Below are 288358 nucleotides of genomic sequence, written 5' to 3'. Positions count from 1 at the left end.
AGTGTGAAAGAAGGCATGATACATCATAATAAGCATACTGTACAGTCAGAGAGCTCAATCCAGCAGGTTTCCTATATTTCTGCTTTCAAGAAGCTACGGGGTTTTTTTTAAACTTTCAGGTTATTCATGAAAAGATGCAGAAGTAATATAGAATGCAGTCTGGCTGGGGACGAATGTCTCGTCACACAGACACCAGCACTCTGAAAATCATCAGGCACTTAAAGACCAAGGATTAGAAGAAGGAGCCCTGTCCATCCATTTACATTTCCCAGAAGATCTGTAATTGGGCCTTAGGGCAATTGAGGTAAAAGCTGTGCAGCAAAAGTGAACCACAGAATCACAGAATTCTTGAGGCTGGAAAATAGCTTAACGAACATTGAGTCCAACTGTTAACTTCGCACTACCAAGACCACCACTAAACCAAGTGCCACATTTATATGTCTTTTAAATACCTCCAAGGATGATGACTTCTGGGTAGCTGTTTTCAGTGCTTTTTCAGTGAAAAAAATTTTACTAATATCCAGTCTAAACTTCCCTGGTGCAACTTGAGGCTGTTTCCACTTGTCCTTACATTTGTTATCTGTGAGCAGAGGATGACCCTTACCTGGCCATAATCTCCTTTCAGGTAGTTTCCTTTTCTCCAGGCTAAACATGCCAGTTCCCTCAGTTGCTCCTCATGAAACCTGTGTTCCAGAACCTTCCCCAGTTCCACTGTTCTCCTCTGGACACGCTCCAGAAGCTTAATGTCTTTCTTGTAGTAAGGTGCACAAATCGGGCAGAGCACTCAAGGCAGTGCCTCACCAGCTCACAGAAAAAAGGAGGACGGTCACTGCCCCATGGTCCTCGTCCAAAACTATTGCTGGCACAGGCTAGGATTCCACTGTCATTCCCAAGAAGGACATCAGAGCTCACATCACTGAGCTGTCATGTGTTCAGCCAGATGTTGACCAGCATCCCATGGTCCTTTTCTTCTCAGCAGCTTTCCAGCCACTCCTCTGTCATGATGTGAGGTTGTTGTGACCCAACTGCAACATCTGGCACTTGGCCTTGTTGAACCTCATACAGTTGGCCTCAGCCCATCATTCCGGACTGTCCAGATCCCTCTGCAGAGCCTTCCAGCAAATCAACACTCCCACCCAGCTTGATGTTGTTTGCAAACTGACTGCAGGTGCAGTCAGTCCCTACATCCAGATCATTGACAAAGATTTTGAACAGGACTGACCCCAGCACTGAACCCTGGGGTACACCACTAGGGACCATCTCCCCTTGACTTTTAGGGGTGTCATTCTATTCTACATCGCTACCTTTCAGCACAAGTATCCCGAGGATGACTGATCTTAGTATCAAAGACTGAGGAAAAGGATACATGGAGTAAACTTGCACAAGGACTTGCCTTCACTGATGCCAAGTCAAGTTCCCTGTCAGACCCAAAAAGGTTCAGGACCCTGTCACATTTGACATGTAGTTGGGTGCACAGTCTCTCTCAGTCCTGTCCTCAGCACCAGTGGATGCCTTTGGACCAAAAAACAGCTGCAGATATCCCCAACAATCAGTATTCATAGCTGGGCAAAGGCCCTTCTGTGTAGTTTAATGAAATTCAAATCAAACCAAGGATCAGGATCTATATGAGGCATCAGTGGGCTAGAGCAGGGAAAAACAGCCAGGGTGACTACCTGCCAAAGGACAACAAGACCACGACTGGATTTTCAACACAGTGCAACACCCAAATAAATTCCATTGGGAAATAAAGTTACTTGGGCGTCACTTAATCCAGAAAATCTCTGCTATCAGAAAACCTTCATGGCTGATATTCACCCTCAGATGAGTTATTTTTATACCTCCCTCATGCACATACACATGCACAGAGGAGTCACTGTCTGCCACCTGTGGGGAAATAGTGTCAGCTCTTGTGGCAGCTCCACATCTTCCTAAGCATGGATGGAGAGTGGGCTGCAAGGGAAAAACCAGACCAGCTGCCCATGGTTAAAGCAACTTCTCCAATCTAAAAACATCAAAAGCCTGTTGGTGGGAGGTTTGGTTGTGCACTGCCTATGCAGGCACGGTGGGGCAGGCAGGCATCTTCAGGACTACAGGGCAGTGAGTTAGAGGCAGAGCAGCCAGTGCCATGCAGCCTTTCACAATAGGACCCATTGCAGGGGCAGCTCTGCTCCACACAGCAGCCACATGGAAAAGCAATGCCCAGCACACCGCCTCAGCTGCTTTGGCAGAACTGTACACAGGGTGTACATCTCCATAGTGCTTGAGTGCAACCATCCTTCCAGAGGGGTGTTTTAAGGCCAAGAGTGCCACACCACCTGCAGACAGGAGGGATGTTTTCACCCAGCAGGGAGCAGGGCAAATGGGACCCTGAGCACACAGCGTCTGAGGGGTCTTGTGAGGGTTAGTCAGTCTCCAGGGCAACAAAGCTGTTGTCCCTGTACAGACTGACAGGAAGCCGCACTGGCCCCTATCTCTTGAACTATCATGCAGCTGTCATGTCAAAACCCAGGCTTGGCCTCCAAGAGCAATGCTATATCCTGTATGGCATCCTGCTGTACAGTAACAGGGCTACAGAATTCCTTCGTTGCCTGCACTCAAAGGCAGAGCTGGTTCCCAGGCAGCAGCCCAGAGTTTCACACAAGGGGGCCAGAAGCTCAGTGCCACCCCTGCCCAGATATGGTGGGTTGATGGGATGGATGTTGCTGCTGCTCTTTGTTCCTGCTTGCACCCATGTGTAACTGCAGCTGGGTTGGTTTTGTCACTCTTCTGACAAGATGAAGTGTGGATATTGCTTGGTGTGATGCCAGGCAGCTGTCCTGAGTGTCACAGGTCAGATCCTCTGTAGATGGGCGTTAATGAGCTTGGCCAGTTTGCAGACCACAGCCAAATGTAATTAATTTCTGTAGCAAGACTTGCAGGTATTGATGTCATCAACAAAGATGGAGAAACTAAAGAACAGGCATAAGGTAATCTGCTCAGCCATGCACTGGAGATGGAGAGATACAGTCTGGACTGGAGCTGGAACTTTCCTGTTCCTCTCCCAGCCTGTCCTGCTGCCAGCCCATGTCACCAAAGCACAGCTTATACTCAATGACTGCTGGGGCTCTCAGAGGTGTTGTGGGGTGTCTGACGATGCAGGAGGAAAAGTGCTACATGTCACTACTACTAGGGTACCCTCTGCCTCAAAGACAAACAGAGGAGTATTCAAGAAATGTTGGGGGAGCCACATGCCCAATCACATAGTAGATCATCAGGACCATAAAAGCAGCAAAAAAACTGGAAGCAGTGAGAAATAAAAAAGATCTGAGTGGGCAAAAACCTGAGTCTTAGGATGTAATGGATTTGGACTTTCAGGCTTACCACTCCCATTTTGCAACAGTGTGCAGCGCCTTGCCTGCTGTAGCTCTGGAGAGCTCTGGGCTGCTTAGTCCTCACAAAGTTTCTCTAGAAAATGGCAGGATTTCCATTTCCCTTTGGCTCTAGCCACTGCATCAGCAGCACTGCCCACCAGATCAGTTTGCAAGACTGAAGCAATCAGATGTGAAGTACTGCAACTGCATATCCTCTGCTGAAGATGCCTGTTAGATTAGAGTAAAAAAAACGCCGAAACTCAAAGAATGTCAGATGTGTCATAAGTTTATTTCATGGTGTTCAGTGTTGCCTGAAAAGACCCATGTCAAACCTGGTGTATTCCTCCTTGCTGTGAGGAGGCACTGGGAGCAGTCTCATCCCCAACTGCCCACCCAGGACAGGAACAGGAAGGCCTGAGAAAGGGCTTTTAAACCTGCTGATACTTCCCACAGACACAACCCCAAATATGTGTACCTGTAGCCTGTATTTTGCCTGCAGACACAGCTTCTGACTCAGACCAGCCTGGCAAGCCCACAAGAGAGGGCCCCCTGTTGGGGAAGATGAAATAAGAAAGCCTTATAGATATGATTACCTTGCAAAAAATGCTGAGGATATGGAAAATATGAGTGAGATGGAAATGCAGACAAGGTTCGAGTTGTAGAGTAACTAAAAAACAATGGTATGGCCACGGAAGGTAATCCCCCTTCTTGATAGAACAATGCCCTCTGCCCAGGCAAGTCCAAAAGTCAGAGCAGACCCTACCTGCCTGGTAGAGATCCCAAAAAGCAGGTTTTTTTAAGATTTGAAACATGACCCTGTATTGTAATGTGATGATTCTTATGGAGTCCCACCTTACAGCCCCCCACTCTGCTCATGGCATATTTGTTGGGGGACTGGATCCTTCTTCCCCACTGAACAATGCACAGCTCCCACACCAGTGCAGAAAAGAGGTCTACATTGTGCTACAGTGAGAATCTCCTCTGCCTTCTCCCTGAAAATGGTGCTTGCATCCAGGTACCTGAAGAGCTTTGCTATCATGGGTAAAACAGTCCTTTTCTGAGGGAATTTTGCTCTCCTCTTGGTGAAAACTAACATTTAGCTGCTGTCTTTTTCCAAGAACAGGCTATTTTCATTGGTCTTCCTCCAAAGCATCTTTAGGAGGAAGGATTGCTTTTACCATACGAGCAAAGCAAGTACATACTGCTCTGGTTTGGCCAAAAAAAAGGTCAGATGAAGATGGCTGTTTCCCCGCCAACCTTGTGATGTTTCAGCCAGGATTTGATGCAGTCTGATTGATATGTCCAAATTAAATTCTCCTATGAGCTGGTCACATTCCTGAACTCTAGCTTAAACCTCACAATAGGACAGTGACTCTCCTGGAAGTCCAGAGTTGCTGCCTATGCCCTGCCACTCTCTGCAGAAACTCCTTTGTCCCCATACCTTCCCACAATGGTCTGTCCATGCCAGAGCTGAACTGGCAGCCATAGAGGGATTGCCCAAGACAGAGTTTGGCTTTCTCTGTGCTGTATCTTTCTCCTCATCTCTACAACATCTTGTACAGCTTTTTTGTCTTTTTTCCCCTACCTTTATCCTGCTTGTGTTTTTCTTTCCCTGGGAGATGCAGCAACCATGTCCAGCCAGAGCTTTTTGCCTTTATATATGTGGTATCAGCAGTTGTGCATCCCCACTAGGTGCCTCAGCAGCCTCTGTTCAGGGCAGTGATACATCCCAGTGAGCTGGACCAGGGCTCCTGCCAGCCCTGCTATGGGCTCATGGTGTGCTCCCCTCATCCCCCACCAGTTTCCCTGTACACCTTGGACACAAGCTGCCTTTGCTGGGCAGGCACAGACAAACCCACATCCAAGTGTGGGCTGCACAGGGAAAAGCCTTTTCCAGACCAGGTATAGACTAAAGCCTAACTCACAGTCCCAGTCTGCAGCTCCATCCCTCCTGTCATCCCAGGGAACTGCCTGAAGCGCTGGTGTATCTCCATGCCATGCCCAGAATACACAAGCCCTGGTTTGGACATAGATCTTGTTCTTAAAGGTGTCTGTAAACACATTTTCCATTTGCTACTGCTTTTGTTTTGTTTTGTTTTGTTTTTCTGCAGCACCTAGGAGGCTGCCACTTAAAAGCCTCAAGGCCCTGCAGAGTATAGTGGGAAGATACCCCTGATCCCATGGTCTCCTCCAGTGCACTGGTCTCTGTGGAAAGGAGGATGGCAGAAAACCTGTGCCTTCCAAAACCATCTATATTTGCTACATCCTTTATCATATCTGTTCATGGTCCCCAGGGTGTTTTGTTTCCTGTTTGTCCTAATTTTATTTGCCCAGAAACAAGGTGAAAGGAAGGAGGAGGGAGAGGTAAGAAGACAGGGAGAAGAGAATAATCTCTGCTTTAAAAGTGTTTACCTCCAGGCCCAGGCATCTCCAAGGCCACCTCTCCAAGGAAAGATGGCCTCAGGGCCACCCAGCACCCAAGGATTCAACAGCCAAAGGTGTTCTTGTGTTTACTCTTTTCATGGATGAGGACCCTCAACAGGCACCTTCATGAGGCACCCTCTGCCTCAGCCACCTCCCAGACATCTCCGGTCAGCACACATGAACAGCATGAGATAACATCTTTCATGTCCTGTGCTGATAATGTAGGGGTTTATATTTTCCTTTTCTACTTTGTGTGTCCAGGAGCAGCTTGCCAGATAGAAGGAGGGGAAGAAGTTTCCCAGACATACTGCAGGGATGCAAGCGAGTTGTTTGCGCCTGTCCTTTTTCAGAGTAATTCCTTTTATTAACCAAACCACTTTTCCAGTTTGCCAAGATGATTATCATTATTCCTGTGCTTCAGGGCAGCGCGTCCCAGTTCATCATCATCTGTAGATGTCAGAACCACACACCACAGTCCAGCATTCAGGTCAACAATGAAAACACTAATTGGGACCAGACTGAGAAAAAACATAATAATAATAAATCAAGCACTCCTAAAGTTTGCTTGAAGTATCTTTTCAGTGTGGCCAGAAGTCACTGGCACAGATGCAATCATCCAGCAAAGCCTGCACCCATCTTCTAGTAATCTCATTTACACCATACTCTAGACAGCCTCACAAGAGAAGGTATAAAAAGCCTCAGCAGTACCAAGAGATGTGCCAGGTGTCTTGCTTCTACATGTCAGCGTCACCTCTTACCTCATTACAGGGGCAATCAGGTTATTATAGTACAATCTGCTGTGCAGGTGTCATGATGCACCTTTTGAGTCTTTTGTTACATTTCCTGCCTTCATCAATTTTCATTGGTAATTACAAATAGATCTGGGATTGACTGAGCCAACTCTTGCATTGTTTGAAGATTAATTTTGTCAGGTCATGACAACTTGTCAGTGCCTCACAGCTGCGGGTTCTTCTTCTCCTCCCCTTGGCTGAGATCTCATTGGTTGCTATTACTGTTTAACATCTAGCTCAAAAATGCTGCATGCACCTCAAAATTAAGACCAGTGCAAATACAGAATTAACCATTTTAGCCTTTCCAGTGACAAAAGTTGCTTCCTGTTTTTCCACTTTGAGTCTCGCATGCAGCTACCATTATATGTATTTACTGGGATTGGCAGTACATCTGCTTGTGCTGCCATACTGAAACCTTGCATGGAGTAAAAATTGAAAGAAGGCAAAAAATAGACAGAAAGAGCTTCCACTCTTTTCTTAAAAACTTACCTTCTCTATTGAAAATATACTTTTAACAAGCAGCAACAAATTGGTCCTTTCTTGGCATGTCCTTGAACCCCTAAGTAGCACTGAAAACTCAACTTTAAGTTTTCGGTCTGGCTGAGGCATTCCACAATGAAACAGCCTCAGTGGAGGACTGCCACACACCTGTTCATATTCTTTGAACATACACCTCACTTGCAAACTCTGCTTGCATGAAGGCGCAGGTTGTAAATTCCAGATATGTTTCAGCTGCCCCTAACTCCCCATTCCCATTCATCAACTGAACTTCCTGCTAAGTTATCTCATTTGCAGTGGGCTGTTTGAATCAAGCAGCCCACTGCAAATGAGAAAACTTAGCAGGAAGTTCAGCTGCGTGGCTTTGCTTACGGGAATGAGGGTGCTGGACCCTACACCCTACACTGGCAATACAGAAAGGAGACGGTGCTGTGAAACACAGATCTTGGTCTTTGCCAAAAAGGTGTGCTTGGGAAGAGGCATTAGCTTACTAATGCTCACCCAATGCATGAATGTCCTGCTGATACTTTTTCCCCTCTGGCAAGATGCAAGCATGAGCTTCATTAATTAGTCATCCCACACTGGTGTCACAAAGGTGCCAACACAAACAGGGCAAGGGCATAACCATCACACTGCTGCATTTCAGGCAGGGAAGGCACTGTGTGCAACTTTCTTTTAATGGAGCAGGTCAGGATGTGAACTCAAGGCTCAATAGGTAGCTTTGGGATTTGCCAGACAGGCAAAAGCACTTCAAATGTATGGTTCCACCAAAGTAATCAAGTGTGATGGGCACTTTTTTGGCAGGTCATCATTATCACCACACTCAGAAAGCTTCTCCTTAGCCAGTGGGCAGAAAAGTTCATATGCCCCTCTCTCTTCTGGCCAGTTATATTGGGTTTACATGGCAAGATTTTGGTAGCAAGATGGCTACAGGGGTGACTTCTGTGAGATGCCAGAAGTTTCCCCTACGTCTGAGGGACCCAATGCCAGCTGGTTCCAAGACAGACCTGCCACAGGCTAAGCCCAAGCCTGTTAGTAACAGTGGTAGTGCATCTGCAGTAACAGATTATAGGGCAGGGAAAAACTGCAGCACAACAGCAGCTGAAGAGAGGAATAAGAATATGTGAGAGGTTTGGAGGATACAGTTCTGCAGACACCAAGGTCAGTGAAGAAGGAGAAGAAGGAGGTGTTCCAGAAGCCAGAACAGAGATACCCCTGAGACCCATTCTGAAGACTGTGGTGAGGCAGAATATTCCCCTACAGCTCATGGAGGTCCACAGTGGAGCACATATCCACCTGCAGCCTGTGGAAGACCCCGTGCCAGAGCAGGCAGCTGCCCAAAGGAGGCTGTGACCCTGTGGGAAGCTCTATTTTTCACTTTTCCTAACAAAGAACAACACTAGTGTGGAATAGTTGTGGGACTCTAAATGCCCCATCGTCTGCAAAAGCCCTTCATTCAGAGGATGCTTTTCCCCCAGACTCTCCCACAGGCAACAAGGTCCATCCTCTAAGCCCAGTCTGCAGGTGAGGGCTGGGATGTATCTTGGTGAAACTGGCACCTGTCCATTTCAAGATGCTTTGGTCCTGCTCCTTCTATTTTTGAAGTCTGTCAATACTTCTTAGAAAGAGGAGTGATATCTCAAAAAAACAGAAAAGCTGTGTGCTCTAAAATAGCTCCACATTTTGCCTGGTAAAACTCTTCCTGAAGCTGTCATATGAGCTTCTGGACCAGTTGTTATTAACAAAGCAGTGGAGGTGATGCGTTTAAAAAATTAACTCTCTGCCTCATTTTAAAAGTCTTTATTCTATGAAGATGCATTGTTTGAGCCATTCTTCCTTCAAAGGAAATGGTTTTAAAGCACAGAGCAAATTTGCCTCCTGCACTGCCTAGGGCCCTGCTCTAAGCCAGATGTTTGGGCTGATTGTGACCTTTGGGCACAGCTGAAGTCTACCTAAAAACATTCCCTGCATTTGGAGATATGCTGCACAATCAAGGCCATCCAGCTAGGAAAGCAGCAGCTTTGTTTCTTTTAAAACATTCAGAGCATTGTCTCCAGACAGTCCAGCCACTTGTCTCCTGTTGGAGCAGTGAGTGGCTTCTGGAAAGGCAGGATTCTCTCCCGAACCCCCCCCCAGGGTTCACCCCGTGTTTTTCTGAGATACCAACCAGCAATTGCTCCCTACCATCCAGATCAATTACACAGTCTTGTTTAAATCCAGCAACAAGGATTTAACCCAAGGATTACACAATGTAGGTGGGAAGTGGTCTTAGCTGGCCACTTTCCTGAAAAGTTCTCCCTGGGACTTACTATTTTGTAAATCCCTCTGCTAGAAACAGGGTTTACTCAGAAGCATGCACAGCAGATACACATGTCCAAAATGCTTTCAGCTGTAATATCATAGAGATTCTCAGAACTTGGTTTTACTTATAAAAAGCACTGCTTTGTTACCTCGTGACTGTACAAGTAGGATAAGGAGGTTTACAAGGAATTTGTCATTGAAGGATTAACACGTGTTGCTACATTGGGCAGACATATTCACATAACTACATGAAAACATACGGATGATGTGACTATGGGAGAAGGCAACCATCTTTTGCACCCTTAGCAGGGCTTGTAAAAGAGAAGGGGAAGGGACTTGCTTTTTTTTTAGTAACAAAAAAAATACAAATGCAGGTGAATGTGGATCACAGATGGGAGATGAGAAATGTTAAAGCCACCTTGGCTTTAACTTGGGGAGTTTCTACTGATTAAAAGGGGATGATGATGAACAGCTTTCCAAACATTAAGTTTCACCTGTTCTTTTAGTTGCATGCCCTTTTTACCCAATGCCTAGTTTTATTAACTGTGCTGGTTTTGTGGCTATATCATGAAAAAGTTTATTTTGATTGCCAATGTTCATTATGGTGCTTTTCCCTCTCACTTAAGTGGGCTGGCCCTGCTTCCTTAAACATAACATGCCAAGAAGGATATTAATTTCTACCAAAACAAAGGTGCTGGGTATCTCCAGTCAGATCCCACCAACAGGCCCAGATCTACAGTGAACTCCAGCATCCCTCCAGCACTCATCACTGGTGTACTATTACTTCCCTGATAAAAGTGGATGGGATCACCTGCAAGAATGATAATTATAATCCTGGCACTGTTCTCTTTCCCTGATGCATAAGGCCATTGGAATTCAGCAGCTGGCCTGAAGGCAATGAAAAGCATAGTCCTTTATTGGCATCATCTGCCTTTAGCAGGTGTAAAAATGACAAGCATAGTTTTAAAAAAGTCTCAGGTGTCATCAGCTGCCGAGATGCCAATCCCAAGTAAGGGGGTACTCACCCATCAAAACTTCTTGCACAAAAGCTCCTGCAGAAGACACAGCTCCTCTCCACGGGGCAGGGCAGCTATTTCTTTGCTAAAGAGAAGCTGTGCCCTGAACTGCACCCTTAGGTTGACTTATTTTGCCCCAACCCAGGCAGTGGAAGAACAAATGGGAGGAGAGTGGTGTGCAGCAGCACAAGGTTTAGGGCCTTCACTTTTGCAACCAAAGTCAGAGGGAGTCAACTTCTCCACTGGTCAGATGGATTCCTTGTTAGTTGTTGTTAATTTCGCTTGTTTACTTGATAGGGTTTTTTTTCTTTTGTTTTATGTCTCTCTGTTACAGGCTTTTCAGGTCTCCACAGGGAAGCGGATTTCAGCTGAGCGGTTTACAGCAGGCTTTCCTCCTGCAGACACAGGCAGACCATCCTGTATCTCACCCCACATCTGTCTGATCTTGAGGGCTTGGGCTTATAAGTTACCTTTCACTTAAAACCTTTGGTGTTTGCAGCCATGTGGGGAGGGGAAAGCTGACCAGGCACATGGCTGTTGCTGTGCTGCAGCAAACTCATCTCATGCTGCACTTGGAGGACTTAACTTGGGCTGATTTTTCATCTGCCTCTGCACCTCAGTGGCAGGAAGAGTGATCCACACTGGGCGCTGCCTAGGCAGCACCAGGAATCCAGCCTTTTCCTGGATGGCGGCTGAAGCACCAATAGCTAATCCAGCTGAGTAATGAAAAATTATTTCCACAGCTGCCATTTGGTTGCAACAGCAGCCCCAAGGCTCTACAGAAACCCACAGAAATAGATGCAATTGCAAAGGTACTCCTGCCCATTACTCCTGACTCCAGTACCAGCACAGTCCAGCTCTGACCTGCTGAGGCATCACTGCATGTCCCTATCTGCAACCACCCCTGGGCACCACAGGCAATAAGACTTCTGGTCTGGCTCAGCATGGCCCTTTCTGTGCTTCTGTCTCAGATAAAGGATTGCTTCAAACTCCTATGGCTCCCTTTAAAACCCCCCCATTTTTCAGAACGCCTAGGGATGAAGAAGCCACACACAGTTTTCTAGTGAAAATAATATGCCTGTGCCTTGTTTGCCTTTAGTATTTCCCTATTTAATACACTTAGTGTATGACAGCATGGAAAATACCTGTTTCCTGCTGAAGAACACAATAAAGACCTAAATAAAAACAAAAATATTAGCTGATCACCTCTGTCTTCTGAAGTCAGAGTTAGCAATTTTCCATCCTTGAGCTCTTTTCCACTCACAGCCCTCCCATCACCGTATGGCTCTGCATTTGAGAAGTCTTTTTCATTATTATATCCTGCTTGCCAGAGATTTTTATCACACATTCAGGAGCCTTAATCAAAGAGCAAGCCTGCCTAACTCAAGCTCTGCACCGGTTGCTAATGAAAGAAGCTTTTCATTTGACTTGTATGGGATTCAGTTTGTTAATGCCATTTTCCTTCTGTTTCACAATCGAATTGTGGGGGATCGAATTGTGGCTTCCTCACTTCCTTCACAAGTGAGGAAGTCCCCTTACTTGGATACAGCCCTAGAGGAGATACTTGAATCCAGAAAGCCCTTTCTGGCCTCTCTCTGGCCAGCACCATGTTGAGTTTTACATTTCCTCTCATGTAAAGTTGATTACACATATGCACCCACACACACATACGCATATGCACACACGCACTTGCATAGGCATGGTGAGATGAGGATGTGGACAGATCCCCAACTGAGAAGCCCCAGTCCTTCTAAGCCTGAAACTTGGCAGAAAGACACCCCATACCTGGAGAAGTCACAGCTCCATGTCCCATGCCTGGTGGAGGTTACTGGAAGTACCTGGCGTGGTTTATTGAGAGTGCATCTTGCTGTGGTGCAAATGAGAACACGTGACCCAGAAAGGCTGGTACCAAAACCCCAGCAGCTTTGGAATGTCCCTATTATAGTTCCAAGGACTCTAGGGAAAATGTCTGCCCAACAGACACAGCGCTTTTTCTGCCAAAACCCAGGTGCACGCAGCTCCCAGCAGATGGAGCAGGCTGCTCCCCAGTCTGAGAGACCTGTCCCCAGAAACAGAGTGACTGAAGGATGCACTGGTGGATAAATGTGTAAGCACTACAAACACTTTACCCTAAAGCCCTCAGAAAAGGACTTGCTCAACACCTGAGCTGATTTCTCAGGCTGTCAGTCACAGAAGATTTCAGTGGTGTTAAAGCAACCAAAATGAGAATAAGGGTAAGAAAGACCAAACTTTCTTCCCTTCAGGTCTGCACTTTCCTGTAAGTTAATGTAAACCCCTCTGGTACTTCATCACATTTTATTTCACCGATGCTGACTCGACGTCTGGTGGGGCACAATGTAAAAAAGGTCTGAATAATTTGTTATTGACCTGACAGGGGAAGAAGCAAATAATGGACAAATTGTTATTGAGGACCCTTCAAAGTTAAGGAAAAATAAATGTTTCACTGAAGATTAGAAACTCTTTCTGCTGATAAATGACAGCCAGGTGTGATCACTGACAAAAACCTTGTTCAATCCAATGTTCCAGCTCTGGCATTTTCCTACCATGCTAGTACAGTGCTATTTATGACACACACAACCATACACTGGAAAACCCGTATGTGTGGACACACATGCATGGAGGTACACCTATGCACAGGGCATGTGCCACTGGGACAAGGAGGCTCCACACCCAAAAACTCTGTGCCAAGTCTTGTTCTCAAACTGGGACTATTTTTTTTGGTGTCCATGCCTGGACAAAGTGTCTTGCCTGCAGCAGGAGCTTTCGTTTGCATGGAAATCATCAGGGTCTGCAGAATGGAGTCCACATTAAAGCAAACTTACCCAGGAAACTTGCAAAATAAGAAAAAAGAAGTTGAACTGGACCTGTTTTGCTGAGTCAGGATGATGTAAAGGTGCTTGAGAGGAATAAATGCTCTCAATTCTGAGTCATCTGATAAAATCACGTCCTTTGACTATGTCTTAACTCTGCTGATATGAATGACTTATATGGAAAATACTCAGTAGTTTGCAGATTGCCAACTTCAAGAAAGCTCTTGGGAATACACAGACTGCCTGGTAGACGGGTGTGTGCTGCACACTGTTCTATGGATTTATACAAGCTTCTGATCTCGTTCGTTGACAAAGAAGGAGTGCCGCTGCACTGAGAATAAAGCTGAGCTAATATAAAAATGGTGCATGAACAAAGCCAGATGCCTGGGATTTTTTAAAGTCCAGAGAGCACAATGGAGTTTGTACCAGGGCACCTTTTTCAGAAGCCAGGCATTGCCCTAGAAATCTGCTACTTTTTGCTAAGAGCAAATGGCCTACAAATACAGCAAGTTCCCCAAGAGACAAGGTATAGGCTAGCAAAACCCTTGGGTTAGAGGAGAGGAGGTAGAGGTTGGGGTGCCACCATGCATGCCCTTGCCCAGGGCTCGAGAGGCTCCTTTGCCCCTCAAAGGTAGGTGGTCCACTGTCACCTGGATAGCAGTCACATGTAAAGCACTGGCTGTGGCAACTGCATCTGCTCTGGCAGGGCTGCTACATTTGTGTGAGTGTAGAAAGGGGGAGGAATAAGAGAGGATGTCTGTGTCGCTAACTATGTTCTATTGAGTTTGTCCCAGACTAGTCTTTTGTTCATCTAGTGCAAATTTGATAGCCATTTTTAGCTGAGAAACTACTCTGGCTTTTAGCATCCTTTTTTGTCGCACAGGGAGTGCTCATTACCCAGCGAACATGAAGGTTGCTGGGTCAGAATGACCTGCTGGCTTGTGCTTCAGAATCAGACAACTGAATAGAAGTGGGGAGGCACCCAGCAGAGCCCCTCCATGGGCTCTGAGAGAGCAGAGACCCTCGACCCCTCATTCTCAGGGCATTAACCAGACACTGCTCTTGCTGCTTAGGATGAAAGTGAAGCAGAATCCCAGTTCTTGGGACTTAATAACCTCCTATAATAAAGACAACTAATGCTACAAAACAGTAAAACAACCATCAGTTAGGCTGAGAATGTCACTAATGGATATTTTTCCATTGTGCTTCAAAGCACAATGGTGGGCTTTCAGCAGAGCAATTAAAACACTGCCTAAAGTGGAAATATCTCATATGAACCAAGTTTCTCTGGGTGGTTCAGCTGCAAATCTTGCTCATGCTTAAGATTCAAAGGATGTAAAAAATTTCAAAAGTTCAAAAATTTGGGGAAGGGGGATGATGCACATTTTCAAAAAATAACCTCTGGCTCCTCTTCAGAGGGACAACTCAGGAAATATGGTGCTATGGTATGCTGGAGAGGTGACCTTACCTAAAATTGGTTGTCTGGAGGAAACAGACAAAACTGCTTTATCTGTGTCTCTCTGTTTCTGAATACTGCTTGTGCTGTGCTACATCACCATAAAGAAGGAGTGTTTCCTTCAAGCACCCCCACAGCTGAGGGGAGGTTTGGGGTCTGCTCACCTTACGGGATGTGGAGGGCTCCAATTGGACAACCCAGACCCCTGGGAGCACCTTGTGGTGCTGGGCTGCTGGGCTTCACCATGTCCTCTTGCTGCCTCACAATCAGGCAGAGACCTGCTAATGCACAGTAAGCAACAGACAAAAGGTGGGATCAAGTGGAAGGTGCAACATTTTCTGTTCTAGAGGACAAAGTGGGAGAGCCCTGTGCTGCAGTGCTAATCCCAGCAGCAGTGGAAACCCTAATGTAGTGTCCCTAATTCTGGCAGAGGCAACCACGATTATTGCTCGTGGTGAGAGCTGTGCATCACCAGTGCAGGTCAGCTCTCAGCACCGTGTGAGTCTCACTCACAGACAGCTATTCTGATCCTGAAACAAACCCCAGACCCTGAGCACTCAGCTCAGGCCATGACATCTCTGGAGGTACAAGATCAGATAAACAGAAGTACAGGGTGAAATGCAGCATCTGGATTTAGGAGCAAATTCTGAAATTCCCTAAAGCTTGGGAGGATTTCATCAAAGTAATTTTGCTTGGCTTTCTTCTCTTTTTCACCAGTAATCCCTCCCCCAGCCAAAAGCAGGCCCAGCTTTGTATGGACTCAGGTGTACTGCTTACAAAGAAAATCCTAACTGGCAGTACCATAGACCTGCAAAGATCCTCTGTCTTTAGCAAGCACAGTGGAAGACTAAAGACGCTTTCTCACTGCCTCAGTAGCTTGCTTTAGTAATAAACTGCTGCAGTCATATCTCTTCTGGGGAGGAAATAAAGTTCATCTCTCAGCTCCAAGAGAATCAAGAAAATGCACTCTGGAGGAGTGGATGGTTTGTAAGTGCTGTGGTTTGATTGCAGAAGAGCAGCCTGTCCAAATGCATCCATATTCAAGGACATTCTACAGCTCTTCTCTGCCTGTGAGTCTATGGACTGAAGACAGCATGCTCAGGTCAAAGAGCACAAGCTTCTGTGCTGCAGACAGATTGCAAAAAGGTGCTGAGCTTGTCACGTGCCATTGTGGCAAGTTCATTTATTCTACCTACTCCAAAAGGAACAAGAGACATAATAATGTTCCCTAATTTTGAAGTCAGTTTGATATTGCTTAAGGTTTGTAAAACAAAGACTGAGTCGCCTCTGTTTATGAAGTCCAACAACATTAGGTCTTGAGCATAAGGTTCAAACTACTCAGACCCCCTCCCCAGACTGCAAGAATTTGAAACACCAGCTCATCCAAGTTGCAGTTCCATTGACTATAAGAGGCTGCCTTTTCAAGGGTCAGACCAGTAAGTAAACTAATTTTTGCATGTAACATGTGGCAACTTGGGTATAAGGGAGATACGAGGTATCAAGAAAGAGGCATTTCCACTTCCTAAAGTCTCTTGTCTGTACTCTAGCAACTGAGCCTTGCTAAAAAATGAAAAAGGAATCAAACTGCTCCTGGATTTGATTCTTGCACCACCAAATTCTCAGATACATTAGAGTATGAATCCAGAACTAAACACCCAAAATTACCCATTGATTCAGTTTTGTTGGAAGTACATACTGGGCATCTAATGCAGCTCTTGTTTCACATGCTGGAAACATCATGATTAGGTCCTACTCAGTAGAGATCTTTCCCGGTACAGATATACATAAGAAAGGAGGTTCCAATGTATATTTCTAATATTTTTGCCAATCTTTGCCCATTTTGTTTAGTGGTAACAGAATATACAGCAACTAAACAGGTGATATTAACATACCATATATAAAACACACCTTTTCCTTTGGTTTTCTGGTAAGGATTTTCAGTTTCTGGGAAACAACCCTGTTCTACTCAAGCTACCAGATCCATGCCAGCTGATAAAAAGAGATGAGAAAATTCAAATCAAATACAGATAAATAAAACATCATGTTTCATTACCAAAAATAGAGAGGGTTTCTGACCATGTGCCAGGAAAATAATGAAGGATTAGCTGGGCATTTCCTATTTCAAAACCCTGATCTTTTATCACTTTTCAAATTTCCACCTTGGTATATACACTTTGGAGAGGTGACTACTTCTCATCATGAGCAAATCTCTTAATTGTGACAAACACTTAGAAAAGAAATCAGGAAGAAAAAAACAGGAAAAAGCAAATCTCCTAGTGAGAGCGGGAAGCAGTCTGTGTAGAACTGAATACGGACACATCTTCCACTGCAGGAAGGTGGTGAGTTTTCTCAAAAATATGCTTCAGAGCACCCTTTCACAGTCTCTGTGTTTAATGGCCACTTATTTCTATCTGTGTCAATAAGTCACTGGAGCCTCAGCTTCTCCAGGCCTGGACCTGGCTCTCTTGGAAGAAAACTGCATGCAACTCAAACACACCTCTTTTGCTTGTATTTCAGTCCTGAGGGCCCAACATAGACAAGCCATGGGGACAAAGGGCAGGTATATCTTGAGCAAAATGGGAACTAGAAACTCAAAGTTTACACTGTCATGAATGAATGGTTTAGGTCGCTTAACAAATCACCATCATAAAAAGCATGTTTAATATAAATTTATAGAAGCACAACAAAGTTCGATGGCAGGCTCCACTCTAGTACTTACTGCTTAGAAGAAACACACAAAAGAAGATTGTATTAGGATCATTTTAGAATTATTTATACAGAGGCTGGAAACAGGGGGAGTCCCTCCCATTGAGTCACAAGGTTCTGTGAAGATCCCTTTGATTTCTAAAATCTTGATGAAGCCTAGGTGTGGCTGTGCCCAGACTTAGCCCCAAAACAGTTTATGGCAAAAGGATTTACCATCCCTTAATCATTAACTAATTTAATACTTACAAATTATTCAACACATGTACTATAACCACAGCAGTAAAATTGAGATGGCAATATTCAGGCTATACTTGCTACAGGCTGTAGGGTGTGCAAATCAATTCTTATATGTCCACACACACAGACATATAGAAATATGAAGTTATATATGCCTGTTTAAAAATCCCCCTCAATTTCATAAATACCTCAATTTCAGAAATACCCAAATGCCTTTGCATTTCTCAATGGGCAAAGGACCGACCCTCAAGGAGTGGGGGGTATCAGCTCATGTCCCATGGGCAACTTTTGGCAACATTTCCTAGAGTACAAGTGAGACTTGGTAAACTCCAAGAGGCATTCCACTCAGAGAGTGTGGTAGGTTGACCCTGGCTGAACACCAGGTGCCCACCAAAGCCACTCCATCATTCTCCTCCTCAACTGAACAGGGGAGAAAGGTTCATTAGTCGAGAAAAGAGCAGCAAGCAATTACCCATCAGTTACCGCCATGGGCAAAACAGATTTGACTTAGGGAAATTAGTTGAATATATTACTAATAAAAATCAGAGTAGGAGAATCAGAAGTAAAAAAAAAATCCTAAAAACAGCTTGCCCCCACCCCTCTCTCCATCCCAAACTTAACTGTATTCCTGAATTTCTACCTCCTACCCCACACTGGTGCAGGGAGACAGGGAATGGTCAGTTCATCACTTACTGTTTCTTCCAGTGTTTATTCCTCAGGGAGAGGAGCCCTTTCCCTGCTACACAGTGGCAGCTTTTTCATGGGAGACAGTCCTCCATTATTTCCTCCAGTGTGAGACTTTCCAACAGGTTGCAGTTCTTCATTAACTGCTCCAGCAGCTAATTCACAAATCCCGCCACCAAACCTGCTCCAGCACTGGCTCCTCTCTCCAGGGTTCTGCAGGTCCCTGCCATGAACCTGCTTCAGTGTGGGCTTCCCACCAGGTCACAGCCTGTGATGGTATTTTTTTGGCATCCACTTTTTCCAACATGGGGTCCTCCACAGGCTGCAGGTCGATCTCTGCTACAGTGTGGTCCTCCATGCTGCGGGGGAACATCCTGCTTCACCATGGTCTGCACCACAGTCTGCACCACAAGCTGCACAGGAACTTCAGCACTGGTGCCTGTGGCACCTCCTGGCCCTCCTTCTCCACTGACCTTGGTGTCTGCAGAGCTGTTCCTCTTACATATTCTCACTCTTCTCTGGCTGCAGCTGTTCCTGTGCAACAGCTTTTTTTCCTTCTGAAAGATGTTACCACCAAGGTGCTACCACTGCTGCTGACAGGCTCAGCCTTGGCCAGCGGCAGGTCCATCTTGGAGCCATCTGACATTGGCTGTGCTGGACATGGGGGCAGCTTCCATTAGTTTCTCTGAGATGTCACCCTCATAGCCCTCCTACAACCAGAATCTTGCCACACAAACCCAGTGCAGAGAGATATGCTGGTCACAGCCCGCTGTGGTCCAGGAGAGCTCAAAGAGCTTCACTCAAGACCACTGTTCACAGGGTTGTGAGATGATTTGCTCTAGTCATCCTGGTCACAATCTGTGAATTTGAACTGGAATTTTCCTCAAAAAAAGTCCAATAACAACAATATTGTTCCGCTTGGGCTGGTATTTAGATAAAAATAAGGTTTCAAGGCTATTCATTAGAAAACTGGAGCTCATTAGACAACAGAGGCTCCTGGGGACAGACAGTTCTTCTGATAAGCTCTTAACTGCCCATTAATCAAGGTCAAGGCCTAACAAGAATTTCATGATCACAGAGTGGTCAAGGCAGGGAGGAAGTGGGGGATGCACACTGCCACATACACCCGGGGTCATGTACAGTCTTGGGGTGTCCTGCTCCAAGGCTGGTTAATGTCTAATTTCAGGACCAAATAAACAAAAGCATCAGATTAGGCATTTTCTTAGCCACCTTTCAATGAGACTGCATCCCAACAAATACCATTCAGCTACTGAAGGCTTGAGCTACAGTCTTGAGGCATTACTAGCATTTTGGGTTTAATTTGTGCTAAAACGGGGTTTAATCTATGCTAAAAAAAAAACCAAAAAAAAAAAAAGAAGACTGTGTTGTTTTTACAGGCCCCTGAATGTCTGTACATTGTATGAAGGCTGCAGAAATTAGAGCCTTGAGAAGGTGTTAGAGAGATGCCCAATGCTTCTCTGTCCAAGTTAATGTACATCAGCTGATTTCCAACCTATATGGCAGACAAAAGCAACACGAGCCAGCTGCAATAAAAGAGGTACACACACACACACACACAAAAAAAAAAAAAAGGCAGGGTGCATGCAGTTCAGGAGCCTTTCCTTCTGCTCTGACCAAAAAACCTAAAAGACCAGTGGCCAGTCAATATAAATTAAGACAAAGATCCTCTTTGAAGCACCAACTTTGCCTGGAGTCAGGAAACAATGGGTGATTGGTGTCAACTGCCATTGAGAGCATTGGTGTGGTCCAGAGACAGCCAAAGGCTGGAAATAACTCCCAGGTATTGCAGCTGTCAGTATCAGCCCAGCCCTGAGTGCCCTCACGGTCTTGTTTTCTCCATTCCACCTGCCTTAGAAAACTTCCTTTGACCTCCTTCAGCCAGCCAACCACTGGCCTCACTCCTAAGAGAAGCAAGCCTAGGCTGGGTCCAGACCAAACCCAATAGCCCAACTCTAGCCTTCTGTTCACACCCCCTCCTGGCTGCCAGTGCCAAATGAAGTGTGTTTGCAACGACTAACAAGTTTCAGAGCTTTGCTGAATTGCAGCCTAAAACCTGTGTCCCAAACCTCATGGTGCAAGCTAGCACCCAGAAAGGTACAAAGCTGTAGAAACCTGGTTCCTATCTCCCTGCGACTTGATTTCCAGCAGATCAGGAACAAAGCTTTTAAGTAACAGCACTTGGGAATGGGTCCAGGCTTCCCACTGGACCATTTCTTTTTGCACAGAACCCTCCCCCAAAAATAAACCAGTTTGTTGCAATGACAGTTTTCTATAAGAGCCTGTTGACAAAATCTGGGCCTTTATTCCAATACTGAAAGGAGAAATGAGTCAAGGCAGTCCTTAATCTTGTTGAGAGCTCAGAGAACTCTGTAACATTAATTGGCCTGTCTAGACCAGCTGTGTGTCTGGACACTGTTATTGCAGCCTCTATTCCAACTGTTGAAATTAGAGCTTGGGACCACACACACACAAAAAAAATTTAATTTCCTTTCTTTACATTGCATACCCTACTTCCTGCTTGCAGCCTCTTTTCTTTTAGTTCTTAACAAAAAAGAACATACTTCTCCATTTTTATTGATTTTTGTATTGCTAAGTTTCTGCGCTTTGTATCTGCTGGGGAAAAAATGCTAGGGCTGTGATTGCTTTAGAAGGAAAATAAATGAGTATGATTCTAAAGAGTAAATTTAGGACTGAGGGGGTGCTTATCTGGCACAGACATCATTGGGTATCACAATCTCAAGGGAAGGGCCCCTGCTGATCTCCACAGCAAGGTTCAAGTTTACATATCCAATTCGGACAAAACCTGAACAAAACCTCCAAATTTTACAAATCTTGGGATTGACACAGGATTTCCCCCAGACCACAGTCAGGGCAGACTTTTTGTGGAGAAAAGGATGCCTCATCTTTCCCTGTAAACTGGTGTTTGCCTGGTGCAGTGCTGCAACACTGGTGTGAAAAGCCAGGGTTTATCAGAAAGCAGATGGCCAAGAAGAAGCCCACCAGCCCATGGGGACTGTCCAGGTGCCCCCTTGTAGAAACCCCCACAGCTCCAACACCACACACAGACCTCAAACATGGGGCAGTCAGGGAAGAAATTGATGTCTATTATTCAGCAGGGCACCTGTACCCAAGTACAGGTGTCCAGGCCATTTGTCTCCGGTAGCAGGCAGCAGCAGTGCAGTCATGCAGAAGCATCTCTCATGAGGCCAGAGGCACCCAAAGGCTGTTAATGAGTGTCACACTTCTCAGAAACATCTCATAAGTCATTCTGGTGTTGCCATGAGAGGAAATTGCATGGCAATAAAGCAGAATTATTTGGTTCCTGGTAATTAACCAGAAATGTGGTAAACATTAACTATCTTTGAGAATCATGTGATGTCTACAGATGTTCAGGTTTCCCTCGCGGCTCAACACTGTTTTGGTTCTTTTCATATGGAGGTTTCTGGAGGCGGGCTCTCTCAAGGATCCTGTAGGATATGACAGCAAGCTGAAGGGGAATTAAATGTCCAGCACAGGAAGGAAAAGCAGCAGCTACATCTCCCTGCATCATTAATCATTGTCATAGCCTTTGCCCTACAGCAATTCAGGGAGTTGGTAGGACAGCATTGGCTGCAGCAGCATTCACCTTTCCAGCAGAGCAGAAAATGGAAGGAAGATCCACACATTCCCCTGCTTCTCCACTATGCATATGACCACAGCTTCACAGGAGGTCCATGGTCCAGTAACTTGAAAACGTCTTCTGATTAGAGGCTGAGGTTCAGCCTGGCTATAGAGAGGGTGTAAAGAGACCCATTGCTCCTCTGTAGCATACAGGAAAGCCAAGGCCAGGCCTTCTCCTCATGCCCTGTTGGTGACTGGGAGATGGCTCTCTTGTACTCCTCCACTCCAGTAGACAAGACTGGTGCTGACAGATGCCTGAAACACATCACTGGCACTTTTTTGACCTGTAGCCAGTCATACACTTGGGTACCATCAGTGGTCACCCTGGCCATATGGACAAACCTACAAGCCCCACATACACGTTGGCCAAACAGCTGTGAAATCCTTATGAAATAGGTGACACCTGCCACCAGCATGGATGTGACAACATTTACAGCATCTCTCCTGCCTGGATGTAGCAGTGGCTTGAGATGTCTGATGGATAAGTCTAAGACTAGGAGGGAGACTAGGAGGGAGACTCCTCTGTCCTGGGGCTCTGGCTGTGTGGTTCCTCAAGACTTCCTGTCATTGCATGAATCACAGCCACCTCCAAGCTTGTCAAAAAGGCAAGAGCGCATGTCTCATGAGGTGGCCAGCTAGTTTTGTTTCTTCCTGTCTGCTTCAGGGCATTTCAGCCCTGTTTTTCAAATGCGTTATTACAGAAGCCTTTAAAGATCCTAAGTTTTTCCGGGATGTGGTGACCATCTTCCTACTCATCCCTGCATATTTGCACATCTAAAAATATAATTGCTTTGAAAAATGTCATCTGGACAGCTTCTGCAGTGTAAACATGGGCTCTTCAGCATTATTTGTTCAGGCACAGAAATGCAATTGCATGTGCACTTTTGGAAGTGAAGCCTGTGCACATCTCTCTTCAGTGAATATGATGGTTCTGTTAAAAGAGCATCATTTAGGAAATCACAGACTACATGTTTTTTTAAACTTGACTCCATACCCACACACAACCATCCCCTGATCTGAGCCAGCAACAAGAGATGAAGCACTGTTGGTTTTGGGTAAGAAAATGAAACAGTGATGGTTTATGGATGCACTGCATTTGCAAGGCAATTCTTTTGTAGTGGAGGGGAGGCAGTGTACAGGGGTGGCTTCTGTGAGAAGCTCCCAGAAGCTTCCCCCATGTCCAATGGAGCCAATGCCAGGCAGCTCCAAAATGGAGCCACCACTGGTCAAGGCCAAGCCCATCAGCAGTGGAGGTAGCTCCTCTGGAGTAACAAAAGGGGAAGAAGTTACTGTGTAGGAGAGAAGAGCCAGGGAGAGGAGTGAGAATATGTGAGAGAAGCAACACTGCAGACACCAAGGTTGGTGAAGAAGAATGGGGAGATATTCCAGGGACCTGCAGTGAAGACCATGGTCACCCAGGCTATTCCCCTCTAGCTGACGGATGTCCACAGCAAAGCAGAGATCCACATCCAGCCCCTGGCGAAATCCAGGCCAGAGAAGGGGAAGAGTGTTAGGAGTCCTCTCGCCCCCCCCCGAGAGACAATGTGTGATGAACTGGCTGCAGTCTTCTCCAACTCCCTGTATTGCTGGGAGATGAGGTAGAAATATTGTCCAGGAAAAAGGGAGAGGGAGGTAGAAGGTGGTTTTTTAGCATTTGGTTTTCTTTCTCATTACCCTACTCTAATTTAACTGGTAATAAATCCAACTGATTTCTCTCCTCCAAGTCAAATCTGTTTTGCCCATGATGGTAATCAGTGAGTGATTGCTTCCCATACTTATCTTAACCCACAAGAATTCTCTCTTCTGTCCAGCTGAAAAGTGAAATGACAGAGCAGCTTTGAGAGCTCAAAGCACCTGCTGTCCAGCCAGGGCCAACTCACCACAATGGGCCTCAGAGGCAACCTTACAGCTGCATTTTAAGAGACTCATCAACCCCCCAACCTAGAGACAGTTGTGGGTGGAAAGGCAAAAAGAAGCACTGGGGCAGTGCTCTAGTGCTCTGAGGTGCACCTTGCGGGAGGGATGTGCTGCTGTCCCAGGGATAACAGGAAGGCCTTGAAACACCTTGGGATGGAGGTTCAAAGCTAGTTTGCCTTTCTCTTTCGATCATTTTTCCTTTATGATGCTGACAGTTTCTTGACTGCATTGCTACAATGTCTCCAGACATCAGATCGCCCACATCAGGGTCACAAGTGGAGCATGAAAGTAAGAGTGGCAGGGAGATCCTAAGTGAGATAACACCCTTGCTCTACTGAAGTCAGTGAAGATGACACAATGCCCCACATCCATTCTCGTTTTTGGAGCAGAGAGCACCATAGAGGAACTCACTTTAGGGATCCTGGGGCCAAATTTGTCTCTGCAGTGGCCCAGGGAGAGTGCAAAACTGGAAAGATGGGGGTATGTGAGCCCCACACCTTCCCAATAATGCTGCGAACAACTCTCAGTGTACAAACCAAATAATGTATTTTTAAATCAGACCTGACAAATGCATGACTGCTGAAGGTCAAAGTCTCTGTGGCTTATGCATCTGGGTCCCTCAGCCGGCAGGTCGTGCAGGAATGCGGAGGTTAGTGAAGCAGATTCAGAGCTACACAGAAATGTAATCTTTGACTTCCATAAAAAAAGATGCAGAGCATGGTGAGAAGAAAAAAAAGTAGGAGAGCTCAGGAATTAACAAAAAAAAACCAAAAACAAAACCAAAAAGACAGGGAAGAGGGTGAAGGGGTGAAGCTTAAAGAAAAAGAGCAACAAAGCAGAACAGCTTTGGGCACCAGATAGTCAAAAGCAATGTTTGTCATTGACACTGGTTTGTAATTTGAATGTAATGCAAATCAAAATGAAGAAATAAACCTTATCCTCACACTCCTTCTCACACACTCGTTCCTGCAGGCACCACAGGGTGGTCTGCCACAGCCAGCTGCCAAAAGACACTGGACTCCTACATGTTCGATCAGGAGATCAGAGCCAGGCTGGATGAGAGGACACTTGAATGGTGGCAGTCAGATCAAGCACTTCGGGAAACCACAGGAGCCTGCCTCTGGTACATAGGGACTTTTTTCTGACTGTGAACAAGCTTTTAGAAGGCAGAGAAGGATAATTACAGTTTGCAACTTCTCTACAGTACTTTACAAAGCATCCATGTGCAATGTCGACACTGTTAACACAAATGTGTTAGTTCAGTGACAACACATAAACTCAGTGTATTTCATTCACAAACTTGAATTTAAGATTAAGAAAATCAAAAGCACCTGGCAAACTATGCTAGTGGATACTGGCTGGGCCCTGCTGATTTCCTGGAAACTCTCTGATGAAAAGGGTCGTGCCCACACAACAATCATCATGTCATTAGTCATTTCCAGGAACTAACGGTATTTCAGATAAATTCTAAATGAAAAGCACTAGACCAAATCCCTGATGAATTGGGTTTATGTGTGAAAGCTTTTGTAGCAGGGGACCTGCAGGGGTGGCTCCTGTGAGAAACTGCTAGAAACTGCCCCCATGTCCAATGTAGCCAATGCCAGCCAGCTCCAAGATAGGCCTACCACTGGCCAAGGGTGAGCCCGTCAACAACACTGATAGCACCTCTGGAGTAACAGATTTAACAAGACACCAAGGTCAATGAAGAAGAAGCGGGAGGAGGTGCTCAAGGCACCAGAGCAGAGATTCCTCTGCAGACTTTGGTGAAGAGCACAACGTGGAAGGCTCTACCTCTGCAGCCCATGGGAGTTCACAGTAGAGCAGGATCTACAGGACCCGCAGTCTGTGGAGGACTTCTTGCCCAGAGCAGGGGGATGCCCAGGAGAGGCTGAGACCCCCTGGGAAGCTCACTCTAGAACAGGTTTCTAGCAGAACCTGTGGACCTATGGACAGAGGAACCTATACTGGAGCAGGACTTGTGATCCCCCAGGAGACCCAGACTGGAGTAGTCCATGCCTGAAGAATGGCACAGCAAGAAAGGGACCATCACTGGCATAGTTAATGAATAATTGCTGCCCGTGGGAAAGATCCACATTGAAGAAATTAATGGAGGACTGTCTCCCATGGGAGGCACCCCATGGGAGGCACCACAGGGGACCAGGGGAGATGTGTGAGTGCTGTTGCTGCAGACGAAGGAGCAGCAGAGACAACATGTGAGGAACTGGCTGAAGCCCCCACTCCCCATCCTACTCTGCCACTGGGGGTTAGGAGATACAGAAAATCAGGAGTGAAGTTGTGCCAGGAAGAAGTGACGGTCGAGGAAATGTGTTTTAAGGTTTTTTCCTATTTCACATTATCCTATTCATGACTTTAACTGGCAATACATTAAATTAATTTCCCCAAGCTAAGGCTGTTTTTCCTATGACAGTAATAGCATAGTGATTTTTCTGTCCTTAACTCACAAGACTTTTGTTATAATTTCTCTCCCCTGTGCAGTTCAGAAGGGGGAGTGATGGAGTGGCTTTGGTGGCCAGCCAAGTCCAACCCGCCACACCTGTAAGCAAAACACACACCAGTCGATCTGTCCTCCATGTAGACACCACATACACACTTATTCCCCATGACTTGCTTCCTCAAAGACATCTCCACACATGTATCAACAGATGGTCCTGAAACACCAATGTTTGCCTATAGTCAGGCCAAACCAGCAGATACTGGCCCCCTGACAAAAAAAGGGAAAATGCAGGTAAGCCCAAAAAAGCAAAAACCTTTCATCTTCTCTCCAGGAGTCTCTTTGTCTCCCACTCTGCAGACACCCAGCACAAGCATAGCAACCACAAAGTGCTAAATTTCAGCTTCATGCTTTGGCAGCCTTGAAACTCTCTTTTCCTCTTTGTCCACTGCTGTCCTCAAGCTCAAGAGATTCGTAATACCCTTCTGCTCCCCAAAGAGTCTTGTTCCTTAGTAGCAGCAGAGGATATTGGGTAGAGACAAATTCAGCAGCATTCCCTAGGAAAATGAAGGATCCCCTAAGAAAAGATACCATTCTCTAGAAAAAAAAAACGAAAACACAACAGTGTCTCATAGGAAAAATGCAAGTCTGCTTGCTCCAGCCTGCTCTCCTACCCAAGGAAGAACAGAGGCTGTGAGCATGGAGGAGGTGACTGAGTATGAGACAGTTAAGGCAATTACACAAGTGTTGTCTTGACATGAGACCAGACGTGCCTTGATACTAGAGAGCGCAGATGAACATTGCCAAGTTTTCAGACATCATGCCAGGGTATCTTCCCTTCTGGAGACCCAGAACACGCCATAAACCCAGGTGAGTTCACAGGACCTTTCTGTAAAAAAGAAAAACAGGTTCCTTCTAATAAAAGTCCCAAAAGTAGAAGCTTCATCACCTCTGGAGTGTTTTGAAATTCTTTTCTCCAAAGAACTTACTAAAACTGGAACAAAAACGAGTGTGAGCGAAGTAACATGGATATCTTCTTGATTCCAGAAGGGCTTTGTCAACATGCACCCATGGTAAGGGGAGATGAACTGTGGCCAAGATCTTTGTTCTCCTTTTTTATTCCTCACATTTTAATCAACTTCTCATTTTTAACCTGACATGCTACACCAAGTGTTCAAAGTTGTATAATTGCTCTGGTTAATTATATCTGTAGTACATCAGCCAGGGGGAGAGAAAGAAGCATGTTTCCTCTGTGACTTATGCTGGTACAACACCAAGCACATCTATCCAATTATTAAACATTTATTGCACCTTCAGTAGGTCAGTTACAAAAGCAAAATCTTCCAGAAGGGCAGGCTGGAGGGAAAGTGAAAGTATAATTAAAGGCTGCTGCACTGTTGCAGTGTCAGGGCCAGGTGTAACACTCTCAATTGCCACTGTAAGACACTGGCAAATAACCTGGTTTTCCTATGGTAAAATCTGATGTTGCTGTGGCTGGAATTGTTGCCTATAGCAAGGTTTCTGCAACTGTCTGCACCATTTCTTAACGCTGGACATGACTGACCATCTGGGTCATGGCTGTAGCAGACATCCTTGTAGCTGTCCCTCTTACTGAATAACATATTTGAGTGGTCAGGAGACTTAACAATGGTTTTGGGAGAAAGAAATTTGTCTTGGATATGCTCAGAGGAACTTGGAGAGATTAACCTGCAAGAAGTGAGCACAAGCTGCTGGATCTGGTTTCCTGTTCTTTTTTCCCATTTCCTTTGTTCTTCCTCTTCTTTTTTCCCTCATATTTTCATGTTTCCTCACTTTCCATTGCATGCCTATGGGGAAATGGAACATGAGTGACTATTGTGTGCCAGAGTCCAAAGCATGCAAGTGCAGGTTTTGCGTTGGTTAATGCTTTGCAATGCCACAGTCAGGATGTCCAGCTGCAGACTTCCAACCTACCTCATGTCTCACCACTCAACGGTGCTTCCTCCAGCCACCAACACGCACTGGCATACAAAGAAAAGACAAATTGAGCTCTGGAAAGCAGATTCATGGTTCTAAAGCCTAGTAGGTTTGCTTGCCCTTGACTGCAGACAGGTAAACAGATCCATAAAGCCACATGGAGCCATGGGCATCACACTGGGACCAAGTGTCACAGCTCCAGCTCATTCATCCAGATGGACACCATGATTTATGACCTGCCTAACTGATGATCCTGTCAGGAATTACAGCAGCCCACCTCTCTTACCCTGCTTCCAACCTCTCCCAGCACCTCAGAAAGAACCGAAAATGTAATTTGCTCAGCCTCCCAAACCTACTGCAGGTCTGACCCTGAACACACCCTGAGTTCACTTCCAGCTCTGGGTGAAGCTCTTCCCTACTGCTGGCATAATGTGGTTCTCACCTAACAGGTGACAGAAATCAGCACAGGGGAAGATCAAAAAAAAAGGATGCCTTCCATCACAGGAGCTCTAAAGGTGACTAAAACAAGGCAAATTTTCATTGAATTCCCACCTAGATGTTTGTGAGGATTGTGGCATAGCATGGGCTCTCCAAAAATACAGTCCTTTTTACTGGCCTACACCTAAGTGGTTCTGATTAATTCTCTCAAAGGCACCTAAATTTAAACCTGCCATCTTCCTCTCCCACATTCCTTCCAAACATCTAAGGAGTGTGCAAATACATACTTACTTATTGTGCATGGGTAACAAAACAGGCATTTTTCTATGTCTCCTGACCTTTTGCAAGAGAAACTATCTAATAACTGATTTTTTAAGCTTACATTGCACTTTTACTCTGTCCCTCCTCGGGCGACATTTTCTGACTTTCAGAAGCAAGCAGACACACCTTCCTGAGTGTATTTAAATACTTCCTGGTTCCCCCCTGCATTTGCCTATTGGCCACCATCCTATCAAGCGACTCCTAGCTATGACACATCATATAGCAGTCTGCTGAAGCGTGAAATTCACGTGATTTTCAACTTCTCCACAGTCAACCTGCATATTTTTAACATCCACTCTCCAGCAGCCTGAAGGAGAGGAGTATGTTGCATTTGTGACTGTGAAGAAGGTGAGTGGGAGTGAGGGCACATGAGAAGCTGAGGCCCCTATGGTTGTGTGACTGTGTGCATGGGACAGCTACAGCATTGTTGAGCTAAACAATGAGATGCTCCATAGTTTAAAAACCAACCAATCAAACCAATAAATAAATAAAAGCACAAAAATAATAAGAAAACAAGGTGGTGTTTTCTGGGCGGGTAGATTTTTTGTCCCCATTTAGAAGACAGGCATTCCTCTGTACCATTTTTATTATGTGCTGTCATTATAGTAATTACTACAGTCCAAGAATCAAACACAGATCACATAAATTATATTACTGTCCAGATATTTTAGGCATCCATACAACAATTCTACAGCAACATTTTGGACTTCAAACTGCTGTATGCCTAAGTCTGTACTTGTCTGTATGCACAGCAGGAGGCACCTGAGGAGGGGGGCACCTCTCCTTGCAGTTCAGAAAAGGTTTACCCACCCACACTTGCCTATAGAAAGCTGCTGGCTTCTAAGAATTTATTTTCTGGGTGGGCAATTTCCTGCCTTAGCTTGCACTGGCTTCTGTGAGGGCCACACGATGCTAAGGCTGAGCTGGGGCATTCAGGAGATGGATTTTGAAGGTAGTCTGGGCTTCTTGCCATTTTATCCTACCGGCAACAGGCTGTAAAGCAAGGTGCCTTGGCTGATGAGGAATTTCTGCTTTCTCTTGAGCTAGCAGCAGCATCTGCACCTCCCCAAAGCAGCACAGGGCACATGTACCAGCTGCCTCGGTCAGCCACAGGGCACACAGACACAGGGGCAGCAGGGACCAGCTGGAAGAAGATGGAAGAAAATCTGAAAACCAACAGAAGCCACCCAGGCTTCATGGTGCTGCTTCTCGCCTACAGGTATCCTGGCTCCTCTGGTGATGCTACCAAAGAAAAAAAGGGGATGCTTATGGCATCAAACAGGCAGGGGAAGAAACAGGGAGTGTAGCATCCAAAGTGCTTCAGGGAGGCAAAACCTACCAGGTCTGGAAAGAGCTAGACAGGCGGTGACCTGCTGTGGTGTAACTAAAGTTGAGCAAAGGGGATGCAACCACAGGGCCAGAAAAGAGCTTAGTAGCTCTGCTGCTGTAGTAAGCCACACACTTACTAAACTTCCAAAATAAAAAATTACTTACTCAGTTTCCACCACAAACAAAGCAACATATCAGGGCACATCCTGTTGGGATGAGTTGGTACCTGTATCCAAGCCAAACTGCCTTTTTGTTTTTTCTTTTTAATGAAGAAGCATGTTTTTTATTCAGGACGTGCACTAAGTCTTCCCATCCTGTGCTCAGGAGTATCCCAGAGCAAACCTTTCACAGGCTGGTAGCCCAGCCGCTAAACACGCAGAACAGCCTATTTGTTACACACCCGATACCAACATCCCAAAACCTAACCTTTCCTGTGTCCCACGCAGTCAGCAACCTCCAGAGGCCAACATGAAATCCTACCAGCCCAACAGAGGGAAAAGGAGGGCTGCGGCAGCCCCGTTTTGTGCTGTGGGGTGGGCAGTGGTGCAGCATGTGGCAAAACAACGGATGTCTCCGAAACACGGAGAAATCAACGAGACAGACAGGAACTTAAGGTTCCCCCACAGAGTCCCCTCGGCTGGGAAGGCCGAGTTGTTACTGTAAGGAGCCTTTCTGGTCCTGGCCGAGTCCGTCCATGAGGGACGCTACGGGATACGGTCAGTGTTCACCCCGGGCAGGCAGCGCTCGTGTCGCTGAGCCTTCCACACGGCGGAAAGGCCTGCATCCCACAGAGAAACGGCGCCACTCCGCGCTTTTGGTGGAGGGAAGGAAAGCAAGGGGGGAAAAGGAAAAATTAAAAATATTCCCGTGATGTATTGTGCCGCCTTCCAGCTTTGCAGCAGCCGCGCTCTGACCGCACTACGGGCAACACGACCTCCCTTTCTCGTAAGGCGAGCAAAGCGCCGCGTCAGACAGAGCTGCTCCGAGGGGGAACGCGGGGGGGCACGGCACTTCCTGCTCATCGTTACACAGCACTTTTCCAGCCTTCCTGGGCTTTCCTTTCTTCCGCTGCTGCTGCCGCTTCCCCCCGGCCGCCAGCAGGGACGCACTGTCGCCTCCCGGCCGGGTCTGAGCGGCGCTCGGCCCGCGCCCCTCGCTCGGCGGGTCCCTCAGCAGCCCCCCCGCGACCCCGAGCCCAGGGCCGCCGTGGGCGGGGGTGCGCGGGGAGCGGCACCGGGCGGGGCGGGCCCTGCGCATGCGCGGCGCGGCGCGGCGCTGGGCATAAAAGGGCGGCCGGGGCGGCGCGGGAGAAGCGCTGGGACGGCAGGCGGTGAGGGAGCAGACCAAGCCGAGCGAGGGGACGAAGCCCTTGGTTTCTTGCCTTTGAGCCACCGACCCTCCTTTCCCAGCCGTCGCCACCATGGTGAAGATCGTGGGCAGCCTGGTGAGTCCGATGGGCGAGGCGGCCACGGCCTTTGGCCGTGAGAGGGGCGGGCGGCGGGACGAGCATCACCTCCCCGGCGGGCGGGCGGGCGGCCGAGCTGGGAGGGAGTGCTGCCGGGGGCAGCTTGGCGGGCGGGGCACTCTGCGGGGCTGTCCTGGGCTCCCGAGAGGCCTCGGCCTGCGGGAGATGGCGGGTGTGAGCCCGTGTGCTGCCCGGGCAGGCGGAGCCTGCTTCAGCCATGCGGCGGGAGCGGGGAAGCCGCGCGGAGGGCTCGGTCAGACCGCGGGGAGGGAGCAGATAACTGCGCGACCTCAGGCTTCGGCTAGGCGGAACGAGCAGGGAGGTGATGTAATTTCACGTTATGACAGGTTGTTGCTCATCGCACTTTAAAGTCTTAAGGAAAAGGTGTTGTTGCTCAGACGGGTGAGAAACGGGGCGTTGCAGCCACCGGAGGAGAGGACAGTCTTAATCTGCCTCAGAGGAGGTTTAGGTTGGGCATTAGGAGGAATTTCTTAAAAGACGGGGTATTGGATGTTGGAATGGGCTCCCCAGGGAGGCGGTGGGGTCATCGTCCCCGGAGGTGTTTGAAGAAGGACGTGGCACAGAGTGCCATGGTCTGGTTTACAGTGCGGTGTTCGGTCACAGGCTGGACTCGATGATCTCGGAAGTCTTTCCAACCTGGTTGATTCTGGGGTGCAGTACTGTAATTGAGCTGTCCCGACTTGCCTTATGTACTGCTAGTGTGTAGGGGACCAGGTGGCTTTCTTAGAGTTTGGCATAAGTTCTATTGTGTTACTGGGTAGGAGATCATGGAAGAATGAATCCAGTTTTCTTGACTTGAAAGGAATTGCTAGAGCCCATTCCTCATGCTTAAACAGCAGGAGTTGCTGGCATAAGAAGTATTTCCCTTCTTATGGTGCTGTTTGATATATTCAGTACGCTAATGCAGCACATCGCTGTTTGTATGATTTGTGAATACAAACACATCTGTGGCTTTGAGGTACAGAATAGTAGTAAAGCCTAGACCAACACATGGAGAATACCCTGCTGGTGGTGAAATAGCATGTGCTCTTGTGCACAGCAGCTGATGTGGTTGATAGACAACAACAGACTATTTGTTAGCTTGTAACTTAGGTACCCAAGTCTCAAAAAATATTCTCTCTGCAAACTTAGCAAGCCCTTCATTTCAAGAAAAATCCTGTTGAACTAGTCTCGCCTTTTGAATTTGAAATTTGGTGGAAGTGTCAGTTTGATCTCATTTTGATGCATCTACAAGTGATGCTGTGTGGCATCCTGTAAGGCCCCAAAAAACTTGTTTGGTGAGGTTTTTAGCAGGGCTTACAGTTGTTCAGGTACTCGGAGTTAGACACGAGGGGAGATACAGACATGGTATTCTCAAGAGCTCAAAACAACTAAAAATACTTTACCGGCAACTTAGAAAATCAGAGAACTTTGGCAAAAGGCTTAGTGCAACACTCAGTTAACATTAAATGCTTCTCAAAGCATCAACTTAGCAAACTCTAAACCTGTTTGGTTTTAAGTTACTCCAAAATTCTGAGATGAGGGAATTAGAAGAAGACAGAAAAGGTATATAAAAGGACACATAAAGCTACTAATTTGTGGGTCCCAGCAGTGTTCAGCTGATAGAAATTCCAAGAGGCAGTAGGACTAAGACATATGCTAGCAGCATGTTCAGCCTTAAATACCTATTGCCTCCACAGTGTGCCTGTGGCTCCACAGGCAGCCACTGTGGGGCTGAGATACAGGCTCTAGGACTAGGGGATGTGGGGCAGTGTGCTGCCCCTTCCTCTACACATATGCACCCCGAGGACCTCAGTCTTTCTTGTCTCTCACACACCCAAGTTTGTCTTCTAGGCTGTGCTCTTCTACAGTCAGTTCACTTTATAGATGAAAAGCATGCCAGACTTCTCCCACTGGACCGCAAAAGTTTTAACGTCTGATACATAAATATACAAACTAACATTTGTGACCACGGCTCAAAAACCTGCGAATGCAGGAAGCTCCTTAAGATGAATGAAATGCCTTACCATTGGGTGCCTGGAGAGAGAAGGTGTGTGAATGCAACCTGAAATTGTTGTTCCACTTTGCATCTCTTCCCTTTCTCTGTTTATGGAGGCACAGGAGGGGAAAGCTTATTGAGTGAGGTTTGAAATTTTTGTTATATGCAGGAACAGACTAAACATGGTAAATCAAACCTGGCTCTGGGGGAAGAGCCTGTTCTAAGTTAGCTAGGTTTCCCTTATCCTCCTAGCTATAAGCATTTATTAATAGTTGGCTGTAGTTAAAGCACAGTTTTGTTGCTCATCCATGGAGAGTGTGGACTCAACAGTCATGCTGACAACAAGATTTTAATGTCAGCAACACCCAGAGTATTCAAGTACAGTGCAGCTGGGATTTCTGGATTAATTCTGGTTTTCAGTAAAGCAGGTTTTTATTCTTCTCTCATACAAAGGGGAAAACCTGTTCTTGCACTGTTTGCAAGGGCTTTTATGAGAAAGAGCTACATTCAGAAACAGACTAACTTCTGAAGAGTGGCTACTTTCAGGGTGCTTGACTGATCCTTCTGTAGTACCTGTTAGTGCAGAGAAGGAGCAGTATTTTGGTCACTTTGTAGTGGTCTTGAGATGAGTGATTAGTGTGACTTGTAAGAGGGTCTGACAGTGGGATGTACTGCCTTTTGTAGCCAAAGCTAATGGGGAATGTAAACTTAAAAAGCTGATGCTGCCAAAGCTTTCCTCCTCATTCTAGCTACCTCTCTTGTTATCTGGGTTAAAGAAAATGCTGGAAAATTGCAGCTTTAGCTACAGGTGATAGTTATAGAAGTGGTATCTGCTAGGGAGTTCAGGCAGCTGAACCTTTGGTGTGTTTATGCTAGCTTCTGTATTTAAAAAACCTCACTAAATTACATAGTAACCATTGGCAGTCAGCTGATGACTGAGCAAGTTCAAGGGTGGCTTGATATGTGTTGAAAATAATGTTTACGACCAAGCTTTAATCAAACCTGCCAGATAGTATGGGCCTATCTTATCTATTGCTGAGAGCAGCAAACTCCTTTCAGCACTGTCTGTGGCCAGCAGCCTCCATTTTGAAGCATTACCTGGTGCTGGGAGCCTCTGAGGCACTAGAGGCTTTCATTATTAGAGCTTCTTACTTGGGAGCGCATGCCTGCTACCAATGTATTTATTGAAGGTAGCATACCCTTTTCTGCTGGACAACAGTACAAGCAAAATGAGGTCTTGTATGTGCTCAGGGAGGTTGTAGTTAAATATTTAAGGAAAAAAACGAAAAACAAAGAACAAACCAATATTGACCAGCATGCTAGCTGAGGTTTCCCTCAGTGAGCTACTACCTGGAGAAAATGCTGTTTAACAGAGCTGTAAGATCCTCGCAAAGTGTGGTGGGAAGTTCCCCTTCTGGTAACAGATTATTTGGTTTTTTTATATGAAAGCTTGTTACTTTACAGTTAACATGAAAGACAACTATGGAAGTCAGTCGGACAGGTCAAGCAGCTTGCTTTGCTCCTGCTAGTGTGTTCCTTCCTCCAGGAAGGAATTAAAATTAAGCTCTCTAGATAAACTTTCAGAACTTCTCACTAGTTCAATATTTTTTAACTTGCAGGCATAATACCTTTGGACCCAGCATCTCTTTTCATTGTCCTGCAGCAATTCTGGCTGATAGTAGAGATGATTTGCAGGTAACACTTGATTTGTAGTCAGGACCAGGTCACCAGTGGTGAATGGTGTGTGACCAGCTGGTATCATGCCCTCCCACTTTCCCTTTGTTCTGTGTAATAGCAAACCTGAAGTGTGTGGCCATATGATGAATGCATTCCAGGGCTGGGCTTCCTTTTGCAGAATACACTAACTATGTAGCTGGACAGGAGACTTACCAGTTAAAAGGGGATTGTCTAATTGGCAGCTGCAGGAAGTGGAATCAATAGAGTGGTGATGTTACAGTGCAGAGGTCTGAGAAGCTATACCAAAAATCAATATTAGGATTTTAAGGCCAAAAAGAGTGAGGCTTGATTGAGGAACTTACAGTATAAGTACTGAGAGGGAGCAGCAAGCATGCATTGCTGTGTATGGGGACATTAAACGTTGGTGGGAATGGGTGCAGGAATGCATACTGTGTCAGTATGGGAGTAGGGGAATGTTGGGAGACCGGGAAACTTAGCTGTTCACATTGCCTTTAGAATGCAGGTTGGTGGGGTGGAGTGTTACTCCTGATCTTATAGCAGAGACTGCAAGACTTGCATCTTGGAAAAGATGCAATGATTTTAAAACCAGCATGGAGGCTGCGCCTCTGAAGACAGCTACATGGAGAGGGAAAAAGTCTGTTAACAGGGAGATACAATGCTGGATGTATTTGAAGTTATAGGAAGCTGTGGAGACTTTCACATAGGATTATACTTACATTAGAATGCTCATGCAGGATCTCTGCTTGCTTGTCATACTTGTGTCCAGTTTGACAGTGTGCACTTCTGGCTCCTCACCTTCATTACATTCTTTAGCTTACTAGAGTTAAGTCTCAACTTATTGTGGCCAATTCCAGAAGCTGGTATGAACTAGCTAGCTCCTCCTGCACTGCAAAACCAACCATCTGGCAGTAACCATACTTCTTTCAGTCAGCTGTTGCTAACAGAAATCCAGTGCTTTGCTCTGTTAAGCTGGGCAGAGTAAAGCAGCTATCCTTTGAAGTTTATATTAACAGATTTCCTGAACCTTGATTGCCAAGACAATCAAAAGTTGAAAATTACTGAAGTGGCTTGTACTTTCTTTGAAAAAGACAGTGCCAGGAAGCAGGTGATCAGCACTGTCTGCTTCTGCCTGAGATACTTCTTTGCCTTTTGCTAGCATGCAAGTATTTATTGCTTTTAATGTCTTTCATGTCTTTAATGTCTTTCAGTTCTATTAAAGCATTCACTTTTTGACCCGCAGAAATTACTAGTGGCATGTAAGGATGTTTAGTTCTGAGGAATATTGTCCAGAGATGATTAGTATGACTAAGTGCAACACACAGACTTGAGGACTCTGAAATAAGTATTGGGTGTTTACTTGTGTAGTCTGTATGTGTAGCATTGCTTTGGCTAGTGATGTCAAATGTGGGTTCACTTGGCAAAATAAGTAAAATAACTATCTTATGAGGTTGCTTTGGAAAATATGCTTTAGAGTAAACCACAGAATATCATTTTAAGGTTAGCTATTGATTGGCAAAGACACCAGACTGGAGGACTGTACAAAGGTTTGTGTCTGTCCTTTTCAAATTCTTCAGAGGAAAGTCTGTCCGAGGAGAAAATGAGAGTCTTACTGCAAGGACAGAAATGAGAATATGGATTATAAAAAACTGTAAGGATCACATTTTGGGATAACACAAAGCTGTCAGGGTCAAGCATCATAACTAGAGAATTTCTGTCTTAGGTTTCCACAATTCAGTGAGTTAGACTGACTGAGCACTGTGGTTGTTTTCTAATTGAAGAGTCATAAGGCACTGACTGCTGCTAACACCAATGAAAGCAATTCATACTGAAGCACTTACATGATGGTACAAATAACCCAGTTAAGTGTTTAAAGGGCTGCCATAATGACTACTGTCTTAGGTTTGAGAGCAAGCCAGCATTGGGACTAGTCTTACAACATTTAGGAAAGGAAGGGGGAAATCATTAATGTGTTCAATTTTTATTCTTTTTAATGTAGGTTGAATTTGAGGCAGAACTGAAATCTGCTGGTGGGAAGCTTATTGTCGTTGATTTCTCTGCTACATGGTGTGGACCATGCAAAATGATCAAGCCCTTTTACCACGTAAGTAGTTTTTCTGGGTTTATTTCTGCATTAAATTGTATCTAAATCTTTTTGTGTTGACAATGACAGAGGAAAGTTCCTTTTGCCTTGTGTGATTACCAGCATTTTCTGGAAAAGGGAGAAGTTTCAGAGGTATCTCTTTTTAAGACTACCAAGTGAAACAGACTGACCTTTGATACAGCTGGAAAATAAAGTGGGGTTTAGCTTTTGTCCTGGTGCTTACACGCATTTCAGGTCCATAGAGACCTGCCAGTTGCACTGCCTCAAGCGGTGGGATACAGAGGAAGCAATGCTTATCCTTCTGTACACAGTTAATGTAACTTCTCCAGCTGCCTTTTGGTGGCTGTGTTATCTCCTGATAAAGTATGAGAAGCTGTAGCATCTTTTGGTGATCAGTTGAAGGCTGCAAGAGAAGGCCTTCCACCTATGTCTTGGGATATTTGAGAACATGGGAAGAACATGTTTCAACAGACTCCTCCAGAAACTGTCTGCAGCAGAGCAGAAAATTTTTGCTCTGGTAGTAGAATAGCTGCTTTAAGGTAATAAAGCATGTTTCACTAGGGGGTTAAGCAGCACCATTCAATTTATATGAATGCATCTTTTAAAAGAAAGGTTTCCTGGAACACTGTAACTGCATCGCTTTTTTTCTTTCTTTCCCCATTCTAGAGTTTGAGTGAGAAGTATGGTGATGTGGTGTTCATAGAAATTGATGTGGATGATGCCCAGGTAAGATCTGGGGTGGTGTTGAGGGAGAACAGCTAAGGACTTTCACACAAATTACAGGGAAGAGTTCTTTTCAAAATGTCTTCACACATGCTGAAACAAAACAAGAGTTTACTTCAGCTTAAAACATAGGGATTTAGCTGGAAAGAATGATTTTTGTCAGAGAACACCTGAACAGAATGAACTGCCTTGGTCATCAGCTCACTTGAAGTCCTATGGCATGTATTGGATAACTTCAGAGCATTGACGCTTCACTTTGGGAGGGAATGTTAGTCTAAGGTCTTAAGCTGCTTTGATGCAATCTTCCTTAGACCTAATGGTTCACAACCTACTGATCTGTCTGGTCCCTCCACTGCTCTTGGCACTGTTTTGTCTTTCATTAGAAATGAAATTAGGTCTTGAATTAAGCACAATAAAATGTCTGCTGTATTGCAGTTCCAGCATTGGCAAATAGTTACTTGAAAATGTCACATGGAAGCCCAAGAGTTGCCATAGGGCTTTTGAGTCTTACTAACAGACATCTGTTTTGATGCAGAGGTCTGTTTTTTCACAAACACACAATACAGGTATAGTTAAGGTTTTCGTTATTGCATGAATTAAATGTTGAAGAGGGAATCTTTAAGGCTTATTTCAGGGAGAGGTTAACACTGCACTGGTTTTGCCAGTGATGGACTAGCAGAAATGCTTTTGCTTCATCTTGAGCATTAATGGCTTTGCCCTGTCACCTAAACAGAAGTCACATAGAGTGGGTTCTAAATTTAATATCCTTGAGACTACACACAGTTGAAAATTTGGTTTTTGTCTCTTCCAGGATGTTGCTTCACACTGCGATGTGAAGTGCATGCCAACGTTCCAGTTCTACAAGGACGGGAAGAAGGTAGGCTCTGCTTTTTTGGAACTGGAACAGGCAAGCTAAATGCTTGAAAGAAGATTGGGAGTGTTGGACTACTTAGTCTGCTTTCCCTTGATTGTGTCTCGGGCACCACTAGCATTAAGAAACTCCTGAGAGCAAGCAAGTTCATCTTAGCAGCACAGCAAATGTAACATGGACCAGCAGTTAACTGGTGATACAAACTGTGTTGTTCACAGGTAGTGAACTGAGCGTTACAGGTCAGTTTTAAGGCAGGGCTTCATGGGGGATAGTGGGGTGAGATGTCTGGGTTAAGACTGCTGGTCTGTCTGCCTAGCACCCTGGTTTTTACTTGGTCAGTGTTTGTTGTCTGGATGCAGCTTATGTTCAAGCAGAGACATGCCTATAAGTGCCTGTTGAATCCCACCTAAGTAGAGGTCTCTAACCCGATTGAGGTTCTGTATAACAAAAAATTGTTTGTTTTATTTCACATAGAGGCTGTATAACCTTTGAAGTGAAGGTTCTGTCTCTGTTAGAGGACTGAACAGATGTCTTGTATCTGCTCTGCCAGGCCATGGATGACATGGCATGCAGACTGTGCTCTGACAGCATAGTGGGCTGCATGTACAGGATAGTTTGAGTAGCTCTCTGCCTGAACTTGCTGAGCTAAATGTGTTGTCTTAGGATTTTAGTTTGCCAAGCAAGCTGAAGAAGCCTTGCCAAAGCAAGGCTTTTCTAAGTGAAAACAATTATTGGGTGTTAAGTTTCATGACTAAAGGCAATGGAATTGTGCTGTGGATAGTTGAGAGTCACATGTAGGATGACTCTAGTTCAATATGTGGTCAGTATGAACCTTTGACAGTTCTGTTAAAAGGTGAGCTTTTGCAACTTCATGATGTTATTGGAAGAATTGTGATTACAGCATGCCAGTCAGTGTGTGGCTTTTTATATCAAGCAAGCAGTCTCTGCACCCCTGTAGATGTAGGAAGACAGAGCTGCCATTTTTTGAGATGGCAGATGAATGTTGCCTCTATCTTTTTGCCCTGTAAGTTGCAAGAACAGGAGAACAAGTTCTCACAGGAGAAGCCAAATGCAGGGATACGCCATTTGGAACAGTCCTTCCAGAATTTGATTAGTAGGGTCCTTAGCAATTCAAGGTGACTTTGAGCTGCCTCTGATATGTGGGGATTTTCATAGTCTATTCAAGTCTCTGAGTCTGACACAATATTAATTCAGGATCAACGGTAGTCTGGAAGTGAATGTTGATAGTTTTTTTGTCTCAACTTTTTTGTGAGTTGAGTGGGAAATAAATACAAGAACATCTGGAAAGTACTCCCTGTTTTGAGGGTGGGAAAAACTTAGATTTTTAGCAGAGTTAAATAGGTGTGTATGTGACTGGATGCTATGCAACTAATGTTAAGAAGCATTGAATGCAAGAGTTCTAAAAGTCAATCTCTCTTTACAGGTGCAGGAATTCTCTGGGGCCAATAAAGAGAAGCTGGAAGAGACCATTAAAAGTCTACTCTAATCTCCAGACATGAAGACATTGAAGCATGACTGCTTTGGCTAAATTACACCGTGTAACTTTTCTACTATTAAAAAAACCAACTAAGCAAGCTAGCTAGGTTAATGGTGCAAACTATCTTCTTGGTCCATGTAAATGAGTACAATAAAGTATAAACTCTTCACTTTTGGATATTACTGTGTGTTTTAACAAAAATGTTAAGAATTTAATACTGTCACTTGGGTTTCAGGTTTTGCTGTGTTAAAGGAATACTGTCTGGATACAAAAACTTGTAAAGGACAACCTGATCTATTGTTGGCATGGGATAGCAATGGCAGTTGCTTTAGGAGAAGTCTGCTGCCACCTTACTCAGATGATGGTCACCAGGCTGTAATCAGGTTTACAAATATAGAACGGGGAGTTGGAGAAAAGAGGGGCATCACTGGGTGGGATAGTTTGTTCTTTTGTTACACCTTTTTAGTTAAATACTTATAAAATGTTTCAAGTTTCATTTTTGACTTCAAAGCTAAGACTTGTCCTTCCAGAGCATAATGCCAATCCTACCATGGAAGTGCAAGGCAGGACTTGGACCTGCTATATTTTTGTGTTTTTTCACTTCTGCCTTGCCATTGTTATGTGTACCTTCTGATTCTGTAAGTTACAAACTGTGTTTAGTCTGAGTTGGGCTGCTTTGTTCCTGGGCATTATTCTTGAACAAATGACTGAAGAAGTAAAACTTGTAATGTCTTAAGCTCAAGAGAATTTATATTGATTCAGTCTTGCAATTTTCACTTCATTGTGCTGTTGCACCCTTAGGAATATACTGGACACTCTGATGGACAGTGAACTGGACACTGTCATCCTCCAATCCTGAACTAGGCTGTTTGGAGGAGTGCTGACCTGTCAGCGTTTGTATATCTGCTGTTCACTTACTCTTGGTACTGTCACCAAGGAGAATTGTTGTGGTTTTTCCACTGTATCAAAATGGCTTCCTTGCTGGCTTGGATGTTATTCTGTATAAGAACTCAGTGAAAAAGGGAGCAGGGCTGTAGCTAGCAGTGGGTAGGGCTTGGTGTGCTGTGCTGCTCACTGAGTATCACTCATGGAAAAGCAAGAATTCCTGCTGCATATGCAGACAGTGTGGAATGAGTGAGTCTCTTGTCTTTGTGGTAGGGAGCTCACCCATGACTCAGCCTTACACTCATTTCACAAGCATGCATAAATTTCTTCATGGCTCTTGAGACTAGGGGCCTTGAACAGCTTAATGTATACGTTCCCAATTTGAAACAAGATTTTTCTAGTCTAAGAAGTGGCCACACCCTTTACTTGAGGATGAGCCATCAAGGTTCTTCCTGGATGTAAGCTCTGAGTTGTGGTTATGCAATGAGAACATGGGAAATATTTTCCATGCAGCTCTGGCTGTTTGACTAAGAGGAATGCAGCTGTGTGTTTGAACAACAGTTCGCAGGTAAATGAGACACCACTGCCCCATGTGGTGCCAGGGACAGACTCAGGAGGAGAGAATAAAATGAAGCTGGAGCAAGAATGCATTTACACTACACCATCTGCAAACAAGCATTGTTTTTGAAAGCAGTTTCTGCATGGCCTCCATATTCCCTCTGGGCACTAACTGTGAGCAAGAAAGGTTTAAAAAAATCCTGCTGAATGTTCCAGGTGAAGTTCAGTAAGAGGCCCCAGCATCCCACTTCATCCTTAGGAAATAATACTAGTGTGTGCTGCAACATACAGTGTTCCTGCTGAGGTGAGGCCAGACCAGGTTGTTGCCTATTACAGCAGGGGAGAGGGCATTGCTGCTTGTGCTTAACACGTAATTTACTTTCTTAATAAGATGCTACTCTGCAGTAGCCTTGGACAATCCAGGTGACAGTGACTGGAAATTCAAATCATAATTGGGAAGACCAGAATAGCTGGAATAGCTCTTGTGCTGAAGCGATGGGTGCAAAGCAGTTCTTAAAAGGGCAATGATTTCAGCTTCCTGTGCCACAGTATCTTCCCCTCCTGAGAACTGGTAGGTAGGAATACTGTGATGAAAATAACTTGCATAGCTTAATTTGAAAGACATGCTTTAAGGCTTGGCCTTGGACAAGTATGCAGCAAGGATCTCTGTGTTAGGTAAACTTTCCCTTTAAAGGAAACAATACATGCTGATCAAATGTGCAGTTATACCAGAATTTGAGTGTTTGTAGTTGGTCCTTGTCGTTATGGGTGATGGAAAGCAAAGCCCGTGCTTTGTTCTGGTTATATATAAGAGCCTTGGTTACTAGAAGTAAAGTGCCCTGACTGGGAGGAGAGAACCCCAGTTCAGGATGGGAACTGGTTTGAGTCTTTCAACAGGCAAGGAGAGGGTGCTTCAGCCTTTAACAAGCGTAGGTATAGCAAATAAACATTTTGTCCTAAATTGAACGGGTATGAGTATCCTTGCTAAAACTTAGGGCCATATACCCTTCCACATGGGTATTAAGTAATGATACTTCATAGAGAGCTCAGTGGGCACCTTTTTTTTTTTTCTTGTTTTTTGTGTGAAGGTGTGAGACCAGTATTGCCATGTGCCAGGCAGTAGTACAGAATTCACTCTTTCATTATGCTTTGTGGTCTGATGCTTGCATGGCTGCTTTGATTCAGTGATCTGAAAACATGCCTCTAAGAGGGAAGTGGTAGATGGCCACTGAATGGCCTGACTTGAATGTCTAGTAAATTCGATGTACATGGCAGAGAAGAAAGAGCATAGGTTTCTTCTGGGAATAAGGGTTTCAGGAAGAAGTTCTCCCCTCAGGCAATGATTGCAGTCTGTGTCATTTGGCTGTGAAATAGCTGGGATCTGTGCCTTGCTGTCAAACAAGAAAAGCAAGATGTTTTTGTCTGCAGGCCTGTTATATAGCTTGCTTATAATGGGCTGGCCAACAGGAAGAGAAGTACTTCCTTGAGTACAGCAATTAAAACACATAGCTGGAATAGCTATGCTTAATGAGAGAGGACTAACTAACATGAAAAGAAGGGACAAGGGGTCACAGTGAGTGGACAAGGGCACTGTGCATGATCAAATTGCAGTGGAATAGTGACACTCCTTACCTCCATCCATGGGTTCTGAAAGGACTGTTGTGCACATGTGTACGTCATGACTTTAAGTGCTTAACCACCCACATCTCTTCAATCTCTTCCAACTTCAACTCCAGCTAGCCACTGCTTTCCTTTCATTCCTTGATGTGAATGAAGTTAGACTTTGATTCCTCCCTGGAATCATTACAATAAGCATATTGGTAACACTTCTGATAACTTTTGTGATTGTTCGTACATCAACACTAGCTGGATGTACCAAGCTAAAAAAAGGCTTCTGTTGTTTTACCAATGCCACAAACTGTGGCATATAGCTCCCCTGAGCTGCACTCTATGACATGCAACTTTCAGCCACCCAAGGAATTGGCTTAAAGGAGCATGCTGTTGAAATCCTTGCTGGACTAACTGTTGTGCTGGTCCCTGGCCCTTGGTGAGGGATGGGAGAGTGTGACCTTGTGAAAGTGTCTTACAAGATTATTTTCTCATGTACTCTTGTTCCTTTCTCCCTGCCACTGTAGTTTAATGCTTTTATTTAAACTCAGATATCACAGAGGGCTTGGCTTTGGCCATTGGTTAAGTCCCTTTTGGAGCTGGCTGTCGCTGGCTCTGTCTAGTGTGGTGGCAGCTTCTGGTCCTCACCAGAAACCACCCCTGCAGCCCTCCCAGTACCAAAACCTTGATAAGGATGAACTAGATGAGTGTGAGAAACTTGAAAAAATCTTTAGGAGATGTTGGGGAAAGACATCCACATGAAATGCTGGTTTTCCTTCTCTGGAGAGAAAAAGCTGAGATGGTCCACAGCGGTAGACAGACAAGATGAAGAAAGCATGGGAGCTGCATGAAGTCCTATCTCTACCTGCAGCTGACAAACACAAACTTGTGACATGCAGATTGCCACAAGGTGGCCATGGCTGTCTGTGGGTTTTATACACGTGTAGACAGGCAGGCTTTAGAATGCCTTGTGTTTGCACCTTTCTAACAGCACTGGGGTGATGGTAATACCTCTAGGTAATGGGCTAGAGGGGAATGCATGGGCAAGGTGGGCTCCTATATACTCGTGGCACTATCTGCCTGGCTTACAGGAACTGGAGCATTTGTCATGGATGTGACAGAGGTATAAACAGACTAGGGGGGTGGAGAAGCCAGGCATTAGGTCCAAAGGCATAGAAGGAAGAAAAGTTTTAGACCAGGCTTGGGTCATCTCCCCTCTGCTTGAGCCAGTCCATGACATTTCTTCAGGGACACAATGAAGTCTGGTATTTCACTTGTCTTTGTATCTCTTTCTACTTCCTCTGAGAGGAGCACCTGGGGGAGAGCAAGGACCCACACCATGGACAGTACTCAGAACTGTGAAGCCTGCTGATAAGGGAAACACAATGGACAGTTTTAGTACCACTTAGCAGGATTGCTCCAAAGGCTTTCAGCTGCCTAGGAGGCTGAGCCCACACTGAGCTAGTGATGATGGGCTGAGGATAGGGACAGGAGGCATCTCCCTGCACTGCAGGTAATGGCCAGCAGCAAGCTAAGCTGAGGGACCTGTCTGGAGCTGATGGTATGAGATGAATAATTAAAGTAAGGGGTCATGGGAGCAAGATAAAAGCAAAGGATCCGAGGTATGTTTTGCTTACTTCAGTACAGGATACATCAGAGGTGGTGGCAGGTTTAAGCTGGAGTTTGATCCAGCTGGGGAACAGATGTCATGTTAGAATGGATGCTGTGGCTGGGCCATGATGTCCTCATGACCCCTCCTGTGGGCACACACCCTGGGGGAACCATGAGAGAAGTTCTACAGGCAGCAATGCACTCCAGGGATAACTCCTTGATTTCAACAACCCACAGCACTTTGCAACAATTCTCAGTGCTACCTGAGGCCACCTTTAATGTGGCAGGCCATGGTGACCTCCTCAAAGAGGGTACCCACTGTGTCCTGAACTCAGACCAATTATTGCCACTGGCCCCAGCTTGACAGCCGTTAGGAACAGGACACAAAAGTTGCACATTTATTAGCCTGGAACACCTCTAGTGTAGAGACTGCTTCATTTTGCACAGGCAAGCATAAGGTGTTAGGCAGTTAAACCACTAGTCTAGAAATAATGAGATGTAAAATGAAGAGCTGTTTAGCCAACAGATGATGGAGCCTGCAGCTGTTTACATTTAAGATTAAATAAACTCTTACTCTTGCTCTCATATATTATATCCTAAATTAACTGAGATAATAAAGTCTCAAGAATCCCCCCTACCTGCAAAGTGTAACTTATGTAGTAGCACAGACATGGCCACGTGGACAGGAGAAAAGCAGCACAAAAAGACCAGAGATCAATATCAGCACAGCCACAGCTGCAGGGTGATTGAAGAATGGGCACTGCACGCTGGGCAGAGCTGAAATATGTCCTTCAATACCTGTCTGTATACCATAGTAACAAGTTCTTGTTCTGTCTTTTTCAGAACATCAAAGATATTTAGTGTTGCTAATCTCTGTGTCTCCTTGGCTTGGCACACTGTATGTGCTGGACACCAATTTAACACAGCAAGGACCATCATACTGATCCCACCTTCCAGGAGAGTCAGGGTGAGCACTACAGCAAGGTCAACTTCAAGTTTGGACACCAGTGACAAGTTTCTCAAGAATATTAGTGATTTATCCACATCATCTGTAGTAAGATCTGCTGGGATAAACAAGTACTTGTAATATTTTAGCTCCACTGTGTTAACCACGAGGAAATGAAAGAGTGTTCCACAAGCAGAACTGTAACACAAGCGAAGTATATATTAACATATTTATTTTTCTTTTCCATAGTCTCAGAATAACTGAGATATCTACATTGTTTAATAAAAGGAAGAAAAAAAAAAAGCCAGCTAGAGATGAAGCTGGAATCCCCAAGTGTTGTTAGCTTAGCTTGCCCTCCACTTCTTGATATTGGTTTAAAAAAATCCCTTTTGCCAAGGTCTGGGCCAAATCAATGCATAAACATTAAATGTGCCATCAGCTAGCAAAGCTTTTCAAATTGGTTTTCCTTTCTATAAGCCTGCTCATAGAAAAGTTCAAGCAATTTTAAGCAATTTTAAGGCACTTTGTTTTTATGTAGCTCTGGGAAGCAACTCTCGATTTCTTCAAGAGCTAAGTAATTGGAATATACTTAGACTTATTAGCTAAACCATTAACAGAAGTTACCATCATCAAACATCTAGCAAAAAGACTGAAACATACTGATCATATGATTTGACAAGTTAATTAAAAGCATTTAACAGAATCACATTCTTCTGCACCAGTCTCCCAGGAATATCTGACCTTCACACTTTTACAACAGCTTTTCCAAGATTTTCCCCCTTTAACATTCCAATAAAAGCCATCGGCATGTTATCAAATCCTTCAGTGACTTGTTCATGGTACTTCACTTTTCCCTGTCAAAAGTAAGAAAGGAAATTCCTGAGTTTTCATCCACCAAAATCGAATAAATTGGAACAAAATTTTCTCCAGCATGTATGTTTCATTTGAAATATGCAGCTGGCATGCACCAGTATAACTGCAAAACTAGGTGGGCTCTTGTGAGGATCTGCTTTTGTTGTAAAAGCTTCTACTTGGAGTCATAATAGCAAGCAAAAGTCACTGCTGTAAAAACACACCAGGACAGATTTACTGCTACTTGGTCCCCAAACAATTAACAGGTAGGGGATCATTTCCCAAACACCAGGCCTGTCTCTACCCATACAAAACTATGGAATTGCAAGTCCAATGATCAAATGCTGATCCATCCCAAATCCTCATGTTTGTAAAAGCTAGAGCCTCTTAGCCTTCAGTGTTCACATTCACAAACTTCTCACAGCCATGAACCAATTTGGTTACTAACTCAGCCTCCATCCAGAAAAATAAAGTATATGAAATTTTCTGTTAAGTCCCTTTAAAGCCCAGCTTCAAATTCCATAAAAACATCCATTCTTGCCAGTAATTTCAGCACAGTAATACAATGGAAATCCTGGCTCATACTACAAATGACTGAATGAGAAACACACGAATTAGTCCAAATATGAAAATCTTCATTATCAGATAAGTGTTTTGAATTATTCTGGAAGCATTCTTCTTCAAAGCCTACATGTATTCTGGAATATATGTCTACAAACTAATATTCTAGGTCTCAACAAAGCAGAAGGGATCAGGCATATTTACTATGGTTAAAGTATTCCCCAAGAGACTCAAAGGTCAAGGGAGACGCAAAGTGTCATGCTGGGACACCTAAAGAGCTGCAACAAGAAATCTCTTGCAAAGAGGGAATCTGCAATGTGAGTACACCTTACAGAAAACTGCCTGCTGTGATAAAAGCTGCAGTTTCCCCACCCATTTCTTCCTTAATGTGTTTAGTCTTTTCCCATTGTCCTGTTTTCCCCACCCCACGTGGTCCTGGTCACTCCCTCAGGTTTTCCCTGTTGGTTCCTGTACCCTAACTCTGCCCATGTACTGCCCTGTGCCCAGGGGTCACTGGGCCAGTGTGCTGTCCCCACCCCTCTGTCTCCCTAGAAAGCTCCTAACCCTCTGACATATTGTTGTCTATGCACATGGTCTATGCACCACGTGTGTCTATGCATGTGGATGTCTGTGCACATGTGTCTGTGCATGTGGGGTCTTTGCCCATGAGGCATCTCTACCTCTGGGAGGTCATTGGCCACTGGTGCAGCCATGTGAATAAAACCTTCCTTGGACACTGTGCGTAGACCTTCCTCGCCTCCTTTATCACTGCCGGTTGCGAAGAGCAGATGAAACCAGAGCTAGCCTTATGGCTCCCTGGCCGGTGAGAGCGCAGTGTCCAGCCCTGGGACAGAGGGTTTGGTGCACTGAGGCGCTGAACCGGGCTGGGTAGAGATGCTCTCGGGTAAGGTCTGCCATAATATCCTTGTAAACCGCAACAACTGCTCCTTCTTTGCTTACCTCCATGACCCACTTTAGCAGAGCCTTCACACCTTCATCCCGGCGGTTGCTCCATCGGGTCACAATAAACCCTTCCATTCGAAGCTCTTTGAAGATCATTGGAACCTGCACATAAGGCCCTGCAAGAGAAAGGAACCAGCAAGCCACCTGAAATATCAGTTTAATTCAGAATAATTCATAATGCATAAAGTGAGATTTTAGCCAATAAACACCACTGTATCACTGTGTTTCAGCCAGAAGCAACGGATACGTTTTTCCAAACAGAATTTCCAGGACAAAGACCAAAGACCCGTAGATAGACAGCCACCTAGGCAAACAAAGGCCTGATCTGTAAAGCTGTGGGGCTAAACATGTCTGAAAACAGTTTAATTCAGAAGTGGCCTCAACTTCACCTGAGGGACTTCAGCTGAATCTCAAAAATACTGTTTTAACAGCTTGTTTGATAGTCTGCCAGGCTCTCATGCTCTAACTCCCAAAATTTAATTTATAAGCCCTAGAAAACAGTTTCCTCAATCACAAAAATGTGTGATAGTCTCCTCATTCCCAAAAGCCTGTTCCATTTTTTTAGGTGATCTGAGAGTCCAAAGCAAGTCAGTTGTCAAAGAGAATACAGTCCTCCCAGTTCTTCTAGAAGGCAAATTTGGAAAACCTAATGCTATTGAAAATTAATATTAATTTCAGCCACATTTCTCAGCAGTCTCATTAGTAGCTCAAATCTTATGGGAAAAAGAAACCAAAAACCTTAAGCTGTGTCATCTAAAAACCTGAGGGAAAACCATTATCTCATCTTAAAGTATACACTACTGTGTAAATGGCATCATGACACCACACCTCCCTTGTGCTGATCTCTATCTGCTTAGAACCCTGTGGAGTCCCGTTTTAAGTATTTTAGCCACTCCTTCATTTCTAATAAGCTGATGTTAAGCAGAGATTGTGCACAAAGGAGGAGGGGTGCATGTACACTGTGCAGGAGTGTGGTCCCAGTGTCCCACACCAGCAGTTATTTACCCAAATGTACACATATGTACACTTAAATGGCACGGGGACGCAAACAGTAGACTCCCATTGTGTCTTTCTGCCATCACCAAAGAGAAAATCAATTTTGACACAATAAAGCAGGGCCACACCTTTCTGAGGCACAGACTCATTGTACTGAGAGATGGCTCCACAGACTGCAATCCTTCCATATTTCTTCATCTGGTTGATAGCAATACTGGCAAATTCTCCACCCACCTACAAGAACCAGAGCACGTGCAGCATTAGAGACAATCCACTGTTTAGCACTGACTGCCAACATCTGCCAACATTGCACTGTTGGCACCTGTTGCACCAACAGTTTCAATCAGGGGGAAGTGACTTTCACTACCCCAGACACTTGGTGGCTGCAGAAACCCTTGCACTTTACACAGCATTGTGAGGACTCAATCTTACTCTTGTAAAAATTAGTTATGAATGTAGCAAATCAGTTTTAATTCCAAATCTGCTTTATGAAGCTTGGTTCAGGAGCATGAGGTAGGACCAGCATGTAGATCCCTCCTAAGGGTGCTAAGAACCACCACCCCTGCTTTTCCCACACACCAGTCTGCACTTCTACATCTTCACATTGTGTTGATGTGAAGTTTTTACTTAATGGTTCTCATCTCCAAAACAGGGATGTGCCATGATAAGAAGCTTTTAATGGTGGAAAGCTGTGAGAAAATATACTGCTGTGTATACTGCTATATTTTGAGCTCTGCACAAAAGTTGGAAGTAAGAATGAAAGGAATGGATGTGACCATAAAACCTATTTAAGGCCTTAGCGGCACAGGACATGAAATTTTGAAGGCTAATGCAATATGTTGGGAGTTCCTGCCACAGAGACAAGAAGCACTTTGCCCTGACACCAAACATTCCTCTCAATTGCCAGAGAAAGGCGGAACCTCGTGACCTTCATCCCTGGATTGGCAGACACGCTGCTGAAGGAAAGACATGCTGAAGAGGTGATGGCTTCTTTTAAACCAGGTAGCTGGCCAGGGAGTTTTAGGCCAGTACATCAGCTGATACCCTTGTGGCCAGGTACTATATTATCAGCTATAATGTATATGTCAGCTGTAGTAGGAAATTAAAAGAGCCAGGGCTGGTTCTCTGTCTTGAAAGTGAACTGACATGAAAGTGAACTGCATCCATACCATTAAACTTTCTTAGCCTTCAAAACAAGATGCTGACATTCAAACAGCCTGTCAAGAACAGTACACAGTCCCCATTAATTCCAGCTATATTTGGGAGATGTCAGAAACGCTCTGTGGACTGCTCCAGTAGTTTTGCAAGTAGGCCTTGCTATTGTTTTGTTTACAGGTACCAATGTAGCCCCCCATGACCACATAATGTGGGGCCATTCACATTCACTCCCCTTCCAGCAATAGCAGAGAACTAGCCAAAGCGGCCCACTGTCCAAAGTGGGCCCAGGAATGGACTGGATCAGTTAAAATGTTACTGTGACACTCATCTCCCCAGAATGTGCAATGCTTTTTAGAGAGTGAAGTAAAACTCCTCTCTCTCCATTCACAAACACTGCCAGCAATCCAGCTTTGCCTTTTGGGTTTTGGTTTTTCTGCTAGTGTCCAAGTCAGCTACAGAAATATGTGTGGAAAGGGAACAGGAAAGCAGTAAGCTCCTACAGAGACCACTGCTTGATGAAATGGATTTCAGTACTGTGTTCCTGGTGCAGACTTCAATTAGATGTATACAACATTGAGTTCCTGCTATAGTTTAAGGAAAATGACAGCTACCCAAGGTGAGGCCTTCTCTCTGAACTTACATTGTCAAAGAAACAGTCATAGCCATCAGGAGAGGCTTTACGCAGTGCTTCATCCAGAGATTTAACAGTCTTGTAATTAAAGGCTTCATCAAAGCCTATTTTTTTCAGATAGGCAACCTTGTCATCTGAGCCAGCACAGCCAACCACTTTGCAACCCTGCAAGGAAAAGAGAAAAACATTTCTAAACATCCCCTAACAACATAGGCTGCCACTCAGAGACTGCTAGGTGAAGGGCTCACCATTGGTCAGGTCATTGTCACCATATGAGCTCCTGAAACATTCAATTAGATTTGCCATGTCTTCAGGAGCTTTTCCATCCCAAGACCCTAGTGTAGACATGCCTTCAGGGATGCTTGTCCTACTGATCATTCATGGTCTTCTTGCCCTATTCTAACAGCTAAGGCTTCTCAGCAGCAAGCATGAGCAGCTCAAGCCACTCACCCCAATTTTAGCAAGCTGTCCCACCACAGAGCCCACAGCACCAGCTGCAGCATTAACCAGCACCGTCTCTCCTGGTTTCATCTTGCAGACCTCCAGCAGACCAAAATATGCAGTGAGCCTGCAAAGAACAGGAAAGAATGCTCACTGAGGAATAAAAGATGACAAGCACAGAGATGTGACTTGAACCACATTGAACCAAGATATTGTCACAACCAGGACAAGATTAGGTTTTCCTATTTTTTGAAATACAAAAATTAATCCAAGCTTCTTAATTTGGCTTTTTCACAGCCATCCTATAGAGAAACCACAGATACACTGCTGGAAAAGAGAATGTTGAGCCAGAAATCTCTCTAAGGTGCAAACAGCTTTCATTGTGCTCATAAGTCAAAAACAGAAACTCAACTCTGTAAGGTGACAACTCAGTTACATACTGGAAGAGATAGTAAATCCAAATTAGACATAGGTCAGTGTCCTAGATTGCAATATAGATGTAGTTAAGTATTCTATTACCACCAGCTGTGGGCCGTTAGCTGCTATCAGCTGCTAATGACCCACTCCGGATGACAGACAATGGGCCATCCGTTAGCTGTTACCAGCTGCTAATGACCCACCCCGCATGACAGGCAATGGGCCATCAGGGACCCACCGTGTGACTCATGGACTTATCTCATCCCATTGTGGGATACTCTGCCCAGGAGGGAGGAACCAGGTGTTCCCACATGGATATAACCTGGCCTTGGAACTGCCTGAGCTGGCCCTGTCTACTGGGTTCCCAGAGGACCAGAGCTACCACTGGATCTTCAGCTGGAGACTAGACCTTCACAGGATCACCGCTGCAACTGGACTACTTCAGTTGGACTGCTACTACCACCCTAACAGGGTGTTAGGTTGTATCTGACTTTGTCAGTGCTTTTCCTTGTATTATTTCACTTATTTTTAATTTCAATCTTGACTTGTGATCTCCCACTGGTTTGTTTTCAAACCGAGACAGTCAGTTGCCAGTTGGTACCTACCAGACTGAGGCAGTTTAAATGATATTCATCACAAATCAAAGCTGGCAGAAAAAGATAAAAAGGGTAAGAAAAACTGGCTGAACCGATGGGCTCACTGCTCCTGAGGACTATTGTGCATAGCTATGGCTACTGGGTGAAACATAGCATCATTAAAGTTGGAAGAGACCTTCAAACTCATTGAGTCCAACCTTTGAGTGACTTTCACCTTCTCAACTAAACCTGAGCACTAAGTGCTTCATCCAGTTGTTTCTTGAGTGCTTTCAGGGATGCTGAGTCCGCCACTTCCTAGAGCAGCCTGTTCCAATGCTTGACAATCTCTTTTGTGAAGAAAGTCTTCCTAATGTCCAATCTGAACATCCCTTGATGCAGCTTGCGTAACAAGTTGTCCTGTCACTTGTTACCTGGGAGAAGAGACTGACCCTCACTTGGCTACAACCTCCTTTCAGGTAGCTGTAGAGAAGAGTAAGGTGTCTTTGAGCCTGCTTTTCTCCATGTTAAAGTCCAGCTCCCCCAGCTGCTTCTTATCAGACTTGTGCTCCAGATCCTTCATCAGCTCCATTGCCCTTCCCCAGGTATGCCCCAGCACCACAAAGTTGTTCTAGTAATAAGGAGCTCAAAACCAGAAACTGTACTTCAGGTCTCACCAGTGCACCAGTAATCTGTAGGAAGCACTAAAATAGCTTATTGACTGGCCCAGAATTCTAGAAAACTCTTCTTCTGATTTCTAAATTCAAGCTTAGAGCTTCCCATGTGGTCTCAATTGAAAGGATTAATTGAATGCTCCACAAGACATCTGGAAAAAACATGCTTCTTTGACTGATTTTAAAATGAAATCTGAGAAGTTCTCCATCACACACAATTTTACAATAATTTTGAAAGCCTTCCAGGTCATTAGGACTGACTAAGTCCTGATCTCTCACAAAAACTACAGAGAATGAGATAAGAAATGCAAGCAGATGGCTGAGTGACTCTGATAGTAAACACAGATTCCAAAGCACAGCAGTTCCGTCTGCTCTAGTGCAATTCAAAGGACATCTATTTTGCTGCATGATAGAGCATTTGTCTTTTGCATTTTGGAGCTGATGCTGGAAATACAGTGATAGCGACAGAGCCCAATCAGAAAAAGCAGACTAATCCAGGTCACAGTGAAGTTTGAGACCTTCCACTAAAGTTAACACAGACTGAACTAAATTCTTTTCAGCTCTTCCTGGATTGTCTTCCTGACTTATTACAGCTCCTCAAGGAGAAGCACAATAATCTCCAAGGCAAATCTCCTTTGATTTAGAGCATGGGCCAAACTTCAGGCCCTGTACAGGGTAAAGGCATCCCAAAGCTCAACTTTTTTACCAGCGTGAGCAGCCAACATGCTAGTAGAACAAGACAAAGGGCAAAGGTCATAAAGATAGGCAGAAACCTCTTGCACACTAAAATCCAGGAGACAGTTGCCTTTTCATCTCAAAACTTACCCTGGCATGCCAACTGTTCCAAGAGCTAGAGATTTGGGAAGTGATTCTGGCCAACTGGAAGGAAGCAGTTGCAGGTCTTTCCCATCAGAGATGAAATGAGTTCTCCAGCCACTGTTACCCACGGCATAGGTACCCACTGTGAAAGCAGGATTCTTGCTTTCTACAATCCTGTTTCAAAAGAAAAAACAAACAAACAAACAAACACACACCCTGTCAGAAACAAATAAATTCTCGTTCTTCCATTCTCCCTGTAATTCAGAAAATAAATATTTAATGTCAGGATTTTTAGCCCATACCTGCTGATACTGTAGGTGTCGATTGCCTTTCCTGAAATGCCCACAGCCTCTTATCACAAGGGAGATACTGGTAAGATGATTTTAGATTCAGCCCCACCCACAATAAATCCAGTTTTCTCAGATGAGTGCCAACTCTTTCTTGGACTAGCACCACTTTGGTATGAGCTCAGACTAGGCTTCCGTGAGTTAGAATGCAGGAAAGATGATGGGATTAAAGCATGGAATGGCAAGGAGTTGCTGATAGGCTGTCTGTTCTCAGACAACCTGCACCTCTTTATAGTTCCTGAAGATGGAACGTCCTGGCGTAATGAAACCAGATAGAAAGCAGTATCTAAAATCAGGGAGAAGTCCATATCAGCAGTGTCTCTATGCCAAATGAAAATTCAACTTTCTTAGCTCTACAGGAAAAAAGTGTTAGAAAGAGGTAGATAAGCAGTTTTGAATTACTGGAAACAGTTGACCTTCTGTTTAGCAGACTCGGTTTTTAATTTATCCCAGTCCTCAATGTTCCTGCAGAGAAACACAAGAGTCAAAGGCCACAGATGTTCCTAGGCAGCAACTTATAGGCAGCACAGCAAGAACAAGCTGACAGAGGGAAACATCTGTATAGCTAAATTACCACAAGCTCAGGAAAAGGATTTATTTAAGGTTATATAACCCTTTGGCTAAAACTGTATCTTCCGTGATGCTCAGGTATTTTCAGCTGGAGTAGATAGCATGCATGGTTGCAGGCATGCAGCTACTAGCACATCAGGTCTTAAAATGTGAAGTTAACACTTGTGGCAAGTACAATGGTTGGTCCTTCATACCTATAAAAACTACCTCTGAAGACATTATCACCAAAAACAATATATAGATTTTATCAGAACCCTAAATGGTCTCCACAAAGGCAAAAGACCTTCTTAGAGGAAAAACACGTTCCAACCAGTTACAGATAAGAATGTCAGTAGCAGAAGTCAAGGATAGATAACATAGGCTGCAGATGTCTCAAGTGTCAGCAGACTCCTCTTGAGATCCACCATGTGCATTGGTAACAGGAACTAAAGATCTTACCTGGCAACCTGTGTGCCTATCATAATGTCCCCTTCCTTCATGTCCCTTCGACTGTAAGGTCTGTAACAGAGAAAAACACAGCTTACTGTATGCAACTTTAATAATGTTCAAGACACACTATGAAGTAGTAGCAACCATTTGACCCAGAAAGAGAATATCAGCAGTACTGTTGAACAGATCACAAATAGCTTGTCATTGTAACAGCATAACCAGGTGTTTTCCAGAGCCAGTTACTCGAGCATTCTGGGCAGGAGCATTGGGGGGATGATAGCAATAATCTTCGCAGCATAATCCACCACTACAAGAAGGCTGAGACTCAGAGAATTATCTCTGACATTAGCATCCACCAAGCCTCTTCAAACTATCCAGTCTCCCTGGTAGCTTCAACTACCATCCATTAACATGGTTAATCAGCAATGTCCAGCTTAGGCTATGTGTCCTTAAGTACAAGGCTGCAAAGATAAATTAAGCGGGAGCTGCTACAGGGCTGCAGTCTCATTTGAGCACATTGCATTCCAGTCGAAGACATGACAAGGAACAGCTGATTCCAAGAAAAGTCTAGGGCAGCAGAAATGTTACCCCAATATCTAGCTAAATCTGGCACAGCTCCATATTTTGAGCCTTGTAATTAACATGCATTTTATAAAAAGCAGATAAAGGCATTGGGACTCTGGCTACAGGGGGTGCTGCCAGTACATGCTGTTTTGAGGTTTAAGTGGCAGATTAAATGAGGTGCTTTAGCCAGAAATTCAGAAAGGAGAAAAAGGTATACCTCATGTAAGGATCAACACTGAGAAACACTGATTCAAGCAGTAACTCTGCAACAAAAGACAAAGCAAATTCCTCAATATTAGCAATGCACTAGAGCATAGTTTCCACAAGTCAGTCTTTCAGCTAAATTGATATGAACTCCTGACAGCTCAAAACCCCATATCCCATCTTTACTTAAGGAAAACCTACCAGAAACAACCACTACATTTGTTAGTTTTGGGTTATTGGTATGATGTTGCAAAAGAAACTTTCTGCAATGTACCTTTAGCAAACTGTCTTTTTTTCAACCCTGCAATTTTGCATCTGTCTCCTTTCTCGACAGAAGGACCAAGCAGCCAGAATCTCTAAGCAAAACTCTAATTTAATTTTTATGCATATATAAAATGTCATCCCATGATTCAGCCAGAAGAGGGTGGTAAGACACCTTGGCACAGGTCAAATACAAACTACTTGGCTGCCTTAAAAAGAAGGCATTAGTTTATCTTTTTAAGTACCCTAATCCACTTTACTGTCTCTAATGACACTAGTTCTTAGGAAATACAGCATTAAACATGTTTTAAAATTCTCATTCACACAGCACTTTTAGCTGTTCATCTCCACCTGCTAATATTTTTCATTGACTGTGCTGCTGTGGTCAAGCTAGTACAAACTACAAATATATTCAGATGTAAATACCTTCCCATTACTCGAGAGTGAGCAGGAAAGCTTTGTAACATAACAAGGAAGGCCATTGCCTTTAAAAGTGCCACTGTGGTATGAATTTATGCCACTTCTTGCTTTAGGGATTAAAATAGGAAGGAAGGAATTACTCCATGTTCTTAAACACCCACAGGCATGACATTTTTAAGTGTATCTGCAAATGTAAGAAAAAATCAGTTTTCAAACATTCAAGTTGCAAACATAATCATTACTTTATTGCAACTCCTCCTGCATTCCTTTTAAAGAGTAGCAAATTTTGTAAATGACAACTGGTGGGATGATGTTCAAGACCATATGGTACAAACATCCATGTGAAACCAAAAATCAAAGTTCATTCTTTTCTAAACAGCTCTTGCTGTGGATATAAGTTATCATACTCCTTATTCTTTTCAAAATAAGAGGAATACAGGAATAAAAACTGTCCCTTTTTGTTTTCTATTTACATTCATCCTCTCTTGTTGCAACCGACCAAATAAGATAAGGGCTGGCAAAAAAATAGATTTTGAATGCAGGCAGAAGTCTTGCCGTGTTGTTTCTTGAAACAGAAGACCAACTTGCATTGACTCAGGCCCTGACATCTTCCAGCTGCAGGCTCATTCCCAGTGCAGTCACTCTGCTCTCCCCCACTATTATCCTCAATGTTTTTCCTATCAGCATAAAATACTCTACTGAAAACCTATTGCTATAGGGTGTCATCTTCATCATCTTTTTCCAAAGGATTTTGCAAATTAAAGTAGATAAAAACCTTTTACTAGTAAAATGTTAGGGTTTTACTACAGTTACCTCACTGGTTCTGTGTCACAGTCCACTTCTCTCTTTCTAAATTAAACAAATTCTGTTTTCCTTGCTGCTATTGGTTTCAAGCCCATATCACTTCGGCAATTTTCTCCAGTAAATTTTACTTGCAAACACAGTTGAATGCCTTTGTCATCAGGCAGCAAGTGTGATTAGGCGGAATGAAACTGTGAAAGGTATGCAGCAATTGCTGTGTATTGGACTTAGAAGAGCTCAGTCATTATTTCTAAGGGTATTATCAGAAGCTAACTGTATCTTTGAAACCACAAAACCAATCACTTGTTCTTCAGCAATTGTCCCTCTCCCCTAAGGTCATCCAAGTTTTTGAATGTACAAGCCACAGAAACATCCGAACGGTTTTATAGATGCATGGCCACATATCAGCAATCAGATAACCTCTGGAAAAATTAGTAACAGGTAGCACTTTGCTCACCTCCATCCTTTAGATTTGGTAGCTCTATCTTTTTCAGGTCAAAGTCGCTGGTTTTGGGAAAACCATCAAAATGTTTCTTCAGAACCCACGCCTTGGCAATCACCATCCTGTGCAACCAACACAGAAAAAGCACATCTGTCAAAGCGATGCCAAACAGTGCTGGGCTGCTCATGGGGCTGGTTTAGATTTCATGAGGCAAAACATTTATCTCCATAATGTGCCATCACAACAGAAAGCCTCCGTTTGCTTCTGTGGTAATATCGCCAGATCAAGAAAATGTCTGAAAAGCCCCTTCATTGCTTTAGCAACCCAGAAATTCCTACGACTTGCCAAACCCCACTGACTGCTGGCAGCAAGTCCTTGTGTGGTAAGTCAGCCCAAGCAAAATGTACAACTCCCACTCTAAAGATATTGAAGCAAGAAAATCTACTCGTTTTAGGAGAAAAAAAAATGCGTTAGGCAAAAACCACAAAAAACTTAAGTCTGTTGCCCCCATTACCTGAGGTGTCTACTAAACCTAATGTTTTACAAGCTTGAACCAAAGTGCAAGTGAGAAAAACAAAAGTAAGCAAGACCTCTTTCTGTGACACTTATCCTATTGACAGAAATGCTACTCCAGTTGCCACGCTCAGGGCTTGAACTGGGAGCACATTGTCACCAACATTTTCCACAAAAGGGAGAAACAAACAAATGACTTGCATTAATTCTATCCTCAGAGGCCGTTTTCCTTTCTTATTCCCAAGTGTATCAACAAGGACAAAGAAAGAGAAGGCTATACTTAGAGCAGGCGGGTGGAAAACTGTGTCTTCTGCTGACAAATCAATAAACTTCTGCGTCCGACTCAGTCGGTGGCTCCTTCAGTCACACGCACCTCTAACAGGCGAAAATGTCAGCTTTTATGGGCAGAGCAGGTACCGCCCTCAGTACACTTCCCCAGGAGCAAGTGTAAACCCTCAGTAAACACAGCCTAGGGCGCACCCATTGTGATTCACCTTCCTCCTGTTAAGATTTCATATCATCGCTTCTGACCCCTCCCCTAGTTCAGTGCCCAGCCAGCTGCACAGATACGCTGTAATGCACACATAGCTAAATGCACAAACCCCGTGGTTCTAGAAACCGCAAAATACTGCAGTGTGGAGACCAAATCTATCCACCATAACAGGAGTTTCCTCAAATCACATTTTACTCGTCCAGCCCTGAAACTCTTAAAGAGTTCTGCCTCTGGGGGAAAATATCTAATTAAAAATTAATGGCAGTTTCATTGTTAAATTCATTATTTAACACAGCAAATGGCCCACACATTTGCCACTCAAGGCGCGTGCTCTGGCGTGTTTGCTGTTCCCAGCTTGTGTGGCTAAACCTCTATCGATGAGCCACCTTAAGAAACAATAGCAAACTTTGGCATTTTGCCCCAGCTATGTTGCAATGAGGTACGCAGCAGGGGAGAAAACTCCCTCCAGCGTACTGTCTTCAGCTTTTGTTCTTGTGAAAACACACAAGTACAATATGAAGGTTGAAAATTGTAAAGAAGCCAATACATAGTGGCGTGTTCAACTACAAAACACGTGAAGACAGAAGTACTAATTAGTAACAAGGAGCTGAAAAAGAAAAATAAAAAAGCAAAACATATTTATTAAAGATGCACATGCAAGGACCAGGGAGAGCAGGGCAAGCTCTCCACTATTTACATAAACGAGTAAGTCAGCAAATCCAGAAACTAATCAGCACTCAACAACTTTTCTGTGATGAAACACAGGTATTCCGTGTTCCTCAATGACAAAGAAACACAACACAAGTGAAGGTTTCCTGCACCAGAAGTTTATGCTGGGGAAATCACGTTTCACAAAATAAAAAAGATATCATAGAAATGAATGTCAAAGCATCCCACAGTCGGTAAGAGAGCAGCCAAAGCCAGCATTTGTATCTGCTGCCATACGTATTTGCTTTGGTATCAACAGCGCTTGGCTGTAACAAAAGATACCATGACACTGCAACAACAACAAAGCAAAGCCAGAAAATAGGTTTAAAGGAGCAAAACGTGAGTTCAGAGTAACACAAAACTGATCCCGCTCACTGGCTTACACCCACAGGCATTGAGAGGGGTTTGTCCCACCTGTGAGTCCTGCACTCAGATAAGTGCTCCAGCCAGGAATGACCAGGGACAAAGGGATGCTCGTTAGGCTGGCACCCATTCGCTGATATGCCATTTGTACCCCGAGGGAGCCAAAAGTGATTCAGAAATGCTTTGTCTCCCTTCCTGTCCCACGTGTGTGAATCATCGGTATTGACTCCTTGCTTTTTGTCTCTTTTGTCTGTGTGTCTCCAAGGCTCCAGCCCTGTTGTTTACTTTCCCACCATCATATCTTAATAACTTGAGTCTTCATGTTTGAGTATGGGAACTAGATACTTGCTTCAGGCTGTCCTTTGTTTCCCCTACCTGACCCTCTCAAATATGCTGTAATCATGATGGTCTGCAAATCTATATGCCATGAGTACTGGCCATCTCTGCCTCTCTTCTGTGCTTCCATTCTGAGACCTCCCATTCACACGAATCCCCACCTTCCTATCAAAAATCTCTGCTTTTTGTCATGCATGGATTTTTTCAGCAGAGAAATGATCCTGCCTAGGAACAATATGGAAAGACTAATTTCACGGAACTTTTTTTTTTTTTTTTTATTTAGGCCTAATTTTGGAAATAGGACAAATTTTCTGCTTTTATCTTTTTCTACTGAAATCACATCATTATAGCCACTTCAAGGCTAAGAGCCTTTTCTATAGGTTATAAAACAAAAAGCCCCAAACCAAACAGAAAACTGAACAAAGACACACGCTTAATTAATGCATCCACAAACCAATTTCCAGCTTAACAGTCCAAGATTATTTCGTATGTTGAGATATAAAATCATAAGAAGTGGTAAGGACTATATTGCTTAAGCATATTAAGTAAATCCACAGGATTAGCAGCAGTGATGCAACATTTGTGGGATCCAGTTAAATCTTACTGGACTAAGTGAGTCATAGCCACAATCTCAGCTCCAAGAACAGTAACCTGCTCTTGTAAACTGTAAAACGACCTTGTTAGTAGGTTTGATTAATATATTTCTTTTGACAGCATCTTAGTTATTCAGGAGTTTTGTGATTTTTAAAAAAATTTGTAATGAACTACGTTTAATTAGTTTAAAAAATGTTTGACTGTGATTTTAGCTGGTTTTGATTTAGATCTCTATTGGCTGATTGTCAGTAGAAAACCCTCAGAAACTACCTCACTGCACCTGCCAAAAGGAACTCCATGGACCCATACCCCTTAGAGAACTTAATCAATAGTTGAAGAACAAAATTCAATAAAGTACTGTTCAATGGTTATCGTATAACTACAGATTAATTATAGAACAAGAAATTGTCATAGAACAAGAAAGATATCTTGAGAAAATGAAGGAGTCAAAGGTCTATACACCCCCGAAAACTTGATTAATATATTACAGGTGCAGTAAAGGAGCCATTTCATAGTTGAATACACCCCAGAAAACTCAATCAATAATAACTGTCTAACCAGGACAGTAAATTAAATAAAGTGTTGTTTAGCTGAATAAATCTTGGGTTATCCATTAAACAAAGATATATGAAATGTTCTGGTAGTAATTAAACAAAACAAAACACATATATCATGATGCAATAAACTGGGCAGATTTTTGAGAGTGTCTATAAAAAGTCTTGGATATTATAGTGTACATAAATGCCTGAAAATTGTTTCTTTGAATATGGCAAAATTCAACATTAAACATTTCTTTGTCTATGGCAAATAAATTCCCACTATGTTCCAAATTTTGACTCAAAATTGTTATTAGAAATGTTCACCTAACAGCTCTTTGCTGTTAGATTTAAAACTCTTTGTTTCACTTCTGTGTGTTTTCTGTATAAAGTGTTTCATAGACCATTACAATCATTACAGTGAAGAGACTGCTTTGAAAACTTGAGAAAGAACAGCCCATGACAGTGATAAAAAGATGCCTTTAAAAATAAGGTGATGCATTTCTGCTTGATTTTCTTACTGAAGAACCATCAAGACCCTTGCTGAAACTGAAGTACAAGTCAACATTTACTCAGATGTCCTTCAAACCCTCCTTGCCCTCTGGTCTAGTTATCAAACCAAGTTATCAATTAACAAAGACTATCTAGGAAAGAAGTAATGGATTGGGAAATCTTGTCTCTTTGCACTAACATTATACATAAAAAAGCAAAGATCCTGTCTGTGTTCAGATGCTGCAGTTGATGCCACCTGTAGCATAGCTGAAAGCAAAGCACCTTTACACATTTTTCACAGGTCACACACACTTCATAGGTCAGTACCCAAAATCAGCATGGGTAAGGAGCCTCACAGTTCAGGGGAAAATGGGAGAGAAAGGAGAGGTGAAACTGGAATTCCATAATACATACTAGCAACTAGAAAAGGTCAGGAATAAAAGAGACAGACAAGTCTGAGAAAATTTAACTAGATTGGTTGGAGGATGAAGAGCTAGTGATGACACCTGAAATCTGGGAATCTTCACATTGAAGAAGCAGGAAAACAGTAAAGCTCTCAAGGCAGCATGAGTCAAACCAGAAAAGTTTCTTAAGTACCCTCAGCTGTTACTCATCACTGGTGTGGTATGGTTTCCTAGCCTGGACTTGCCCAAATCTAACCTTGAGGACAAAAAGGTTGTCAGTTACTAATGAATTCAACACAAATTTTGGGCTAGCTTAACAGTTCATCTTCCTGACAGTCACGATTTGCAGGTATCATTACGGTACTTTTATCTCCATTCTGAAGAAGTTACACCTATGCTCACACACACATTGGAAAAAAAGGGTATGATTAAAAGTTGAGTAAAGTGTATCTCTCAGACATAATTAGTTTGTAGATGGGTGCTGAGGAGAAATTCACCCATGACCAGAATAGCAAAGTTCTTCAAGTAATCATCATCTTATCCATTTTCTTCCCCCGGATCTAATTCTTCTGCAGCATTTCAAAGAAAACTTCCAGCAACCAGCACAAGGGACAAATACCTAAAATAAAACAATAACCCACAAAAAAACCCCAACAAACATAAAAGGACTTCTTGGCAGTAGATAGTGCCGAGGGAGTTTTAATCCAGAGGCTACCTCAGGATTTCGCATTCACATACAGGGATTACCCATTACCTGGGAGTGAATATGGCCTCAAATCCTATGTGCCTACAAATTTTAGCAAAAATTACCTGTTCCTCCCCTCTGGCTTAGTTCTTACAATGCTTTCTCAATTGTATTTTCTTTCGCCCTGCGGTAAAACAAAGTAAATGCAAGCCACTCCCATGCTACTTTTGGCAGAGACTGTACTGCAAATATCCAAGCAAGCATGACACTGCATTATGAAACAATAAAGCTGGAACTTAATTTCTTATGCAAGACTATCAAGCCCTGGAAGAAGGTCAAAGATTGGAGTGAGTCATTACTCTGCTAAAAGATTGCGCCACCCTGCACTTTGTTACAAGGTTGTAATTCCAACAGAGGTTCAAATGAGCAAGCTCACACAGGGAAGTGAAAAGGGAAGCCAACACGATGGTGGAATTAGGTCACCTACCTTTGGCTCTCAGAAATTGTGTAAGAAGTAAGACCTTGTCACTCTCTACAGCCATCTGAAAGGAAGCTGTAGCCAGGTGAGGGCTGGTCTCCAAGAAACCAGTGACAGGATGAGAAGAAATGAGCTTAAGCTGAGCCAGGGGAGGTCTAATATTGGTGCTATGAAGATATTTCTCACAGAGAGGGCTGTAAAGCATTGGAACATGCTGCCCAGGGAACTGGTGGAATCACTGTACCTGGAAATGTTCAAAAATCATGTGGATATGGCACTTGAGCACACGGTCTACCGATGAATGTGGCAGTGCTTGGTTGGACTCGATCTTTAAGGTCTTCTTCCAACCTTAGCAATTCTATAGTTCTACGGGGTATGGCAAGTGATGTGGGCTGACAAACAAAGCTGAAGCTTCTTGAAGGGCCAGCTGTGCTTTCCCAGCCACCGCACAGCACTCCTAAACTTCTTTCAGACAAACACTTGTTGCAACATAGGCAAATGCAAAACTTCATCAAAGATGTAGAGACATCCTACAGCCCACTTTCATTTCTTAGATTTGCAGGGACAGGCCTGCTATTGCACCACAGAGAGAAATGTTTAATTTGCTTGATTGTACAGCTGTCAAAGAAACCTCAGTTTTTAAAAGCTTAGATTTCTACAAAGGCTAAACACCCCCTTGTAGCGTACACATCTCTTGCAGTGTAGTGTACTAAGTGAACTCAGAAGGGAAGTGACCAACTTCAAGTTAGTGCTTTCAAGCACCAGCAATCTCTTTGAGGCCCCCTCCTGAATTTCTGTATTTTTACAAGGGTAGGTTCATCCCTGTACAAGTTCCTGCTTGAAACATGCGCAACCAACTTCTCCCTCAAGATGGAAACTCGTTGCTCCATCCCGCTTAGCACATACAAGACATACCTCTTATCTGTTAACTGTTATCTTATCTTATTAAGGAGACTGAGATGGATAAATGAAAAAGTCAAGGGACATGAGGAAAAATAAAAAAGGTGTGTCAACAAGAACCTAAGGTATCAGGGTTTAAGAGTGGAAGCACAGACAGTGATCAGCACAGATCAGATTGCACACAGACATGCAAAGCAGTATTACTTTTGAAAGATAAAGATTTCATATTTTCTTCATGCAACCTGTTCCAATATTTGTCTTTGCCATGGTTTGGCAGGAGGAAAGCTCACAACTCTCCATGTTCATCGGAAGACACTAACACAGTTTTGCAAACCAGATTCATCATCTCTTACCAGTGCAATCCCCTCTATAAAACTGGTTTCCATTCTCTTGATACTGTCTTGCTAATCAGCTGCACAAGGCAACAAATCTTGCAATAGCTTTTGTTTCTGGATACCAAACAAAGCAATTTCTCTCTTGGTTTTGTTACTTTTTCCAGTCCCTTCATCATCTAGGTGACCCCACATTGGATTTGCTTGTGTATATCAGTGACTTTCTTCTACTGGGAGACTGTGAACTCTGGATACAGCTGGGTCCAAGTTCAGGTGGTGGGGAAAGATTCTGCCCTTCGAGGTTATGACTGTCTGGTTCTTTTATAAGGAGATAAAAAATTATGGCTAGTAACGAGGTCAACTGGACTTTGTTCTGCTGTGGACAATCCTCCAATTTAGGGACCAGTTTAACTTACCAGTTTGTCTCTGAGGTAGGACTAGAGGAACACTCACATTTACATACCATAGGAAATATCTCAGTCAGAGCTCACACCCATGACCAGTGTTGATCAGTGCCAAATCTGTCAGGGTCCATATGTCATTGCAGGATGACTTCTTTGTCATGACACTGGGACCCTTAGGATGGCATTTTTCACAGATCCAACCCTGCCGTTAGACCTTCACTTACAGTGGGAAACACTTCGCTACTCTAGTCCCCAGCCTGCTGTCCATCCACCTGTGGCATGTAGAAAGAGAGGTGGTTTGCCATTGAAGACCAAGACAAAAAAGTACCTCAGAATTCTCCATTGCTACCTGTTTGCCAGCCTTGCATTTCCCACGGCGGTATGTGTGTGTACACTTTATTTGACCTTTCCTGTCTGGGTAACACACCTGTAGAACTCCTTCTTGTTATTCTTCGCACTCCGTGTCAAGTTCAGCTCCAGATGCGCCTTGCCCTTCTTCAGCCCATCCCTACACAATCAGACTCCCAATATTCTTCCCAGAATACCTCTTTCTGCTCCCACTGTCTCCTCATTTCCTTCTTGCCTTTTAGTTTGACCAGCAGTTCTCTACTCATCCATGCTGGCTTCTTGCCTTCCTTGCCTTGCAATTTCTTGTGCTTGGGGATCACTAGCTCTTCTGCTCTATGGAAGGAGTCCTTAAAACTGTGTCAGCTCTGTTCCACTCCCTTGTCCAAAAGGATAGTTTCCCAGCAGGTTCTACTGACTAGCTCCTTGAAGAGCTAGAAATTTGCTTGCCTAAAGTTCACTATAAAGTTATTATGATATAACAATAACAAAACTACTCCTAGACAGGCAGCTGCTAAAAATACATTTTCCTTCCTCAAACCATGTGTTATACTCATTCCAAAGTGCTAACTACATGTTAAGTAGCTGCAACTGGATTTTGTATTTATTAAAATGAAGCATTCAAATTTAAGGCTTATGAGGTCAAAGCTATTACAGAACTACTTAAGAACTGATTTCTTAATACTTAAGAAATTATTTCTTTCCCTCATGTCTTATCCAAATAGCTAATAAACCTGGTTATCTTTATAGCAGGAAGCCTCTCACATCAGAATTTATTTTGCCTTATTTCCATTTCCTTACTGCCTTATTTCAGTTAGTCTGGAAGGGAAAGGAGCAGGTGTAGCAGGTACAGTACTAGCTACCCAGCTGCCAGCTCCATCAGCCGCACATTGACAGTGATTCTGGCCATTTCAAGAATAACCAGGTGCCACCTTCAGTGTAGTCCAAGCAGCTACCTCTAACAGAAACAAACCAGGAGCCCTCCTGCAGGAAAGAAACACTCAAGCACGTTTGCCACAGTTGGCAGATTAAAAAATAATTTGGGAACATGTTCCATTCAAATAAAGAGCGGCATTTAGTGATGGCTGTATAGTTACACAGTATCAATCTGATTCTTGTCCATACTTCAAAATCATTTTTCCCAGGATGGTGTCCGGATTTAAACAAGGGAAGAGCAGATAAGGGACCATCAAGTGCTTCTGGCTGCAGTACTTCCAGCAGCAGTACTGTCATAGTAATAATGCCTTTAAAAACCTGCATCCAACGTAATTCCTGAAGCAAGCAAATACACCATAGCTTTTCCTGTAACATAACGTAAACCTGCAGTCTGAATTATTTCAAATTGCTAAAATAACATCAAACTCAGTAGCTCATGACACCAAGATTTGCACCAGAGCTCACCTGTAACACTGTTACACTGGCAGCTCGAGACTGGAGCCCTCCTGCAAAATCCTGTCTATTTACACAGCACGACCAATGGAGGCTCAGGAACAGACGCATCCAGCCGACTTTGCTTTCCCGCTTTGACTAGTGCAGCAACAAACACACAACTACTGTTCTTTCAGTGACACGTAGTCACGGATTTTTAATAAGTTCTCCTTATTCTGTTTGAATGGAAGCACATCTATGTAAATCACAGCAACAGATTCGAACCTGCATTGACGCCGGACTTTTTTTTCTTTTTTATTGGTGGGGGGGAGATGTGGGGCTTGGTGTAGTAGGAATGTATGTAGAAGGTATAGAACCGTACTTCCTTCGTTTTAATGTAACCGCAGGGTGTACAAAGACACTTCCCGCCGCCGTCTGGAGTTAACGCTCAAGCTCCTCAGCCCTGCTCCGGAGCCCCACACGAACGCCCAAGTGCCTTCTCGTCCAGCCCCTCTCCCCGGGCACCGCGGGCCGCCAGCCGCCCTCCCTCACAGCGTCAGTCCCACACCCGCCATTTCACACCGGGCCCGGCCCCCGGCAGAGCCAGCGCGGCCCTTTCGCAGCCATGCCCGCCGGGCCCCATTCCTTTAGCCGCGCTGCGGCCGCGCTCGCCCTTGTGCCAGGAGGAGCCAGTGACAGCTCGGTGCCGCCCCTCTCCCGCCGGGAAGGGACGGGAAGGGCGGGCCGGGCAGGCGGCAAGGGGGCGGCCGCCATCAGGCGCCTCCCCTAACGGTTACGCCATTTGGGCGCCAAAATTCGATCTTGGCGGGCGGCGGGAGCGGCACTGGCCGGGGCTGAGGAAGTGAGGCCCTGGCATCGGGTAGCGGTGCCTGCCCCGGGTGAGCGAGTGAGGCACCGGCATCGAGTGAGGAGAGGCTCCGGCCGCGGACGATTTGGCATCAGAGCCAGCAAGGTGGGCTCGTGGAGCAAGGTCACTGGCGGGGCCGCGGGGCAGCGTGATGAAGGCGGCAGGGTCGGGGATGGGGCTGTGATGGGTCCTGGTTCGCGGTGCCTCAGGGCCGAGGCTGCCGCTTCGCCGCGATTTACCCGTGCGATTTACCCCTGCGATTTACCCTTGCCTGTCTGAGCAGGCAGTTTTGCAGGCGGGAAAGGGAGGCTCTGCCGTGTTCGGAAACCCCTGAGCCTTTCCTTCTCCCTCGCTAGCGGCCGTCTTCATGAGAAACTGCTTTTGGCACTGCTCACCCCAAGTGCCGCGATGAGTGCAGTGTAAAGGCCGCTTGGAAGTGCTGAAGTACATGTTATGGTTGGGATGCTGCCTGGGTCTGTGGTCTATTTGGCTTTTTTCGTTTAAAAATGCATGATATTTTCGTTGTAAGAGGCATGCGTTCTTTCAGTTTTCTCACACGTTTAGTTGTGTTTGTTTGCAATGTGACTTTTTTGCTTTTTTCTTTTGGTCTTTGAATTACCTAGGATTATAATCCAGATACCTTTCTTACTGCTTCTCAGAGGAATACCTTGTGTGGTCCCATAGGAACATTGAGAAGATGTATATTAAGTCAATCGTTCTAGAAGGTTTTAAATCCTACGCTCAGAGGACGGAAGTTAATGGCTTTGACCCATTTTTCAATGCCATTACTGGCTTGAATGGTAGTGGCAAATCCAATGTCTTGGACTCCATCTGTTTCGTGCTGGGAATCAGCAATCTGTCACAGGTAAAGAGAGATGGGACATTCAAGAAAGATCTTGCTTCTGTCAGCAACATTTCGTGTTACTCGAGTGAGTAATCTCCCATGGGAGACCTGAAGTGGTGCTTCTTTGAAACGGATAGTTTCATTATTTGGATTTTTCATTACATAAATCTGTGTCTTTGTCATTCTTGTTTATTCTTACGTTAAGGCTGAAATACAATTTCATCCATATACTACAGCTGCACAAAGTATGTGGCTTAAAACAACAGACTAAAAATAACCACTTAAAAGGTAGCAAATTCAAGCCAAAGGTCTTTCACATCTAAAGGTACTAATTTACTTCTTTGTAATTAATATTTTCAGTTCTGGATTGGGTCTTAAAATCTGGTTATCTGGTTCATCTGAAAAAGTTTAAAAAGTGGTTTTCATGCAATGCCTGCTATTTAAGAGATATTTGTTGTATTCTCATAAAAAAATAGTGTGCTCTGACATTGATCTTAATCTCTGTCTGAACATGACTTTCCCACCCCTACCTCCCCCCAGCAGCTCTTCAAGGAACACTTTCTGAATCATTTCACTGTGAACTGCATTGTGAAAAATAAATGTGCTGGTGTCTGTCTTATTTTAAACACGTATTCGGTGTTTGTCAGGTGCCTCACCAGAAACAATTAGCTGGATTAATGCCTTAAGGATTTTTAGCTTCTATCTTTCATGTATCCGTAGTTTTGGTGTGTAGCTCTAAACTCAGTATAAAGTGCTAAAAACCTGTTCTCAGCATTTTAGACAAAGCAATTCCTCTCAGGAATTTGGCCTCTCAGAGCCCAGAAATATGTAAACAACAGTGAACTGGGGGGAGCAAGCTTGGGGTAATTGACATTGTCACCTGAAGGTGTAATTGGAGAATTAAGGCCAGATATGTGAAGAACTTGTGACTTTTTGTACATTTTGGGTGTAGCCTCTCGAGTAGGCTTTGACTGCCCTAGATGTACCTTAAAGGCCTTTTATAAATTTATCTGCTTTTTATTCTCCTAACTTTGTCTAGCCTCTGTTTCAGGTAACCCTGTTTCAGGCATCAGGATACCTAAAAGTAGACTGGCACACACTGGTTGTGTTTTTACAATGATAGCACCTTGCAGCTCCCATGTGTCAGTTCACATGAGCTCTTAAATATGCCGTTAGGTCTTCATTTTTTTCATTCATTTCTTCAAAACCCACAATGACTATGTGAAGCTAATTTCTTTTTAAAAAAATTATCTTTTCCATGGACTTAGGTGCGAGCTTCCAACTTGCAAGATCTAGTTTATAAAAATGGGCAAGCTGGAATTACAAAGGCAACTGTGTCTATTAACTTTGATAATTCAGACAAGAGTCGAAGTCCATTGGGATTTGAACCTAGTGATGAGATCACTGTCACTAGACAGGTGAGTTTTTGATATCTGTATTGTTTAATAACACATACACATTTTTACCATGCTCAGCAGAGTGACTGGTCAAGTAAAAAGAAAGGTAATTTTTAAAGTCTGTGAGTTTCTGCAGGAGAGGCAATGCTTCTACATTGCCTCTACAGTGTAGTTAGTAACCGAGACTGTGGGAGTAGACCCACTGTTCTAGCTGGAAGTGTTTGTAAAGCAACGTACAGTTTTCTACCTTGTGGCTTTTTGTGCTTTCTTATCTTCCTCTTAATACCTGAACTGTGTGTTAAATTTGGTCTCTAAGAACAAAGGAACCTTTATTTTTCTGATGAAGCTGTTGGGGTTTTGGAGTTTTTTTTTTTGATTGGTTAGTTGGTTTTTTAAAGTAGAGTTTGTGGAAAGTTTCTTGTCAGTATTGTCCTCAGTGACTAATTTTTCTTATATTTTAAATATTTCTAAATGTCAGACAAGTTCTAATTTGATGTTCTGCATAGTATTCACATACATGTGTGTGCAAAGATATAATACATGTGATTTGCTCAGATTTTTTATTCCTTATTGAAGTTTGTATTCTCATAACACCAGCCAGTTTTTAAACCACCTGAAGTTCCTTCCATTTGTTTTTGCTCTCCAGGTTGTTGTTGGAGGTAGAAGTAAGTATCTTATCAATGGTGTTAATGCTACCAACAGTCGTGTGCAGGATCTCTTCTGTTCTGTTGGACTCAATGTCAATAATCCTCACTTCCTCATTATGCAGGTATTGTATGCATCTTTATAAAATCCAGAAAGAATAGAATTTGCACTAAAATTTAAGGCAGGAAGATAGTGGGGGAACAGTTAATTTCCTAATTAGTGACATCAAGTAAAAATTAAGTGTCTGCTAAGTAGTTAAGATTTCCAGTACAGCATAGTTTGACGCTAAAACACATGTTGTAGCACAAGACCTCACATGGCCCTGATGTTAATAGACTTTTCTAAAACATGTTCTCTTTTTATTTTCTATTTTCTTCTCCTTAACAGATAAGTGTTGCTTTTATTATTATGCTAAAATGACAGATTTTATTTCCTGTTATTTGTGTTCCATGTTAGACAGTATTTTGAATGAAATTGAGATATGTCCCTTCTTAAGTCACATTCATCAAAAGAAGGCTGATGAATTTGGAAGACTCTGTAAGGGACTAGGCAAACCCCGGAAATATTTGCAAGGAATAATAAAGCGGAACAGGATTTATTGTTTCAAATGTAACTGTCTCAAGTTGATGGCAAGGGTGGGGATGGTTTTGTACATATACTGCTTATCCCTAGTTACATATGAGCTACATCATCAAAAGGGCTAGTTTATGATTAGGAGCTTATTTGACATCAGCAGCCCAGTAAGGGTCTAGAATAAAATGTTTGCATTACTACTTTAAGATCTAATCAGGACTGTGGAGGATGAGCCTGAGATAGGATGTAAGGGCCATTTCAAGCATCCTACCTGGAAGAGTGACTTATTTGAACTTTGAAGGGCAATACAATTGAGTAAACTAGATTATCTTTGTAGCAAAAAAGTAAAAGAAGTGCCTGAACTTAGGATGCAACGTATAAAAGCCAGTGAGGGTTTGGGGTTTTGGTTTTTCTTTCTACTACCACATGGTACACAACCTCTGTTTTTGTTATATCTTTCTGTCACCAGGGACAAATTACCAAAGTTCTAAATATGAAGCCACCAGAGGTAGGAAAGTTGTGGAAGTCTTTTTGTTTGAAGTTTTACTGAAGTGATTTGAATGATAAGAATCTATATTTTGGGAGGGGGACAACAAAAATGAAGGTGTTGGAGGGAGATGACATGTTCAACTGAGTCGAAACAATCTAGTATAAGAAAAAACATCAAATTTTTGTTGCATTGTTTTATTTTAGATTTTAGCTATGATTGAAGAAGCAGCTGGCACTAGGATGTATGAATGCAAGAAAACAATTGTCAAGAAAACCATAGAGAAGAAGGAATGCAAACTGAAAACCATTCAAACGGTACTATGTGTTGAAAAGTATACTTTCTTTCATGTTTGTTAAAGTTAACTGAATAGTTAGTGTTGATTTTGACTTGTAGAATATTTAATTTCTATACCTGCAACTAGATACCCGTGCCTAGACATGTTTGTAGTTTAGAGCTCAGTAAAATAAGAATATGAATATTTTGTTATGTGTTTCAGATCTTAAATGAGGAGATCAATCCAACTTTACATAAACTGAAAGAGGTATGGAAAAATTAGCATGGTGGTGAGGTAGGCTCTTCAAGTGTTGTAAAAATACTTTCAACTACCCTGAACCAGTGTTTTGGCTAAAACAACATCTTTTCGTACTCTGTAGAATCTTGTAAGAGAGAAATTTTATCATCTTCCCAAATACAAGAATGTGACATTTTGGACTTCCAGGAAATCCCAGAGGGAGAGGGAGGGAGAAGGCAGAAAACAAAAGAATTAGATAAATATAGATAAAAACATGTCTTACTTTTTAAAAAAAACTAGTTCAAGTGGTATTTCTGGTGTGCAATCAATTCTATGAGTATTGTTTTAGCTGAGATTTTTTTTTAAGCAGGCCTGCAATATTTAAAACCAAGTATACTATATAACTTGGAGAATCCTTCCTCTTACTTACAAATACTGATGTGTAGTGCTTAGAAGATTTCTACCACAGTCTTACATTGTTTTTCCATCAAATTTTTGAGCTTTTTATTTTATTTTTGTCTGTCCAGGAACGAGCATCCTATCTAGAATTCCAAAAATTAGCACGAGAAATAGAACATTTAGGCCGCTTTTGTATAGCTTATCAGTTCGTTCTGGCTGAAGAAACAAAGGTATCCTCCGCTGATACGTTAAAGGAAATGCAGTCTAACGTAGAGAAGTTTCAGGAATCAGTGGCTGAAATTGAACAGAAAGTGAGACAACTCAATGATGACATAGCAGAAATGGAAAAGGAAAAGGATAAGGTAAGTGAGAACAGAGCTGTGCTCATCTGAATACCCGAATACAAAGAATTTTAAGACATTCAAGACATTATTGTAACAGATAATATCCCCTGGAATTTTTATCTTCTTCTGGCGGGTTGCTTAGATTATGCACTGCTCATTGTTGGTTTTGGCCATTATCTAGAAGACATCCATTTAAAGGGTTTTTTTTTTGTCTGAAATACAAATGAAAAATAATGGAAGCATAGAAACTGTTTGCCCTCATGTTTCCACTCTGTGCGTTCAATGGTAAGTTTTGCCAGAGACTTTTTTTTCTCCCTTTTTGTTGATGTCTCAAGAGAAGAGAGAAGTAAGCAAGCTTTTGTCTGGTAATAATCAGTATTGACTTCAGTTCTGGAGGTGGGGAGTTTAATTAGACACAGGATGACCCACAGAGTCTTTGGATGTCTAATACCACCTTCTGTACAGGGACAGTGTCTTGTCTTATGGAATGATGTAGGTCTTCAATAGTAGCTTCAAGTTAGGTTGGATTTCAGAGGGAAGAGATGTTTTGACCTGTTTGTGTTGGAGACTACTGCCTGCTTGGCCAGATTTCCTTCTACATGAAGGTGTGAACAGAAGATAGTACAAATACTATATTGGTTCCAGAGGCTAAATTAAATTTCCTTTATTACTGATTGTAGGAAATTGGTGGTACACTCCAAGCACTGGAAGCTGAACTTTCAGAAAATCAAAGACTTAATATGAAAGCACAAAGTGCCCTTGATCTCAAGAAGCAGAACTTAAAAAGTGAAGAGGTTAAGTACAAAGAATTGTTAACACGTATGCAGAAGGTAAGATATTTGTATATAATTTTGTTAACGTAGTAAATTAATTCACATTGTGGGAACAGCTGGTTTTTATTTCCTAGTATGGTAGAAAGAATCCTACGTTTGGCAAGAATTACATCAGGAAAGGAGAGACAAATGTTAAGGACATTGTTTAATTTGTGCAGCATAGGTAGTAGGTTCCCATTAGAAAAAGACACAATGCAAATACAAATAGAGTGCAACTCTTTATGGTTTCCAATTTTCAATTAAGCTTAGCAGAAGTCACTATGGCTTCAAACTCTTATGCTCTCTGGACATATGTTACTCTTCATATTAAATGAGAAATCTCTGCCTTACATTTTTTTGCCAGTTGATGTTTTTATGCAAGAGGATCACTTTTTAGATATTGGGAAGAAAGATTCTCCTAGTTCTTGGGCAGTTGTTACCACTTCCTGTATTTCATCTGTCTGTGGATAGTCAGTGCACTCATGGGGCAACTAGCACATTTGAAAACTTGCAGAGAGATATTGCAAGGTCACAAAATCTGACAAAGGTTCATAGAAATGTAGTTGATGAAACTGCTTGTAGCTCCTCATTTAGACAACATGAGTTTCAAGGTAATGGACTCAGGTTCTCTCTTAGTTGTTTTACTTTTGTTCTATGTTTTGCTGAAGGATTCTAAAGCATTAGTGTCAAAGGAGAAAGAACTGAAGAAGCTAGAGAGAGAGCTAAGTGTTTTACAGGAAGAAAGTGAAAAAGATGCACATGCTCTAGCTGCAGCGCAACAACATTTTAATGCTGTGTCTGCTGGCCGGTCCAGCAATAAGGATGGTGAAGAAGCTACTCTCTTAGAGCAGATGATGATCTGCAAAAATGAAATTGGCAAAGCAGTTACAGAGGCTAAACAGGTAAGAAAAAAACCTCTGCCTGTCTCCAACCTGTCTTCATGCTTTTGAAAATTGTCTGAAAACCAATTGACATGTGCATGAAAGATAAATGAAAAGAGGCGCAGAGTATCTATGCAAGATATGTTATGTTTTAGCATGTGCGTTAAGCTAACTTTTTGATAAAATATTAACAAAATATCCCCGCACAGGAAAGTGCTTGTAGCATTGCTGCGAGGAAGTATAGAAACTGGCATTTGAGATATAAAGTAGGACACTGTCTGTGATACACAATCAGACTAAGAGATTTCTACAGTAAAACTTAATGGAATTAAAATGAAGGTACCTCAGATTGTGAAATGGAGAGTTTAGAAGAAACTATTTTCTCCTTAGTTAAGTTGTGTGCTCATCGCACAACTGAAAGAGACAGCACTTGTTTTGTCTTAAGCCCTCCTAGCAAAAATAGAAGGCATTGACTCATGAAATCAGCCAGCTGAGAGACCTGAATCAAAGTTTAATGGCAAAGTTTCCTCATCTGCAGTTTACCTCTGCTGGGGTAGTTCTGATACTGGAGTTTAAATTTCCAGAGTTCACTTTCCTTGTCTCACTTAAGGAGTAATTCTTCTGAGAAAAGTAACAAAGACAGCTATATTCCACATTATTTTACTTTCCAAATAAACTGTGCCATTATTTTCAAAAGCCAAGTCTGCTTTTTATCTTATCTGCAACCAGTGGAAATTTTCATAAGTTAAATGGACAGCTTGATAGTGCAAGTGTTCTAAATCTGCACCTGCAAGATTATCTTTGAAGATCTGGTTCTGTATTTGTTTACTCCTTACAGGCTCAAATGAAGTTGAATTATGCACAAAAAGAATTAAAGACAAAAGAAGCTGAAGTTAAAAAGATGGACGAAGGCTACAAGAATGACCAAAATGCATTTGAAGCTGTCAAAAACATGAAAATAACTCTAGAGAACCAAATAAAGGAGCTGAACTATTCAGGTCTGTACAGATTGCTGATGCATAGTTTTGGGGCAATCTACAGAGGAGTATAGAAGTGTTGTGAGTTGACCCTGACTGGATACCAGGTGTCCACCAGAGCCATTCTATCACATCCCTCCTCAGCTAGACAGAGGAGAGGATACATGGCAAAAGGCTCATGGGTTGAGATAAGGACAGAGAGAAGAGATCACTTGGCAATTACTGCCATGGGCAAAATAGACTTGACTTGGGGAAATCAATTTAAATTAATTTCCCAGGCTCTGTTTCACTACTGATTTTCTGTACCTCTTCTCTGTGAGTGGTGCAGGGGGATAGGGAATGGGGGCTGCAATCAGTTCCTCACACATTGTCTCTGCCACTCTTTCCTCCTCAGGGGCAGGACTTGAGTCCTTTCCATGAACTGCAGTTCTTCACAGACTGCTCCAGCATGGGTCCCTCTCATGGGGTGCAGTCCTTCCAGAGCAGGCTGCTTCAGTGTGGGTCCCCTGGAGGGTCACAAGTCCTGTCAGCAAGCCTGCTCCATCATGGGCTTCTCTGTCCATGGGTGTACAGGTTCTGCCAGGACCCTGCTCCAGCATGGGCTTCCGCAGGCTGTAGGTTGATATCTGCTACACAGTGGGCCTCCATGGGTTGTAGGGCACAGCTCCCTCAGCATGGTTTGCACCACAGGCTCCAGGGGAATCTCCACTCCAAAGCTTGGAGCACCCCCTCCCTGCCTTTCACTGGCTTTGGAGTCTGCAGGGCTGTTCCTCTCACATATTTTCACTCCTCTCTTCAGGCACTGCAGATAGGTTTGGCTATTTTTCCCCTTCTGTGATATTTTATTCCAGAGGCTTTACCACCATCAGTGGTGGTCTTGGCCAGTGTTTGGTCTGTCTTGGAGCAGGCTGGAGGAAAACAGGAAAACAAAAAAATTTGTGCTCTGCTTCCTATCAGGAATCAGGAGGCAATGTTGAGCAACTTCTTGTGAAGTAGGACCTCAGTATGCATAAAGGCATGTTTTGAAAGACGTAGGCCTTAATAAGAGGGTGCTCCCTCCCTTCGTCCTTTCTCTTAGCTTTTACTTGTGAGCACGCCCTCATAACAGTATGAAATAAATATCCCTTGGACCCCATATCCTGGCTATGTCACCTCCCAACCTATTGCCCACCCACAGCCCTCTGGCTATTGGAAGAGAGGCTGGAAGGGCAGCCTTGTTGCTGTGCCAGCATGCTCAGCAGTAGCCAAAACTACTTTATTGTTACATCTATGCCTTTCTGCTACAAACATAAAGAACAGTGCTATGAGGGTTCTGTGGGGGATGTAACTCCATCTCACCCAGACCCAATGCAAGAGGGAAATGAAAAATCAAGTATGCTGCTTTCATGCATAAATTTCTCTGGTCTAAGCTCTGCAAACTCAAACTTCCACAGAAAGTAACTTAAAATAATTTGATTTTTATAAACTTTGGGACAAATGAAATTTTGTGGCAAAATTAAATTCCAGCTAAAATTTAGATGGAATAAATTACTGACCTCCCTATTGCTTCCTGGTTTTGTGTACCTAAAACACTTCTTAGAGTTTGTTTCGAATGCCAGGTAACATTTGTTTCAGACGTTACTCAAAACTGTTAACTGATATTCCAGAATAACCTTTAGAGAATTCACAAATAATTTTAGAATGTCTTCCAAGTAAGTATTTTCTACATATATGTAGATAAACGTGTAGGATACCAGTTTTTAAGCTAATAGATTTCTCTGCTTTGGGTATATGTTTACTGCTTGTGTTCAACTCTGAAGAAGAGAAAGGAGAAGCCCTCCTAGCAAAAAAGAAGGCATTGACTCGTGAAATCAGCCAGCTGAGAGAACTGAATGAAAGTTTAATGGCAAAGTTTCCTCACCTACAGTTTACATACAAGTAAGATCTCAGCGTGATCCTGAAAGATGTTTGAAAGTGCTTTTGGGTGCCTTTTGCCAGATAATTACACCAATGTCTTAGCTCTTGCTTTCCTCTTAGTGCCAGTAAATAATGACTGTCTTACCTGTGCTGCAAAGTGAAGGGGGAGCGCAAGGGGGAAGTCGGGAAATGTTACAGTCTTACAAAGCCACTAGAATTTAAAAGTATTGTCTGATGGCATTTTCAAGTCATAACTTTGGTAGCTAAAGCCATAGAATCCAAAGATCTAAACTCCAAAAATATATAATCATTGTTTCCTGCCTGTGGACACGAGTAGACTCGCTCTTTGGAGGTCAGCTCTGTATCTGGCTCCAACAGTCAAATGCCTGTATCCCCAGGTTTAATTGTTTGTGTAATAGGCTGAACATACTCCTATAGCGGTGGTAATAATAGAACCCATTGGAAAAATCAACTGAAAACTGTGTGAATAAATCATACTAAAATCAGGAATGACATTCTTTTAATGACTATGTAACTTGACTCTCTATTGGCAAGTTTCTTGCTGTGAAGTATCTAATTTAACAATTTTCTGTGTGGGGTTCTTTTCCTCATAGAATTTAGAATTGCTTGTACCATTATAATAAGCATCATGAGTTTTAACTATAAATTTTAAAATTTATGGGAGAAAAACAGATATGATTCATAGTCATAATTTATATTTAAAGATATCCAGAAAAAAATTGGAATCCAAACCGTGTGAAAGGCCCTGTTGTGTCACTTTTCTCCATGAAAGATCTATCCAAAGCAAGAGCCCTGGAAGCTGTGGCTGGAGGCAAGCTCTATAACATTATTGTGGACACAGAGGTAAGTTTATTACTTTAGTACAGAACTCTGAATTTTGCGATGTCTTATGATTCTGGGTCAGCAAGCACATGCCTTGTTGCTGAGGGCTTGAGAGGGGTTTGGACTGATGTGTTTCAATTGGCATGTGCATTGTGCATTCAATTGTTTATGCCTAGTTGGTGGCAGCAATATGTTCTTCCAATGCCATATTGTCTGACTTTACAAAATTATTGTGTACTCAGGCATGCTTTGTAATTATTTTTCATTTCAGGTTACTGCTAAAATGCTTTTAGAAAAGGGTGAACTAAAGCATCGATGCACCATCATTCCATTAAACAAAATTTCAGCCAGCTGTGTTCCAGAAGAGACGGTCAAGTTGGCCCAAAGCCTGGTATGTACATAAATATACTATTTACACTATATTACTTCTGTCCCATTTTCATTTTGTTTCTGTACTAAAAACTTGGGTTTCTTAAAGGTTATACTAACATGAATTTCTGTAAGGTTTGAGGGTATATTGATTTTGTTTTCCTTTGTATCTTTTCAGTTATGTGAGGTCTAAATGGGTGTTAATTATTGTAACTGAAATAGTTTTAAAATGTAATGATACTTTTAGAAAGTGTTTTTATCAACAAAAGACAGAAATTGGAGTTGAAACTTCTTATAACTTAAGGCATACTGATTGCTTTTCATTTGCTTTCTAGACTGGCCATGCTAACACACATTTAGCCCTTTCTCTAATTGAATATGAGCCTGAACTACAGAAAGCAATGGAATACGTGTTTGGAACAGCACTGGTCTGTAATAACATGGATAATGCTAAGAAAGTGACTTTTGACAAAAGGATAATGACAAGAAGTGTTACTCTTGATGGAGATGTGTTTGATCCCCAAGGCACTCTGCATGGAGGTAATTGCTGGTTCTATTAATATAGTAATATTGTGTGTCTGTTGATATGTTTGCTGCAATTGCATATTTTTTGTACAAATGAGCAGTAACCATTTTGTTTGGACACATACCGGGAATTATCTGTTTGAGCTAAAATTGTATTGAGCTGAAATAATATTAATTAGCTTAAGAAAAAATTAATGACAACCTTTGCATAGAGTAATTTAGATTTTAAATACTTAAATGTTACTTAACTGTATAATCCTCTTGGAAGCAGAAGTGCTTGGAATCCAAGCACTTCTTGAAGTCATTCACTGATTTGTGATAATTTTGTAAATTATGAAAAGTTAGTTGTTTGCACAAGACATGCATGTGTAGCATCCAAAGCCTGCAGAACTAAATTCCGTAGTAGAGGAGATAGCCTTTCTCTGCTGAGAACTCTTAACTTTGCCTAGCTGCCTTATCTGTTTTTCAGCTAAAATAAATCACCAATCTGCATCACTATTAATGTCTAGAATTTGCAATTACTGGTGGTGAATCCACTGGTCTAATTCCAGTTAGCCAGGTTTCTATTTTTTCATTGAACAGGTGCATTGCCACAGGCTGCACCAATATTGTCTAAACTTCAAGAAATGAAAGATGTTGAAGCAGAGCTCAAGACAAAGGAATCTGAACTTGCAGCCGTAGAGAAGGAGTTGGCAAGCTTGAAGAAGGTTGCTGAAAAGTAAGGTTTGCACTATATAATGTGTATCATTTCTCTTAACATGACTGAGTAAATTAATATGGTGAGTTGTTTTGGGAGAGCATAGGGCCTTTTGAGAATGTAGTGTGCAGAAAATAATTCCCTTCCTCCCTGTCCTCCCAATTTAATTAGTAAGTTCAGCAATCAGAAAGCAAATCCAGTGTTTAGATAACACATGCACAAAAGTTTTGTTTTGGATAATACAAGGGGGAAAAAAGGGTATGCTTTGATGTCTGCTTGAAATTAGCTGAAGCTTCATGAAGTCCACTGAAGAATGGATCTGTTCCAGACATACTTTTAACACCCATACAGAATTCGAATTTGTAGTCACTCTTATTTTCTCAAAAGAAAATAAGAACATGTTAAAAAGGAGTATCTGAGTGATACTGCTGTAAGGATTTAAATTAAGTAATTTTAAAGTATTATTTGATTTTCAGCTACTTAATTACTGAATACCTTATTAGAAGATGAAATGGAAAAATATGTTTAGTCAATATGTTATGGCATGCAAAAATGTCATAAGGAGGTAGTGTTGCATAATGTGCTATCTACCAGCTGGGTTTATTCTTTCAAATTGTTTTGACCTGCAGTAGACTTTCTGAAATACAGCCAAAAGGAGGAAAGGACTTTAATTACTTTTCTTTAATTCTTTTCTTTAGTTCTTCAGGCTAACATCTATCATGCTGCTAGTTGGGGAAAAAAGTGATCTCGGAATTGTTGCCAAATTCCATGTGTTGCATTTGTTTTTAATATGTCAGAATAGGGCTAAATAGTAGGAGCTGTATTTATATAATAACTTACATGCCTACAAGTCTCACAATTATTATTAAAGCAATTATTTCAGATTTTCATTCATTTAAGTGTGTTGGCCCTACAATCATCACTGTATCTCACATGAGAAAGGGAATATAGGTATTTACTTACTTCAGCTTTGAAAGGGAGATGCTGGGTGTCCTTCCATATAGCAGTGTGTGTCACTACTGTCTCCAAAGGTACCAGCAACTGAAGCAGCAATGGGAGATAAAGTCTGATGAAGCAGAGCTGTTGGAAAAGAAGCTTCATCAAAGTGCTTATCACAAGCAAGAGGAAGAGCTGCTTGCCCTGAAGAAAACTATTGGTGACAAACATGTTCTTACTCTTTTAACTGAAAACTAATTGCTGGGAATGAAATGGGTATCAGGCTGTTTGAGTAGCAGAATCTTTATTTAAGAAAAAGTATTTTTCACTTTGGAAATACTAGCTTTATATTTTGGAATATGTAACAAATATAGAATGACAGTATACTTTATCATAGAGGTGATTCACTTAAAGGTGGTCATTCTCTTATAGAAAAGCATTTACTCCTATTAAATGTTTTACATACTTTATTATAAAGGAAAACATGTCTTTAGGGAAGTTAAAAATTAATTTAATCCCATATTTGAGTAATCTTTGCTTTTTTCAAGCCATCTGTTTCTCTGGATATTTGAGGTTAGTAATATAGTTAGCATAAGAAGAAAGAATTGGAAAGAAGGTGTTCATATAGCTAAGGAAAGACGTAAATTCACAAAATACAACATAAGTAAAACATATAAAGAAAAAAATGGAGAGAAGTGATACATATCTAGATGTATACCTAATAAGATATCACATGAAGTGATATCTTTTTAGGTAGCCATCTGATTAATTACTTCTTGGTCGTGAGACTTGATATATTCTTCCCCTGTCAAAAAAACCTCCCATATTTTTATAATGGCTGGTTGTCTGGCTACCTAGTAATAACTGGTAACAACAGCTCACTGTCTTAGAATAATCATCGAAATATCTGACTTCAGCAACTAGTGAGTGTACAACCACTTTGTTTTCTGGAGGCAAAGAGAGATTTATTTCATTTGGAGTTCAGGATGTAAATTAAAAGCTGAGAACAATGCCCAGTCTCAGTACTTTCCTTCTTGATTCAGCGGAGTGTGAAGAGACGTTAAACAAAACTGAAGAGAGCAAAAAGAAAGCAGAAGAAAAATACAAGGAATTAGAGAATAAAATTAAAAATGCAGAAGCAGAATGCCTAAAACAACGAAAAAATGCCGAGCAGAAGCTAGATGATGCCAAGAAAAAGGCAGACACTTCAAGCAAAAAAAAAAGAAATATGCAGCAGGTAAAACTTCACCTCTGTTGGCAGTTTCTCAGTGTTGAAAGTGGCTGCAAAAATCAGAAAGTTTGATTCTCTCAAGGTTTTAATGCTCTCCGTTTTGGGTCTTAATATATTACTGTGTTGGCACTGACATAGTCACTGTCTGAGGTTTTTTGTTTGTTTCTTGCTTTGTTTTTGTGACATTGCACCTTTGCTCAAGAATGGGTGCTTTTAATCTTCTACAGCATTTACTACATTGAGCTGAATCTTAATTATTTCTATTTAAGTATAACTAGTAAATTGGAAAACATCTCTCTAGGAAGTTGAAGCTTCAGTTCTGGAACTTGAAGCGCTGAAACAAGAACAGGCCTCCTATAAACAACAGATAGCAGCTGCAGAGGAAGCAATCAAATCCTACCAGGAGCAAGTCGATGCTATGGTGGCTGAAGTGGCTAAGACAGAGGTAAGAGTGAATACTGTGTTTCATTATCCATTTTGATGTTACTCTGTGTGATCCTCTGAACCTCACAGTGTAATTTGTATTTTATTCTGCAGACTTGCTTAACACACTCAATCAGCCTAGGTAGTTATTTTTTTGCTTGGCTTTCATATGTGAATTTTTTCTTCTTGCTGTGCCTATTCTAATAAGGGTCTAATGCCAGCTTTAAAAGAGGCCAATAAATGTCTGCTGATTTGCTTTTTCAGGAATCTGTGGAGAGGTCACAGAAAGAGCTTTCCAAGCAAAAGGAAATAATTGCATTACATGATAATGCGATTAAAGACAAATCTGCGGAGATGGCAAAATACAGAAAACAAAATAATGAATTACAGTTTAAGATTAAAGAATTAGAACACAGCACCACCAAATATCAACAAGAGGCTGCTGATGCTTCTGCTGAGGTATTTCAAAACTCTGCTTTTCTTCACATCTTGTGACCAGGCATGGTTATTTCCCTTGTCACATGCAAAGGAAATAGCCTTTTTTCCTTAAGCACTGTCATATTTGCACTCTCAATGTGAAAAGTTTTATCCAAGGAAGAGGGAGTGGAAATTGCACATTGTGAAAGAGCTTATTCATGTGGAGTAACGGAGGGTAGATCACAGTGAGACAGTGATCAGTAAGAGCATTCCAGCTGTATGGACAATTTAGATAACTAATTAAAGAAGTTAATTCCAAGATTTAGTGGCATTGGCATAGTCCAGATGTAGAAAAAAGGTGTTTCAAATAAGTCAGATATATGTGAAAGCTACCTTAAAATCTTGGTTTGTCCACAGTCAAGGAAATCACACAAAGCATTGTAAAGATATGTACCTGTGCTGCATTGGGATAGAAGAATTAATGTGGTAGAGTAATTTCAGAATGTTAGATGGGAGGCGGGTGTCAGGTTTCATTTATTTTATTTTTAGTCCACATTTGAGAAGGGTGAGGAAAAAGCCTCAACATATCTTTTTGTTTACAGGTGGCCAAAATGCTCAAAGAGTACAAGTGGATAGCTTCAGAGAAACCACTCTTTGGTCAGCCAAACACAGCCTATGATTTCAAAAGTAATAATCCTAAAGAAGCAAGTCAGAAGCTGCAGAAATTGCAGGAGCATAAAGAGAAGTTGGGAAGGAATGTGAATGCAAAAGCAATGAGCATGCTTTCTGACACAGAGGAAAGGGTAAACATTCTGTGCTTTAACCTGTAAAGATTAGGCAGGCTGGTCACATGGTGTATACAATAAATGTACATATATATACTGTAGCTTTGTTTTCGTATGCTCTGTTTCTCAATACACCAAAAATAGAACTAAGCCTTCATGAGATAGCAGGAAACCTTTTGCTGGTTCTTTTGTTCTAATCTTACATCTTAGAACTGTTCGTTGGTGCACCAGTTTTCAAGGTTACTCATAATCTTGATTTTGGGTGGTAAAAAGTATTATTTTATTCCTTTCTTCCCCAGTCCATCCTAAGTTGAAGGATTTGCAATCTTTTGGCATCTTTTAAGAGTATTGGACAACTATATACTGTATATATATACTATATACAGCAGATGAAAAAAATACTCATCTTCAAGCATGACAGCTTGAAGGTGTAGTAGGGTTGTGTAGCATCAACTATTCTGTATCTTCAGGCTGTTCTAGGGTTGTCTCAAAACTGCCCACTGATTTTACCCTTCAACTTTTCCAGTACTGTTTCCCCCTGTCAATCTCCAGGAGCATCCTTTCTTTTATGGAAAAGCAAACAAAACATGATTAACTTGGAAGTCCAACTTCCAGAGTATTGTTGTCCTTCCCCTTTGCTGACTGTTGAAAATTCTGATGCTTTAATTTCCAAGTAATATCAAAACTTATATCCTTCATGCAGATAAATGAATGCATTAGTTTTTAATCTTGTGATTAATGACTATTTCATAGCTACAAAATGATATAGTGAAGCTGTAAGATTAGCACAAAATGTATTTGAGCACAAAGTTGATTAAAATCAATCTTTTCTTCTCATTGCACCAGTACAATGACTTAATGAAGAAAAAAAGAATTGTGGAGAATGACAAGGTAAAAATTCTTGCAGCTATTGAAGAGCTTGACCAGAAGAAAAAAGAAGCTTTAGATACTGCTTGGAAAAAGGTATGACACTTGAAATTTATCTTCATGTTTTAGTACAGGATCAGATTTATGTTAGATTACTGTTTTGTTTCTTTCCTTGGGGAAAAAAGTCTGTTTTCAGAACTAATATCCCTGATCTATATATAAAAATAACCACTTCATTTCTCCTGTTTATTCTTACTTTTGAAAAGAACACATGAATTCTCTGAGAATTGTAAAGATCCAATTAAACATGCAAAACCTACCATTCCTTTTTAGAGTCCGCAAAAATTTCATGAAGGTTAAGGTATATTGAAATACAGTCAGGTTTTATTTTTTGGGGTTTTTCTTCTTAAACCAGTGTTTTACCAGTGTTTGTAAAGGAAAAAAAAAAATCAGAATTTTCTGATTCATGTTGCCCTCTGCACTATGGGGCTTGTGGGGCTGTGCATCTGCGGTACTGCTCCCGTTATTGTCAGGATTCAAAATATGGGGATAGAGCAGTATCTGATTTATGCTTCTGTTACATAGGCACTCTGCCTTTTTACCAGTTCTCTCTTATAATTAATTATAACAAAAGTATAAAATTATCCCTTTCTATGTGGACATCTTTTGACGCCTTTTTTCCTGCTGTACTTGTAGAACTTGTACTTTTTGGCCTTTGAGAAAATATATTTTATGCAAGATTAAATTACACATAGATTAACTGTCTGTTTAATTATTAATTATACTGCCTGTATGCAGGATATCACTGTTAAAATGGTACCTTTCCATTGTAAAAATTGTGTTTGGCAGAAATTACTGACCTGTATTCAAAAGCATCACACATGGTGGGATGAGTGTGTTTCAGATAAATTCCTAAACCTACAAAATTTTAATCTGTATTTACAAAGTTGCATCCCATCCCATACCCGGACACTGCTTAAGTAAACCTGGAAGAAAAAGCTTGGGGAGGATGCCAGTGTGTATCTCTTACATGGTGTTTGTACATTTAGTAGTCCATTAATTGGGAGAAATCACAATTTATCAATTAATAAATCTGAGTTGGGGCATAACTGTTACCCTGGCTGATAGGATAAAGAAGCCTTCCAATACTTCTTCCATCTGATCCTTCTAAAATGCTTAGTATTTGAGATGTCATATATCCTTTGGTGTTGCTTCTCTCTTCAGTACAGAGAAAATAAAAGCTAATGTTTTCTCACTGTCCTGTATGTGACAAGGGGAGTCATCATGTTGAAGAGGGCAAGATATCTCAAGCGTCGTGCAGCTCGCCATGAAGTTTTTCACTCTTTGTGCTCTTGATTCACAGCACATTCATGCATCTTCTGTGGTCTGATTTGTAGGTAAATGAAGACTTTGGTTCCATTTTCTCAACACTCCTACCTGGAGCCAGAGCTATGCTAGCAGCTTCTAAAACTCGTGATGTATTGGATGGTATGGAGTTCAGAGTTGCCTTAGGACAAACCTGGAAGGAAAACTTAACAGAACTTAGTGGAGGACAAAGGTTGGTGAGTTAATTTGTTTTCCATTGTCATTGTGTATATAATTGATATACCTAACTAATTAAAGTTCTGAAAAGCAAAAGATTAATTTTTTCCTTGTCAAGTCAGGGACTCTGCCTCCTTCCAGACAGACTCATTGGAAGCGCTATTAATACATTCTGACTTAGTATAAGATAACAAACAAGATTTTACTCCACACAGAAGTGGCAAAAAAATCAATTGAATGGTGAGAAAACCATGTTTAACTCTAGGTAATACTGTTATAGTGTTGAATTAAATGCTGCTCTCCTTAAGATGTAACCACAAAAATCTATATAGACAAGTATTTCCCCAGTATATGTGTTGTGGCAACAGTTTTCTTCCCCAGTGTCTACAGCTACTGTGTAGGGATATGCTTCTTTATAACTTCTAAGAAAAAAAACAACTGAAAAGCAGAAACAGAATTTTGGAAGAGGTGAGACAGAGATACAGAACTTTCTAAGGACAGAATACTTTCAGAACCATACACTGAAAAACATCATTGCAAAACTCAGAATTGAAAAGAGTTAGAGCAACAGCGTAATTTTAAATATCATCACCCAACTAACTTGATCTTTCAATAAGAAGTAATATTTGCCATTTCTGACAGGAGACTTCACATTTGGAAATTGGAAGCTGTCATTCCATCTCCTCAGAATCATAGCAAGAATCTGCTTTTGAGGGAGCATTTTAGGATCATAGAATCATTTAGGTCAGAAAAACTGTCTTAAGATCATCAAGTCCAACCATTAACTTAATGCTGCCAGGTTCACCATTAAACCATGTCCCTAAGCCTGGCATCTGTGTCTTTTAAATCCCTCCATGGATGCTGACTCAACCACTTCCATGGGCAGCCCATTCCAATCCTTGATAACCATTTCAGTGAAGAAATTTTTCCTGATATCCAATCTAAACTTACACTGATATAACTTGAGGCCATTTCCACTTGTTCTGTCTCGTTACCTGGGAGAAGAGGCTGATGCCCACCAGGCTACACCCTCCTTTCAGTGAGCTGTAGAGAGCAATAAGGTCTCCCCTGGCCCTCCTTCTCTCCAGGATGAACCCCAGTCCCTGTTTCTTGTCAGACTTGTGCTCCACACCCTTTACCACTTTTGTTGCCTTTCAGCAATTGTTTTCAAAAGCCAAAGCCTTTCAGGCAAGAGTAAATCATAACTTTCTTGTCTCCATACTAGATCGTTGGTGGCCTTATCCCTGATATTAGCCATGCTCCTCTTCAAGCCTGCCCCTGTTTACATCTTGGATGAAGTAGATGCTGCCCTTGATCTCTCTCATACCCAGAATATTGGACAGATGCTTCAGACTCATTTCAGACACTCTCAGGTATGATCTTGAAATTACTGTGTTAGTAGAATGGTTTGGGTTGGAAGGGACCTTAAACATGATCCAGTTGAATCTCCTGCCACAGGCAGGGACACCTTCCACCAGACCAGATTGGTCAGAGTTCCAGCCATTATTTCCACAGGCAGACTGGCACTGAGGACTCTGAGCTCTTATTCTAGGGATGTGCGTTACATTTCTGAGTTGTCTCAGCTGAAAGTTAGACTGATGATATGGCAACGGTGAAACTTAAATGTTACATTTTAATGAAAGCTGTTGCTGCCTTGGTTAAAAGGGAGCAATAGGGAAGAGCATCAGTGATATGCTCAATTTCAGGCATGACAACATCCTGAATTATTTTTTTTCCTAGAGTTCTTTAACCTGAGGATAAAAATATTTCAGGTTGACCCTATTGAAATAAGTCAGGCACTAGTGGAAAGAATCTCTGTATCACTGTTACCTGTACATGAAAAACAGGTGCTACCTGTGTCTATTTGATGCAAGGACATGACCATTCCAAATTATGAGAGTGAGGAGGGAAACATTTGTTTACCAGCATTGTAAAATTATTTGAGTATTATCTTTTGACAAGGTAAGATCCTACATTCTTACATAATTAGTGGCACTGTTTTTTCCCAGTGTTTTCTCCCACCATGCATCCTGCATTATATCTCAGGCCAAGTGCTGGGATATGGACAGAAGTGTTGTTAGCTGCAGAGAGTCTGGCCCATGGATGTACATTAACCTGCATAGCACATCCTGTTGGTGCCTCAGTTAGTTTTAGAAATTTTTTTTACGAATTATTACTGAGGTATTAGCCAAATGAAGGAAAAGGAGTCATCTCTTTGGAAGCCTTTTCTAGTGATGTTTGAAGTCTTTATTTGGATAGCAACATTTATTTTAAGTGTTTCTGGTTTGTTTTAGTTTGTTGTGGTGTCCTTGAAGGATGGAATGTTCACCAATGCCAATGTCCTCTACAAGACCAAGTTTATGGATGGTATATCCACTATTACAAGATACAGTCAGGTTCAAAGGAGGAAAAATGAGTTTGCCCACAAGAAAAATCACAGAGTACACAGGAAGAAGTGTTAAGAGGACCTGCAGAGCAGGGAAGCAATGGTCCTTGCTGCGCAGTAGCACCTTCTTCAGTGTTCCCAGTCACTCTAAATTTGTTCCATGTTTTTTAATGTTTTTTTAATGTTTTTAATGTGTTTTAATATTTTTTAATGTTTTTAATGTTTTAGCTACTAGCTCATATCTGCATCTTTTTAGGAACTGAAAGTCATAGGAAACAATCTGTAATAGTACTGTTATGTATGCCAGACAATTTTAATCCTCTTGGTGTGCTGTAATTCTTGTCATCTCTCTAAGCATTTACACATAAATGCATATAAGCAGTAGCTATGTAAACTTAAAACCTTTCAATGAGGAAAATCTGATTCAACTACGAGGGTTCTAATCTGTTGCAAAGTGTAGTAACAATCTTCCTCACCTGTTGTCAAACTCCAGAGGAAAGTGTTATAGCAATTTTTAAGTTACTGTAACTGATTTTTAAGAAATTAAGCAATCCCAAGCTGTTTTTACAATTGTTTAACTTCTTGCTGTTAAATATAACTACACAACCTGATGGTATATGCACTTTCCTTCCTCATAATTTTTCACTGAACAGTCCCTACTCAGAATTAAACCCTTTCTGTTTTGAACTTATTTCAATGTATCCTGTTGCTGTCACTGGCCAGAAATGACAGTTCTGTGGGGTTCATGCCCAAACACAGCTTTGTCACAGTACTGCAGAGGCCTTTGTTCAGCACAGCCCAGGATGCATGTGTGGTCTGGGTTTGGTCTCACAGTATTTCTGCGGCCAGATGGTGGTTCAGCCACTTGGTGATCAACATCTATAAAGTTTGTATTTCCATGCTCTCATCTGCTTAGCTCATTTGTGTCACTTCCTTATTTTTCTTCCTTTCCTTCTTTGTACCATTTAGAAAAGTACATACAACTCAGGTTCCACTGGGGGGGAAATGTATGCATATCTGGAATAAGTTGGAAATATTAAGTTCTTGATTATTACTCAAATAAATTTTTAATCTCATGGCCTCATTGCTCATGTACATACACTATATACAAAATTGTGTATGTATAATATATACAAAGAGTGTGTCTATGTACTACAGACATGTCCCCCAACCCTGCCAAGTTCCAGGAGACCAAGCTGTGGGTTTAAAATACACAGTTTGTTCCAGGGCTGCAGAGCCATCATGTGTCCCCAAGGGGCCTGAGGGTGGTGGGCCAGTGTGGAGCACAGCAGCAGCACTCTGAATCTGGAGCACAGCTATAAAATACCACAGGAGAAAAAAACACTACCAGATACTCCGAGGAACAGGTCATGCAGCGTTTATTTAATTTTACCTTTTTGGTAAGCAGGAGGGTTTTCTTTCAACCATTCACATATTTGGACAGTACAGATTGCAGTGAATTTGATGGAGATCTTGCAACATTAGAAAACTTGTCTCAATATACATCCATTTAAGCAACAGCTTGTAAGTCAGAGCGAGAGTGCTAGAGTCGAGTCTGCGCACTGCACTCCAGGTATACAAAGCATCGCAGCAGCACAAGAAATGCCCGTGCTGGGCAAAGTACAGTGTGTTTTACATAGTGCAATCACTTTTAGAGGAGAAACTCTAGGAAGGCCACATCTATTTTTTTTTTTTTTAATCCTATCAAGTTTACAAATGCAAGGGGGGTAGAAATCAAACCTCTGACTTAATTTTGTACAGGTAGGTTTTGTGTATAGGCACATGCTTTAGAGAGGAGCTCTGAATCTGCTCTGTAATCACGAGAAAGACATATTGCTTTGTGATTCAGAAAGTGTCATACCATCTCTAACCTTCCTAACACTCTTGGCCAGAGTTGTTAATCCAGCTGTTTGTTTATAGAGTTCCTAGAATACGCTCTTCCCTCTTGTGTAAATCCCCAATAGAGAAATTCAGGTTGCTATTGACAGTGATTACAGTTATTCCACGCACAGTCATTTGACTGTACTAGGCATTGCCTCTGATTACTCCAGTCCACAGTGAAAACTCAAATTACCAGAGACATGGAGGCTCTTTCTTGTCTGTTACTGTCACTCACCAATATGAAAAAACCCAAGTCAGACAATGAACTGCTACAGCAAAGCATCACTGATAATATTCACCTAATTAAAAAAAAAAAGAAAAAAAAAAGAGCACTCATGACACTACATGTCACGGTAAGCAAGTTTTTAAAGATACTGCAAAATTATTTGCTCAGTAAAATTTTAAAATGTACACTGTGCTCAATAGTTCAAACTACACGTAAACAAAGAGCAGCTCCCTGCAACACGGTGTAAATCAAAACATTATAGCACCAGCTCCCAGCACCAAGGAGTTGCCCACTGACCAGTTCTATGTACAATGCAATAGTGCTCGCTGAGGTTTCTGCTACACGAGAGCCACAGTGGGACAGCTCTGCCCATTTCTTCCTGACATTCTCTTACCAGGCGTGCACAAATTACATTCTTCCCTATGGAGAGCAAGTCAGACAACAAGATTGTTACAGTACCAGGAAACACTGACTGGGAAATGGCACCTGAGGGGAAAGTAGGTACTGCATACCTGAATCTGAATAAATGGGCATGGAGGAAAGGATGTCATCTGAGCAATCCTCTCCCTACCAGAGCAGATCTGAAAGGAGCTGCAGACTGCAAGAAAAGAAGCAAGCCTTCCTGTGCTGAAAGCCATGAACATGATATTGCCCACACTAATGATTTTATTTCACCATCAGCAAAGCATTTATCCCCAAAAAGCTGTACACATACTGGTCAGATTATGGAGCAGTGCTATCTTTACACTATTAAAAGTCTGCTGCTATAGTGGTCAGATTTGTCTTTGTTGGAGGAGGGGGAAAAAAAGGAGACAGGCAGCAGGGCCACATCACCATATAGCAATTTTACTCCCATGTTAATGCAGATATAATCTTAAGTGCAATTTGCTAGAAACCAGCATGACTTGGGCTCTGATAAATGACAGATGAATCAGTTTCTTACAAATACTGACAAGTCTAAATCATTACAGGTTTCCAAAGCAAGAACAGGTTTACGAACAGGAAAGGGAATAAAACATTACCACTATTAAAAAATGTGTCATTTCAAACTTCAAACACTCTTCAAAAACATATCTAGAAAAAACTGTTTTCAGGTTTATTTCCTGGAGCTAAGGAGTGTCCATGCAAAACAATTTTGAGAAGAGCAGTGTTCCACCTGGGTACCAACTAGGCTCAACTTTGTCCCACACAGCTCAGTAAAGTGCTCTCTTGTGCATCCTTTGGGAGAAAAAGTTATCATTTAAAGTTTGAGAGGCCGAGGTTGCCAGCTAGGGAAGGCATAGTCTCAGTCAATCCATGCTGAGGTCAGAGAAGGAGGAAGGAGTGAAGTTAACAGTACTCTGCCTTTCACAATGCACAGACAACAGGCTGCAAGGGAGGAGCAAGCGGAAGCAGAGGTGGATGTCAGATGAAACCCTGCTGCTGGGAAGCCACAGGAGTTTAACACAGGCCTCAATCAAAGGAAAGCATTTTGTTCTCTACAGATAACAAACACCAGCGCTACTGGAGTAGACACCAGTTAACAGATCTCTACACACAAAAAATGTGAAAACCAAATATACTTTTCACTTTCTGTGCTGGTGGTTTTTCAACGATTTCTTTGAAGGACAGAGGGGGTCTGAGTAACATTCTTCTGCCGATTAAAAAAAAACCAACACATCTTGCCCTTGTATTTTTAATGTTGCATGCTTAGAAACATTCTAGGGCAGATTGTTAGAGGTATTTGCTGATAAAACAACTAACGTTTAGCATAAGAGTAAAAATAATATTAATGGGGAAAAGAATTTAAGGCATGTTTTATTTTGGCCAGGAATGATGCATCCTACAGAGTAATCTTCATTTCCCCACTTGGTTTTCAGACCACTGCACTTTTTTGTTTTTGTTTTACATGGCACTTTGAAGTTTATGTTTTACAACTTAGTCAATATTTTCAAGTGTTTTCTTCAACACGAATGCCCTGTCTTGTAGCTCGGGTCTGCTGTCTGATGCCATTGTAGACAACGAACGAATGAGGTGCTCTCTGCTTTCTGCTGTCAGGCTTTCCCACTGTTGAGCTTCTGTGCGGATAAAGACAGACAGACATTGGACGTGAACACCAGAACACCAACAAAAAAAATCCAAAAGGACATCACTTTCTCCAGACACGCTAAAAGAGTGACTGCTTCGACCTTTTACTTGCAGTCCATACTGCGCTTCCAGGAGGACTCAAATTCACCTGGACACTCAGGTGCATGTGCTGCCTCCTGCCCAGGGAGTTGTGCCTGTCTAAGCCTGAAACATGGGAGTGCAAGAGCCTGAAGAACCAAATGTGTCTCATGTTGCAATTGGCTCACAAAAGAGGCATGTAAGAGTTTCGCTAGAATAAAGGAAACATAAAATGCGTAACAGAAAACCAAAGGAAAAACTTGCTATGTAACAACTGCAGACCCACATGACCCTGAGACCTAAGAAGACTCATCCTGTGAAGTCAATTCTGCAAGGCTTGAATTCTAAATAATGAGAAACCGAATTTGACGCTGAAAAGGGAATAATCACTCTTCTGTACTAAGAGGAGCTCCCCCCTCTATGCAGCTTGAACATAACACAGACAGTTTTGACAAGACAGTTCTGTGCTCCATGTGGGACCCTCCTTCCTGAACACTTTCCTCACCAAAGGAGTATCCAACATTATTTCAGACCTTGATATTAGCTCCAGTTACTTCCAGCCCTCTCTAACTTCCAAGTCCCCGCTTCCCCAGAATCGCCCAGTGCTGCAAGCAGAAGGTAAGGCAACCTCTGCAGGGTTCCAGGCCATACAGCCAGGTGCCATCTCTACCAAACAGTGGCTCTTCACCAGGTGGCAAGAAAGGAGTCTCACCTTGTAGTTTGGTGAGCAGCAGCTGTATCACAGACAAAGCTTCTGTTCTTATGGACGTGTAGCTTTTGTTTTCTAAGGGATTTAAAGAAAACAGACAAGAAAACCCAAAACCACACTGAGAACCAAATGCACTAACCTTAAAATAAGCAGTCACCTCTACAGTCTCCAGACCACTCTTGTTAGCACAGTTCACTGAGCTCTTGTTTGTGCTGTCAGCCTCCAGTGCTCCTCAGGCACATTTGAATGGCAGAAAGTAAACAACTGGAGGTTGAAAAGTCAACTAAACCTTGTGCATTGCCTCTGCCACTACCACAGAGCAACAGTTCCTTACACATTCCAACAGGGAACAAAATGCTGCCACATAGCTGCAGTGTGATGGCAAACAACTTCTGTGCGTAACAGACTGTTCTGGAAAGTTGTACTGGCTGGAGACCATACAAATGTTAACAAGTAGCATTAAGCATGGGTACATAAACCCTATGCCAGCCATCAAGCCCAAACTTGTCACAAAAGTTACTTGGTTTGTGAGCTAAAGATCTTATTAAGGTGAGGACCTCAGTCCTCATTCCATGAGTACTGATACCTAAAAGAAACTTTCTCCAAAGGGGTCTCTGAATTGGTAGCTAGCACCAAAGCTGGTGCTGTGTTTAGGCACATCAGGAACAAGACCACATGCAGGTATGAGATTTGGGGCACTGTTACAATCACAGGACAAGTGGGAACACTACCAAAGCAATGTCAACATGACACAGGCAGCGCCAACATCCCCTATATATGGGTGCCCTGCTCACATACAGCACAAACTGCCTCAAAGCCTTGAAGCTTCATCCACTAGTTATTTGAGAAAATTTGGGGTATCTTTTAGATACTTGGATACTATAATCTTGGATACATAATGCATATTTATCCAAGAAGTCTGAACTGTGGAGGAGAAAGGCTTGTGTTTCATTAAATCAGGAATAGCTTGATTATGTGGAGTCCACCTTCTGCATGGATAAAATTTGCAGTTCTGAGAGGCTGCACAGTTTGCTGTCTGCCTCTCCCTCCCCTTGCAGAGCTCTCTTGCACCAGTGGAATGCACTTCTCTGGGCACTGCACCCTGCACAGTACTGTCTTGAACAATTGCTGTAACTTCACAATAATCCCACTGCAGTGCAAGGAAGGGCTAAATGTTACCTCTGATGCCTTATGCTTATTCTGCATTTCCTTTGCTACACAAACCCCCAGAGGACAACATGCAATTCATCACCAATCACAAACCAAGAGAAATCCATTTACCTAAAGAATGGGTGATAGAGGAACAGGTTTCCAACAGTATTTCTGTCAAAGCCACAGGGTCAGAGTACTTCTCATCAAACAGCATTAGCCTGTCAAATGTGAAAACAATCAGGCAGCCTGCATCACCAGGAGAGAAGTCTGCTTAACTTCTCTGAGAATTCAGAGTCATCAAGTTCATTAAACAGTTTCAAGCAACAAAGAGAAGACAAATCTCTGAAGAGGACTGCAGAAAGAAGAATTACCCTTGAAAGTAGGCATTCATGGCTTGTAGCACTCCAAGCTGCACTTTCCATGTGCTGAGTTTCAGACGGTCACACATTAACTTGCAAAACTCTTGGCGATAGCAACCTACAGAAAAACAAGGATGTCACTGTGTTACCACAGGGAAAGGCAGAAGGAAACACTTCCTGCTCTGTCTCCCAAGTGCTCCTCAACAAGTGACATCAAGGACATCAAGCTGATCACTTCATATGACCAAGTCAACATCCTATAACAAGTGACCCTGAATATGTTCACCACATCAACTCACTCATTACAAATGCTGGAAGATGAAACAGCTGCATTACATACACTGCTAAGTGCTAATAAAAGCTACCATTTATGGCTCCTCTCTACGTATTCCCAATTCTTCCACCTTGTACCAGCTTTGATGCAAACATAAACACGAGCAGCAGAGTTTGGCTTCTTTTCATTAGGCAAGCCACCTCACCCATCCTGCATGTCTACAAACTCAGAACATTTTTGTGATGTGAATTTAAGACAACAGCAAAGGAGTTTTCCCAAAAATGGGTTACTTTGCAGGAAATCTGTTGGGGAGCAGCTTTCTCACTGAAGACCCTTACAAGCTGCCAGCAGTGAGATCCTGCAGCTTCTCAAAAGCCTCCCCACTCTGCACATGATCCCCAGGTCCTCCCTCCTCCAAGTTTTTATTTTAAGAGGAAGTATTTTTTTCTGCATGTCATCAGCTGACTTACGCTGTGTCTCCGGGCTCCTCGGCCAGGCTTTGCCCAGGGTCTCGAAGGCACAGATCAGGGACTCCATCTGAACCTCTTTCTCCCTCATGTCCTCATCCTCTTCCTCGTGCTTTGGCAAAGCCGCTCCCATGCTCTCCAGAGAGTTCTGCGGAGGCCATGGGGGAAGGTGTGACTGGCAGGCAAGCTAGGCACACACAGCACTGCAGCTCAGTCTTCCCTCGCCCTCATGCCCAGCTCTGGAGCTGTCGGCAGCCTGCCAAGGAGCACAGCAGGCTCTGTCACCTGGCACACAAACACTGCCTGTGCTACCTGAGTCCCACTCACAGAGCTGTGAGGCACTGCTCACACTAAACAGAAGCACTCTACACAGCTTCCCAGGAGCCTTTCGCTGCCTGTACCACAGCTAGGAATTAATTTTTAATGTGGTATCAGGGCAGTGCTGGGCATCTGTCATGAATGAGTGTGCTTGAGATCGCACAAAAATCAGATCACACTGCAGCCTGGAAAGGAGTGGTGGGGCGCAAGGATGCACCACCACAACATCACAGGGAGGACTCTGTTCAGAGAATGGTTGGGCTAATTCAGAATTTGGGCAGCACAGGTACAATCACCCTGGGGCTCAGCAACAGTCTGGTATTCAGCCCCATCAAAGATCTGTCTGAGTTTGGAGAATTCCTCACATTATCAGCCCTCTGGGCAGAAGCCTGGCATGCAGCCAGCAGCATCATGACTGTCACCATTTGGGTGTTCTGCTCTGAAAGAGATAAAACTCAAGAAGTTGAACTGTCACCTTCTTTATCATGGGAAAGATGATATCAGCAAGTTCCTGGAACCGGTCTTCCTTTGTGGCCTGCAGCACCCCAGCTGCACAGCGCAGTGCCACCATCTTATACTTCAGGTTTTCTTTACGACATTCTTTCAGGACAGCCTGAACAATATCTGTGATGGTGGGCTGACCAGGCACTGATTTCTGCAGCTCTGCACTGAAATGCAAGGCACACGGACACTTTCAGACCCATATTAATCTCTTCCCAAAAACCACTTTTCCCAGAGAGGAACTGATTCCTGTGTCCAGGCACTCAGCTGTCTACAAATAATTTTAACAGAAATTACACTGTGGTGCTCTTCTTCACTCTTTGTTCTATTTTCCTCCTTACATGCTTTCAAGGCACTTGCTCCCTCACTACTCTTTTACCTCTTCCTCTTTTTTCCCCTTTAAGGTCTTCATCTTCCCCCTTAGTCTCTGCCTTCCTCTTAGCATTTGTGGCCTCTCAACATCCTCCTCCTCCTCTCCAAATCAAGCATTTAGTTCTGCAGGTTTCTCTGAAGCATCACTTGCCCCTCACACGCTGATGGGAGATCACAATGGTGAATCTCCTTGGCACCCTAACAGCAACACTGTACAACAATCTCCCTTTTAAGACCTCATATCCTGAGGGTACCACCTCATTCAAGGCACCCACCTGCATGCAGAGACGACACTGGCAATGGCCTTTAACAGCTCCTCCTGCAATGATAAAAGAGACACCACTGAGAAAAGCCACACAGCCAAACAGCACAGTCCTGCTGCACACGGCAAACCTTTGTACCCTCCTGCAAGGGGCTGTGAGGAAACATGCCTGCGACACCAGTTTGGAAAAGCAATGTCTGTCTGTCTCCTGCTACTCCTGCTTCAGAGGACTTAGCTTTCTTAAGAATTTGAATCTGCATGGAACTGGCAGCAGAAAGGAGCCTTGCAGCACCTCTGAGCACATGTTAGTACCCCTCAAGGCTAAAAATGGTGCAGTGGAATTAGTCTTAAGTGAGAACCCAACTCCTAAAGCAGTATGAGTTTCACCTGTCTATCTTCCCTGTCATCTCTGTATCTGCTAAATGCAGAGCAAAAGGCAGACTCGCTATGTCAGCATTCTTATCGAGCTGCCTGGCTCCAGGGCTGTACACTGCTGGGCCCACAGAGAACCAGGAGCTGACAATTCCCTCCTTACCTTCCCAGTCCATGTTCTCCCCGGCAGGCCTTGCAGCAGTGCAGAGAGCACCATTCCCAGATGTGGCGGTACAAGGGAGCCTGTCTGTTTGGCAATTGATGCCATGGCAGCTGCTCCCTGAGCTTTCATCTTCCAGGACTGGGACTGCAGAGCCTTCTGGGTGATGGATATCAATTCCTGCAAATACAGTCTGATCCCACCCTGAGTACCTGCATGTCAAATGGAGGAAAATGGAAATTTTGCCACAAATGAAACAAAAATCTTACTTAAAAAAAAAACCCCAAAACCACCAAAACCCAACAACAACAACAACAACAACAAAAAAAAAAACCCAAAAAAAACCGCAACCACAACAAACCACAACAAACCACAAGCAAACAAGCCCAACCCTACCCTGGAAAAGACAACTGGTTACAGATCTACTGGGATCTGAGGCCAGGAAACACATCAGAAAAGCCTACTTCAGGCAAAGAGGTGAAGAATTCCTCCCAGCCAGGTTGAAGATGGGTTCTTTTCTAGAGGTTCCAAATACAGTCTTTGTTGTGTATTTAGACACAGAGCTCATTTCAATCCTTCTATGCAGCAGATACTAGACATCGTGCTAGCCTGTTTCTAAGGAATATGATGTCTTTCTTTTTCTTTCCCCAAGAACAGGTCACTAGAAAACCTTTTTCAGCTCCTTTCTCAGACTCCAGAAAAGTCATCTGGTGACTGAGGAATGAGATCTGAAACCTAAAAGTGTCAGCAAAACAACACTATAATGCATCCAAATCTTTCTCTATGGACAGAACAGGCCTTCTACAGCACACACTTGTTCATTGAAGCTAAAACCACAGGAATTACCACCGAGATCTCCAACACAAAACAAAGGCCAAAGGCCCCTGTAACTTCAGAATGTGCAGCAGTCCCAGAGATTGGCAATAAAACTTTCAAAGATGTCTACTTATCTGTATCACCATCAGGGCCATATTACAGTGGCATTCACTGTCTCACTATTTTAAAATACTTCTGACTGTGCCTGTCCATCCTTGTGATCAATGCCCCTGTAATTATTTCAAATAGCCAGACAAGCTAACCCTCACACAAGAAATCTACAGCAGGGAAGAAAATGGAAACAAGCATCCCAAATCTCTTACCATAAGAACACTGTATCTTCAAATGGTTTCCAGAAAGCATGCTATTTCTTGTCCCAATGCTTTCCAGAAAGCTTTACTATTCTTAATGCAACGTACCAGGTACATTTTCCTGCCAAACTTCAGTCCACAGAGTAGAATTCCCTTTCTCTTCCTTTTCTTCTTCAGGAACCTCATGCATTCCAAGAAAAGCCAATGGCAGCACTTGCTTGGCATGGTTCTTCAGTACATCTGGGCTGTAGCGTCCCATAGCATGCACAGTTAAAGCACAGCCTGCTCTGTAAACTGGCTCTGAAGGACCAAAACAAGCACATTATGACTGGGAAGCAGGATTACCCTTTGAACTGCTTCATCTGCCTCTTGGATAGCATAGTAATGCACAGTATTGTATAACAACGTATAGGAATTATTCAGCCAGAGAAACCAAGCTTTACAATATAGAAATGTTTCTTTACTAGCTTTTGCTATCACCAGGATAATTTTCTTCACTGTATTCTGTAACTGAATACCCCAAAAGCAACATACCTTCCTTCTCCATGTACCAGCTGCTGAGTTTGTGCAGCAGCTTCTCAGTGCTGCTGTCTCTGGAAGTCTGTAACAGGGAAGAGACTCAAATTACTCAAACACTCCAAAGAAAATCACCTACAAAAAAGCAAAATAAAACCTGAAGTCCAACTCACCCTGACTAGATGACCCATAGCAAAGGCAAAAGACTTCTGCACCACACTGTTGCGATCAGTCAGGCCACTAAGTAAAGCACTCATAAGTTTGCCTGTTGGAAGAGATTTTACTTTATCAAAAACACCATGTCTTATCACTATGGCAAGAATTACAATAGCCTGCATTTCATCAGACTGCCTGAATTAATGCGTTTTTCCTCACATTTAAACTAGTGCTAGTGTTTTAAGGAGTACTAGTGCTAGCACTCCTTGACCGATAAGGTTCCTACATGCAACCAACCCCGCTGATCATGCTCTGAGCTTCACTTCTTTTTGCAACAGAAAGGTGACATAACAGAAAGGTGACATTCCTTCTACCATCAGAGGAGACAGAGCGAAGCAAAGTCCCTGTTTATGGTCCTCCCATAGCTCAAGTTGAAGGAACAGGTGAATATTGACAGTGTTGTCCTAACACAAGCATCGTTAGACTGCTCCAAGAAATTAAAGAAAAATTTTTGCCTATTCCTGCTGGGTCCTAGTGAATTCTCTCAACTCATTCCTCTACCTCTTCCAACCTGGTGAGGTAGTGAACATCCCCAGGACCTACTCCAAGCATGCGAATCTCGAACAAAAAAGGTAACTTAAAACAGCACTCTGATTAAAGTACACATGTAAAGATCACTCTTGTGCTAAAATCAAGGGAAGAAACACCACAGCAACAAAAAGCACCTTTAAAACCTTACACCAGAGACAAACCTTACCTGAATAAGGTGTTAAGTCTTGAGGGCATTGTGTGGTTAATGACACAATTACACTGGCACAGCCTCCCTGTAAGATTGCAAGGGAACATAAAGGTAAGATAAAACAATGTTTGCCCCAAGCTAATACTTCCTGTGGTGCTACCTGCACTTGTAAGACATGACCTAGATGCACTCAGCCTCTCTTCTCATAAGCCAAGGGTCAAAAGTAGAAGCAGTCAAAGTTTGCAAAACGTGAATGACAAGAATTGAATTAGAAAGTGAAAAAGGACCCACACTTAGGATAGATGATCCTGGAAGATTTACAGTAATCAAAGACAACCTTCTGCACTCATGTCACAGAGCACAGCAGCCATGCAGCCTAGAGGAGGTTAGGGCAACACATATTCAGAAAAGTAAAGTAGTGGGGTGGGACTCAGATGTCAAATGACTCCAGGATGTATGAACCCAAGCTGTTGCTTTAAAAGACATAGTCAAAAGAAGCATATTTACATTGACATTGCTCTATATTCCCTTCTTCATTTCCAAAAGAACTATTAAAACCACAGACATACCTTTGTGCCAAGGCCAACTCCACTTTTGATCAGTTCACACAGGCGAGGGACCAACTCACCAAGGACAGACACATCCAAATACTGCAAGCTCTAGAGAAAGGCAAGGGACAGAGAGAGAAAAAAAGAAAAAAAAAAAAAGAAAGGTAATGGTGGCAGACCTAAGTTGGTGTATTTCCAGCTGAGGCTGTCTCAGGACTGCTGGCTGGTCCTCAGCTGAATCATGAGAGTGTGCTGCATGATGAGAAAAAGCCAACATAAAGTGGCTTCCACCACATACAGATTTTCTCGTCCCACTTCTCTGCTAAGCTGACCCTGCCAAAACTACCATTTGGTGAAACTGATGTACTCCTGCACTCCAACTCTTCAGAAAACCTGAAAGTAACATATTAGCAAGGAACTCCTTTTGGAGAGAGAATGAGATGCAAAGGCATGTATATTTAGGACTAAATCAAACATTTCCCCAACTCTCTGAAACCAGGAAGCAGTAACATACCTGAACCAGACAATGACATGAAACCAGTCAAGACAGTTTTAAACAGGTCAAGACAAACATGGGGTATGAATGACATAAAGGTATGTCAGGGTTTGACCCTGACTAAATGCCGGCTCTCCGGCTCTCTCCTGCTGCAGATGTGCAGGAGAGGGGAAAGAAAAAAAACTGTAAAAAAACCCACACAGTAATCTCATGAGTTAAGTGAGATAGGACACTGGTAGGAGGATGCATGGAAGAAAGGGCAAGCAGGCTCTAAACTTAAAGTTGCAAAGTGATTTAATTACTTAACCGAGTCAGAAGATAAATGAGAGGCAGAAATAAACTTTTCATACACTATTTTGTTCACTTATCCCCCTCCCTCTTACAAACCCATTTTTATTCACCCGCTGTCTTCCTTCTAACCAGCAGCTCGGGTAGGGGGGCAGGGTGTGGGTATTTTCTCAGTCCACAGAGCAGGTCCATAAATCTATTCATCACCACAATTCTTCTACTACAAATACTCTTTATGTCTACTTATCTCTCTCTCCAGACAGTTTCTCTGCTCTCAACCCTCCCTCTCAAGAAGCAGTCTCTGCACTCACCCCCCTTCCCTCTTTCCAAACCAGCAGCATGGGCAGGGGGCAGGGTAAGGGGTTTGTTCTCTGGTCAGTCTATCAGGGAGAGGGGTTCTCTACTTAGCCATGGGGTCCCTCCACAAGAGACAGTCCTCTGGGAACTTCTTGGTGTGGGTCCAATCTCAGGAGCAACATCCCGCCCGAATTTCTGCTGCAACATGAGTTTTTGTCCATAAGGTGCTGTGCAGATTCTCCTGAGCCAAGGCCAGGCTGCTTCCATCCCAGGAGCAAGGCCTTTCTCTCCTTTGCAAGGCCTTTTGCAGTTTTAACTCTTAGATGAGACTCCAACTGGATCACAGCTTTCTCCAGGCATCCACTTGCTCCTCTGGCATGGGCTGTGGGTGAATTTCTGCATCCTTGTGGACTCCATGGGCTGCAGGGGGACCTCCTGCTCCCCCATGCTCTTCAGCACAGCTAGCAGAGGGTTTTCAGCTCTGGCGCCTGGAGCACTGAAGCACCTCCTCCCCCACCTTCTCACTGACCTTGATGTCTCCATGCTGTTCTCCCTTCACGTATTTTTACCTCCACCTCCTCCTCCTCCAACTACAGAGAAGTGCGTGACTACCTTGTTTTGATTTTTTCTTAAATGTTTTCACAGAGGTGTAACTAGCACCTCTAATTGGCTCACACTTGGCTGGCAGCATGTCCATCACCTTCAGAGCTATCAGAGATTGGCTCTGCTGGACTTCATGTAAAAACTTCCAGAACTTTAACTCAGGACACACAGGAACCATCTTTGTGCCACTCCCCACCCCTCAGACACTTTCTCAGGCTTACTACAACAGCTTCTGAGGGGTTTAAATTTCTCTTAGATGTTAAAAATACCTTGCTGATGTTTTGGGACAATCAAAACCACCACAAGGTACAAAAGGGATGTGATTAATATAATTTTTACTCTGCTATGCCTAAAACACCACTGGGCAAAACAAAGTGTTACCAGCACTCCTTGTAACACACTGTCTGCAAACGGGAGATCCATTCTCCAGCAAATTCAAGGATCACATACTAAATGAAAGTAACTATTTCTGAGCTTCAAAAATCTGATAAACTGTTACTTCCCCCTCCAGCACTGGTATGGTGAAGGAAACTACCCATATAATCTCCCAGCCAGCCCCAGAATACAGAGAAGGTTGCTCATAAGCCAGGACATCTTCACAATACTCCAGGGAAGCAATAACTATCTCTCCCCTCCCCTAGGAAATCCCAGTCAATGATCAGGGCACCACAACTGTCCTCCCAGGGCTGGCAGGGTAGAGGCGTGGCCAGGAGGAGGGACAGCAGCAGCTGCTGCAGCCTGCAGGGTTGCAACAAGTACACTTTTAAATGGAGCCTTCCATTCCCAACCACTTCACACTCTATTTATAGAGAGCATTTCACCTGACACCAAAACTCAACTCCACATGCTGTTATGTACAGGAGGGCTTGCTGTTGCTGTTTTTCCATAAGCAGAGGAAACAATTGCTCTGGTGGCTACAACTCCCCTAAAACTTGCTCAGCCCTCACATCATCTGCCTGCCCACCTAACCCTGCTTGTGTACAATGTCTGAGCAGAAAAGAGGGGCCTTTTTTTAGGAAGAGATAGGTTATTACAGAGGACAGGGAGTTCTGCCAGGAAAGATCCTACCACACAGCATCTGTGCATCAGCAACTCCCTCTCCAGCAGCAGGAAACTCTGGTGCCAGACACCACTTGCTGACAGTGCTTCTGGTGATATCAGCATCTTCTCTAAATATCTCCACCAATAAAGTATGGGCAAGGCCCACGAAGGAATATCTAAGGCACCACAAGGCAGTGGTTGAACAGCATTTGTACCTTACAAACAATTGATGCCTTAGGATTTTAGCTTCTATATTTTTCATGTATCTGTAATCCTGTGAATTTCTAGTGTGTAACTCTGGACTTCATACAGGGCGCTAAGCTCCCATTCTCAGCATTTTTAGACAAAACAATTCCTCTCTAAGCTCGAAACTCAAAGACACCCCACTGTCTCAGGCCCCAAGATATCCAAACAACAGTGAACTGGAGGGAGTGAACCTGGAGCAACTGACTTCATTACCTGAAGCTGTAATTGGAGGATGAACCCCAGCTATGCATAAAAACAAAATTTATGAAGTATGAAAAACTCGTGACCAGTCACCCACTTTGGGTGTAGCCCCTCAGGTGGGCTTTGTCTGACCTGAACGTACCTGAAGGTCCTTCAATAAATATAACTGCTTTTTATTCTCTTAACTTTGTTAAGCCTCTGTTTTAGGTAAGCCTGTCAAGGCATCACAATGACTATCATGAGTTGAAGGCCCAGATGAGAAGTTGTGGGCCAGAGACAAAGAGAAATGCTAGCTACCATAATCCAAAACCAGCTGAGCACCCACCCAAAGAAAAGCACTTGAAGGATGCCCTCTTCATCAAAGCAGGCACATCTTCAGATGAAGAAACAACCCATCTGACTCCAAATGGAGCTGAAGTTATTAACAACTGATCTGAGGGGCAAGCACTGGTGACACGGTTAAGTTCATACATTGAAAAGAAAGTGAACAAACAGCCACATGGAGATGTGATAATAAAACGAAACTTGAAGAGATCATCTGTACAGCTTCCATTTGAATTCCTATTCTTCTACAACACACCTTACACTGGAACCCTTCAAATACTTACCATGTTAATGGTTTCCATCATGGGAGATGACTTGACAGCACTAAGTCTCGCACTATCCATTGCAGTCTAAAAAAAAAAAAAAAAAAACAAACTCATCCAGAAAAAGACCCAAACAAAAGCAGGAAGAAATACAACATGAAAACAGTAAAGGACAACATCAGCTGTAACTCACTACCTCAGACTAAAACCCATTTCAGCTGCATGGAGAAAGCAATTATGCCTACAGACTATGCATGTTTCCCTTTCAGAAGCAGACAGATATTCTAGAGGGAGGGAAAAGAGATAAAATCCCACTCTGGACTGTTAACATTGCTCACTCCCTTCTCATTTGCAAAGGGCTAAGTTTGACTCTATTCTCTCCCACAATGAAATTACCTAAATTTGCTTCTAATGAATGGGTTTCAATCACTTTCCCAGAAGGCTGCAGTAGATTAATATGGTTCTCTGAGAATAATTAAAGGATGCAGTGCTGACAACATCCACCTCCAGCCCACAGTGCAATGGCTATGGCACACCTTCCAGGTTTAAGTTATATGAAGTCCTGAAGTTTATCCCTTGGGAAAAACAGCAATGGCATTTAACAACAGATTACTAAGATTGCTTTTCATTTTTGGAAACATTTGGAAACGTCTTTACATTTTGGAAAAACATAGTGGTCTAGGGAATAAATATAATCCCAATCCTTAAAAAAAACTCCCACATTTGTCCAGCAATATTCTGTGACCAAACTTTTTAGTAACTTATTAGCTAATTCTCTTTGTTTTTTTAACACCCCTCAACTAAATCTGCTATTTTTCTGTTCACTGAATAAAGGTTAAATCTTTGTTATCTCTGTTCTGTTGATACTTTCGCATTATAACTGCACTTACTTTCTCTTGATCTGTTGCAGAAAAACTCAAATAATTGAGGACTTGAGGCTCTAGCACACTCAAGGATTCCAAGAGGGCTGGGATAAGTTTTGGTGCATGAGGTTTCAGCATAGATCCAGCACTTTTACTAATCTTCACAAGAGTGTTAATGCTGAAAAAAGATTAAAGGGAAGGTTAGCAGAGATACACACAGATTTATCTTAAAAGCCTCTCATCTACTGTAGTCCAGATATACCAATATAAATGTTCCTTCAAACAAAACCACTTTGGCTCACGCAAAATTATTCCCTAGCCCTGAGCTTCCAAGTGATGTTATGCTATATTCTGGCCAGAGATTGCTTACTTTGGTCCAGGTATCACAAAGGGAATGGGCAAAGAGGCAGTACTGCACACAGATGTGGGAAGAAAACAACACACCCTCATGTTTTAAAGAAGCACTAGGCAAAGTCACCCTGAGACACCCATTGTCTTGGCCCAAGAAAAGGTAAGTTACAATAATCTATTCAAATCCTACTTGTCAGTTTCAGACTGATCACATCTCTCATGCTGCATTTTGACAAAGGGTTTTCATATCTTCAAAAGGAATGAAAAAAGTTCAAGAAACATTCACTGTGATTTATTAGAAGCCTTCTAGCCTTCCTAATAATTATTTTTGCAAAGACCAGACAGCTACACTCCAATTCTGAATTTTCCAGTTTTCCTGTCCTTCAGTCAAAGGAAAGAATAAACAAGGTTACAAATTGACAAGCATATAAAGTCCCTACACATCAAGGGACACTGAAATGCTACAAGACATAAAATGTGTTTGAACAGCATGACCAAAGGCAGTCACATCTGGGAAGTAAACTGTCAATACTCACAAGCACCTGTGAAATCAGACATGGCTGTTTGAAGGACCATGGGACTTTTTGTTTGCAACCAAAACAGATTTTCAGTCCCAAAGGACAGCCTTAGCATGACACACTGCTTGTGGATCAGTTTGCTGACTGTACGGGGAGAAAAGAACTTCCTGCTGGAAACTGAATGTTGGCATTTGCAGACAGGCCAGATACTCCCAAAAGACAGGCACAGCTCTTGGGATGGCTGTTTAAATTCCATGAAAAAAGAACTCAGCAGGAAAGCTCTTTTGGGAAGCAACCTGTCACTTCAAACACAAGTACATTTTGCAACTCAGGTGAATAAGCTTGGTCTCTTTGGGACAAATCATGACCCGACCCCCAGAGAACTTACATGGTGCAAAACTAACCTGAGAGATCGGACTTCAGCAACTGTGCTTACTATTCCTTTGTCTAGGAGGCAAGGGAGCAACACAGCTATCGTCTTCTGACCTGCTGCTCCTTTAGAGGGATCACACATTTTCACACAGACCTGGGGACACGTGAGAATCAGTGCTGCAAACATGTACAAACCTCCCCCTCTGACTACATTAAAGCACTGTCTCCTTCAGAGAGAAGAAGCCAACAGCAACTAGAGAAACTGCTCATAGCCAAGCCCAGGCTCTGTAACACCTTCATCTTCTCTCCACAAGATACTTAAGCCCTAAGACTCATCCCTAAAAGGGGTTTCAACTACAATCAACTTCCAGAAAAGGCAAATTCAGAGCCTAGCAGGCCTTGACCTTATCCTGGATCAAGAGATGAACCAAATGGCCTCTCAGTTGAAGGACAGCCTATCTCAGCCACAGGGACTCAACCATTCCATGAGGCAAAGCAGCAAGTCCCAGATGAGAGCAGATTAAGCAATCACAACAATATTTCACAACAGCATTTTGGGACTAGATCCTCACTTGCAGCATTAAAATGTCACACATGATGAAGACTATGATTTCAAACACAGCACTTAGGATGTACTCCCACCAGTGTGGCTTTTTTAGAGGATTACCAAACAACATTATCAAGTGATTTATGTGTACTACAGGCAGAAAACCTTGTCAGTAACAGCACCACAGAGAAGTCCATATACAATTACTCTGTTTCATACCAGTGAGGTATCACCAGCCTTGGTAAAACAGATCAGTCAGTCTTGGTAAACTGTTGAAGTTACAGTAAGTTTATTTAAATTCCACACCCAAGTGAGGAAAAAACAACATCAGAGGAAAAAAAACCCAGTTCATTATACCCTTCCTTTGCCTGTATAGAACTTAACACCACATTACCCTCAAGCGGCAGGACTTCACCAGCATCAATAAAAGTACAGCAGAGTGTGTGGGGATGCTTATTATGAATGCTTTCTAGGGGGCTGTTCAGTTTTTCACAACTGCATCTCACACTAGAGATCCTCTCAAGACAACAATCTGTGGTAAATACAGTCTACGGTCACTCCTGACATCAAAACCAACATGTCTTGCATACATGTGCATATGATGGAATTACAGAGTTTTACCTTGCTTAAAGTTTTTAGGGCTAGTTCTGCTGCCTTTCGCACAGTCTCCTAAAAAAGAAGTCAACAATCATTTCCACAATTTGGAATTCTTCTAGAATGATTCATATTAATGGATAAGCATTAACACTAATACTGACAAGGCTATCTTCATGGCTAATACCTAATATAAAGTATTAATATCTTCATAAGAAAGTATTACAACATCTTTAAAAGAATCTCTGACTTTAGTCCATGTGAGTATCAGGTACAATCACTACTTTAACAGAGCTCAGACCTGGAAGGACCCAAAGACTCTGACTTCATTTATGCATGTCATTTCAGCACACAAGCAGCCCAAAATAAATGCTCCTATATTCAAAAGTTAAGCAACTGCTCAGGAGTTCTTTAAAATCAAAGAAAAATCCTGAATCATCAAGAATAAGCACAGCAGGAATGAAAACCAACACTTCAAATGCACAGAGAATTTCCAAGGTTGCCCAGAAATTTTACTTGCAAGGATCATGAGTTTCTAGCTCACTTAATGCTCAAAACTCCCATTGGCTTCAAGCTGATTTGTCAGAGAATCTCTCTTTAAACACCTCAGAGCTTGACCACTGTACTATTTGTTGAAGATTCCTGTTCAGTTCTTGGTTCCATTACCTTAATGTCATCTTGCACTCTGAACAGGACTTCCCAGATCTCTGGAAGCTTGTCTATAATGTCATCCAAAGGTCTTCCTCTTAGTAAGTCATTTAGTGCCAGGCAACTGCAAACAAGTAATTTTATTTCTTTCACACAGTGTTCTTACTTGATATAGGTATATATACAGGTATGTTTATCAATATAAATAAAGGGTAAAAAAAACCTCAAGAGAACAGTTTTATATTCCTTATTTTCCCCAAACCCTAAATCTACTCTGTCATAAGAACATCTCCTTTTGCAGAGAAAAATATGCTCAGTCGTTCAGGTAAAACCTGAAATATTTTCAGGTAAAACCTGAAATAGTTGACAGGAACTAAAAATGGCTGCTGTGGTGAAAATTGCTATTGCAAATGTTCTAGTTACAAAATTGTTTTACTCTTCTTTAAGTACAAGCTCAGAAGAAAGCAAAATGATATAAAGTATGGAACTGAAACAAAAATTTTCAATAAGCATAGCTACAAACCATTAAAAACAAAAAACATTTATTACAAATGGCATCCTGCTGCCAAGTACATAATAATCAGACTGACAAGGTTTTCTAAGAGAAAAGAATACTTCAGATTCAGGGATAGGCAAGGACTAGTAACCAGAAAACTCATTCTTCAGAGAACCTTGTTCAGTATAAGGCTACATGCAGTAAAAAAATTCAGGCAAATAGTTTAAAGATTGCATCATATTTCCAAGGGCAGGCTACAAGGTTGGGCTCTACTCTGATGAAAGGATGTGCCCTCTTTCCCCCCTCAACTTCTTCAGGTTATAAGTTCATGGTGAAGAAGAGGAAAGAACCGAGTTCAAAGACAAATGTAATACTTTTCCTAGCAATACCTGGATTCCCTGATCCTCCAAAGACTGCTGGTTAGGTTACTGATCAAATCCTCAAGAATTTCCTTCATGTATTTGTCAACCTATTATTAAAAAAAAGAAAAATCATGAAACAAGCATGGCTGTGCATCCTTGTCCTTTACTCTGTAAAAGAAGTCCTTTTGGACAATACAACATGTTCTCATCCACATCAGATAAACTAATGCTTGCCAGTGCTGTGCAGACTTTCTCTGACTGCTTTAGACATGCCTTTCTCTGCACTGCTCAAGTCCTTAATATTGTGAAATACACGATGAAAAAAGTTCCTTAAGGCCTTTATCAACCGAACTGTTAAAAATGCAACACCAAACATGTATTTACTCCAGAAGCAGCTGTGCTTTCCTGAGGGATCAGAATGAATGACTTCACATTAAGATCAACTTTCCCAGGATAAAAGATTGTAAACGCAATTCCAGCCCTTGCAGAACCAGAGCAAAGGCATCTTATGAAAATCTTATCCCTGGAATACACCTGGCAGGAGCTCTCCTCAAAACTCATGGAATAGCCTCCTTCCATGGGCTTCCTGCCACTTAAAAAACTGAGGAACTATATTTAGACGCTCTTGCTTTGGGAAGGCATCTTGGGCTATAAGGATCCCTGAAGAACTTTCCATAAGCAGTATCAAAGCAATATTAAAGTGGAAAGGCCCAATTTTTAGCAAATCATAAATTTTAACACTGGCTGCACAAACAAGGTCTGCAATATCCTTTTACATATGAGAGACAGCGCAAAACCTCTGTGCAAGCTCCAGCTCATCCATAGATTCAAACATCTCCTTTCCAGAACAGTACCTCACCCCCTTCTGCACAGTCCCTCCTTTCACAAAATGCACCTGTCCCATGAGAATCTCTGATACACTGGCAGCAAGCCCCCACGCCACACTGTGCTGGTCACTCACCATTGACTTGTCAGTGACCAGTGCATTCCAAATGCTGGTCATTGCCTGCCGAATGCCCAGATTGGGGTCAAACTGGTAACGGTAGAGCCGGGGAAGAAGCTGGGGCAAAAATGGAGCCAGCTGCTCTCCAGCCTTGGCAGCTATCACGTTGAAACCAAAAGCTGCCCCCTGAAATTACAACAAAATAGTATTTGTTGAAACATTGCTCACTCACTCAGTTATTGCTCCTAGGCACACCACAGCCAAGGGCAAAGTTGACTGACATAGTTCAGATTTAGACCAAATGAAAAGGACTGGAAAGGTACTAGAACTAGCCCATCCTCACTGCTACAGTATCCCAGTGATCTCAAGCATTAAATCAAACCCAGCAGGCAACATACTGCTTCAAAAGTTTCTTCCTTCCAAATTTCAAGACACTGACTGATCTCATTTGCAGAAGTAGTACTGGTGAATTAAAACCATGAAGATTCAAATAGGCTTTTCCAAAAGAGATTCTTTCTTGGCAAAACTGGTGAGGGTGGGCCACTGCTTCCTTACAGCTCTGCTGCATTTAGAAGAATTAGAGTAACTTAGAAACTGAAAAACTAAAAACAAAATAACTCCACCTTATTTCCTAAAACCTGAAATTTCTGGGGATTATAATTTTGCATCTGTCCATATTTACTTTAAACTTTAGTATTTTCCTATGATCTTTTCTTCCTCCAACACTGTCAGCTCCACTGTCAATTCTAATACAGTGGAACTGATGCTTGCCTGTGAAGTCCCGTGGGATTGGGATAGCCCAAGAAGAAATTACTCAGTGAAGGCAGTGCAGGGACTGCCTCTTATGACTTCGTGTTTTCTGATATGCAGTGTCAAAAGCTGCCACTCAAAGCCCACAGTAGGGACTTCACAGGACAGGATGTGTTTTTTGGGTTAATCTAGAAAAGAGGAATAAGGATACACTTTCATCTAGGACTACTGCTGTGAAAAGTAAGAAGTTGCAGAAAGTGTAAGGAAAAGGGAGACATTGCCTGCAAGGCCCTGAACAGCATCCTCTCCAGCTCTTGTGGGGGCTTTAGAGCACAGACTTCCAGACACCCCCTTCAACTTAAAATATTCTGCAAATTCTTCAAATGCCAAAACTCTACCCACACCTACTGAGTGGATTTTCTTGACTCATCCTGGCTGCAGAAATTCCACAAGGGTTAGAAATCCAACTATGCTCCCATGCTTTTGAAGTCCCAGTGCAAAGAGGGAAGTCTTGAGAGATATGCTGACTTGTCAAACCCTGGATGAAAGTTAAACCTGGGGCTTCTTTTTTGCTAAGTGGTGGTGTGAGAGACTCAAAACAAATTCTTCCGCTCTTCTGTAAAGCCATTGAAAAGAGTCCCCACATCAACGTTCTGAATAGTACACTTAAATCTTCAAAATTTATGATGCTCCTTTTTTCATCTGGAAGTGGATCCAATAGTATTTTGGCTTTGCCAAAGCTCCCAGCTGCTTTAAAATATCAAAACTTGAGTTAAGATGGGATACTTTTGACAACAATGCTTTTTAGCAACTTGCTGCTAATTACTTTTTGCTCTGTCTCTTTAGATAACAAAGGTCACTTTCTCTGGCATCCAAAAATTCATCCAGTTTTGAAAATATTATCGCTGTTTGAACACTTAAGACCTGTCTTTCCAAGCACACTCAAAAAATGAAAGGATCGCAGTTGATTCAGAGGGGAATGTAGAATTATATGAAGAATCTGATACCAAAGTTTTGCCACAAGAATTTCAAGTAATCCTAAATTTTTTTCTCAGGCTGCTAAATTTGCCTTGGAGTGATACCAAAGCATCGACACCCCCTACATGCAGTAATCCATAAAACATATAACCAGAGCTAGAGAAATGCAAGTTTTGTTTTCAGAGTTCACAGTGGGAATGGAAGTTGTATGAAAGCAGCATGTTACCTTCCGAGAATTCCACATGGCATGATGGTTGGCCAGATTCATGAATTTGTACACCAGGTCTGGCTGATTGAGGTCACTGGCCAGTGAACAAAGCTCCTTGTAGGTAGAAAGGCCTTGACTTTGAAAAGCAGAAAGGGAAATCAGTGTTAGTATTTTTCGGTACAAATGCTACAATATCAAAAGCTCTTTTCAATTCATACACTAAAGGAGGCAGAAAAAGGTGAGTAGCACATCTCTATTACAAGGAAATAGTTACGGTAGTTCAGAAAACAAGAAGGAACAAAAAGCCTAGGAAGCAGATTTGTAAGGGAATTCTGTTTCAGCACGGACTGTGTCTCTGTCATTGAGACTGTCAGTAAACTTACCCGTCTGGGGTTTTACTCAGACCTCCCTGGAATACCACAGTTTCTCCAGTCATCTCATGTTTGGCTCTGATAGAAAAGAGGTCCAGTATTAGCTCTACCAAATTCTACACTTGAATACATGGCACACTACAGAACAGGTAATTTGTTTTGCTTTACTAACCAAGTAACTTCACTTTTTTTTCAGTTCCAATCCCACAAAAAAACATATAGGTGTGCAAAGCTACACACACTGCAAGGAATGTCATTAACCTGTATCATGTGTAATATTAACGAGACATTGCAGAAAGAGAGAGTTTTGCTGTGTAGGCAGAAGGTAGAAAGTCAAAATACTGAAAGATGGCTTTGTAGCTCTGCCTGGACATAAGCCATATAATGGACAGCAAGTCTTTAATTCAAAATGAAAAAATACCATTTCCAATAATCTTATTTCTTTCTGCTTACCACCACTAAATCCCTGCAGTCCAAGCCTAGGTTTTTATCAATTCAGTGGCCAAACCCACATCAGATTAGACAGGACAAGGCTATTAAAGAGCATTTTCAACACTGACCAACACAATCTCTAGCCATGAGTCTTGTAATACCAGCTTTTTTCACACTAAAGTTGGCAAGCAACCATTAACAACCCTTCCTCAGCAAAAGATATTTTTCAGCACAAGCAAGTCCTCACTTCTGCAACATTCACAGTATGCAGAGTTGCTGCAAGTGGTCATTGTTCTCTAAAATTACACAATGAAGCAAGTAGCAAATCTAACCAAATCTGAACTCATTTGAACTACTTGAATCAAGACTGACACATTATTTTGAAGCTTTTTGAATGTAACAAAAAAGGAACAACTTCAGACATAAAACCCTCTAAGCTGAATTAAGAAATGTTTCTGGGAATGGATATTGACTTGCCCTTGGCCCCAAAACATCTCTTTCCACGCAAGAAAGAGACATTTTTATTCCCATCAGATACATAACTCTGAGTACTCCATCACTGTGTTCTGAGTTCACTGTACCTTTTCCCAGTCATAAGGGTGTCAACGAGAGTAGTGACTAGCTCTTGCTGATCCTGTTCACTTCCTAGTTCATATATCAGCCCAAGACCTTTTGAAGCAACATCTTGACTAAGCTCTGCAAGAGATTTTACCAAATAAAATTCAAGATAAGTATGTAACTACACAGTACACAAATTTCAGAAGCAGGGTTCAACCAAAATCAGGACATAGCAAACAGGTCTGTGCTGCAATTCACAGCTCTCCATTTTAGTTTAGCTCTAGTCTGTCAAGACACAAACTTTGTATTCTGAAGCAGCAATTTGTTCTGAAGGCATAAACCCCATCAAATTAGGTGGCATCTTGACATAAATATTTGCAAGTTTTGAAACAGCAGGAAGAGTTCCAAGTGCCATAGGTATTCTGACATGCTAGTGGCACCTGAAATCCAGCACCATTCCTGGCAATACTCTCTTCAGCTTCAGCGAGCTTTGCATAGACTGCTGGACACCACTCTTTCCACTAGCTGCCATGGGTAGAGCTGGAAGCCAAACAGCTAGCTTGAAGAGGTCTCAAGAGCTCCTGTCCAGGCAGAACTCTGTTAAATACATCCTGCTGCCCAAAACAGAGCACAAGTAATCACCTCTGTTACTACAGTCTGAAGAGGCAAATGGCAGCGTGCTTTTTAGCAAAATGCACAAAAAAGCTATGTTTCTTATCTCTGCACATGATGCCTAGAAAAGAAATCATTCCTATTAATGTAAGAAAGGGGAAGTTTCTACAGTCATCTTTTAATGCTGACAGGCAGAATGTAGTTGACTGCTTGTTCAAAGATTCCCTCCAGTCTGCTGAATGCCCACCAAAATCAAAACTCTTTAAGGTGTGGTAGTACTTACCATCACTATCCGACAGAATAGAAACAAATGCACTCTGAATATCCTTGAGATGAGACTGTAAGATGAGAAAAAAGGGCATTATTTTGGATCCTTTGTTTGGTCTCCAGGCAAGTTTCTAACAGATAAACAGAGGCTACTGTATCAATGGAGTTGCCTATTTGAGCTACACCTATGACAAGAAACACCCTTCTTCCCAGACAGACAAGTAGCAGCCTGACTGGCATCAAGAAGATAACAGTTAATTGTCCAGACCACCATGTACATACACCATTGCCATTTGCAAACCACATATTTTATTTTCGTTGTTTAATACAAGGCAGCAATGCACCATAAGTCTGGCTTGCAGCCAGATGGGACTTTCTTCATTCCCAAACTGGTGGGTTTTGCCACCTCCTTATAAGGTGCACTGTTTAGATCAGTGCAGTATGTGGCAAGATTTTATATCTAACAGCTTACATTTGCAAAGCACCTTGCCCCAAAGCTCTTTATCAACATCTGGAGAGTACAGACTGGTTACCTGATCTCATCACAGTCCGCAGTACCTCTATGCAAATAGAGGGCATTTTTGTTCGGAATGTTTTATTTAGCCCTTGTGTAAGACTTTTCAGTTTCTCTCATTACAGACAAGCACCTTAAATATAAGGCTTCCATAAAGTGTACCACAAATACACAGTACATGAAGCACATCGTAACTGCTCCGAAGTACCAAAGCTGTGATAAACACCGTGAAACAAATGAGTTCAGTTCTCCCCTCTCTTCCCCTCCTAGATCTCCTTTAAATATTTTCCAAATATAAATCCTAAAAACTATACAGATACCAATCTCTTCTTCCCAAGGGAAGATGTAATGCTAGTTTATTTTACAATAGCTATTTACACTAAGCTTACTCTGACTTGGATGCAAGTCAGATGTTTATGAAGGTGACAAACACCCTTGTTCATCTGCCAGACAGTCTGCTCCTTTAGAAACAAAAGATAAGCCATGTCTCAAAAAGACCGCAGTAAGAAGTGCACATGGGGAGAAAAGAGGCAATAGAAGTGAAGGGGAAGGAAGGGACAGAAACAAGGTGAGAAACAACAATAAGGACAAGGAGCCAGTGTTAGGAAAAAGCACATTTCTTACCTTAATTGCTTTGTGGGTGCTCAGCTTCTTCACCAATGACAGAAGCCAGATGCAAGCTGCCTGCCTAACATGTGGATTGGGACTGATGATATGCTTGTTCAAAATAAGGTCTAGGACCCAGGGAACCACATCATTCACTTTCAAATCTATATGAAAGAAATAAAGGCGAGGGGAGTAGCTTTGAGAATTGTCCACACCCATTTTAATGCCAAAATAATGAAAAACCTAATAAACCCAAGAGTACTCAGGTGATCCCTTAATCTCTGCACATTTAGGAAGTCACTGGGAAAGCAATAATAGTAGAACAAATAATAGAAATATAGAGTCCTCCTAACCCTTCATGAACATGTTTCAGATCCTCTGGTCAAGAATAGGTACCATTCACATTCACTTAGGGCACTACTTTTTTTTTTTTTGTAACAACTCTAAATTTCTGGAGCAATGTCAGGGTTCGACTTCTACCACATGCTCAGCTTTGTGTACACTAGACATCTAAGACCACTCTCACAAAATTAAAATGTGTTTGCAAGTCTGAGGGTGATATTCAAACAGTTGCCTGATTTGTAGCTAGCATTTTGTCACACTTGTATTTCAATGAGTACAGAAACTTAGTCCTTATATAGAATTTCTGCATTTACTGCATGTACCTTTCCCTTAATTGTATCATTTCAAGTTGTTGGAAAACACTTGCAATTTAATTTCATAACCCTATTTTCCTGCTCAGGCGTTAAAATGGCATTTTAAAATGTTTGTGTATTAAAACCCAAAAGTAACTCAACATGGCAAACGGAAAAGAAAAAAACAAACAAATACAGAGTCAAGAGGCAATGAATTACGTAAGAAGCTATCTAAACAGCCCATGAAATAAAGCCTTCTGCCCTCTGAGCAGATGGACATGAAGAAGTAAAACAACCTGTATATAACCACAGACACAAAACACCTCTTGCATGTACAGTTATAAATCAAAGGCCACAGAAATGATGCTATGGAGCCCAGTGTTACAGGCTTTCCCAACCCAAATGTTTCTCAACCCAGCCCCTGCACTAGGAAGGCCTACTTGAAGGGGGGATATATTCCTCCTCTGTGACCGTCCATGCATCCCGTGCAGCCACCGAGCTGGTTCCAACAGCAGCACTGGTAATAGCTTCACCAACAGTGAACTGCAGCTCTATTTGTTTGGCCTGAAAAACACATCAGAACATCACTGACAGTACTAACTAAATACACACCAAAACTTCTGGCACTTCATAAACCCACAGCTTTTTTCCCAGTCCCAGTTTTCCGCAATATCACTCTTTTGGTGAGCTTTTGAGACTACATGGCACATTAGACCCACTGAAGCTGATGGAAAATGAGGCAATGTCAAACTGTCCAAATTGAATGACAAAAGCTAAAATTTCCACAGTTTTTTTAAAGCACACCTTCTACAAAATATTTGCTAGTCTCTGCAAAAGTTCAACTTGATGAAAAGAAAGTATTGGATAGATAGAATGAAAATAAAACTAAGTTAGAATGAGGCTGCTAGTGATCAGTGAAAATTACTACGACTTTATCAAATTATGTAGTATTGAAAGAGTCTCCTGTAATTCCATCCTGAAGCTGATCTCTTAAAAGATGCAGAAGTCTGTTTTTCACATTAGAAGAATTCAGATGGTACTTGTTTTGCTTCACTGCTCTCCTTACACTATTCTCTGAGCCTTCAGGAACAGGATATGCCACTTTCTTGTCATTATTTATGATGAATCTTATGTTGCAAGAACTGATTTCCGTACCTGCTGAGTACCTTCGAGACTGCATTCCTTATGCTTTAGAAGCACAAAATGCTCAGGTACTTGGAGAATTAAACTCTTAGCTTCCTGCCAGCTAAGATAAATTGGTTTTTCTCAAGTACATCTTTTATAAAGAAAGTTGCAATGCCCCCATGCAATTACAGGAGAAAAAAAAAGCACTCAGAAACATCTTTTGATGTTTGGGTACACAGTATTCTCACTATTCTAAGTACAGTTATAGGACAAGTGGTTAATGGCTTCAAACTGAGAGTTCAGTTGAGATATTAGGAAGAAATTCTTTACTGTGAAGGTGGTGAAGCACTGGAAGAGGTTGCCCATAGAAGAAGCTGTGGATACCCCAATCCTAGCAGTGTTCAAGGTCAGGCTGGATGGGGCTTTGAGCAAACTGGTCTTGTGTAAAGTGTCCCTGCCCAGAGCAGAGGGATTGGAGCTAGATAATCTTTCAGGTCCCTTCCAACCCAAACCATTCTATAATTCTATGGCTCTTGCTTGTTTGATCACATCAGATTGGAGGACTCAGCAAAGCATGCCTGTCTCATACTCAACAGTCACTTCTACAATGCAAAATCCTCTGTCAGTATAAGCAAGGAGGAAAGGTAAAACAAGCTGTAAATGAACACTAAAAAAGGTCCTTTTATTTCATTTTGTTATCGAGCATATTGCAATATGTACAGAAGCTCTGAATTACTGCGAAAGAATGCAGTGCACTACAATGATGCATTTAGACAAGATATATATATATTCCTACAAACTTCTAATTCAAGTGTGTTGTATTAGCTGATGTAGTTCAGATAAAAAAGGTGTATGTTTATTACCTACTTTCAGGTACTTTTGAAGGACATAGTATAGGCCTATGACTTCATTACTATAAGCTCTGGAGATTTTATATACAATAGCATGCAAAAAAAATCCATAAGCTTCCTGAATGGAAATTATTTGTCTCAGACTGAGGCAGACACTTGGACTAGCAAGTTTTTAAACTGTGGGATAAAACATTTTATCAGCCCAAAGTCTACCTCTGCTCTCTATTTCAAGGCAGTTTTAAAAAACCCAGAAGCACTATTACAAAAGGACAACTCCCCTTGTAACCCCTGGCTGTGCAGTACATAAAAAGCATCCAAAGAGAAATACTCACTGTAGTACAAAGGATAATATATGGATAGTCTCTCACCTCCACAGAATCCATTAAACCCTGCAGCAGTAGCTTCTGGTGGGGAAAATCTTCATCTCCCACAGGGAAGTAACCTAATGTTTGTATTGCTCGTTCCTTCATCTAAAATACAAACAAAAAATAGCACCATAATATAATCTTCTGGTCAGTCCATAAGATGCACGTTAAACCCACTATTTCTCACCCTTGCCAAAGTTTCACTAAGGGTACCAGAAGCTAGATATGCAAGTGGCTAATTAGATCAATCAGTGCACCTCTCTTCCAAAGCAGATCAGAAAAAAATGTCCTGTTACCTTTGAGGATTATTTGTAGATAAAAGAAGATACTCTCATTTTTCCTTAATTAGAATTATGACTATTCCTATTTCCATCCCTTAAGTCCCCACTTATGACTATAGAAAGCACAAATGATCAGTGCTAGACAATATTAGGAAGACCCTGACCCTAAGCAACTCACTAAAGCCAACAGAAAGCCTAATTTCTTTAAAAAATGAGGCTGAGTTTGTCACGTAATACATATACCTAGTGAGCACTCAAGAAATTAACAGGAATCATAACAACACAACAAAAATCTTGCCTTATTTGTTTCCTTGCTGGAAGGGATTCGGGCCAATAAGTTTTCAACAAGTTGCAGTTTTGTAAATCCTGATCCTTCGTTGGGGATGGGCAAGGGGCCATTTCTGCCAATCTCCCCAAGAGCTGTACAAGCCCCCACCACAAGGAAGGGAGAGGTGCTGTCCAGAAAAGAACCTAGAGGAAAAAGCAAAACAGGATGACTCAAATTTCTTCTTCTTATTATTATTTAGCAGTGGGCAGGCATTTGTATTTTAGCAATGCAAGGTGCAAAGCATTTATCTCCTCTACAGCTGGTAGGAAGCTTTACACTAGAAAAAAAGAATCAAAGTGAAAGGAAACATTGAGAGGAATCTAGGAAGTGACACCATTCCTGATTGTGCTGTGTTGGTCTGTAAGTTATAAAGTCCACCTAGGATTTGTTAAAATGTCCATACATCCAATCAGATTACATTCTTACAAGCTGTAAATTCTATCACAAAAATTGAACTCAAAATTACTCTATCTATGGGCTGAGTATATCAGAAAAATCCTCAGCCTGGGGTGGATTGAAAAAAACAACTTTTACATGCAGCAAAGTCTTAGGCAGGAAGTTACCTATTGTCTCTGTTGTCGACTTTATAAGTTGCTCTTGTTCCGGCATGACTGCAGTGTTTGGTTGTCCTATGTCATGTAGCTCCATTGTTCTGATTTTCCCTTTGGCCAAGTACCTTCCTACTGTAAATCCCAAAGCCAACAAGGATCCATGTTGGACCTCCGGGCTCTACAGACAACACCAACAGTGCAAAAAATCTCATTTTCAAAGTAAGTAACACTTTGCACAAAGCACTGATTTAAAAACACATATGGACAAGCCAGATCAGAAGGCACCCTAATGAATGCAGAGCTCTAACACACAATAAAACAACAGAGAGTTTGACAGTGTTAGTGCTCTCTGATGAACGGAGTTCTTTAAGATTAATTAACAAAACTTAAAAGAGGTTAAGGAGGACAGATTAAGAATTTATCACCATCACTCACATTCCTAAAGCTACCCTTTGGTAGCTGGGCTGAAAAAAAGCAAACTACATTGTCTCTACTCAAAAACCGGACATACTTAGATGAAGGTGACAAAATGCACTCTTTGGTAAAAAGCAGTAGGGGAATTGCTCTAGATTTGCATTGCTAAGCATGAGAACACACCTGCCCTATGCTGAAGACAATGCCTCTGTTTAGCAGACCACAAATGGTGAAACCTAATTATTATAACTAGATGTGAGGAATACCAATTTCTCCAAGGCTGATTTGGTGCTAGAACTATTTAATGACCATATTTGTTCCTACAGGTGAATTCTAGCGAAAGGATTTTGTGCAGAAACAAGGCTGTGAGACTCAAATGCTACCTAAATGAAAAAAGAAAAAAACCCAAAAAACAAAGGGAAGGGTGCAGGGGCTTAAGCTTGGATTAGTTCATATCTCGTTTTTATCCCAACACTACAAAAAGTTGCACCAGTGCAATTGTGCTGCCAGAATGAGTCCTCAACCTAGCTGGGCCACCAAGGACCATTTGTTGATGTGGTCTCACTGCAAAGACAGCAGAAGATGGACCCTTCCCCCACCTCTACTTAGCTATCCACTCACACTGCCAGTCCTTACTGAGATTACTAGGATCATCACCACCCCTAGCTGTACAAATTCAAGTGGTTTTGTACAGTAGCAACAAGTCAGAGCTCTAGCTGACTCAGACTCACAGGACCCGTGTGTGCTGGCTTCGTGTCTGCAGGAGCTGTGCCCTACACAAAAATGAACTATGACATGGCTTTGGCTCACAGGTAGAGCTTCCAGAGATTCAAAATAAATCATGTTTGTTAACTACAACATAAAGCAATCAGCACTTCTTGTCAGCCTGTCACCCGCAATGTAAAATGGTGGCCCATTAAGTCCTTCACAGAGACTGATATAAAACCATTTTAGGGAAACAGAAACAAAAAACGCTATTCCTTTCCCTCCCTCACAGAATTCAAAACACAGTAGCACAGAAACCTGACCAATTTGTTTTCAGGATTCCTTTTCCATGCTTGCAGCGGCAAAATGGAGAAATAAGGATAAGGGGAGGGTGAAGGAGCTGCTGGAGGAGGGAAGGCAGGCAAACCCAGCATGTAAAGACACAGCTGTGGAGGGCTGCTAAGCAGTCCATGTGGGATGAGAGGGAAGAAGGCACAGCCCTCACATAGCACAAGACGCTGAGGCAGTGAGGACCCAGGAGGCAGCTATGGCTCAGGAGAGGATGAGCAGAACATTTAACAAGACAAACATTTTCTTGATTCTGTGGGTGTCTGTGGGTGCTCAAGAATAAGAAACTGGTAAACTGACCTATTACCACTCACTGGGATGTGGCTATTTAGCTGGCTAAAACTGGTTCAATACATGACAGTGCTTTGCTTGGGACGTGCCTCCAGGAAATCCTTCTACTGACCTTAACAATCGCTTCACAGATTAATTTATTTAAAGATCTGTTGCACTCACCTACAACAAAAATCCCTTGTCACCATCCAGCTGGAAGTCAGCTAGTTAATTTTACACCCAGATTAAGGTTAATACATCCTGGACACACTGTGAATTCAAATATCCTATCAATTACATGACATTAAAAAAACCAGGAAGCAGACAAAGGAAGATAGTTACATGGTTGTCTTTTGTCATCTTGATCAGCTGCTCCAAGGATGCCTTAAGCTCATCTCCAGACATGGTAGACAATATTACAGAATAAAACAGGGCTGCAAGCTCACGCATTTCCTCTTTGTTGGTGTTCATCAGGCTCTGTGGAAGTTTAAAAAAAACCAAACCATGAAATATGGAAGCAGCTTCTTACCCAGACTGTTCATAAAGCGCTTCAATATACAAAGACAATTGCCATGGAGATACATAAATCTTAACTCAGAATCCACTCTTTAAACCAACAGCATTATCACTTAATAAGAAACAAAATCCTCAATTTAGCAAAGCATTCATTACACACTCAGTGTTCTGGAGGAAGAAAGCCACTAGCCACAAGAGGGCCACCCACCAGTTCTGCGTCAAAACACACAGATTGAATTCCTGGCCAAATTTTGTCTGCAGCTAAGAGCTTCCAGGCTTTGCATTCATCCTGCACTAAAAATGCCCACATCCTAAACCACTATTTTCCCTGAGCTGCTGGAGGCTTCCATACCCTTCTTATTAATCAAAGGGAAAAAAACCCGCAAGAGGGTTAGCCATTTAAATCCAACCATGCCAAAAAAAAAAAAAGGTCCAGGAAATCACAGCTCTCAATGCCAAATTATCCACTTTGTATCTGAGAACTTGTATTGTCTAAATAAATTGCTAAAAAGTTGAATTTTGGAAGCCTCGGGTAATTTATTACGATATAATCCTATGTCTATCAGTAACTTGACGCATAATGCAATATAATGCAACTCCTGGGAAGAATTCATACCCAAATCTTTGAATGCCTTGGGCCACCACAAAGAAACCAAACTGAGCCAAGGAAACAAACAAGAAATGATCTGTCAGGCTCATGAAATGTGACACTAACTTCAACTCCAAACTAGTATCAGATCACGAATCTGACTTCTAACAGAGCCCTCAACCTGTTTGCTTCACTTGGCAAGGCAAAAACACATGAAGCATGATTCACAACAGTATTTCTGAAACTCGGTACTATCAATAACCACCACTAGAAGCTTAATTTTGCAAATGGACACCAGGCCAAAGTGGGTTTTCTACAAATGATGAAGGGTTTTTACAAGAAGGGTTTTCTACAAATGATGACGAATACTGAAAAGGGGAATGTTTTTAAGTACTCTCCTGTGTGATTCATACCTGCACACAAATGAGAAGTGATAAACTTCATACAGTGCAATGCAGCACACATATCATCATAAGGAACTATTAAAGCACATTCTAATTTTTGTTAACCTTGACCTTTTAACCTGCCAGATTGCCCCTGTGAAAGCAATGACAACCTGTAAGACCTTCAAGAACTTTGGAGGTTTGAGGCAAACCATGCAAAAGCAGAGAGTTGCCTGAGAAAAGAATCTAAGGAAAGCAGAATTCCCTTTGGGTTATTCCCAAGCAGACTCCAGTGTACGCAGTTTCTTCTGTCTGGGACTAATAAATAGAAAAAAAATATCTCCACAGAAAGGCTTCTAAAACAATCAGGGATCTAATTAATCTCATCCTCTGAGAAATCATTCACTTCTTTCACTGAAACATTCACACTGTTCAACAATTTCTTCAAAAATGTGCAGAATTTTGTCTTCAGTTTTCTTTTGGAGAGAAAAAAAATGGATTACACCAACAGGATAGATGACAGATTACCTAGAGCATATAAGTCTGTGAACAAAATCATTAATACGAAAGAACCATAAAATAATTTTCCCCATCCTGGTACATATAACATTTCATGAGGTGTTGACTGTGAGTAGAAAAACCAGATTTAAAATCCAAGTGCATGCTTGGAAATAATACTCTGCTTCACCATGGGAAATGTGCCAGATTTTGCTAATGCCAGATCTCATCCAACCCAAAAAAATCACCAAAAAAGAAGGGGTTTCACTATACCTTAATCCAATCCATTTTGTCTACAAATCTGGTAGCCAGTTTTTCTGGGTACACTGAAACAACTTCCAGAAGACAATACATGACTGGCAAACCTAAGCAATAATTAAAGAACCAGGTTATTAAACAACTCCAGTATTTACATTAATCTCACATTTAGTAATTAAAAGAGGTAAAGAAGTATCAGGCATTTCAGGCATTTATTTGTAATTCACTACAGATAACAAACAATTCAGTATAATAGGGTGTAATATTTTCAGACATATTAGGGAAACTAATAAAAGCAAATACTCTGGTAGTAATTTGTTCTAAATGCATTCAAGTGTTTTAGACTATACTTGTGGCAGACAAGCTATTATCAGAGTGAGGGAGACTGGTGAGGAAGCTGTAATATACAATGGCTTTACAATTTTACACTATTATATCAACTGATACTGCAATTTTACAGCCCTGCTTTCTCCCATCTGCACACTAGCATAGAAGAAAACAAGTTTAAACTAAATAGTATATAGTCCACATTTCAACTCTGTGATTGCTGAAGCCAAGTTCAAAGCACTGGACAACTCATTTCTAATAAGAGAATATACTTATTTCTTCAGGATGCTGCTGCACACAGCTTCTTACCTCCAACACCAGCTAAGAGCTGCTGAAGAAGGCCAATATATATATGTACAGGGTTGGTTTCCACATTTTTTGAAGAGGAGGAGGAAGAAGAGAAAGATATGTGGTTGCCAGACATGAGGTTTCTTATGTAACGTCCAATAGCTGGAGCATGATCTTGCATATCTGCCAAGTTCTGTGAGGTTGGCACCACACCAGCACTGTGAGCAAGACACATCCGCAGATACAGAACTATCTAAGTAGGGAAGATAAAAACACAGGATCCTGAGTGCATGAGCACTGGAAAACCCACATAGGAGACAGAAGAGCAGAGAATATGCTGTATTCAATGTAACCTAAACTAGAAAGCTTCTCCTTTAATCAAATCTAGACAGAAGAGTCAGTGTAGAGACAGGAACAAACATGAAATGTAACAGATCTTACGACCAGTTTCTGCAATACGCCTGTGTAAGCAGACAACCCTACATCATTCTCTAAAGATAAAATCATATGCAGACTTTTGGTTTATCATCAGTTAGCGCAACCTCCTTGCAGGCACTTCAGCCTGCACCCTATACCAATTTGACATATGTACAAATGCAACCCAACACACTGCTAATACCGATCTCGCTTCCCATCTCCATTTGTGTCTACAGATCACTGAAGCCTGGGATTCTGTTAGAAAAAAACAGTCTCAAGGAGCATAATGGTACCTCTGCCCAGGACTGCCTAATATCTAATACTATTTTATTAGATATGCTGCAGAGCAGTGCAGCAACCCCCTCTCATGAACATTCCTTCCAATCCCCTGTGAAAATCCTGTTCAGACTGCTGTTTAAAGACAAAGGATGGAGAGTTAATCCCAACATTTGTCTAAAAGAATTTTAGTATGTAGAGTGACTTATGGTAGCTGTTTAGCTTCTTACACTGTCCTCTAGATAAATAACAGTACACATTTCTGAGAAAGTAAATCCAGACAATTACCTCTCCAAATGTGGCAGGATTGAAAGGCAGTGCTGCAGTTCCAGTCATATATTTAGCTGGGGTTTTCATTCGGTGAGAGGCCTAAACAACAGAGTAAATTAAGAGTGGAACATTCAGACCCATAACAGCAGAGATGTTGAAAAGGTCAATGAAATTTTGCTGATGTGACTATGTTAATCCTCCACTTAGCAACTGAAAAAGTGTAACAGCTCTGTAACAAAAAGGGCACAGTGCACTTGGTAATAGTCAGGTCAATCTACTTTACATCCTGATCAACTCAGAAACTGGAAACTCTGGATGCATGAGAGGAAATAGTAGGGGAGGCTGAAGGAGTGTAACGTTCTTCCTTTCAGAAAACAAAGAAGCACTTTAGAATTCAAACACAAAGTACCTCATAAACCTCCAAACTCTGAGGCTCCCCGCTGATAGGCAGCCAGAAAGCTTTAAGATGGCAGCTTTGTCTGGAGAGGCTGCAGAGCAGTCAGCTTTCCCCAGTACTGGGAGATAGGTAGATGGGTGCCTCAGGCTATGCCAGCCAAGCCCAGGGAGTCTCCCAGACTGAGAGAGACTCAGAGGAAGTCTCTCCACCTGCTATGTGGAAGGCTGCAGCAGCAAGTGAGCAACTCCTTTCCATGCAAATGTTCACTTTGACAAGCAGGACTATAACAGCAGAAAAACATCCGAACAGGATGTTTTCAGTGACACTCACTGCAAAAGTTGCAGAAAAGCAATATATATATATATATGTATATTTAACAGGCAACATGCACATCAATAGTACGGCTTGATTTAGTCAGGCAGCCTTATATTTGAGTAAACACACAAGGCAGAAGTTGCAGAAGACAACAGATCCTCAGTCACCTTAACACGCTGTGAACTATTGCAATGCTAATTTCAATGACATCCAGAATTACTAAGGAAAACCTGATTTAGTGAACAGACAGTTCACACTTCACACTTACTCCTTTGAAGAATGGTTTCCCACCCATACCCAGTAGATTGGGTCCTACTCTTTCACATATGTTTTTCTTTCAGAAGGAGGGAAGTACGCTAAATCAGCAGTCATTTTGCATCTCAGCCAGCTGTGCCAAACAATGCATCCAGACTTCTCAAACACTTTCAGAAGTCACAGATTACTGATAGTATGTTAAAATTCACACTTTGAGATACTAAACAAATACATGTACCTCCAGGATTTTTAAGTACACCTTCAGGACATGTAAAGAAGATCTTAAAAGTGCTTCAAAAATTTTAATTCCCCCATGATTGAGGGACTCTTGGTTTTCTCAGCAGTGATTAAACTACATTGATTCATAGTTATTTAGTGATATTACAAATGTAAAGGAAAATCTTAAAATTAACTTCAAGGGGACAGCATTTAAGAGTGTTATTTAAAAATCTGTCTTCGTGTCTTGATTTTTTATACCTATTTAATAGCCAGGATTCTGGACTAAAAGCAAGTTTTCTCACAGAACATCAAATACTTCAGAGTACTAACAGAGTACACCAGCAGAGTACAACACCATCAGAGCACACATTTCACAATAAATCTCTCAGGTGTAATAGTTCTGCTATCAGAGACCTCTTGCAAAATCAGATGGGCTTCAACATTACATACGTCTCACATTTTTTTAAACAGCAGGCTATCACAGGAAAAAAATACTGTAAGTGACTCTTCACATCTTCTTTATTGCTTTTAAGCCTAGTATAGCTACTCTACACAGAAGTGTGTAACAGACTACATATTAACACTTCTCCAAATGAGCTCTCAGCGTAAACAGTTGCGAGTAAACTTAGTGACAGTTTTTGGCATATCATTCTACTAAACCCATGAAAGGCTATTTACATGGCCATTATTCCACAAATTGCAATGAAGATGAAAAATTAAGCCTCTAAATCAACAACTCAGACTTCTTCCATTGTCTTAGCATCTCCTTTCCTAGCCTAGGACCCTTTATTGGTTCATGTACATTATTTTTCACTGGCCTTCTTGCACCTTCAGGAACTGTTTGTGAAACATGCTGGATTGTAAGTCTCAAACACTGGATTCTTCATTCCACATATCATCTGCACAAATTGCAAGAAAGCAAAACACTCCCTTCATTAAAAGATCTGTCCCGTTACTAAACACTAGGATCTCTTGCAATTAATGCCAGCAGAAAGTGATGACAAGTGGTAAACTTTGCAATGAAATACTATGTGTAATCCCCATTGTGATTTTCACTAACTTTATTCCTTGAGGCAGCCGTGGGAAACAGACACAGGGAAGGAAAGACCACACATATCACATGCCTGAGCATCAGATATCTATTTGTCATTTACTGTGATAGAAGCACTGTACCTTTTCTTGAATGTAATAGACCATTTCAGGGAAGGAAGGCATCTGCTTCCCAGCACTCTCCTTTTCATTTTTTCCAGAAAATGCTCTCAGTACCCGCTGGGCTTCTCCATGTACCTCCTCCCGCCTTTCAGAAGGAATGATTAGAAACAGACATTATTTGTACAGAAAAAATGGCCTTTAGTGAGCAATAAGGTATGTTGGGAAGCTGGGGGAGAGTGAACAGTTTCTAAATGATGTGGGGGATTTTTGAAAGGAAGGGGAAAAAAATCTTGCATTACAACTTTTAATTTTTTGTTTATTTTAGAGATAGGAAAGAAAAAGGGTTAATACCAAGTGCTATTCGCAAAACTGGATGAGCTCACTTCTGTTCCTCTTACACCCTTCTGATGCTCACCATCAGTTCCTGGTTCCCACATCCTTGTTTTCCTATCTGGTACTTCTCCCTGTCACTTCCCATAGTCAAGCTTCAGCTGCCACCTACCAGGCTTATCATTACCTACTTAACAGTAAGTAACTACTCCTAAACAGTGCTGACACTGCAATGACAGAGCTGGTTGTTGCAATTGATCTGTTTAGCTTTCCTTAGTTACACAATAGCTACTTACATCAAAAAATTAGTAATTAAACTAAGTTGGAAAAAAAAACCCCACCATTTACACTGCAGCAACAGAAAACTGCAAATTAAATTATTCCTGTAATTTAATGAGTCACCTACTTCTCAGCAGAGAGAGGCAGCTCTCAAAACTGCATGCTCAACTCTCCACAAATACAAGCTAAAAATAGACAGAGAGAATTTGCCAGGAAAAAATGATTTCTAGACACTGTAAAAGTGATTTCAGTTAATGTATTTTTACTCTGCAATTCCAACTGATCATTAACATGAAGCAGTTCATCTGAAACAAGAAAAACAATCTAAATTAGAGACTATCACTGAGTACAGTAACAGTTCTCAGTAGAACTGTCAAGAATGTCCCTATGTAAAGGTTAATTTTTAAATTGCCATATTTGTTTTTCTTGGAGTTATTTATATGCAAACTTACACACACACGTCTATAGATGTATTCATATTTAATCCAAATATATACTGAGTGCAAATACATGTGTGTGTGCATATGCATATATATACACATACATACATATATATATATATGTATGCATGTATGTGTGTGTGTATATATATATGCATAAATAATTTATAAAGGAAAACAACTTACGGGTCTCCTGCAGCTAACAGGAGTAAGTATCTGGAAGGGATATGATCTGGAGGGAACACTGTGCTAGCGAATTTTACAGCCACTTGACGTACTTGAACTTCAGGCTTAAAGGAAAAAGACACAAACATATGGTTGAGTCTTAAATGACAGCAGTAATGACTTTCACTCACCACTTGTACATCATCAGTCAACATGATGGTACCTCTGGTACCAACATGATTCAAAAAGTTTAGACATTTTGAGACACTACTTATGCTTACTCAATCATATGGCAGGAAGACAGGGCAAAGAAAAGCTAACATCTCATATATACACAAGTGGGGAATTAGATGTTTAATTTAACACATGCACACTCTGGGAATCATCCTAGCTCTTGAACAACTGAACAGCTCCATCCAGGCAGTTTTGAAATGAAACTGACATATATCATCTATCCACAGAAAACAGAGCTACACTTAGGAGCAGCATAGCCAGAGGTGGGAAAGAAACATCAGCTTCAGGCGGTCATTCCACCTGTAAGGTACAGATAGTCTCAAAAAGGTGCTGCCTGGAGATCTAGATCCCTTGAGCAAAAGGGTTATCGGCATGCAAATTATCTCTTACACTAGAAATACATACACCTCCATAGTCAGCCTGACTACCCATGCAAACACAGCATATATAACACTCACTCTTTCTGAAAATCTGGGGTATTCTGAACACATAGAAAGTACTCAGAAAGTATATGTCAGTGAAGTGTGGTTTAGATAGACTAGTGTCTCAAGGCTGAGCTTCTAGAGAGGTTCAAAGGTGCCGTATGTCAGGTATCACTGAAACCCCACTCAGCAGTGAATGATCCTTTCTACCAAACTCTCTTTGTCCCAAAGCATTTCAGAAGACGCTGTACTTGAAGCATCTGCTTCTCAAAGTTTTCTAAGGAGGAGACTATGAGAAACTTACAGTCCGATTGCAATGAATTTGTTTCTTTGCTAAACAGAACACAAACAGAGAACTGCACTGTTACCTTCCCTGCAGTCACCAAGCCATGTTAAAAGTATTTTATCCAAGCATATACACTCTGCCTTCTCCCCGACAGGCCAATATATTAAGAAAGGGAAGACATGCTCCAGAAGTATCTAACAGGAAGTGTCAGGAAACAGGAAGACAATTAACAGCTCTTTTTTTAAGGTATGTGATTTTGACTCCACTGAAAATACCTTTATTAAATAAGAAGCTACAAGAGCTTCCATCAGGGTGCGCTGGGCTCCTTCCAAGTTACTATATGCTCCAACCATCATAGACAATGCCTCTTGAATGGCAAGCCTAGTATCAGCATCTTCCTGCGGTACAAAACCAAGAGTTTTCACTTTACAGAGTGTAGTGCCAAGAATTAAGCAAAATCAGCAGAAAACAATAATGATTTCCCAAAGCCCCATCAGCACCCACCTTACATAAGGCTTCAAAAAACTGCTGTACCAGTGCTATATCCTTGGTAAAGAGCTGAGGCATTCGGCTGAAAGAAGATATTTCAATCCATTAAGCTTTTGGTCTTTTAAGTTGAAATGCTTCACATTTCATTGGTTTTCCCCTCATTCCAAATATTAACTGTCAAACAATTGAGAGTCAGCAGAGAAAGTCTGCCCTACCTTAGCCATATCCACCATAAAGCAGCACATTCTCCCACCTTTAACACAGTTTGGAAAGTGAAACATTTTACGGACAACCACTTAGATCACCAGCACATGACTGAACGTAGCACTTGCCTAGCTTCATGCCCTCTGGTCTTTGCTGTACATTCCTTAAATTTATATTTCTGGCAATCCAGAATGTGGAACTGTTTCTTAAATTCTGTGCATAATTCATGAGCTGCCATTAATCACTGCTAGAGAAGCTATCAGCTAAAAACATACTCCCTTTTACATCTCTGCAGTTGTCACAAGAAGAATCCTTTTCTCTGCACCATGCACTCAACTGCAAACTTGGCATAGAGCTTGCTGCTGATAAATTAACAGATTACTCTGGAAAATTATTCAATTTCCCAGTGCTTAAATGATGCTTCAATTACCTGGAGAGCTTTCCAACTGCTGAATATGCCATTGATAGCAGTTTTGAATCCTTGAATGATAAAACAATAAATAAAATTTAGCAATATCAGAAATACATACAGGTATATCTTTTGTAAATAAACATTTACTTTAAATATACTTTAAGTCCTGTCTTCAAAGTGCTCAAGCAGGCTTTCATGGAAAAAGAATCCTAAAACATAAAATACTCATATCCAAGAATAAAAATATTGTACAGACCACACTTGTGTCCAAGAAACAGAGAAATTGCAAATGGTGGCAAAATAGAAATCTCTGTTCTGGTCTCGGCTAACAACATTTTACTTCAAGAGAGATAGATAAGGAAATTCAGTGAGTATATGAAACAGTAGCAGAGGGACAGAAACCTTCCACTAGCTCTGAACAGCAGCTGTAAACAAAGGAATGCACAATGGATCCTGTGGATGACCAGTACAGCGCATTTATACACATGCGCTTACTTCCTCCTTTTTCATTTCCTTCCCAATGGCAAAGAGTCAAATGCCAAGCGTTCAAACACCAACTCAGGCCAGAAGGTCACATTCAACAGCTCAAATGAAGCAACAAGAAGTTAAAAGCTGCAGAGGAGGTGATCTGCAACATCAGCCCTTTCTAAGGTACGTAGGAGTATCATGGGGAATTTGACTTCTGAAACGGCACAGGAAACACCTCATCAAGCCAGACTGGCATTTGCAGCTGTTTGGTAACACCCTTCCCAGAGCAGTACCAACCATCCCTAGACAGACAGCAGTGTGTTACAAGCAGGCCTATACAGATGCTTAATACAATGGGATAGGCACCCAGAGTTGAGAGTTGTGCGCTCCAGAGTAAGAGCAGCTGGGTACTACTTTGGCTTCCCCTCTTTATATTACTAACACTATTGTTTCCTGAGATTTTGCAATTGGTGCCCAAGCACATATCTATAGGTGTTAAATAAATAAAACAGTTATAGTATATAGCATTTTAAAATATTTCATTCTCTTCCAACAAAAATCCTTAAAACATATCCTCTGGCAGCCTCTCAACCTAACACCAAAAAAGGATTCATCGGTTTCCATCATAAAGGTACCTATATTTTGCTTGTATTCACATGAAGAACCACAGTAAATAATTTTTCATCTTACCTCTTTGTATTCATTGATCAGCTTTGTAAGTCCATTTAAAAGCATTGGACCTAATGGCTTTATTTTACTCTCCGGACAACTGCAATTGAAGAAATGAACAAAATATTATCTTTTGCATCCCTGAAACATATTTCTCTGGTATCACTTCTCTTGATTGTGTTAAGGTAAGAAATTACTATTTATTGTGTAGCACAGACACACAGAGCTTTCAAGATTAAGTAAAAAAAACCCTACTCGCTCTGAGTTGTAGTACTCAGAAGTTCAGTTATATCTTCATTAACCAGAGTGCCTTCTAGGCAAAAAACTAAAAAACATTGTGCTGTCTGAACTACTTACATGATACAAATATGATGCACAAACTGCAACGACAGACTTCTCAGTTTTGCATTTGTGTTTGCACCAAAGAGTCCATCATACACCACCTAACCAAAAGGAAGAAGAAGCAGATTAGAGACTGTCTGGCTTCACTTTCAAAGGTTTTCATTCCTCCTCTTCTTTCAAGACTGTCATCAATAATAATACTTCCTGCCTCTAAGTACTGGAGGAACTGTATTACTAAACTCATTGGGAAGAGTTAGCTTTGGAAAACAAGCATTACCTGAATGTTAGCTGGGAACATTTCTGCAGCTTGCCGGGACCGCAGAAGATGAGGAACTATCTTTAATTTAACACGGGTGCTGACTGATTCTCGTTTCATTTCTGGTTTTAGAACAGATCCCTGTCAGAAACAGAGACAAAACTGCATCTTTGGACACTAGTACATTTAAGTTAGCTGAATTACTTTCTGCTGCAAATCAGAACACACTAGCACAGAGAAAAAGACTATTTAAATAGCATAAATGTTCAGTGACAGCAGGTATCAAAGGAAGTGACAGATTTAAGAATTACATATGTATGCTTTCAAATAAAATAAGGCAACTAAAATCACTTCTTCAGCAATTAAGAAGATAGACAACTCTGATGGCAAATCTTACCTCCTTGGTTTTCAGTGGTATATCCCCAAGATACACTTTATACATTTTGTTGATGATAGCTGGATTGTTCCAGTCAATTAAACTGAAGAAAAAAATCACATTGAACACCAACATGTTATGATTCCAACCTTTGACTGTTTTTAAAAATACAGCATTTTGCATCATATTCATATTCTTCCCAAAGTTTAAACAGAACTCCTCAGTTTGACTTCTAACCGCTTTTCTCACATCCACATAATCATAAAGAATGTGAAGTGATTACATTTTCACAATTTCTGACAAAATGATATCAAGTAATTTGTGAGAAACCTACATGGTCCCTTCTTTCCCACTGAAGGAGGACAGACAGACCACAGTAATCTACCAATTGAATATCAAATGGTAATCTGTGAACTAGCATATATTTCTCATAAAAGACATTTAACATTACATATTAACACGCTTTTTGTCCACAGTTATTTTTCTCTCTGGGCAAAGAATACCAGCACAGAAGGAAAGATGAGACAAGCAGCAAAGGAGAGACCGGCTTCCTTAATCAGGGTACACCATTTAATGGAATCATCTCTCCTGTCATGAGTGAGGTACATGAACAGACTTCAGGTGCAAAAGGTTTCACATTACGTATTTGACTCCAAGTTGAACAGCCCTACAGAAGCCACCTACACATTTCAAAGACAGGCCTTCTCTCAACCTCCTATGAACCAGCAGATCTCTCACTGTCAATGTCTCAGTAAACAGTACCAAGAGCCATCACCCTGGCCTCTTGATGAGTTAAAGCAGAAGCATTGTTTTTAGATGATGAAAGGTGAACTGCATGTAAGCAAAAGTTGCAATAATGACAACAGTGTCTGCCAAACTTTCTAGACTATGATCTATTTCACAATTAGTCTTAATAAATTAAATGAAAGTATACTTTTCTGGGAATCATTTACTAAAGCCTTATTGACAATTGATAATCCACGGAGTGCAATGTGGAAACCACCGATATTCTTTATGATTTCATATGAAAATGGCTCAAAAGCGATACCAAAAATGATCAAACCCACAGAGCTAAAGCTGCCAGCTCTGGAGCCAAGTGACATTCCCAGCTGCAAGACTGTGAGAAACACCATTCCCAGCCCAGTGGGAATACATGGTAGCTTCACAGGTGTCTTCAGCCTTCCTCCTCTCAGAGCACAGCCTCTCTGGAGCGCTACATTCATTGCAGCTAGCTGTTTCAGGAACACTAACACCATCTTTTCCAACCATCCAGACCCTACCTTTGCTTGCTCTTCAGTTCAAGGTCTGCTGCAGTGGCAACACTGTGTCTTGTATCACTGGAGGCTACAACCAGGTGTATAACAGCTTCAAGCTCGGGCACTTGCTCAGCTTCGATGAACTTCACTATTCCCAGCTTACACTGTTCAATTCCAGTGAAAGACAGTGTTATTGACAAGAAAGCAGATGTTATGGTAACTGTAGCAGCTCAGCTGCCTGAAACAATGGCTTTTGCTTGCTTAGGGAGTAGTTCACCTGCTCTCCAACTCTTAACTTGCCTCCTGTCAAAGCAGTCATCTGCAGCAAAGTATCAGCATTATGGTTAGGGGATACTCTGCTAGACTACTGCTAAAACGGGATGCTTCAGAAACAGAAGGCACTGTTGCAACCTTTAGGAGTGAGACACCAAGGGTAGGCTGCAGTCATGGCTGCTTCCTAACCATCTTCCTCCCCATCCCACCACTGCAAAATTCCTTAGGGTATCATGAAAGGTCCCTCAATAAATTCCCTCAGGGCAACTAAAGGCCTGGTCAGAATCAGTTGCTTATTTTCCCTCCAGCTTTCCATTCCTACATCTGCAACCATCCCTGTTACCACCCTCAGTCCAAGGACCAGCTCCACAGTTCTAAATACCTGTTCTAGTAGCTCTGGTGTCCATGGATTATCTCCAATTACCCTTTTGGCTGCATAAAAGCTCATCCCAGGAGGTGGCTGAGGGATTCCAGGACCTCCCACACTACTTGATGAAGACCCCTGGGCTGAGGGCATGTTTTGTCGACTTTGAGATTCATTCAGTACAAACCTAAGAAGGGAGGGAAAGATTTCTATTAGAACCTTTACCAACCCACATTAGCAGCTGAATTAGATTCCAGAATGGAGAAATACACATAACTTGTCCAACTTCATGTATTTTTCTTTAATTAATCCCATGATTCTAACATAAGACAGAATCTGAGACTAGGCTGCAATTATCCCAACATATTCTGCAACAGCCATAACAGTGTCATTGTAAATGAAAACAAACCTCAGTTAGGGAAGGAAAAGGTCCACTGGCATTTCCAGAAAGAGTTCTTAGGTTACAAACCAGAAAAAATTATGTCTTTTGTATAAGAAGTAAATACTCATGCAGTACTACATTCAAGAAACTTGTGCTAAAAGCTTCAATAACATTTGTACGATTTCCATAAAAACACAAATCTAACATGGGAAATAATGAAGCATATGCAACACAAGTGGCAGGAAACAAACCTTGATATAAGAAATAAATAGATTAGATACAGTCTTGGGAAATGGCAGTTTTACTACTGGGCAGGGAAGAAAAGCACAAATAAAAAGATGAAGTTTACAAAGCCTGGTCTTTTGTAAGACCAGCTAGTCTAGCTGCCCTGTGCTCATCTCCACGCTCTCATAAAAGCCACCCCACCTCTCCATGTATCCTTGGAAGCTGGTCAACACATGATGGCCTCAACATCGCAGCGCAGAGAGCAACAAGAATTATTTTGCCCCCAGCCAGCCTTCCACTGCTCTGCATTCAGCACCCAGGCAACAGAAAGAGGTCAACTGTCTCAACAATATGGATAAACACTCATTCCAAGTCTCATTAGTTAAAACTTTAAACACTTTATTATGAGCTTTAAGCCCTACAGTTAAGCTTTCTGGTTGCTTTACTGCACGCAAACTGGCAAGGCTAATTCACAACTGGGCAATGACAGAGCAAGTTCTAACAAGCATAAACTAGCCATAAACCACTGCAAACAGCTTCATCCCAGGGAGCAAGACGTTAAGAGACAGGCATCCAGAGCCACGGGCAAGTTCAAGAAACTCTGAGCACGTTCTGGAAAGAAAATTAAAGCCTTCACTTCCTACTTTCAACATCTGAATATTTTGTCTCAGAGGTCTTTTCCAAACTAAATGATACTGTGATCTAAAAATTCATGCTTGGCCAGAGTATTAAAGTGTGGAAGAGAGTGAAATCTCATTGCAAAGCCCAAAGACTTCATCTGTTGAAGCTACAGCCACAGACGAAGCTAAGAGCATTAACCTGGGCAACTGAAGAGTGTGAACCATGAACAGAAGAACAGGCATTTTAAACTATACTGCAAGATTCTATATACTCAAACAAAAAGGAAGTGGCCCCCAAAATAGCTGATGGGGAACACGGCCTCCAACACAGCTACGAAGAGAAAGAGCACGTGCTCACTATTTTAAATTCATTCCATTAGGCTAATCCTCTCAGGTGAGCAAGAGTTACGAGTTCAAAAAAAAAATCATACTAGCACTAGTCCTATGGGATTTTTATTGCCAGAAAAAACAGAAATGCATTCTACCATCAAAATTATTTCTATTTGCTTTGAAAGCTAAAGCTTCGCTAGCAATAGGAAGACACAAAAAAACAGTGGAAAAAACACTTTGAGAAAGTATTGACTTTAGACACTAGAAGAAGTTCCTAAGAAGCAGTGATCAGTAAATTCAAGTTGCTCTGTACATTCTTTTTGCTTTCAAAAACAGTGCCACAGTAACACCACATCATTACAGTTTGAACATTTTTCACCAGAAGACAAACAAAAGACAAACCTTGTTCAAAGGTTCAACTCTGGAAAGCACAAGTTTTTAGAGATTATGCTTAATTATGACCTTGGAGGAATAAGCATTAAAACTCAACCGCAGGAAGATGAGCACACATTTTTGTCAGGCTTCTATTTGAAAGGGTTGGCTATTTAACAGATAGCTCATATGTCTCATAGTTTCACTTTGATCTCAAAAGAGCTAAGGACAGAACAGTGTAACACCTAATTAAGTGTAGAAAAGAGACATTTTGTAAAATAAGGAAGACGGTGATCTGGTTCTTAAAATTATCAACTTCCTTTCTACCTTTCCATTGGCTTCCTTTGGGACAGGAAACAATAGCATACATTAAATGAGTTCTCAAGGGTACTGTACTGTACTGTTTCACACATAAAGAACACATCAACACTAGAGAAGACTGGTATCAACTCACCCATAAGGCATAAGAAGAACATCCAACATAAAGTCCAAAAGCAGCTGTACAGTCTTTGGTTTTTCAGCAAGATTAAATGGAGAAGCTGCTGCTTTCAGTGGTCCAGCAGGGTATTTCATGTGAAAAAGGGCTGGTATTAGAAGATGCATTAGGCTGAAAAACAATTATATTTACTGCAACCACTAAAAAAACCACACCTGTTTATTTATAACATACAAGAGAGGAATCTTTTTCAACAAACTTAGTCTTTACTAGCAAAAAAAGAAAATCTTAACAAAAGTTAAACATTTTCACAATCCAGCAGGCTTTTTTACCACCTAATGTACTTAAAAATGGAAAGCAGAAGATACATTAGGATTTGTCTTTAAAACAGAACATACATGTCTACATGCATGCACAAACACTTGGAGAGATAAAGTCACTGCCTTTGTCCAGGTTTTTGACGGTTTCATAATTATGCCACAAAATACACTCTATGTCTGTCTCATCCCTAAGAAACACAGGCAAATACAATGGTTGTATACCAGTACAGCCAGATTGTCCAAAGCTCTCTTCAGTCATGTACTTGCTTCTTCGACAGGGATAAACCATGGTCCCAGGGGCTACAAGTATTTTCACACTAATCTTATGAATGGAAGCAAGATTTTACTCCAAGACCTTCAGTAAGGTAATTTTAAAAATACTTTTACACCATCACAGTATTTAGAGTGAATGAAGACATGATTTTAATAACATTTTCCAATGCCAGCACAGTAGAAACTCATCTCAATGTAGGTAAGAACCAGGCCCATCATTAACAGTTTTCTAGAGATTCTTAGAACACAGCAGTTCCCAACTTCAGTCTTTGTTTAACTTACTTACGACAACTTAGCTAACATCCCTACTTACTTGACACACTATCTCTCAATTTATTGACTGGCCAGTCTGGTACATCTAGCACTGCTCCTGCAGTTGGTCAGAGGGTATCTGCTGAAGGTCTGGCCTTAAGCTGAAAACCAGAACCTGATGAAGATGTATGGGGCATATGGACAGGCATTTCAGTCCCATCACAACACAGACCTCTTATCACACAGGGAGTCTGCTACTGCAGATCCTGTATATTATTACAGCATCAGACTAAAAGAACTTTTTGTACCACCCAAACGACTGAATTACTGATCCAAATTGTACATGCCAAGAACATCCCAGGTAATGAAGTCAGAGCCAAGGCAAAGAAATCTTTTAACAACAGATAAAAACTATTTTACTAAAAGAGTACCAACAGTATTCACTCCAAGAATAAGTAGCCATACCTGTCTTGTTGTGGTTGAGGTTTCCCTTCCATTGCAGTGAGAAGGGTTGGAGCCAGTTCACACTGTTTTTCCACAGGCAGACGGGGGTATCCCATCTTGACATAAATTATGGTAAAATTCTGAAGGAGTAGAAAAAGCACACAGTATTGCAGCAATGCAAAGGAAGTATGTGTTCTTTAACCTCTTCTTGTATGTCATGTTACATAACTGGGTATTGGAAATGACATATGTTTTGTAAGACCAATCTCTTAAGTCTAAGACTTATCAGACTGACAACCATTAAAGCGGAGACTCAGCAAGAAATACTCAGAGAGGGTCTTACTGGACCTCCACTTTAAAAGGTGGAAAAAAACAACACAAAAAAACCATCTCTGGTTGTCTTTTTCACTGCCAATTTCACCCAAAGCAGCTGCAACTAAGCAACAGCTTCAAAGAAATCTCTAATGATCTCTTTTACCTATTTCTGAAGCAAAATGGAAAACAATATTGAGTAAATACAAAGTCAGTAGCATAGACAAGATTTCTCTTGAAAACATGTTTCTAAATCACCATAATTAAAAGCTGCAAATGCAGTTAAGAGTCCAATGACAGGACAACACAGCAGAGCAATACTGCACACTAGACTATCTATTATCCTGTTGATCTAAATCCAGCCAAGAACTGCAGGGGTAAGAGTTGTGTTCCATGAGCTGGCTAAAAGAAGTGCTGAAGAGGAATGCTGTAGTGCACTACACTACTTTGTAGATGACACTTTAGTTAAAATGTTATGAAGCCTTATGGCATGAAGCAATGTACATCGTTGAGATACATGAATGACAAGGCATTTTTGACAAGTCCAGCCAAACGCAGAGCTTGTCAAGTATGTCTTCAAACAAGATGGTCCTTATTGCTCTGCAAAATATATGCACTCCAGAATTCTTGGCCGTTTCTAGAAAGTGAACTCCAGATAACGACACTTGCTTAAGGACAACCTAAGATTAGTTCTATGTCACTGCTGTTTAAAGCCTAAATATTCCCCATACATTTCTAAGATGTTATGTTTCTGATTTATGCTACATGCAAGACCGAATAGTAAAATGAAAAGTACAAAGTTTCCCTGTGATTTAATCACTTTTGTTTCATGATGATGATGATTTGCAACAGATCTACCAAAACTGAAATGTAAATTGTTTCATAGTTTCACAGTTTTGTAAAAACATTGTAAAACTATTTTCACTTTTTAAATTAGATTGAATGACATAATCTACAAAAGTTTCACCATCTATAAAATAACAATTTTTCATCTTTTCTTGCTCAGCTAAGGTCCTGACCCTAAAATCACATACAAATATAGGTCCTCGTGTGTTCAAAGAGATAAAGGTCTTTTAAGGAAAACTCCAATCCTGCACATATCAGGATAAGGATTGGTAGCTGCTTGCAAAATGCAAATTCTACCAATGAACAGACCTTTCACAATACAAGCAATGACAATTCATGCATTCATTGAATATCAAGAGTAATTGCCAGTAATTTGAACAGCAAAATGTCTTATGAAACTAAGTTTCACTCACACCAGACTGTAAAATTGAGTACAAAAAAAGCTCTTAAAACATCAACCTCATAACAATTACATACTTGCTAGGAAAATGGACAGAGCTATATATAAATACAGGAGGTTTAAAGAATATCTGGCTTTTAAAGTAAAGCAGCAAACATTTTTGGAAGAACAAATACTTACAGTGACAAAAGACACTGCAGAAGGATCTTGATATTGAACTAGCAATGTCTCTACTGGAAGCTGGATTTTTGGTCGACTTTTGATGCGCTTATTCAGATGAACCAGCAGCTCCATGACCTAACAGGGATGAAAAAAAACCAAAAAAACTTGAAAGAACCACCACTAATGTGACTACTTTGGGCTCCAATCATAAATCTCAGTCCACTAGGCAGGCTTAGTATAAGCAAATCAGACCCGATCTAACTGATCTTTCAGTCTCTACGAAAACAGCAACCATCATTTATAGCATTATCTTGAAACCACTCTGACATATCTCAAGTCACTATTAAGACAAACACACAAGTCCCAAAACACTCCACAGTCAATAACATCCATCAACAGAAATATTAGAAAGAAAGGATTACTGATGATGACCAGCTCTTTCCACGGTTTGGTTACTATCTGTCAAAACTGACTCTAGCTTGGAAATTGGCATTGTTGCTCTATATTGAGCTGCAGAATAATGTTAATTCACAAAACAGACCAAAAAAATTTAAAAATCCCCACCCATAATGAAGTTACCAAGTAAGTGTATGAGAACTGTTTGCAGCAGAATATTACAGAACTGAAATCCTTCAAAAAAGAGAAGCCAACAGGAGTGCTGTCAATGTCAGGCAGAAGCAACGTGCAACCCTGCCTGGGCAGGCAGAGTCCCAGCAGCAATGCCAATGGGAACAGGCAGTTGCTCAAGGGGGATGGCCCTGGGCTCTGACAGACAGCAAGCTAAACTGGGGCCAGAGGGTGTTGAAACACAAGAGGTGCAATGTGGTGCTCTGTCATGATGAAAACTAGCAAGTAGCGAAGTTGTACAGTCTTTATCCTCAGAGGTTTTTCAAGACCCATCTCATTAAAACCTTCACCTTCCTCATGAGAAGAACTTCTGTTGGACTGTTTTAGACAGGAGATTGGTCTGGAGACCTTCCAAGGTCCCCTCCAAGCTGAATTACCCCATCATTCTCTACAATCCCATTAAGTAGATTTTAGCATAGCATCGGCAAAGTGCCATTTCTAACCCCCCCGAAGGATGTCATAACTGAATGGAGGAACTTGAAAAACCAAAATCTCTACTCTGGAACAATTATCTGTTCTGAGAAATCACTCTGAACATCTTCATCTTGCTTGCAAACGCTATCAGATTCTCAAGCAAGGTGGTGCAAAAAAATGGAAGTGACATTAGATGAAATCAGTTCAGTTCCAGTAAAACCAAGCAGAGGCAGTCCTAGATTCATGTTGACTTCAAGCACTGCAAGTCAAAAAGCCAGGGAGCCCTGTGTTTTTGACAGATCATTGCCATGGTAATAGTAAACAGAAAAAGCAGCTAAACTGCTGTCACTGAAGTTTGTAATGGAAACTGTAGAACTCCATGTATGCTGGGCTGTATGCTGAGCCTCTACGACACCATCTTTACATCCACTCCATGACTAGGTACCAAACAAAATCATATCTAGCTATAATCCACAGAAACTGCAGAGCTGACCATTAGCATGTGATTGAAATCAGAGATAAACTGATAAACACTGACAGTTACCAAATTTTGCTGCTGTAAATGTATTGTAACAGTTATACATTCATACTACTTTAGAGAGGAAAAAACCTGTCTACAGGTTTTCTCTCTTTGAGAAAGGGTACGAGATAGTAAGAACTTGAGAAACATGTTCAAGTTACTACTGGCGGCTGGTAAAAAAAGACATGGCTGTATTTGGGTATGTGTGAGGGTTTAGTTCCTGTCCTGCTTCTCTAATCATTAATACCAAACAAGTGCACTAAGGATCTAATCAGCAGTACTCCTCAGACCTGACCTAAGCAAACATCTGCACTTTCAAGTATGACTTCTAATGTTTTTGTCGGCCTCACATGGGCTGCATTTAAAGTGACAATGGTATCCAATCTGGCAAAAATGCTGTCAGTGAAAAAACACTGCTTGGAGTACATCTGAAGAAGCAGAGTGAATTTACCCTGGATTAGTTCTTTGTGTGACATTGCTAGGATAACTGATTTGATAGAAGACATCCTAGAGTAGAATTTAACTCATTTGTCAAACCATGGCCTGAAAAGAGCCAAAAGAGGGATTACCTCTTCAGCATAAAAGGATTTAAAGGGTATAGGCATTACAAGCTTATCCCCATAGTTAGATTACATCCTAGAACTGAAAATGTATGAGGGCAATAGTTCAATTTACTGAGTGCTGCAGCAACAGTGACCTAATAGTCATAAAATGATGAGCAGCAATAAGATAAACTAAGGAATACATTAAGGCAACAGGAAGAAAAATGGAATTTAATTTCCCCTTTTCATTCTAGCAGGACAAGCTTGAGGAGAAAGTTAGTCTGGGGAGTCAAAGTAAAATTAGAACATAGTCAATCCCTCTGGTGTACTCGTGAACTGAACTATGCCTCTAAAGTTGGGTGTAAGAAATCCTTGAACGACTGTAATGATCTACACTCAGCAGTCTACTCACAACACACAAATGTTCTTATTTGATCATGTATCTCTACTATCAAAAGCTACACTGTCAATTCAATTAAAACTAGGTAAGTTTTTAAACCATGGTTAACTATATTGGCACACTTTTTTTGTTGCTGTTGGTGGTGGGTTTGGAGGTTTTTAACCACAACCATCACCGCAGGAGAGACACATGACATGGGATGCCAGTTTTGTAGACAAGTCACTGTGTGAATAAAGAGTTTATCCTTCTCTTTCTATTCCATTTCATTTATTAGCTTTATTAGATCATCCTTCCAATCACCTGAGGGCTTATGCTAAAAAATACGCGTTTTCATTTTGCTTACATTGCCTTAACATGATTTAAAGGCTGGTGTTGAACAACAGGCACATTCTTAGTTATCCACCAGGCAAAACTGACAGTGGAAAGCTGGGTATTTGAAAATGCAGTAGACTTCTCAGCATGTTTTCCCACCACATTAACAACATACAATAGCAAGAAGATTGACAAGCTGAGTTTTGATGCAAGCAATAGAAACAGGCAATGTGCACATTGCAGAGATTTATTTGCAGGTTATACATTATGCAGTAAATGTTCACTGATATCAGTTAGAATAAAAAATTGACCATCTTCCCCTCACCTCTTTCTCACTGATAAATTATTTTGCTATGTGAAAAATACTTAAAATATTCAACACATACAGAGTCTTCTTGCTACATTTGGAATTTGTTATGAAAACAGAATATTGAAAAAGTCAAATGCCCTTCACTGATATGGCAAGAGAAGAATTCAGGGTAATCTACATGGCTGCAATGAATTTGACAAATATCAAGAAGTACATGGAAGTGCTATCATTGCTTCCATTATTATGAAAATATAAAATGTATTAGATGTAGATGTAGGTGTAGATGAAAATCAATAGTTTAAACACCTAAAAGGAAGAAATGCATTTTATTTCATTAATCACTCTAACACAGTAACTATTGACAATACTACTACTACAATACACCCTAAGTATGCTGTCTAATTTCAAGAGGCCTCCTAAGATTTTATTTTCAAAAGAGTACTCCTCCCCATTTCCTGAATCTCCCAACACTCCAAAATAAATGACAACGCATTCCAGCTTAGAGAAAAAATACCATACAAATATACCCCAAGAAATTTCACCAGCTAGTTGAATGCCTTTCTTCACAGCTTCAAGCACACATGGTAAGCAGGTACTCAGAAAAACACCCCAACTTAACTGGAGTATTCGTCCCTCAGCACGGTGGAACGGCGTGACATCTATGGATCCACTTTCAGGCAGTCACTTAGGACCATGTTTTGTGTGGAACTTTGAGGAAAATCTATGTTACAGTTACTTGAAATCTACTTATAAATGCAGTGACTGTATGACCATTTCCTATTTCTACAAGACAGAAGGACTTAGGAAAACCTTTTCCACCACTATAACCCCAACACTTCATCTGCACTCTGCTCTAAAAGGTTCCAGTCCACTCCAACCACCAAACCTAAACCGTAATGCAGGGAACTGAATATCCTAGATACATATTAAATTCCACCTCCAAAACTGCTTGGTCCTTGCTCCTATGCCTGGTTACAGACAAAAACCAAACAGTTCTGGTCATTCAGGCACACAATAAGGCACCCGAATAAATTCTGTGAATAAAGCTGTCTTCTGTAGCAGGGAACTGAATTTTTTCAGGTAGGTTTCATATTTCATCTTCAAAATTATGTGGTTCTTGCTCTTATTTCAGTTATCAGCCAAGTTAATGACATCAATGGGTATCTCTTCATGATACTTTGTGCACAGAAGCAAGCTTGCCTCACATGTGCCTTAAGTCAGCTGGAAGCACAACAACCCTGGAAGCCCAGGCAACTGTCCCTATGGCAGCAAGCCTTGGTCCAAGGTTAACTCAGAGCCAGCTGGCCTCAAGTGGATGCAAATGCAACCTCTGCAAAATCCTGTGTTGATAAAAGCACTGACTGTTTCATTTACGCTCAAATAGGTGTAATAATCCGATCCTCTACTAGGGTCATGATAACTTCTCCTCAAAGAGTAATTTTCTCCACAGGGAACATCCAAGCACAGCAAATCATGATGTATCACAGGCATTTCCTTCTCCCTGATCAGGACAACACCTCTATGGTAAATTGAACCCTTACCTTTTTGCGAACTCCCTCCTGTGTGCTGGACAGCTTGAGGAGAACAGGGGGTAGGAATTTGGAAATAATGTTCTGTAACTGCTCATCTGTTTCTGCATGGCCGAGACGCAAGAACACACGCTCCAGTTGATCTGCAGTTCATTAGAGGAAAAAAAAAAGAAAAAGAGAAACTAGCTGAAAACGAGAGTTCCTGTAACAAGGGAACTTTTTCTGAACATCCCCTAATGGACTTCCAAGAAATGCTGCACAATGTTATTAAACTACTTATATCTCAAGAGCACTCATGACATATTTTTAACACTGAGAAAGCTATTGATTGTAGAAACCAGACTGGTGGCTTCCAGTACTAGCCTTCACAGGTACATGGAGACCATTCCTAGCAGACAGAAGCAATCTAGGCTGCCTCTGCAGGAACAAGACACACACCTGAAAACACAAGAAACAAGCTAGAGTGAAAAATCAACTCTTTTGAAGCTTGAGACTACTCTGATACTCACAGGTCAAGATTTGGGAGTATTCATAGGACATCTTGACACAGGCTAACCTGTCCAGCACCTGTCCACTGGGGCGCTTAGGTCTCCCAGAAAATCTGAACAAATGTTGGCTGAACCACTCATTTATTATCAGCTGATCTTTTTTCGAAGATCTGTTTTAAAACATTTCTGACCGGTTTTCAAACAGACAGCACTATCATCAATAGGAGTAAGAGCACAAGTGTGAAAAATAGGACATGCTGCTGTGATCCTATCATAGCTCTACAAAGTGGCTGGAGTGTTGTAATTCACCTCCCTTTGGCCAGCTGATCTATTCCCCAAACCCAGGAAGGAACAAACAAAAAATCATTTCAAGGAAACAGATAAAAAAAAATCTTCTGTCAATAGCTCAAGCACAAAGGCTGAGGATAACCTGTTTTTATAGAAACAAAGAAGTCCTTATTTTAAGTGCAAGCATGCAGCTGCCCCAACAGCTACACCAGAAGCAAAGCAAAGCCTCCCCAGCAACAGCAGCATTCTCAGTGCCTGGACCAAGAAGAGTCCTTGTGCCAGGATCAGGACCATCTGTTTTTCATCCTGCAGCAATGAAGGCCAGACCCCCAGGCAGCAAGGACACTTTAGCTTTTGAAGTGCTAAAGGTCTTAAGACATCCTACAAGGAGGATATAATTTCCCCAAAGACTCTCTGAAGTGACCTATAGCAAGACACGATTACAGGGGGACCAAGGAGAAGCCTCCTTCAGCAGAGGTGGATCATTAAGCCGGCTGTGAAGGACTTCAGTGGAGGAAAAAAAAAAAAAAGCACTGGTACAAGGTAGTGGTAAAGACTGAGGTGAATGGATGTGGTTAGAACCAAACTGAACAAAAGAGATGTTGAAATGCAAATACAGCTCTAACCAGCAAACCTATGATGATTTAGCTTCAGAAGCCTTTACTGTCCTGTTTTTAAAACCTGTGCTATCTCTGCATTGTGGCATCATTCCTCCTCTGCCAGATGCAGATTAAACATAAACATACCACTTCCGAGATTTCATTTTCTGCTGAGCAAATATGACAGGCAGCTGAACGGACAGAGGACTACAAAATTTTACTGTCAAGGAAACTACAAGCCAAAATTCTGGAGCACCTATAATGTAAACTGAGATGCGAGTCAGTCTCTTATTTCACACAGATTTCAAAGAACAGTTAGGTTGTCAACTAGTCAATGGCTTCATGAAACTTTTCTTATATTCCAATTTTTAAAAAAATCACAGTATTTGACTTCTCTTCATCTTTTTATGTCCTCCTTCTCCCCACACCTCTCCCATCCTAACGATCCCCCATTCCAGGACCTCACTGGTGTCTCTATACCCCACAGGCAGTAAGGAACTACTGAAATCACATCATGCAGCTGAAATAACTCAAACAATGAATAAAAACTGTCCAATCTTTCCCCTCGGACCTAGAATTCCAGGAGAACACTGCAGACCCATTGTCCTCCAGCAAGTCAACTGAGGAACCTTCTCAACATGTTCCTTCACACAGCAACAGATCACACAAGCGCAAGGAAACACAACTGAAGTTAGTTCTAAAGCCACTTGTGGTAGTCACTGGACTACACACACACACCTTCTGAAAAGCAGAGAAACCTCTTCACAGGCACCCTCGGGAAATGCAGCAATGCACTGAATTGCAAGCACCCACCCCATTTCCAGCTTCCTCCATTATTCTCGTTACAAGCAGCAGCAACCAGAATGGTGGAAATAATCGTAATATCAACAACAATAATAGAGATCAGGAAGACAAAAAGCTATCCCCTGCTTTACACTGTCTGTGAGACACATTTACTCCTTTTCTCACACTTCTGCTGCGAAATCAGTTAAGCCCAATACTGTCATTGGATATCCTTCCCTTAACCATAATGACAAGACTCTTCAGCAAATTCAAGGATACTGGCCACCTGGCTGTAGTTAAAGAAACTAGTAAGGAGTTTGTCAGAGCACTCTCCCATGCTGCTGCTGCAGCCTGTGTCCATAGCAGTGGGACAGGAAAACAAAGAGCTATAAAACCTCCCAAGTATTGTACATCAAACATTTCCCTCACAGTTTTTATTCTACTAACAATTAAGACCATTTCTCAGGCTGACAGCATTCATTACAGGAAAGCATAAACACTGGAGATTTAAAGCACCACACACAACGGTCCAGGAAAGTAACTGGGATGTAGTATTTGGGTCTGAGACGCTGTGTCCTACCGCCTTATGTGTTGCAGACCTGCTGGATGGCATAGGGAAGTGTCTTTCTCTCCTTTATGTCTTTTCACGGCCTCCACTCAGCCTCAGCCAGCAAGCAGACCACCATGCACCAGACATCAAACAAGACAGTTTACTCACAACCAATCTCAATTCCCCATACCATGCACTTCCCACGTTTTTAAGTATAAAGCTAAAATCTTCTCCATCAAGGGGCTGATTTTACAACCCCTACTGCCAACTGCAAAACTGCAAAATTGCAATTTTAGGAGTTCATCTGATAGAAAAAATAAGTAAAGCAAGATGTCCAACTTGCTTTACTACTTATCAAGGAGGGTGGGAGGGGGGTGGAAAAGACAAAAATTGTTTGGAAAAAGCCTTAGCAACTGAAAACGAGTCTTAGAAACATCATATGTGTGCCACAGCTGTGACAATTAGCATTTTACTACAGATTAAAAAGCAGAACATAACAAAGAATGAGGTGCATGAGTAAAAAAAATTAGTAAGTCGTTTTACTTTTAAAATAATACAACTCACTCCATGGAGAATTTAAAACAGTTATTCATGTATTTTGGCACAATTACTTCTTCTCATGCTGCTTGTGTAGTACTTTCACACAAAATGGCAATTTTGTGGCACTTTCTCGAGGGGGAAAAAAAAGGTGTTTATGAGAAGACAAAGATAAACATGGAGAACTTAACAAGCATTAAGTATGAAGAAGACATCTCCTTTCACTTTATGTAAAAGAAACAAAGGAGCAGGAAAAAAAGATGTATCCTTGTATCCCTGTTTCTTTCCAAAAGCAGTGTCCAATTTGTGTAAACTGACATGGTGTATCTGGAATCTAAAATCCCCAGTTACCATGGCAATGCAGTTACCTATCTGTGAGAAAATGCCTGTTTCACTTCTGGTTCTTTCCAATCTCCATCTAAGACGACAAGGAGAAATACAGGTTTCACTACTTAATAACCTTGCAAAGACAAAAAAAAAAGAAAGGAATTGCTTTCAAACCACAGATAATGGGTACAAATTCTTTAAAAACGCCACATTGAAAATGAGACTCTTAACTTGGGCCTTCTAAACTTCCAAATCCTGCAAAACCATCCATAAAAAGGTCAGTGTTATTTTAAGTTTTGTTACTTCAGAACTGACCTTGTAGTCTCCCAAGGTAACAGTAAAACCCCATAGCCTGTCTACAGACACAACATGCCCTTCCCCTCCATCTGTTAAGTATTAACATGGACCTTGTCAAAGAGAACTGAGAGAAAGAAACAAAAAGGATAAAAATAGGGATAGACAGTGAAATAGCTACCTCAAAAAAGCCAAGAATTTGGAGTTTACCCTCATAATTTTAATAAGGAAGGAAAATGCCTGATTTAACTGAAGTAGCTATACAGCTGCTTATCTGTATTTTATCACAGAAACCTCTCAGTTCAGCCAAGCACAGTTCCATTTCGAATCAGCTCCCTCTGGCACTTATAGATATTATGTACAGCACATCAGGTATTCCAAACAGACCCCTCAGCAATGTATACTGGTGTAGCGGAGTATCAAGTAAAACACACACCCTTTCTTTTATGAAAACTGACTCAAGAAACTGCTGGTGACAGGACGTGTCAAACAAACTGTACTTCATGGTTTGACTACCAACCACAAAACATCGGAGGAACTAGAAAGAGTGTCTGAGTCCTCTTCAAAACAGAGCAGAGCATGGGACAGCAAAATTCTGTGCATAAAGGCTGAATTAATCTTCACTTTCCTGGGAATGTCTGTTTCACAGGTTGGTGGAACTGCTACAAAATATATAATTTCTACAATTGTTTCAGTAAATCAAACAAAACTCCCTGAAATCCTTCTCTATTACATGAACTCTGTAGAACCATTACATCACACAAGCATCCCCCCACATTTTCTCCAAAGGGCCCTACATCAAATAAAGAGTCCTGGGCACAAAAGCACTTCAACTTCACCTCCTGGGTGGCAGGGGTAGTCTTAGGGGCACGTTCCTGCTAAAGCAAAAGGTTTAACACACCCTTTGGTCTCTCTAGAACTAAGCAATTGCTTCTGCACTATTCCACACGCAGAAGAAAGAATAAAGTTCTCATCTGCTGTGCAACTACTAAAATAGGAGTCAAATTCTTGTTCAAATGGTATTAGACTCTGGGAGAAAATATATCTAGTATGATTATAGCAGCAAACAGTGAGTCAGGATTTGCTCGTGCTATTCCTGGCTGTACCAGTAACCCATTGTGTGCCTATAGCCAAAAAACTTGAGTGCAGTTGTACAAATAGGCCAGTCATCAGGCTGTCTTACAAGATCAGATGGGAAAAGGCTAGGAAGGCCCTTTGGAGGGGGGACATATTATGGTTTTTTTTCCCATCCTGTTCTTCCATTTTATAGAAAAGCTTATGTAAAAGCTTGAATAATACACCAGAATCCAAATAATTTGCAATTTGCCAGGCACACGTTCTCCATTTGAATGGGTGACTACTACCACACAAGATTAACTTGCCTCTCTTGCATCTGAACACTTAGGGCTTTAGCGCCAATTTACTGATTTCACATTAATTTTTAAACTGCCATATCTTATACTGCCTTCAAACAACCTGTCCACTAAAATGGCAAGCATCCCTTACACAGCATTTATACAAAGAGAGTTTCTGTATTTGATTGGGGCTATAGATGAAAGCTTCCTACAGCCATGTGAATATAAAGCAAGGAAACCTAGTTTTTCAATCTAAAACTAACGGTAATTATTCTCGTTATTTTAGGACTAGTCACCAACCTATAAAAGAAAGGATTTATTTCCAAGTATGCTGATATTTAACTATTTGAATATATCAAAAGACAGCAAGCCTACATAGATGGTTAGTTTCTCTCCCTTTCTCTACATGAAGTTACTCTTTTCTCCATTAGATTTTATTCTTTAAGACTACTGTCTTAAGCAGTGACTTAAGTGACATTACTGATGCCTTATGGGTTTTCTGTCCGTTTTCATTATACTTTTATATCCTTTTTATATACTTTATATCCTTTCCCATTCCTGTACTTTTTTACTCCCTGTATCGTACCCCACATATTTATAATCCTTGCACTTTAACCTTGTTCAGAATTCTTTGGGGAAGACGAAACATCCCCACAATCTCAAGAACATGAAGCACGAACCTTCAAGAACAGAGCCTCATCTCTGGAACATATTTTTGTAAACTAAGTTGTGGCCTTTTGGGGGGAGAGATAATTAGAATTAGGGGGCAATTACTTGATTTGTTAGGTTTCTTACTGGGGAATTTTAGGTAGGTATGATAATTGGTGAGGTCCACACAATTGTATACGCGTTGTACGCGGGGCCTTTTTTAGTCATGGTTCCACGTTTGACGATGGTGCCCCTGGGATCATACTAAACCAAGGTAAAACCCTTTCCCTATACTGCAGTGCCTGTGCCTCATTTTTACCAGCATTTTACGCATCAGTACCACAAGAAAAACAAATCAAACAAGAAAAAAAATTCCAAAAAGAGATTGCTCCCCCCACCCAAAGAAAAGAGATCTAACCCAACCAATAAAACTCCCTCATTTTTGAAGGATGCAGTAGCCAAATAACCTGAATGACACCTTATTATTAATGCGAATCTCAGTCTAGGGACATTTCTTTTTAGCAGTTTAACAGAAAAGGCTGTGTAGCAACAGGCTACACAGCTGAGGACTAATTTTTTGCAGGATCAGATTTGGAGGCTGGAAGATAGATTAGACAGAGATAAATACCAAGAGTTACAAGGAAGAAATCTCACACTGACTGGTTTCACCAAAGGGACTCATGTGAGCATGGTAAAACTAACAACAGAATCTCTTAAATGACAGCAGCAGTGAGAGCTTTCACATCTTTACAGCAATTTATCCCAGTTGTTATTGGAACATGCAGCTTGGAATTTGGGCTCAAGAGTTCTACGATCAGTATAGGATCAAGATCCTTCTCTACTCCATCATGGGATCTTGCCCACTCTAAGGGACGCCCCCATCATTACCATATGCCTTGCTCCACTCAGCCTAGATCCAGTAACATCTAACAAAGAGCAGAACTAGGATGTGGTCTACGCAGCAGCTGACAACAAAAAAAAAAAAAAAAAAAAAAAAAAAAAAAAAAAAAAAAAAAAAAAAAAAAAAAAAAGAAGAAATATCACATAGAAATGCCTTAGTACTGAAAGCTAACAGCGCTCAAATGTGCTCAAAGTATTTCTTCTGTCCTTCTTCTCTGACGACTGCCAAGTACTATTTCAGGGCAACCAAAGGCCCTCTCATTTGGCTGAGTCATATGTTATCTTGCTATTAACTCTTCACAGATAAGAACCAGCTCTATGCGAGGACACGAGAAGCAATGGAAGAAAAACCGCTTTTTTTGAAGTTCTCCAAAGAGCAGCTGATCGTGTGCTTTGAGCAAGGGTTTTGGAGGTGACAAGAGCACAGGGCCGAGCTCCCGCCGCCTGAACGCTCGGCGGCAGCGGCACCTCCGGTCATGTGCCGAGCGCCGCAGGGGCGGCCGCGCTGCGCTCCCGTACCCATCGCCGGCACGGCACCTCAGGGGCTCACAGAACCCGCCCCTGGACGTGCCAGCCCGCCTTGTATGCACACGGCTTCTGTGGCTCGAACGCGGGGGACGCACAACGCAGGGCGAGAGCACCGGCGGGCAGAGGCGGTGCCGCCTGAGCCTGCTCAGGAGCGGTGGGCGGAGGCCGCCCCCCCTGCACCAGCAGTTCCTCCGACCTGCGGCTCCGTCCCGGCCAGCAGCCGCCGCCGCCTGCCCGCAAGGTCACGCAGCCGGCGAGGGAGGCGCAGCCCCGCTGTCCGCGAACGGGCCGGGGATGCGGGAGGTGCCGCTGCTCCCGGTTTCCGCTTCCCGAGATGGCCGCCCAGGGCCGCGCCGGCCCCGCTGCCGTCACGCCCGGCCGGGCCGGGGGCCGGGCCCCACCGCAGAGGGGATCCGCCGCGGAGAAATCCCGGCTCGCCCGCTCTCCCGCCCCCCAGTCCCCACTGCAAGCTCCTGCGCCGCGAGCACTTACTGAGCTCGTCCTGAGCGGCTGCGGCCATGTTGCCGACTGGGGAGGGAGGGGAGGCGGCGAGAGACGCTCCGCGCCTCCCACCCCTCTCCGGCACCGGCACCGGGCCGGCGGCCGCCTCTCTCCTCCTCCTCCCCCTCCTCCTCCTCCTCCTCCGTCTCCTCCTGCTGCTCCCTGCGGCTCCCCTCGACAGCGGCGGCGCCCGCCCTTCAGTCACTGCCGGTTTATATTTAGAGAGAGCCGCCGTCCCCACCGCCCGCCCCCGTCGCGCACACGGCCCGGCCCCGCCGCAACCGCCCCGCCCGGCGGGCCCCGAGGAGGAGGTTTACGGGGGCAGCACTGACCGGAGTCCGCGCTGACCTCCATGGCGGCCGCGCCGGCTCCGCGCTCGGCCCGGCGGCGCAGGGACGGGACGGCAGCGGCGGGGGGCGCCCCCGTGCGGCCGTGGGTGCGCCAGCAAGGGGTGGGCGGCGAGCCCCGCCCACGGCCGCACGGGCACGCCCACTGAGCGGCACGGACACGCCCACCGCCGGCCCTGCCGAGCGCTATTCCAAAGCCATCGCCTGAACGGATAAAGCTGCTCCAGAGAATTCCTCGCGTGCCGTTCTGGGGTTACTCAGAGAGACCACCACACCGCGTCTTTCTCCCAGACTCTGCGATGCCACACCTGATCTCTGTAAGGAGCATCTTGGCAAGATGCCCCAGCCGAGGCATCCCTGGGCGCTGCTGGAAGCAGACGGCGTGGCGCCCACTCCCCAGATCCCTCACTGCTTCCTGCTGGTGACGTCTCCCTAAAGCTCCACGGCCAGTCCACGGCAGAAGTGAGTCCAAGTGATGGGTGTCAGAGAACCAGCTTCTTTCTCGAGTCAGGAAAAAAAAGGTGATGAAAGCTTCTGTGCAAATCTTTTGCTTCATTTGTGTGATGTGTCTGGCTGGTCTGGAGTTCATTTCCCCATAGCAGCCCTCACCTTGCTGTGCTTTGCACTGACAGCTGGAAAGGTGTTGGTAACACCCCAGTGTTTTGGCTATTGCTGAGCAGCACTGGCACAGCACCAGTGCTGTCTCTCCAACATTCCATCCCCCATCAGTAGGCTGGAGGTGGCAAGAGCCTGGCAGTGGACACAACCAGGCCAGCTGACCCAAACTGACCAAAGCGATATTCCATGGCATGTGTCAGCTCAGATATAAAAATTGAGGGAGGGAGGAGAAACGGGGGGCATTCGTTTAATACAATGTTTGCATTCCAGAGCAACCTCTATGTGTGCTGAAGCCCTGATCTCCAGGAAATGGCCAAACATGGCTTGCTGATGGGAAATTAAGAATAAAACTATTTTCCTCCTCTTTGCTTGTGTGAGCATAAATTTTCACTTCTGCTTTAGTAAACTGCCTTATCGCAATCAACACACCACTTTCTGTCTTACTCTCTCTCCTGTTCAGCTGAGATGGGGAAGTGATGGAGTAGTTTAGTTGGCACCAGACACCCAGCCCAGGTCAACCCACCACAATTTTTTAAGTTCAGGGTCTGAGAAGTTGATTCCCAGCCTCCAATGCTGAGAGGCTGGGCTCTAATGAGCTGCTAAGAGGAGGCTTTTTTCCTTTCTTTTTGGAGGAAGCAGATTTAGAACCCATCTACATCTGAAGGAAATTATAAGCATTTATTAATGCAGACAGGAGACAGGCTGAGGAGGCCAGCTACATGGGAGGCATGCTCATTTTGAGCTTTAAGAATAGCACATGCTCTCTGATGAGCTAAACATTTTTTTGGTGAGTATTTACAGCATCAAGCACATATCTGGCTTTCTTAGGAAAGGCTGAACACTGAGGTAAAGTTCCTGCTGGTTACATCAGAGCAGAGATGTAATTCTCCTTTCCTGGAGAAGTCTTTTGGTAGGACATCACAGGTGGCAGACACCTGTGATGTCCTACCATTTCAGGGAGCTGTGCATACAGAATCACAGAATCACATAATGGGTCAGGCTGGAAGGATATCTGGTTCACCTCCCTGCTCAAGCAGGGCCATCCTAGAGGACATGGCACAGGACTGCATCCAGATGGTTCTTGAATTTCTCAGGTGAGGGAGGCTCCATAACCTCTCTGGACAATTTGTTCCAGTGTGCAGTCACCCACGGAGTAAAGAAATCTTTCCTCATGCTCAGGTGGAACCTTGACACCCTCCCTTAGGTTAGTTGTAGACTGTCAGTTGTGCCCTTGGGCAGCAGCAAGGAGGAGTGCTCCCCATGGCTCTGCGCCATGGAGAGGAGGCACAGGGCAGCTCTCACTGAGGTACTGCCAGCTAAATTGTGCTGGACCCCATGTGACAGGTGGCCTGAGCTCTGCCAGGAGCAAGCCCAAAGCAGGTACGGGCTCAGGAAGTACTTCAAAGGTTTCTCCCCTAGACGAATCACAGAATCATTAGGGATGGAAGGGACGACTGGAGATCATCTACTCCGACCCCTGACAGGCCAGGGTCACCTAGAGAAGGTTACAGAAACCTGTCCCGGTGGGTTTGGAATGTCTCAGACATGGAGACTCCACAGTCTCGGCGAGCAGCCTGTTCCAGTGCTCTGCCACCCTCAGTGCAAAGAAGCTCTTCCTCACGCTGAGGGGAAACTTCTTGTGTTTTTGTTTATGGCCTTTGCTCCTCATATTATCGCTGAGCACCACTGAAAAATCTGGCACCATCCTCTTGATACCCGCCTTTGAGATATTTATATGCGTTAATGAGATCCCCTCTCAGTCTTCCCGAGACTGAACAGGCCCAGCTCCAGCGGTCTCTCCTCATGACAGACATGTCCCACACCCCAGATCACCTTTGTGCCCTCCGCCGGACCCTTCTCAGTAGTTCCGTGTTTTCCTTGAGCTGTGGCACTCCGATTTGACCACAGCAGCTCAGACACGGCCCCGCTAGGGCTAAGTACAGTGGCAGGATCACCTCATCGACCTGCCGGCAGGGCTCTTCCGAGTGCATCCCAGGATTCCGCTGGCGCGGGTGCAACGCAAGGGCACAGCGCCGGCTGGAAGCTCGGCGCGGGAGCAGCCCGGGAGAAAGCGGGGACAAAGAGCCTGTGCTGGCGCCCGGCTCGCCGCCAAGGCCCGGTTCCGTCCCCGCCGCGCTCGGAGCGCGGGCTCCGTCGCCGCCGCCTCCCGCCGCGCCCCCTCCCCCCGCCCGCCTCGCCGCGGGCCGCGCGCACGGCGCGGAGCTCGGCCCGGCCCCGGCGGCGGCGACATGGCGGCGCGGTGTGCGGGCGGGCGCTGGGCGCTGTGCCTGTGCCTGTGCGCCGCGCTGCTGCCGCGGCCGGCCCGAGGCCTCACCGACCGCCTCTACTGCGGCCGCCGAGTCTGCTACGAAGTGCTGGGCGTCAGCCGGCAGGCCAGCAAAGCTGAGATCGCCCGCGCCTACCGGCAGCTGGCCCGGCAATACCACCCCGACCGCTACCGCGGGGAGCCCGCGGGCGGCGAGGGCGGCGAGGGCGCCGGGGCTCAGGCGGCGCACGAGAAGTTCCTGCTCATCGCCGCCGCCTACGAGACCCTCAAGGTGAGAGAGCGGGACCGCCGCCGCGGCCGGAGCCGCTCCGGTAAGCAGTCAGGGAGGGGAGGAGAAACACCCCGAAAAATCCTCCTTCCGTAGCCAGCCCGAGAGTGAGGGGAGGAGGATGAAGTTCTCTTGCAAATCCCTTTGTGTCTAGGATTCGTTCTGTTAACATTTTTAAATTTATTTTATGTATGTATTTATAACGAGCCGGCTGGGCTTTATCTTGGAGGCATACCTGTAAAAGTAGCAGTGACTCGAGTAGCATATGGGATCTGTAAGGGAAGGCTTCTCAGGGCAAAGCATGTGTGACTTGGCAAAGATGGAACCCGGGAATGGAAGAAAGAGACCTGTAAGTGTTTTAAGGCTACAAGGCATTAAAAAAGGGAACTTTTTTTTGCGGGTGGGAGGCGGGGGGAAAGGGAGTTTGAAAGGAATGCAGTTGAGCCTGGCAAAATTAAATTTCCCATCCTTCAATTATGTGGAGGAAAGTGATGAAAAAGTCAGAGAAAATGAGAACAATGAGGTTTTGAAATGGCCTTCCATTGGACAGATTCCATAGCCCTGCAAACTAATTCTTTTAAGTTTTGTAAAACCATCTCCTAATAGGTTCTTCATCTGAAAATGTTTCCTTGAGCAATATTTATTAATACCAGTCCATCTGGACTTCCCATTCTGAAGTTAAAAAACTTACTCTCTGGTTTTTGTTGCTTGTCTGTTTTCCAGTTTTAAATGCCTTTGCGCAGTGCCTGCTTATTTATTTCAGGACTACACATGTCATATGTGCATGGGCGAATAAATGTGAGAACAAATTAATTGAGAATACGAGAAAAGGACCGAAGATTTTCCTCTGTTTCCTACTCACTTGGGCTGTCGCCAGTTTTACAGCAACATGGTCCTTAATGAGATATAAAACACAGCTATAGGAGGGCAAGTGAAAACAGGAATTTAAACCTGAATGAGTTTTTCATCTCATCCTGCAGGATGAAGAAACACGTAAAGATTACGACTACATGCTGGATCATCCAGAAGAGTATTACAGGCATTATTACCACTACTACAGCAGGAGACTAGCACCTAAAGTAGATGTCACGATAGTGATCCTAGTTACTGTGTGTGCCATCTCCGTGTTTCAGGTAAAATTTAATGTTTAGTACTTCTCTGTGAGTTTCTGAGCAAGAAGAGAAGTAGCGGTAGCTCTCATGATGTGCCATTTAATAAAAAATGTCAGTGAGGAGCCCTGGTCATGTATCCTGTGGTCCAGTTCTGTGTTGTGTGCATAACAATCCTGAAGTCAGGATGTAGCAGATTTCTGACTGCCGTTGGTACCTTGGACAAAGGCAGAGATTAGTTTGTTTTAGTTTCATCAAGACAAGTGCATCTTTTCTGAAGAATTCACTTGGTTCTTCCTGGCAGACTCAGAGTAGCCTGTTCCTGAGCTCAGGCAGAACTAGTGCTCCAAATAACATGTGTCAGTTTGTCAAGATGCATAAGTAAGTTTTTTAAAAACGGACTAATAGCACCACTCAATTCAGCTGATAGGACTGAATATCAGGAGTTTACTAATGTGTGAATCTTGCACTGCGGTGTATTTTAAACACCACATTAATGAAGTCAGGAGAGAAGCAAATTCAGTTTAGCAGAGTTTATTCCGAATGTGGGTAGATCCAAGGTCGAGAAAACCACCTGTGTTTTAGATGAAAAAATTTGTGCTGTTGCTGTCACAAGAGTGGGAAGATGTATAACTTCTCTCTAGGATCTTTTGAATCACTAGTTCAAGACATCGTTAAAAATACCCAGGAAGTTTAAGAGGTGAAGATAAGCTTATGGTGTGCTGGAGGTAGCTCAATGCTTAGTGGGATATTGGAAATTAAAATAAAAAATATGTTGATCAGAATTTGAAAACTTGGAATAATAAATTCTAATGGAATATTCAACCAAATACCTAATTTCTCTTCAGACCTATATCCAATGGCCAAGTTTCATTCCCCATCTTATTTCTTATTTTGACTGTAAGTGGAGACACTCACTTTCTTGAAGTCCAATTGCCAAATTATTCTAAATTCAGTGTAACCACCTGTGCAAACTGGTTTGCCTATCTTCCTTTCTGTTGTTTCTGCTTCTTTGTCTTTGCTAAGGTTGTGTAAGGGGCTTATGTCTACACTTTGCCTTGGTAAATGGTGCAAGATTCATCATTGTTTAAAAAGCTGTGTCCTGATCTGCTTGAATGTCTCAAGAATGAAAGCAAGCTGCTAACTTTTTCCCTCTTGTGTCTGTGTGGTTTCTTCCACATTTTCTGTGCCTCATCTCGGGTCATTTACAAGACAGTAGATGGGAACATTAGTTCTGAGCTAGTCCTTGTGCTTCTGTCTTCAGAGGAAAGCATTCTCAGGGCTGTGATGTACAGGGCTAGGTGTTGGACTTGATGATCCTTGTGGGTCCATTCCAGTTCAGGATATTCTATGACTGTGTTCACCCAGGCAGTATTTTTCTGGTTTGTTGTTTGGGAATTTTTTCCCACTCCCTTGAAATCCAGAGGACAGCTGGAGATCAGAGAGGAATGTTAAGTCTTGTAAAGTGAATACTGCTGAACTAATGAGATTGTCACATACTTAGTCCATGTTTAATGAACTGTTTAAAATGGTTAATAATTTTATACTTAAATGTTTGTATACTAGCTCCTTTATTTATAAGTATAAGAAGAGGGGCTTCTGCGAATGGCTGGCACAGCCTGGTATTAACTTGCAAGAGATTGCCATGTCATGAACAAAACCATTCAGAACAGTGCTTGTCCTTCCTTGTCATCGTCAATTGCTGTGAGATACACTTCTATACATCTGTTTTCCAGGTGCTTCACTGAGTCTGGAGGGATGATTATAGCTTTTGTAATACCACAGAAGTACTGTTATCTTCAGTTTTTACTCTTACAGTAATGTAACTGTGGTTAAAAGTGTGTGACAGCATAACTTTTTTTTTTCTGGCAAACCCTCAAATAGGATTGTGTCTGTATAAAAACGTGGTTTTTACTTTTACTGTTCTTAAATTACAGTTCTTCAGCTGGTGGAGTAGTTACAATGAAGCTATCAACTACTTAGCTACTGTGCCAAAATACCGTATACAAGCTACTGAGATTGCCAGGCAACAAGGTTTACTCAACAAGACTAAAGAAAAAGGCAAGAACAGACGGTCCAAAGAAGAAATCCGTGAGGAAGAGGAAGAAATTATCAAAGACATTATTAAAAATAAAATAGATATAAAGGGTGGTTATCAGAAGCCCAGAATATATGATATCCTTCTATTTCAGATCCTTCTTGCTCCTTTTTACTGGTGCAAATACATAGCTTGGTACTGTTGGTGGATTTATTGTTTCACTATTAAAGGGCAAGAGTATGGTGTGGAAGAGAAGTTGTATATCATACGAAGGTACATGAAAATGTCCCAATCTCAGTTTGATAGCCTGGAAGATCATCAAAAAGAGACCTTTCTTGAACGGCAGCTGTGGATACGAGAAAACTATGAGGTGAGTAGTGGTACTGAAATCAGCCAGGAAATAAACTTTCTAACACAATTTGAAGTATTATGAAGCAGGTATTCTTTTTCACAGCACTGGACACACCGGGAGGATATCTCCTCTAATTGAATGTGTGTTGTGAAGCCTTACAGCAGGGTATTTATTCCATCATGATCATACATACTCATTATGTACTTCATAGCTAATATATGAACTTCACTTTTCCTAGAACTAATTTGCATGCATCTGGCTCCTAATGAAAGTCTTTTTATGGTTCTAGAGTGCCATCTGAAGTCTCTGATAGTTGTATTCACTGAGTGCTTCAATATTACAGGTGACCTTTCCTTGAACTTTTTCTTCAGGCATGTGCTGTTGCTTCTTGTTACAGGCCAAAAACCTGACTATATTCATCATTATCTGTTCATCCACTGGTTCCAGCTATTTTGACATTCTATTATCTTTTATTGCCTATTAGTCTGTAAGGTCCATCCATAAACTTCAGGGGAACTGAAAATTTCTATTTTCTATGTTCTTGTTCAGTAGATGTGGTGGAAAAACTAATGCTAGTTACCCAGCACTCCCAGAGCAGTAATAACAGGGTAGTATGACAAGGTTATTATGGTAGGTTGAAGACTGTTGCCTCCAAAGAGTAATAGCTTGTAATAAGAATTACCCAGGTTGTCTGAAATTCCTATTTCATCAGTCTTCTCAGCTGTTAATTCTTAGCTCAGGGGGATTTGTTTGTTTGTTTGTTATTGTTTTGGGGTTTTTTCCCCAGTCTGTCCCCTGATAGTTCTTTGGCCTGTGGTGAGTCATGGACTGTTCTTAGAGTGCTGGATACTTATTCAAGTAAGGATGGCATAAGAAACACCATTGGGCACAACTTCTACTCTTGCCATGGACAGTCAATAAATCAATAATCAATACTAAATAGTCAATATATAATTTTAAAGAATTCTGTGAGAGCAGTGAAAGAGCATTACCCACAGCACAGAGTTTGCAGTCCAGAATGATTTGGGATACTGGGGAATGGCAGGTGTACAAAACCCTTCTGTTCTTCCATAGAGGTGCATCTGTGGGCCATTTGTTTGGGAGGTTTCTGAAGAAAAACTTGAGAATATGAACTTGGTCTGGTTAAGGCAAAAAGGATGTGTTGCTGCTGTTCTGCATATGGTGGGAAATGGGGTGGGATGGGGGCAGGACACCAAAGATAATGCTTCTTCAAAAATAGGGGGGTAGATTACCAACTTGAAAAGGAAATAGTAAAACAGGTGCTAATGTAAGGAAAGGATTAGCTGCCTAAGGTACGTATATGTGTTCAGTTAGGATGGGTTTGCTCAAAAACAATCTGGAAGTCCAAAGACCAAGTAATGCTGCTAGTCAAAGCAGATGTTATTATATTTTGTTATACAGAAAAAGTAAGATTGGGTGGATATCATGTTGTAGAGAAGAAAATTCTCTTGTTTCTCCTCCATGCAGTTTTTAACAAATGATGTTTTGGTCACTGGATGTGAAAGAGCTGTGTTTGTGTAGGTAAAGTCTGTTTAGCTCACGCTTTTCTCCTGTGGTGGCCAGCAGTTGATTTTTCATAACAAATACATGACAGTTGCACCTGTATAGTAATAATTATCCAATCTAATTTGCAGCTTTGGGACTTTCTGAAAAGGAAATGGTGTCTTCATAGGTAATTGCTTTAATGAGTTTTACCTAGTCACTTGAATGCATTAAAGCTTTCAGTGTCTGCCGTACCATCTGGTCTTGAGTTCATCAATACATGTGGAAGGGGTGGTAAAAGAGGATTTTGGAGCCACCTGGCCTCCTGCTTATTCTAGTATTGCTGGAAATGAAGAATAATCATGCTCTATTCTCTTGTGGTACCTGTGTTACTGTGTACCACTGCCATATCCTTACTTGAAACTTAGTAATGTATTTTCTAGGCTGAAAAATATGCTGTAGTGTTTCTCCCCAAAAGCTGGTTTGCTCCATCATCACTGGAGATGTCTATCTGCTTATTGTTCAGGTTTCCAGTGTTGTTTTAGGATGAAAAAGGCCTGGAATTCAAGACACGGGTGCATCATGGAGCTCCACAATATTTTTACTGTTTCCTAATGATTCTTAAAACCTGTATGATTGCTGAACATTGAGTTTGTATATTTATGTAGCCATCTGTAATATAATATTTTTTAAATCTTGTTCATGCATAGCAGAACTCTAAATTTAATTGTCCTTTGAGTCAGACTAAGTCAGATGACACTGAGATGATAAAAACATGGTTCGTATTGAGATGTATGCTGGCTGCATCTAGATAAAATGCCTAGCAGAATAAAAATGCAGATACTGTTGCTTTTTTTAAAAAAAGATAATTGATTTGCTGCTAACTGTAGATTCTGTTACAATGACACCATTTCTCGACAGAATGCAATTTTTATCTTTTAGTCCTGTAAATACTGGATGTGGAGATACTAACTTTTTTGAGAACCTTCCGAGGGAAAAAAGTTCCATAGATTAGATGATGACTTTGACAAGGGAGAGCAGCTAAAATGAGGAGCTGAACAGCTGCATTGAACAGTATGTTGCTGAAAGGGACTCACAAGTTTAGCCTTCTGGAGCATTAGCCATTGCTTATTGTGTATTTTCTTTTGTTGAATGCATTGAGCATCTACTTCTTTAGCAAAAAAAAAAAAGTTTTGGAGCTTATAAGGAGGTAGTTCTGCTCTCAGCAAAAACACAAAGCATGTTGGGCAGCAGTAGGCTCTTGGGCTGCAGGTGCTTCAACACTTTGTGTTGGTCAGGATCTGCTTCCACACTGCAATCCAGTCTTCTGTGAGAACAATAAGTGGGCAAATGATTGAAAGTGTAAACACACCCCACTTGAGGCTCACTTAAGCTGTTTCTTAAGCCTTATTTAAAACTTCTGTCTGTCTTATCAGGTCTATAAACGAGAACAAGAGGAGGAGTTAAAGAAGAAGATGGCCATGGATCCCCGATGGAAGAGATACCGGCGGTGGATGAAAAATGAAGGACCTGGAAGACTGACTTTCATTGATGATTGAAAGTTGCTAAACAAAATGTGTGCTAATGCTGAAAGTGATTTGCAAAACTTTTCATTACATCATTCAGAGTTTTGTCTGCTGTGGTTTAGCAGTGATCTAAAACTCAGGAACTTTTACATGGGGCCGATGCATAATACAGGTTTACCATTTTTATAAATCAGACCTATTAAACAGGCTCAACCTAATGTATATATGCCATTTATTTGGGGATATCAGTGTGGAATTCATTATTCCAAACAATGTATTTTTGCTAGATACTTCATTTTCATCATCAATGGAACTGTAATGCTAGTCTTTCTGAAAATGTTTTTAGTTCAATCCTTGACTAGTTCTGATTTTCCTCTTTAAATTGAAGGGTTCCTGCAAATGGACACTGGAAATGCTTATAAAGTATTCCGAAGCAAGGACCATTTTCTGTTTTCCTGTCTTCCCCCCTACTTTTTAATCTAATGCCAAATTGGTTTTTCATTTCATGTAAACAATATGGGGATTATACCAGACTACTGCTATTCCTCCTTCAGTTGGAAATGGATTTTATTCTTTGTGGGAATAAATGATGCATGATTGATCATCATTGTGATGCAAACAAGCCTTAATTCTTTGTTCTACAGAGTAATTAATGAAATAGTATGCTTGGATATTTTGTGTTTTTTCATCTTGTACATTGGATTATACTGCTTGTTCAGAACAAGCATACCAGTAAATATTAGTCTACTAAATGTGACATTTCTTTCACCAAAGTATTGGTTAAAGGGAAAAGTGACCCTTTTTTTAAAGAGGGCAATTTGGATGCCTTATGTAAATAAAAGTTTATATATGCAGACCTAATTTGTTTTAAATTCTAAATCTAAAGTATTCATTACATTTATCTCTTCTGATCAGACCTCCGAGTACTTAGAATAAATAATGCATAACTGCAGTCTGTGGTTTCCTCTGTAACAGCCCAGGTCACAGAGTTTCTGTGATTTGCTGGTAAAAGAAATTCTGTTACCTTATTTCTCTTCAGTCATTTTATTGGGGAAGGACAGATGGGAGCATAGTCTTTGTCCTGTCATCACACTTGTAAAAGTAAATTCTTTAGAAGGGGAGTGCTGGAAACAATGCCTTGTTAGCTGCCTCCTGTGGATATTGGTTCTGAGAGTGCAGGTGTTGAATTTGCTACTCCTGACCTTTCATAGAAACATTTTTTAAATGTTGTTTCAGTTTTCTCTTTAAAATAACATATTCAAAAGCATGTGTTGAGCTTTTAAGCCCAGCTGGAGATGAAACACCTCAAAGCTGCTTGTTCAACTCCCCTCTCTTGCCACACCTCCCCCCGCTGGTATAGTGGGGATGGGAGTCAAAGGAAAACTTGTATGTTGAGATAAGAACAGTTTAATAATTGAAAATAAAGTAAAATACAATAATAATGGGAAATAGTGATAACAAAAAGAAAAACAAGTGATGCACAATGCTATTTCTCGTTGCCCACTGTTCAATGCCAGACTTCCCTTCCTGTACCCAGATCAGCCACCCTTCTGGGTAACCCCCCAGTTTATATACTGGGCATGATGTTCTCTGGTCTGGAATATCCCTTTGGACAGTTCAGATCACTTGTCCCAGCTATGCTTCCTCTCAGTTTGGGGTTTTTTTTGCATACCTCCTCCCTGGCAGAGCATGAGACAAGGAGAGGAAAAGTCCTTGACTTCAGATAAACCAACTTAGCAAAAACCAAAATATCTGTGCGTTATCAACACCATTCTCCTCCTGAATTCAAAACACAGCAAAGTAACAGCTACTGAGAAGAAATTGCCTGAGCTGTAACCAGGACAATACTCACCATTTATTCCATATCATCTGTGTCATGCCAAGTTTCACACTCCCCAATATCCCATCACCATCCCTATTACCTATTTTGATAGATATACAAACATCATTCTCTTAGGCAGTGAAGCACCTCTGTTAAGTGTTCATGAAACATCCACACAATAATAAAAAAAAATTGTTGAATTCATTTAGTCCATGACTTTGGCCTTCATCCTTGGGTAGAGTCTTTCAAGTAGAAAAGTATTTCCCCAGACAATATCATCAATATATTCCAGGTGTTCTCAAGTTTCACCCTGCTCCACTGCAGTGTGGATCAGTCCATGGCAGATGGTGGGGCTGTGTTTCCACCCCTGGCTCAGTCAGTTCCAGGTCTACTGGACATCCTTCCTAGTGAAAGCAAACTGTGGCCCACCCAGTGCTGCCAGAGGCATTGAGAGAAATGCATCAGCAGTGTCAGTGGTGGCACCACTTGGCTGCTTTTACCTCCAGCTCGTCCTGAAATTCCAAAATGCCTGGTATGGCATCACTCAGAGACGGAGTGCCTTCATTCAGGTCACGATAGGCTACTGTCAGCCTCCATTCCCCATCAGCCTTTGGCACTGACCACAGGGGGCTGTTAAGGGGTAAGCAGGCCCTGCTGGGCACTCTTTGGCTCTCCAGTCAGCAAACCACCTTGTGGGTAGGAACCATGGAGTCTCTGTTGGAGTGACATTGCCTCCCATGCACCACTGTGGTAGTGACTGGCACCTGCTGTTCTTCAGCCTTCAGCAAGCCCACAACACAAGGGTCCTCTGAGAGACCAGGCAAGGTAGAGCACTCCTTTATTCCCTCTGTCTGTAGGCAAGTTGTACCAAAAACCTACGAATACCATTTTGGATCTTCAAAATATCCTCTCCTGAGACAGTCTATGCCAAGGATGCATGGAGCCTCTGGTCCAGGCACACTAGGGTACTTTTGCCTCTGATTCCCAGTCAGACTAATCTCAGCCTCCAATACAGTCAACTGTTTGGACTCCCCTGTCCCTCCAGAAATACAGATGAATTCTGTCCCTATACAGCTTGATAGCATTAGGGTACACTGTGCATTGCACCAGTGTCTACCAAAGCCTTGTAATTCTGCGGTGCTTCTGTGCTAGGCCTCAAATCCACACAGTCCGGTAAACCTGGTTATCCCTCTCCTCCAGCTGGCAGGAGGCAGGGCCCCTCTAATATTGATCTCAAGGTTCCCCACAAATATCTTGTAGAAACAGACTAGAACTTCTCTCCATAGGGTCAGTAGTGTGGCCAGACCTTCCATTCTGCCTGGAAAACTCTGCTGGATACTGGAAAAGCAACTTCCCTGGGAAAAAAAAACCCTGTTGTGGTTGTTTTCCCCTGCAATTCTCGTACCTGTGCATCTAGGATCAAGGTAGATTGCTCATCCCACTTCCTCATATCCTCTCCATGGTACCCTGTGGTGTGTACCTTCCACACCCTCTCTCTTGAGCAAGAGGTCGCCTGCTGTCAACCGTAGAAATAGGGGCCTCTACAGGTGGGGAGTAGGACATACTGTCTCTGAAATGCTGAAAATCCCAGGTCAGTTAATCTGATAGCTTCTCCATAGCCTCAGTGATGCGGGAAGGAATACCATCCTTGTATTCCTGGATGTGGAAGATTGCTTCACCCACTATTGGTTGTGCATCATCTTTCTAAACGATTGCAAACGTTTCTAAACAATTGCTGCCAAGGGGTTGGCATGCACTGTTGGTGCACTCTGTACAAATTTCCACCATGAATCATTGACATAAGCATCATGTGGAGCTGGAGGGAGCTGCGCATTGTCCAGGTCAATATATATAATTTAATGTACCACTAATTCCCTTAGGGATTTATTACCTTACCCTATTGCAGACCATTTGCTTAAGTTGCTTTATACGGATACCTTGCTCTCACACTTGGCAAGAGTCACCTCTACAGACAAAGGATTGGTGTCTTTTTTCCTACTGTTTTGTCAATGCCTGGTTTCTTAGCAAGTGATCCCAGCTCCCTGACTTCCTTACTATCTAATTCCACAGTCAGCCCTGTTGTCCCATCACCAGAGCAGGCAGGTGATACTATGCTCACCTGGACAATGACTGAAATCTTCTCATATTCCCTGTAGCTCACTAAGGGAAAGAGATCAAGTTGTGGTTGTGTCTTCTGTCTCCTCTTCCAGTTCCTGTGATGGCCTTGATGATGGTTCTGTAATTCACCCTTATGATGGTGCTGCTTCTTTATCCTCTTTACTCTCCCTGTCCTCCTTGACAGTTTTTGCTAAAGCTTTTTTACAGGGTGACTTTCATGTACATTTCTTCTGCTTCTCTACAGAGGCAACTGACACTGGCACCTGTTGATTCTGTTTCGGTGGTTTCAGTGGCAGTGCCTGTTGCTGGGGCTGGAGCAGCTGTAGTGTCTCTCACAGTGGTTGGGGCAGCTGCAGGGCCTGTTTTTGTCTCATTGTCAGATTCAGAGACCTTCTGTTCCCCCTTAGAGTACTGACCAGGGCTGACCATGGCTCAATAAACCTGGGCCTGGCCCCATCATATTGCAGTGATTTGAGTCCTCTCTGGGGTGCCAGGGTGACAGCACACTTTTAAAAAATATTTTTCTAGTTTTCTGGATTTTGCACTTGCTCAGCAGTAAAGTGCAAACATTTTGAAGGTGCCCACTGCCTTGCATACTTGCTCATAAAATCCCACAAACCTTGTCACTCCAAACTATTCAGCTGTCCTGGCTACAGCTAGGGTAGAGTTAATTTCTTCTCAGTAGCTGTTACAGTGCTGTGTTTTGGATTTAGAAAGAGAATGGCATTGATAACAAACTGATATTTTGGTTTTTTGCTAAATTGTGTTTATCTGAAGTCAAGGACTATTTATTTCCTCCTTGTCTCGTGCTCTATCAGTAAGAAGACACACAAAGAGAACCCCAGTTGGAGGGAGCATAGCTGGGATAGATGACCCAAACTGGCCAAAAGGATATCCCACACCAAAGAACATCATGCCTGGTATACAAACTGTGAGACTTACCTAAAAGGGCAGCCAATCTGGGTATAGGAAGGAGGAGTCAGTTCCTATCTCAACATACAAGTTTTACGCTGATCTTTGTCCCCATTCCACTGGGTTGAAGGTGAAGAAGAGGGGATGGAGTTGAGCAAGGGGCTATGTGGTGCAAAATTTCCACCTGGCTTTAAACCACGACAGTCCTTTTGGCATCTGAACATGGACTGAAAAGGTTGATACATGGACAGGTCTGACCAAAGAGTGTTAAAATAAAATTGTTACAAATGTCCATTGTAGTAGTTTAACAGTTGCTAGTTACACTGTGGATTTACTGGTTCTCATATTTGTTGCATTCTGTCTGTATTGTACCGGTGATAGTTAACTTGCAGTACCTGTTCTCTGTGGTGTATTTTGTAGGCTGAGACTATGACATGTCAGTGTCACTGGCCAGGACACCAATCAGGTGTATACATTCAGCATTGCAGGCACCTCTGTGCTTTGGGAATTGTTTACTGTGAATGATTAATAATCTTTGTATTTTTCTCCTCAGAGTAACAACCTGTGGAAGGGACACCTTCCTATTTTTTTCTCCCTGTCCTTTTTTCCTTCTTTGTCCTCCAGGATGATTATGGTAGTTGCGAGTTTTTAAGATTTTGAATATCCTTTGACTATCTTTGAAACTCAACTGGTCTTTTTGCTATAAGCCAGCATGCTGTTGTGTATGGTTCAAATCATCTTTAAGGTCAGATAAATAATTGAGAACATTACCCAGAGATCAGCCCAAACATTGGATAATTTGGAGTGGTGGGAAGGAGAGCCAAAGAAAATTTGTACATTGAGATAAAAACAGTTAAATAATTGAAAATAAAGTAAAATACAATAATAATGGGAAATAATAATGGTAACAATTATAACAGAAAGGGAAAAAAGCAAGTGATGCACAATGCAATTGCTCATCACCCACTGACTGATGCCAGACTCCCCTTCCCAAACCTAGATTGGTAACTCCCCCCAGTTTGTATACTGGGCACGACATTCAATGGTGTGGAATATCCCTTTGGTCAGTTACGGTCACCTGTCCCTGCTATGCTCCTTCCCAGTTTGGGAGAGCTTGAAACAAGGAGGGAACAAAAAGTCCTTGACTTTGGGTAAACACAACTTAGCAAAAACCCAAACATCAGTGTGTTATCAACACCAGTCTCATTCTGAATCCAAAACATAGCACTGCAACAGCTACTGAAAAGAAATTAACTCTATCAGCTGAAACCAGAACAAACAGAAATATTATGCTGAATCTCTGTACACAGTAGTAAAATTGAAGAGGAACTGCTAGATCCTTCTTCCCTGCTGAATGTAAAATAGCAATAAACTTAATTCACTTTGTATCTAATTATCAGTTAAAATCTAAGAATTGTTAAAGCAGGTATGTAGAAAAAGCTGTGCTTGCTTTCATGAAATAATCTTAGGGACACTGCAAAGATGCTTACGAAGAGGGAGACCACAGCTTTGGTGTATTTCTGCTTCATCCCACAAAAGACAGTCAGTCTCCTGCAAGAGTGGAACGGGGAAAATTAAGTTGCTGTGGTAGAAACAAAGAGAATGAAGGTAAGCACAAATGGTGCTGATTATTAGAAAAGACCGTTATACCTGAAAAAGAACTAGGCAATTATATACAGGAAGATCTAAACCTGTGTCTGCAATTTCACAGGCTAACAGCTCTCCTGCTCTTGACATTCTGCCTCATTTTTCTCTGTCCTTTGCCAAGCCAAGTATTTGGGCTATGCATATATAAGTCAAAACGCAGATCTGTTTTCCCATTTTGTCTGCCTTCCATGTAATCAAGATTAATTTCCTGGCCTGACACTACAGTGGGAAATCAGTGCAATGGAGGTACAGCCCTGGTAGAGGACAGAACTGTATCATCCATTGGCAATGGTGTTTTGTCTCTGTAACACTTGTGGCCTGATACCAAGTGGGTGGAGAAGTCAGAGGTATCGTACAACCTGCTGCAAATGAGCCATTTTGCTGGCTCAGCTTGGAGTTCCCTCTTCTCTAGACATATCACCCCTTTGAAAAAAAACGGATGCAGACATAAGTTCATGGAATGCATCAAAAAATTTGCTGAGCCGTGACACTGCAGTCACATCTCTGTGATGTGAAAGGATAGAAAAACCTCAGGTGTCTTTAGAAAGCTGTCAGTGCTGCAGTGACACCTCATTAGCTGAGGCTATTAGGCATTTCTAGACTACCATTGTAGTTCTAAATTATGTCTGTCTTCTGGGCATTAATTTTCAGAGGCTGCTGAGACTTACAATACTACACCTAGTTTAGCCAGTGTAGTTTGAATTGACTTCAGAGAAAAATGTCTACATCAACAAGAATTGCTGGTACTGAGTAGTGGTGAGATCATTATGGGGAAAAGGGTGGCAAGGTATAGGGATCTTGCAGAGGATTCAGTGTGTCTTTTCCCTGACCATGCTGAGGCTCTGACTGAGGCACAAGCATGCACATGCCTGGTTGTTCCTGCAGAACCATAGAATCATTAAGGTTGGAAAAGACCATTTAGACCATCAAGTCCAACCATAAACCCAGCACCACCATGTTTACCATTAAACCATGTTCTCAGGTGTCAAATCCACATGCTTTTTGGACACTCACAGAGATGGTGACTCCGCCACTTATCTGGGCAGACTGTTCCAATGCTCCACAACCCTTTTAATGAAGCAATTTTTCCTGATATCTAACCTAAACTTCTTCTGGTTCATCCTGCGGCCATTTCTTCTTGTCCTGTCACCTGTTACAAGAGCCCAACCTGGCTACAACTGCCTTTCAGGTAGTCGTAGAGAGTGATAAAGTCTCCCTGAGCCTCCTTTTCTCCAGGCTAAACAACCCCAGTTCCTACAAAACTCTTCTCACAGGACTTGTGCTCCAGACACTTCACCAGTTTTGTTGCCCTTCTCTGGACATGCTCCAGTGATGCTGTTAAGCAGAATTCTCTGAATCTTTAAGCAGAGTTCTCTGTCCCTTCCTTTGATCTCTGTTGCAGATGAAAGCTGATGGTATCCTTCTTACCTTTAGCACCTCTTTTGAATACAAATAGATGTTATCAGGTGGGTTAAACATGTATTGCTTAATGCTTACAGAAAGCTTTTGTGTTTTATGTCCTGCTTGGCAATTGTTTAAGCTGGAGATGCAGATTGCATCTTTGGCATTCAAACTTGGGTTCTGCCCATTCAGAGCCAAACTTTGCTCAAAACTCTGTAGGGTACACCTCCTGAAATGACCAAAAATAACCACTCGAGACCCCCAAAAAGGCCCATGCAGGCACAGTGACAAGTATTGTATAAAGCTGTGCTAACTAAATGACTGGGCATGAGTTAGGCAGTAACTATATTAGATATATGGTTTTACGTAAACTTTAGTGTATAAATTATCTTGGTTTTTACTCCTTGGTGCACTTGATTTGTAGGAAAACTTCCACCTTGCACCCTCCACACAATAAACAGTATCACCTTTCTAAACCTGACTCTTTGTTTGTGTTCCTACAATGTCCAGGTTCCTAGAATTTGGCAACACCAGCACCTCAACGTCTTTCTTGTTGTGAGGGGCACAGAACTGGGCGCATGACATGAAGTGTGGCCTCACCATTGCCAAGTACAGAGAGATAATCATTGCCCTGGTCCTGCTGGCCACACTATTGCTGATCCAGGCCAGGATGCCATTGGCCTTCTTGGCCACCTGGGCACACACACTGGCTCATATTCAGGCACTGTCGACCAGCATACCCAGGTTCTTTTCTGCCAGACAGCTTTCCAGGCACTCTGTCCACTCTGTCTGTGCCTGTAGCAGTGCCTGAGCTGTTGTGACCCAAGGGCAGCACTCAGCACTTGGCCTTGTGGAAGCTCACACAATTCAGCCTGTCCAGATCCCTCTGCAGAGCCATCCTGCCCTCCTGCAGATCAGCACTCCCACTCAACTTGGTGTCATCTGTAAACTTGCTGAGAGTGGACTTTATCCTCTCATCCAGGTAGTTGATGAAGGCATTAGGCAGGGCTGGCCCAAATACTGACCCCTGGGGAACGCCACTAGTGACCACATGCCAGCTGGAATTAACTCATTCACTATCACTTTTTGGCCCCAGACATCCAGCCAGTTCTTCACCCTGCAAAGAGTTCACTCACAAGCACCATGAGCTGACAGTTTCTCCAGGAGAATGCAGTGGGAGGTAGTGTGAAAAGCTTTGCTGAAGTCTAGGTGGAAAGCACCCACAGCCATTTCCTCATGCTCTTGGTGTGCCACCTAGGGGTATAGAAGGACATCAGATTGGTCAGGCAGGATCCGTTTTCCACAAGCCCATTCTGGCTGGTCCTGAACCCCAGGTTGTCCTGTCCTATGTCCAGTGCAATCATTTGAGGCCATAAGCTTCATCCCACCACCTGTTTAACAAGTCAGCAACTAATACCTGTCAAACCCATGCTAAAAAGTGAGAGGAGTTATTTATAGTCACTGCTGAAATGGTGGTGAAGCACTGGTGGGGGGAGAGGGGAGATGTAGCACCACTGGCAGCAGTTGCCAGAGATTTAGAATCTAAAGGCTGCCTGTGGGCAGAGGATATGTTTAGAACTCCATTCTGTCAAGACCAAGCTGGATGCAGCTCGGAGTGACCTGATGTAGTGTGTGACATCCCTAACCAAGTGGTGGGGTTTGAACTAGACGAGCCTTAAAGTCCCTTCTGACCCAAACCAGTCTGAGTCTGTGAATTCCCTTTCTCCTCTATTCTTCCCCCCACATCTTTTCTCCACTTTTTTTCTCCCTTCCCCACTTTTTTCCTTTTGCACTCCTTTCCCCCGTTTTCCCTCTTTTTACTCTTTTCTTTTTTCCTATTTTGATTCCTCCCTTCTTTTCTCCCTCTTTCCCCTTTCTTTTTTTCTCTCTTCCCTCTTCCTGCTTACCACTTCATTTTTTTTTTTTTTGTTTTTGTTTTTTTTCTTCCCTTTTATTTTTTCCCCCCGCTGCAGGCAGCACGTTTCCTGCCCCCAGAGCAGCTCACCCGGTGCCACTGCAGGGCGCTGCAGGCGGCGGAGCGCAGGGGGCTCCGGCCGAGCGCAGGGCGGTGCCGGGGGGCTGCGGGCGGAGCGGCACCGGCCCCTCCCCGGGGCGGAGGGAGCCGAGCGGAGCCGAGCCGAGCGGAGCCGAGCCGAACCCATCGCAGTCGCGCTGCCAGCCCGTCTCATCCCCTCCGTCTTCCGCGCGGCTTCGGCATGTCGTCGGGCGGCAGCCTGAGCACCATGCAGCGGCTGGTGGAGCAGCTGAAGCTGGAGGCGGCCGTGGAGAGGATCAAGGTGAGACGGGGCGCGGTGTGCGGGGCCCCAGGCACCGGGGGGAGGTGAGGGGTGCCGCGACCCCCGCGGCGGGGCGATGGAGAGGAGCCGCTCCTGCCTCTCCCTCCGCGCCGCCCTGCCTGGGAAGGAAGCAGCGAGGGGTGCGTGTGCCCGGGGGGGCTGCGAGCCCCGGCCCCGCCAGAGCGATGGGCGAGCGCTGTTTCCTGCTGGACGAGCCGTGATAAATAATACAGGAGCTCCTCGTTAGTTCTGCACCAGCAAGCAGATAATCGGGAGTAGTTCCTCGCAGCGGAGCCAGCCCGACTCCCCCTGCTCCGGAGCGCTGGCAGGATCTGCAGGGGAGGCGGTGCGGGGTGGTACCCGGCTGGCACGCTTGGGGAAGGCAGGCGATTTGCTACGCATGCATGAACCGTCTCCTGCTTGCACATTTCCAGACAAAGGCAGGATGATGAGGCGGTCTTGTCATCGACCAGCTCCTCAGATTTGGTGACCTGACCGAGACAGCTCTTGGCTTCCAGCAAATGTGGGGGGGTCCATCACCACGCGCAGAATCCAGCGTGGTCTGTGAAGTGATGGAGGTCAAATTAATTTATGTCCTGCACTTTCCTCGTCTCCCTTCTTACATTCGCCATTTTTTCTCTGGCCAGTCACAAAAGACCAGCTTCCTCAGTCTGGGGACAGTGCAACACATTGAGCTGCAGGAACTTAGCTAATTGATTTGCAAATAATTCGAAATACTTTTTCCTACTACTCCTGTCCTGGGCTGGTGAAAATCTGAAGTGAAACCACTATGGCTTTTGTGAAACCATAGTGAAACCACCATGGTTTTTGGATATCATCCTAATCAATTTGTTAATGTTACTACATTTTATTAGCAAAACGGAATGAGCAGATGCTTGATTCACTAAAAGTGACTGTGTTTATCACTGTAATAGGTGTGGGAATATGTGAACAACAGCACATTCCAGAGCAGAAATGTAGACTCCTGTGGCAAGAGGGGTATTGTCAAACACCGAAATGGTTGCCCACCGGTTATTGTTGGTGGCTGGATCTTTGTTCCTGCTCATTTTGAGGAGGATCTTTGTTCCTCCTCCCCGTTGTTTTTTTGTGGGTGGAGAGTGGCTATAAAATGCATAGTTTATAGTTTACAGGTGTTACTTTGTGGCAGTAATATATCCTGGAGCTGGACTTCACAACGCTAGGTATTTTTTATGAGTTTCCTCGTATTCCACGGAGGCTTGTCCTTGATGGACCTCAGTCTCATCTTTCTTGCAGTATTGTGCACAGCAGTATCTTTCCAGGTCTGCTGTTCTAGGAGCCTGTTCATGGCTTTGAAATGACACACGATTAAAAATGTATCTTATAAATTGTGTCATCTGGATTTCTTGACATACAGTATAAAAATAATGAGAAATATATTCTGCTGATGAAAAATCACTTGGTTCAATTTTAGCAAGTACTGAAATAGGAGAAAACATTGTTTCAGTTACTTTGAATAGACAATGTGTTTCCAGACGGAAGCTGGTTATGAAAGGATTTTTAAAAATACATTCCATACTGCCAAGTTCCAATGGTGGTTTTGTTTACCCTGCTGGCTAAAAAAGCAGACAGGAACAATATTTTCAGAAAGAGGAAGCTGAGTAGGAAAGAAGTACCCATACACATCTTGCATGCAGGCGGCTGCTGAAGGGAACGTGTTTGCCTTGTGATGAAATATGGCAGAAATTTTCTGTGTGAACAGAAGGAAGGAAGAATGTTATGGGACATAGGCAGGACTAGGAGTAGGCAGTTGTGGTTTGTATCTTTTGGGGATATACCAGGATATTCATAGCTCAGTATGTGTTGGAGGGTTTGGCAGCAAAGTGCAAGGAGATGCTGTAGGAACTGCTGACTCTCCAAGGAAGAAGCTCCACATGGCCTTGGCCTGACCAGTGTTGGCTAGTGGCATCTCTGCCTGGTAGCCATGTGGTGCACAGTTGGGCACCACAAGGGGCAGGTACTGTGGTTGAGGCAAGGTGATAATGCTTTAGGGGGCCCAGGGGGCTGGGCTGGGCGTGAGACTTCAGCCTCCAGAAAGGGCTCTCCTCAAGTAAGGAAGGAGTGACAAAACCTTGTTTACTCTAGAAGGAAGCCTCGCTGCAGATGTTCCTCCCTGTACTCTGCCCAAAAGAACCTGGGAGGCTGAGGGGAAAAGCTTCTCATAACAACTCCCTGAAGTGCTGACACTGGGCAAATTTGGGCAGTTACCAGGATGAATGTCCTGGAGGAGAGCCTGGAGGAGAGTTGGAAGGCAGTGAACAGGGCAGCAGCAAAATGGCAAACAAAAGTGTGTGCTAGGCCAGATTTCCCATGTGTTTCCAGATGCTGTTAGATGGGATGGCCCAGAACCAAAATTCCATTGGGACTCCTGAGTGGTTCCTTCAGACAGGAGTCTGGGTAGTGTGGATGGTTCTTCTGGTTATTGTTTTGGCAACACTGTGGACTTGTGTAGGAAGAAAAATTAGTATTTCAGGAGTTCTGTGACAAAGGCATAAGTGAGGTCAGAGGGGAACTTACGGTCCCATCAATATACTTAGTATTTCCTTTTATAAACTATGTATCAGACAGCATGGGTTTTGAAAGTTCCCTGCAGCTGCTCCTAATGTGTGTCTGGGAAACTGGGAATTCTCTAAATTTTCCTTCAAAAATGTAAGCACAGCATTTTCCTTCAAAAATGGTGACTAACTTGCCATCCACAGGGAGAGCAGGGGAGTTCAGTGCTGAAGACATTTTACCTTTGGGATCCTGGGCCTGTTCTGCAGCTCTGGACTGTCCTTTTTGGAGGCCAGAGTGTGGACTTGAAGTTCTCACTTCAGTGCTGGGGGAAGATGACAATTTCAACTTAAAGAGCTTTTCATCCTCATCTTTTTTGTTTTCATTACTTGTTATGCTTTTTGTTGCTTAGAAGTTTGGAATGAAAATCTTCTTAATAAATTATCAGAGGATATAAGAGTTCAAATATGTAACTGAAAACACTAGAGTAGATTGGAAAATGGTCATGGCTCTGACCATTTTAAAGAAGAGAAATTGCATCACACTTGCACCTCAGTCCTCTATGCTCTTCTGGCTCATCACTGGCATAGTATTTCATGTGTGCTTAATCAGAGCTTTGTAAATGTGCTTCTGTGCTGATTTACTTGGTGGTTTAGAATCCAAGAGGTGATTTGGCTGCACTCCAGCTCTGATAATAGCTCTTCAAGAGGAAACGCTTAATGGATGCTTGTGAATGAATTAGTTTCCTCTCTGGATTGTTTTTCCTTTTCAGGTCTCTCAGGCAGCTGCAGAACTCCAGCAGTACTGTATGCAAAATGCCTGCAAAGATGCCTTGCTTGTTGGGGTTCCTGCAGGAAGCAATCCCTTCCGAGAGCCCCGATCCTGTGCCCTGCTCTGAAATCAGGTAGTAAAGTCACAGATGCCATGACAACCACTCTGACTTGAAACTCAAGCCCTTGGAGGGACAAATGGTCACACATCATGACCGTTGTTTAAATGTTGAGTCCTTGCTAGAGTGTTCATCATCTCCCTGCTGGCTCTACAAATTGTCTTATGGGGTTTTTTAGGCATGGCAGTTGAAGCATGTCCCTTTCCTACAACTCTTTCTAGAGATTTTTTTGTTTATGAGTTGTTTTTTTTTGTTCTGATGGTTCTGTTTTTGTGTTTTAGCAGCAACAAGGTCATTAGCAGCATCCAAACTGATAAAAATTGTGTAAGACACACAGCTGTGTTTGACATAGCCACACAGAAAACAGTCACGTACCCAGCCTGGAGAAGTAAGACAAAGCTGTGGCAGTTTTATGTGTTCTGATGATTAGCTCACAGCTTAACCAAGTATCATGTTAAATGCATTTTGGTCTTTAATGTCATATTGCAGTTCATGTGGCTGTGTCTGTCCTTAGGCTCTTCCTCTTATTATTGGTACAACACTAAAAACAGTGGAAGCAGAGAGGAGCTGAGGCAATCTGTAATCACATCCTTCATAACCTTTTTCAGCACAGGTCTAAAGGATGAGCTGCTTGCTGAACTCTGCCTTAGTGCTCTGCATTGCCTGTGCTGTGCAACACCTGCAGAGTAGGCGAGTGACTCTTCAACATTTGCAAATCTTTGGGATCCAGTTCCATGATTCCCAGTCTGGCTTCTCCCATTTGTCACAAAGGCTATCAGTAATTGCAGCCAGAAAAGGAATGGCCATGCATGCTGGTAGTCTTGAGCAGAGCCACACCATAACTTGGAAAATCTACTTCTGCTTGACAAGCAAATCTGGAAGTAAGATATTCAGAAGGGGTTACTCCTCCTTAAAAGAAAAAATAAAAGTAGTTCCTGCTAAAGAGCTGAAAAATCTACAGAGAGTGGAAGAAACACTGAATGCTGTATACCATCATACAGATACATTACAAGATAATTTTTCAGAAGAGCATGATGCTTTATTTATGATACTTTTAGAAATGCAGAGCTCAGCCCAGGATATCCTTTGTTTTCTTTGGTTTTTTGTTTTTTTTCAATAGATAAAATATTTACTTTATTATTCTTTTGTTACCTTAGTATCATAAGAAAGTCAGAGCAAAGTAATGAAGCCAGTTAAAAAGCTTATGATATTGCAAAGATACCAACATACAGCAAAAGAAAGTCATTATTCAGTTTTTCTCAGTGAAAAGGAGCTTTTCTGTTGTAATTTGTAGGAGAAATGTATCAGTTTAAGAGGATGGCATTTATAAACTTTTTTTTTTCCTCTATAGGGAAGGTCATTGGAGAATTGCCTTCAAGCATGACATGAATAACAACTGCCTTTCCTTCACAAGAAAAGTCTCTCTCTGTGTTTTGTGTGGCTAAAACAGTGTCCTAGATATTTGTCTGTGTGTTCTTGTGAATCCATATTTCACTATCATTTAGTAAGGTTCTTGAACTTTTTTAATGTAACTCTTACTCTTTTCATAATCATCACCACTGTTACTACACTATGCTAACTCTACAAGTATTACTTTAGAAGTTGTACATTTTAGAAATGAAAAACATGAATTTTTTACCAGATTACTTACTCTGATCTTGATAAATGTAACACCAGAATAATAGCAAAAACTATTCATGGGGATTTTTTTTCCAAAATAAAACAACCCAAGAGTGAATAATTAAAGTATAAAGCTAAATGCTATTAGTGCTGAAATAATGTCCTCAGGGAGCATTTTGCTTCCATTAGCAAGACCTGGAACCAGCTTTAGTTTTTTTTCAAGTGCATCTCAAGTGCATAAGTGACACATTTTAGAAAATCCTGAGCACAATATGTAGCACAGGCTTGATTCCTAAAGCATGTTTCTTGCAATACTTCTAATCTGTAAGCCTTCATCTGATTTGTATTTGTAACTGTGCTGCTGTGGTGGAATTTTCTTGACGTATTTAAAATGTTACCAAACAGACACTAAGAATTTGTGAACACCCAAAGATACTTGCATGCATCATTGTCAAGATTTGCAATACATGGAACTTGCTAAAATGTGCTTGGTAATTTGCCTTCACTTTTTTAGAGCACTTTTACAAGAACAACTTTTTTAATAGGTTTTTAATTTTGTCTACTTTCTATTGTTTGTATTAATCTTTTAGAAGTTTGGAAATAAAATTCCTATCCCTCTTGGCTTTGAACTCATTGTGTAATTTTAACAAAGAGCAGCTCCTGTAAGGAAGAGGATACTTGGATTCTGTAGTGGGAGGGGAGGCCTTAAGCACTTTGCTTTTTTGAGAAGATTGCTGTTGGATTTTTAGAAACTGTGTCTTATTAGTAGGAATATCCTACTAAAATTCATAGCTATTGACCATATTTGTAAGTACTAAAATGTTTCCACGTTCACTTACACATTTTGAAGCTGTAAGGAACAACTCTGCAGCCTGCGTACTTAATGTTCATGAATGTTAACTGAAATGGGACAACAATGTCCTCCAGGCAGTTCAGTCTTTGTCAAAAGATTTTCATGTTTGCTGTCCTGCAGAAAGACACCAATGTGAGAGCTGTAATACTGCCAGTATATATTGTACCTTTAAATACAGAAGACAACATCCTTCCTTTAGAGCTTTTCTTCACTCTGACTTCCTTGCATTGTAGGGTATTTGAATATGGCAGTTTTTCTGTTAGTACTCAACACAGGCATGGAAGTATAGAGAAAGCTGAGTTACTCTTGCACAGAGGCCTCCTTGGGTTTGGTTTCAAACCAAAATATCAAAGATACTGATGAGTGTATACATCAAAAGCCTTTGGACAAGCCACCATGTGGACAGCAAGCCCTTCATATTTCTCTTACCTCCTGCTATAAAACCTCCCCTCATCCCTACATCTGTTTCTCTACCCAGACCTGCTGTTGCATATGCTTTCTGGCTTCGCAACCTCAGTTGGAACTTGAGTTTTGAAGTGGCTGCTGAGCTGGCACAAGGAGTGGCCAAATCATAGTGTGCAGCAGAGAGCTGCCTGCTGCTAGACAACCAAACACTGGTGTCTCTTGGCTGCCCTGCCCAGCTCTGTCTGGTCTCTTGCAGCTGGAGCACCAGGTCAACGCAGTTGGAGGAATAGCACTGTGAACATACTGCAGGTCCAGGCTGCATCAATGTGTTGCACCAGCAAGGGCTAGAAAGACCTGTGCAGCAGTTGTGAGATGGATTGGGAACACTCCATCCATATGCCCTCTGTGCTTGGTAGTTATTCCTCAGACACAGATTCCATCCTCTTCAGAGGAGTGCAGTTGCTGCACTTTGTTCTCAGGGCAGTGTGCAGCTGAGCTGATGGGCAGAAGCAGGGCGAGGAGTGACAGCAATGCCACATCTGCTCTCCCAGGGCATGTTCCGTGACAGAAGTGTCAGAACAAGCTGCAAAAGAGAGACTGGTTGGCATTGAGACTCCAGTTCCCTTTGGGAATCAGTTTGGTGAAGCATGCCACTGCTGGTTATTTTGTGTTGGCTGGGTGAAGTGGCTGCATCTTAGCAGCTCAGCTTTTGGAGGTCCCCTTCCCTTGGCATAACCAAAGAATCTGACAAATGAGCCTGGGCTGCTGACTGCTTCTGTAGGCAGAACATGTCTCTTACCTACCAAGCCTACAGGGCACTAAGGAGTGCCCCATCTTATCTGCAGCTGTAGGTGTACCTGGGTTTGCACAGCTTTGCTGAACTGAGCATTCTGATGGCTTAGACTGTTGCAAGCATTACATTTTGCTGCCTCTGCTCCAACAGGTGTGATCTGCAGTGAGGCGGACAGCTGTGGGCAGCACCTTAGCTCCCTTTACCAAAGACTGTCCAAGAGGGTTACCTGTTGCACAGAGGCTTTCATGTCATCTGATGGCAGCAGGTCCCACAGGATAACCACAGTAATGAAGATTGAGTGAGCACACACATTTGTATGCTCAGTGCCTCACGAGTCACAAGACCCTCTTTTCTCACTATCATCTCTCCCAATCAATCTGCAAGGCTCTTCTCCATCTACGGGTGCCTACAGCCTGGTCACTAAAAGGTTTACAAACTTGTTCCCAGGAATGGAATGTCCCTACCTGCTGATGTAGGACTAGGAGATTAGTTTTTGTATTGCATCCTTTTGTCTAAGAATTAGTTGCTTCCTAATTTGTAATTATAGGTGATTTGGCAGGGCAGGGGATGGAGTGGGGAAGTGCATCATTGTAGTGCCATAGTAATTTTACTCCACATTAAACAGACAAAAGGAGGGGGAAGAATGCAATTTTATAAATTTGTCAATGTGTCCATATCTGTGAGAGACTGAGATTTGTCATAAACAAATACAGTAAAAAACAGTTGGTCATTGCCAGCCTTTTTCCTTATTTTCCACTACATTGCCAGTAATTTAACTGCACACTGATGTTTTTTTCTACCTAACAGAAACAACGCAGACAGCACTTGAATATTTTTAGTTGATGTACACAACATGCCTTTTTCAAAGTTCTCTTCAGATTATCTATGCTACTCTTTCACAACTGTTCATGTGAAAGTTCTGGTGTCAGCCTTTGCCTGTGGAACAGGAGGACATAAATAAATAGCTTGGCACTGGCAACTATAATTTTCTCAAATTGTGGTCATCTGTGACTAAGACTTTATAGAGTTGTACTTTAAAAAAAACCAGAATCCTGGTTCTGGAAATTTCGGAGGAGTAACAACATAACCCATGATGCAAAAGAAGGAAAATGGTTAGGTCAGGTGACCACAAAAATGGGCCATAGATAGTAAGCAAATTGCAACTTTTATTTAAATCTTTCTCTTATTCTAGGAAACAGTGCCTTGTTTGCAATGTTACTAGAAATCTTTTTATGTTATCACTTGTGAAAGTTACTTTCTAAACTCTTACAAACAATCTGGGTACAAATAATTCAGGGATATTAATGTGAACTAAAACTGCAATTAGTGCTGTCACCATAGCTTTTAAGAATTCTATTAAAAATCAGCACTCTATTTTCTCTGAGGGATGAATTTTTTCTCCCCTACGTGCTGGTTTCATTTACCCAAACAGTGAATATTGCTTAATGAAGGCTTAATGCCAAGTAACTATTTAAGTGCAAGCATAAAACTTAAACTTGGTGGTTTTCCTTTTATTACCTTCTGCCCCATCCTGTCCTTTCTGTTACTGCAAACTTGAAAAAGGTTTGTGAGTTTGAAACCTGAATCGTCTCAGCTGAAGGCAACTGAACAGAGAGAGACATTCTGGAGCTGGCAGGCGTGCCTGTGCAAACGGTTTATGCATTCCTGCAGCAGAATGGAGTTACTGTCTACCATTGCTTCCACATGTATTTCCAGTTTTGCTGCCAAATCTTTGGATGGAAAGAGTGAGGGTTTGGGTACTATTCTGAACTGTTCTTTAGATTACAGTTGAGATAGCTTTTTTTTTTTTTTAATTCAGTCTTTTACCCATTCTAGTTGTACCCTATAATATCTGGAACTGCCCCCCAGATGACTCCCATCTCCCTGCTTACCAGTGCACTGAAGAAGACTGAAAATCATGGGTGCCAACAAATGGCCTCCACCAGTTAATGCAGAGAGTGAGGGTCACAGCTTAGTTTCCTGAATCAAATCTATAAGAATGGTAGTTTTAAACACAGTCTTCACATGTTGTCCATAAAACAAAGAGATTTTCCTAGGCTGATTATGACTAAAAGCAGCTCAGGAACTTATCACATGGTGCCTAAAGGAGCTGTCAGAAGAAGTGGAACACGGCCCAAGGGACAGTTAAAAAGAGTCACAGCTGTAACTGCAAGAAATCTCTAAGACTTTGAGAAGCCTTTAGATTCTGGCAGATCTAGCCCATCTTTATGCTGGAAAAGCTGCATGCTCAGGGAGCAAACACAGGGGTTTTGAAAACTCAGTGAGCCTTGGTGTCTGTTTTTTTCCATTCATGTATTATTTTAATATACAGAGTGATATAGTACCTTTATATCACCCATGAAAATAGAGAAGCAGTAATTCTCCAGCTTCAGGAAACTAGTTTGTTTAGTAACATTTTAAAAACATACAGAAGAATCCTGAGCTAGTAAGAATTCCCAAATCCTAATTTCTTTCTAAAAACTAACAACAACAATTTATTTATTTCCCTTCAAAGAGTTCAACAATTTAAAAAAATGTATGTAATATGCAAATCCCCATTCCATTCAAAAGAATTTAAGGCGCGTTTGTCCATCTCTTCTTCCAGGGACTCTTTCATATGTCAATCTCCTTTTTTTGAACTCCTCTACTTCTGGAAATCCTGAATCTGGAAAATAAGTGGAAAAAAGAAAAACCATGACAAACTACAAATACAACATGTATGCAGACTTAACTGTGTGTTTCTCAGAAGCAGTAACACGCTTTAGCTTTAACTGGTGTGCTCCCTAAGTGTCAACTGCCATAAAATAAAATGTGTACAGATTAGGTACTTCTTACTGCTACTGACCCATTTTATGCATATCATCCTGTAATAGGAACACAGGATTTTATACAAAAGTAAATAAATCGACCTGCACTATACTTAACCACAATATTTCAGAAAATATTTAATGTTTATTTCTATTTCACTAATATTACACTTAGAACTATTCACTAAGTGTTGAAATATAATTCTTTTTAACCACACATGGTCATGTTTCTAAGTTGTTTAAAAAAGCTACTTACATTTTTAGGATTCAAGTGCTTTTATAATGAAGTATTTGAGAAGTTCCTTATTCAAAACAAGTTACTGTGAGAAAATTATGTTTAGTCTTTACAAAAAGTATTGTCAGAAAACTCTAACACTGATCAAAGGATTTAATCTGTTCCAGTGGAAATACTGGCTTGACATGGTGTAATGAATTATCTGTGGTTTAATGAGAGCTTAATCTGAAGCCTGTAGAAATCCCTGGCATTTGTTCCCAGTGTGTCTTTTTAACTTGACTCTCTACATATTTCTTAAATTTTTGCTCTCAGGGTCTATCACTGTATTAAGGTGAACTTGGGGTTTTTTTGGTTCGTTGTTTTTATTTTTGTGGATTTTTTTTTTTGTTTGGTTTGGTTTTGTTTTAGTTTTGGTCTTTTTTAAAATTAACACGCAAAACTGTTTAGTATACTTATTTTTACCCTGGTTAGTGAATTAGAAAGTAGAATAAGCCAATTCTTCCAAAATCTAAACAAACCATCACTTTTCCTTGTTTTGATCTGATTCACATTCAAGTATACTTTGTCCTACTGGGCAAGAATATTACAGAAAGCTTATCAGTTGGAGATCACAGTGTTTTCAGAACACTGTAAAATGTTGTATCAGAAGACTTTGCTCTGATCTCTACTGAAATATATTGTATGAAGAATTTTATGCTATCATTTCCAGTTACCAGTTACTGAAATACTTGTTGCCTACTCAGCAATACTGCAGATCTCAATTCTAATTCCAGAGAATCAAAATGTCCGTTCAGAGATTTTCTATGAACATTTAAATTTACACAGGCAGAAAACTAAAAGAAGTTCACCATATCAAATCAAATTTTATCTCTTTTCCTCCATAATTACCCTAAGCAGTCCATGCAAGAGTGATTTAAATTAGTTACTTAGGTTTTCATGAATGAGTCTGATCTAATTAGTGAAAGCATTTTAATGCTGTGCTGACCTTGTAGCACCAAGAGATTTAATGACAGGCAGCAACAGACAAATCATCTGTATGAGGAATTAGGCACTTTTCTTACAAACTTAAGCTTGAAGTTTTTAAATGTGCCACCTCACCTACAGGGAAGCAGAAAAATTTTAAAAATGCTACAATAAATGATACAATGATACATATTCTGACAGGGATTTTCTTAGTCGCAAGTCTCCATGGATACATATTACAGTTTATTAAAAAAGCTTTCAAGCTAACTATATTTGATGGAGTAAACCAGGGATAAGAAAATTAAAAAAAAAAAAAAAAAAAAAAAAAAAAAGGCACCTAATATTTTGTATAAGGACTACACGTTTTCAGGGTACACAAAGTTTTGACATCACACCATCTCTTTGAAAAAATAAACTTTGGAATGATTTCAAGTGGAGCATTTAGCCCTGGAGATACTAGCTGAAAAAATATTCCAAGAATAAGGAAATATATTAAACAAAGTTAGAAAATTTTCAGAGTGCCATTTTTTCTCTGTCAGTGTCAACAGCAAAACACAGCCATTAGTAGCTGAATTTCACTCTCAGGATTTGCTGAATCTTCTTTTTGTCCTATGGAGAAAATACAGTCTTTTGTTCACCCTTTTGTCCAAATCTATGTTTACAAAATAGTCTTTCCCATAACTTTTAAATTAATTCTGACAGGTTCATTATCTATATTTTAGGCACTGTCAAAGAGAAAAGAGGCTGAATCTTACAATATCACAGAACTACGCTTTTCAATATTTTACCAGGGAAAAAGAATGGCAGTAACAAAATCCTAGCTCATTTGGTTTGGCTTTTTTTTTTTTTAAAACGTTCTTTATGCTCCAAACAGAACATGTTAGGAACCTTTTATCAAAGAAGAAATACATATGCAACTATGTTTTAGCAAAGAAAGAATACAACTGTTGGGTTGGATTTCATTTAACAGCTATTTAAATAAAATACAAAACACAGTATTACAGGTACTCTTTACGACTTTCCAGTTGAATAACAAAAATAATTTCAGTAAATTCTGCTTATGTTGGACCTACCTGTTTTATTTTTTTCTTTCAACCATAAGAATGGTGATCTTTGCTTCCTCTTGCCTTTAGATGCTCTACCTATTTGGTTAAAATTCAGATTTTGAAGCTCATGCGTATCATCAAAGAAATCAGAGAGAAATCCATCATGAGCAAATGAATTACGTGGGCCTGTGGATAAAGAGTCATTCCACAGGAGCTGGTCAGTCTGAATTACTGGGCTTTTAAATGCTGTGTCTCTAAATTCTTCTAGAAAACTCTTAGAGCTCTCCTGAGGTGCACAGTCACTCAAAGTTGCAAAGAAATCCTCTTTTTCAGAGCCTTTGGAAGAATGATCAGAGCTATCATGCATCCTGAAAGGCTGTCTTTGAACATGGAGAGAATTTGTAACATCTAGATTAGCAAAATCTTCAGAGTCCTTCGATAAAGCAAAGAAATCTGGCTTCCTTCTTGTAATTACAGCTGACGAACATGCGTTCTTTTGAATACAGCTTGGAAGATCAGACGTAAAAAAACCCTTATGATGATTCAGTGCAGGAATTAAGGTTTCCGAATTCATGAGAGATGTTCCTGGTGGAGAAAAATTTGAACCTTTTTTTTTTGAGAATGAACGATTAGCTCATTTTTTACATTTTACAGAAAACCAAGATGCTATTAAGCATTTTGATTGCAGTCTGTCTAGTCAGAATGACTGACCTTAGCACGATTAGAAGATAAAGATTCTAATACATTCAGATTTTTCACTTGGTTTCAAAGGAGACACATATTCCTAGTAATTCAAGGTATTACCTGTGCTGTTTTGTGCCTTATCAAGCAGCTCTAAAATCTGACAATTTTGTTTATTATCAAGACATAATGTGTTGAAGTTGTTCTGGTTTCCTGGGTGTGATGCATCTTTCGTTGTTTTTTCTAGTGGAGCAGCAGCATTTAGGCTGTATGAAGATATTATGTCACTGAAATGCTGAAACAATAAAGAAAAGATTTGTCAGGAATGTTTATGGTGCATGTCTACCCTGTCAAGTACAAAAAGTTAAACCAGTTGTTAAGATTCTAAGATGTATAATTTTTTGTTTACTGGAACAAAACAAAAAAAGACTTACAATGCAGAAGAGGCATGTACAGTAGACAATGTACTACCTCTCTTAAATCTATAAACAGAGAAAGTAATAATCTCTGTCTTGAAACACAGGAAAAGCAATGTCTTAATATAATTTATTCTCTTCCATTTCTCCAAGACTGTAGAAAGCAGTGTCTGCAATGGATTGGCATGTATCATGCATCACAGAGGAATTTAACTGAGCTTTTTCTGTCAATAAAGATGGCTCACAAATATACAGTTATAATAATAGTATGCACATTTTCACATTCAGTGCCCAAATACCTATTCATTTGATCCTTCACCTTTACTGAATGTTTCACCTTAAATGAATGATGTACCCAACCATTTTCTTGGATGATAAAATACGTGCATTTTTTACTGAATTAGCTGATGATATTCAGTCTATAATTTTCCCAGACTTGACTAAACTGAAACAGTAGGGGCACACAATTCTTCATCTCTAGGGCTCTGTCAAATGCTTAGTATTATGAATTCATAAGTGCGAAGGAAGGAAGGAAGGAAGGAAGGAAGGAAGGACACACTGGAAACACTTAACTGGAAAACATGTCTTACATTAGAAAAACACAAAAGCTTGTATGCTGTTACAACACTCGATATGGTGAAGCTTGAGGAGGAAGTTGTTCTAATTAATATTTTTTCAGTTAAGGAAATGCTCTCATTATTCTCACAAACATAATGGTGACTTGACAAAATCTGCTGAGAATCAGCAGATTCAACATTTTAGCTATGAATGATATACTAAAGCATGTAAGTAATTTTTAAATGATACCAGAAAATGCACATGTAGCATCAGATTAAAAAAACCAAACAACAAAACAACCACACATTACAACTGTGCAAAAAGATTGATCTAATACATGAATTAATTTTGTCCAACCTTTAAAACTTTTTTTGGAACCTCTGGCAGAAGTTCGTGGAGTTGATCAAAGCTTGCAAGAAATAACCTGTTCAGTGAAGATCCCTTCTTTAACATAAACTGAGCAACCAAAGGGTTGATACATGGAAAAGTAAGCAGTGATTTCTCTGTCTGGAAATGGAAATTATTTTGTTAGATTGATATCTGACTAACTTTTTTTCCTTTGTTTCCTGTTACTACAAAGTCACATCTTGTTGAATAATTCATAGAGTATATCATAAAGAGCTTTCAAACAGTGCATTTTTACAGTCCAATAAAAACTCCTTTTTTTTTTACTACATATGTAATAGTATCATTTTTGAAAAAGAGGAAATTTGACAAAAAGCAAGTCTAAAGATGTTTGTTTTCTAAAGGTAAAAACCAGTAAATCATGTAAACTTGATTTTAAAATGCATAACCAGATTTACTATTAATTCCCCATTTGAAAATGTATTACCTAGATGAACATAAGCTGACTAAACTGGTTCTGTTTTACAAAAGTTGTATTTGTTAACAGCAATGAAACAGGTGGCAAAAGCAGAAGTTGCTTGGGGGAGGATGAATGTCACAAACAGGGCTGCAAGTTGAGAGTAGCATGTTATTAATGTCAACTTCCTGTTCCTGACTTTCATAAAACACTGCCAGGATCAAATGTCTTTAACAGAGCCAAAATACATTGATTCCTGTCCATTTTTTTCCCAGTATCCTTAGTCTCTGAATTGGAAAACCTATGGTCCAACACCCCACTCTTGAAAGGCCACGCCAATACGTACTTTATAATGCTTCTGAATTTTGCAAAAGCCAAAAACAATCTCAGCTTCACAGGAGTTCAAAGCTTTCACATAAAATGAACAAATTGATATGCTTCAGTTGAGAACCTTACTACACAAGTTAAAGAATAACATATATTTGACAGTGATTGGTGGGTCTATTCTAGCATTTACTGGAATGAGTTAAACAAGTAATTGCATGAGTTAAACAAGTTTCTACCATCTGGTACTAAAGCAAGTCAACAAGCAATGCTGTTGACTTCAGTAATGGATCAGCACTGATGAATTTGGCTACCTGCCCACGTGAGCCACTGTATGTTTGTCTTTTACAATTTCGATAGTTTTTTAAACTTAGTGCCTAGAACTGTGGGACTGTACAAATTTGCAGGCAGATGTGGAGGACAAACTTCTCTACAGGTTAATTATGAAAGCATGGGGTAAGTCAAAGTTACATCTAAAAGTTCTGATAAGGATGATGATAATTATATATATATATGTTTGAGTATATATATATATATCTGCATATATATGTGCATGTGTATATATATCTGCATATGTATATATATATACATAATAATGCTTATTTTAAGAATATATTTTAAGAGAATAACAACAAAAAAGCCTAGAACTTTATGACTCTAAGAAACAGGAGGAAAACTGTAAATTCATGGGAAGATATGCAAACCTCAGATGGCAAGACAGAAAGCCAGGATTTGTCCAACCACTCATGTGGACTGATATTAGATGCTATCAAAATGTTGTAAGCAATCTGATGTATTACCAGTGCTGTCTCTTCAATCCCCGGAGTAAGAACTACCTACAAGTGACACATAATATTTTTGTTTAAAACTATGGAGTAGAGTCTTAATTTGCTACAGAACTTGAGGTGAAAACTAGAGGTCATCCTGAACACAGGAGTTAGTACTGTGGTGTAATTAAACCTGATCCATGCTTATCATGCAGAGGAACTCCAAACTCTGACCACTAGCCTGGCTGCAAGTTACACTCCTTATTTACACAAATCCTGTGTAGGTGAAATTAATTGATTTATCCTATAGGTCTTTCATATGTGATCAAGTTCCTGGGTGTAATATGAGTTCTGAATAAAACAGGCAATTGTGAGATGCCTATTACAGTTTAAGAAGATGTGTAACACTTTAAAGGTATAATTTCCACATAAACGATACTGCTGAGTACATTAAATGAAAAAAGCTTTTCCTTTCTGTAACTTTCATTTAATCAGATAAATTTTATACAACTTTTAATATGCAAATGATAATGACTTTCATAACGATCTTCAAGCAACATTGGCAGAAAACAAGTGAAAAAAGTGCCTAAAAAGATAGTACTTAATTTGAAAATATAAGTTACCAACATCAATTTGGTAAGATAAATGAAAATTTCATCCCATTTTTAAAATGCTGATTATTCTAGATATTAGAATATAGGTTTTCTAGATTCTAGATTTCCTGACTTTTAAAGAAAAAAGTTAATTTATCTTGTCACATTAAAAAAGAAAACTAGCTGACAGCAAATTATTCCTTTTTTTCTTCTGTCACATCAGCAACATAATAACCTGATATTTCAAACTAAGACATAAGCAGGATTAATAGATATTCTAATAATTTATTAAAGGTACAATATCTTTTTTTGACTGCTAGTCATAAAAAGACTTCAAGTGCTATTTGAATCTGATTCAACTTGTGTTGCAGTCAACAGCCTTTTCACTAACTTTAGCAGCACAGAATTAAGATCCTCTCTTATTTTAGTAATTTTGAGCTATTTTATGTTTTTGATGTAGAAGGCATACTTGATTGAGCTCTTTAGAAATATCTTATCATGAAAATTAATAAAGAAAAAAATTACCTTTACTTCAAAGTCTTCTGACTTCTGTGTAAGTTCAATTAGAGTGGCATAAATTAAGACAAGGTTAAGCAGAGTATCTCCCTTGAGACTGTACCTGTAAAACAGTTTCACTGGACAATTAATATTTAAAACGCACATGTAATATCCCAAACCATTTGTTCCATGTCTTCATAAATGGATATTTCATTTCCTGGAATTCCAAATACAGCTACAGTTTGAGCATTAATATCTGTGTAAGGAGAACTAAGGTACATTAAGGGACTGACTGCTAAAGATGGACTATAAGGAAGAAAATAGAGTCAGTCTACAGCAAAGCAAGTCTGGTCTGAAGCAAAATGTCTGGATAAAGGTCAATCACTGGAGACACTGGAGAAAAAACATATAGAGGGGAATTACCACCTGCTTATAGAAAAATGTCTCACAAGAGATAATAAGTAATGTTTATGAACTGTGTCAACAAATGGCGTGCTCCCAACAGCAAAAGGAGAACAACTGATGCACTGTAAGAACACCCAAAGAAGGTTTCCCTGTTGCAATGACATACAGTGGTGCTAACACAGTAATTCATAACCATGCATTTGTAGGGTTTAATTCACTTCAAACAGATGCAAGAATAATACCAGTATTTCATATCTTTAGAGCTGTGAAATTTCTGGACCTGTTGATTTGAAATACACCTCATGTTATTGTTGCCTGCCTCAAACTCTGTTATTTTATAACAACCATTTCTTTATCTCTTGTGTGAGGCTAAAAAGATCCTCACAAATAAAAACCAACTTTTCTTACTTTTTTGGTGGTCTCCAATGATCACTGTTACTTTTACAATTTCTCTGAGTTTTTCAGTAGGAGCATGACAACATTGTAACCACGTGAAAAATCCTAAGCACACTAGAAATATGAGCTTACAATATTGTTCTAAGAGAAATGTACTCATACAGAGGAGTTCAAAGAACAACAAGTTTCAACTTGTTCTAATAAGCAGCTTCCTTTAGAGACAAGTTTGTTTTTAAAATGCCAGGCAACAAAAAAAAATTCATAACTTACTCTAAATTCAGTCTTTCTCTGGAATAGAAAATAATCCAACAGCACGTATATTGGAGGGATAATGCCATCAGTCTTGATATTACAGTGTCACAGGAGTCCTCATAATTTAGTTCTTCCATACTCTACCGTAGAATTTAAATAAAAATGAAATAGTTTTTATTTATTATTTTTATAAGTTTTTATTTACTTATTTACTGCTGCCCCCAGCTTTTAATGAGCATTGATATAATGTGCAGAAACTAGATCAAACATAAATATAGCTAAATACTGTAAGCATTAAGGACACATGGGAATTACAAGAACTTGCATTTCCCAACTTATATTTTCTTTGAACTTTAAAAGGCTGATTCACTGCTTCATACCTCTTCTTCCTACCTCTTAAAAGACACACTGTCAATACCTTTTTAGGCTGTTTCTAAGATTTATGTGAACTTAAATAATGCAAAAGATTGTTATAAAATTCTGAAGTACTTACTTAACAACACAAATCATATTATACCTACACTAACTACATAAAGTACATCATCACTAACTGCAGCAGCTTGTAGGAATGTCTATGTTGTACTTGTAATACTAACTGATTATTTTATTTATCTTTCAGAAGCAGTTCTTCTACGTGTAATCTGTGTAGCTGCATACGAGAATTTAAATACTATGCTATTTTTTATCAAATGTAGGACAAATTATTCTATAGACCAGCTCAGATAATCATCTGAAATGGTAGGAATTAATATGCACACTGGTACAAGAATATAGCCACAAATACATTTAACTGGTTGTTACAAAATTTCTTTATAAAGCCCCATTTTCTAGTATGCATTCTTTAACTACATTTAATATAATCAAAGCACACGTCAAATGTCACACTTCAATGAAGAAAAAGAACATTTTAAACTAGTCAAACTGGCACAGACACAATTTTTGGGTTAATGATTTGTGATGTGAAACAGTGCATGAAGTAAACATGATTATGAGGAAGAAAAATGTGTTAAAATGCTGAAGATATGGCCTAGAAGGGACCCAACATATAACAGAACTTGGACACAGTAGTTTCATTCTGTACCTGCAAAAAGATAGCAGTACATTCATCTATTGTCAACACAATGTATCGATCTGTACTTCCAAAGAGCCTCAAGGAGTAACTACTCCTTCTTTCGACAAAGGTAATGCTGTACCTGAAGAAGTAAAATTATTTTATTAAAACTCAGACAAGTAAAATAACACTATTTTGTTAAAGGAAATGAATAACATACATCCCTTAATACACTTTTCTAACTTATACAGTCTTGCTATTTCTCAAATAGTTCACTTTAAGACATACTTGAACAATACATTTAATGTAGCAGTGAACAAGTGAAATTAAATTATGTTGCTAACTGCATTGAATATGACCGTGATATACAGGCTTTGAGTTTACAAAAAAAGAAAGTAATATAGAAACTAAGGCAGACACTAAGAAACTCCTTCTGACTAACTTTACATATTACATTTCTTTTCCTTCTTTCATGATTGTGTGGCACAAGGTGCAGCAAACTGAGTGAAAACTCCCTGATTGCCATTGCTGTGACTCTGAATTTTTCTGAGTGACTCAGAAGTGCCAGGAGCACAGCCTCCTGCTCTGTTTTACGAGGAAACACAAGAGTCCGAAATCTGAATCTGACAGCTGTATGTCCTCTAGAAACTTGTATGGACAATGCACTCAGACATTTTTTAAAAAAGTAAACTACTATCTTTTCTGAAATTGTACAGTTCTTTGATCACCTATTTAAGTCCTCCATCAGTGCTAAAAGGAGCTGGTGAGAAACTAATAAACAGCATTCCTGGCTATTTGGCTTATGGTCAGGCTGAACAGAGAACTTGAATAAATTGGAGTTTAAAAGCATGTCAGATTATGTGTTCAAACTTTAAATGTCAAAGATATATATTTTTTCCCCCTACTGAATGGTAATTAGACACAGACCAAAAATGGCTCCACAGCTGACTCAAGGACACAGCTAGGATCAAAACTGGTATGTCTCTCTAGCAACAGGGTGAAATCAACTATCTGTATCTCTGTCACTATGTTTGAGATATACTGCTGCTCTGATACCTATTTCTTTGTTTCTTTTTTCTTTCTTTTTTTTCTTTCCCCTCATGTGATAAAAGGTAGCTTTACCATGTATTTACCATGTAGCTTTACCACAGCTTTACCACTGTGAAAGCAACATCAAGGAAATTATGTCAAAGTAAATAATAAAGAAGCACAATGATTTACAGCTCTGGTAGTTTTTGTACAGGTTATACAGTATCAAAAATTAAGTGAATAGTAGACCTGAATTTTATGAATAAATTAGCTTTTGTTTGGAACTTAGCCTCTCCCAAACATTGTGATGCATCAGAAAAGATGATGTTTTACTATTGTTTGGTTTGGGTTTTTAGCATAGCTCCAGTAGATAAAAACAACAACAACAACAACAAAAATCCGAAAGCAATATTCATGAAGAACTAAATACAAAGTCTTCCAAGCACCAAGAAGCACTAAAGAAAAAAAAAATTGGCTAATATTATGATTTTCAGGGAAAAGTAGACAATTTAAAAAGTTGTTTAGATTAAAAAGTACCAGTTTATTATAACCATAAAAAAATTGCCCAATTCAATTCTGGTTGACATGTCTGTGCATCTCTAATATCACGTTATTAACTTCAACAGAAAAACTCTCTTCTTGTCTCTTAAAATGCTAATAGTGTAACTGTGGAAATGTACCTGATGGCCAAGTAGATGGCTAATACATGATATAGTAGGACAACACACATGTCCTGGAAATCTGAAAATAAATAACTAATATGATTAAATAGGTTATTTTCACTCACTTGGATTCAAAAAGTTGAAGAATATCTGGCATATTAAGAAGACCTTCAGTTGTCAGAAATACGTATGGAATCTGTACTTCCAGAAGAAATGAACCACGATGATTCCCTAAAACATTTTGTATATGTAAGATAATAGTTTAACAAGCAGAACCTAAGGATACATTAAATGGTCATATCTTTTAAAAATGCAGCTTTTATTAATCCTCAATAAAATGCTTCCATTATAGACTTCCCCCCCCCCCCAATTAAACTCTTCTGAATCTCTTTGAAATTAGGCTTTAATTCATATTTCCTTGATCTACAACATTCCCTTAAGATAAGGAAGGGTGGACACAGCTTGCAGAAACTGTAAACAACCTGTGAACTTGGCACAAGTCTCTTATAAACCCACATGTACTACTACATCCTGGCCAAAACTAGGCTTACACTCAAATAAAAACACCTTCTTGCTGCATAGATAACCCAGCTCTGTTTGTTTAGCTTTAGCCTTCATAACATATTACTCATTCTCTTCTACAGGCACATGAATGTAGCATTTTAGGGAACAGAAAATGTTTTCTTTTCATACGTCAGCCTAACTGTTTATTACAATTTTGGAGAGCACTTACCCATTTGTATTATTTCAGGGAGGGTGGTTTTAAAAGTCATGTAAGTCACATTCAGCTTTTTGCACAGATTTTTCCAACAAGAATTTTCAGAATAATCATATTCCACTACTAATGAGAAGTGTGTCCAAGGGAAGTCAGCTCCAATTTGCTGATTATGTACAATAATGCAGGAATATCTGCTAAGGCTTGAAAAACCCCAACAAAATATCAATAAAATTAAGTGCAGGTAGAATTACTCTCAGAACAAAATAAACTCGGTTTTACTTTGATGAATTTTCACAGTTTAAAGTCTGTTTACAAAAAAATATTTCCCCTTCCTGGCTATAATTCCAATGCCTTTGAAAATTAATTTAAAAATTAAAAGCTGTACTCTTCCCCCTACAACTATCTCCTTGAAATACTCATATTTTCCACAAATGTCATAGTTTGTTGTTTCTTCTGTTACTCCCTTTCACCACCTTTTTCTAAAACATGCAAAATTTTTTCTATGTATTTCTCTAAACAAGTTTTGCTAAAGCATGCAAAATAAAAGATAAGGTTAGGAATACACAATTGTTTGTTCTCTAAAAGTTTCTCTGACCCTCACTAAGCATTTTTCTAGAGTGGACAAAGTTCTCCACTCTAAAATGAAGGTGTAGGTTTATATTATGAAAACTTGACTCCAGACTGGAAAGTCCCGTGGAAATGAACAAAAGTAACTAAAGTTTCAGTGCCCTTAGAGCAGACTAAAGATTTTGTTTTCAAGAATCAAGAATTTAATTTACTTGCTTATGATCTCTTTACAATCTAAAGGGCTTCCTTTTTTCTCAGAATTGAAATCCACAGCTTTCAAACCTGCTTAAAAAGAATTAAACAGCTGGTGACATAAATGAGCCTCTGTGAGCATGAATCAATGCACAACAGTAAGTAGCAAATGTGGAACAACACAGGTTATTTAAATTTTAAGTATTATATATTCTGTCTTGGCGAATTCCTATACAATTTCAGTTTGTACTGTACTGTTGGACATAATGATTTAAAAACTTCCTTCTCAGAATGCAAGGAAAATGTAATGCAAACAAGTTTCATGTCTTACAAACTCACAACCTTATCATCTTAAAATGAAAAATTAAAGGGTAATAAAAAAGGAAGCACACTTGCCCCTTTATAAGTCAAATTTCTTTACACTTTCTATACATTTGAAATTTTATCTGGAAGATGTATGTAAGAGGAAATATCAGTATTACACAAGCACCTCTTTTCAAAAGTGTAGTTGGATTGACCTGTGTTTGCAACCAAGTCTTAAGACCTTAAAACAAATAAAAGACTTTTCATTAAATATTATTATTAGTAAAAGCACTGTGAACATGCCTCCTCCCTTTCAAAACATTCTAAAAGACAGGGTTTCTTTTTTTAAGAGCAGAGGAAATCTAACTTTATTTTTAAAGGCAAAAGAACAGCACAATACATGACACATGATAATATTCATGCAAGAAGGATTTATGAAAATGGATTTAAAAAAAAACAGTATGAAAGGAATAAGTGACTTGTTCTAAAAAAAACTACAGGCTCAAATCACAATTTTCCTGAAACATGTTAGTTTTACCAGCTGAATTTGAAGTGTTGCACAAGCTTGTACAGAAATTACTCACAGGTAAAATGGGGAAGTGATGAAAGTGCTGCTTGTATCAGTGGGGTGGTGGGATTATTTTACTTTGAGTTTTATAGACTTATACAGCTTATGCCGACATAGTTAACAAATTAGCAAAAAAGATCAGCAACATATAGCTAAGGGAACATATGATCTGTACCTAATTACTCATTCAAGGCTTTATTCCGGGGAGTTCAGTCAAGACTTTTAAATTCTAACTGTTCTGAATAAGCTTGCAAGGAGGAAAGCTTGTGACCAATGATCAGCTAAAAACAATGAGACAATCCGATCAAGACAACAGATGCAAATGTAATTAGGCAATGGGCTGTCCACAGCCCTGTCATGTTCTGTTAAAAAAAATCTTTGCCTTGACACATAAACTGTCACTCTCTTGCAATAGAAAAGATTATACCAGAACTCTTAATCGGGGAAAATAAAAGAAAAATGGCTCATGGATGACTTAGGAAATATTAAACAGTGAGAAAACTATATAGAAAGGTTCCTGATGAAAAGGGAGAAACACCTGCAACAAGCATTTAAACAGGAATGCAGCAATCTACAAAACAATAGATACCTTTTATTTCAAAAACACACATAAAAGCAATTATTTACCTTCTATCTTAGATAATGGGTGAATGAAGGCAGCTTTTTCTCTTTCAGAGTCCGTCCTTGTAATGATCAGTATCTGTACAAAGACAAGTAAATGAAATTCTAGTAATGTTTAAAAATTCTTCTTTCAGCCTGCATACATCTTTCTTTCTCCTTTGCATAGAAAACATGAGATTGAACGGACAGACGGCAAAATTAGAAACTTTGGAATTTTCCACAATGACAGTCATAGAATATCTCAAGTTGGAAGGGACCCATAAGGATCACATCCTGTGCTTCTCACAGGACTACCTAATACTAAACCATATGACTATATCCAAAATCTTCTTCAACTTAGACAGGCTTGGTGCTTTAACCACTTCTGTTAGGAGTCTGTTCCAGGGAAGACCTCTCAGCCTCTTCACACTCTCAGTGAAGAATTGTTTGCCTAATGTGCCTGAATGTTCCCTGACACAGCTTCACTCCACTTGCTTATGTCCTATTGCTGGTCACCAGAGAGAGGAGATCTGCACCTGTGCTGTCTTACTTGAGGAAGGTCTGGGCTGTGAAGGGGTCAACCCTCAGCCTTCTCCTCCCCAGGTGAAACAACTAAAGTGACCTCAGCTGCCCCTCCTCTTGCCCTCGATGCCTTTCACCATCTTGGTCTCCCTCCCCCAGATACAGAAAACAGACAAGTTTGATGTCCTCTTTATATTGTGGCACCCAAAACTGCCCCCAGCACTTGAAGTAAGGCTGCCCCAGTGCAGAGCAGAGCAGGACAATCCTGTCCCTTGTCTGGCTGGCAATGCTGTGCCTGATGCCCCCCAGGACACGAGTGACCCTCCTGGCTGCCAGGGCACTGCTGACTCAACTTGCCATTGATCCAGACTTCTAGTCTCTTCCTATGGGGCTCCAGTCTCTTCTCTCCTGATTTGTATGTATAACCATGATTGTCCCATCCCAGGTGGAGAATCTGGCACTTGCTCCCGGTATATTTAATGCAATTGGTGAATGCTCAGTTCTCTAACCTGGTTTTCTGTAAGGCCTTTCTATCCTCAGGGGAGTACACTGCTCCTCCTAATTTGCTATAATAAGTAAACTCACTTAATGTACTTTTCATTCCTGTGTTCAGACCACTTATAAAAACATTTAAGAGCACTGGCCCTAAAATTGAACCCTGAGGAACACCACTGGCCACCAGCCTGATGTAATTGCATTCACTGTAACTCTTTGAGCTGAACTCATCGGTCTATTGCTCACCCAACCCAATATTATGGACTTGTCTAGCTCTTTGATGAACAGTTCATCCAGGATACCGTGAGAGCCAGTATTAAAAGCTTTGCTAAAATTAAAAACCACACTCACTGGTTTTCCTTGGTCATCTAGATGGGTCACTTTGTCATATGTGGACAATGAAAGGAAATTAAGTTTGTTAACTAGCACTTTTCTCTTGTGAACCTGTGCTGGCTGTGGCCAATGACTGCATTGTCTGCCAAGTGTTTTTCAGTAACTTCCAGAATAACCTTTTCTATAATTTTACCAGGCACTGAAGTGGGACTGACAAGTCTGTAATTACCAGAGGCTTCCTTCTTTCCCTTCTTGAAAACTGAAACAACATTTAACATCTTCCAATCAGCTGGAATCTCTCCAGACTCCCAAGACTATTGAAAAATAATGGAGAGAGGTCCCACAATGACATTTTTGAGCTTCTTTGGGGGCATGGACTGAATCCCATTGCACTCTATAGGTCTATGCAGATCCAGATGGAGCAGCAAGTCTCAAACAAGTTCAGGATTGGCTGGGAGTTTATCATCATCCTCAGTCATAGTTTTTTAACACTGGGATCTGGGGTTTGAAGACAGAGGCAAAAGAGAGCACTGAATGTCTCTGCTTTGTCTATGTCCCTATTTGAGAGGCAACTTACCTTGTTGAGCAGCAGACCAACATTTTCTCTGATTTTCATTTTGCTCTTGACTTATTTAAAGAACCCTTTTTGTCATCCTTCACAGTGCTGGCCAGCTTGAGCTTTAATTAAGCTTTGGCCACATTAATTTTATCCCCACAGGTGTGAACAGCCTCTCTATAGTCCCCTCATGTCACCTGTTCATAAGAGACTTCCAAAGTCCATACAAGTCCCTTTTCCACCTAAATTCTAGAAGATCCCTGCTCAGCCAGGCCAGGCTTCTGCCTTGCTTGCTTGGCTTTTGACACCGTGGAATTATTGCTCCTGTACTCAAAAGAGATGAGTCTTAAAAAGTGGCCAGCATTCCTGGACCCCAATCCCTTTAAAAACATATTTCCCCTGGACCTTACTAAGAAGCTTCTCCAGCAGTCCAAAGTCTGCTATCCCCATATTCAAGGTCAAAGTTTTTCTCCAATCATCAACAATTTGGAACTTGAGTGTATGTGTACATTATTATTATGAATAAAACTCTTCTAGAAGAAATCTTAAAAGGGAATATTTGATTAAAATAAAAATGTTACTTAAAGATACTATCTAAAATAATTATACCACATTATTACTATTGTACTAGACATACCTGTCACATTAGAAGCATTATTCTTACGGAGGTAAAACCTAAACTGAAGACATCTGGAATTCAGCCTGCAAGGTACTGATGTACCAGAGGGAGGCACTGTATGTACTGCTGAACTAATCAGAAAGACTTTCTGATGTATAGATGGAGTCACTATAAAGTGTGCCTGTCAGAGGTCTGAGACTCATTAAATACTGCTTAAGATGAAAATGTTGAAAAGGTTTAGCATCTACAAAACTGACATAATATTAAAAAGAAACACCACCAGGGAGGGTGTTTACCTTGTCCATCATTTCAACTGATACAAACTAAACTCATGCTACTTGAAGTATACGGAGAATATGTACTCACATGCAGGACTTCCACCATACTTTCTGACAGTATGATCTTCGAGCTTTTATGCAATTGTATAGACACCTTTCATGGTGTACACAAGATAAGATTTTCAGAAGGCACACAGCATTTTCTAACTCTTGAGACTTACAAACACAAGATAATCATATGTGTAAATATTAAAAGCATGTTAGATCTTGTCAGAAAATAATTTCTGGTCAGAAAATCATAAGGCAGATTTCAATTTCCATAAGCAGGTGCACAGAAGAGCCACTCAACAATCTACTGGCACCTATTTAAGCAGTTTTGGACAAATGCATTTTAAAACATAGACCTGCTTTTCCACATACAATTTAACAGCAGACTCATTATATGTTCATGTGAGCTAGATGAAATTTTTAGTCATGTTCTGTCTTATCATGGGTACAAAAGATAATAAAACAAAGAGCAAAATTCAGGTTTTTTCTAAACCAGCAAAAACTTCTCCCTTACAAAGGAAATGTTCCATCACAATCCCACATGATTAACAACTTCGGCTAGCAGAAGGATAATGAGATTATCATATTTCACACCATATTAACTGATATTGATGTGATATGATAGAACAGCTAATAGTTTATTGAATACCACTTTTACTTCCCATTAAAACTGTAATACTCCTCCTACCTATTTTTGCTCATTGAAACCTGTCTCTGAATGTTAGGAAACAGTAAACAACTAATAAATGTGAATAAAATCCTATATAGTCTAACATGGCATGGATATGCGTGCATGACTAAGTCAAGCAAGCGAGTAAAAACTCAGGAGTTATAGCTAAATTTTTTTTTAAATCACATTGAGTGGAGTTCAGAAGAAAAGCTAAATCCTCCCTGAGCTGACATCAAGATGGCAAAGCTCTCCTATGCCTCCTAGTAAAACATAGCCCTAGTATCACAAAGAAAAATGTGTTGCTGTTAAGAAGGATACAAAATCATCTTAGTGACTGTTGAAGGACAGACAAGAAGACAAGTAGCACCATTTTATTTTTTGTTACATCATTTCCATTTTAAATTCCAAAAGGGTGTATAATAAGCTCTTATATTGCTCTTCTAAGCAAAATTTAATCAAAAGGTATTCAGAGCTCTTAGTGCAACTCTTAACAGAAACACAAGAAGAATAAAGCTCCAGAAAGTGAAGCATGTAAAGAAGCTAAAGTAAAGTAAACGTAAAGATCTTTTTGGCTGTGTTTAGCAGCATAAATGCTATTCCAGTTAGGACACTTTAAATACTGTGCATTCCATTCTGTCTGTTTCCTAATGTGATCAGTATTCTCTAAAGAAATAATAAATATTCTGCAAAGGAAAGGAGTGTTTTTCACTGGGTCACATGACCCAAAATATTCACATATCCAGAAAAGAAAAACTTTTGATAATCTGAATACCATCCAAAACTCTATCTTCCATGCCAAAGCTATCACTCATGGATATTTGCTTTTTATATAATTCAAGTATCAGGAGGTTGGCTGGAGACACTGGTTAAGCAGAGGTTATCTCTGGACAACAACACCCACACACCCCTTGGTGCATGTTCGCTCCAAGTCATGCTGTACAGGCACACAATCATGATTTGTGCTATGATTCTTTCTGTGTCAGATGATTGAGGCTTTCAAATAAAAGATTACCATTTTCAGTAACTGGTGTGATACAATATACTTAACAGGAAAACAGAACCACCTGCAATAAGAGGAAGCCCTGGTAAGAGTTAAAACTCTTCTGCATCTTATTTCATAAATGCAACAAGGGAGACTTGATCAAACAGAAACTTGTACTGCTGTGACTGAGTTCTTAAAATTTATGTCATGCTTATTTAATAGATACTGTGAGGTAATTTTAGACTTTTTTTTTGCATAAACCACCCCTTGTTAAAATTATTTTGCAATTATTCCTATAATCTAGAACAGTTTTGTTTGTTTAGAGAAATTGGTTATGTTGTTTGTTAACCTTAACACTGTGTTTCTCTCCATAATTTTTCATCCAATTTAACATTTCACACTGAAGTGCTGTTATTTTGGGATGTGTTTCATGTTTTTTCTGGCTGCTGTACTGTACAATCTTCAGCTGTCTCCAGATATTATTCAAACAGGATTCCAAGATGTTTTTATAGATATCCTTTGCCTTGGACAAATAACCTGTCAATAAAGCAACCGAAGAAGTAATTGCAGTGACAAAAGATAATTGCACATCCATGTAAAATCTCTCAGAAGGCACATAAACAGATGAAAATTTAATGGCTCCCCGGTACGAAAGGAGACTATGACCACTAATCAGCTACATAAATGGCATTTATAAAACCACTGTACTTTATGTAGAATCTGCTGTATAACTCCAGCTAGAATTGTACCAGATTGCATCCTAAAGCTGCAGATGCTAGCAGCAACCCTGTTATGTTTAACTAATCTGTACAATTTATTAAACATAAATTGTACAGATTAGTTATATAAATATAAATATAAATAAATCTGTAAAATTTATTAAATAACAACAGTATTTCTATCACCATTGTCTAAAGCTTTTTTGTCCTAAGTGTTTACGACTCATCATATTATCCCAGATATCACAGTCAACTCTGAATGATGCCTTCTGTGTATAAATGGTGAACAATGCTGGGTTTATTTGAAAATGCAAAAAGAAAAAATACATCCAAGATAACTATATGATGAATCACACAGCAAAACAACACAAGATTAAACACTACAAGGCCTACTTGGTATCTGACTCAATTTTCTAATTTTTTTTCAGATCTTTTTTAGTTGCACAGTTTCCTGTGTAAATTGTTGTTCAGGTTTGGAAACACAGGTGGTTTTGTAATTCTGAATTATCATCTAGGTGTGCTTCTACTACAATAAGCAGTGTAGGAAGAACTGCTCATTTTCCCCCCTCCCATCCTTCTACATTGTTTATAGTAATGATAGAAAATAAATTTACATAGGATTCTACTTATAATTTCATTCTGTATTCTTCTTCCTATTCCTTTATTGCTAGAAATATTTCAGGAAATACAAAATAATTTATTTTCCCTACAGTTCAGTTTATGGCAGATGTTTCCATTTTACATCAATTTTAAGGAAACACCATCCTTCAAAGGATAGTTCAGACTGAAGCTAGATGCTCTGAAGCAACTTTATCTCCAATAAAGACAGATGGAGTCTGACTTTCCTAAGGCATTCAAAAACACTGACTTCAACTTCTTATAGATCCATCCTGATAGAGCTATCTGAAAATTCACAATACACAACTATGGGGATTTGACAAGCTCAGCATTATAATTTCAGGCATTGAACTGGGCTACAATGGATTTTTCATGTTCCAAATGTGAACAGCACAAGACCGGAAAAGCTCAAAGAAGCACTTCTATGTAAGTCCAGTGCTGTAACTTCAAACTCCCTGCACATGACACATTATATAACACTTAGGATTTTGCTTACTATACCCTCAGATTTAAGTACCTCTTTTCCAAGGAGTCTAAGCATATTTTTAGGTGAGAAGTGTTCCACACTTGAAAAAGATAGATGGTAAATAGAAAAGGACCTGCCATTTTTGCATGTTCCACAATTTTGACACAGAGATTCCAATGAAAATGTGTCATTCTGAGATACAAGACAATACATTATATATATGTGGAAGTTTGTATAAATGTTTCTTACAAATCCACAGAATAACATAAACAACAGTGTATTAGTCATGAACTGAGCATACAGCCTGATGGCAAAGAGTCACAGCTACAAACATGATGGATGGTCTGCAGAACACACACAAAGCTTTGGGTTTCTGGGTATCATTATTCAGTACTGAAAACAAACCTAGTGCTGTGTCCAAGCCACATGTTAGTAGCAGATCTCGAACTGTCACCAGCAGGTGTACCAGAGCAGCATGCCTGAACAGCATAATCTCCTTCTCATCTATTTTACCTTTACAAATAGAAGACAGAGGTGCAGTCTGTATAAAATTTCAGAACTCACATTATATATGTGTAATCAGATTAAAAGATCGTGCTATGCAAGCATTTTCATTAAACACGCTTAAACATAGATAACATTCAAAGATTAACCTTCTGATCTGGTGGTCTTGCCAAATAGCTCATGATATAGCATAACGTTTCCCATGTTGCCTGAGCAAGTGGCACACAGGGAAATATTTCTGAAAGGTGTGTACAGAGAGATGGTGCCTGCTGGAGCAGGAGACAACAGTTCCCCAGAGCATATCATTGAAACCATGTTGCTTTACTGATTTTAGTGTGGCAATTCTCTACACCTAATTAACCTCTCATGATGAGAATCTGCACCTTCAAAAAGGTAAATTTGGATGACATTTGCTTCTTCTTAGACCCATGTAAATCAAACAATTTATGGGCTTCCTTTCCTGTATTGTGTATCCATTTTGGATATATATTCTAGGACTTGATTGAAAATGAAGGAATTTCTAGTCTGAAGACAGAAGGTATTTTTGGGAATTGCACACAGGTAATGGTGTAGTTCATTATCATAAACCAGGAATTTTTGAAAATGCAACTGCAGAGTAAGTGTGCTTAATAATAAAAGCACATACTTCTAAAGATGCTAAAAATGGCTGCAGAAGATAATTAAAGAATAAATTACTACAGCTGAAGGTGCATTCTAGGAGGAAAATAGTAGGTAGTTCTGTGTACTGGGATCAATACAACTTTTAATTAAAAAAGACAAGCAAAGCACTCGGGAAAGAAAAATCAACTTAAGGACACATCATACAGAAGACTTAGCTAGAAACATCATGAAAGACAAAGATCTTGCAATTATTCTGCATCAAAAGACAGAAAGTTCATCTCTGTTAGTGATGATGCTGAAACTGAAGGACTATGTCCAGCTCTTGACACCAGTCACAATAAAAACTCAGTGAGGAATACAGGTTGTTTAGAAACAAAGTAACACAGTAAGAAACCATTTTATTATGAAAGACTGGAGCACTTGGTGATATTTGATGCGGAAAAGACCAGCATGTGAATAATAATCTGCTAATAGATCACTACCTTCATAGTAAGTGAGTATTTTCCTTGTTCACTGGAGTATTAAGGAGCAAATACACCAGCATACTATGGACTAAAGTGGAATAAGATTGGATATTGTGAAACTATTTAAAACCAGGAAGGAAATAAAAAAGTATGTTATCAGGGAGATTTTGGAATCTTCCTACAGAGATAGAGAAACATTCAATAGGAATGAATGGGATATTTTCTTGTTTCTATAGACCTTCCAGCAAGAAAGTTCTTATTTCCTTCTGCTTCTTTATTTGGAGAAAAAGGGAGTTTCAATAGCATTGGAGAGGTTATAAGTTTTCTTAAATTATCTTGAATTGAAATGCAGACTCATATATTTTTCCTCGATGGAGATAAGCACTAGTAATTCTCTGTACATTTTTCCCACCAATGTTTTCCTTTCTGTGATTTGCTGATGCAGATACAGATACCTTGTTTGTCCCTCATATTTGTGAAGATGGTGTTTACTTTTTTAAAGCTTCTTCACATTAAAAGAACACTGCTGCTGACAATTTTAATATGGTAATTCTACAGGTCACAGGCTGTCATTCTGCAGGGCCAAGTATACTTTCTTTTTGTTTGCCTTCTTTCTCATTTGTGGTTTCCAGATCATTAATGTTTTCTTTGAGAAAAATACATGCAGCACAGAAAGTAATGAAGCTGAGACAGCAGAAGTTTATTGCATAATTTGTGACATAATATAGAAACTTGGCAGTTAGTGGACAGCCTACCATGTTATCCTTACAACTAGTTCTCAACCACGAGCTGTACAACCCAAAAAATAACCCAAACTGCCAAATAACTTTCTACCTGTTCCTCCACCACAGTCCCTATTTTGCTGTGAAGTTTTCCTGACTCTCTCTTTACAGTCAAAAGTCTTTGTAAGGAGTCACCAACTTTGTTGACTTTCCTTTTAATTTTTCTGTTTTTATAGGGCTTTTACATGCCACAGAGGAGACACATGAAGTCAGAAAGAAACCAAATTATTATGGATTTTTTTCCTCCTAATTTCTAACATGAGCATAGTATTTGGCACCATGGAAGTGTGAACATCAAGGGGATATTTCTGAAATAAAAGAGGAAATCAATTGTGGTTTAACTGTTAGAAGTTTTACATTAATTTATAAAACATCTTGAACCCTTTGTCACCAGTTAAATCTGTATTAGTTTTAAAGAAGAAAAGAACAGCTTTTTAAAAAAGACATACCTTGTTTAAAATTATCACATATCACTTTCTCTTGCTGTTTTAAGAAAAACCGTGTATGGTCGAATTTAACACTGTCAAAGCTCCAAGTAACAGAAGCAAGTACACCCATTTGTGTCAAATCTTTTAGTACAGGAATGGCTGCTTCTTCCAAGAGGCAGTATGCCTGGCATTGGCTTTCTGGAGAACACAACGAACAAAATATAACAATAAAGTTTGGTTTCATATACCACTACTGGACATGAATATTCAAAAGACCTAGCAAAACATTAACAACTTTATCTTGCTCATGAAACCTGCAACATAAAGTTGCTTGATGCAGTGACTCCTGAGTGGTAGAAATCCTCACAGCAGGCAACCACATTGTTCCATGCATTTCTTAACATGATCAAACTCCATGATGAGAATTTAGGTTTTTCAGCTCCTGTGACTCACACTAAGATTCTTCTGCTATTCAATTGTTCTACTGCCAGCTCCTACATTGTAGTCATTTTCAAAATGCTAATTTTTGTTTTGACTGCAGAAAAGCTTAATTATTTTTCCCCCCAGTTGCATTAAAGGAGCCTTGCTTAACACTTATTAGGAAAAAAAAAAGTCTAAAAATAAGCTTATAGCTAGATGCCATCTCAGATGAGAAGAGATGAAAACACTACTCTGCTTTTTCAATGGTTCTGTGACAGGAAATCCCACTAAGCACATGGTTGGAGCAAATGCATTTTCATGGAAAACAAAACTGAGCTGTGCTAGGCCTACAACTTCCTAGCACTGGGTATTTTTAATTTAAGGCTGTAAAATAGCTTGGATAAATATTTTCTAGGTTCTCCTCTACCATTTCTACTGCATGAGAAAAATGTTGTCAGTTATATTCTTTGATACAATGCCTTGTACAACAGCCAGAGTTCATGGGGTAAGGCTCAGTCATGCATGACAGAAATCCACAGTTGATTTTCTTGTATTAAAGACCTTCCCTATCAAAATGACTACTGATCTCTTCCATCTCCAATTCTCATTTACTGTGTCAGACAAAAATGTGCAGAATAATAAATGGAAGGTACTGATTGGCATAAAGAGATTTCATGCCTGCTCATTTATACCTGACATAAATCAAAGTCTGAGTTACTGTTTTTACTTTGCCTGCAATTTGCTTTAGTTTTAAGATGGAACTCCCTAGCCTGCTCCCACCTCTCTGTCAAAATAGATATCTGTCTACTCACAATACTTGCAGTCACAAAGAGAAGAGACTAAGTCTAATAATTTCTTTATTTGTCTCAGCAGTACTATTTAATATAAAATCTACCATAGAATTGCTAAGATCACTGAGTTCAACTGTTAACCCAGCACCACCATGTTCATCACTAAACCATGTCACCACATACACAAGATTTTTTAACACTTCCAGGGATGATGAGTCCACCACTACTCTGGGAAGCTAGTTCCAATGCTAGAGCACTCTTAAAATGAAGAAATTTTTCCCAATATCCAATCTAAACCTCATCCGGTGAGCCTGATGCCATTTCCTCTGTTTCTGTAACTTATTACCTGGGAGATGGTAAAGCAGTTCCAAAAATAGCATACCTGATGCTTGAATATTGACTGTGATACTGTCTTCATTCTCTTGGATTTTTTCCTCTGTTTTTACAGTCTCACAAACAGAATCATCCTCTTTGTGAACATACATATGCTGCTCTTCAGGCTGTACCACTAAATAATTAAACCTCAAATGAATATTTAGATATAAATATCACAAAGCCAGCTCAACAAATAAGAAAATTATTCTATAAATGACTCTACATGCAAAAATACTTTCAAATTAAGTTGTTTCTATGACACATACGTTTTCTCTTCACTAATTCTTTATTGTTTTCATGGGCTCATACAGTATAAAAAATCCCACAAGACACAAAACCATATTAGGCCCTGTCTGCCTTCACAGCCCAAGAAGTCTGGCATAATCAGGTCACTCTTCCTAAGGGCAGAAGTACAGACATGGGAAAATTAAGGAGGTGGTGCTACCACCACTCTATAATATGGCTCCATGTGAAAGCTTATATGCCTGTACATGGAGTAAAAACAGGTATGAGAGAAAACATGCTGCTGACCATAATGAGCTCAAACTATGAAGAATACCTCAGTGAGTGTGACTAGAATAGGTTAGATACTGTAAGGCATGCAGAAAGAACATGGAAGTTGCAAATGAAAAGAAAAAGGAGGAAAAGAATTGCATATTTCAAATAATTTTTCTCCCATCTTCTACCCATCTTTTGCAACTTGTTAATATTTCTATCTGGGGTTCAAAATTGGATCATTGAATTGTTTCTACTACTTCCCTCCTGTGTATTTTCTAAACTAAACATTATACACAATTATATCTTTAAATACTAAGTAGAGACAAACAATGAAGAGGCCTACAAACAGCGCTGGCATTTCTAATTTTCAGTTAGATTTAGAATGACCCTTAATGAAAACTTCTCATTATTGCAGAAGTATGCAATGATTTATATAATTTCCACATCGACGTGGCTTATCACAGACCCCCGCATTTCAAAGTGTCATCTATATATCAGGCATAACTGATCTGCAACACTGGGGTCTACCTGTACACACAATCTAACCTGCATTTAACCTACTTAAGCCTCCCCAAGCCTCCCCAAGTGGGACGCAGCTTCTCTTCCAATAGACTCGGATTCCCCGTTAGGAGATGCAGTTCTGGCCGGAGCTCACTAGATGGCAGCATAAAACTTCAGCTACCTCGGTCTCTAACTTGTAAAATTTGGATTACTGCTTTCTTACGCCATGAAATGTTTTATACATCTCTGACAATGTCAGAAACAAATGAATTTTATCAAGAAATAACTACTTCCACAAGATTATATAAGCTTGCAATTAAACAGAAATTATTGCTGAGGCTTTTATGTGACTATTTTTTTTTTAAATGCTGGGATATTTAAGTAAATCACGGATAGAAGTTATTGTCAAAATTCTGCCATACACGTCCAAAAAAAAAAAAAAAATTAAAATGTTCTTTTTTACACATAATTTTACCCTGAAAAGTGAATTTGGAAGAATGCCACTGTCACCTGCTACTTTATGCCAGATATTCCTTTAAAAAAAAAAAGGAATCTTTTTCTTCTCTGCTATTATGTATTCCTGCAATGCTGAACACCATGGCCTTATATTCCTTCCTAAGCACCGCCATCAATAAGAAGAGACCCACCAAATTTTTTCTGTTTTCCTAATACCTGTTCTGTTTCATTGTTTGATAGGGTTTGCATCAAGGTAACTCACTCAAATGAACAACTCTTGTTCATTGTCTAGGCTACGTTGGTTCTACAGAAGTGAGAGTACTGATATTTACTATTTGGTAAGTGCAATGAATTTGATTACTATTTCTCCAAAGTGCCCAGGAAATCCAATTCAGAACATATGGATGGAAAGAGATCTTCTGAAGTAAGTACCATTTAGAGTTCATCAGAATAGGAACAAACTCAAACGTTTACTTTATGAAATACCACTTCCAACACCAAAAAACCCCTTGTCCCGAAAAAGGAGCACAGCTCCCACCGCAAATGAACCAACCAACCAAAATCCTCTAAGATATCTTCAGGAAACCAACAAAAGGTAAGATACTCAGCTAAAAATTCAGCCATACTTAAGACCACAAAAATGTTGCCAATTTACCTAAAACAGTATTTTTTATCCATAGATCTACTAGGATGAACTAGCATCTATTTTAACTGGTAAAATAGAGAAGAATTAAATCTGGAAAAATGGCAGAATAAACTGGTTCACATACCTTTTTCAGGTCTATCTACAAAACATTTTTCCACTCTTTGGGTGACTGTATGTTTAGATCTCATCATGATAAAATTGTTCAGATCAGAATCATCATTGGCCCATTTAGAAACAAGTGCAACTGATGCAGGCTTTTCACTACAGGATGAGTTGTCTCGTTTAGAAGACACATCTTTACTGCTGTCTGATTCAGATCGTTTGGGGAGTTTCTTTTCCTGCTTTAAGAAACAAATTGCTTCTTCTGTCTTAATCTTTTTGACGCTTCCTCCAGTATGCTCTTCCACAGAGGTGTTTGTACTGTGAATCTTGACAGATGACATAGCACTCATGGCAGAGCACTGCCTTTGAGTCTGCAGTGACAAGTCAGGATTAACTATTTTCTCTGACTGATGTCTTTCAGCAGAATGCAGCTCTTGGTTTGGCACAGAATTCTTCTCTTCAAGCCATCCTGAAAAATAAAATTTTTTTTTTTGCTGCAACATAAACTTTTTTTCTTTCCTTTCTCCTCATTGGAGTTAAAGACTTTGGATGGTTTATAGAGAAGGCAGTATCTTAAACCTCTTCTTTCTACCTTCTCAGATCACTAGACCCCCTTTTAGAAAACTCTGACTAGTGCTAAGTAAAAATGCACAATATTGAGACACAGAAAGCCATGCTATTGTTTGAAGTTTTCACCATCTAAGTAGTACTTACATTAGATTTCTAGGAAGAGGGATGCAACACATTTCATTAGGAAGAAAAATTAACATCCTTTTGATTTTTCAAGGGAAAAAAGAAGAATACAAACAGCACCCTCTAAAGATATGCTTCTTTAGAACCGCAATTTTTTGCATTGTAGATGGACAGCCATCTGAAACACAGTAGCTAAATTATCACAAAAATGTAAAAAGCAGTTAATTGGAAATCTTGCATGAGCTGCGCCTATTTGTTTCACAATATATCATGTTACTGTCAATCCTTGGAGTTCTACAACCACAACTGGTGCCTTGCAGTCTGGCTATAGTTATAGAAAAAAATCCAAATAACTTCTTGCATTTTTTGTTGAAGTCTGATAATAATTATGCAAAATGGTCCCTGAGAAATTCTGAATTTATGAGCGGTTCAAATTTGAAATAATCTGCATAAAAAACCCAAACCCCACAGCATCACAAAAAAAAAGCATTTTCACTGTAACATACTCCCCCCACTGACCTGGTGCAGGTAGGACTATGTGAATATCTGCTATATTAGAACATTCCAATGCAAAACTACTACTTCTTGAGAAGAAATTCTCACGTATGAAACTATTTTATTAAAAAATTGTATGACTGGTAGAGGCTACTCTTCATCCGCACAGTACCAGAATAGATAACTTTCTGTAGTTAAACAATTTTGTCCCTACAATTTGTTCCAAGATAGTGAAAGTACACCTTAATTGCAGTAATGCCATTCCTTCATTTTGCTACAAAACATTTTATTTTTAAGAAATACTTAATTTCCTCTGTGCTTGGAGATATGTAAGTCCTGGCATAATTCTGTGTTAAAGTACCTATCTTTGCCTTTCTATTACTTTTTTTAAAAAAGAAGATACTTACTTTCTAATTGATATGATGTAAATCGTGTGAATGTTTCCATTTCTGTAGGAAGCAGACTGTTTGCATTACTGTCATTTGTATTTAATTGTTCCAAAACTTCTACGGCTGCTGGATTCAAACCCATATGAAGCCACCAGCCCCCCTCTAGCGAGCTAAGCATTGGTTGTTCGACCTCAACTGGTAGCTTTTTCTGTAGTTCTGTCAATGAATGACGCTGATGCACAAGGTTAGCAGACAGATGCTCTGCAAAAGGACCAGAAATTAACATATAATATTAATAATCTAGAAGAAAACAGAATGTCCTTTTCAAAATGAAAGCTCCCAAGTACCGGTGACCTGCTATATATATATATATCTATTATTCATACTTCCCTTTACTGCTCTGTGTCCATCAATAGATTTAAGAGCAAAGCAGTTAGCATTATCACAGCAAGTGTGCTGTTTCTGAGTTCTATGACTAAAGGGAGTGGGGACGCAAATTTTTCTCAGATCAAATGATGTGCAGCTGCATTACTAAAGTTACAAATTATCTTGTTCATTATCTGTGTGTTATTGTCATAGTTACAAAGATTTATCATAATTCTTGCATGAAAAAGAGTTAACTAAAATAGTAATGAGCATACCATACATTGTTTTCAACTATAAATCAATGTACAAATGAATTGGACAACATATCAAGTCAATGTACATAACTTACTCCTGAGACTTGTAAAATGAAGGCAAAAAAAATTAAATGAAAGAATAGTGCTTTCATGAATAGCCTGCAGCTCATTTTGGTTTTGTGTATTCTGCTTCTCTTCTACTCATATGAATCTATAATATTATTTGCCATTTAACAGTACTTTTCTATTGACTGGTACATATTTTGAAACATTAAGTAAGGGGAAATAGCACACAGAAAAGAGTCCAACAGATTATCAAATTTCAGTTACTAGTTATTGTATATAATAGTAGTGAACATTGTCATAATAAAATAAAATTCTTAATTCAAATTACCTCCACAGAAGAACACATGACATAACAATTGCTATGTTGCCATATTGTAACTTTTTATATGTACTAAATAATCACATAATGTAAATTTCAGAGGGTTACACTAACTGGATAAACTTCAATGGCTCAAAACATGTGCTCTGTAATACAATATTATCTTTTCTGCTATATTCCCCATGTACATGAAACTTGCAAACATCAATTAGAAATTGATCATCAACTAGAAATCCTTACCGATAAGCAAAAGAGAGTTCATATTATCCCGATACTTCTCTGATTGCCATACCAAACATTCTAAGAATTCCCTAGAGGGCTCCGCAATCAAAATACTATGAAGAATATAAAAAAAGACTTGCAGGTGTGAAGTTTAGCAGAATCATTGGTTGAATTTTGATTTATATAAAACTATCTTTTAAAGATGTACTTAGTCTTTAAATTTTCAGTTCATTCACTCACTCATCCATTCATTAAATCCTTTTTCCCATCCATACAGAGGACAACAGGAAAGAATGAGAGGGAACATCAAGGCTGGGTCACAAAGTAAAACACTACTGAGTGAGAATTCTGTCTTGACTGCAGTTCCCACCCCAAAGGGAAATTGAAATTTTTTCTGCATATGCTAGAAAGACAGCAAGGCAAAAAAAGCTAGATGAAAACAAGATGAAAAGGAAAACATGAAGCAATCTTAATCCTATGTCAGCATGAAAAGGCCTGAAATTTACTGTTGGAGGATATGCCCAAAACACAGACAATACATTCTTACTATATTTCCTCTGGACATATTGCAGGTGATACTTGTGCAATATATGTGCTTGTCACAGGTATAAATATGCACATATGCACATACACATATTTGCTAAATACTTTAAGTATTTACCGTTGTCTACTGTAAAAAGGAGGTTGGATTTTCAGGCTAATAAATCCCCTCAGAGAAAGAAATCTACAGAAGCAACTGTCATTTCCTTTTTCAAGCTCTCCTGGAAAACCACAGATATGGACCATGCATTCCCTCACTCTTCCACGCAAAGCACAATGTATATATGCAGCTCAAAGAATGTAAGCACCAATTCATAAATACACTAAAGTTATTTTATCAATAATTTATAGGATTTATGACAGAATTTTTCACTACCAAGGTTTCATTACCTGTTACCAGAGAGAGAAACAGGTTCTTCTTGAAATCCTCTGCACAGAAAATTACCCCATGATCTTTTTTGTCTGCATGGAGGAGTTAAAGGCACTTCCATTTCATCTTTCAGGTATGGAATATATTCAGCTGGAAATTGCATAAAGCCCCAGCCAAAACAAAAATAAAAAATCAAAATCACAAAACTACTTGTGAATGAAATACGCAATGCTTACGAATTTTATACTAGTGGAATTTTGGATTAAAATACAAAATATTTTCATGGGATAATTCACTAAGTTATATACCCCAAATACTTCACATCTAATTTCCTGACAGTTTGGGGATATCGATGTATATTTTAGTGTAGTTCTGGCTACATATGCTTCACATATAAGACTATTTTTATAATTAAATTATCAGGTACCATGGCTGAGGTTTTGATATTCATGCCTGTTGGTTTTCTTAGATAGTTCCTCTATGAATGAAGTTAAACAGGTGGGAGAGAAACTACAGACAATACTGTGGTGCCTGTAAGAGTCTATAAGAATGGCTGTAAGAATGGCCTCAGGAACTTCAGAAACAGTCAGGATTTTAAACACAAGATTACTCTTTGAAGCAGAATTTATACTCATTGAAATTTCTAGAGATGATCACTGCAATTAATTATAACACCAGTTGTTTATTTTTTGAGGCAGTACACAAAACAAACCTGGCATGTTAAAACTCCTCTGCAAGTCACTTTTAACATTCTTTTTTTTTTTTTTGCCAGTCATATTAAATGTGAACATATCAATGATCATTGAGTTTTATTCAAATTTTATAGGAATTTGCAACTTCATTGATTTTGGTGGTTTACATGATTTCCCTGGTATTCATCTTTCTGGCATTCCTCTGACCAGAAAGTAGAAATCCCAAAAACCACAGTTGTTCCACATTCTATGAAAACTAAGGCAGAAAAATGGTGAATAAATCAGTGCTCCCACAAGGTAAAACACTTGTAATGAATTCCCTATTCATTCCACCAGGCAGTAGGCAGATGCAATCCTCATACACACATTTCTTGGTCAATTGGCACAAAGCAGGCTATGAATCAGTCACCTGTCCAGCTGCTCATAGCTTGTTCCTGAAGGATCCAACAAGCCAACTGTTAGGCAGAAAGTGAAGGAAGGGTAAGGGACAGTATCAGAAAGCCAGAGAACACACAAACACATCAGAAAAGCAGAAAAAAATCAGTAAGAAATAGAAGTGGATACAAAAGAAAGCAACATACTTCCAATCAGTATAACGTCTTTCCCACTTAGAACAAAAAAAGGTCAGTGAACTTAATTCTGTGAACTTCAGCTCACAAACTGGTTTTTGTGGAGAGAAACAATTTTAGGACTTAGAACAGGAAAGGAGCTGACCTCAGGACAGCAAAAATACCTGCCTTATCTAAAAAGAACTATTCTTTCCCTTTGAGCAATATTATTCATATTCATTCTTGTCTAGCTATTTTTGCCTTTGAGACTGGAATTTTTTGATCAACTACATTAGTTAAACTCTGCATACACTCAGAGTAACATTCCCCTTTTCAGAACATTGCTGACTCAGAGAACTATCTTAACACCTTTTTTAAACAAACCCAGTGGCTAGAGAAAGGCAAACTGACATGTTCTCAGAAAATGCCATTATTTTATGAATGCTTCCTCTCTGAGTTCAAGCAGACATCTTTAATTTCTGGTAACTCATAAACAGCAATATTAATTAGAGGGAGAAGACTGCCAGGTGCTGAAATTGGACACCCAGTACAGAAACTTCTGTTAGCAAACAGTGTCTTAGCAGTGCTTGCATAGGTTTATAAGTCTCTATCCTACAGATCTGAGTCTATCCTAAAAAAAAAGAAGAAGATAGAAGCTGATTGTGTCCCAACAACATAATTTTGTCTGACTCAACAGCAGAGTTAAGACAGCAACTGGTAATAAAGAGGCAGGCAAGCCATTTCCTTTAAAAGACAATTCAAGATGGCTTGATTACTCCTCTACAGCAGAAGAATGGACAACATCCTAGAGTTCACAATTTGTTGTTACTGTATACAGAAGAGTCCCAAACTGCCCACATCTACTGCACTTAAGCCCCTCCTGCTTGTAAACTTTGGAAGGAAAGAACAGTCAGACAGCTGACTAGACAGATTACAGTTCATCATGCTAGACAAATAATCTCCAGATGGAAAATAAGTATATCTTGGTGGAACTTGGTATGTTTGCATTGAGCTTTTATATCAGACACTTTGAGCTGATATGATTATTCCAACCAAAATTTCACTAGGATGTAGTATCTGAAGCATGATACTATTAGCTTGCAGGAGACAACTGTCAGCTCAGTTGAAAACATGTTGAAACTAAAACAATAAGAATGGTCTTGTTCTGAAGAAAACTCAGCATTTCTTGACTATTTTAGTAACTGCTGCATGGAAAACTATCAAGTGAACAAGCACCGATGGATAATACTGCTACTGTCCAATGCAATAATGGATAGGCCTTCTCATAGATAGGATATACATTACAGTGAGAGGTACACGTGTAATCATATATTGATACTCTGCTCAAATCACAGTAATTTTTAAATGTTAGTCTTTGTGCAGGCCCTTCTGCATTAAATGAAGGGTGAAAAAGGTCACTATCACAGCCATTCTTCTGCCTCTCTTAGCCAGCAGGGAATTTAGTGAATTTAGCAGTGAATACAGTGAATTAAGCAATGAATACAGTAGGACTGGCAACGAATATACATTATTTTGAAAGGCTACACCTGGAACCCAAAAAAACTTTAATTAGGGTTGGATGATTAGGTTGACTAGTCAGACACCAAAGCTACACAGCATTGGCAGGCAGTGTAAACACCATGACTTAGGCTTTCAGTCTATTAAAGGTGGATATGCACAAATGATTTCCTGATCCCAGTGTAGGAGAAGCAAGGATTCAATGCACATTTAGCAAACATTGAGTTTATTTCTGTAGAAAACAACTCTGGCGGCTACATGACTTAACTTCTCAATCACACATGATTATTGAACCATTTCCAAAACAGAATGTCTGCACAGGAGTTTTGAATTTCTGGAAGTTGCAAACTCAGCACTTCTATCTGAGTTGTTCTCCATCACCCTCTTTTGAAAGCACTCATTTAAGACTTTAAAAAATTTTAAATTGTGCTCTTTGACTCCACAGTTTCAATCAATCTGTCTTAACTTTTATCTGCCCTCTCTCAGTAGCTGAGTTGATAGACAAAAAAGGTCTAAAAATCTAATCGAGTGTAAAAGTTAGAGACATCACTTGCAGCCAATAGCAACACCAAGGAACTGTAAAGTTGCTTCGGTTTAAACCATAAATATCTAGAAAGGAGTATGGCACTTCTACCTCCTTATGATGTGGGCACAAAATAGATTACACAAAGCAATTATTCTTATCTATGTGGTACATATTCTCCCACAAACAGAATATTGTAAAAACTACTTGAAGAATTTATTTTAAATATCACCTTTTGATTTATTCAGATCTTCCTACCTGACTCACAGAATTCCAACATACTTGTGCTAACACTGGAGCAAACCTCTTGTGGAATGGCACAGTACTTGGAAATTTCTATTTTGTTTGTAATTTCTGCTTTGAGATCTGAAAACAGATTTTAAAAAGTGCCATAAATGAACCATTTATTAACTTTTCCTGTCAGAGTTTTCCATCTTTTATTGAATCTCCATGATATATTGTTATGAAAAATTACACACAGGTTTAGTAACCCCAAATGCTTTAGCTGATTAGACCAGTGCTCAGTCTCGTCCCTTAAGTGACAGAAACCACCCCCCACAGTATTGTATAGCTATTATCAGAATTATTCCAAGTTCTTATGACTACAGCAATTTCCAGAATAATCAAGTAGCCTAAATATAGTTTACTAGGAGTATGTGTATGTAGATTCTTTTGCTACTAAAAAAGGATTAAAACAGAACAGAAAAACCCCTAATACATTGACATTTATGTACAGAATCCTCAGATCTCTGCAACAGACGTTGGATCATTCAGCTTGGAACATGGCACACACACATGTACCAGAGGAATGCACATGAAACTGTCTTAGTCAAATATCCACTTTTGAAAGTTTTGTTTCTATCTTCAGTAAGAGACTGGATTACTTCAAACTTCTGCCCTATCAGACACAGAATTCAACACACACCCTCCATCTTCAGAAGCATTAATCTTCCTTCTTTGAGCTGCTTCCAGTCCACCAAAAAAGTGGAAGGTGATTTATTTTTACTTTGAAAAAAAACAACCCTCAGGCAATGTTTTTTAACTAAACAAAATACTGCTATACTTATCAATCCATTAGCCGACAACTGCCATTAAAGCTACATTTATCAGCAGTAGAAAAGCATTTAGTGACTTTTCTAAAATTCCTTTAAAGAAACTACTGCTGTCATTGAGAATATTCCTGTTATCCATGGAATACTTAACCATTTTTTCCCCAGAAATCTGCTTTTGAGTTCGTAATTACAATGCAACAAAAGCATTTTTTATGGTATGACTGTTCTGCATATAATCCTCTTAGGGATGCCTCTGAAAGTAAACTTAAAAACAGATTAGAGAACACAAGACCAAACGATTATAGTTATGGCTGACTATATATCACAGACCATGGCTCTTTATGTTTGTGTTCAAGATTACACCACCACCCTGGACTAAATGAAATGGCAAGTAGTTTACTACCCCTTAAGGAGACATTTTTAATACCAAAAATTTGGGTATAACACAGGTCGTAGTTCCATCCACAGGAATTCTCATTTGATAATCTGTGATGTAATTTGTAAGTAAATTCAATATAAAAGAGCTTGATTGTGTTAAATGTGTTAAACTGAAAGGAAAATCAGATCAAGCACTTAAGAAAACCAACCCTCACCTGCTCTGATCACTTGTTTGCAAAGTTCTTCATCATCTACAGTGTCTGGAGCTAAATTTAACATGTCCTTCAGCTCCAAGTATGATGGAATCTTAACACAATCAGATCTGCCATAGTTGGGCTTGTCGAATTCTAACTCTACAGGCAACATGAAGTACTGAAAAAATATTAATCACAACAGAATGGTCAGTAAATTTCCTTTGATGTCACTGTACAGTCAAAACTTCTTCAAAATCTTGAAGTAACTTAATTCCAAATGAATTGAAGAACTCTTAGGAGAGAAATCACTTGACATTTACACAGAATACACAAAGTTTTGCTCAATACAGGGTAAAATACAATGTTATAGAACTTCAGATTGTGTCAGTGGAGCATAAAGAAAGTATCCTAATTTACAGTTCCCAATCAAGTAAAATTCTGACTTATTTTACTGAAAATTTTGGTTTTTAGAATTTTGAAAAATGGAGCAAAAGGTAGATTTAACTTCTTAAAAAAAGCAGCCAAGCGGGTCCCCCAAATCCCAGAACATCTCTTGGAGCTTTCCCTTTGCCATGTCATGGTTTCCTGATCTGATTAATTTTTATTCCTAGTGTGTCATGTATCTACATAAAACTGTAAAGGCATCAGGTACCAGGAGAAACAGCCGGTCAGAGTGGAGATTCCTAACAACAGCATCTAAGAATCAAAAAATCACAAATGATACCAGTGTTTTCTAATCATGGAAACATGAAACTTCCAAATATTTGGCAAACATGAAAAGAATTAATTTAGATGACTTGCAGGTGAATAAACACGTATAACGTGTAGAACAACCACTAAGATAATATACAGTATGAAACAATAGGACGATACCTCTTCGTCTTTTATAGCCATAGCACAGAAATTCTCTTTAATCTCTTGCAATTGATTTTGATTCTCTTCCATCTTCATTTCACTTTGGAAAGTCAAACATTCTCTTTCAAAGATCATAAAAGAAAGTAAGTGACTTCTTTGTATTACTTCATGTCTAAGACTGAAACTTGTAACAATAGTTTTGATAGCCATATACGTGGCAAAAGTCTTTCTAAATCTGTGCCTTTTCTAAAAAGGCAATTCCAAGTGATGCTGTACTGATCTGTGTAATTAACTAAAAACTTGTCAAGAAGTAATGCATTATATGCAGAGAAGAACCACTTAATATTGAGACCTGCCTTAAAAAATTACAGAAAAAACCCCTCACTTTATAATTCTTTAACCTCTCTACACATAAGTCCACTCATGTAAAAGTGCTTCTCTTTCAAGTTTCTAATTTTCTTTCAAGTCAAATTTTTTTACTATACATAAAATCCTCTTATATTTATATTTACCTTATTTCTCTTTTGTTACTTTTAGTTTCTATTTTCAGGAAAAATTCAGCACTAAAGAAGGCAGAGTGTGCTCATTATTAGTTAAAGTGAAAACTAAAAGTATGTTCCCTGGTTTAACTGAAAAACTTCAAATTCTTGCAAGAAAAACTCAGGAATGAGGCTATTACTTGCCTCGTAAAGCAAGGACACAAGCAGCGCAGGGATGAAGATTTGTCAAGTAGAACCCTTCATCAGGCTTGCCCCTTGTGCCAATTACAGGCACTAAGTCTGTGACTTTTTAGGGGGATACCTTCCTCATCAGTTCCTGACATCACTATTTTCTTGGAAGAATGCTTTAGACTGAAGAGTACAAATTTTTCCATGTCCAGTTTTGGGATGTTAATGAATTTTGACTTAAGTAGAAATCTGTCTAATTGAGTCTCTTTCTCTAAATGCATTTCCCTGTGTGCTGCACTAGGAGATCTGGACTCCCACTTTGGACAGGTTCATGGTTCTGCCGGTCAACCACAGATTAGGAGGTCAGAGCTATTTCTGTAAAGCTTCACACTAGCTTTTCCTACTACTGGTATTTCTGAAAGTCATTGTAGAATTTGGATCACGTTATCTTCATTGGATATTTACAGTATTCGTACAGTCTTATATCCAAGAGTCACTGAGAGACTGGGGCTCATGTTCGAAGGAACAGGAAAACAGCCCCACTCCTTCCTGTTCTTCCACTATATGGGTACAGTTAGTTCATTTAAAATCTGCTTTACCTTGCTTGTGAATCATGCAAACCTTCCAAGTGCAAAGGAAGTTGTCCAGACATTAAGTAAATCAGCACAAGATTTAGCCAGACTTTATGAATGTATCTACACAATGAGTTATTTACAAAATTCTAGGCTCATTTTTGATACAACCTAAACACATAAAACACTGGTTTTAACATACCAGTGTGTTCAAATTCATGATATTGGATATAACTCAATTAAATTTAATCAACCTAGCAATAGAAAACTGATTAAAACTGTAAGAATAATTAATATTTAAACTTGAAGAAATACAATTCAAAAGGATAAGAGCATAGATTTACTGACAGCATATCTGAGAGGAGAGAAAAAAGGAATATGGAGGCATGTGTAAAATCCTAGCCCTATTAAATTTAGTGATACTTTCATGATAGGGAATCAGTCAGTTTGAGGGAAGACAAAATCCCTTCAAGATGTACCTTTTTTCAGTATTCCAGAACTAATATCCTGACTACATATCACACCTACAGAATATAAAAATGACATAATTTCATTAATCTGGATTTCTAAATGCAAATAAATTTCACCCTATCCATTTTTCCAAAGTAAAAAGAAAAGCTGAAGTCTTTATCTGTTGCAAATACAAACTAGCTACAAAGGTAAAATACAACAAATATTAAAATGTTAATGGCATGATACACAGATTACTTTTTATGTTTAATATTATATAGCAATTTGTAGATACCTGAAGATATTCTCTGCTCTTAAAATCTGTCCATCAGAATCTAAAAGGGGATCTTTCACAAAAAAATACTGTAGTCTGCTCAGAAGTATAGATAAAGTTGGCAGTTTTTTACGAAAATTTTCAAGATTATCAATAAAAACAAATTCTTCTTCCAAACACAAGTCTGACAAAAAATAAGACAAAACACATTATAAAACAAGATACACATAGTAAGAATTATCAGAATAAAGAGAATTGTTGAGCAACTGTTGGAATACTATAAATGTCAGCAAAATATAACTGCTTTTTACTTAAAGCTTAAAAATCTTAAAATATTTAAAGTGCAATGAAGTCTAGGCTTCCCTGGTTCACATGATAAGCACTAGTTTTCTTTTGCTATTTATTTTTTCGTACATAATGCCTGTTAAAAACAAAAGGGTTTTTTTTAAATTTCTTTGTTTGCATTTTCAAGTATGATAAAGGAACTTCTGAGGTAGATTCTGGCCAAGAAACTTAGTTAAGTGCAATTTTAAATGTAAAAATGAGGCAGTCTCTCCATACATGTTTAAACCTAAACACAGATTCCCTAATTCTGAAGGAAAAAAATTACCAAAAAAGTTATAAATTACTATGATTTCAAGAAAGATGACAGTATTGCATCAACACAGGCTGGGGGATGAACGGACTGAGAGAAGGACTTGGGGTGCTGGTGGGTGGGAGGCTGGACATGACCCAGCCATGTGCACTCACAGCCCAGAAAGCCAAATGTGCCCTGGGCTGCATCCAGAGCAGCGTGGGCAGCAGGGAAGGGAGGGGATTCTGCCCCTCTGCTCTGCTCTGGTGAGACCCACCTGGAGCACTGCATCCAGCTGTGGGGTCCACAGTAGAAAAAAGATATGGACCTCTTGGAGAAGGTCCAGAGGAGAAATCACAAAACTGATGAGAAGAAAGGAACACCTTTCCTGTGAGAAAAGGCTGAGAGAACTGGCTATGTTCAGCCTGGAGAAGAGATGGCACCAGGGAAACCTTACTGTGGCTGCTCAGTACTTAGAGGGGGCCTATAAGAAATGTGGGGACAGACCTTTTAGGGTACCTTTTAGGGTAAACTTAAAAGAGGGATGATTTTAATTAGATATAAGGAAGAAGTTTTTTACAACAAGGGAAGTGGTTGATACCCCATCCCTGGAGGTTTTCAAAGTGTGGTCAACACGCTATCCCTGGAGCTGATCAAGGTGAGGTTGGATGGGGATCTGACCAACCTGAGCAGATAACAGGGGAGTTGGACTCCCTTTAAAGGTCCTTTTCAACCAAGCTATCACATGATTCTACTTCTTTTGAGTTTAGACTACCACTCTCCTGAGACAGAACTGATGCAGCAACCACATCTCTATTTGACACAATCCCTTACATTAACAGTATGAAATACAAATATATCTACACTCACATTTTATCCATATATAATATATACAGAAGGGCAGAGGGGGGTTTTTGCTCTTCATCCTTATTTTTAACCAATATGGAAGTCTCCTCATTCCCACATACCCCCTTCGCTTCTTGGATATAACTTCTTGTTATATATAATACTTATGGAAGGGCAGAGGGGGGGCTTCATTCTTCATCCTTATTTTTAACCAATATGGAAGTCTCCTCATTCCCACATCCCCTTCACTTCTTGTAATAACTCTCTCTTCTCTCATAGTTACTGGAAATGATGGACACTGATTATGTCAAACAGATCCCCAAAAAGAAGTCTATCTTAAACTTCTTTTGGCTTGCATCTACCTTGAACTATTAACACAAGCCCTTCTTCTCCAGGGAATAAATCTGTCTTCAGTGGGTATACCTTATGCAACTGCAAAGGTTGTGATTGCCCAAATGATTTCATCAATGTCTCTGGAGCATGCCCAAGAAATTATGCAAGTTAACAACATTACCAAAAGTTAGAAAACAGTGAATTGAACATTTTACCTTGCCATGGTTCTTTAAATTCAGTGGCACAGTAAACCTTCAAATATTTGTCTTGGGTGGATTCGTTCTTAAAAACATTCTTCCTAAGTAAAAAATCATCTTCTGTGTCAGTCTGAGAGCAAGGATTTGAACTTGGAATAACTTCTATTAAATCATTACTAGTCTGGAACTCTACAGAGGAGATAGGTTTCCTAAAAAACAGAAAAAATAATCTGACACTAGAGCTATTGCAAAAATCAATGTTGTAACTTCTCTGACTCCTCAGTGAACCAACAGCACTCATAAAGGTGCTGTAAAAGCTTTGATAATCACTGTATTCACTGATGAAGATTGGAAATTACACAGTCATTCTCTCTATTCACTGGATCCATGGTCAAATTACATGTTCAATCCTTCCCCAAGAAAAAGGCCTTTAAGTCAGCATCAAATTGAACAAGAAGAAAAAAGCAACAAACCTACAGATGTCAAAACATTTGTGGCAAAAATTTGCTTCTGGGTTAAGTGTATACTTTCAAAAACCATGAAGAAATTGCAAGTAGCAGCAATAGGAAAAAGACAGGATAAGTGAAGAAACAAAACCACTTCAATTTCCTGTCACTTTTTGTTTTAACCTCAGTACTATTCCTTATCAAGACATGTGCCTTTCCCCCACGCCCCCCTCCTCCACCGTTTCCCAAATAAGTAGCAAAATCATTTGACTACAGAAAGAAAAAAAAAGACCCATCATAGTTCTGAGCTAAGAAGCTATGTATGCATCTTGACAAAAAAGTTGTAACTGGTAATTAAAATTTGTATTAATGCTGTGCTACCCATATAAATTGACTGCAACAATATAGTGACTCTGACTGAAGAGCACTGATATTTCTGAAGAGCTCAAATCAGCTCATCTATTGTAACTGAACTTAATATTATCATTTCAGACAACTGATTTCTCAACTGTTCATACTATTGGTTTATTCATATTTTTAATTATACTTTGCATTACACCATCCTTCTATTTCCTAGTTATCTAAAGGTAACTCTTATAAATGCAATCAGTGTATAACTGCACCTCTGAAATTCAGTACAGGCCTTCATGTGTAAACAGCAATAGGGGGGAATCTCTGCTACACATCTTAAAAAAATCAACTATTTTACAACTATTTTGAGTATAGTTCAGAAGTTAATTTTGAAACTACAAGTAGTAGAATTCACAAGCAATAACCATGCAGTACTAATAATAACTAATATTGAAAACTTCACATGCCATAAGCCTTTGAAAATCCATGAGCCTTAAAACACTGCCCAGTTACACATGGGCCAGCTTCACTGAAATCCCTGGGTTTCACTATAGTTTTATAGACAGAATAAACCTAAGTGAGTTGCATATTTTGAGACTACACAGGCCACCTTTTCCAAAGTCAAACCCTTACCCAGGTTGTTCTGGAAAATCACAATTATTTTAATGCAGACTAAGTACGGAAAAGTATGTTCAAGTCATATAGCTATGCTCGTACAATTACACAAAATAATTGTCTTAGGAAAGAGGGCGGGAAATGCTTATAATCATGTTCATGCAGTTTTCAGAGACTTTCTCCAATGTCATAAATAAATTATACAGCCATAAAAGTGCTATAAAAAGAAGTAGTGAACTCCATAAAAACACAATACTACTTTTAGTGTAAAAAACATCTTTAAGCTATCTGAGAGACTGTACAGCTCCAGCACACTTGCTACTGTCAGGAAGTATCTTCATATTCTGTTATCATAATTAGCTTAAAATTCACAAAGTACCTGAATGATATAAAAGAAATCATAAATGTTTTTAACTTAAAGCTACTGACTTTTCCAGGAAATCCTCCACAGGTAAACTCTTCTTCCATTGATCCAATACTGAAATAGCAATCATGTTCTGTGTTGAACCAACTAGGGCAAAAAGGAGAGGGGAAAAAAAATCACACAGAAAATATTATATTTGATTTTTATATATTGATTAAACCATTGCAGAGGTTAATCAAACTTTAAACATGATGTAGAGAAGAAACGACACCTTTAGCTTCCATTAGCAAAGGTAATACAAACGCACAAGAAAGATGCAAACACTTCTATACATATATTTACCTTTGTCATTTGAAAACCTCATCTTTGCCCACATCTCATTATCTCAGCATCATCTTTCACACCTCTCCCAGATACTCAGATTTAGTATTTTACTTATCTCTGATCATTGCTTTTCTTCCATAAACACTTCTCTGAAAAGCAAGCTTTCCCGAGATCTCCATAAATTAACCAAATATAATCTCATTTATGGTGCCACACAAATAAATATCCATTACCCATTTGTTTCTATTTGGGCAATGAATATGTTCTACCTTCAAGAGCTATAAGAACTGACCTAGTGCTAAGTCTGGAAATATATATTTTTTTAGCAGACTTATCATATTATGGATAAACACAAGCTTTTCCTTTAACCCACAGTAAATCCAAACTAAACTTAAGGACAACAGAACATACTTCTAGTCCATGGCTTCCTATACTTATCATCAGTAAAGAGTCCATTGAGATGATACTTTTCATCTTGATGTAAACAAGGAGGAAAGAAAAGTGACAATTTCCAGATGGAAAACTTCTGCCTTGCCATGCTCTGAATAAAAAAAGACATGGGATAAAATTATGAGAGAGACAGTTCCATTTTTTTGTGCATGACCTCTTCAAACAGTCCCACTGTTTTCAAGTGTTTTCTACTAGAAAGTGATATTTTATATTGAAACCTTATTTTTTTAATGCTGACACAGTCCAAATGAAGATTTAACATTTACCTGATTTGCTATTTATCTGTTAATCTACACCTCTGAATATGCAAAGCTGCACATATCCTTAGTTACACTTTAACTCAACTTTGAATGTGCCATTACAACTGCTTTTCTTAACACTTGGAATGGTCTCCTGAATGGACACATGGATAAGCTGACAAGAAACAATTTAATATCATTCTGACTATTGCTGTTTCAAGTGCTTTTAATATTCTAAGGCCTCTTGTCTTTCATGTGCCATTATGAGTTAATGAAAGCCCTTTTAAATCCTTTAATCTTCACTAAAACCAGGGATACCAATCAATTGAATATTAGAATTAAATAGTCTGTGTGGCAAGTTTAGTAGCTTTTCACTGAATACAAATTTCAATAAACTGTCTTACAGTTCTTTTGTCACAGAAGCCCACATACAGTACTGTATAAACAGTACAGAACCACAGAATAACCAGTGAGGTCAGGAAGCAAGGTAAAATTGTATTTACACAGGGTTTTGTGTTTAACAAGTTTATAGAAAGAAGAAGAAATAAGTTGTTCTTAAAAAGTCTGTGGAGTAAAAGGCATATTGGAAATGGGAACCAGCTACAGTCATGTGGGAGCAAATACTAAATGAAATTAGAAACTTCCCTCTAGTTGTAAGTCCATTGCCTCATTTCAGCCATGTTCAGAATGTCCAACCATTCCCAGCATATGCTGTCAAGCCAAATACAGCTTTGCACTGTTAGACATCTCAGGTGACAAACTAGAAATATTTCATTGACTTGGACTGCAACTAGAATAATGGTGCTGGTGGTGTACTTTTCAAACCTTCTGGTATAAGAAAAGAGAAAATTTAGAGGGGGAAAAAAATAAGAAGAAGATATGGGAAGCAATGAAAACAAACACTATACTTCATCAATACAAATCCTTTTTCCATTTCAGTTTAGTCCTTTGTGGGATAGTTACAAATGTTATTAGTAAATGCTAGTTTGTTTTAATAAAAAAGGCAAAACCTCCTGCCACCATAGCATCTTTTCCTTAGAAGGCTCCTGTGAAAAAACAGATCTGATCCATTGCAGTCCCTCTTGCCTAAGTCAAAGCATGTCATTTCCCCAGTGATCTCTTTCACAAATTCTGAATAAAGAAGACAGAAACAGATAACTACAGGAAGCTGGACCTAGGTCTTCTACATGGTACTGTCCATGTATCAGTTTAGGCAATTTGTACTGAAGTTACTGCTGAAACAACTGCATTTATCATAAAATAAAGTGCAGCTAGTAAATTCCCTGATAGAGATAATGGTAACAGAAAATGCTGACGATAACTCTTCTCTTCACTTAAACAAGCCGTCAGAATTGGGATATAAAGGTTGTCAAATGACTCTTAGGTTAAAGAAGAATGCTACTGCTACTGTAGAAGCTATTGAATAAATAAATACATGCAATAATAAAACAGAGATCAGAAAGAAATTTTAAACATCACTATGTAATTTTAATGAGGCTAACTTTAGCTTAATAGCTAAAATTGTTTTCTGTCACTGATATATGTGAAATGGAACAAATACATCCTAGAGCTATCATCACAAACAATAGTCTTAAACCAGGGAAACTGCATTTTACAAAACATTTTAAATTAAATTGTTCTAACTGTAAAGGTTAGGCTGAATTAGTTCACTTTATAAAGTATGATAAAACACAACCTTCCTTGGCATTCTCAAATATATGTGTTTTTCAATGCCATTATTAATGGCTGCAGCATTCAAGCAGTGCATATTTACCCCTGTTTATCAAGAGAACATAAAGGTCTCTGCAAATTTCTAAATAAAAAATATTATGTGCATTTTTCCAGTTCCATACGGTTTGCATGTATTGTCAATTTATAACATTAGAAAAACTTGTACTACTAAGATGACTTTGCAATCACACCTACAACCCTTAGGAGCATTAATTACATAACTCTTCCATCTGGAATGACTGAGAAGGCTCCTTTCTTCAAAGATACACTTATAAAGGGAAGCTGGAAAAACTACCTGCAATTGATATAAGCACATAACTACATAAGGAGCAGAATTCTGCATCCAGTTGAGTCAGGAATCAGTTTGATACAAGGTCATAGAATTCCAGCATTTCCTACAAGTCAGATGTTTTAGTCAAGTGCACTTGATACATGGAAAATCAATGTAATTTTCTCCAGAGGGTAGCAACTAGGCAGAGGAGTGGAACCATAAGCATTTCTCTTCTAACAGTTTTCAGTTGTCCTGATGTCAGCACCATCCTCCTCAAAACTCAGGCAAGAAAAGCCACGTAATTCTCTTTTGCAAACAGCCCACAACATGTTTTGCTAACACATCTATTTTTTTATTCATAGATGATATGGAAGCAACTGGAGATCAAGCTGCATGGAACTACATTGAGAAGGTTTTCATACAAACACTGCATGACAGACTGCATACTCTTGGAATTACAATAGAAAAGAAGTTGCGGTTCCTGCAATCTAAGAAAACAGTAGGTGCATGCACTGGCACCATATGGAACAGTTGCTGTAGTCCAGGGAAAGGGATCTGGGCAATGTTTCATAACATGGATCCCATTTTAATGGCATGTACTGTTGCTGGACCACTTCCCAGGCTGCAATTATCCATGTGCCAGGAGCACTTCTATGTGTCCTTGTGGTCTCCCTGAACTCCTAAAGGCATCATGTCTTGCTACATTACTCTGCTCACACACTAGAAATGCCCACTTCTGGCAAAGCACCACTCTAGTCCTCTAAAAGAGAAGTCCTGCTTTTGGTCTGTGGTTTTATTTGAAAATATAGGTGAGTAAAAACCCATTTATGACACTGTGCTTCAGGGACAAGGAGTTGGCAACATCACAGAGGGAGATGAAGGAAAACAAGACTTCACAAAGCTTCTAGACCTTAGATGACCAAAATCTGTAAAGCCAAAATACTCATTGTAGGTATGAAAAAAACCTCCTTTCAATGAATTTAATCTAAGACATTACAAAAACTCTCCCCTACAATCATTAAGGAATACAGCATTGTGTATCACTATCCCAATACATGCTAAAGTAGCTAGGAAATTGGATTAGTTCCCCAGAAAGTAACTAATTTAATTTAATGCATTAAATGGCACAGTGTATTCTCCAAAGAAAACTCTAAGCAGGAAATTTATATGTGAATTATAAGTCAATCACAACACAACAGATGTGAAAAATATCTGATGCTTTTCAGTTTGGGCAAAATTGTATTTTAATTTTTTATTTTAAAAAATCTGTAATCACTTCACTATGTTTTCCCACAAAGTGCAGCGCAACAACTTCTCTGAAAGAAAATTCTAAAGAAAGTAGGTTTTTTTTATCTTTTTTGATGTGTACTCAATCTTTTCTTCAGTAACTGCTATATTTTGTTCAGACTATTAAGAGAAACAATAAAACCATACCTCATATAAATAGTCTGTTGAGTGATACTTCAAAGCTCCAAACATCTTGTTTTGTGATGTTTTCAACATTTCAACTGTCTGGAGGATATACAGAACACAGATCCGTCAAAAACTTTTTGTATGATCTAAAAATGTTGAAAGAGAAGTTTGAAATTCGGGTTCAACATGAATTGCTTCTTAATTTCTAGCACATGCACCTCAGACTGAATTTCCTGTAGAAGGCAACCCAAAGCATTCCACGTTCTTCTTTTGGAAGGATGGAACAGACCAACTACAGGCCAGGGACATTTGATTTTTATCTGTAAGAACTGGGATTTGGGTTTTTTTAGCTATGCCTTTTGGTGTTTATTTCATAGAAAACCTTTAAAACCATTAAGTGAGTGTAGGCAATAGAAATTACCTCCCTTAAGCAATAATTATTAAACTGACTGATTCAATGAATTTTTATGGATCATAAATCAGTTTTTAAAGGCAGTAATTCAAGTGTCTAGACTATTAAGTTTTCACTGCCTCATGTATTTGTGAGGGGACCTTTCTCCCCCCTTTTCAGTTCTACTGAAAAAGGAAAAGGAGATTGCACAGGCTAGCTGGGGGAAAGAGGCCCTGATGGAACACCAGGCCTCTAAGTTAGTTGATATTTCCGAGGGGAACCAGGAGAGGCAAAAACTACACAAGGCCAGAGATACAGTGCGAATGCAAAACAGGATATGTCGTAGCTGGGACCTGCATAAGGTAGGACAATACCTTTCCTTAATTAAATATAGGTAGAAGAGTCAAAGACAAAGTAAGATAATTCTATCCAAAAAAGTGTATGATGTAATTAAAATGCAATCAAAATTAATTGTAGCACCACAAGGGAAACTTGTGACAGAAGGCGGTTTTCATGTATGTACCAGTAAGTACTACATGAGGCTAAAATTACTACATAACAAATTTGGAAATACCAAATTCAGGTACGGATGGAATAGACCTGGAAGCAGTGGAAGAAAAGTAACTAGGGGTAGTTGCTTACTTGAAAGGAGTCTGGGCAGAGAAAAGAGGTACAGGAGAGGTAAAAAGTCAGGTTCAGGCAAAGAAACAAAACAGAGAATAACGTATTCAAAATCACATAGAAAACAAAGTAGAGGGGAACCTTCTGAGGGAAGGAGTGTGGATAGGTTCAGACAGTGAACCAAACACACAAGATGCTAAAGAAAACCTTTTGAGCAGCCTGCTGGACGCTCCATCAGATCGATATCCAACAGATTTGGTGTGGGAGAGTGGAGCAAGCACGGATAGGTTTGTAGGGAGGGATGGATCCACACCTTAAGTGCTGGAGGGCAGCTGCATAGAACTGAACCTCAGCAGAACTGAGGTGTATCTCTAAAATTTCTTTATAGCAATATAACCTGTATTAACTCAGATATTAGATGTAGAGTTGCAACTACTACTCCCAGTGATAAAATTTGAATTAACACACCCAGAAAGCAGTGAACTGCTAAGCAGTCACTCCAGGTATCACTAATTTCTTAAGGGTGTGTCAATCAGCAAAAATCAAAACCACAGCACCCGGGTGCGTTCCAACTTTCCAGTTTAAAACCGAAAAAGTGAGACCTAGAAGTACTAGTCTGTGAGGATACAAGAAAGTCTTCAAAAGTTTTTTAAGGAAAACTACTCTGGAACACGATATGACCCTTTTTCATTCTCCAAGGACCCGACAAAACATCGCTAACAGTAAGTAAAATCTGCAGGATGAGGTACAATCTGCCCGCGCCAACTGTTTTCAAACCCTCAGCGGTCCGGTCAGGAGCCAAGCACGCTCACCCCCTCAGCCCCTCACGGCGCCACAGCCGCGCTCCCTCAGCGCCGCCGGCACCCCGCGCCGCACGGCGAGCTCGCCCCTCTGATTGGCTGTCTCCCGGAGCTCTCGTCTCAGATTGGCTGTCTCCTGCAGCTCACGCCTCTGATTGGCTGCCGGCGCTCCCGCCTCCTGCCCTGCCCTCAGGAGCGGCGCGTCCGCAGTAGCTGCGTGAGCAAAGGGGAGTGAATCCGCTGGAGTTGTGTGGGGGGAAAGCTTACCTGGTGTTCAAAGCTGAAAATGTTCTTAAAGCAGTAAATGTTATACATTTAACTTAACTTAAACGCAGTTAAGTAACTTCTGTTCCCCCGGTAGCAGCTTGCATGGGAGAAGAAGCTAAAAGAACGGGACCGGGTTGGTTTTTAAAGGGGCTGTGTCTGAAAGGGCTGAGCTGCTGCGTGTTACCTGGGGAATAGAAATAGAAGGAGACAACAACTTAATAACCAGAAATGCTTGTGCTCCTATGTTCAGAAAACGTGTGAAGTGTCAGTGTCTACAAGAGGAGGTCAGCTTACGGGAAAAAAAAGGTTTTTCTTTTTGGTATGGGTTTTTTTTTTGCTTTTTTTTTTTTTTTTTTGGTTTTTGGGGGCTTTTTTGTGGGGGGATTTTTTTTTTGTTTTGTGTTGGTTTTTTTGTTGTTGTTGTTTTTGTGGTTTGGTTTTTTTCCTTTGCTTTAATGGCTGCCTAAGTTGCTCTTACAACCGTCAAGCTGCTGTCTGTTGAACAAATCTAGGAATAGATATTAAAAGGCTTTGTCCATTTTTAAGTTAGACTTAGAGCCATATAGGCTGACCTTCCTCTAGCCCCATATGTGTTCATTTTCAATTTTGAAAAATGAACATTGCACCCCAATTTCTATGCATTGCAGTGGTTCATAGCTTCTTGGGGTCAGAAGAACACGAAAACATCCTTGTCAGAAAGAGGTCAGTGTTACGACACACCACAGAAGATGAGGGTAACTCAGGTCCTTGCTAACAGATCCCTTGGGGTGGATTGGAGTGAACATTACTAAATGGTTGGTGTTTGTAAATACATACATGTAAGTTTATTATAGAACAATTTGATTGGAAAGAAAAGCAGGTATGTAGCTGTTTTGGTTACTATTATCTGTAGTAATATAACCACATGAAAGCATTGCAATATGAAAGAGCAACAGCATCACCCAAGGACATGCACAAGGGAAAAGAAAGAGAGAGAAAGGACAAAAGTGTGAAGATGTCACCACTCGTAGGCTCCACACTGAGTCTTGGTTGCTGTGTAGTCTTGGTCGAAGCAGTGATTGCACACTGGATCTGTCGGGCGGCGGGGAAAGTCCCAAAGAAACGCTGGGGAGAAATCCCCAAGAAAATCCACAGAACACAAAATCTATTGGGCTTATATCCATGTAGGTTTGGACAGGAATGCCCAGGTAGCTCCCCCAGCTGGGAGTCCTTGGCGGCTTCTAAGACAGCACAGCTGCCCATCACACCAGTGCAGCTGAGTCCATTATGGTCCATTAGCAGAGATGGACACCCTCAGACCACAGCCGGTGCCCCAGTATTCAGGAGAGGGAGCCCCACACCCCAGTGTTTTGTGCAAGGGAGGACAGCTTGGCATGGTAAGAGGCACCACCCTGATGCCGAAGGACCCTTTCCTACTGCAAGTCATTCACCCTTCAGATCAGAGGTTTAGCCACTACACACCCACTCAACAGTTCACCTCCTCCACTTCAATAAAACACCCTGGCATCTCCACGAATGCAGGAATATTTTAAGTCATTATCCCTTTACAATTCAGTCTTTTACACCACCCCATGACTCAATACATGCAATAATTCAAATCTTCTTCAAGGATGTCTTCATACTGGACAAGACAAAAGAGCAAAAGAGGAAGGAGCACAATTCATTGTCCAATACAAAGCAATTACTAAAACAGAAAGTAAAACAGTAAGTATCAGGAGAATAATCATAGAGTGTGATTGGATTGTCAGGGTCTGAGTAGTTAAAATCACATCACTCAATATCAGCCAACACAAAAATCAGGATTTAATACTGATTCCACAATACCATGTCTGTTGGATATGGGCACAATATGGGTTTTTTTGAGTAATTCTGTACACTATTAATTATTGATTATTAAAATTAATTTTTGTTGTAGAAAATTTTCATACAAAATACAAAAACTTTTCATCCTTATGAAGATATATTGATTTGCTTGAGAGCTGGTAAAAAAAAATTCTGTATTTCATAAACACTGCATTTGCAGTCTATGGGTGTCCCACCTTCTGATTTAGAAAGGGGAACTCAACCATTTCTTGTGTTAAAAATTTAGCCAAATTTTCAAAAGTGTAAAACCTTCTGAGGCAGAACTGGGAAGGTTAATACCTTAATATTGGTATGATTCTAAATACATATAAATTCTTGCAGCAGGTCTCAGGTAAAAATTGTTAAGACAAATGATACATCCATAAAAGCTTGTCACACACAAATTTTCTTTCTTGTTTTTTACCATTTAAAATAAATGAAATCCCCAGCCTTGGCAAAAATGAAACTTAAAAATACATAAAACAGCTTGTCTAATATCTAGTATCCCAATAAATCACAGACACCAATAAGCTGACAATACAAATTATGCTAGCAATTGAACATCTCATCACTTCCACACATCTCCATCTCATCTGTTAGCAGATTCCTCTAAAAAGAAAGCAGAAATTTGGCCCACGACAGACTGAATATTAAAAAGAAGAAAAAATCTGTCAACTGTTGATCTGATGATTCTTTCCATGTGCATCAGCAGCTACCCATGCATAATGGTTGGCCAGAGTTTTTAGAGTGAATGTCACCAGCCCCACAGAGGGTAGGTTCACTAATACAGGTTGGCCTGAATAATGGAGTGGGTTTACAGGATATTCATCTTCCTTTTTGCCCACTAGAATAGTGGGAAATTCAAGGCAGGATGCCATAATTCAGGGGCAACCATAACTGCCTCATCAACTCTTAATTTTGGTTACTGCACTGGAAATACTGGAGGCCCATCCAAAATTATGAGGCTTTTTAGTTTGCTTAGGAATACATTGGTGCCTTCCACATTGCTTTTTGCTTGTGAATAGTGCGGAGTTTGGAAGGGCCACTGAATTCCTTCCTCACAGGCTAACTCCTGTACCATCCCAGAAATGTCCTCCATTGTTTGATTGGATAGACTGTGGTTTGGGCAGACAACTGAACCATAACTTTATGGAGTTTGTGGCATTTTCTCCTATAGCTTGCTGCACAACTTCAGCCAGAGTTAGTCCTGATATTATCCCGACCCCAAACAGTACATACTGTTTTCCATCAGCAATTTGGAAGGGACCAACATAGTCTACCAATCCCTTGTTTTCTCTCAGGTGCAGTGGTGGCTTGCAGTGGATCATGATCTCCCAGCCAAGTGCGGCACAGGCTACAATCAGAGAGCACGGTGTTGCATAGTTCCCTAGTCACTGGCACCCTCTAGTGATTGCTTGGTTTCCTGAATGGCCTTTTTTTACACATAACCATCCCAACAGATACTCCCATTTCCCCTTTTCTCCCCTCATTGTTACTTTAGCTAATCATATCAGTGAATCTACCGGATTATTCAAGAGGTACGCAGGATTATTCCATGTGTGTCTGGTGTGCAGGAACCTACCCCACAAGGAAGGTTTTTCTTTTGGCAGTATTTAGGATTTCTTCCAACTTTTCTTGTTGCCACAATGTTACTCAATTTATTTCATATTGATTCTGCTCTCAAAAGGGGAGCCACTCTATGCATCCTTTGAGGACTGCATAAGAATCTGTGTAAATGTCCGTGTCTTCCTCAATGACTGATTCCCTGGTAAATACACTCCATACTGCTATAATTCCCCCATCTGGGCACTCCCTTCGTCTGTCACCACTCTGTTCCCCAAATCAATTTGTGGAGCCATGGCTCAGTATTTCCACACTTTTCCTTCTCGTCTGACAAATACATCTGTAAACCAACTATTCTTTAGATGAATTAGAAAGGGGGAGCAAGTTTTACACAGGCAGAAGGAGGGGCCAAGTCAGATTGTTTAGTGCATTGTTCTTGTATTTGGAATGTTTTTGGAGCCCCCTAAAGTACTTGGTGAGAGTGACAACCTTTGTATCAGCCTAAAGAAAAAGCTCTGTCAGAATGGAAAAATCTTATAAGGGGAATTGGCTTTAGTGATAACCCCTGCAATGGAAGTACAACGCTTTCGTGGAAAGTTGATGTATTGTATTTTCTTGGCTTTTTTATTTCCTTGCTTTCAAAGGAAAAAAAAAAAAAAAAGGAAGTTTGTGGCAACTAAATTATTATGCTGCCACAGAAGTTTTGTGAACTGAAAATATTTTTAACAGTTCCCAAATACCACAGATTATCATGCCATCTTCCTAGAAAAACCATGCATGTATTGTATGTGGTTGTTGGTATAAAACCCTAAGCATTTGTGCACTGTTTTTGCAAACCCTGTTTGTTGAGGAAGAAGTATCAGGTAATATTTTCAATTTTTTTTTGAAAATAAAAATACTTCCATCACACGTATCTCACCTAAGCCCTGAAAACAGTTCAAATAATTGAGTAAGACCATTCAAATATTAAGAATGCTTATTGAAATACATTTGGAAATCTTGTCTTATACTTACAAGAGTAGGCATCAGAGTGGCACTAGAAGGTGACTCCAGTTCTGGGCCACTTGTGTGGTGGAGGAAACCCATTTAAAACTGACCTTATGAAGATGTGCTAGCCACAGACAATCCTAGAGACACATAGAAACTTAAACAACTTGAGCGAGATGTTTTTGTTATGTGATATCTTTAAGATTAGAGCTTTGTTATCTTTCATTTCATAAACTGGTCTAAGACATTCTGTGGTGGGATAATGTAGTATGATACTGTGCCACAGGTACGCTAGCTATAGAAATTTGGTGAAAGCCTAAAGCACTGCCTCAGAGAATATCTACCTTTTGGCTAGCTGAGACTTTGCATTTGAGCAGTTTCATGAATAGTATAAGGCAAAATAGCAGGATTTTTTTCAGTGTTTCTCAGTGAAGTCAGAGGGGAGGGGAAGATTAAATTTTTTAAAATTGCAGATATGAGTGGCTATTGAGGAAATGTTTCAGTTTGTTGACTAGTCTAACTAATGAAACACTAAATAAGACACTATCAACAGCGTCAGTATTGCCTCTCCAAGGTTCAGTGATGACCTTAAAAAATGTCGTTATCTCTCCTTGACGCTAAATTCTGTTTAATAGGCTTTTAATCGCTTGTCTTTTGAGGCCTGGAACCTGTGATACATATTTTTATGCTCTGTCTTCACTGCTCCTTTTTCCATCTAAGTTTAATTTAATTCTCCTGCCATATAGAGGTAATAATTACTGAGTGTATTATCAATTTAAATCTTAGAGCTGAAGGGCAGTTCTGAAGTGTATTTTGTTACCATAAAGACATAGGTGTGAAAATTGCGGTTGGTTTGCTCTTTCCTCGTGATGGCTCTTGGGCTAGTGGTTTCATTTTAGATCTGTTGCAATAGCATGGGTGCAGTTCTTTTTTGCTACAGCTTGCAAGGATACTATAACCCTTAGAAAAGAAAGGCATTGAGTAGTAACTTGTATAAAGCCTTGGAAAGACCTTATTCTTCATTCATGGGCTAGTTTTTTCTTGCAACTCCATAGGCACACAAACCCAGTGAATTCCTACACTGGAAATGCTGCAGAAACCGAAGTATTTCAGGCAGGTTATATAGGCATTGCCAACCTTGTTGTCATAATTTTGTGAGGGCTCTTAACTTTCATGTTTGAGAGAGGATTTTCCCCATGGTGCTCCTCATCTGACAATCCTCATCAAAACTATAGACAATAGTGGGAGAAGACATTCAAACCAGCAGTTTACAATTACTCAGTACAATACTCGCTTCTTTTAAGTGCACAAATTTAGTTTTAAGATCTGAAAGTATTGCAGTCATATACAAGCCAAAATATCAGTTGCCATAAAACTTTCCTAAGAATTGCACACTACTGTCGCAAATTGCTTGTATGCTGGGACATGCTGTGACTAATACAACAGATCTTTCTGCTGGTCTTCCACTTCTGTCTAGTTTGGAGGTCTGATAAAAAACAAGTTTTCAATCAGTCAGAATCCTAGCCAGGCTGAAATATTCATTGCTAAGAGAGAAAGTACGAAGGCAATTATTTCAATTCACATTTCTTAGTTCATTTATCACAGAAATTTCTAGATAGTCTTAACTATAATACCTCTCATTCTAGTGTCTGAAGCATACCAGCACCTTCTATGTTTTCAATGACTTAGAAAAAGATGCAGTGCAGATGCAGCATAGTGTTGCTATGATTTCTACTGACTGCTTACTTCAGTATGTATGTATTATTTTATAAGACATTTTAAGCATTTCAGGCAGGAATGTGATGGCAAAAGATTAGCATTCCTCTGAGGAGAAAAAGTAATTTTTCTGTTATAGCTGTATAGATCAAGAAGTAAAAGGAAAAACACAGCATACCTTTACACTCACCCATCTGAGACAACTGCAGCAATATTTGATGAATCAAACAATTCCTGGGACAGTCAATTATGGTGACTTGAGTCTAAATCTGAACAGCAATGGCAAGTCCCTTCTATGCTGCACAGGTAGAATGGTTATAAAATTCTGGATGTTTCAGTGGTCATGTGTGTTTTTAATCACAAGGGAAGGATTCATTGTTTAATTCAAGGTATTTAGTGTCAGGCTCCCTGAACAGTCAACATAGGTGCTCTGTATTTCAGTGCCTGGAGGAATGCTCCCTGTGTTTCATTGCTCAGACTGGGGAGGGGTATTGCTCTTCCCCTTAGCTATCAAGCCCATCTCCAAACTCAGACATATGCAAAGTATAAAGTTAGATGGATTATTCCCAGCAGTCCTGGGTTGCATTTCTGGCCTAGAAACACCATTCTGGGGTGAGCATCTGCCATTAAAAAGAGTTCAACATCCATGTCTTCCTCACTGTGATATGTTGCAGTTGTCATGGTGCCATTCTTATCTATACTGTCTCCAAAGCAACTTCTGAAACTTTTGCCAGATTCTGGGAAAATATATGCTGCTTAAGGGAAATATTTAATGCAAATGTATACTGCTTAAGGGCAACAACTCACATAGAGACACAAATCTGAAATACTGTCCTCCATTAAATGCTGCAGCTCTCAGTCCTTATCAGTAGACTACCTGCCATCACTGCATCTGGATCTTTCCAGGGAAACTCTGTATGTTTAATGTTTCTTCTGCAGGCTCAATAGTAGCTTGCTCCACTCTGATGTGAGTAGAGAATTCATGTCACAGGACTTTGTGACACCTGCACCACAGAGGTACAGAATGGTTTCGGTTGGAAGAGACCTTAAAAGATCCTCTAGTCCAAGCCCCCTGCCATGGGCACGTCTATCTTTCACTAGGCTATGTTGCTCAAAGCCCCATTCAACCTGGCCTTGAACATTTTCAGGGATGGGACATCCACAAATTCTGAAAGACAGCTTATCTTTCACCCAAGCTGCCAGTAGAGGAAAGGTGAAGGGTTGAAAAGAGAAAGGAGGCAACATGCTGACAGCAGAGTGGCTGAAGAGGTAGAGGGAACACTGTGCTATTCATGTGTTAGCGAGGTCTCACCATGACATACAGCCAATGCAACAGGAGGAAAGCAAAAATTGTATTTTGAGGTTTTATAAAATTTGTGAATTATAGTAAGATTACAATTCTGTGAAATATGGAGGTCCAAATTTAGGCAAAGCTTGTCTGCAATGTCCATAGTGATATACCAAATCTAACAGGAATTGTGAGAAAATAGACATTGTGTATAGGTGGAGGAAAACAAACAGAAAACTGCAGAATGACGAAGATGAACACAAAACCTGCATGTGTTATCAAGTGGTAGTTTGGACAATCTATATTCTCTTTACTGAAGACAGTTTTCCAGGTCTGTGTGGTTATTTCAACAACTAAGACTCTCAGGCATTGTTTCACATGTATTTTCTGCTAAGTATTTATAGTGTAGTTATTTTCTGTGAGCTCATTTGATGATGCATCTGAGGCACTTACATTTGTTTTTCTCCTGTGTGTCCAGAACTGTGAAAAGTTAGGTATTAATGAAATTCTTAATGAAACAGGCAAGTCAGGCTATTCATAATACTGACATGAGGTTGCTAAGCTCATTAAAAATAAGCTGCCATTTTTTGTTCCCTTAACTTCAGTAAGTATTTGTAAATAGCTTGAATAGTTCTCTCCAGAATAGGTCTGTGACTGAATAAAATTTTGAGCAGTCATCTTGAAAAATGTTTCTTGAGATTTGGGTGTGTAGAGGGTGAGTCCTTCAGCACTGGTCACAGTATTAATTGCTGATGTGGCTGGGTTTTTTAATGAGTAGCAAATTAATAAATTTTTAATAATACAGTTGAAATACTAATTAGTTAAGTCAAATAATTTGTGATATATTTGTAGACTGAGGTAGCCAATAGATTGCTAAGGCAAATCTGTGAGGCTCAAGTGATCAAGTGTTGCATTCTAATGTAAAAGCTTAGTAAAATCTATTTGCTTGAGTAACACGTGATTCTTTTTACTTGTGAGGCTTACACATGGATTAAAATATGGAGATCTTTTCTGCTGAATGCTTTTGCACATAAAATGAAGAATAACTGTACTAAATACACAGTAATATGATTTGGGTCTCCACATGTCTAGGCCTAGGCTAATGTTTAGTTATTTTTCACAATAGAACTTCAGTTATACCTGGCAAACTGCATTCATCAGGATATAAAGCTGTAACAGAAACAAAGAGATGCTGACAGTGGTAGTAATCATTATGTGCCATGAGACAAACTTTTTGCCAGTCTCCTGAACAGGAAGAATATGTTGTTATAGCCTCTTCTTAAATGCTTGAATAACATTGATATGCTTGAATGATGCACTAAATGATAGAGAAGAGAAAGTAGATTTTCTATTCAGGAACTACAGGAAGATATTTCTGGTGTTAGAGTGAAAAGAAGCACAGGTGTATCTAGAAACTGTATGAACTTTTTGACTATTTTAAAATGGAGCAGTTTCCCTGAATTGAGGGGGTTTTCAGAGATTTTTGACAGTTCCTCTGGATGCTTTCTAATCACAATCAGACTCAACATCTTCTGATGTTGAAGCTGAAATAAAGCCAAGTTGTTGACATTCTGTGTACTAGGTTTGACAGGTGATAGTATCATCATAGTAACTGGCTGGAAGCCAGTTAACTACCAGCTTAATAACAAGACTATAGTTCAGATACCATCTCAGAAGTTTCTACTGTGCTTACAAATGTGACTTACAAATGGGAGAGCAGAGGAACAAGTCTTGAGCATTGACTAATTCCATCTCTGCTGCTGGAAGGATGGCCTGCTCTTTCTGTCAAGCACTTCAGACAATAATGAGAAAAAAGAACAAAATGAAATTGGTCTTTCCATCTGACAAAGGAATCAGCCGCCCTCTGTGATTGTTAGAATGGAGGGCCTTGAATAAATCCTCCTTGCTGGAGAGTCTGAGGAAGTGATAAAGTGCAATGCAAAATTCTTTGTATATGAAGTAAGTCCCCCAGTCTGTACTGCAGTGGGCAGTGAGCAGGGAGTGACATCATGATCTCATGAGGACTAACAGCTGGTTGTGAATTCTTTTTGTATAAGCTTAACTGTTCACTGAACACTTCCAGAATGTTAAGGCGTTGACAGCTTCTTGGACATTATAATCCAAAACAAATGCAGTTTTTTGCAAGGCCATGACATAGTACATCTGATAACACCCTAATGGGTATTTGGAAAGCACTCAGGAACTGTGATATCTGGTATACGGAAGGACCTCCAAAAAATAGGCTCTAAAAGATACGTTTTTTAAAAGCTGGAATGAGTACAGCTCTGGAATTAAATATTTCAAGGCTTTGCAACAGCAGTGGTAGCTCCAAGGAGAGCTCAGTTTTTTGAACTAGGCAGAATCTTTATCATAATGATCAAGCTCAGAACTTATCTGAGTTTAGGAGATGTCAAGATGTCTGCCCTAGGACTGCGCCGATACTATTCATGCTGCAATTTTTAAACTATCCCTCAAACAGCTTGTGGTGGTGAAAGGCAGTGTTGTGGTCAGAAAGCTTCACGTTGACCAATAATGACAGGCTATTTCTTTTCCCTTCACCTTTCACCATTCATTGGGTGTTTCCACACTAACAGGTACTATTTGTTTACTCCCTCAGCAGAAGCAATGAATATTAAGAGCTGTTGGAGAAGACACGAGACCAGGCTGGATGTAAAGAGCTTTAATGTAGGAAGCTACATCTCACATTTCAAAATATCTGTGAGTCTGGGCATTTTTACTTAGTTTCTCCAGACTTGAGTTAGTCATCTCTTTGGCTTCACCTTCCACACCTGATGGAGCACAGAGGGAGGCTTTGTTTTGAACTGACATTAAAATGCCATAAAAAATTTACTACTGAAAAACCATTGTCCATTGTTTACTGAAGTGTTGATTTGCTGACATTGTAAGCCTTGTTGAATAAAATATTTTCCAAACGGTGGTCTTTATTAAATATTTGTAAGCACCAGTGTGTTCTCTTTATGATGATCTGTAAAACCTAATGAAGAGGGCTTGGTTTCAGTTTTGAGGAACAAAAAATAAATTATCACACAGAAAATAGATTCTATATGTACTTTAGAGCAGGGATACATTGATTTAAGGGAAAGGCCCAGTTCTCCTAAAATGTATGTTACTGATGATAGCCACAAGCTTTTATTTACACACAGTGCCTAATGTGCTCTGGGGACTGGCAATTTTGAGGATGTTAGTTGCCCAAGAAACAGAGATAAAACTAAAAACATGCATAGTGCTTTGACTTATCTGTTAAGTGCAATCTTCTCACTTCTGATGCCAATTCTTATTCTTATCCAAGCCTGACTTTGAGTAATGTATTACAACATTAAATACTTTCAGGATCATGGATCAAAAGTGTCATAATTATTGCAAAATGTTTTTAAGTCAGGTTTCGGCTTATGAATGTATCTGAACAAATTATTTTGAGACCTTCAAAGGGTAATTAATTTTCTGTCCTGGAGTTCTTTCTTATCTCAGCTGCAGTACATAAGGTCAGATTTTTTTATACCACAGAAATTAAATAAAGTGATATGGTTTTCTGCTGCAACATTACGTTTAGTGTTAACAGCTAGAGTCATGGAAAAGAGGGCAAGATAGCTGGTGTAAATTTTTTGGGTCGTCAATGTAGTTGGAACAGCTTATGTGCAGAAACTGTCCCATTAGGTTGTAATGAATCTGTATTTAGGGAAAACATGGAAGAAACACAGCTTTGAAAGCTGTAGCAGTAGCAAAAACTTCACATGTGGCAACAACTGTGTGAAAGAGAGTTTGTCCTTAATACCTGGACTGTGCTTGCAGTGACAAGCAGCAGTGACGAGGAGCATTTGCTTCTGTTTCCCAAGAGCATTCAATCCCTGCTATGTATGTCGTTTGAGCTTTCATGCTGGGAGTGCCAGCATTCATCTGACATGAATTTCTACACAGGTATGTTTCAAGTGCCTTCATGTGTCCTTTTTTTTTTTACCCTCCTTCAGTTTTGTGTCAGTAGCACTGTCTAAGCCCATTTCTTCTACTCACCTGGAGACACCTGTACTGTTATTTGAGTAGTGGGGTCAATTTCGTGTTGACAGAAAGTCAGCAGGAGAGAGCAACTTCAGTTAGTACGCTCCGTCTCTAATTCCTGCTAATACTCCTAACTTCTGTCCTGGGCCTACTTGGTCCACAATGACTCACACTACCGCACATTTTTCACTCAGGAAGGTCTAAACAGCCAAGCTCATAAAGGAAGAAGGCTAAAAATCAAACACCTTTTCTGTAAACTCAGAATCAGAGAAGTACCAAGGCTTGGACTCTCACAGCATGCTAAATAATCCCATTCTGACATCCACTTCCTGATGTCCATCCATTTCATTCATCATGTGCACTTCCTTTGCAGTGCCACACATCAATGTTAAATTATAAAATTAGTAAGTTATTTGAATGAGAAAGCTTCTTGCACTTCATGATTTGTAATGTACAGGTATAAGAGTGATACAGTCATGTAAGAAATGTTTTGCATAACACAGATGATGTTATACCTCCAGAGCCTAATTGCATGTTGCATCAGTACTGCAGGGAGTACAGGGGCATAGTTATAAGACTCTTTGACATGTCTTCTGCAATGTTGATATGTCATGTCATGCTCACTCACGGTCAGAAGTTTAGAGACTGTCAGAATTCCCATGTAACCAATATGACACTGGTTATAGCTTTTGCATGACACTGGAAAATTAGGGAATGTTTTTATAATATGTATTGTGTGTCCTAAGAGGAAGTCCAGCTGAAGCTTCAGTCCAGCCAGCTCTCCCTACCATCCACTGAGCAGGGTGACAAGAGTAGAGATTTACTACTGGACAGAACTCTTGAATAGCAAAAGTGTAAAAATAAAATTTCTATACAGAGATGCAAACTTAACCATACTTAATTTGTATTTTTCATGAATTAAACAGTGAGAAGCAAGGTAACACACCATATACAGATATTTCTGATGTGTTTACAGCCCTTATGAGTTTATCTAACCTGAAGTAAACAAGAAAGGATAGATCTTTGGTACTTCAGTTGACAGAAAAATGTAAAAACTTCAGGCTGTGTTCAGTAAGCTGCATCCCATGCCTGTGGGATGGAAACTATGGTGTCTTTTTCAGGAATGAGACTCTCAGCTGTAGAAGTTAGGAGGCCTGCCTTGGTTATTCATTAACACCAGCTTCAACCAAGGAAATTTCCTTGTTATTATGTACCATGAACTGAAATTAATGGGCACCACCACAGTTTCAAACAAAGTTTAAAGAAGTATTTTGGAGGTGGTTTTTTTTTCAGTTTAACTTCATTTGCACTATAATAATCAACTATCTAACTTTTACTTGAAGCAAAAATTCTTGATCTTTTTTATTCTTAAAGCTGTCCTGTAAGACAGCAAGTACTGAAGTGAGCCAAAAAGTTTCTTCTGTTCTTTTGGGGTAGATTGATACACCCTTGAAATACGTGTAATGTAAAATGTTTTTTGGGATGTTCAACACTTTACTAAAAGCTACAAGAGCAAGACTGAGCAACAAAATAATCCCTTTTATAATTTCTTTTGGCAAGCATCCAGAAGCAAAGAAGCAACTCATAGCTCAAAGATTACACAGAACACAACTCATAGCTCAAAGATTACACAGAACAGAAGAACACAGGGGGAACTTGTTTCTGCTGGGAAAAAAATCAAACCAGCAAAGACTTTCTTCAGTTTGATGGTCATTCTCTACGGGTAGCTATGTCCCTGACTGCAGCTGATGTTAGACATGCTGAAATACAAGAAAGCAAAGTTAAAATCACCCTTAAAAATAAGTCAGCTACTCCATTCTCTGATCTTCATGTCATATGTCATTGTGATTTATCCATTGATCAAGAAATTTCTTTTTTTTTTATTTTTTCTTAAGATGAATGTCCTTGACTTCATCTTAGAAGAAGACTGAGACTTCTTATGGTAATTAGAAGATATGAGTATAAACCAGGGCACCATTGTGCTGCACTAGGTCCTTGTACACTTCATGAGTGAGTGAGCTTTGGCTTCAAATGTGCTTATAAGCAAATCAGGTTTTTCTTAATCAGGATCAGTATTACATACTAAAGTATTTACTCAGTAGGATCTTTTTCGAAGAGAAAAACATTTTTAATATTACAAAACTCTTTGTGTTGATGACTCATCTCCCAGTGATTCATACTCTATGCTCACATTCCATTTAGTTTTCACATCCTGAGTTCTGGGTCTTGAGATAACGCTTTACATGGCTGGAAGATTTATCACAATGCAGGACAAAGACAAGACAACTTGTTTTTTGCCTTGGCCTGCCAAAATCCACTCCCTCCTGCTCAGTACTTAGCTATGTGAAACCTGGTGATAAGAAGATCCACCTCTGATTTTGTGACTAGTTCTGCATAATTCTAATATTGTCACTTAAATGAACAGATAAAGGAAAGAACCCACCCCAAAAGCCTGCAGTTTAGGTTGGATATGATCAAAAAAGGTAACAAGAAAATAGAAACAGAAGAAATTATTATTAATGAAAGGTAATAGGTGCCTTGGTTACTAGTATGCATATATTAAGCCCATTGGTACCATTAACAGAATGCTGATTTTGCAGAAGCACATTATGTCTCACAAATTCGTGCTGAATGGTGTTGCAGTCCATTGGCAGTCTGAAAGAAAGCTGATCAGTAGTTAGCAGGACTGGCTAATCTTGGAAATATACCCAAGGAGATGTTTTGATTTTGAGGAGGCATTGTCTAAACCAGGAAAAGAAGGGAGTTTTAGAAAATCTGACAGACAAAACAAAGAAACATAAATAATTGGTAATCTGAAATCCCCATCTATGAAATCCCCATCTGTGATATTTAAACATGCACGACACATGTTTGAAAGACCTGTTACCAAAAAAGAAATGCCTAGAAGTCAGAACACTGCAGAGTATATTACAGGAGTCATTATGAAGGACTCTAAAGCTGAGAGGGCTTTTCCTGACACTGCAGCAGAGTTAAATCTCTAGCAACCAATAATTGTCAGATGATCAGCTCTTGAATGTAGAAGTATGATAGAGCTTACTTTGTGCCAGGTCTCTTTCATGCAGAAGTGTCATTATTTGACCTCCACTCGCAACAGGTCTACTGCATGTTGACAGCATGACTTTCCAGTGCCATGTGTAAGAGCAGACCAAAAAGGGATTTGCAAAGGGTGTTGGCACACCGTGTTTCACAGCTGTGCAGTCTGTGTGTGCCATCAGCATGCCTGGAGTAGTCAGTTAAGTTCTGCCATGGACTGTACATGTATACCATGACTATGGCTTGCAGAGTACCTACCCAGTCCCTGTTCTCTAAAGGACTGTAAAGAGTGCCTATAAAGATGAAGGATTACGGAAGTCACCACGGGAAACATAACTATATTTGGACTTAGCCCCCTCTTCACTGAATCATTTCCTTCACTGCTGTAAAAGGGCAAAGCTGGAAGGCGAGAGGGCAGGACTCAGCTTCCCTGCTAAGACTGGGCTGCAAAGCGCATTTGTCTTGTTGCAGCACATGCTTTGTACAGCCTCAGACCTCTTTGGAGACAATGCTGCTGGTCAGCCGTCAGCAACCAGCAACCGGCTTGTCCTGTTGGTGAGTGTGATGAGGTTTTCATGTAATAGAAGGTTCCACTGAGCCAAGACAGCTGGAGGTTAATGGCGTGGAAATTTCAGAGCATGAAATTTGCTCACTATCTTAACACCTGCAAGGATTGTCATCCCAGCTGCTGCTGCTAATAAGCAACACACAAAAAGAGGTTCAGCATGGTTGACTGTGAGAAAATGCATGCTTGCAGCTGTAGGAAGCAGCTGTTTTTTTCATGTGACTAAATCCTGGGAATGTCTTAGAAACTAACTAAATCTTGTGGCACAAAACTTTATTTAAAGAGGATGAAGGTTATTTCATAACTAATTCATATGCGATATGAAAGCCAGGAAAAGTATTCCAAGATTTTCCTTTCTAGGAAATTTTGGAGACATGGATTATACCTTTATTATTATATTTCACAAAATTTTATTAGATATTTTATTAGTTATCATACATTTGCATGGAGTTGCAACACATGCACTGTGCAGCCTCAGAGTTGGTTGCTGTCCTGTAGGGGCTTGTCCTGTGTGTGAGGGTGCTGAGGTTTTGGGGTAGTATGGTCCCACTGAGCCAAGTCAGTGTCTGTTTTATATACATTACACGAAGGGCAAAATAATTTGTGAAGTCTCCATGATACCTAAACCTAAAAAAAAACGCACTTGACAGCATTTCTTTCTGGTTTTCCTATAGGGCTCTCTTGTTGAATGTCACAAATATCTTCTGCAGTTCTAATGCTGAGAAGGTAGGCTTACTGCATGGAAGTTTAATGCTATGAGAAAAAAAGGCTTCTCTCACAGGCTTGGAGGCATCCAAAAGAACGTCCTTTTGCCCTCACAATAAAATGAGATTTTAATGGAGTAGCCTTTACCACCAACCAGGGTGGTTACGTGGGTGCCAATGCAAGCCTGGACTCTATTACTCCTGTGTTCTGACCATGCAGTGGAGCCACCCTGACCTTGCCAGGGAATTGCTTTGACGACGTATGCCCAGATGATCCAACCTTCCACCTGCAAAAAATGTATAAAACCAGCTGGTCCTTCCAGTCAAACTTCAGAAAAGTCATCCCAGATTGTAAGTCTGCTGATGAGGTTGATGGGTCATTTGAGCATGCAAGAACAGACATCTTGGTATCGCTCCTATCTGTGGTCACAACCACCTGATGTCACTTGCCTAGCGTGGCCATTGTCTAGCACTTCAGATAATGGCTAAATTCTACTCCACATCCTCCCTCCCACCCCTGCACAACACATATGCAGCTGGGTGTGTTGTTCTCAGAAAAACAAAATCATTCTAGGTTTTGGCGGAGGGGGGGGGGGAGGCGTGGTGAGGTGACTGCATGAACTTTGCAGAGGAACAAATTCTATGGGTACACTTAATGTGTCTTTCCTGACAGAACTCTGTAGAGACCTTTGAAAGAGGTGAAGGAGACAATATGAAGATTAATGGGAATGTACATCTTTTCAGCAATATTTGAGACTGTTAACAGTGAAATAACAGTTTATAAAAATGCTTTTTCTAGTGCTGTTCCCACAGTTGCACAGAATAGACACCAGTGTCAAAGGACCAACAGTATAAGAAGATCCACTGGCTGCAAGTCAAAACTAGTCCAATTCAGGCTTGAAGTAAGTTGGCATGAATTTTTAAAAATAAAGCCAATTAATAACTGGAAATCCCTCTTGCCACAGATTCTTCTTCTTCAGAATTGGAGGTTTGTTGAAAAGAAGTGCTGAAATGCTCAAGCAGAAAGTACAGGTTTGATGCAGAAATCGCTGAGTACATTTCTCTGAACTTATAGGAATTCAGTCTCTGTCCTGGGTGTCCTCAGACGCTCTCTGCCAAGTAATTAAACAAAATATGTCCTCCGTGTCACATAGCTGCCCTTAAAGTTATTACCCTCAGATCAAATGCTAGCAAGCCCAGAGAAATTTAATCAATGGTTGCTGGTTCATACACATTTTGGCTAATGGTGATGCTTTCTGATATCTAAGATAGGGTACTACTGGAATGTTTGGAGGGGTAAACAGCTCAGAAACACTGGGACTCACTGCAGGAGTCAAGTGGTGAGATGAGTCAATTAGGTAGCCAAACAAGGATAAAACCATTCACTTACTTATTTGATAGGGTTGGTTTTATGTCGGCTTAACTCTGTGATCAAGCTGGTCAAACAAGCACCAATAGTGTTGAAAGAGGAGCAGCAAGCACAGAAGAGTGGAGAGGGAAGTAGGGCAGCTGGACAATTTGACCACTGTCTTCAGCAGTAGCTAAAATTACAGTTCATGTGTACCATACACTAACCCTGAGAACTGATTTTTTTAAAGAGAAAAGGTAGCCACCTGAATCCACTTCCTCTTTTCTTGCGGCAAAGATTAGTAAGAGCTGTTGTTATTTTTGTTAATATTTATTGTTTTTATTATATTGGTGCCTCATGAGCCATTCTGTGTGACTATACATTTACTGGGAATTACCCCCTGCCCCTGTATTTGATTTCCTTGTGATGGATACAATGGCTGGTGAGTTCAATCCCTTAATTCTGGAAAGATAGAACATATGTAAGGCTTGTCAAATGACGTGGCATTCAGACATTACTGTGATGGGGCAAAGTGTATGCAGTTAGGGAGAACAGATTTTCTTCTGGAACTGTTTGGGTCTCAGATCGGAAAAAATAGTTGATCCTTAACCAAAAAAATTTCTTAAGCCCCCAGACAGCTGCATGGCAGTGAGTAGGAATGTTGGAGGACCAGAGTGACAAGCAGCAGGCCAGGAAGAACAGGAAGGCAGGAGCTTTTCAGGCAAACTTCATCATTGGAGTAAAGGCGTCACTGAATCATTTCCCCTTTATTATAATGAGAAAACAGCAGAGGATACTTAATTGTAGGACACAGTATCCAAGTATTACCAGAACTTAAGTGGCTGTGATGATAATAATGCATCAAACACTGTTGCATGCTGTCAAACTTTTAGGCCATATTCCTTTCTATCCTTGCCTCGCTGTCCTTTTGTCACACATACACAGAACTAAATCATGGTTCATTTCTGTTTTGATTGCCTGGCTTTTATTTGTCTTTCTTGTTGCTTGTTTTTCCTTGGTATATCTTAACTGTTCTATAAGTAGTAGAGTGAATCTTGCCAACAAACTTGGTTATGCTGTTGCTTAATATCAAATCTGGTTTTTGCTGATACTTCTTGCTGATGATTTTTTTAAGTGATCTCAAAATTGTTCACAACCTTGGATGCAGGAGATTCAAAGAGAGATTTGGTGCTAAGCCTGAATTCTTTTATGTAAAATGCATTTAGAACAAATGCACAGGATACTAATTGGCTAGTTGGGGATGTTGTATTAAATACCCCACAGAAAATAATGAACCAGGGTCTGTGGTATACCTTGTAAGATTGTATACAGCGGATGAAGAAAGAAGGGATTATTACTGGGGACACTGGTACTCTAATGCAAAATCCCTGTCTGTTACTAAGAGGAATAGATGGATTAAGACTAGTCCCCCAGCATATAAAAACATGATGATTACCCTTTGGATTAATGAGTCCTCTGGATAAGGTAACTGAAAAAATACAGCAGCTAAGTGACCTTGGGGAGTGGAACCCTCAGAAAAATGCTGGGAATCGAGAAAAACTACCTATTAGGCTTTTGATACCATGCAGTAGCTACATGCCAGAGTTAAATTCCAAGAGTTGATGCAGAAATTTAAGCAACTATTAATGATTTGTTACAAGCAAGTATTTTTATATTTTGCTTTCATCCCTGCTTTAGTAGCAAGTGAATTTGTAGTGTTAAATTCTGTACACCCACAGCACAGAGTGGCCTTACAAGTTGCTATTTTTAATGTGTTTTTCCAATCAAAGTGTAACATGTAATTTGTGTTTCAGTTTTCTACAGTGGAGATGTCATTATATGAAACTGAAAGTATATGCTGTAAGTTCTGGCGTTTGACAGAAAAAAAGTGGGTTTGTTTGAAAGAGTGTTGGAGAACTACACTAAGCAGAACCTACAGAGTGCAGGCTGGTCCATGCTATCTTTTGGGAAGAGTTGCTAGTGAGCTACCCACAGACCTGCCCTCGTGCTTTGATGTGAACAGAGCTAGGTAACTTCCTTCAAAGGAAAACTGGAGAGCAAGGTAGCCAGGTAGTCTCTACCTGGGAGATTGTCAAGGAGCTAAGCACAATGTAAACATGTCCTCTGAGGTCCTGGTGTCATGTAACTAATTTGCTGAAAGATAGAATGTCATAGTGGGATTTTGCAGAATACAAAGCAGAATACCCAGCTCCTACAGCAGTTTTCTGGAGTTGTTAGTGCTTCCAATCTAAGTCACCAGGTTTCATCAGGAAAATTATGACCTTCACTGTTTTCATAGCCTTGATCATAAGCCTATCCACAAAGACAATAAGGCTTAGAGCAGCACAAGAAATTTAAAAATAATTTTTCATAGTTTGATATGACTCTTTAATAGTATTACTTTGGTTATAATCATCACTTTAAGTAATTTTCATACTTTTTCTATTTTTGTGATATGTAACATTGTACTGAGCTGCCTTCACTATTAATTTAAAACAAAATTCAGTTAATATTTTTGACCATTGTTGAATAAAACTGTTGTTCTGGAAGTTATCTTTCCTCTCCTTCGCAGTGTATACCAGTGTTAAACAACACTCTCTATTGTCCCTACTGACTACTTTGCTTATCATTGTGGGATGGTTGTGGCACATATGGGCTGAATGCCTTTGAATAAATCTAAGATCCTCCTGTGAAAAACGAAGTTTCACTCTCCTGTTTGTATTTAAAAGGTTAAATAAAGGACAATAGGGGACAAAGACAATAAAGCAAAAAGTAACAGCGCTGGGTGCTTGGCCCTCAGCCAAAAGCACACTGTGATTACAGGGTTCAGTCTTTATGTAGTTAACTATTGCATCATGCAAATGCATATTTATAGGCGATTATGCGTATTCAAACATTTCTTCAAACTAGTTTACATGCTCCAGGAACGTTTTAGCATGCTCCCTTCTGTGGCCCGCCTCTTTGGAGCATGTGTGGTCCTTTTGGAGAATTGTCTCTCTCCCCTCCATTCCATGGTTCCAGCAGGTGACGATCGCTGATACAAATGTCAGAGGCAGGGATCCTTGTCACACTCGTTTTTCGGATGTTATCCAACTAAGCAGGTGGCTTAATTATTAGTAGGTTAACTATAAGTATTCTAAACCAACTATATTAGCTATTTCAACACTATATCTAAGTTAGTTGCAAAGAAAAATAAAGGAATTTAGTTATTATTATATAACAAAGCTAACTCTATGAGAATCAACACCATACACGTAGCATCCATTTCATCATTTGCAAAAAGGTAACACTGTAATATGTATTTACCACATTCCTAATCAAAAGCATCTTTGTATAGCGGAGGATGAAAGCAGAAAAGTTTTCAGATGTATATTAGTTTGATTAGTTTGTTTTTACATTAATTTTACCTTTAATTCAGAGGAGTTATTCTATAGTTGCACTGTTTCAAACAATGGGAAAATTAAGGGCCATTCACTTTAGGCATTTGGAACACCACTCCTTTTACTTGTATATTCCCAAGTAAAACTATTGAATCTATTTTCTTCTGAATGCTGCCCTCCCTATCCATCCAAAGTCTTGTGCAGTTCTACTTTTCAAGTGCCAAGGTGTGGTATCAACCCCCAATGGAACCTAGTCCTGTTGCTGCTGAGGTGATGGCAGCAGAAACAAGTCAGGCAGTCACTAGTGCTGTTCCAGGGGAATGGCACTGGCACTGTGTACCTGCTCAGCCCTCAGGTCAGCAGGAGTAACAGGTGGGAGCAAGAGGAGGGGCTTGGTAACTGTTTTTCTGTTTATTTCTGTTAAACAGGGTAACTTGGTAACTGTTTTTTTCTGTTTAACAGGGTACCTCAGACTCATACCCCTCTGGAACAAAATGTCTGGGTGACCCTGGCTAAGGCAACTGGACAAGATACCTTTTGCCTTAGCACAGCTCCACCCCAGAACACATTCACTGTGGGAACTGACAGCTAGCCTGTTTCATTCGCAGACACTGATCTTGGTACAATCAACTTGTACCTGAGAGAATCTTAGCCCCAACAGAAGCAAGAAGAAAAATAACAGGAGAAGAAAGGTACACCTGCAAGAGGGAGGCTGTTTTTGCAAGGATGTGTGCTAACTAGGGATAGCCAATGATTTTGTAATGTAGTAAGTTAAGAGACAATGAACATGTGGCAGGGATGCTAAAAGTTAGTGTAAAAGTGTCTTTGTAGTAGCAAAGAAAACCCTTTCCTTTGACTGAAAGCTGTTGGTGTGTCTGTATGTGTCATGTCTTTCTCCACTGTGACAATTCATGACCTGTCTGGTTGGTGTCCCTCTCACTGCCGTGAGCTGCAACAGCTGTGTAACAGCACCCCTGCATCTGCAGCTTGTCTGGCTACTGGAGTGTGGCAGCAACTGTCTCACCTTGGGAAATTCCCTGCTTTATCCCCGCAGGAGTTGTGGATTTTAGGCACCTTGAATGCAGATAGTTGTACTAACTTCAAATTTATTACCACAAGGAATAGCCCTGTAGCTTGGTGGGTTAATGCCACGGTACCATGGTATCGAAATGCTTCACATTGTGTAATTCAACCACAGGCCAACTAAACCTGAGTTTTAGTACACATATGCAACTCCCACAAAGCATTTTCTTAATCTGTGGGAACTGAGCATGGGCCAGAGTGCCTATGGTGATTAAAGGTGGACCATGTACCCTGGGAAAAGTAACCCTCTTATCTCAAAACAGAGCTGTTGCAGCATGGATCCAACAAAACCGAGCTCAGCACCGTCATACTTGGGCATACATGCTTTTACTTCTGACTGCAGAGATACTGTTGAGCTCTGGAATGTTGCTGAGATAATCACTGACTTTTCATTGTCTCCTAGGGTTGCAAGTGCACAAGCCCTCACGAACCTGAATAAACTTGACTGTTCATTAGCAAAGTTTAGTAATGTTACCAGCATAGCTATATCTGATTTGTTAAATGATGCAGACAGTATTAGACACACTACACTACAAAATCAAGCAGCAATTGACTTTTTGCTTTTGGCAGATGGACATGGATGCAAAAATTTTGACAGATTATGTTGTATGAACTTAAATGACCATTCTAGCTCTCTCTATGCACAGGTATTGAAATTACAAGCACTTATGCAACACCTTGTAGAAGACACCAGTTGGAATCTGTTGGATGGACACAAGATTGGAATTGGTTAAAATCGGGATTAATATTACTTTGTGCCTTAAGTATTGTGTTTCTATGTATTCTTTGTTGTATTCCTTTTTTGTATTTCCTTTATCATTATTCCAATTTTTAACAGATAGCATGCTGCATCACACTGTTGATCATATGATGGAATATGGATGTGTTCCAACCCAACACTGTGTGCCTGCATGTGTCAGGGACTGAAGTTGTGTCTAAGGCCCTGCCATGTTTGGTCCACTGCAGTGCACATTGACCAGATAATGAAGAACAGACAATCAAGAAAGCGTTATTCTTTAACTGGTGAAAACTTGACCCTTAAGAGAAACAAAGGATTGGTCAATCGATGGGAAGTTAACCTGTGAAAGAGGTTATGGAGACACAATTGAGCTGTTGTTAGCATGGAGGTGGTGTCATAAGCTGTTATGGCCTCATCTTATGTGCTGGCCACACGTGAGATGATGTCGTAACTGGAAAAATTCCACTCCAGAGGAGGAGATATCAGGTCTGGTTCTGGAGTGGAGGGACAAGAAGGACAAAATGCATGCCATTTGGATCCACGGGTCACCCTGAAATTGCACTGCCTACTTGAGCACCATGTTCCATCTCCTCCTGCTCATCAGCTTTTCAAGAATCCAGGGGGCAGTATGTATTATTCGCTACAGCAACTAATAAAATTAATGTGCTTTGCAATCACAATTGCATTTCAGATTTTTTGTGCACAGGCCTACTCCAGAGCCTATAACTAAAGTCCTCCTCACCCACCACTACAGGGACTGTGTGGGGCGCCCCATCTGCAAGGGAGAAATGATGGGCTGTGAGGAGAAGGGGGACCTCACCTGGCCAGAAAACCCACTCTGACCTCTGACGCATCTTCTCAAACAGAGCAAAGCAATGCAGTTATTTCCTTCCACCCCTGGATTTCATCCAGGAGTCCTTGCTTTTCTTCAGTGTCTGCTACTTTTTCTTTTATTCCTGGAAAGTCTTAGATCTAGACTTCAGAAGCTCATTCATACATTTTTAAAATATTTGCATGGAGGAGAGGGACAGCAGCTATACCCCAAGGCTTTTGTCCCATCAGTCTCCTATGATGGAGCTGGCTTGGAACACTTGACTGTGAAGGTCAGCTTGACTACAAATGCTGCCATTAAAGGCAGCCAGATGCAGCCAAGGCTGCACCTGTAGCTGCCAAGCATTGCTGTGAGGCTGGGAGGTCAACCAGCTAAAGAGGCACCTCAGCCCTGGAAATCTAGCTGCCAACACATGAGCAGGAAAATGATGGCAGTTCATGGCTGGGAGAGTTCTTGTGGCTATCTCCAAGGGTGAGTTTCTCAGGGATCCCCAGAGCTCTGGGCTCTGCCTATCTGCTCTGCCCTCAACAGAACCACCAAAGGGTCAAGGGCCTTGTGTCAACTTTTCCTACCACACTGCATGCCTGGACAGCAGTTCCTTTGTTTAAGGACCCTCCTTCTCCTTTTCCCCCATGCTCTGCAGACACTAGGGACTGAAAAAACCTCCTGAGCCTATGTGCAGGATAACATGAATTTCATATTTCCACTTTGAGGTGAACAAAATAGCTTGCAGAGAAGAGGTGTCCCATGAGTTTGGAGAGACCCGGAGCCATCCAGCCATCGCCAGAGGCTCAGGAGGCCTCAGCAGGCAGAGCTGCTGGAATGGGCTCTGCACAGAGCTATGGCAGCACAGCCACCATTGCACTGCAGAGAAGGCTTTCTACCCCCTGCCCTGCTGGTCTTGTAGCAGCCAGAATACAGAGAACAATGGAGTTATCGGTGCAGCTGTTAAGAAGTTTAGGGTTTGAATTGTCAGGCTTCTGATGAAAGGTCTGATGTCATTTCTCATCAGACTGATTTCATTCCTCATGTCATTTCTGATGTCATTTCTCACCTTTGAAGGGCTGGAACACAGAGGAATGGAGCCAAGGTCAAAGCCTAGATCTGTGGGGAGCTCTGGAGCCCCTCCTGCCAGGACCATCCCCACCAGGTCTTGCCATGGCCAGGAAGAGCAGTCCCCAGTAGGATTAGCTGGAAGGTGCTGGCCACAAATACCTCACATGCCCCTGAAATGTCTCTCTGCTCTTCCCACGGTATCCCTCATCTGGGCAGGGAACAGAGCCCTCCACCAGGGCCAGAACAGGGACTGAAGCTCTGTGCCCAGGGTCTTTCCTTCTTCCTACCAGTCCGTGCTGCCCTTATTCACCCTCATAGGTGACCTGGAGCTCTCCTTGCAGCTCCCTCTTGTGCTACACAGAGAGCCCTAGGAACACACAGCCTTTCATAGCCCCTGGAGGAGGCATGGGGGAGAGCTGAAGCGCTGCCAGAGCAAGCCATATTCCCAGTTTCCCCCAAGAAGTGCTTCCCTTCCTACTACACTGTGCTGGCCTAGAAGATTGACGAGACCTAGCTTAAGGGAGAACATGCTTCCTGGGGAGCTCAGGTTCTGGCCACAGGCTGCTTACTTGCTTGCTTACTTGACTGGAGACACCATTCTTCCCCAAAAATCTTGTGTGGGAGCTTAAGCATCCACATTTGGCATACTCTGAGTAGGCGTGATGTCAGCATTTGCCATGCTGTACTATCTTTTCTGTTTGTTCATCTTTTGACAGGATCTTTTATTATGACTAGTTTTAAGATTAGATCCCAGCCAGTGCTCTGCTCAGTACCTTGGTAGTTTGTACACAAATGTTCTATGTGCCAGGATGTGAAATACATTAATCATAGATCAGCACAACGTGCTCCTAATAATTTTGACTTTTGTGTGCAGAAGATCCCTTCTCTGTTGGTCTTTCTTTGGCCCTTGAAGACTTCCCCTGTGTAAAGTATTTCAAGGCCTGCAGGTTAGGGGAGCACATCACAGGTAGAAGAGTATAGCTCTGCTTGCTTGCCACTACACTGACAGTGTTAGACAGACCAAGGCCTTTCTTTCACTGGGGAAAATAGCCTCTAGGCTCATGAAGTAAAAAAAGATTTATGTGAAAAATCCTGCTTTGGACCTTCTCATGAAGTCCCTACTTGGTCATCAGAGGTCTTTCCTTTCCAAGTTAGTTAGCTCAGATATCTCAGATGCAGTTCCAGTTGTCTAATAAAATTATGAAATTTCCCATACTTATGCTGCATTCTTGGAACTTGTTTGTTTACCTAAATCCACACATTTATCTACAACTGATTAGGATGCACCTTGGAAAACATTACGCTCTTCAAAGAGCAAGAAAAAGATTTTTTTGTTCACAATTAAAATTCAAAGGCAGCTGTCATGTCCTGCTAAACTCTGGTCTTGCTGGGATGAAGTTAAAATATGCATACTGTAGTTTTTCAACGTGGGTATGAAAATGGAGCTTCAGAGCTATTTGTAGATAGGCAGTTCCTGCTAAGGAACAATATTCTGCACTTCCAGTACTCAGTGAATGCTCCATAATGTGCTCTCTATAGCAGAATGGACCATTTCCTGGACTGTAAGGAAACATCACTCTTGCATCTGAGTGCAACAGCCTGCTTTGCCAGTATCTGCTTCTCCAGCAACAATCCAGGCAATCCAGCACTAGAAACTTCTTGCAGGACTCCAATCAATGTGCCAGTGGGGGCTGGTAAATTCAGTCTGTGTTCATCTTTGCTGTTCAGGACACATGGATCAAGGTGTGATCCTAGACTAAGTGACATGATTACTTCCCTTCAATTGCTTGAAATTATACTCATGGGACTCTAGCTGGAATATTGACGTCCAGTTTTGAGCAACTCAGCAGAGGTACCAATAAATTGGAGTGAATCCAGAGGAGGGATCCTGAGATGGCTGAAGGAGCTGGAGCATGTGACATATATGGAAAGCTGAAGGAACACAGGTTTGCTACCCTGCAGAGTAGAAAGCTAGGATCCAGAGGTGCACAGTGGAGAGGTAAGAAATAGGCATTATTCACAAGTTACAGAAAGGAAAATTTCAGTTGAATAAAAGACAAAGAATTTTCACTGTGAGTGTGGTCTGACTCTGGCCCAGGTGCTCAGACAGGCTGTTGGGTTCTCCATTCTTGGAGACTCAGCAAGATTCCAAGTAACTTACCCTACTTTCTTCTGCTTTGAGATGGGGTCGGACCAAAAGCCTTCAAAGGTATTTTGACATTTAAATTATTCTGTGACCTCGTTTTAGACCTGAACTACGCACCATGCAGAGTGATAAGGTGGCTTACAGAGAGACAGAGTCTGCAATTACATTTTAACAGCCCCTGGACACCTATAATATCCATAGATTGTATTTGAGTTCTAGCAGACAAACAACTTTTTTTATAACTATCCTCAAATCATAAAAGTCTGAATCTCTAATATATAGGTCTAATGACCACTGAGGTAAAACAAGAAGGCAGTAATAAAGACTTTTCACCATGGATGAAGGCAGAAATAATAAGTAACATTTATGCACTGTCTGTGATTTCCCTCTTTGTTTTTTTTTCATTTATAGTCTTGTGTTTTCAGGTAGCATGTCATTGTTCTCTATGACAGTAGGTATAGATTGCCTAAGTGCATGCAAAATAATTTCAGTCTGCATGAAAGCTTCTTTTTAGCCGACATCAATTGCAAGAATATATTTTTATTTCTGTGCTTTTCATTAAAGAGCACCTAAAAGTCTATGGTAGAGATTAGATCCTAAGTGTAAGCACATAATAAAAGATATTGTCATATTGTTTAAACTAGCCTGAAATGGATTTTTTTTCCTTAACTTATGTGCTTTAATAATCTTTCAAGTTTTGAATGCAGTACTGTAGTCCCTCTTAAAAAATAGTCTTACCTACAGATGAGCATCTTTGGGATAGGTAAATAGTTGGCTGAAAAATTTAAGCGTGGTCCATTGTTCTCAGTATAGGTATCACTTTAGCTGATACTACATCCCTTTGGACACCTGTTTTTAATTTGTTTTTCAAATGCTGCACTATAAAAGCATAAACCAACGAAGTTAAAACAAACTGAGAGGCAAAGCACCTTTAATACCCTTCTCTCATCCTCTTACATGTTCCACTTTAGCCTTCTCAACAAAATGGTTTGAAAGGACCCTGCCCCACTAATTACATAGATTTATTTTCTGTTTTCACAACATTTTCCCTCCACAGGTGTTTAGAAAATGTACAATTTTTCATTCACAATCCTCACAGTTGGGTAGTGTTAATATCCCCAGAGTGTGTATAATCATTAATGATGAAAAAGACCTCTAAGGTCATTGAATCCAGCTGTTAACCCAGCACCACCACGTTCACCACTACATGACTACAAGCACCGTGTTTTTTTCCAGAGATGGTGATTCCATTGCTTCTTTGGGCAGTGTGTTTCAAGGTTTGACAACATTTTTGGTGAAGAAACTTTTTCTAATATCCAACCTAACTCTCCCCTGGCACAGCTTGATGCCATTCCTTCTTGCCCTGTCACTGGTTGCCAGGGAGGAGAGATTGATCCCCCCTGGCTGCACCCTCCTTGCAGAGAGCTGTAGAGAGCAATAAGGTCTCCCTGGAGCCTCCTTTTCTCCAGGCTAAACACCCCCAGCTCCCTCAGCTGTTCCTCATAGGACTTGTGCTCCAGAGCCTTCACTGGCTCCACTGTCCTCCTCTGGACTCGCTCAGTGACTCTCTTGTCCTGAGGGGCCCAGAACAGGACACAGAACCCAAGGTGTGGCCTCACCAATGCTGAGTACAGAGGGACAATCATTGCCCTGTACCTGCTGGCCACGCTATTGCTGATACAGGCCAGGATGCCATTGGCCTTCTTGGTCACCTGGGCACACGCTGGCTCATGTTCAGGCCCTGTTGACCAGCACCCCCAGGTTCTTTCCTGCTGAGCCACTTTGCAGCCACTCTGCCGCAGCCTGTAGCACTGCATGAGGTTGTTGTGACCCGAGGGCACTTCCCCTTGCTGAACCCCTTTGAACCAGCTTTGCTTCCCCACTTTAGAATGGAAATCAGCACTGACGATAAGACTACTTGTCATGGGCTAAATGACACTTTTGATTCACATCTGTCATTGCTCGAAGCAAGGGCTAACTCAATGAACCAACTCACTCTTTACTTAGAGCAGCCTGCTAAAGAGGATTCTCAGCTAGTATCAAACTGCACCAACACTTAATAGAGATGCACAGAATGAAATGTTTTTGGTTTTGTTTGTTTGTTTTTCTTGCTAACAAATGATTCATCTCAAATACCCTGCTACCACTGTTTTCATTGTTGATGGCCTTTCCCTCCAGCCCATGTGAGAAACACAAGGCACAATTCCTTCCACTCAGGTGCATAGCACTTTTGACAAGAAAATTTTCTGCTCCTTCAAGCTTTGGATTTGCTCTTATATCTCAAAGTGGCTTTCTCTTACTCAGTATCTCCGTTTTTTTCAGTCCTACCTGTTAATTTTAAATTAACACTATACCAACTACCAATTCATATAAGAACAAGTAGCAGCTAAGCTTATGTGCAGTTTGGATTTCTAAATGTATTTGCATAATAATAAGATGTAAAGGTACTCCCATACACAATTATCAAACCTCCCTTGATTTCATTGTAAAATAGCTGTTTGACGTACTGAGATATTTTAGGAAATCCCCTTCTAAGGCCACCAAGCTCTGTCTGTCAATCTCTGCTGCATATGCTAGCTGAAATGTTTTTGGTCCTTTACTTTGCACATAGTGATTGAGAAGATGTGCCATAAACAAGTACAAGAATGGGAATAAGGCAGTTTTGTGCACTTTTCTTTTGCTTGAATTGACTATTTTTTCTTTGTGGAAAGTGAAAGAACAGGAAAGGCCCTGACTTCAATTAAGATATATAGGTAACTCAGCATAATGGCAGTTTCTCTATTGACTGCAGGACTGGCTTTGCACTACAGGGCTTCTTTGAACAGAAGCCTCTATGTTTAGACTTCATCAGCAAAATTACTTTCTGGTGCAACTGGCTTGTAGTATTTTTATGCAAATGACACAGAGGTTAAAACTGGATCCTAACTATTACATCATCAAGCAGATGATGTTTGGTGTAGCAAACACATTGCAAAGAATAATAATCATCAATGACAGGAGTGAGCTGTGATTTCTTTCCACGTTGTGCAACACTTTTATGCAATATTCTTCCTCTTAACATGTGATTTTTCCCCACATTTTACACTGCTTTTCTGAAACACTCTTCCTCTTAGCATAATGCTTTTTTATTCAGAGATTTTTCCACAAATGTGATATTACAAAACCAAGAGAAGCTACACTGATACATGGTCAAAAGCTCAATTTAGGGAGATTAAAAACTCTGAATGCAACTAGATACACATTAGTTTTACTAAGAAAAAATGCAGACTTCATAATTTTTAAGTCAAGTAATCATTTTAGTTGTGTGACTCATGACTTCAGTGGTAAAATGGGGCAATAATTTTACAGATGTATTTAACTGCATGTCTTCATCTTTAAAGCCCAAAAGATAAACTGCAGCACAGAGCATTTGGAAAAATTGCAGGTTGGAAATTGTCCCAGTTATGGGCTTTCTGCATTCTGAGTTTTGTGATGGTTCATGTATACACACATTAGTGATTTTAATAGCAGCACAGCTCACATAATCATAAAGTTAGCTGTTGTCTGAAAAGAGACAGATCTTTTCAAACTCTTGAGGCTCATTTAACATGCTTTCCAAAGAAGACAGGTGAAGAACTTGAAATGCCCAGTCTATTGATCTGTCAGTTATTATTATTTGTTGAACTGAGCCTTTTTGATTAGTTTTTTATCCAGGCTATGCTATGTGGCTTCAGCTGCTGGCTTATGTCTGGTCAGTTTGCCAACACAGATATGTATCTGGAAAAGAGATCCTTTTCAAAACAGCTTTGAGTTTGATTCAGGAAAGATTGGTCAGGAATTAGCAACACCCAAAGGAAAAAGAAGGCCAACATTTGAATAATTTGTATATATTCTCTCTTTAAGCAGTAATTATGGGAGTGTTATAAGTGCAGAAGGTGAGGCACAAAGAGATGACAGATCCTGCATAGGTGTGTGTCTGTGATTTGGACATCACAGCAAACTCTACAGAAAGTTGCAGCATTTCTTACAACTTTAATAAGATAGAAAATCTCAAAAAAAGCAGCAAATATGTGATTTTAAGTTTGAAATATTGTTTTGTAATGAGAATATTTACTGAAAGCAAAGCAATTAAGGTATTTACAAACATACAGTCTTTTAGCCCAAGCACTTATGACATAAAACCTTCATACACCTAGGAAGAAAATATCAGGCTGGTAATTCATAAACGAAGAGAAAATTGAGAATTGCTGTCACCATTCCTCAGTCTAAGATCATAGGTGCTCTTTATTACCTGCAGAATAATACTACAAGATTCATCACAGCACACAGTTTTCCAGGTATGGGAGAGCCCATAGGAAGATCACACTCTTTCCTGTTCTCAGAGAATCCACCCAGCATTTACAGAACAATGCAGTGAATGACTCCTCTGCTCAGGCACACTGCTAAAAATATTTCTTTCCAGTGAAAGCACCTTTTTCTAATTTAGCACTGTGCAAAAAGCTGCTTCAGGAGAGCAGTGCACTTGGCATCTCTCTATTACCAAAAATCAGTAAAATAAAACTTTTTAACATCAATGTAGCATAAAGAAACAGGCATTCTTTATTTGGTGCCATATACACAAGGGGATACTTCTTCCAAAATACTGTGCATCCTGAATATAGAAAAGGCTCCTGTTTATGTACTATATTTTACACACGTATGATAGGTTTTCACAGAAGAAATAGACATATGATAACCACATCCCTGAAGTCACTAGCATATATTTAATCCCATCAGCAAGTGCACTGCCTTGCCCCAGGGTCCCTCCAGTGGTCTCTGGTGGCTGGTGATCCTGGAGTTATCCTTGACCGCCTTATGAACTTGGTACTACCTCCCCAGTTAGGAGAAAAGTTGGCATAACTGGCCTCGTTCATTAACTTGCAAGTCCTTAGATCAATGAAGTGTAGCTTCTTATTCCTTTCCTTGGTCAGTGTTTATCATAGTTTTAATTGTATGGCTGCATGAGCTAATGGTTTTGCAAAATGATCATTGTATTAACTCACCAGGTGCAAACAATTCCTTCATCTATCCCATATTCTTTCTCGTGTTGTGGTGGGGAGGTTGAATAACAAAACAGTTTGAAACATTGTCACCATCTGTGCAACTTCTCTAGAGTTTCTCTGTATGAAGCCAATATAGCAACATGCCTTGACATGAGAAACATCATGGGAAACTCTGTGATCACCTATGGAACTTGAGCAAGCTGGACAATCTGCTGTCAGAATCAGAGGTGCTGCATGCATCTGTGCCTGCAGAATCACAGGGCTCTGCCCAGCACACCTGCATGCCCAATATTAGGAAGTGATTGTCTGTGCTCCTTGCAGACACCACTGTAATGTAGTTTTCATAACCACCTATTGGAAAGTCAATGATATGAATTCATACTTGCACATTTGTGACCAACAGCTTTTAGAGTCTCTAATGTGAAAAATCTCAGTCTGGACCAGAAACCATTAATTTGTCCCATGTGAGAACTGCTCTGCTTACAACCCCAGGAAACTCAGGTTTGTGACAGACTGCTGTCGACCACAGCTGAATGATTTGAGGACCCATCAGGACAGTAGGACCACCTCATTGTCAATCCTTGGGTAATGCAGGGTCAGAGAACCTCACAGAGTGAAAAAAAAGCCCTTGTCTTTTCTGGTTGAACTTTCAGATCATTACCAGAGATTAACATGGATGACTAGAATGTCAGCCCTAAGCCCCTGACACCCATGATATCTGCATTCCTAAGAATGGGAAGGGGATTACACAATGCTGGCTATCTGCTAAAGCAAATGTCAGCCCAATGTTGACCGACCTGGTCTCCAACAACGGTAGATGATCTTTTACTCTCAGAGGACACAGGGGGATTGCTCAAAAAATATTAGAAAGAGCGTTTTTGTAAGCACATAATGCTGAAAACAGTAGAGAATATAGATAATTTCTCTTGATGTCTAAATTAAAAAGGCTGTACCCTCTTTTTAAGTGCAGCTTTGGTCTTCTGCTTGAATAGCAGTACATTTTAAAGCTATATTTCATGGCAAATAGAGCTTTAGTAATAACTGCTATGCTTCAGATTAAAAGGAAATACTTCCCCAGAAATATTATTGTGGAAGTATTGTAAAAAGAAAGACCTTTAACTAGAGCAAATACAAAAAGAAATTACCCAAGATTACTAACATTTTGTGTTAACTCCCATTTACTTCTTAGGTCACATCAACTACTTGAACTTTCTGATGCATCAGAAGGGAAGTAAAACACAGCACATGAAGTTAAAACCAGGACATCCAAGAAGACAGATGACTCTGGGTCATATTCCTGCATTAATTTCTGATGTGTCCTTGGGTAAGTCATACAGAATGATTCATCCCACCCAGGTATCGCTGCAGTAATGTCTAATTAAAACTAATGGTGTAAATTATTCCTGAAGAGGGGGATTATTCACATGTATTCACATGCTCCTCTGCAGACAAGGCCCTCTCTCTGTCCATTTACTACAGAAGAAAACTACAGGCTCACTTAAATGTTTAGCTTGTGCCTTATTCAGATATAGGTAACATGAATCTAGGTATTAGTTATCTTTAAGTCCTAGTTCAGACTTTTTAAAAATTTATTATCTATAAACCCATGTGTTTAAAACACAGTCTTATGTGTTTTAAACCACATTCCTCTTTTCATCATGTCTTCTAAGCCAAATATTTGGCTCTTTGGAGGGACTGTCCCTCAATAAGTGCAGGCAGTATCACACAAAACAGAATTCCTGGGTTAAAGCACTATTGTAACATAAACAGTATTGGTAACCCCTTCTCTGACTCCTCTAATGGATCCTATTTGCCTTGCAGTCTCTAGTCCAGGGGTTACACTACAGTCTAAGCTTTTGCTTCAATCAGAAGTGAGTTTATTTGCTAGTGGAAGTGACTAAAAAGTAAAAAACTAGAAAGAAAGACTCAAACTAAAAAGAGTTTAGATCAGCTCTTTCTCTTTATTTAATCCCTTGAGTTGGAAATAACGTAGTACTCACAGAGAAAAATAACTTTCAACTGGCTACTCACTCCGATAGTTTCACGTTGTGTTGACAGAATAGGTGGATTCCAGCACCTCTTTGGAGCCAGGCTAAGAACCTGATTAAGAATGTGCTTTTTGAAAAAAAACTTTTGTTTCCAGATCTCTTCCTGAAGTACTTACTGTTTTGAATATCACAGAGAAGGGAGAATATCTTGTTGCTCTGTCTGCTGTCAAATCTCAGATCAGCAGGGCTTTAGTGTCGCCACTGGCTGTGGGGTAAGACCATGTAACTGCAATGAGTTGTCCATATAAAAGATGTATATGTGCTCTGGCATAAACACAAGGCATCTTGTGGGAGCAAATCTGCCTGCAGAACAGCCACAGGAGTTCCACCAGCTAGCAACCTCACCTCTGGCCTGCAACTAGTGGAGCCTGTTTTAGGCACAGTGGCAGGATACATGAATGCAGTGCATTCTGTAGAGGCATCTGTGGGGATGGATATTCTTTGGGAAAGGGAGAAACTCCAGGAAAATGAAATATTTTTACCCCAAATCTGCTTTCTTTAACATTTATGTCCCCAGTTTGTTGCCTGAAGAACACCTGCAGAGATGTTTACACCTGCTTTTGCAGTGGGGCCACACAGAGAAAAGTGGGAGGTGAGCACAGTCCTTCTTTGTGCCCCAGCAGCACATGCACATCTCTGGCACTGCCATGCCCAGCTGCCCAGACAGCAAGGAGCTGCATCCCAAATTTGATTTATTATCTTTGTCACTTCTTGCTGTGTGGAGTATGGTGTTTATAAACATTAGGATCTTTAGAGCAAGGGCTATCTGTTCATCCTTCGTGAGTGCAACATCAATCACTGTGGCATCCCTGTCCATGCCTGGAGTTTCTATGCCTTACCCACAATGTAAATAGTAACTAAGAACAGCAAGTGACACCTGTGTCAGCAGCTGAGTTTTTTAGGATGTTTATGTCTGTATTTCACAGAGAACTGTGGAATCCTCCCTTCTTAAATAGCACTTTAGAAATCTCAAGTCATACACTTTTCAGAATTTTACCCTTTTATTAAATATTTTGTTGTTTTAGTTATGAATGTTGGCAACCATTCTTATCCTGAGTTGATCTGTAGATAAAAGTCTGAATACTACAGAGCTTGGGGTAAGCTCTGGGGTAAGGATTAAGCACACCACGCACTGCACAGTCAGCTGATGCCACTGTAACGCTGGAACCTTGCCCAGGCCCATGACATAAACCTGACATAAGCCATGGATGACCAAGACACCTCCAATCTGGCAGCTGCAGTACCTGGGTACTCCTCAGTCACAGGTGTTGTGCCCCAGGTTTACTTGTGCAGATGAAGTGGAAATCCAGCATTCATGAACTCACATTTACAAGAGTCTGCATTGAGCCAGCCCCCATTTGAGTTTGAGCCAATGCTGATGCAGAACAGGAACACGCAAATTTATTCAGGAAAGGAGACAGAACTAAAGGATCCTAAGCCTAAATTTATTCACAGGACATAGACCTGGCAGTGATCTTAAGATTTAGAGCTGGCATAGGTCCTCCTGCCCAAGTCCTTGTAGCAGCAAAAAATGAAGATGCCATTGCTAAGATTATTTATAGGGGAAAACATAATTGGGTAAATTTCTTATTTTTTTTAATGTTCTGACAGAATAGTGTAATGGCAGGAAGGAATAGGTCACATTGCCAAATCTCAATAGTATTTATCACATGAGGAGCAGAGAAATCTGAGCTATAGACTGTTAATTTTTTCTTAACTTAGTTTCAAAAGCAGCTTTTTGTGTAAAATCAACAGCAATAATGAATGAGCTGAATAGCTCCATCTCATAATGGGTGTTGCTATGGAAATTATGAAAACATGCTTGTCTTAGAATAACAAGTAGTCCCAGGAACTTCAAGGTCCCTTCCAACCCTCATCATTTTATGAGTCTATGACACACAGGATAATGGCAAAAAAAATACATTATAACCACTTTCCTTAAGTTGTTTGATGATACTTGACAAAAATGTGTAGTCTTGATTATAATTCTTATCCCCAAAGTTAGTCTGCTGTCATTTACTTGTTCTGTAGCAGTGTACATGGTCACTTCAAGCAAAGACCCTTGAACAATCAGGATACAAGCATGAAGCTTCCCTAAAAGCTTGGGCTCAGGCAGCTCTTCAATAAGTTTTTCGTTATTTTCCCCATTGTTTCCACAGGAACCTCTGACTCTGCTGCTAGTAATTGAGAACGGAAAGATTCAGAAAATTAAGCAAAGCCACTTTAAAAGAGCAGCTGCAAGCTGTTTATGTGGCCTAGATGAGACAGAACAAAGAGAGCTTTAGTAGGACACAGGATGGAAGAAACTGTAGTCTTTTAAAAATAAATCTGTACACCACGAGAAACAAATGATACATTTTTAGCATGTTGGTCCCATCAGTCCATATAGGGTAAAATTCAGCTGAAAGTACATAGAACACTTATGATAGCTCCAGGCATTGAAACTGCCATATTAAGGGCAAAATTTACTTGACTGGGTAAATTGCAAGCAACACACAAAACACATGTCAAACCAAGAGGCAGCAGTGCTTTCTTCACTTTGGCCACAGCATGAAGAAACTGGGCCTGGCTACACTCCAGGATTTCCCTTGCAATGTAAGGTATTTCTTGGGCTTTTGAGTGCTAGGGATGCCACCTATGTATATTACACTAGCTTCTGCTCCTTTATTGCCACATTAGGAGTATATATTTTTGCCTCAAAGAAATGAAGGTTGGGGCAAAGTTTCCTGAGGCTCTGTTTGCTGGCAGGGTTTTAATTCATACTAAAATTGTTTTAATTCATACTAAAATTGTTAAAATTGAATTTAGTTTTAATTCATACTAAAATTGTTACAGAATAAGGGAATGTTGTCCCTGATGTACCAAAACCAATATATCATAACTTGTTAATAGACAAGGACAAATGTCACTTGAAATATATTGTATTAATAAAAACACACACATAAATGAACAAAGAGCACCATGGACTGAATCCTTCTATTAAACTAAAGAAAGGAAAATCACAAAGACAACTCAAAGACAACTTGCTATTTTTGTACAGTTTATTTATTAACACTACACAGTTGTAACCTAGAATTTTATGAAGCATTAATTATAATATGAAAACTTGAAACCACTGTTCCTTCTGCTGAGTTTGTTCTTTTAACATTCCTGGATTAATCCTGCCAGGATTAAAGGAAACTATGCTACTTTTCTAGCAGAATCATGACAATTTTCTAGCAGAAACTGGTTGCTAAATTCTGGGGAATTATTTAGTTTTTGTCTTTCTGGAAGTTCTCAGTTTTGATGGGCTTAAAAAATATTCCATCTACTGTGTCTTTTAAAGCAGCACTTCAATGAACTTCTGAGAGGAATGTATTTGGCAAATGTATTTTGATACTTTAGCTAGCACGTGGGACCTCATGCTGGAGTTCGTGGCTGATGGCTTGGCATGTTAGCGGTTTTTTGCCAGAACTTAAGGCAAGACATTGCAGTTCTACCCTACTCTATTGCTGATGAGATGCAAAGGTGAAATTAGGAGCGCAAAAGCTCAAGGATTTGGGGATTTATTCCTATGTTGGATGGCTGGGTCATGTTGCTACAAGGGGAGTAAAGCATCTGTGAGAAGAGTGAAGTTGCTGTCATTAACTCCAAGCCAAATCGCTGTGCAGGTGCTCCTTCTGCTCAGTGCCAGGTGACTCTAGAAGTCCATCACCAGGGTAAAAGGAATGATAGAAGACAGGTTTACACTGAGTGAAAGATTACTGATTGAAGACTTTGCACTTATAGCATGAGCTTGCTTTCAAGGTGATTTACAGTAAATCTTTTGCAGAGTGTTGCTGTTGAGTGCAGCTGTCACAGACAAGGATGATGGTACTGGTTCTGGAGGGAGTTAGCTGGACTGCTAAGTGAAATTTAACCATCTGCTGATCTCAGTGGCTGACATGAAGAAAAGTAATTTAGTGTGGGGTCAATGATCTCATTTACATCTGGGTGAAGTACATTAATGCTTTTGAGATTACTTTCTCTGAATTGTGCAAAAAACTGTAAACAAAAATAAAACCTTAATTGTCACATCACCTTAAGCAGTCCACTGAACTTTGCAATACAATTCTCCTTTCAGCAAAACAGTGATAACTGTATCTACTTGCCTCACTGAACCATTGTGAGAATAAATTATTTTTTGTAAACAGCTTGCAGGCTGAAAAGGGATAAAAAAGGGAACAGCTAATGCTAAGATTTAGGAAAAGAAGAGCAGAGGGAAAAAAGTCACAGGTAAAATCCAGGTGTGCTTTTAACTGTCTCCTCACCCAGTACAGCAGTCACTTCAGGACAAAAGAGACCAAGCACATGAAAACCGTACTGAGACACTTCTGGCAGGATTTCCAGTGAAGGCCAGTACTGCAGCAATATCTGCTCATGGCTCTTCAGGATCATTTCTCATCACATGGAAAATGCACACAAGAGGAGGGTTTGTTGTGCAAGTGAAGGAAGAGAAGCCTATTCGTGTGTTTGCTGTTGCTTAACTTGGGCTTGGGCAGTATTCTTCCCAGGCCTTCTTGAACACACCCTGGTACCTGGGAACACTTTCGTATGGAACAGTTATGAAATACTGTGGCTGATGTAGTTCTGATAAGAAGCTGTAGCAATATTTATAAAGTGCTGAGTTCTATAGATAGCAATACACTTGGTAACAGGAAATGGGACATGGTTGCTTCACCTGTGCAATTAGCAAAGCAAGTCTCTGCATGTTCATACACCCTTATACAAGCAAGGAGTGGATAGAAAGATCCTATTGGCACTTGGACTCATCAAAATGCCATGGAGACAGTAATGTGGGCTGAAGGCACTCGGCAAAATAAAAGAGCACAGAACGCACTACCTTCTAAAACTGAAATTCTCTAACACCTGTGTAACTGCTGTGTAATTACAGCACTGACGATGCTTGACTGTTGGCATGAATGGTATCATATATTATTCTCAAGTTGAGATTGCTTTTTGCATACACGCAGAAAGGTTTTCATTTTCTAAACTGTCTATCAAGCTATGGAGCTCTAGGAATGCTAGGCCTCTGCCTACAACCAAATCCAATACCAAATAAAGCAAATAAATGTAAAATAATAGAGAAAAATTAAAATCTTAGTCACAACATCTTGTGTCAAAGTTTTGCTCATGTCCATCAGCAAACAGTTGTCATTTAATTTTTCCCAAGTACTGAGTTAAACTGCTTATGAATAGCATTTTCCCAGCTCCCTCTCCCCTCTGCTAGATCCAAGGAATTTAATCTGATTGGAATCAAAATGCATGGTCTCACTGGCCATAAACTTCAAATCAATGTGGTCAGGTTTTGATTAATCAGTACCAAATTTCACACAATTTAAATTCATATGATCTGACAGTGATTCAAATAAGCTTTTATTCTAAGAGCTAGGATTCCAAAACGTGTTGCATAAATATGATCATTTTACTTTTAAAAAGGTTTTTTAGAAATCTACTGTCTATATAGAAGGGGAAGGCAATGGATTGTTAGCACTAGAATATCACTGACCATCTGCTGGGGGTACTTAGCACGGAGTGGAAAAGTAAGACTGGGAAAAAATTTGAAAAGTTTCTAAAAATCATTAAAAGTGTGACTAAAGACACAGAGACCACATAATTCTAGGTCTTGTGGTTAGTATTTGTAATGGGGAAAAGTTTCTGTGTGGTGACAGCAAGCATGAACGTGGTGACAGGAAACCACTGCCCTGAAAACATGAATCGAAACAGCAACCTACTGCTCTCTGAATTGGCTGCAAATATTTTAGTCCTGTCTGTTGGGCAAAATAGGAGGCTTTTCTAAGTCTCCCATCCCTAAAAAATATAGAATAAAGAATGAAAAAGCTACATAAGTGGATATAAGTTGGAACAAAAAGTTGGAAAAACATGTTGAACCTTCCTTTGGAAATGAGGAAGAGGTTTATTTTCTGCCCAGTGTATTGCTGATGGCATGGTTGGCACTGTGTGCATCGTAATCACAGCCACTAGAGATACACAAGTGTATGCTGCAGATACTCTCAGTAAAGTTCTTAGCTAGCAATGATTTCTAATGCTGCACTTCATTACATATCAGCAGAAATGTGTTATTCTGTGGACCAAACATTCCTGCACATTGCTGTGCCAGCAGCCCGCTAATTCATTTCAGTGAGAAATCCAACTTGCAAAACATGATCAGGATGTCTCTGTTTGGTAAGCTGCACACACAGTGCTTATTGTGAGCCACACACACACATGGGCAGTGTGCCCCAAAACTGCACAGCACATGGGTATGTTTCCAAACACTCCTGCCACCTGTTTTTCTGAACTACATTCTCAGAACATATTCTGCTGACTGTCAATGTTTACAAAGCTCCGCACCTCTCTGACTTGATCCACTTTTTCTGTTGCTGACCCAGGCTGAACTAAAAATGTTGGGTTTTTTATTAATTTGGTTTGGGTTTTTTAAATAATAACCTCTGCTTTTTGTTTTGCTTTACCACAATTTAATTTCATCCTCTTTTGTGTTATGGGATCCCTCTTCTCTTCTCAGCTACATGAGATCTTTTCTCCTTTACAGCAGATTTAAAGCAAAAGTGATAATAAAAGGAAAACTCTTGTATCTATCCAGGAGAGAATTCTTTTCCATGCAGGCACTTCAATAGACAAATCTCTGAGCCACAGACCTCCTTAGAAACCCTACCTTGCAGCAGATTAAGGCTGGGATGCTGAAGCAGCTGGAACAAGATGCATGTGCTGAGAAGCATATAGAAACATGCCAGATGGTTTTCTGGACTTCAGCTAGTCCTTCAGGACTAAGTATCTGGTGAATTTACAGCTCCAATGAGCTTCTTTTTGCCTGGCCTACATCTACAGCAGACAGACTCAAACCTGTATTTTAAGTATGATTTACCATGTACTTCATTTTACTGTCATTTGTATCACTAAGGCTGGAGTGCCTTAACTATCTCTCTTTAGAAGTCAAAGGCTTGCAAAGGAATCTCAAATAGGAAGCAAGAGAGACGAAGTTGAACTGAAATGAAGAAATTACTCATACAAAAAAGTTTAGGCAGTGTAGGCTCTTGGCTATTGAACACAAACACAACACAAAGCAACTGGACTGCCGGAAATTTTAGCATCAAGCTATAGCGAGTAGTGAGAGCACAGGAGTCTATGTACTGTGTCAGTAAATGAACATGTAATGTTCTAAAAGTGAGCATTGGCAGCAAGAGAAGTGCTTGGACAGCAGGGTCACTGAGGTCCTCCAGCCTTTGAAGATCAAGATAGTTCTTTGAAAACCTGGTTCCTCATTCTTATATCACTGTTAAAGGTATTAGCATCAAAGACAGCAAACAAATATGCCAAGTCTCTTACAGACTTTTGGAGTACTCAGTCTCATGTTTTAAAGTGGGCATCACCTTCCCTCTTACTTCAAGCTCATTTCATTCCATTTCTCCAGGAACTGATCTCCTTCAGCTGTGGAATGGGAGTGATTTTCTGAAGGGAGAGAAAGAGGAGCAAATTCAGAGTAGGGTATCCACCACACATGAGGGGCAGCACAGCCAGGGTACAGGGCACAGGAGGACCCTTTGAAGTCAGATAGGCACTTTTTTCTTACACCCATGTATGAAGGGATGACATTCATGAAAATGAGAATTACAGATTCACAGATTCAATTAGAAGTGCATAGCACACAAAAATGAACCGAGTATTCAGGGAGCATTTACTTTGCTCAGGGACATCCTGGATATAAAGCATATGGAAGCCAAAAGTTAAATCCATAGACAGTAATCTACATATGGCACAGAAAAAAATGTGTGGAATTTCTGATATCGGTGTCACCTCTCAATATTACCTCCCTGACATGTTCTCATGGTGCCCATTTGCCACTGAATATGAACCCAGTTCTTAGGCAGAAAGGGTTTTTAACATGTCATTTCCTTTGTAGTTTCAAAGATGATACAGAGTGTCTCTGAATCTCTATGCAATAGATAGATCTGGTGCATTACAACGATGGGAAAGCTGGCTATCAGAACAGATTCCCATTCAGTAAAATGGGTAGATTAGAAAAGAGAAGTGCAGCAAGCTTTGGGACTAAAGGGAGAAACTGTTCAAGATACATATATCAGAAAATAACTGTAGTATTTAGATACTAAACAAAGAAAAAATATGATTGAACAAAACTATTCTCCATGTTAGTCTCTTGAAAAAGAAGCCTCAGTCAATTGGAGCCAGCAGATAGGAACCACTCTAATGTTACCAACTTTCTTAGGAAGTATAACAAAGAGATTCTCTTTCAATGAAAACATTCTGCAAAACACTTCAGTAACCTCCGGAATTAGAACGCAGCTTAAGACTGTTGGAACAAATATTTAATATTCCCCATGCCCTGAAACCATTTTTTGCTATTAACAAAGCTCTGCAAAGCTGCTGAGGATCATTTCTACTGAGTATCATGGTCTACCAATGCATCCACTGAAACTGCCTTTACTTTTATATTGGTAAAAAAAAGAAGAACCCAGTAACGTGTCCAGTGAAAATGGACACAGAGGTTACTTTCTTAAGGAGGGTATGACTTAAAATTGAGCCCTAATTTAAGTCTAAATTATTTCTAAGTGGTGTCTTAGAAAGTGATTTTGTACCTTAAATACAAAAATAATTTTGTAATTTTTGAATAATTTGTATTTCTGAGTACTTGGCAACTACTTGCAATCTTATTTGCCAAAATTATCATAGCAAAATTGATTCAGCTACTGTGCTTAAATATGTGTTTTATACTCTAGTATTTTTATTTGTTACATTGCTGTAGAGGGACTATGAAACTAATTTCTGATGACATCTCTATACTCCATGGTATTAAAGCTAAATGTTTTAGCTGTAACCTTAATTTGCTTATTTCTTGCGCTATCTTTGTTTATTGCCTTTGTAGCATCATGGCTAAAATGTGACAAGAAACTTCTTCAGGAACAGTCTGGTATCTTTGTAGTACCACAGAGTAGGCAACATATTTAGAGCAGATGTGAAATGAAATTATAACAAAAAATATAGAAGATTTTGCATGTAAGTAGCTAAGTAAATGTTGACAATTTTATCATAGTACACATTTTAAAATTGCATTAATTGGAAATTGTAGTGGTGGGAAGGATTTTCCCTCAGATATGTGAGTAAAAATTAGGAACAGTGTGTATAAGAAAGAATATTTGTATTCACTGTATCCAAGAAAATAATCTGTTAGCAAACACTCAATCTTTTAAGCATAGGTAAAGTAGGAAAAGATAAATATAAATTAATTCAGCATGATCAGATGTGAAACACTGTGTGTTTCAGTTATCACAGTGTGATTATTGAGAGCAGAATATGGTTTTGTTCTGTTTCAGTTTTTGCAAAAGGAGGTACACTGAGGTTTCTTTAAAACTTCAGAACATTCCTAGGATAAGCAATGAAAGTTTCAGTAATTTCTTGGACATGCAGCATGGACTTATTTTAATATCAGGAAGTGGTTTTTTTTATTGTTGAGCCAGCCTTTAGGCTGGTAAGTTGAATACATTTCTGTTGCAGTCAGGGTTAAATACTGGGACACCAACAATGGCAACTTGAGGTGCATTCAGAAGAGCATTCAGCAGGTCAAGGGAGGTGATCCTGCCCCTCTAGTCGGCTCTGGTCAGACCTCACCCAGAATGCTGTGTCCAGTTCTGGGCTCCTCAGTACAAGAGAGACAGGGAGCTCCTGGACTGGGCTCTGCAGAGACCAACAAAGCTGTTTAAGGGACTGCAGCATCTCTCTTGTGAGGAAAGGCTGAGCTGGGCCTGTTCAGCCTTGAGAAGAGATAACTGAGAGGAAACTTCATCAATTAATCTCATCACGTATTGGAAGGGAGGGTGTCAAGAGAATGGATCCAGGCCCTTCCAGGTGATGCCAAGCAGTAGAACAAGAGGCAATGGGAACAAATGAGGAATAGGAGGGGGAGCTTTGCAGGGTGGCTGATCATGCACTGGAACAGATTGCCCAGAGAGGTTGTGGAGTCTCCCTCACTGGAGATATTCAAGAATTGTCTGGACACAATATTGTGCCACATGCTTTAGGATGACCCTGAATGAGCAGGGAGCCTGGAACTAATTATCCACTGTGGTTCCTTCTGACCTGACACATTCTGTGATTCTGTGTACTGTTGGTGCATTGCATCAGCATGGAGTCACCTTTGGGATGCCAATTATGACAGCTGCTGACACATTGCTTACTCTTTTGCTTTAGCAATACTTTGTCATGGACTACATATTTAATGCATAATAGCTCATATGAACATATAATAGAACCCTATCCAACCCTTAACCCAGGACATAGCAAACTGTGCTGGTATCTGTCCTTCAAATCAGAGGGTATTTACAAATATGGTAAAACATAGCAGAGTAACTACTTTGCAGTTCCCAGAATTAGATTAATGCTGTGGAAGTATTCATAATTTAACACTCCTCAATTAATTGGCATTGTCTGTCACGCCTTTTTCACACTGCCTTGATATTTAACTGTCTCCATACAAGGTAGAATACTTGTAGGCAACAGGTACAGAAGAATATTTGGGAGTACTTTTCCTGGAGCCTTTATGCTAACACAGCCTTCAAGTATCTAAGTGTAGACTCATGCCACTGTAGTACTCTGGTGGCTTGTGCTCTCATCCCTTGTTAATAAATTTCCCTAAAAATTCTCAGAAAGATTGCATTCAAACCCTGTGTGATTTGTCTGCTCCCCATGAAAAGTCTGACACCTGCTCCTTATTCCCAAGGGATGGAGAGAAGTACTGCTGTCTATACATACCAATTTCTTTGGGCACAGAGCCCTTTAACCAAAGAATAAGTTGCCATGTAAATGTCTGAAACAGACAGAGGAGTTTTTCTTTTAGCCTTTGGAAAAGCTGATTACTTCATGCCATGCATAGCTTTATTGCCCAATGTGAGTTTGTTTATCAGCTCTCACAAGTAGGTAACTTTGAAAAGATTCAGTGGTGAATAAGTTCCTGCTGGAAACAGTTGGGAGTTTCTTTCAAAGCCACACCTGTTCATGTGATACAAGCCTCTAAGGTGAGCTGCCTGCTCTCTCATGGCATTAAGAATGTCACAGCCCAATGAAAAGCAAGGTGAGGCCATGTTGTGCACACATACACATATGCAAGCAAGGAAATGGCTTTAGACTGCTGAGAAACATTGCCCATTTAACAATATCTAATGTTTGTACTCTCTCTCACACACAAACATTTGGTGCCTGAGTAATATTTCTATTTGCTTGAGAGGGAGAGAGAGTGAAGGAGCAAAGGCAAGGTTACTAGGAGGACATGCATAAAATGTTTCTGATTCAACTGCCATGAAGTCAGCTGAAGACAAAAGGCCTACTGGTTTCTGCATGAGCCCAGGACTTTACAGTTATGATACACAGAAACAGAATAATGCCTTTGCATATCCAAACTTACAACAATTACATGCCTGAAAAGAACCTTTAGCTGTAATAAAAACCAGAACAAGTCACTACGAAATGGATGAGAAGATTACAATCTTGCAATAGGCCCTTTTGGTAGATGTAGTAATTTGTAGACACTTTCTTCCTACTTGTCAAAATCAACTGTCACACCTTACACTGACACCACGGGTTTGGAATACGTGATGCAATGCAAAAATTGCTCATGATGACGACTATGCAGAATGAACCTGTCCCCTGTATTACAGCTGATCCACCCAGTTATGACTCACTGGTGAAGGACTGAACTTTTTGTCCTTAGGCAAAGGGCACAGCAGCTATGTCTCCCAGACACAGTGCCAATGCTTTCATGACATCTCCTAGTGCACTCAAGATAAGACTGATTCAAGAGCAGTTTTCTTTTACCAGAGGGATTTTTGGCACAGACAGACAAGCAGAAAGCTTGCAGGCAAGCCAGACAGACAAATCAAAAACCCCCACGGCTTTCACTTTCGCACTCTGGGCTGAGGTCTCAAATTTAGATGAAATTGGGGAAAATCACTCAATCATTTGTTTGTTCACTTTTTTCAGTATCTGAAACAGATCATGCTCCTGAACAAGGTGAAATTTTGATGGATCGTGCAGCTGTTCCCACTGTTTCATCCTTGATGTCCAGATTGATACCAGCAACCTTAGCACAACACTAACCAGCTGCTTCTACTTCTGTTCCTGGCAAGACTCTACTCTTACAAAACTCTTACTCTTCCAAGCCTGATGACAGACACGGGTTGTTGCTAAGGGCAGTCGATTCCAGAAGCAGGTGAGTCGATATTCCGTTTCAGGGGCATCCTTTTGGACATTCATCCATACCCAGTCACACTCATTCCTATCTGTGCATCTTTACATAGCAGTCACTCTCTGGGTCAACAGCAAAACCAAACTGTGAAGAGAACTCCTGGATAAAGCAGAAGTCACTACCTGAAAAGACCATATTGCTAAGAGCTCTAGTAACCCCCCATCTCTTCTGCTATTGAGCAGTCTCCAGCATGAAATCAGTTCACACAACACCTAACAACTTAGTATTTACAACAAACTAAAACAAGTTCTGCTTAGAGAAAGGAAAATGTACATAGAATTTTGTTAATTCACTATTTAAAAAATAGAGTTCTTTTTTCAGAGCTGACTCTGTTGTAAAAAATCGAAGTTCAGCCTTCTCTCTCACCTGTTGTGTGCCTAATTATAAGGCTATTCCTTTGCAAAAAAAAATTAGAGGAAGATTAAACTGTGGTGCTTTTGTAATGGGCTTAAATGGTAACTGAAACTTGATAATTTCCTCAGCAGTTTTCCCCACATCCTTAAGGAGTAAGTGCTGTCAAGGATGATGTAACGACACAACTAAGGATCTTTCATTTGCAAAGAACAGGCAAATGCTATGGAAATACTGAATGCTTTTAGAAAGAGAAACTCAGATAGCATCAGTTACATTGGTTATCTATAGAGAAACTAAAAACTCAGGTTTCAAACCATGCCTGTCTAGACCCAATGTATATTAGTCTTCTGAGCCACTTAACAGCTGCTTCATTTTGAAAGCAGCATTTGTGGTAATCAAATAACCACAGCAGAAATATAAATTACCAGCAACATAGGAAACTTGGCAGCTCAGACATCTCAGGTCATCCTCACTGTTTCTAACCAGATGCATGTACCTGTACAAAGTCAGAGTCTGTAACTGCTGTGGAAAGGGGGCATAGGTCAGAATAGATGATCCCTGTGCTACCCTGCGCTGGGTAAGGAACATCCAAGGCACCAATTGGAAACCCTCTGCATGCAGAACCCCCCACTGTTTCAGGTAGTCTCGGTTCACCACACCCTGTGCACCTCCCAGCTGTGCAGGAGTAGCTGCTGAAGTCATGACCTGCTAGTGTTGCCTACTTCAGCACACAACTGTGAAAATGGCTCTGCTACTGCAAGTCCTGAGCAAAACCCTTCTTTTGTTCTGGAAAAAAACATTTCTCTGTTTGAAATAGCAGGTCTGGACTATGCTATAAACACATTACACAACTTGGACCAGCAGAGTTTCTTAGGTACAGGGACCTGTCATTTGCATCTCCTTTAAAGAAATGCAGGTACTGCATTTGCAGGATGGGTACCTGTATTAGACATAGTAAATAAGAGGTGGTCCCAAGAAAGAGCTGGGAAAACTTGCTCAATGTGGTTATGAAATACATGTGCACAGCAGCTCTTATCATGTTCCTGTGACCTCTATTGTTGAGCTTAGTTTCACAAAATAAAGGAACTGGGGTAAGTGGCATTGTGGTAAAATGGAGAAACTGCAATAACAGCTAAATGAGCAACTCTGGAATCATTCATATCTGATTGAAACATTGTGTTAACAACAATTGAGAGACAACTCTCTCTAAAATACTTCAAGAATAGCCACTAAAATAGCTTCTTAAAAGAGTATTCTTAAAATACCAGGCAAATTTTCCCCTTAACAATTTTAGCTCTGTATTTTCATCTTTTAAGTTACAGTGACCTCAGGTTCTTTCAGCAGCACCCAGGTAGAAATTGAATAAGTCAAGTTGTCCCTTTGAATCAGTGCCATGAATATGTGACTCTGTGTGATGAGAAACAGGCACATGGCTAGAACAGATGTCTCAGTGCATTCTGGCTACTTACACATAAGCTTTCTGTCCATCTTCAGTCTGTACCTCCACTCATACTGTGAGAAACAGCATGGAAATACTCACAGATATCAGAAAGGAGATCCCAGCATTCCATATGGGAGTGCATAGTGATTCCTGGATGCCTGACAATTCTGTAGTGATTGTGAAAGATTCCAATACAACTCATATCTTCTCAGCCACTTGGGAAAGAGGCATTCCTTAGGGATGCCTCTGATGAAGCTAATGGTGTGTGCTGTAATTCCAGCCCTTGAGACATGAGTAGGAAACCCTGTGAGACATCTTGGACTATATTCAATCCCATGAGTTATCTTGGAGTCAGCGCATTAACGTGGACTTCAGAAATTGCCAGGCGCTCTGCCTCAAGGCAGGGCTGAGCCTGATTTCTGAGACAGATATCTTTCTGAAGCACTTATTCTCTCCACCCTCTAAGCTTTGATAAGTAATGAGCAAAACATCTTTACGATTTTGCTCGCCTATCTGGCCAAGGCGGTTTTGCTTCCAGGCTCTCATGGCTGTAGGAGCAAGAAAGGACTGTGAGCTTTCCAGATGCTCCAGGATCTGCTTCTACTGAGCTCAGGAACCACCTAGCACTCTAGCCACCATTTTTGTACTGCGGGTGTCCAGTGTTGGGGCCAGTGAGTTTCTTCAATGTCAGTATCTATAGATATATTTAAATGTATTATTTGTATCTACATGTATTCTTGGAGCATCAAATACTTGTTCTTGGAAGCATCAAACATTACTTTTAAATCTAGAGTCCCATTCAGTCATGAAACATCACTACTTAGCTCACTTCTGTGGCTAGACTCTGTTCCCTTGATTTCACCCATTTTGGCTCTTACTCTTGGCTAACAAAAACATTCATGTTTTTGATCCTGTAGCCCAAGGGGGCTTCCTGACCACAATTTCTGTTCTGTTGCCCCCAGAGCAAATACTTTCCCCCAGTTCAAGCCCTTTCTGAATACCTTTGGTTCCTCAGTCCCCAAACAACTTGCCCTTCATTGAATCCACTAAGACTTTGGAATACACTCTTGGCTATCCTTGCTTGGGTTAACAAGAATGCAACAGTTTCACAGTGAAAAGGGTTAAGAGATGCAAAGAACCCTGAGTGTCTGCTTGGGTCTAGCAGGCGGAAAAAGAAACTTGACTGCATGTTTCTAATGGTAGTATACTTTTAACTTGCACTCCACAAGCCACTTGCACAAGAAGGCTTGCATTGATGAAAATTCAGAAACTTTCCTGTAGAATGAGTGCTTACTCTTCTGAAAACCATGAAATATGTAGCTATCTAATCAATTTGCAATTTTGCCCGATTTTTTTCCCTTATCTTTATGAAACTGAAGTACCCATAGAAGACATTGGCCATTATGAGGTGATGTCAATGGCTGATTAAATTCCATTAATAAAAGAGTAAATTATAGTCCAAGTGAAAAGTCCATGTGTACAGTGTATCCAACTGGACAATTAACAGTAAGTATTTTTTAAAATACTTGTGAAATAAACTTGAGTTTATTCTCAAAACTATTAATGAAAAATGCAAAACAAAAACATTACCTAAACAGATAAAAATGTAAAACCGAATGACCTTCTTCTTTGCTCTCTATGCTTGTACTCAATATTTCTGTAAAGTGTTTTTTGGTTAAAAACAACAATTATGTTTTGATATCTATTCTGCTCAGCATGTGAAATTCCATGTACATACTGCTGTCAGATGAAGAACTATTTGCTCAGCTGGTGGAAAAATACAATGCTTACGCTGCAAAACCAGTATCTTATGGAACCACACAATGCTTATTCTGTAGGATCATGTTAAACACTTACCAAGAAGAAGCGCAAAATAATGAAGTTACTTCCATATATGGGAAGTAACACCACTTTATCCAGCAGTCAGCTATAACTTTGGAGTTTCTGACCACCAGAGGGAACCTTGGGAAAGAAGGATGCATGTGAAAAGGGGGAAGAATATTTAATAACAATAATTGCAAGGAAAAAATTATCACATGTATGCTTATCCCAGGAAAATGAATGAATATTATACACAGTATAAAAGCAGGAGCTTTTCTATACTCAACATGCACCATTTTGGTGGAGCTATCTCCTGTGCGCCCAGTGCCATAATAATGAACGCCTGCTTCTTAATGCTAAATTAGTGTTAAGAAGCCTTATTTTACTGATTTTTGGTAATAATACCTGTAAACAGAGTTAGTTCTTAAAAGGAAGCTGTTTGCTTAATATTTGTTAGAGAGGTGACTTTCAAAACATCAGAACAGAGAGATTATTTTTGAAGCAAAGCTAGCCCCAAAAGTGAGAGGACTTAGAGGTTTAAAACAACCCCAAACAATGCTGAGCCTACAAATATATATAGATAGATAGATAGATAGATAGATACATACATACATACATAGAGAGATAGATATATAGATATAGATATAGATATAGATGATATAGATATAGATATAGATATAGATATAGATGATATAGATATAGATATAGATATAGATATAGATATAGATATAGATATAGATACAGATAGATATAGATAGATATAGATATATTCTTTAGATGGGGAACAAGGCTGCTGAAGGGTCTGGAACACAAGTCCTGTAAGAAGAGGGTGAAGGAGCTGGGATGCTTAGCCTGGAGAAAAGGAAGCTCTGGGGAGACCTTGTCATTCTCTACAGCCACCTGAAAGGAGGGTGCAGCCAAGTGGAGTCAGTGTCCTCGGCAACCAGCAATAGAACAATAGGACACAGTGCCTTAAGCTGTGTCAGAAGAGGTTTAGGCTGGACATTAGGAACAAGTTCTTCACAGAAAGAGTGGTTGGGCATTGGAATAGGCTGCCCGGGGAAGTGGTGGACTCACCATACCTAGAGGTGTTTAAGAAAAGACTTGATGTGGCACTCAGTGCCATGGTTTAGTTCACAAAATGGTGGTGGGTCAGAGGTTGGACTCGGTGATCTCAAAGGTCTTTTCCAACCTAGCTGATTCTGTGAAATAGATACAGATATAGATATACATAGATATAGATATAGATATAGATGATATATAGATATAGATATAGATTATATAGATATAGATATAGATATAGATATAGATATAGATAGATATAGATATAGATATAGATATAGATATAGATGATATATAGATATAGATATACATATAGATGATATAGATATAGATATACATATAGATATACATATAGATATACATATACATATAGATATACATATAGATATACATATACATATAGATATACATATACATATAGACATAGAAATAGATGATATAGATAGATATACTGTTTCCTTTTGCACTTCAGATGAGAAAAAATACCATACTTTTTCCACTGTTGCAATCAGATGCTCTCACTCCTGATCACCACCCTCTTTTTCTCATACCACCACATGGAGAGATTCCTGGCCATCCTCCTTAGCCTGTAGCTTCACAATAATCAAAATACTGTGGCCAGATGGTTTTGTCTTCTAGGACGTGAGGATAGCGTGATATGCTCCAGAAGGAGCATGTAATTCATTTATAGGACATTTTAAAAAAAATAAACCAGTGGTGTGTAGATATGAAAACTTTGTGACAGTCTGTATATTGAAAAATAACATCTTTTCACCTTAGAAGGATAATCCTTTTTCTGAAAATTTCAAAATAAAAATAAAGGCAAGAGGAGGTGAAGGAATAAAAAGTGAGAAGATGAAAACAAAAAAAATGACCAGTTAATCCTTACTTACACAAAGTCCCATTGTTCTTGCTCATTGATAACTGGAAATGAAGAAAAGAAACTCTGGAGTACCTAACAGAGCAAACATCTGGAGGAGGGCCTTGGAGAACAAACCCATATAAAATGTGGATACCAAAATGAAGTAAGAACTTTAAAGGAGAGTCAGGAAAAAGCAGTAAAGAAATGGAAGATACTCAGAGCGTATAAAGGAGAAAGGTTAAAAAGGCCTGCACGAATAAGCAAGGTCTCCTTATCAAAACCAGGTATTAAACGGAATATTACAAGAGATGAGAACAGGACATGCAACTCAGGAAAAATACAAACACACTTTCTGAGCACACAGGGAAAGCCACAGTCCATCTGGAGCTGAATCTGCAGAAGAATGTGAAGGACGCTGAAGTACCCCGTAGTAAAAGGAAGATCATAGAAAATGTAGGAGCACTGCTTAAGCAAGGAGGATAGCTGGTGACAAAGGACATGGAGAATTACTCAGTGCCTACCTTCAGTGGAGGAGGATCAGGTTAGGGAACATTGAATGGCACTGGACACATCGGAGACCATTCGATCTGATGGATGCACACAAGTGCTGAGGCAGCTGCCTCTTCTGATTGTCTTTGACAGCTCAGCAGGACATGGGAGGTTCCTGAGGACTGGGAGAAAGCAAATGTCCCTCCTGTTTTCCAGAAGAGCAACAACTTACAGTCAGAAAACCATGGGCTGATTAGCCTCACCTCAATCCCTGGGAAGGTGATGGACCAACTGTCCTGGAAACCATTTCTAAAGAAAGAAAGAATAAGAAAATGACTGGAAGTAGTCGGCATGGACTTACGCAGTGGGAACCAACCTTCTATGTAGCCTTCTGTGACCAGGTGGCTGGTTTGGTGAATAAGGAGTGGTAACTGGAAACTGTGAATCTGAACTTCAGGAAGGCTTTTACCACTGTCTCCCCTAATATCTTCATAGATAAAATGACAAGCAACAAACCAGATAAGGGTATGGTGAAGCAAACTGAAAGCTGGCTTGAAGAGCCAGGCTCCAAGCCTTGTGATCAGTGGCAAGAAGTCCAGCTGCAGGTTGGGGCTAGTGCTTTTGAACTCTCGGAAAGTTTGCAAATGATACAAAACTGGGGGGTGTGGCTGGTAACATAAGTGAGTGGATTGCAATTCAGAGGGATTTTGATGGTCTGGAGAGATGGGCTGAAAAGAACTACATGAAATTCAAAAAAGAACATTCCAAGCCCCACATCTTGGGAGGAACAACCCAAGGCAGCACTATACACTGAGGGAAAACTGTCTGAAAGACAGCTTTGCAGAGAAGGACCTAGGGGTGCTGGTGGACACGAAGTTGACCACAAGCAGCAATGTGCCCTTTAGACAAAGAAGGCCAATGTCATCCTGGCTTTCATTGTTATGTGCATTGCCACGACATGTATTAGCATGAAAATAGACCATCTGAGGGTAACAAAGATGACAGAAACTGGAGCATCTGACATATAAGCAGTAACAAAAGAGATGGGATTGTTCAGCCTGCAGAAGGCTTGGGGGAATGTTACCAATATGCACAAATACCTGGTCGGGGGAGTAATGAAGATGGAGACTGACTCCAAACTCAGCAAACTACTCTAGATGACCCTATTCAAGCAGTGAGTTGGAATAAATGATCTCCAAAGGTGTATTCCAAATTCAACTATTCTGTGACTCTGGCATTAATTACCTTGGTTTTCTAAACATAATTATTCTCCAGGTATTCCACAACTCAGCGCGGAGTGCATAAGTGTAACTGTTTCCAACAGCAACATTTGGAGGTTAGTGTAGACCTGCATCAATTTATCAAGAAAAATACATGTACCTGAAACATTATTGTTTGAGATTTTTTTTAAAAACTGCTTTCATGTTCTCTCAGAAAATGATTTCTGAAGATCAAAATCACTGAGGCTTTACTCCTCTCAGATTTGTACTCTGAGGTTTCACTGCAACCTGCAGCTTTAACTTTTTCAATCCTTGGGCATAAGAGTTCTGGTGTCTAATTTTTCTGGTGTTCAATTTGTTGAGACACAGTGCCAGACAAGAGAAAGACTGTGTTGTGGCTAGCCTAGAACTACACTTGTTAAACCTCAAGGGCCACTTCACATATACTGATCAGATAGCTTATTACTGCCAGGTAGAGAAGATACTGGCAGAATTGTCTCTTTTTGGTCTCTCTTGTGCCGACTAGACAGACTTCTGTATTTACAAGGGCTCTAGGACTTTAAATAAAGTTATGAACTCACTTAGGTGTGAAGACTAACAAGCAGGGAACAATTACGTAGATTTCTGTATCAACTCCAACTAATAACTTGCATTTTTTTTTATAGTCTAAACATTTAGATAAGAGGAAAATGCAGTACAGAGTATTTATATAACAACAAACATGCAGAGCTGTAATACACACATTTCATTGATTTAATTTTCAAAAAAGGAACAAAAGAGGATTTTGACAAAAGAGGAAAGATATTTCAGAGTTTAAATTACTAAAACCATGTTTCAAAGACACATAATTCTTACTAATGCATTTTCCCTTTATAATAAGGTATTTTAAAAAGCAGCAGATGCCTTAATGGACCTAATCATTAAACAAAGAGAAGACTTCCACTGTCTGTCCCCTTATTTTTATGTTTTCATAAAGAAAAAAGGCACATAAGTAAGAGAAAGCTCATTTGTCCTTGCCTTCTATTTACCCAGAACCTCAATGATATTGCTCTGAACAGAAACAGTAATAGTAAAGTGAACTGGAGAATATATATTTGGAAACACTAACACAAATTCTGAAGTAGCCTTTCATCAGATTTTAAATACAATTTTGACTGTAATCCAAGTGACAAATTGTCTTGTCATCTGAAGCTGGAGACCTAGATCAGTTTTATCTCTCCAAAGCCTATGTAAGCAATGGTTTTCAACAGAAACTGATGGTTGAGAAGAAAACTAGGAGGTTTGTATAGCGGTTAAAAGCTTTCACAAATATACAAGGAAGAGAAACTTTTACGGTTTTGGTTTCCACCAGTATCACTACAGGTTAACCCACTACTGTTCCTTTGTTAACTATCTAATTATATTTATCCCTTTTTATCAGTTCAAAATTACATGAGTGTTTATATTGCATCATTTTTGCTGTTGGAACAAGTGACATCTAGGACACTTAGCACCTTTATGAAGGAGATTTCTATTTAGTTAGTTTTTTTTTCAGTCTGCAACTAAATACACTCAAACACTGTTAAAATTAATCAATAGTTTGGCAAAATGATGAATGAACCAAGAGCAGCAGCTTTATAGCACATGAGAGGGCTAGTTTTGTTTTTAATTTGAACATAGTACATATTAGCATGAAGTCCCAAGCACCTGATTAAAACACCAGGGTGCATCATGCCCCAAGGCATACCGAGGCACCTTTGAGGAGGCAGATTAGCACTACCTGAAGAACACTGCTCTCTGTGAATTGTTGCACTCCACATGAACAGACGGGAGACCAAGGGTACGTCCTCTACCACTGAACTGTCACAACTCCAGGTGGCCCCATCCTTCAGGGAACCTTTACTCTTTGCTCCCCTGCTAACCTTAATACACCTGCTTAAAGAACCTACGTGGCAGTAGGTTTGACTAGAGAAGCTGCTCAGGTCAAAGGCCTTAACATGCCTGATTTTCCTCCATTACAATCCTGAAAGTATATTGAAGCTTCTGGTTTTAAACCAGACATCAACTTGAATGTTGAGTGCTGCAGCTTTTTACCTTAAACATGAGAGAGTTCTTTTTTCCCATAGAAATGGAGGGCAGAATGACATCTCAGAGAGGATGGCAGAAAGGTGGATCCTTTTCTAAACAAAGTTATATACACTAGCTTGGTATTTTCCCATGTCACATTGCTTGAGGACTGCTCATTAATCAGTATGGTTTGCTAAAGTATAGGAGTCAGTATGTTTATTCATTTTATTTATGAAGAAGCCTCAGCAAAGTTTGTTTGCATGGAGCCATTAACCCTACCTATTGCACAATGAGCAGCCTCTCAATCTAATCTTTCAGGCAAACACCTTCTAGGACAAAGAATAAGCTTTACTGCTTCAGTTTAATAAACTGTGATTATTTGCTCTACAGACTACTGGACTCAGGTCCTCAATCTTCCTCAATTCCCTGTACTGCCATATTTTAATTAGAGATACTCTTTGGCATTGGCTGTTTCTGCCTTGGAAGAGAGATTCAACCCAACCAGGTAAGGGTTATATCAGCTATATTCCAACAATTCATATATATCAGCTAATAATTCTCTGACTCAACTAGTCTTGTGGCTGTGCCAACATTGAGCATGGCAATGCAAATCATGGCTAGAAAATGCCTACAAAGCTCATTCAGGCAATCTTAAATCAGTATAAATGTGATCATTAGACTCTAAATGCAGGAACAAATAGAAAAAACCTGCCACTTTCAGTTACAAATGACATACAAACACAATAGGGGAATTTGAAAATTAAGGTAATTTGTTTTACTTGAAAAGTTATTTTTAAGGAAGTTATAATAAGAAATCACTGAAGCCAGTGAAAAGGCATGTTGCTGCCCCATGATTTATTTATGTGGAAACTGACATCAACCAGGAACTAACAGACTACACAGGCAGTATTGGCTCTAGAATGGACTGATACCTCACCTGTTCCTACTAGTTACTAGTAGCTTTTCACTTTTAGTTTTAAATTGTACTTTCAATCTGGTCAATGCCACACCAGGTGAGATCTCCTTTTTGACAATAACTTGCCTTTAAATTGCCACATCCTAACTTCTCATATACAACTAGTGCTAACTTTAAACCCAATTCTTTCTACAGTTTTTGCAGTGACTAGAATACTTTTCAAAACCACAGCTGAAGTTCTTAGAAGAATTTATGAGTACTCCTTTACCTACATTAATAAGAGAGAGCTGTAGAGGAAAGAAACTATTAGAGAGCATGCATACACTGCTATGTTCAGCTTGTGTTATTGGTCAAGAGTCTTGAGAAAAAGTGTACCTTCTCATGTAGAGATAAATATAATCTCTTATGCATGGCTGTGCTTCTTCTGGCAAGCTCAGTATGTAGGCACAGCCGGTCAAGTAATTTTATCTTCCCACTGCATACCCCAGATTAATGGAGTTAAATTTAAAACAGTTAATGCAATGCATGTTTGCCTATTACACAATGAGCAAAAAAAGATAAATTGACACTTCTGACCCCAGAGCTAAAATGCTGAACTGTAAGAGAGAACAAAAGTGTTGGGAGGTTTCTCCATATGAACCCCCTCGAAAAAGAGGCCACATCACAGTAAAAGAAACTGCTATAAACACTGTAATGAAATAAAGGCAAGAACAGCTGAATAATGAGCAACTGACTCTTTCACTAATTGGGCAGTAACCCAAACATAGCCAAGGCTGGTAGTCACCAGGTTGCTTTAGCTCTGTTTGGGCTCTGCAGATGGCAGTATGACTGCTGGAATTGTCCCAGTCCTTGGAGCAGCCGCTCTGACTCACAGAGGTCAGCACTACCAGCGACT

The 288358-nt window shown here is 40.7% G+C and overlaps 9 protein-coding genes and 1 long non-coding RNA gene across 18 annotated transcripts; 6 read left to right on the top strand and 4 right to left on the bottom strand.

Annotated features, from left to right (window-relative positions):
- Window positions 1-26479: 26479 nt before the first annotated feature.
- LOC146424536 (uncharacterized) lies at window positions 26480-31810 on the bottom strand. Of its 2 annotated transcripts, XM_085041739.1 has the most exons (4): window positions 30043-31810; window positions 28298-28344; window positions 28052-28170; window positions 26480-27332 (listed from the first exon to the last, which is right to left on the bottom strand). In XM_085041739.1, exon 1 carries the CDS (start codon window positions 31808-31810, stop codon window positions 31307-31309), a length of 504 nt encoding a protein of 167 aa, XP_084897865.1. In that variant the 3' UTR covers window positions 26480-27332; window positions 28052-28170; window positions 28298-28344; window positions 30043-31306. The 2 variants fall into 2 exon arrangements, with proteins under 2 accessions (XP_084897865.1, XP_084897864.1); XM_085041738.1 differs by lacking the exon at window positions 26480-27332 and having other exon boundaries at window positions 27631-28170.
- LOC146424535 (thioredoxin) lies at window positions 31694-40920 on the top strand. Its single transcript, XM_085041740.1, has 5 exons — window positions 31694-31832; window positions 37547-37651; window positions 38318-38377; window positions 39186-39251; window positions 40690-40920. Exons 1-5 carry the CDS (start codon window positions 31809-31811, stop codon window positions 40750-40752), a joined length of 318 nt encoding a protein of 105 aa, XP_084897866.1. The 5' UTR covers window positions 31694-31808; the 3' UTR covers window positions 40753-40920.
- Window positions 40921-46566: 5646 nt separating this feature from the next.
- On the bottom strand, window positions 46567-63741 carry PTGR1 (prostaglandin reductase 1). 2 transcript variants are annotated; one of them, XM_085042072.1, is made up of 10 exons: window positions 63723-63741; window positions 58489-58595; window positions 56563-56608; window positions 55791-55850; window positions 54442-54609; window positions 51963-52080; window positions 51522-51677; window positions 49852-49957; window positions 48725-48843; window positions 46567-47205 (listed from the first exon to the last, which is right to left on the bottom strand). In XM_085042072.1, the coding sequence occupies exons 2-10, from the start codon at window positions 58592-58594 to the stop codon at window positions 47095-47097; spliced, it is 990 nt and encodes a 329-aa protein (XP_084898198.1). In that variant the 5' UTR covers window position 58595; window positions 63723-63741; the 3' UTR covers window positions 46567-47094. The 2 variants fall into 2 exon arrangements, with proteins under 2 accessions (XP_084898198.1, XP_084898197.1); XM_085042071.1 differs by lacking the exon at window positions 63723-63741 and adding an exon at window positions 59267-59421.
- A 4441-nt stretch (window positions 63742-68182) lies between these two features.
- SMC2 (structural maintenance of chromosomes 2) lies at window positions 68183-90158 on the top strand. 2 transcript variants are annotated; one of them, XM_085042271.1, is made up of 25 exons: window positions 68183-68397; window positions 68952-69157; window positions 70405-70554; window positions 71180-71302; window positions 72221-72259; window positions 72445-72555; window positions 72738-72782; window positions 73280-73513; window positions 74176-74325; window positions 74976-75209; window positions 76027-76186; window positions 77965-78082; window positions 78787-78925; window positions 79176-79295; window positions 79609-79813; window positions 80381-80516; window positions 81527-81651; window positions 82475-82668; window positions 82964-83107; window positions 83350-83544; window positions 84105-84305; window positions 85134-85250; window positions 86552-86712; window positions 87922-88069; window positions 88991-90158. In XM_085042271.1, exons 2-25 carry the CDS (start codon window positions 68990-68992, stop codon window positions 89156-89158), a joined length of 3585 nt encoding a protein of 1194 aa, XP_084898397.1. In that variant the 5' UTR covers window positions 68183-68397; window positions 68952-68989; the 3' UTR covers window positions 89159-90158. The 2 variants fall into 2 exon arrangements, with proteins under 2 accessions (XP_084898397.1, XP_084898396.1); XM_085042270.1 differs by lacking the exon at window positions 68183-68397 and adding an exon at window positions 68538-68765.
- Window positions 90159-90444: 286 nt separating this feature from the next.
- Window positions 90445-153702, bottom strand: ECPAS (Ecm29 proteasome adaptor and scaffold). 4 transcript variants are annotated; one of them, XM_085042266.1, is made up of 49 exons: window positions 153572-153702; window positions 145454-145584; window positions 140806-140922; window positions 139089-139207; window positions 137797-137949; window positions 135432-135600; window positions 134801-134940; window positions 133542-133623; window positions 133166-133285; window positions 132904-132989; window positions 132568-132646; window positions 131428-131477; window positions 130809-130875; window positions 130580-130702; window positions 129384-129487; window positions 128170-128293; window positions 125829-125909; window positions 124869-125100; window positions 124248-124339; window positions 122331-122465; window positions 120264-120429; window positions 119671-119843; window positions 119095-119196; window positions 117191-117314; window positions 116134-116279; window positions 115012-115066; window positions 114140-114254; window positions 113139-113204; window positions 112774-112891; window positions 110838-111005; window positions 109904-109983; window positions 109037-109142; window positions 108398-108445; window positions 107262-107383; window positions 106016-106166; window positions 105147-105212; window positions 101388-101477; window positions 100837-100903; window positions 100097-100188; window positions 99942-100008; window positions 99516-99707; window positions 98284-98492; window positions 97762-97805; window positions 97089-97281; window positions 96299-96443; window positions 95567-95672; window positions 95325-95413; window positions 94047-94118; window positions 90445-93246 (listed from the first exon to the last, which is right to left on the bottom strand). In XM_085042266.1, the coding sequence occupies exons 1-49, from the start codon at window positions 153591-153593 to the stop codon at window positions 93107-93109; spliced, it is 5538 nt and encodes a 1845-aa protein (XP_084898392.1). In that variant the 5' UTR covers window positions 153594-153702; the 3' UTR covers window positions 90445-93106. The 4 variants fall into 4 exon arrangements, with proteins under 4 accessions (XP_084898392.1, XP_084898395.1, XP_084898393.1 ...); XM_085042269.1 differs by lacking the exon at window positions 153572-153702 and adding an exon at window positions 153231-153353; XM_085042267.1 differs by lacking the exons at window positions 94047-94118; window positions 153572-153702 and adding an exon at window positions 153231-153353.
- LOC146424531 (uncharacterized) lies at window positions 152786-154628 on the top strand. The gene is made up of 2 exons (XM_085042274.1): window positions 152786-154107; window positions 154475-154628. The coding sequence occupies exon 1, from the start codon at window positions 153073-153075 to the stop codon at window positions 153568-153570; it is 498 nt and encodes a 165-aa protein (XP_084898400.1). The 5' UTR covers window positions 152786-153072; the 3' UTR covers window positions 153571-154107; window positions 154475-154628.
- Window positions 154629-155565: 937 nt separating this feature from the next.
- On the top strand, window positions 155566-163894 carry DNAJC25 (DnaJ heat shock protein family (Hsp40) member C25). The gene is made up of 4 exons (XM_085042273.1): window positions 155566-156762; window positions 157740-157892; window positions 159806-160276; window positions 163198-163894. The coding sequence occupies exons 1-4, from the start codon at window positions 156454-156456 to the stop codon at window positions 163318-163320; spliced, it is 1056 nt and encodes a 351-aa protein (XP_084898399.1). The 5' UTR covers window positions 155566-156453; the 3' UTR covers window positions 163321-163894.
- Window positions 163895-172965: 9071 nt separating this feature from the next.
- GNG10 (G protein subunit gamma 10) lies at window positions 172966-179154 on the top strand. Its single transcript, XM_085042962.1, has 3 exons — window positions 172966-173484; window positions 176789-176920; window positions 178257-179154. The coding sequence occupies exons 1-2, from the start codon at window positions 173404-173406 to the stop codon at window positions 176912-176914; spliced, it is 207 nt and encodes a 68-aa protein (XP_084899088.1). The 5' UTR covers window positions 172966-173403; the 3' UTR covers window positions 176915-176920; window positions 178257-179154.
- Window positions 179155-182874: 3720 nt separating this feature from the next.
- SHOC1 (shortage in chiasmata 1) lies at window positions 182875-229589 on the bottom strand. 3 transcript variants are annotated; one of them, XM_085042505.1, is made up of 28 exons: window positions 229517-229589; window positions 225803-225932; window positions 225133-225214; window positions 223310-223500; window positions 221363-221525; window positions 219396-219498; window positions 218544-218700; window positions 217157-217264; window positions 213638-213767; window positions 212726-212820; window positions 211499-211741; window positions 209926-210372; window positions 207708-207833; window positions 206136-206312; window positions 203721-203828; window positions 201862-202049; window positions 197037-197109; window positions 195559-195628; window positions 194795-194979; window positions 194187-194292; window positions 192401-192512; window positions 191338-191459; window positions 190294-190387; window positions 189113-189244; window positions 187640-187789; window positions 186432-186603; window positions 185655-186212; window positions 182875-183241 (listed from the first exon to the last, which is right to left on the bottom strand). In XM_085042505.1, the coding sequence occupies exons 1-28, from the start codon at window positions 229583-229585 to the stop codon at window positions 183141-183143; spliced, it is 4392 nt and encodes a 1463-aa protein (XP_084898631.1). In that variant the 5' UTR covers window positions 229586-229589; the 3' UTR covers window positions 182875-183140. The 3 variants fall into 3 exon arrangements, with proteins under 3 accessions (XP_084898631.1, XP_084898632.1, XP_084898633.1); XM_085042506.1 differs by lacking the exon at window positions 189113-189244; XM_085042507.1 differs by lacking the exons at window positions 212726-212820; window positions 213638-213767.
- Window positions 229590-263089: 33500 nt separating this feature from the next.
- On the top strand, window positions 263090-265551 carry LOC146424527 (uncharacterized). The gene is made up of 3 exons (XR_014846930.1): window positions 263090-263413; window positions 264102-264236; window positions 265478-265551. It is a non-coding gene; the product is annotated as an uncharacterized LOC146424527 (long non-coding RNA).
- Window positions 265552-288358: the final 22807 nt, after the last annotated feature.

The sequence above is a fragment of the Lichenostomus cassidix genome, chromosome Z (genome assembly GCF_008360975.1).
Source record: "Lichenostomus cassidix isolate B80296 chromosome Z, HeHo_3.0, whole genome shotgun sequence".
NCBI classification, from domain to species: Eukaryota; Metazoa; Chordata; class Aves; order Passeriformes; family Meliphagidae; genus Lichenostomus; species Lichenostomus cassidix.
This window is presented reverse-complemented; position numbering and strand designations above follow the sequence as displayed.

Excerpts from the sequence above, each read along its gene's own strand:
- ECPAS (XM_085042269.1), bottom strand. The coding sequence starts at position 153,258 with ATGGCCGCAGCCGCTCAGGACGAGCTCA. Across the intron at positions 114,255-115,011 it reads TATTCTGTCGGATAGTGATG|AGCTTAGTCAAGATGTTGCT; the intron begins GTAAGTACTACC and ends AATCTCTTGCAG. Across the intron at positions 106,167-107,261 it reads GCTGAAGTCCGATCTCTCAG|CATTAACACTCTTGTGAAGA; the intron begins GTTAGTTTTGCA and ends ATCTTTTTTCAG.
- PTGR1 (XM_085042072.1), bottom strand. The coding sequence starts at position 58,594 with ATGGTGATTGCCAAGGCGTGGGTTCTGAAGAAACATTTTGATGGTTTT. Across the intron at positions 54,610-55,790 it reads ATAGGCACACAGGTTGCCAG|GATTGTAGAAAGCAAGAATC; the intron begins GTAAGATCTTTA and ends CTTTTGAAACAG. Across the intron at positions 49,958-51,521 it reads ATGACTGTTTCTTTGACAAT|GTGGGTGGAGAATTTGCCAG; the intron begins GTAAGTTCAGAG and ends TGGTTCTTGTAG.
- GNG10 (XM_085042962.1), top strand. The coding sequence starts at position 173,404 with ATGTCGTCGGGCGGCAGCCTGAGCACCATGCAGCGGCTGGTGGAGCAG. Across the intron at positions 173,485-176,788 it reads CGGCCGTGGAGAGGATCAAG|GTCTCTCAGGCAGCTGCAGA; the intron begins GTGAGACGGGGC and ends TTTCCTTTTCAG.
- SMC2 (XM_085042270.1), top strand. The coding sequence starts at position 68,741 with ATGTTATGGTTGGGATGCTGCCTGG. Across the intron at positions 82,669-82,963 it reads AAAAAAGAAATATGCAGCAG|GAAGTTGAAGCTTCAGTTCT; the intron begins GTAAAACTTCAC and ends ACATCTCTCTAG. Across the intron at positions 86,713-87,921 it reads GAACTTAGTGGAGGACAAAG|ATCGTTGGTGGCCTTATCCC; the intron begins GTTGGTGAGTTA and ends TCTCCATACTAG.
- DNAJC25 (XM_085042273.1), top strand. The coding sequence starts at position 156,454 with ATGGCGGCGCGGTGTGCGGGCGGGCGCTGGGCGCTGTGCCTGTGCCTG. Across the intron at positions 156,763-157,739 it reads CCGCCTACGAGACCCTCAAG|GATGAAGAAACACGTAAAGA; the intron begins GTGAGAGAGCGG and ends CTCATCCTGCAG. Across the intron at positions 157,893-159,805 it reads GTGCCATCTCCGTGTTTCAG|TTCTTCAGCTGGTGGAGTAG; the intron begins GTAAAATTTAAT and ends CTTAAATTACAG.
- LOC146424536 (XM_085041739.1), bottom strand. The coding sequence starts at position 31,810 with ATGGTGGCGACGGCTGGGAAAGGAGGGTCGGTGGCTCAAAGGCAAGAA.
- SHOC1 (XM_085042505.1), bottom strand. The coding sequence starts at position 229,585 with ATGTTGAAAACATCACAAAACAAGATGTTTGGAGCTTTGAAGTATCAC. Across the intron at positions 225,215-225,802 it reads TAGGAAGCCATGGACTAGAA|TTGGTTCAACACAGAACATG; the intron begins GTATGTTCTGTT and ends TTTTTGCCCTAG. Across the intron at positions 213,768-217,156 it reads GTTGGAATTCTGTGAGTCAG|CTGAATATATTCCATACCTG; the intron begins GTAGGAAGATCT and ends TGCAATTTCCAG.
- LOC146424535 (XM_085041740.1), top strand. The coding sequence starts at position 31,809 with ATGGTGAAGATCGTGGGCAGCCTG. Across the intron at positions 31,833-37,546 it reads TGAAGATCGTGGGCAGCCTG|GTTGAATTTGAGGCAGAACT; the intron begins GTGAGTCCGATG and ends TTTTTAATGTAG. Across the intron at positions 39,252-40,689 it reads TCTACAAGGACGGGAAGAAG|GTGCAGGAATTCTCTGGGGC; the intron begins GTAGGCTCTGCT and ends CTCTCTTTACAG.
- LOC146424531 (XM_085042274.1), top strand. The coding sequence starts at position 153,073 with ATGGCCGCCCAGGGCCGCGCCGGCCCCGCTGCCGTCACGCCCGGCCGG.